Source organism: Lissotriton helveticus, chromosome 6 (genome assembly GCF_964261635.1).
Source record: "Lissotriton helveticus chromosome 6, aLisHel1.1, whole genome shotgun sequence".
Classification (NCBI taxonomy): domain Eukaryota; kingdom Metazoa; phylum Chordata; class Amphibia; order Caudata; family Salamandridae; genus Lissotriton; species Lissotriton helveticus.
This window is the reverse complement of record NC_136067.1, coordinates 197853397-198141754: the sequence shown is the minus strand read 5'-3', so window position 1 is coordinate 198141754 and position 288358 is coordinate 197853397. Positions and strand designations below refer to the sequence as shown.

At 43.8% G+C, this 288358-nt stretch overlaps 1 protein-coding gene across 1 annotated transcript; it reads right to left on the bottom strand.

Annotated features, from left to right (window-relative positions):
• Positions 1–82816: 82816 nt before the first annotated feature.
• LOC144762223 (cysteine-rich secretory protein 2-like) lies at positions 82817–201884 on the bottom strand. Its single transcript, XM_078647371.1, has 7 exons — positions 201822–201884; positions 195788–195901; positions 182560–182650; positions 167617–167762; positions 157275–157360; positions 138999–139087; positions 82817–82941 (listed from the first exon to the last, which is right to left on the bottom strand). Exons 1-7 carry the CDS (start codon positions 201882–201884, stop codon positions 82817–82819), a joined length of 714 nt encoding a protein of 237 aa, XP_078503497.1.
• Between the last annotated feature and the right edge of the window lie 86474 nt (positions 201885–288358).

The window sequence follows — 288358 nt, the reverse complement described above, 5'->3', positions numbered from 1 at the left end:
GGACTGCCAAGTGGTGGGGACTCCAAAGAATCACCACCCAGCATAGGTGGAGCAACTGCTGCCGGGGATCTGGTTTCGGGGGAGGTGCTGGAGCCTGCTTGTCGTTTGCTCTGTGCCTGCCGCCTGGACTCGGAATGATGTGTAATGGGGGATGCAACAACAGGGGACACCCTCCTCTGCTTCTGACTGGCCTGGATGGGAGTGGAGGTATGGGGGGACTCCGCCGCGGAGACATCAGTTTGGCGTTTAGTAGAAAACATCAGCCTCAGTGCAGCCAGGGGTGAAGTATGCCTGTCCTTGATAGCGCCATTGTCCATGCTAGATGCCTTGTCTGTAGGTTGTGCCTTATCCTTAGGTGGAGTGTTGTCTCTGGATGTAGCCTGTGCCCTGCTCGCCGCCCTGTTCCTGCCAGCAGACTTGTCGTCTGTGGTGCACCTGCCTCCAGCAGACACCTGCTCCCTGTGTGTGTCCCTGCCCTTGGGAGTGTTCCTATCCACTGCTGTGGGCCTGCTCTTGGGAGTCTCCCTGCTCTTAGTAGGTGCCTTAGTCTTCTCACTGTCCTTGGGAGTGTTCCTATCCACTGCTGTGGGCCTGCTCTTGGGAGTCTCCCTGCTCTTAGTAGGTGCCTTAGTCTTCTCACTGTCCTTGGGAGTGTCCCTTACCTCTGCTGTGGGCCTGCTCTTGGGAGTCTCCCTGCTCTCAGTAGGTGCCTTAGTCTTCTCACTGTCCTTGGGAGTGTCCCTTACCTCTGCTGTGGGCCTGCTCTTGGGAGTCTCCCTGCTCTTAGTAGGTGCCTTAGTCTTCTCACTGTCCTTGGGAGTGTCCCTTACCTCTGCTGTGGGCCTGCTCTTGGGAGTCTCCCTGCTCTCAGTAGGTGCCTTAGTCTTCTCACTGTCCTTGGGAGTGTCCCTTACCTCTGCTGTGGGCCTGCTCTTGGGAGTCTCCCTGCTCTTAGCAGGTGCCTTTGTCTTCTGACTGGCCTTGTCCAAGGAACAGTCCATGGACATGTGAGTATCCCTTGCCTTCAGAGTACCTTTCGTGTTGAATGCCTGTGTAGCTCCGGAAGGCATGTCCCCCAACAACACTTGTGGATCCTGTGTGTGTACTCCAGTGCATCTGACGTCGTCTACGTGAACAGATTTAGCTGATCTAGGGGATGGGGTCTGTGCCCTGCGTGCCCTGACGTGCTGTCTGACGCTGCTTCTAGTGCAATAACCTGTATTTGAGTCCTGCTCTGAATAATCACTACCCCCTGAGACATCCAGCGGTGTAGATGGGGAAACAGAAGTAGCACCCTGTTCCTTCGACTGTACTATTGCAGACGACACACTGCTTGCCAATGACTGCACTGTCCTGTGTAGACCTGCAAGATCGCCATGCATCCCTTCCATGAATGCCACCACCTGCCCCAACTTCCTATCATGGTCCTGGAAAGCATTTGTCATATTGGTTTGACCAACACACAGCTGTCGCAGCAGATCAACGGCCTCAGCACACAGTGCATTTTGGCTCACCGTGGCAGGGGCAGCGGTGCCTGCACCGAACGCCACTCTGCTCCCCCTACTCCTCCGGCCACGAACAATACATGGTGCAGTTGGCGGAAGTGTGGGCCCTGTGTGCTGTCTTCCGACAGAAGGTGATGAGTGCCCACTCCCAGTCTGTGACAACAGTGCAGGCTCACCAAGAGTGTCCGACGAGGAGGACGATGGTGTCTCCACATGCGAGTCCTCAGGGACGGTCCTGTCCCCCTCTCCGGCGCTGGCCTCCTCCGTGTCAGTCTGCGTGTGTGCGAAGTCTGAGCCGGACTCATTTCCTCGGCTACTCTCCACCGTCTGTGGCTGAGTGTCCTCTGTCAAAGCTGAAATGCACAGAAAAGATGTGTGAGTCATGGGCACACTCACGTACAGAAGGAACAGGATAGCCAAATCACATAGCAGACAAAGGTTCATGAGCCCTCATCCTGCACATGGCCCACCCCTACCAGTCATCCTCACATTTTCTGCCATGGGGCCATGGACCACTAGGGGATGTGCTTTAACACTCAACTACTAAGCAAGTGGCGTGTCAACATGGCGGACCTGGATGTCAAATGAGTACCACCCAATGGGACCAAAATGCCATCACAGGCATACATACGCAACACGGAACTCAATAGTGTGTCTGTGCACCAATACATGCATAGCACTCACAAGTTTCCTACACAGACAGTATGCTCACCGCTAGTTTGCTGTTGATCGGCACTCAGACGTTCGGCCAGTTCAGGATGCGTCACTGCAATGATACGGTGCATGAGAGGGGTCATGGAGCGTCGGGCCAGACGGGGCGTCCTTGGAATCAGGCCCAGTGTTACTTCCGCTACATTCTTGCTCAGCCTGGAAATGTCGTCCCAGCGTTTGTGGCAGTGTGTATGTCGTCTGTTGCACACCCCCAATGCCCGTACTTCCCGTGCTATGGTCCTCCACAGGTCCTTGCGAAGGTGCAGCTTGACCTACCATGATGGGAGACAAAAGGGTTTAAGTCAGTGGACAGGTGGCCTGTCACACACATAGGGGCAAGACGTTACTGTCAGCAGCCATGCACAATCAGGAACATATGTCTAGCCCACACTACACAGCTAAGATATAAATAGGCCTGATCATTTGGCCCCCTCATGCACACCAACATGTCCCACACTGCACTTACCACCCGTCCCGGTGCGCCGTAGAGGCGTCCATAGTTGCGGAGTACACCGTCCACGAGGACATCAAGCTCCGCGGAGGTGAAGGGTCGAGACCGGATCTCTTTGCCACTCGACATGGCAAGATCACGGAGTATGGCTCTAGAGCAGCAGTCGGTGGTCAGCTCAGCAGCAGCAGCAGCAGGTCGAGGTGATGGTCACAGGCAGCAGTCGGTGGTCAGCTCAGCAGCAGCAGCAGCAGGTCGAGGTGATGGTCACAGGCAGCAGTCGGTGGTCAGCTCAGCAGCAGCAGCAGCAGGTCGAGGTGATGGTCACAGGCAGCACTGGTCCCCAGGGTAGGAAGTTTCATTTTGGCCAAGACACATATATAGGGCCCTCAGCACGTGTCAGTGGCATACGTCGCCAGCAATTGGTCAGCCCTGGAAGCGTGATCGTGAAATGGGCCAATGACTGGCCCTGTTGTTGCGGTGCACAGCTTCCGCTACTTGCGATTGGCCGTATGCGGCCAGCGTCCCTCTTCCCATTGGCTGCATGTGCAGGGACCGTCACGGGCACACATCGGCAACCGCACGTGCAAGCTTCAGGCACGGATGCTTCAGTTGCAACAATGTACTATCACTGGCGCCTCCATGGCGGTGCACGTACACAGCGGGGGAGGTGCAGGCCTATACACCCTGCAGATGTACTCAATGGACATGCCAGTTCATGACCCCCCTTACAGTCACCTTGCATCATCCACCGTACACCGGCCGGAGCGGCCGGCCCATGAACAACCGCCGTGCCCGGCCATGAACAACCGCCGGTCCCGGCCATGAACAACCGCCGTGCCCGGCCATGAACACAACCGCCATGGCCGGGCACGGCGGTTGTTCATGGCCGGGCACGGCGGTTGTTCATGGCCGGGACCGGCGGTTGTTCATGGCCGGGCACGGCGGTTGTTCATGGCCGGGCACGGCGGTTGTTCATGGCCGGGACCGGCGGTTGTTCATGGCCGGGCACGGCGGTTGTTCATGGCCGGGCACGGCGGTTGTTCATGGCATGGCACAACGGTTGTTCATGGCCGGGCACGGCGGTTGTTCATGGCCGGGCACGGCGGTTGTTCATGGCCGGGACCGGCGGTTGTTCATGGCCGGGCACGGCGGTTGTTCATGGCCGGGCACGGCGGTTGTTCATGGCCGGGCACGGCGGTTGTTCATGGCCGGGACCGGCGGTTGTTCATGGCCGGGACCGGCGGTTGTTCATGGCCGGGCACGGCGGTTGTTCATGGCCGGGCACGGCGGTTGTTCATGGCCGGGCACGGCGGTTGTTCATGGCCGGGCACGGCGGTTGTTCATGGCCGGGACCGGCGGTTGTTCATGGCCGGGACCGGCGGTTGTTCATGGCCGGGCACGGCGGTTGTTCATGGCCGGGCACGGCGGTTGTTCATGGCCGGGCACGGCGGTTGTTCATGGCCGGGCACGGCGGTTGTTCATGGCCGGGACCGGCGGTTGTTCATGGCCGGGCACGGCGGTTGTTCATGGCCGGGCACGGCGGTTGTTCATGGCCGGGCACGGCGGTTGTTCATGGCCGGGACCGGCGGTTGTTCATGGCCGGGACCGGCGGTTGTTCATGGGCCGGCCGCTCCGGCCGGTGTACGGTGGATGATGCAAGGTGACTGTAAGGGGGGTCATGAACTGGCATGTCCATTGAGTACATCTGCAGGGTGTATAGGCCTGCACCTCCCCCGCTGTGTACGTGCACCGCCATGGAGGCGCCAGTGATAGTACATTGTTGCAACTGAAGCATCCGTGCCTGAAGCTTGCACGTGCGGTTGCCGATGTGTGCCCGTGACGGTCCCTGCACATGCAGCCAATGGGAAGAGGGACGCAGGCCGCATATGGCCTTTGGGAAGTAGCGGAAGTTGAGCACCGCCATGGCGGCGCCAAATATGTGATCTTGTCAGACGCTGCACCGTGATGTGTTGTGTGCAGTTGCGTCATGAGGGATGTGAGCGTGATTGTGAAAGGTCATATGTCATACAATATAGCATGTGTGTCCATACAATGGACATCGGTCGGCACACAATGGGCAACAGATGTGCATTTGTACGTGTTGACGTCGGGTTTGACCCTACAGACGTTGTTACATCTTCACAACTACACAGTACATCACGGCTGTGTGGCCAATTAATGCATCTGTTGTCAGTTTCTTGTTGTGTCGAGGTGACTACAGTGGTGGTGGTACACATGCATTCCGTGTATGTGATTTATACGTTCTGTCACCATGCATGTCATTACCGTATGCACATCATCATTGGTGGTGGCATTTGTGCTTGATGACATGGCGTGTGTAAACTTATCGTTTGTGTGCATGCAGTTGCATGAGTGTCTGTGATGTGTCTACGATACATTAGGGTGACGACTGAAGTTTTGTCAGTAAGGTACACATGTGATGGAGTTGTACACGTATGCGTCGTTTGTAAGTTGACCTAAGTTACATCTCTCTCCCACACAGGAGGGCTCCAAATGTGCATCGCCCATACACTCTGCTGGAGGATATGGTAGACAAGGAGGTGATTCGGAAATTCAGGCTGGATCGACGTCGGTTGCTGGAGCTTGTGGCTCAATTGTCTCCTCATCTGCAGCCACGTAGAACGTATCCTGGCTCGTTTACACCCACTGCAAAGGTCATGGCGGTACTACATTTCTTCGCTACTGGCACATTTCAGTATACAGTTGGAGGTGCCGGGGGTATGTCACAGGCCATGTTCAGCACGGTTCTTCGGGATGTGTTAACAGCTATGATGCTGTACAAGGATGAGTACATACATTTCCCACGTCCGGAAGAGTTGCCAGCTGTCAAAGCTGGTTTCTATGCACTGGGCCACATACCTCACGTTGTGGGCTCAATTGATGGCACGCACATCGCGCTCATTCCACCACGGGCACGCGAACAAGTGTTCAGGAATCGAAAACACTTTCATTCGCTGAACGTGCAGGTGGTGTGCCTGGCGAGCAACATCATCTCCCATGTGTGTGCAAGATTTCCTGGATCCGCACATGACGCCCACATCATGCGAACCAGCAATGTCCCACGACTCATGGCAAATCTGCCACCCGGTCAAGCGTGGCTTGTTGGTGAGTGTGCAGTGGGGACTCTTGTGATCTCTGTGTTGCATGGGGTACCCACCATATCTTGTTCTGATGTTTGTCTCTGTCATCCCCCTACATAGGCGACTCGGCTTACCCAAACCGGCCCTGGCTCCTCAGTCCCCTACGTAATCCGAGGACGGCGGGTGAAATGCGGTACAATGAGGCACATGGAAGGACACGGAGAGTCATCGAACGTACCTTTGGACTGCTCAAGTCTAGGTTTCGGTGCCTCGATAAGACCGGAGGGGCCCTGCCTTACTCACCAGGAAAAGTATGCAAGATCGTGATTGCCTGCTGCATGCTCCACAACCTGGCAGTACGCAATAACATTGAACTGCTGTTGGACCCTGAAGACGAAGGAGTTCCTCGGCCTCCCATCCGACCCATGTCGACTGATGAGGATAGTGGTGAGGAGGAAGGTGTGGACCAGAGGCGCCAGCTCATTGATCGCTACTTCCCTTGAATGTGAGTATCTACCTCTAGTGGCGGTTGACAATGGCTCATGTATGTTTTCTGGTGTTGTGTGGATATGGGGTTAATCAGCTGGGTGTGGTTTGTGATGGTTGCACATGTGTGTCTTCATGTCTTTGGACATAGGAGTGTCCATGATGTGTGTGCTCCCATCCCATGCTTGTGTGATGGTTGTCGTTTGTGTAATGTTGCTGTGCATTGTGTTGTGATGTGTGTGAGTCTCTTTAGTGACGTGTGTTTGCTGTCTCTGGTTTTCTCTAGGTCACTCCCGCAGCGCCATGATCATGTGCGACTATGATCCCTGTACCTGTTTACGTCTGTATCTGATGGCAATCATGTGAATAAACATGGAGGCAAAACATCATTGTGTGAGTAAATGCAATTTATTGACAGGTTGTGCTTTTGTGCTGGTGAATATTTACAAGTAAGTGGGGGGGAGGGAGTTGGAGTTGAAGGTAATGGCAGATGAAATGTCCGTGCTGACACCACATTGGGGGGTGTCAGGCTAGTCCAGCAGACCAGTGGCAATGATTGTCTATGTGGGACAGGATGGTTTGCAGGGTGAATGTCTGGCACAGGCAGTGGCATTGTCAAGGTCGTCCCCTCTTGGAGCGTGTGCCTGGCGCTCCAACACTGCTCTCAGCCACTTCCTGCCTCGGCCGCCCCCTCCGTCTCGGAGGTGGTACAGAGTCAGCTGGGAGGGCAGGTTGGTGATGGGCCACATCCGTCGCCAGGGGCTCAGGTGGTGGTGGCGGCGGTGGAGGCGGAGGCGGAGGTGACGGGGGAGGCGGAGGTGACGGTGGCGGTGGCGCTGACACACTTGGTGGAGGGGGGGGGGGTTGTTCCGGCCAACCCATTCCCTCCACATCGTTGCCTGCTGGCCCATGATCACCAACATCTGGCCAAGGATGCCAGAGATCTCGCGCAGGATGTTGGTGTTGTCCACTGAGTCCTGGTGAACACGATCAGCGTTTGCCTGGGACCGGTCGTATGAGGCCTGGCACCTGGCAAGAGCTTGTAGGGACTGTGCCACTGGCTCGGGTAGCTGTCCCTCCTCTGACCGGCGGTGTGTGGCTCGCCTGATTGGCAGTTGTCCCGTTGCCTGTGTTTGTGGCCCACTCACCCTGCTTGTGTGTGGGGCCGTTGGACCAGCGTTGCGCGCTGGGTCATGCTGGGTGGCACCGGCAGGAGTCGTGGTGCTGGTGGTAGTGGTGGTACTGGTGGTACTGGTGGTACTGGTGGTACTGGTGGTGGTGGGGACTGTGCAGATCACAGAGACAGGTGCCGCGGGAGTCACACATGCGACGTTGGTCGGTCCCGGGAGTCCCTGTGAGCCAGATGGCCCTGGCTGCGTGCTTGGTCCCGCTCCATCCTCCGCCCCGGAGCTGCCTGTGTCGTCGTCAGCAGAGAGTCCTGTAGGTGTGGGAGGCGAGGCTGGCGGCCGGGTACTGCTTTCCCCAGTCAGTTGACGATCACCTGAGGGACAAGATCGAGCTGGTCAGTAATGTGGACAGTACATGGTTACATTGATTTGTAGACATTTCTGTTTCCTGTCGCACACACCCCACCCTCCACCACCACCACCACCACCACCCTCCCCGTGCACATGGGGACCTGTTGGGAGTTGTAGTTTGGGCCTCTCACACACCCCACCCTCCACCACCACCACCACCACCACCCTCCCCGTGCACATGGGGGCCTGTTGGGAGTTGTAGTTTGGGCCTCTCACACACCCCACCCTCCACCACCACCACCACCACCACCCTCCCCGTGCACATGGGGGCCTGTTGGGAGTTGTAGTTTGGGCCTCTCACACACCCCACCCTCCACCACCACCACCACCACCACCCTCCCCGTGCACATGGGGGCCTGTTGGGAGTTGTAGTTTGGGCCTCTCACACACCCCACCCTCCACCACCACCACCACCACCACCCTCCCCGTGCACATGGGGGCCTGTTGGGAGTTGTAGTTTGGGCCTCTCACACACCCCACCCTCCACCACCACCACCACCACCACCCTCCCCGTGCACATGGGGGCCTGTTGGGAGTTGTAGTTTGGGCCTCTCACACACCCCACCCTCCACCACCACCACCACCACCACCCTCCCCGTGCACATGGGGGCCTGTTGGGAGTTGTAGTTTGGGCCTCTCACACACCCCACCCTCCACCACCACCACCACCACCACCCTCCCCGTGCACATGGGGGCCTGTTGGGAGTTGTAGTTTGGGCCTCTCACACACCCCACCCTCCACCACCACCACCACCACCACCCTCCCCGTGAACATGGGGGCCTGTTGGGAGCCATGGACATGTTAGTGTGTTGGTGTCCGACGTGCATGGGTTGGGGCGTGGGGGATGTTTATTCTCAGTTGTGTGAGCCTGACCATGTTGTGCTGATCGTGGTGCTTGGTTTGTACTCACCAGTCTCTTCTCCTTCGTCAAGGCCGTCTAGGCTCTCTGGGTGTAGTATCACCAGCACCTTCTCCTCCCAATCGGTGTAGGGTATGGGCTCCGGGGGTGTGCCACCGCCAGTAAGATTGGCTCTGGCGTGGTTTTTCGCTCGGATGTCCTTGACCCTGGTCTTAAGGTCATGCCACCGCCTCTGAATGTCGTGCTTGGTCCTCGGCACAGTCCCCGACGCATTCACCCGAGTGACGATCCTGTCCCACATGTGGTTCTTTTGCGCCACGGTCGTCTGCTGGACTTGGGCCCCGAAGATGTTGGGCTCCACACGGATAATTTCATCTACCATTACCCGCAACTCTGTCTCCGTGAATTTGGGTTTTTTTTTGGGTGCCATAGTGTGTGGTGCTCAGTGTGTGAGTTGAGTGAGTTGGGAGGTGCAGGTGTGTGGTGTGTGATGTGTAGGATTTGTGTGGTGGGTGTTTGTGTGGTAGGGTGGTGGGTGGGTGTCTTCTATGTGATTTTATGTGAGTTAGCAGTGTCTCGAATGGCCCTCTTGCTGGCAGCAATGCTGTGGTGCAAGGGATTGTGGTTGTGTGGGGGTGTCTTTTTGTAGTCGTGTCTCAATGGTTGTTGCGAGTCAGGTGGTAGGTGGGCGTGTTGACTTGTGTGCATTATTGGATAATTGGGACGTGTCATGGTGGCTTGTGCTTGGGGGGGGGGGGCCTTGTCAATGTTCGTATGTTTGCTTAGGACTTGCGGTGCACTTTCATACATTTGTTAGGCGCTAGGGATGTTGTGCGTGTTGGCCTTCCGCCCTGATGCTGTGGTTCTCGTAGCATTGTTTCCGCCGCGGACGTGGATGGCTGTGAGTTCCGTGGTACGGGCGGATTTATCCTAATTGCGGCCACGGAGTATTCTCAGGTATGGCGGTACATGTTTTATTTTCCGCGGTCATTTCCGTCCGCGGCAGTGGTTGTTCATTGGACTCCGTCCGCCGCGGACTGACTTGGTTGTGTTCCGTCCACCGCGGACGGTGTTGGTTGTGATCCGTCCGCCGCGGTCGGAGTTTCGTGACATGAATATCCTAATCCCAACCGCGGTTTCTCCGCGGCGCAGCCGGGAGTAAAATTTCCCCCACCATGGCGGACAGTACCCATTTCCGTCCGCCATCCTAATCGGCCCCTATATATGTTTCACAGCATTACTTTGTACCATCTTAAGAAAGTAAAGGAAAGTGACCATGCCCAGCAAATAATTACAATGAACATCGGACCAAATACAAATAAGTTTTACCGGACTGTTCAAGGGCAAATTGGCACAACTAACTATAAAAAAATATTTTGGAATGTAGAAAATAAAGAAGTAATGAATGAGCAGATAGAAAGGCTCATTGAAACAAGCTTTAAAGATACTCCACTTGAATCAGAAATTGACCAATGGGAATACTTCACTGGACTACTAATCAAGACTCAAAATGAACGGCAAACAAATAAGACCCGAAGTAGGAATGACTTACCTATGAACAAAGGTCAGCAGTTAAACCTACCATACACAATTATAAAATTAAAGAAAGAGCGCAACAAGATTATTAGGTCATTGAAGAAACCAGAAGCCAATGCAGAAAATATGGGAATTTTAAAGCAATTAAATCAAAATCTAAAAAAATTAATTTGGTGTGAGAAAAATAAAGCAAAACAAGAAAGCTGGGCAAAACTGCATTTCGCCAGTAAGCAGAAGAACCAAAGAGAATTCTGGAAAATTATTAATCAACTGGCTAAGCCCAATAAGCAAATAGTGTCATCACCGCTAACTGAGCAGGAATGGGATACCTACCTGAGGAACCACCTAAATCAGGATATAATTCAAACAATCGCGTCGGATAAGTCTTATGAAGATAAAAACGATAACAACAGGGAATCTTCCATTTATTGTAAAGAACCGGATATGCAAATACTAGTCGAGAAAGAAGAGATAATTAAATTAATAAAAAAACAGAAAAACGGTGCACCCGGACCAAACGGGATACCATCTGCACTCTTTAGGGAAAACCCCGAACTTTGGGCGCCTATCCTAGAGAAATTATTCTCAGAGGTCATACTAACAGGAACTGTCCCCAGGTCATGGCGAGGATCCCTAATAACTCCAATTTTCAAAAAAGGGGATTGGGCATTGGCAGAAAACTATAGGCTAATCCCCCTACAAGATGCTGACGCCAAGCTGTTTGCCAGAATCCTGTTGACTAAACTAACAGAATGGGTGTCGGACAATAAGAAATTGCCTTTAAATCAAACAGGCTTCATTCAAGGATTGGGTACAACCACAAATATTCTTATTCTTACCCTTCTTATTGACAAGTCAATTAGACAGAAGCTACCCTTATACTTATGTTTCATAGACTTTAAATCCGCATTTGATTGTATTGGCAGGAATCTACTTTGGAAAAAACTCGAGACAATGAAAATACCATCCTCACTACTAAAACTGATTCGTCTCTTGTACACAGACACATGGGTAAGCGTGAGGATGGGGGACGGCAGAACATTATCCAATGAAATTCCAGCAAATGAAGGCCTGAAACAAGGATGTGTTTTGGCTCCCCTCCTTTTTAATTTGTTTCTTGCTGACCTGACGCCAATATTGGACAATGAAAATGCGCACCCCCCAAAGTTAGCAGATAAGCGGCTCACAAACTTATTATACGCAGATGACGTGATATTATTGAGCCACACCAAAGTGGGTTTACAGCGATTAATTAGGAGGACTCTTACGTACTCTAAGGCAAATGGTATGGTCATAAATGATACAAAAACCAAGATTATGGTAGTTACTAAAAATAAGACAAAAAAACACACTATTAAGATGTATATGGATAACATCGAGCTGGAGCAAGTGGAGTCCTATAAATATCTGGGGGTTCTATTTGATTCAAAAGGCAATTTTCAACTACAAAAAAGGGACATCCAAAGGAAAACAAATGCACTCACAGCTGCTTTCAGAATTGTGCAGAAATCACTTCCCAATCTAACTTATGGTCCTCTTCTCAGTATTATTTCTGCAAGACTTGAACCGACTATCACATACGGTAGTGAAGCTGCGATGGGTAGGGATACTGAAACCCTGAATAAAAACATAACCAGAGTATATCGGGCGTTATTCCGGCTTCCAGTAAACGCTTCTCCGGCGCAAGTAAGGTTGGAGTTTGGACTAATTAATCAACAATATACAAGGCAAGCACATTTTATAAAAGTTTGGAATCAGATAAAAACCGACCACCAAAATGAAATATCGCAACTTTTATGGAAGGAATTAAGTAATATTACAAAAACAGGAGAACAGGGTCTTAGGGGAGTTTAACGACCAAGCCTAGGTTTAAACCCCCAATACAATGATTTAAACACCAGAAAACCTAGGGGTCTAGAGTATGGTACCTTTCGTACACTTAAACCGCAGCGCCAGCTTTCTGGAAAACACTAGTAGGGGTGGAAAACAGATGCAACGGAAATAAAGGTGTAAGTGGTTGTAACAAAGAAACCTGCTCGGTTTTGAGGATTCCCATCAAACACTTGTATGATCAAATTCTATCATTTGGTCATCCTCGGGGGTCTGGTGTCTCTAGATCATTGAGACCCAGATATCCCCTGTAGTGGAGCGGGGTCAATGCCCACAAGCACTCAGTAACCAGTGATAGACCAAAGATGGGTATAAGTGCAGTGCAAAACTAAAGAAAGTGGTGAGTTTAAAATAGAATAGAGGACAGAAAAGTAGATTTATTAGAACGCTGTCCTCTTCCTAATTAAAACAGCATGAACAGTGCAAGGATGCAGTATGGAAGCAAATCACTGCATATCAGGCTGGCGCTGCGGTTTAAGTGTACGAAAGGTACCATACTCTAGACCCCTAGGTTTTCAGGAATTAAGTAATGACATTAACTCATTGGCAGGGCTGTACCTAATGAAAGCGATAAAAGAGTTTGAGGTGACGCCAATATGGGATACCAATATTACTAAGACATCATTTAAGAGGATAATCAACAAAACTGCAAGCTTTCTATCTATTCTAAATGATAAAGCTATCCTTACCAAAAGAAAACATGCTTGGACAATAATAAATGGTTACAAAAAGAAAGAAATCCAACAATATTTGGTGACTCCATGGACGGAAACAAATAAACACGTGCTCCTGAATGCAAGATTTGGCAATACTCCAGGCCTATGCCATCGCCCTCCCTGGGCAAGAACAGTAACGCAAACCAAATGTAGATTGTGCAATGCCTGTGAGGAGGATATCCTCCATCTTCTTTGTATTTGTCCGGAACTCTCCCAAGAGAGAAAAACCTTGCTTAAGATTCTTCTTAATGCACGAGGCATAAGGACATGCAGGCAGGCCCTAATAAGGTGTTTGGACTCAAATGACATTATTTTAAATGCTGAGTTTGTAAAATTTTTTAAGATTGTCAAAGGGAAACTAGGAGATGCAACTATTTTAACTTTTTAAATTTGTATTGTTTTTTCACTTGTTTGCTGCATGTATATAGCTTTTATATGACCTTTTCCTATCGAACGTGCAATTTTGTAAGATTTTAAATAATCAACACAATAAACTTTTACTTTACAACTCCTCCTTTGGCCCACTAGTGCCCGCGTTATAGTGGCCGGTGACTTGAACTGTACATTCGAACCACTGGCCTCTAACGATCTTATAGGAATGGAAGATGAGGATGCAAGATGGGGCATACCATTACTACCATTACCGCCCGTCAGGAGATGGTCACTGCTAGTTATTCAATTAAACGCCTTAGCATTAGAATTTGGACTAAGGGCAGTTAACGGGCAAACCATCTCGGATGCCTTAGGGGCAAATACATTTAATAGGGTTTCATGCCCCTCCAGAATTGGCTATATATTAGTCGACAAGAGACTCTGGTGACTGGTGGTTGATATGATTATCGTCTCATCAACTGATAGTGACCACAATCCACTTTCCCTTACAATGACGGATGTATGGCCTAGTGAAGTATGCCGTTTCAATACTGACCATATGATGTCACCTAAAGAAGTTCTACCATCAAATTGTAAATGATTCCTCAAATGGCCACAAGTTGTTATCAACGAGCAGAAAATGCTGACCCTTGGTGAAATTGTGAGTGCCCAGATCCCCAAATTGTTTGAAGCATGTAAGGAAAAGGATGGGGCTTTAACTGTTGGGAATGTTTATGTTGACACTATTGACCAGTTAGGCTCTCTCTTTATGGAATCCTTTTCCACCAATAAGAAACCCATGGTCCGTAAGTCATCAGAAGCATGGTATAACAGGGAGTGCAGACGGAAAAAGACCTCTCTGATATCCGCAATCAAGAATCATAACATTAGTGAGGTCCAACAGACTAGAAAGGAACATAGACAAACTATGGTCGAGGCCAAGAGGGCCTGGGAGGAATCCCAGTGGACAGATCTGAAGGCGGCTAGTCTGTCTAAAAATGGTCATTTTTTTTGGCGTCTGGTTAGTAGATCTAATGGTCGGGACCCTGACCAGATCTTGAACCATATCACCAACCAGGAGTGGTACGATCATTTTAAAAAACTGTATCAGAGAGTCACTGACCAGGAGTATCAAGAGCCCCTCTGTCGCCCACTGCCTCTTGTTCCTCCTGAACCATTTCAACCAATAGTGGCGAGTGAGGTTAGACAGCCATAGATAAGATCATTCCTGCGAAGGACCCGGACCAAGATGGCCTACTAGGTGACCTATATCGCGCCAATTCCAAAGAATGGCCCATATATTTTGCCCTCTTGATCAACGACCTCTTGAAAGGGGCCCCTGGCCCCGTTTCTTGGAAGGGGGTGGAGGTAATTCCCATTTATAAGAAGGGCCCCAGGGGGGACCCTGCCAACTACCACCCCATCAGCCTTATAGATGCTGGACAAAAGCTGGAGAGAATCCTCACCTGGGTGGGGAGAATAATATTCTGTCAGATTACCAGGCTGGGTTTAGGGCTTGCACAAGCACGATCGACCAGGCTTTTAGGCTGGCCCTCCTGTACTGGAAGGTGGTGACGATTGGGAAGGGCAGTCTTTACCTCGCCTTCATCGATCTAAAGACTGCCTTTGACCTGGTCCCCCGAGAGCACCTTTGGCTGGTCCTACAGGAGATGGGGATTCCTTCGCCCATCCTGAATCTTTTGGTACTTATGCATGAGGGAAACTATGCCCGAGTCAGGTGGGGCACGCAGGGACTAAAAACTGAGAAAATTCCTGTGGAGAGAGGTGTCCGTCAGGGCTGTGTGATGGCCCCAACCCTTTTTTCTCTTTTCGTGAATGGGGTGATCTCCTATTTATTAGAAATAGATGCAGATGTTCCAGCCCTGGCGGGCAACAAGGTGCCCGCTTTACTTTTTGCGGATGACACCTTACTAATTTCCAAAACCCCCGCCGGCCTGCAAAAATTGTTAAATAGGTTTTATTTATTCTGCAACTCGAGGGGCTTGGTAATTAATACCACAAAGACCAAACCCCTTTATTTTAATCCTAGCAGACAGGTAAAGACCACCCTCTCACTAGACGGGGTGCCCTTAGAGCGCGTCAAAACGTTTGATTACTTTGGCATTAGAATCACAGATAAATTGACCTGGAAACCCCATATCGATAAAATGGCTTTGAACCATAAGAGGGTTGTGGGTGCCATAGGCAGAGAGCATCGCTCTTCGAGATCCAGGCTAATTAATCCTGCCCTTGTGATCTATGCTGCAAAGGCCGTAGGCTTGGCACTATACGGTGCTGAGCTCTGGGGCTTTGATAAAATTGACGATATGGTAAAGGCAGAAAATACATTTTTTAGAGAGTTGGTCTCACTGCCGCAGGGAACCCCCAACTGAGCCACTATTGAGCAATTTGGGACATCGCTCTTTGAAAGATCTGGCCACTTTACGTCCTCTTCTTTACTGGGCTCGTCTGTGGCGCACACTTGAGCTATCCAAATACGCAGACTACCTAAGAGAAGTGATACATCTTGAGGGATCCCATAAGATCAGATGGCTCTCCAATATAAAAAAATTCCTCATAGCACTGGGATTCAGAGAAGCCTGGAACTCAGAGACCCTGTTGAACAAGTCAGCCATCAAAAGTGCCCACTGGATTGGGTTGACGGTCAGGAGACCAGGAACCATAGCCTAGGTAGGTTGACTGATGACTTTTGCTTGCACAAACAGGTTCTCAGCCTAGAACCCTATCTAGATTTTACACAGAAACCCAGAGATAGGGCTCTCTACATCCAGTTTAGATTGGGTACACTTCCCGTGCGAGAATAAACTAGTAGTTGGAAGTCTCTCTACCAGACATACCCATTTTGCCCTCACTGTTATGAAGTGGTTGAAAGCGTCCCGCATCTTATGTTTGCCTGCACTGCTTACATAAACCCAAGGAAAAAATTGTTGAATCCTGTTTGCTGCCAATTAGGAACCAGGAAGCATCGCGAAGCGCCGATAATATTATGTACAGAAACTAAAACTATCTTGGTTTGCGGTGTGGCCAAATTTCTCAGTTGGGCTTGGGTGATTAGAGCGAAAAAGTTATGTTCTGGATGAAGACCCTTTTTAAATCTTGTTTTATTCTTCCTCAAAGCTGCTATAATTTAATCTATTTTTAAAACTATTTATTGATTGTATAATTGTGCATGCGAGGTATGGAGAAAGGAGAAGGGCATGTCGTTTTACCTTGTTGCGTTTTTTAACGTTTTGTTGAAATGGTAGCTGTGTTAAAAATTCTACTTTCTGTACCTTTTTAAACAAATTGCAAAATGCGTTTATGATATTTTATATCGAAATAAAGCTTTGATGATGATGTTTGGTATTACTCTATCCCCCACTCCGGGAGCAAATGGAACATTATTTGCATCTAACTTGTAGGAATACTTGTCCATCTATTCTTGTTTTTGAACGAGTGATTGCAGCTACAGATGCAATTCATACTGCACCCTTTGCGGCTTCATCAGAAAATGAATTCCATTTAAAGGGAACACCATCACGTTGGTGACTCAGCGTGTGTATTAAGTGAGGTCTTGGTACTTCATTTTTCAACTCCCCTACCTGTTCCCATAGCATCTTATGCTTAATTGTACCACCTATTGAGTCTTTAAACCCGTTTTGTCCCCAATGGTGAAGATATTCATTGTATGACTGTACACAGTAAAAAGAATCACACACAATTAGTGTGGGGAATTCTCGATCTATATTTATCAGTGCCGGTAGTAGAGCTTTTAATTCTGCCAGCTGAGCCGTGCAGTCTCCTAGAGACAGTGTTTTTGTACAGCTTGGATGAAACTCTCCATCCTGCATATATGATCTTTTACAATCGCACATGTGGAGCTGGATTTCTGTTTACTTCCGACGGCCGGCTAAGCAGATCTGTCAGTGTAAATTATGTATTCATACCGATACAGAGGCATTATTTCATTTGGGAAAGGATATTCCTGTTTATATTGCAAAAATGCTTCTGTTTTTAGACTTGGGTTGTATCTGTATCCTACGTCTGATGCACTGATGGAATTCGCCCATTGTAACAATCTCAGATGCAGAGATTTCGCATTTGGAACTCTAGCCTTGGTAACAGCCTCTAAGGCTCGTACTGGAGTCACAGCAATTATTTGTTTCCCTTGAGCCAGTGCTTTTTCTCTCACTACAGCAGTCTGTACTGCTGTCTGAATTTTTTCTGCAGATGCAAAACGCATATCTGCGTTTGTATATAAGTGTGATTTGTATGCTAAGGTTATTGCTTTGCCGTCATTGTATGTTCGAAAACATATAACAGGAGTAAACCCGTAAACCCAGTTGAGACCGGGTAATAATTGTAACAGTGATATAGTGTCTCAACAAGGATATCTTGTAGACTGACAAATTATCAGTGAATAAATCACAAAGCAACAGTGAAAAAGGGACAAGGGAGACCAAGTAATGATACAAAATTATTATTTTGCATGTAAAGAACACATAGGCAATAAATTGCAGTAACCAAGAATAACCAAGAGTGTACTGGCAAACTGAAGGTGAATAAACGGCGCAGTGACACAAGTGATCATGTGACAACGTGAGGCGGCATAGAATAGAATAAACAATTAGCATACACTGGTCAAAATATACTATTTACAAATATCTACAAAAGTGACATTTATTATTCACAAATTGACCAAACAAAAAAGAAAAGAAGCAGCCGCAATTAGCGTTGCAGGGTCGACGGCGTTTCAACCTTTATAACTTTAGGTCATCATCAGGCCAATGGTTACTTAAATGGAATTCTGTGCTCTATAGAATAAAGGAAGAGGAATAAATAGAGTTTAGTGCCCTTATTCCAAGAAGTAAAAGAATTAAAGTCGTGAAAAATAAAGATAAGCGAAAAAAGTACTACCTTTCAAATAGGTAGACAGAATCCAGGTCTGAATATTGAAGATAAGTCTTCGTAGTAGAATCAGGAATTACTCTGATGGATGTAAAGGAAAGGTAGTTCCATTTTACCAAAGTAAATTCAATCAAAAAGGGTGAGGGAAGGAGAGGAGAGGAAAGGGGCCGGGGAGGCAGGGGGGGATGCGGGGGGAGGAAGGGAAGGGGGAAAGAAGGGACGGGGTGGTGGGGGGGTGAAAGAACAGGGGTGAGTGTGGTATGAAAGCAACAATGCTTACCAGTACGGCTGTTGCTGACTGTACGCATCATTGGGTGCATGTAAGCTATAAGGGTAGAGAGAAGTGAAGGCATATGTAAGGCTCGTATTGAGAGAATGACTGGATTAGATCTACTAGCTAACTGAAGTGTCTCAAGAGAACAACAATTCTTACTGGTGGTTGACTCGATTGACTCCAGGGCAAAGTAGCGGTTTAAGCCGTGGCAATGGCGTATGTATTGTATGTATTGTATGTTAGGTGGGTGTTTAGACGCTATCATGTCAGTTTGTAGGGAACAAAGGATATATGTATGTTCCTGTGTCCATTGCCTAACTGAGAAATCAGGTTTTATGAAGTCGTAGAAAGGTTTAACCCTTTCTGCATAATCCAAAATATATGCTCTACCAAAATTCTGAAATGCTAGTATGGGTTGTACATTTTTTAATGATTTTGGAGGTTGGAGCAGCGCACACTTTTCTAAATAGTTGACTGCCAAGCCTTTTCTTTTACTTGAAAGCTCACATCCGAAAAATAGGACATTTATGTGTGCTATTTTAAATTGTTTGAAGTTGAATTTGTGGCCCTCAGAGGCGAATCCCAAAATTATGGTGCTCACCCTCGTCAAGTGTTCCTCTACGCCATCATCGATCAGATAAATATCGTCTGCATAGGACAATTCCTCTTCATCCAGATTCTGAAGTAACTCAGTTACCCTGGTGGAAAACAACCCCGGGCTGTTCTCATACCCCTGGGGGAGTTGACAAAATTGACCCTGGGACCCCAGCGCTGAGAATGCTGTCAAATATCTGCTCTCAGGCGCTATATTTTGGCAGAAGAATCCATTTCAGATATCTAGTGTAGTTTTATATTTTTTTTCCGCACAATGTTAATCATCAAGGCAGCACTGCGTGGGTTTTGTACTGCAAACGCTTTTGTGCATGAGTTTAGATGTCTATTGTCTAAAACTAGACGATATGAGTTGTTTGGTTTTATTACGGGAAACAAAGTGTAGTAATCTGGTTTACATCTTTTATGTCTATTGCATATCAGAATATTACTATGCCATGAACATTTCTATGGATACAGAATGTTAGGCTTTGAATACTGCTCCTAGGATTCCTGGTTGTCAGTTCCTGGGAGCTCTTGTGACTAATGGCTAATAAATAAGTTCAGTCCCATCATTTGTGGTTGTGTGGGCTTACATCAAATTGGCGACAAGGTCTGGCCATTAGTCTTTGGAGTCGAATTGGAAGAAATTTTGGTATATATTCAACTCTTACGCTGATGGGATCAGTGATCTCAGCGTGTATAAAAAACTCTCTTCAATTCTTACGCTGATGGGATCGAGGATCTCAGCGTGTATAAATAGCTGTGTTCAACAACATTACTACGACCGTGCTATGTTTTAAAAACGGTGAAGACTTTGATGTCTGTAGCTTTGTTTCAGCTTTACTGATATGGAAAGCATTCACACCATCTTCATTCGAATGGACTAACTGGAAACGTTAAAATAAACTGTGAGTAAATCTCATTTCCTTCATTTCAAGGGAAAATCTTGGCAGTTCTCTTTTAATAACAAGTGGCAGTAAAAGGCACGATTCTTCCACGACTTGGAAAACTTTTTTGCGTGACAGGAGATAATATTATCCATGTTTTAAAATATATTTTGCTGTTTCACATCGAAAGCGCACGATTAAGATTGTGCTTTTACTGTATCTCCGTTGAATAAACAGTTACACGTCCTTTGCCTGCCCAACGGTTTTTCGTCAAGCGGAGTGCTGCTCATTCCTGTGTTGTTCAGCAAATGATGACGTTGTGGAATCGTCAGTGAGTATTGGTGATTGTTTCTTCCTGACTGAGCAACGTTGGTGGAACAGTGCAAACAGGACGTGATTTGTCAACGTCACACGTTTTCTTCCGTTGCTTATTTGCTGTAATCATCTCTCTTTCAGTGAATCTAGATGCTACTCATATCGCTCCTCACGGGCCAATTTCCAACCTGCAATACAACGAGTCTGTTTGGAAGAGTGATACTCCGTCTGTGTGGTAAAAATTTAATGTTAACTTACGTATAAAATAAAATCTGGTTGACAACGTGGCATCTACCGCATCTTTGAAGTTAAAAACGAAGCATTATAAAACAAAGTTGAACTTGATAGTTTTTTTGGTAACAGTGCCATCTAGTGGATTAGCGGCACATTGACATTTCTGGAAGGAAAATATAATTTCAATTTTGTATAACTTTCTGTGGCTAAATCTTTGCTTATATGTTATAACTACTGTGTAATTGCCAAAATTGCATTTACTTTTGAATAATTTATCTTATCATTATTTTATTTTACAACAATTGGTTTCAAACTACTGCATATTTGCAATTTAATATTTAGTCGAAAATATGCAGAATGTCCAAGCCCCTTTGCCATTTTTACAGCTCCCAGGTGACCCTCCTGTAAAATGGAAAGCATGGTTTAGGGCTTTTGAAAAGTATTTAGGGGCAATTGGTGGCAGTAGGTTTAGTGCACAAAGAAAATGTTTCATTCTGGAACATAATCTTGGTTTTGAAAGACAAGCAGTTTTAGAACATTTGCCTGCAACGCAGTTAGGTGAAAATGGGGAGGAACTAGATGAGTTTGAAAAAACTGTTAGGTCTTTTCAAAAACAATTTGATGTCGAAAGTAGTTTAGTTGTCGCAAGACATAAGTTTTTTACTAGAAAACAAGAAGAAAGTGAAAGCATAATTGCTTATGTCGCTGCTTTAAGAATTCTAGCGTCAGAGTGTGAATTTGAACAATTTACTGAACAGTTAATAAGAGATCAGATAGTTGTTCATACTAACTGTGGGAAAGTTCAAGAGAAGGTATTAACACTTAAGAATCCATCATTAGATGAGACTATTTCAATTGTAAAAAGTATTGAACTTTCACAAAAATCTAAAAAAGAGTTGAAACCAGAAAGAGATTCTGTCAGTGTTGTAAAAGACTCAGGAAATCTGAAAACTTCAAAAAGTCAAGCAAAGGTGCCTTATAAGGTAGAACATAAAGGGAATAATGAGCCAAAAAGTACTAAATCTTTTCAGAGTAAAATCAAACAAAGAAATGTATGTACAAAGTGTGGGTTTGCTGAACATTTTCTGGCCTGGTCACCCCCACGCTCCTGTGCCTGCCTGCTCAGCCCCAGCCACCGAGGGCCGCCGAGCCCACCAGCCTCCCGCCACCCGAGGCCCGCCGAGGCCGCGCCAGATTTTCCCGCCACCCCAGCCACCCGAGGCCCGCCGAGGCCACGCCAGATTTTCCCGCCGCCCTAGCCCGCGGCCCCGCCCCCCGCCAGCCGATTGGCTCCCGCCCTCCCGCAGACCCTCCCGACCGGCTCCCTTTTAAGGGGAGCCCGACCAGAGCCAGGGAGTGACCACTGCGCCTCCTAGCCTGGTCACCCCCACGCTCCTGTGCCTGCCTGCTCAGCCCCAGCCACCGAGGGCCGCCGAGCCCACCAGCCTCCCGCCACCCGAGGCCCGCCGAGGCCGCGCCAGATTTTCCTGCCACCCCAGCCACCCGAGGCCCGCCGAGGCCGCGCCAGATTTTCCTGCCGCCCTAGCCCGCGGCCCCGCCCCCCCGCCAGCCGATTGGCTCCCGCTCCCGCCCTCCCGCAGACCCTCCCGACCGGCTCCCTTTTAAGGGGAGCCCGACCAGAGCCAGGGAGTGACCACTGCGCCTCCTGGCCTGGTCACCCCCACGCTCCTGTGCCTGCCTGCTCAGCCCCAGCCACCGAGGGCCGCCGAGCCCACCAGCCTCCCGCCACCCGAGGCCCGCCGAGGCCGCGCCAGAATTTCCCGCCACCCCAGCCACCCGAGGCCCGCCTAGGCCGCGCCAGATTTTCCCGCCGCCCTAGCCCGCGGCCCCGCCCCCCCGCCAGCCGATTGGCTCCCGCCCTCCGGCAGACCCTCCCGACCGGCTCCCTTTTAAGGGGAGCCCAACCAGAGCCAGGGAGTGACCACTGCGCCTCCTGGCCTGGTCACCCCCACGCTCCTGTGCCTGCCTGCTCAGCCCCAGCCACCGAGGGCCGCCGAGCCCACCAGCCTCCCGCCACCCGAGGCCCGCCGAGGCCGCGCCAGATTTTCCCGCCACCCCAGCCACCCGAGGCCCGCCGAGGCCGCGCCAGATTTTCCCGCCGCCCTAGCCCGCGGCCCCGCCCCCCCGCCAGCCGATTGGCTCCCGCTCCCGCCCTCCCGCAGACCCTCCCGACCGGCTCCCTTTTAAGGGGAGCCCGACCAGAGCCAGGGAGTGACCACTGCGCCTCCTGGCCTGGTCACCCCACGCTCCTGTGCCTGCCTGCTCAGCCCCAGCCACCGAGGGCCGCCGAGCCCACCAGCCTCCCGCCACCCGAGGCCCGCCGAGGCCGCGCCAGATTTTCCCGCCACCCCAGCCACCCGAGGCCCGCCGAGGCCGCGCCAGATTTTCCCGCCGCCCGCGGCCCCGCCCCCCCGCCAGCCGATTGGCTCCCGCTCCCGCCCTCCCGCAGACCCTCCCGACCGGCTCCCTTTTAAGGGGAGCCCGACCAGAGCCAGGGAGTGACCACTGCGCCTCCTGGCCTGGTCACCCCACGCTCCTGTGCCTGCCTGCTCAGCCCCAGCCACCGAGGGCCGCCGAGCCCACCAGCCTCCCGCCACCCGAGGCCCGCCGAGGCCGCGCCAGATTTTCCCGCCACCCCAGCCACCCGAGGCCCGCCGAGGCCGCGCCAGATTTTCCCGCCGCCCTAGCCCGTGGCCCCGCCCCCCCGCCAGCCGATTGGCTCCCGCTCCCGCCCTCCTGCAGACCCTCCCGACCGGCTCCCTTTTAAGGGGAGCCCGACCAGAGCCAGGGAGTGACCACTGCGCCTCCTGGCCTGGTCACCCCCACGCTCCTGTGCCTGCCTGCTCAGCCCCAGCCACCGAGGGCCGCCGAGCCCACCAGCCTCCCACCACCCGAGGCCCGCCGAGGCCGCGCCAGATTTTCCCGCCACCCGCGGCCCGCGGCCCCGCCCCCCCACCAGCCGATTGGCTCCCGCTCCCGCCCTCCCGCAGACCCTCCCGACCGGCTCCCTTTTTATGACGCCCCCAGAGCGACCGCGCAGCGGACGCGCGCAGCGGGAGCACCGACTGAGCGCCGAAGGTGCGCCAAAGGTAAGCCCGTCTGCGCCCGTCCGCGCCTGGCCCGCGCCCAGCGCCAGGACCCCTGGCCCCCGCCGGACGTACGACGCCGCCACCCTCAACGCACTCAACACCGGCCGAATCCCGGGATGCTACCGAGCCACCCCGAGACGAACCCACGGACCCTTCAGCTGCCACGCCTGCAAGTTCACCTGCATCTGGACCTGCCCTGCACCAACGCCCGCCAAGCCGAACACCAGCAGCAACCACCTCAAGTGCATCCTACTCAACTCCCGCTCCGTCCACAGACACGCCATCGAACTCTGGAACCTCCTCGACACCACAGCTCCTGACGTCGCCTTCCTCACGGAAACCTGGATGAACGACTCCTCAGCGCCCGACATCGCCATCGCCATCCCAGAGGGCTACAAGATCACCCGAAGAGACCGCGGCAACCAGACTGGAGGAGGCATCGCCATCATCTACAGAGACACCATCCGCATCGCGACCAACACCGATGACACCCTGACAACCGCCGAACACCTGCACTTCCAGATCCACACGGACCCCAAAACCACCCTCAGAGGCACACTCATCTACCGACCCCCGGGACCACGCACACAATTCAGCGAAGACATCGCCGACTTCATCAGCCCGCACGCCCTCCCCTCCGCTGACTTCATCCTCCTGGGGGACATCAACTTCCACCTGGAGAACAACAACGACCGCAACACCACCACCCTGCTTGACAACCTCGCCATCCTCGGACTCAAGCAGCTGGTGACCACCCCCACCCACCTCGCCGGACACACACTCAACGCTGTCTTCTCTTCCAGCAAGGACATCGTCTTCAGCCACGCCACCGGACTCCACTGGACGGACCACAGCTGCGTCCACTTCACCTTCAGAAGATCCACGATCCACCACCACCAGCAACAGGTTGCTCGAAGAAACTGGAACAAGATCACAGCAAACCAGCTCGCCACTTCCTTGAGCCAACACCCTCCCGCCAGCTCAGCGAACCCCAGCCAGGCCGCCGACAACCTCACGAAGTGGATCAGCAACTGCGCAGACGACCTCGCCCCACTGAGGACCCCGCCTAGCAGACCCGGCAGCAAGAAGGCCCCATGGTTCACCGACGAACTCAAGAGCTCCAAGAAGAACTGCCGAGCCCTCGAGAAAGCCTGGAGAAGGGAGCCAACACCGGACAACATGACCACCCTCAAGCTCGCCACCCGGAAGCACCATCAACTGATCCACGCCACCAAGAAATCAGCATTCAAGGACCGGCTGGACAACAACGCACACAACTGCAAGGAACTCTTCAACATCGTGAAAGAGCTCTCCAACCCCAACGCCGGAATCAACGACATCACCCCGTCGCAAGACCTCTGCAACTCCCTCGCCTCCTACTTCCACAACAAGATCGCTGACATACACAACAGCTTCAGCCCACAAACAACGCTCCCCACGACCGCACCAACGCCCCCCACCACCACCCTCAGCGCCTGGACCCAGATCAACACAGAAGACACCATCTGCACGATGAACTCTATCCAGTCCGGATCTCCGACAGACCCCTGCCCTCACCACGTCTTCAACAAGGCCGACGCTGTCATCGCACCCCACCTGCGGGACATCATCAACACCTCCTTCGACACCGCCACCTTCCCAGAGAGCTGGAAGCACGCCGAAATCAGCGCTCTACTAAATAAACCAACAGCGGACCCCACCGAACTCAAGAATTACCGCCCCATCTCGCTCCTCCCGTTTCCAGCCAAAGTCATCGAGAAGACCGTCAACAAGCAGCTGGCCGCCTTCCTCGAGACGAATGGATCCCTCGACCCCTCACAGTCTGGCTTCCGAGCCAACCACAGCACCGAGACCGCCCTCATCGCTGCCAACGATGACATCCGAGCCCTGCTGGACAACGGCGAAACAGCAGCCCTCATCCTCCTAGACCTCTCCGCGGCGTTCGACACTGTTTGCCACCGCACCCTAGTGCAGCGCCTCAGCAACATCGGAATCCAGGAAAAGGCTCTGGAGTGGATCATCTCCTTCCTCGCTGGAAGGACACAGAGAGTACGCCTGCCACCGTTCAGATCTGCAGCCACGGAAGTCATCTGCGGCGTTCCTCAGGGCTCCTCGCTCAGCCCCACCCTCTTCAACGTCTACATGAGCCCCCTTGCGGCCATCGCACGCCAACACAACCTCAACATCATCTCCTATGCCGACAACACCCAGCTGATCCTCACCCTGACCAACGACCCCGCCGCCGCCAGAACCAACCTCCACGAAGGGATGAAAGACGTAGCCGAGTGGATGACGACCAGCTGCCTGAAACTGAACTCAGACAAGACGGAAGTCCTCATCCTAGGCTCCTCCCCCTCCGCCTGGGACGACTCCTGGTGGCCCCCCGCCCTGGGCACCGCACCCAAACCGACAGACCACGCACGCAACCTGGGCTTCATCCTGGACTCCTCCCTCTCCATGACCAGACAAGTCAACGCCGTCTCCGCGTCCTGTTTCAACATCCTGAGCATGCTACGGAAGATCTTCCAGTGGATCCCCACCGAGACCAGGAAGACGGTCACCCAGGCCCTCGTCACCAGCCGACTGGACTACGGCAACGCCCTCTACGCCGGAACCACCGCCAAGCTCCAGAAGAGACTCCAGCGGATCCAGAACGCCTCAGCCAGACTCATCCTCGACATCCCCCGACGCAGCCACATCTCCGGACATCTGAGAGACCTGCACTGGCTCCCCGTCAACAAGAGAATCACCTTCTGTCTCCTCACCCACGCACACAAAGCCCTACACGACCATTATTATTATTATTATTATGTTTCTTATATAGCGCCTGAATCGACCCCCGAAGGGGTATCTCCGCGCTTGCCTTGGCCCGAGCTACCTCAACAACCGCCTCAACTTCTACGCTCCCAAACGCCACCTCCGATCGACCAACCACGCCCTCGCCGCCGTCCCCCGCATCCGAAGAGCGACAACAGGAGGAAGGTCCTTCTCCTACCTGGCCGCCAAGACCTGGAACACCCTCCCGACCGACCTTCGCCTGACCCAAGACCACCTCTCCTTCAGGAAGAAGCTCAAGACCTGGCTGTTCGAGCAGTAGCGGCACCCCCCTGTCCCCCCAAGCGCCTTGAGACCCTCCGGGTGAGTAGTGCGCTCTATAAATGCCTTGATTGATTGATTGATGCAAAAATGTGCCCAGCAATAATGCGGTTTGCCATAAGTGTGGTAAACAAGGGCATTTTGCGAAAGTTTGTATTTCAAAAAACACTGTGAATACAGTTTATAGGGAAAAAACACAAGATGATGAAAGTGATGGGGAAGTGGTGAGTTCATTATCTGATATGGTAGTGGTTGTGAAGGATGAAAGTGAAGATTGTGAAGACCCTATTGTAGAAGTTTTGGTGGATGATAAACCTTTAGATCTATTGGTTGATTCAGGTGCACGCATAATGATGATTACTGATGAGTTATTTGAAAAGACATGGAAGGAAAGGTCACTTTATCCACCTGACAGGAGACCGCTTTTTTATGAGGGAAGGCGAATAGAATTATCAGGATTCTTTGAGGCTACTTTAGTGTTTAGACATAGATCTATTGAAGGTAAGGTCTATGTGGCTAAAAAAGGACTCAATATCCTAGGCTGGTACCATCAAGGATTATTCAAAATGGAGCTTAGACCTGGCACAAAAGATCAAGTTTCTGTAGTTGAGGATTTTGAGTTAGAGGATACATCTTGTTCATGGTTTGAAAGGTTTCCAAAAGTGTTTGGGGATGGTTTAGAATGCATTTCGGGTTTCAAACATTTGATAAGGTTAAAATAAGATGCTATCCCTATTAAACATAAATTACGAACAGTACCTCATAGTGTCAGGGATGATTAAGCTAATGAGCTCAGGAAAATGTGTGAATCTGGAGCTATTGACCCGATTGAGTCATCTCTTTGGTTGTCTCCCTTGGTTGTCAGACGCAAACCCAATGGTAGTTTGAGAGTCTGTATTGATCTTCGCAGTGTCAATAGTGAAATCTGGATATATTCTCATCCTTTGCCTCGCATAGACAACATTCTTTCTAAGTTTGCGGGGGCTAGAAACTTTACAAAAATTGATCTAGCTTCGGCTTATCAACAGGTGCAATTAGATCCCACTTGTAAACACATCACAGCTTTTGTATCTCCAATAGGGACATTTCAATTTCGGATATTGCCATTTGGCTTAGCCAGTGCGGCTTCAGTCTTTCAACGAGTGATGGAGAAAGTTTTGCAAGGTGTTGTACAGACTGTTGTTTACCAAGATGAAATATTTGGTAGCTGGCAAAACTAAAGTTCAACATGATAGTAATGTGTCTAAAGTGTTAGAAAGACTTGAGCAGAATGGCATTGTGGCTAATAAGTTAAAATGCATCTTTGGTGTACAATCAATTGAGTATTTAGGACATCAGATTTCGGGAGCTGGTATAGTACCAAGGGAAGGTCTGATACAAGCAATTGTAGATGCTCCTAGCCCTACTACAAAATATATGGTTTCCTCTTTTCTGGGGATGTGTGAATTTTATTCAAAATTTGTTCCTAGCTTCTCTATGAAGACTGCACATATGAGAGATTTGCTAAAAAAAAGGGCACTCTTTAATTGGGAGGACATTTGTGAAAGAGAGTTCAAAAACTTGAAAAAAGATTTGGGATCATGTAACATTTTAACACCATTTGATCCTGATATTAAATGTACTGTGTCAGTTGATGCAAGTTTGTATGGCTTAGGTGGTATGATTTCACAAGTGAAAGATGGGAAGGAATTTACTGTTGGTTTCGCGTCACGGGCTTTGAGACCTAGTGAGAAGAATTATTCTGTAATTGAGCGAGAACTTTTAGCATGTTGTTGGGCAATTGAGAGGTTTAAGTGTTTTTTGTGGGGTAGAAGTTTTAACCTTCTCACGGATCATAAACCTTTGATTCCCATTCTGCAAGGGAAGGTTGTAAAAGATCATACACCACGTATAGCAAGGCTTAGTAGCAAACTTTTACAGTATATCTTTCAAGTTGCGCACATACCGGGTGGGAAAAATACCCGTGCAGATTTACTATCAAGATTCCCGCTACCCATGTCTAAAAATGATTTTAAAGAAGACATAGAGGAAGACTGTTTGATTGCTGCTGTGGATGCATGTTTAATTGGCTGTTTCTCTAAAAATGAATGGTTTGCTGCTGTTGAGCAAGATAATGTTTTGAAAAGAGTCAAGCACTATATTGTCACTGGTTGGCCTAAAGAAAATTTGTTGGAAAAAGAATTTCATCCTTTTGGGAAAGTTTGTGATGAGTTAACTGTAGAAGGAGGCGGTATGATTATGAGGGGGGAGAAATTCGTACCACCAGAAAAATTGAGATCAGCCATAATTAATTTTGGACATGATGGACATTTGGGGCAAATCAATACAAAGAAAAGAGTTCGTAACTTTTATTGGTGGCCCTCCATGGACCAACAGATTACTTCTGTGGTGCAGGATTGTGTAATTTGTAATTCAAGTGACAAAGTTGTCAAGATTGTTTCTCCTCCGATTCAACATGTGGTCTTGCCGGATGGTCCATGGTTGAAATTGGCAGTGGATTTTGTGGGTCCATTCAACATCTTACCAAACAAATGTAAATTTGCATTGGTTGTGGCTGAGTACTTTAGCAAGTGGTGGAAGGTCCATTTCATGACTGATCCTAATTCAAATGAGGTTATCAAATTCTTTCAAAGTCTGTTTGCAAGGGAGGGGTTTCCGAAAGAAATCGTCTCGGACAATGGAGTTCAGTTTACTTCAAAAGAAATGTCTCTTTTCTTGTCTCAATCGGGTATTGTTCTTAAGAGGGTGGCTCTTTATCATCCTCAAGCAAATGGTTTTATTGAGAGGAATAACCGAATTTTGGCGGAGTGTATACAATGGGCAGTGTCTTCTGATTTAAATATTATGGAGGCTGTCCAGAGTATGTTATGCAAGACCTAACGAGAAAGGGGTTATTTTTAAAGTGAGGGAAATACTGGGCGCACTGCTCACGGTGGTACATGTACTACTGGTAGGTCAAGGTGCAGATAGGTGAGGGGACAAAAAGCCCTAAACCCCTCCAAAAAGTGATGTGCAACGGCACACACTATATATATGAAAATACAAAACCTAATGCACACAAGTATAGGAAAGTATAGAAAAGGATGTCTCAATGGACATTAGTAAGTACAAGTCACAACATTCGCCGAAAAGGAAAACGATGGGTGATACGATTCCTCTTTAATTGATAAGATGGCCAGCCGACACGTGTTTCGTCGTCAAGCGGTAACAATGCTTGCACGACTCCTCAGGGCTGGGGAGGATACAAAATACATGATGGAATTCGCGGTCACATAACATTGCATGATACTTTTTCTTAGGTTGTTTATTCTAGTGCAAGTGCAGGGTGCAGGTGGAGATCGTGACAGTGGAAAAGTGACTATCTTGTGGAAGCACACAAAAACAAAAACTGCATCTTCGTTCCGGAGTGGATATCTAGGTGGAGGTGCATAAAGGGTCGTGGTTCACCAAGGGGCACGTCTGTGTCCGAACACAATTCGGTGAAAAGATGTTTGTAAAAGTCTAGTCCCCGTGTCTGGAATGGCGGGCAGGGAGGGGAAGTGTAAATGGATAAAATATATATATAGCACTAAAAGTGGGTCAGGGTGCACCGCAAAAATTATATAGAGCGAGAAGAAGGTGCGCTTCCTACCTGTAGCAGAAAGGTACTGGACCACAGGTCTGTAGCATTACCAGAGGGGAGGAAAAACAAAGGGGCAAAACGATATCAGAACCAGTATTTGCATGGCCAGACGACATAAAGCACTTATAACCTGTCGTAAGAAATGCAGGGAAATAATCGGAAACACTAAATATTTACAAAATCATGGAGCTCACCGCTTAGCCGGTGATAATTCCGACCCGGCCCCGCTCGAGACCAGGTTGAGTGTTTTCGAAAACGTGTAGATCCAGGGTCACTAAAGGTTCATGCGGTATTGGAGCTGAATAGGAGCAAAAAGATATAAAATATAAATTTATAAAACACTGAGTTTTTGTCTGGTATGCAGCAAATAAGAGGGAGGCGCTCAAAGTTTACAGTTTGTACAGTCATGTTATTTGGCATCTCACCTTAAGAAAGTGGGTTAATGGTGCTTATGGTCGACTGCTGCTCAGCGATATCGCACGACGGTGAAAAACATCCATTCGGATGATTGTGATCAGTAAAAGGTACATCAGCGTGGCAACTGGATGTTGGGTAGTTACATCCAGGAATAAGAGCTGTGTGCAAGGAAAGACGGAGGAAGAGCGTCAGTATGCTCACTCCAGTACAAATGTACTTGCAAATATGAAAGTATTTTGAAATAGATCGGAAGGAGATCTATAGTAGTTTTGAAGATAGGGCAATTCGTAGAACTTACTCGTATAGTGAAAAGGAAGCCAGCAGGACGGGTGATCCTACAGGATGGTTCCGGGTGCGGACACGTGATGTCGACCCGGAAGTGTTTAAATAGTGAGGACAGGACCCGTATGTAGAAAGACTAGAGCGTATGATTGTCTGGAAAACGGGTGCGCATGCCTGGGAGTCAATCATTGTGTCATACTACATAGAGAAAAGACAGGCATGGAAAAGGAGATTTCTTCGGATAAAATGAAGACAAGATGGTCTTAAAAAGGATAGAAGATAAAACCATGCAAACGTGCCAGCTCATGCATCCGATCCACATCATGCTATGGTGACAATAGTACGATCTATCAAGTTTGTACAATTTACAAATATCGACAATTTCTTTCTATGCACATATTGAAAATAAATATAGTGGTTGTTAAAAAAGGTAGTTTGAGCTGCAAATATGATAATACGCTTTTAAATACCAAAAGATTGTGGCTCATATTGTGCATTTTGAGATATCGACAATTTCTTTCTATGTACATATAAAAATATATAAATATGGCGATTTTTGGGAAAAAGTAGTTGAAGCTACAAATATGATGATTCGCTTAGAAATACCAAAAAATTGTGGCTCATATAGTGTGAATAAAGTGAGTACAATACCATTCTGATGTCACTTCTTACTTCATAACTTGTGATAATACACACAGGGGAATCCTATTTGTTCCAATAGAAGCCCCATGTAAACCTCACTAGGGGTAACCGAACGTAAGGCTGATAATGCAGACATAGTTGTACATTGTGAGTGACATTTCATCAACTGTAGAAAATGACAAAAATTGTAATGTGTATCTAAGCTTCAGATAGAACATCGCACATTTCGTACATACATATGCAGGAATCAAGAATTAGATATAGTTAATCACCTAAAAAGTATTGCATCTCTTGGTCAAAATTTAACCCATGAGACACGGTACGAAGACGAAGAATCCACATAGCCTCTAAACGTCTCAATTTCAATTCTCTGTTCCCACCTCGTACTCCAATTGGTACAGTGTCAATCCCATAAAATGAGATTTGTTTGTCCAAGGATTGTTCATAGCACGCAGCCGCGTGCAGAGCAACCGGGTACCTGGGATCCTGTTTATGAATAGCTCTAATGTGTTCGGCTATTCTTTCTTTAAGGGGGCGGATGGTGCTCCCTACGTAAATTTTCTTGCATTTACACTCAATAATGTATACCACGTAACGTGTGGTACAATTGATATTGGTCCTGATGACATATGTCTCTCCATTGGTATCATGAAATTCAGTTGTCTTGTTTTTGGCCCACCGACACATAGAGCAGAATCCGCACTTGTAGAAACCTGTATTTCGTTTGGTTAGCCAGTTGTCGGTTGTGTTGCTGCGAGGGATTGTCGGGCTCAACCTATTCCTCAGGGTCCTGCCTCTCCTGAAAGAGATCTGTGGATGTTCACCTATGAAGTCTGTAATGTTCTTGTCTTTCCTGAGGATGTTCCAGTGTTTGGTGAAAGTTCTACGTAGTACTTGGTGATGGCTGTTGTAGTCTGTGATCATACGGATTGTTCCAGATCCACTCTTCCTGTCAGTGTGTTTCATTTTCAATGTGTCTGTTCTTTTGATTTTCATGACCCGAGAGGTGGCTGTCTTAAGTAGGTTATCAGAATAGCCTCTTATCTTGAAGCGTTCCTGCATTTCCTTTAATGTCTAGCGTGCAGAATCGCATTACAGGCAGTGTTTTTTCTAAAGAGTTTACTATTGAGCTTATTGTCTGAAATATATATTTCCAAGTCAAGGAACTCAATTCTGTTAAGGCTAGCTTCCATGGTGAAACTCATGTCCCATGTATTGTGATTCAAGTGTCTGTGGAATTCCATCAAAAGTTCATGTGTGCCAGACCAAATCAACAGACAGTCGTCAATGTATCTTCCCCAAAATACTATAGAGTCTATAAATGTCGCTCCTTTGGTGCCCCAGATCAGATCATTTTCAAGTGCGCCCATGAACAAATTAGCGAACGATGGGGAAAATTTGGAGCCCATGGCGACCCCTTTTGTTTGTCTGTACCATGAGTTGTTAAACATGAAAACATTGTTTTTTAAGATGAGTTCCATCATGGAGACAAGCATGTTAGTGTGTTGCCACATGGTGGCAGGTCGATTCTGTAAAGTTTTGGTTACAACTTCCAATCCAAGTTCAGGTTTGATGCTAGTATACAGAGCTACCACATCCATAGTGACTAGAAAATTGCCTGGCTGCCATTGAAGATCAGAAAGTATACTCAATATATGTTTCGTGTCTTGGATAAAGGATGGTAGATTGCGTACCAAGGGCCCTAGAAATAAGTCGACGTATTCTGCTAATCTTTCAGTAGGACCCCCTATACCAGAAATGATAGGTCGTCCAGGAGGGAAAGGGAGATGTTTGTGTACCTTGGGAAGGGTGTACAGCCAAGGGTAGGCGGGTTTAAGTATTTTCATATAAAGATATTCATCTTCGTTAATTAGGCCATTTTCTTTCCAGGTGAGGAGAAAACCATTGATGATGGTTGTGAGGGATGCTATGGGGTTGTAACCAAGGCATTCGTAACATGTACTGTCTTGTAGTTGACCGAGGATTTCCCCTTCGTAGTCTGTTTTGTTCATGATTACAACATTACCTCCCTTGTCTGCTTCCCTGATAATTATGTCATGATCTTTTGTGAGGCTGTTCAGGGCTGCCCGTTCACCTGTTGTCAAGTTATCCTTGTATCTGAAGGTGCGTTTATTTCTTTTTTTATGTTCTAGTTTATCGATGTCCTCCAGTACTCTTTTATGAAAGTTATCTATTGAATTGCCTCCTGGTAAGGTTGGAATCCATTTGGATTTAGATTTGAGCCCACTGACAATACTGAAATCTGATTCGATGTTAAGTTCTTCTAGTAAAGTTTCCATATCCTGAGGAGTTTGTTCTAGATCAGTAAGAGAAAGTAAGAGGTGTGTAGCTTGAATGTCGTTGATAGTTAAAACACCAGGTTCAAACTGAGTAGGAATGTTCGTAGGATTTTTATTAGACATGTTTTTGTTAGAAAAATGCTTTTTCAATTTCAATTTACGTGTAAATTTGAATAAATCAATCTTAAATCTACATATGTCTGTGTTGGCGAAAGGGTTGAAGTTAAGACCTTTGCTAAGAAGGGAGATCATATTGGGCGTCAGGGTTTTTGAAGATAAATTAATAACCTGTACCTCCCCCACATGTGTGTCGGTTACTGCTGGTTGTTCCCGGATCTGAGTTTCTTCCTGTAATCTTCTACCTTTCCCCTTCCTGCCTCTGCGGGTTTTGGATCTGGTATGCGAATGCCTCTCCTGATCCGTTGTATCTCGCATAAAAAAGGTGTGGTTTCGCTATCTGATCTATTAGACTCGTCTTCACCGACACTAATAGTGCTGAGTGATGTGCTACTTGAGGAGATAGAGCTTGCGTCAGTTAGATTTGCTTTATCCCTTCCCTTTTGTGAGGATTTGTTGATCACGTGATCATATTTCCTGTCGTATGTGAAGATTCTACCATCAGTATAGTCAGCCTCATCTCTTTTTAATTGTCTGGCTTTACGACTTTTTATCTCGTTTTGGTGTTTGAGAAGAATCTCATCTAGTGTTGTGTAGTTTTTAACAGTGGATTCAGGACGATTCAGGTCTTTGATTTCCTGTTCTAAAATGGCAATTTCGGCTTGGAATTTGGCGACCTTACGATCAGAACTCTCAATGAGAATGTCCATGAGAATATTGGAATTATTTGTCAGAGCCTCTTCCCATTTCCCCAAAAGATCAGAGTCTAGATTGTCGTAGGTTGGGAAGATCTGTGCCCTCAGGCCTCTGGGTATACGTTTCAGTCTAACATGTTGTTTCAAAGTGGTGCCGTCCCACCACTTTTAGTTTTCTAATTTTTTCAATTTCTCCAGTCTCATGAATTTGTCCCTAAGACCTTCTTCTTTGGTAATGCTAGGTGCACTACTAGTTGTTGCTCTGTGTGTGGACATGCCTTTGGCAAGATTGTCAAAGAGTTCTACCGCAGCTTTATCTCTGTTCATGTTGAGGGATAGATAGTGCTATTCCCTATAATCGTATTTAAGACGCGTGGCGGCTGCCCCCCTATTCAATAAGCAAGACCTAACGAGAAAGGGGTTATTTTTAAAGTGAGGGAAATACTGGGCGCACTGCTCACGGTGGTACATGTACTACTGGTAGGTCAAGGTGCAGATAGGTGAGGGGACAAAAAGCCCTAAACCCCTCCAAAAAGTGATGTGCAACGGCACACACTATACATATGAAAATACAAAACCTAATGCACACAAGTATAGGAAAGTATAGAAAAGGATGTCTCAATGGACATTAGTAAGTACAAGTCACAACATTCGCCGAAAAGGAAAACGATGGGTGATACGATTCCTCTTTAATTGATAAGATGGCCAGCCGACACGTGTTTCGTCGTCAAGCGGTAACAATGCTTGCACGACTCCTCAGGGCTGGGGAGGATACAAAATACATGATGGAATTCGCGGTCACATAACATTGCATGATACTTTTTCTTAGGTTGTTTATTCTAGTGCAAGTGCAGGGTGCAGGTGGAGATCGTGACAGTGGAAAAGTGACTATCTTGTGGAAGCACACAAAAACAAAAACTGCATCTTCGTTCCGGAGTGGATATCTAGGTGGAGGTGCATAAAGGGTCATGGTTCACCAAGGGGCACGTCTGTGTCCGAACACAATTCGGTGAAAAGATGTTTGTAAAAGTCTAGTCCCCGTGTCTGGAATGGCGGGCAGGGAGGGGAAGTGTAAATGGATAAAATATATATATAGCACTAAAAGTGGGTCAGGGTGCACCGCAAAAATTATATAGAGCGAGAAGAAGGTGCGCTTCCTACCTGTAGCAGAAAGGTACTGGACCACAGGTCTGTAGCATTACCAGAGGGGAGGAAAAACAAAGGGGCAAAACGATATCAGAACCAGTATTTGCATGGCCAGACGACATAAAGCACTTATAACCTGTCGTAAGAAATGCAGGGAAATAATCGGAAACACTAAATATTTACAAAATCATGGAGCTCACCGCTTAGCCGGTGATAATTCCGACCCGGCCCCGCTCGAGACCAGGTTGAGTGTTTTCGAAAACGTGTAGATCCAGGGTCACTAAAGGTTCATGCGGTATTGGAGCTGAATAGGAGCAAAAAGATATAAAATATAAATTTATAAAACACTGAGTTTTTGTCTGGTATGCAGCAAATAAGAGGGAGGCGCTCAAAGTTTACAGTTTGTACAGTCATGTTATTTGGCATCTCACCTTAAGAAAGTGGGTTAATGGTGCTTATGGTCGACTGCTGCTCAGCGATATCGCACGACGGTGAAAAACATCCATTCGGATGATTGTGATCAGTAAAAGGTACATCAGCGTGGCAACTGGATGTTGGGTAGTTACATCCAGGAATAAGAGCTGTGTGCAAGGAAAGACGGAGCAAGAGCGTCAGTATGCTCACTCCAGTACAAATGTACTTGCAAATATGAAAGTATTTTGAAATAGATCGGAAGGAGATCTATAGTAGTTTTGAAGATAGGGCAATTCGTAGAACTTACTCGTATAGTGAAAAGGAAGCCAGCAGGACGGGTGATCCTACGGGATGGTTCCGGGTGCGGACACGTGATGTCGACCCGGAAGTGTTTAAATAGTGAGGACAGGACCCGTATGTAGAAAGACTAGAGCGTATGATTGTCTGGAAAACGGGTGCGCATGCCTGGGAGTCAATCATTGTGTCATACTACATAGAGAAAAGACAGGCGTGGAAAAGGAGATTTCTTCGGATAAAATGAAGACAAGATGGTCTTAAAAAGGATAGAAGATAAAACCATGCAAACGTGCCAGCTCATGCATCCGATCCACATCATGCTATGGTGACAATAGTATGATCTATCAAGTTTTTACAATTTACAAATATCGACAATTTCTTTCTATGCACATATTGAAAATAAATATAGCGGTTGTTAAAAAAGGTAGTTTGAGCTGCAAATATGATAATACGCTTTTAAATACCAAAAGATTGTGGCTCATATTGTGCATTTTGAGATATCGACAATTTCTTTCTATGTACATATAAAAATATATAAATATGGCGATTTTTGGGAAAAAGTAGTTGAAGCTACAAATATGATGATTCGCTTAGAAATACCAAAAAATTGTGGCTCGTATAGTGTGAATAAAGTGAGTACAATACCATTCTGATGTCACTTCTTACTTCATAACTTGTGATAATACACACAGGGGAATCCTATTTGTTCCAATAGAAGCCCCATGTAAACCTCACTAGGGGTAACCGAACGTAAGGCTGATAATGCAGACATAGTTGTACATTGTGAGTGACATTTCATCAACTGTAGAAAATGACAAAAATTGTAATGTGTATCTAAGCTTCAGATAGAACATCGCACATTTCGTACATACATATGCAGGAATCAAGAATTAGATATAGTTAATCACCTAAAAAGTATTGCATCTCTTGGTCAAAATTTAACCCATGAGACACGGTACGAAGACAAAGAATCCACATAGCCTCTAAACGTCTCAATTTCAATTCTCTGTTCCCACCTCGTACTCCAATTGGTACAGTGTCAATCCCATAAAATGAGATTTGTTTGTCCAAGGATTGTTCATAGCACGCAGCCGCGTGCAGAGCAACCGGGTACCTGGGATCCTGTTTATGAATAGCTCTAATGTGTTCGGCTATTCTTTCTTTAAGGGGGCGGATGGTGCTCCCTACGTAAATTTTCTTGCATTTACACTCAATAATGTATACCACGTAACGTGTGGTACAATTGATATTGGTCCTGATGACATATGTCTCTCCATTGGTATCATGAAATTCAGTTGTCTTGTTTTTGGCCCACCGACACATAGAGCAGAATCCGCACTTGTAGAAACCTGTATTTCGTTTGGGTAGCCAGGTGTCGGTTGTGTTGCTGCGAGGGATTGTCGGGCTCAACCTATTCCTCAGGGTCCTGCCTCTCCTGAAGGAGATCTGTGGATGTTCACCTATGAAGTCTGTAATGTTCTTGTCTTTCCTGAGGATGTTCCAGTGTTTGGTGAAAGTTCTACGTAGTACTTGGTGATGGCTGTTGTAGTCCGTGATCATACGGATTGTTCCAGATCCACTCTTCCTGTCAGTGTGTTTCATTTTCAATGTGTCTGTTCTTTTGATTTTCATGACCCGAGAGGTGGCTGTCTTAAGTAGGTTATCAGAATAGCCTCTTATCTTGAAGCGTTCCTGCATTTCCTTTAATGTCTCTTTGAAGTCTTTGTCATTACTGCAGTTTCTGCGAGCTCTTAGGAATTCTCCAAATGGGTTAGTACTGATCTGGTGGGATGGGTGAGCGCTGCTAGCGTGCAGAATCGCATTACAGGCAGTGTTTTTTCTAAAGAGTTTACTATTGAGCTTATTGTCTGAAATATATATTTCCAAGTCAAGGAACTCAATTCTGTTAAGGCTAGCTTCCATGGTGAAACTCATGTCCCATGTATTGTGATTCAAGTGTCTGTGGAATTCCATCAAAAGTTCATGTGTGCCAGACCAAATCAACAGACAGTCGTCAATGTATCTTCCCCAAAATACTATAGAGTCTATAAATGTCGCTCCTTTGGTGCCCCAGATCAGATCATTTTCAAGTGCGCCCATGAACAAATTAGTGAACGATGGGGAAAATTTGGAGCCCATGGCGACCCCTTTTGTTTGTCTGTACCATGAGTTGTTAAACATGAAAACATTGTTTTTTAAGATGAGTTCCATCATGGAGACAAGCATGTTAGTGTGTTGCCACATGGTGGCAGGTCGATTCTGTAAAGTTTTGGTTACAACTTCCAATCCAAGTTCAGGTTTGATGCTAGTATACAGAGCTACCACATCCATAGTGACTAGAAAATTGCCTGGCTGCCATTGAAGATCAGAAAGTATACTCAATATATGTTTCGTGTCTTGGATAAAGGATGGTAGATTGCGTACCAAGGGCCCTAGAAATAAGTCGACGTATTCTGCTAATCTTTCAGTAGGACCCCCTATACCAGAAATGATAGGTCGTCCAGGAGGGAAAGGGAGATGTTTGTGTACCTTGGGAAGGGTGTACAGCCAAGGGTAGGCGGGTTTAAGTATTTTCATATAAAGATATTCATCTTCTTTAATTAGGCCATTTTCTTTCCAGGTGAGGAGAAAACCATTGATGATGGTTGTGAGGGATGCTATGGGGTTGTAACCAAGGCATTCGTAACATGTACTGTCTTGTAGTTGACCGAGGATTTCCCCTTCGTAGTCTGTTTTGTTCATGATTACAACATTACCTCCCTTGTCTGCTTCCCTGATAATTATGTCATGATCTTTTGTGAGGCTGTTCAGGGCTGCCCGTTCACCTGTTGTCAAGTTATCCTTGTATCTGAAGGTGCGTTTATTTCTTTTTTTATGTTCTAGTTTATCGATGTCCTCCAGTACTCTTTTATGAAAGTTATCTATTGAATTGCCTCCTGGTAAGGTTGGAATCCATTTGGATTTAGATTTGAGCCCACTGACAATACTGAAATCTGATTTGATGTTAAGTTCTTCTAGTAAAGTTTCCATATCCTGAGGAGTTTGTTCTAGATCAGTAAGAGAAAGTAAGAGGTGTGTAGCTTGAATGTCGTTGATAGTTAAAACACCAGGTTCAAACTGAGTAGGAATGTTCGTAGGATTTTTATTAGACATGTTTTTGTTAGAAAAATGCTTTTTCAATTTCAATTTACGTGTAAATTTGAATAAATCAATCTTAAATCTACAGATGTCTGTGTTGGCGAAAGGGTTGAAGTTAAGACCTTTGCTAAGAAGGGAGATCATATTGGGCGTCAGGGTTTTTGAAGATAAATTAATAACCTGTACCTCCCCCACATGTGTGTCGGTTACTGCTGGTTGTTCCCGGATCTGAGTTTCTTCCTGTAATCTTCTACCTTTCCCCTTCCTGCCTCTGCGGGTTTTGGATCTGGTATGCGAATGCCTCTCCTGATCCGTTGTATCTCGCATAAAAAAGGTGTGGTTTCGCTATCTGATCTATTAGACTCGTCTTCACCGACACTAATAGTGCTGAGTGATGTGCTACTTGAGGAGATAGAGCTTGCGTCAGTTAGATTTGCTTTATCCCTTCCCTTTTGTGAGGATTTGTTGATCACGTGATCATATTTCCTGTCGTATGTGAAGATTCTACCATCAGTATAGTCAGCCTCATCTCTTTTTAATTGTCTGGCTTTACGACTTTTTATCTCGTTTTGGTGTTTGAGAAGAATCTCATCTAGTGTTGTGTAGTTTTTAACAGTGGATTCAGGACGATTCAGGTCTTTGATTTCCTGTTCTAAAATGGCAATTTCGGCTTGGAATTTGGCGACCTTACGATCAGAACTCTCAATGAGAATGTCCATGAGAATATTGGAATTATTTGTCAGAGCCTCTTCCCATTTCCCCAAAAGATCAGAGTCTAGATTGTCGTAGGTGGGGAAGATCTGTGCCCTCAGGCCTCTGGGTATACGTTTCAGTCTAACATATTGTTTCAAAGTGGTGCCGTCCCACCACTTTGAGTTTTCTAATTTTTTCAATTTCTCCAGTCTCATGAATTTGTCCCTAAGACCTTCTTCTTTGGTAATGCTAGGTGCACTACTAGTTGTTGCTCTGTGTGTGGACATGCCTTTGGCAAGATTGTCAAAGAGTTCTACCGCAGCTTTATCTCTGTTCATGTTGAGGGGTAGATAGTGCTATTCCCTATAATCGTATTTAAGACGCGTGGCGGCTGCCCCCCTATTCAATAAGCAAGACCTAACGAGAAAGGGGTTATTTTTAAAGTGAGGGAAATACTGGGCGCACTGCTCACGGTGGTACATGTACTACTGGTAGGTCAAGTTGCAGATAGGTGAGGGGACAAAAAGCCCTAAACCCCTCCAAAAAGTGATGTGCAACGGCACACACTATACATATGAAAATACAAAACCTAATGCACACAAGTATAGGAAAGTATAGAAAAGGATGTCTCAATGGACATTAGTAAGTACAAGTCACAACATTTGCCGAAAAGGAAAACGATGGGTGATACGATTCCTCTTTAATTGATAAGATGGCCAGCCGACACGTGTTTCGTCGTCAAGCGGTAACAATGCTTGCACGACTCCTCAGGGCTGGGGAGGATACAAAATACATGATGGAATTCGCGGTCACATAACATTGCATGATACTTTTTCTTAGGTTGTTTATTCTAGTGCAAGTGCAGGGTGCAGGTGGAGATCGTGACAGTGGAAAAGTGACTATCTTGTGGAAGCACACAAAAACAAAAACTGCATCTTCGTTCCGGAGTGGATATCTAGGTGGAGGTGCATAAAGGGTCATGGTTCACCAAGGGGCACGTCTGTGTCCGAACACAATTCGGTGAAAAGATGTTTGTAAAAGTCTAGTCCCCGTGTCTGGAATGGCGGGCAGGGAGGGGAAGTGTAAATGGATAACATATATATATAGCACTAAAAGTGGGTCAGGGTGCACCGCAAAAATTATATAGAGCGAGAAGAAGGTGCGCTTCCTACCTGTAGCAGAAAGGTACTGGACCACAGGTCTGTAGCATTACCAGAGGGGAGGAAAAACAAAGGGGCAAAACGATATCAGAACCAGTATTTGCATGGCCAGACGACATAAAGCACTTATAACCTGTCGTAAGAAATGCAGGGAAATAATCGGAAACACTAAATATTTACAAAATCATGGAGCTCACCGCTTAGCCGGTGATAATTCCGACCCGGCCCCGCTCGAGACCAGGTTGAGTGTTTTCGAAAACGTGTAGATCCAGGGTCACTAAAGGTTCATGCGGTATTGGAGCTGAATAGGAGCAAAAAGATATAAAATATAAATTTATAAAACACTGAGTTTTTGTCTGGTATGCAGCAAATAAGAGGGAGGCGCTCAAAGTTTACAGTTTGTACAGTCATGTTATTTGGCATCTCACCTTAAGAAAGTGGGTTAATGGTGCTTATGGTCGACTGCTGCTCAGCGATATCGCACGACGGTGAAAAACATCCATTCGGATGATTGTGATCAGTAAAAGGTACATCAGCGTGGCAACTGGATGTTGGGTAGTTACATCCAGGAATAAGAGCTGTGTGCAAGGAAAGACGGAGCAAGAGCGTCAGTATGCTCACTCCAGTACAAATGTACTTGCAAATATGAAAGTATTTTGAAATAGATCGGAAGGAGATCTATAGTAGTTTTGAAGATAGGGCAATTCGTAGAACTTACTCGTATAGTGAAAAGGAAGCCAGCAGGACGGGTGATCCTACGGGATGGTTCCGGGTGCGGACACGTGATGTCGACCCGGAAGTGTTTAAATAGTGAGGACAGGACCCGTATGTAGAAAGACTAGAGCGTATGATTGTCTGGAAAACGGGTGCGCATGCCTGGGAGTCAATCATTGTGTCATACTACATAGAGAAAAGACAGGCGTGGAAAAGGAGATTTCTTCGGATAAAATGAAGACAAGATGGTCTTAAAAAGGATAGAAGATAAAACCATGCAAACGTGCCAGCTCATGCATCCGATCCACATCATGCTATGGTGACAATAGTATGATCTATCAAGTTTTTACAATTTACAAATATCGACAATTTCTTTCTATGCACATATTGAAAATAAATATAGCGGTTGTTAAAAAAGGTAGTTTGAGCTGCAAATATGATAATACGCTTTTAAATACCAAAAGATTGTGGCTCATATTGTGCATTTTGAGATATCGACAATTTCTTTCTATGTACATATAAAAATATATAAATATGGCGATTTTTGGGAAAAAGTAGTTGAAGCTACAAATATGATGATTCGCTTAGAAATACCCAAAAATTGTGGCTCATATAGTGTGAATAAAGTGAGTACAATGCCATTCTGATGTCACTTCTTACTTCATAACTTGTGATAATACACACAGGGGAATCCTATTTGTTCCAATAGAAGCCCCATGTAAACCTCACTAGGGGTAACCGAACGTAAGGCTGATAATGCAGACATAGTTGTACATTGTGAGTGACATTTCATCAACTGTAGAAAATGACAAAAATTGTAATGTGTATCTAAGCTTCAGATAGAACATCGCACATTTCGTACACACATATGCAGGAATCAAGAATTAGATATAGTTAATCACCTATAAAGTATTGCATCTCTTGGTCAAAATTTAACCCATGAGACACGGTACGAAGACGAAGAATCCACATAGCCTCTAAACGTCTCAATTTCAATTCTCTGTTCCCACCTCGTACTCCAATTGGTACAGTGTCAATCCCATAAAATGAGATTTGTTTGTCCAAGGATTGTTCATAGCACGCAGCCGCGTGCAGAGCAACCGGGTACCTGGGATCCTGTTTATGAATAGCTCTAATGTGTTCGGCTATTCTTTCTTTAAGGGGGCGGATGGTGCTCCCTACGTAAATTTTCTTGCATATACACTCAATAATGTATACCACGTAACGTGTGGTACAATTGATATTGGTCCTGATGACATATGTCTCTCCATTGGTATCATGAAATTCAGTTGTCTTGTTTTTGGCCCACCGACACATAGAGCAGAATCCGCACTTGTAGAAACCTGTATTTCGTTTGGGTAGCCAGGTGTCGGTTGTGTTGCTGCGAGGGATTGTCGGGCTCAACCTATTCCTCAGGGTCCTGCCTCTCCTGAAGGAGATCTGTGGATGTTCACCTATGAAGTCTGTAATGTTCTTGTCTTTCCTGAGGATGTTCCAGTGTTTGGTGAAAGTTCTACGAAGTACTTGGTGATGGCTGTTGTAGTCCGTGATCATACGGATTGTTCCAGATCCACTCCTTCTGTCAGTGTGTTTCATTTTCAATGTGTCTGTTCTTTTGATTTTCATGACCCGAGAGGTGGCTGTCTTAAGTAGGTTATCAGAATAGCCTCTTATCTTGAAGCGTTCCTGCATTTCCTTTAATGTCTCTTTGAAGTCTTTGTCATTACTGCAGTTTCTGCGAGCTCTTAGGAATTCTCCAAATGGGTTAGTACTGATCTGGTGGGATGGGTGAGCGCTGCTAGCGTGCAGAATCGCATTACAGGCAGTGTTTTTTCTAAAGAGTTTACTATTGAGCTTATTGTCTGAAATATATATTTCCAAGTCAAGGAACTCAATTCTGTTAAGGCTAGCTTCCATGGTGAAATTCATGTCCCATGTATTGTGATTCAAGTGTCTGTGGAATTCCATCAAAAGTTCATGTGTGCCAGACCAAATCAACAGACAGTCGTCAATGTATCTTCCCCAAAATACTATAGAGTCTATAAATGTCGCTCCTTTGGGGCCCCAGATCAGATCATTTTCAAGTGCGCCCATGAACAAATTAGCGAACGATGGGGAAAATTTGGAGCCCATGGCGACCCCTTTTGTTTGTCTGTACCATGAGTTGTTAAACATGAAAACATTGTTTTTTAAGATGACTTCCATCATGGAGACAAGCATGTTAGTGTGTTGCCACATGGTGGCAGGTCGATTCTGTAATGTTTTGGTTACAACTTCCAATCCAAGTTCAGGTTTGATGCTAGTATACAGAGCTACCACATCCATAGTTACTAGAAAATTGCCTTGCTGCCATTGAAGATCAGAAAGTATACTCAATATATGTTTCGTGTCTTGGATAAAGGATGGTAGATTGCGTACCAAGGGCCCTAGAAATAAGTCGACGTATTCTGCTAATCTTTCAGTAGGACCCCCTATACCAAAAATGATAGGTCGTCCAGGAGGGAAAGGTAGTTGTTTGTGTACCTTGGGAAGGGTGTACAGCCAAGGGTAGGCGGGTTTAAGTATTTTCATGTAAAGATATTCATCTTCGTTAATTAGGCCATTTTCTTTCCAGGTGAGGAGAAAACCATTGATGATGGTTGTGAGGGATGCTATGGGGTTGTAACCAAGGCATTCGTAACATGTACTGTCTTGTAGTTGACCGAGGATTTCCACTTCGTAGTCTGTTTTGTTCATGATTACAACATTACCTCCCTTGTCTGCTTCCCTGATAATTATGTCATGATCTTTTGTGAGGCTGTTCAGGGCTGCCCGTTCACCTGTTGTCAAGTTATCCTTGTATCTGAAGGTGCGTTTATTTCTTTTTTTATGTTCTAGTTTATCAATGTCCTCCAGTACTCTTTTATGAAAGTTATCTATTGAATTGCCTCCTGGTAAGGTTGGAATCCATTTGGATTTAGATTTGAGCCCACTGACAATACTGAAATCTGATTCGATGTTAAGTTCTTCTAGTAAAGTTTCCATATCCTGAGGAGTTTGTTCTAGATCATTAAGAGAAAGTAAGAGGTGTGTAGCTTGAATGTCGTTGATAGTTAAAACACCAGGTTCAAACTGAGTAGGAATGTTCGTAGGATTTTTATTAGACATGTTTTTGTTAGAAAAATGCTTTTTCAATTTCAATTTACGTGTAAATTTGAATAAATCAATCTTAAATCTACAGATGTCTGTGTTGGCGAAAGGGTTGAAGTTAAGACCTTTGCTAAGAAGGGAGATCATATTGGGCGTCAGGGTTTTTGAAGATAAATTGATAACCTGTACCTCCCCCACATGTGTGTCGGTTACTGCTGGTTGTTCCCGGATCTGAGTTTCTTCCTGTAATCTTCTACCTTTCCCCTTCCTGCCTCTGCGGGTTTTGGATCTGGTATACGAATGCCTCTCCTGATCCGTTGTATCTCGCATAAAAAAGGTGTGGTTTCGCTATCTGATCTATTAGACTCGTCTTCACTGACACTAATAGTGCTGAGTGATGTGCTACTTGAGGAGATAGAGCTTGCGTCAGGTACAGGTTATCAATTTATCTTCAAAAACCCTGACGCCCAATATGATCTCCCTTCTTAGCAAAGGTCTTAACATTCCTACTCAGTTTGAACCTGGTGTTTTAACTATCAACGACATTCAAGCTACACACTTCTTACTTTCTCTTACTGATCTAGAACAAACTCCTCAGGATATGGAAACTTTACTAGAAGAACTTACCATCGAATCAGATTTCAGTATTGTCAGTGGGCTCAAATCTAAATCCAAATGGATTCCAACCTTACCAGGAGGCAATTCAATAGATAACTTTCATAAAAGAGTACTGGAGGACATTGATAAACTAAAACATAAAAAAAGAAATAAACGCACCTTCAGATACAAGGATAACTTGACAACAGGTGAACGGGCAGCCCTGAACAGCCTCACAAAAGATCATGACATAATTATCAGGGAAGCAGACAAGGGAGGTAATGTTGTAATCATGAACAAAACAGACTACGAAGGGGAAATCCTCGGTCAACTACAAGACAGTACATGTTACGAATGCCTTGGTTACAACCCCATAGCATCCCTCACAACCATCATCAATGGTTTTCTCCTCACCTGGAAAGAAAATGGCCTAATTAACGATGATGAATATCTTTATATGAAAATACTTAAACCCGCCTACCCTTGGCTGTACACCCTTCCCAAGGTACACAAACATCTCCCTTTCCCTCCTGGACGACCTATCATTTCTGGTATAGGAGGTCCTACTGAAAGATTAGCAGAATACGTTGACTTATTTCTAGGGCCCTTGGTACGCAATCTACCATCCTTTATCCAAGACACGAAACATATATTGAGTATACTTTCTGATCTTCAATGGCAGCCAGGCAATTTTCTAGTCACTATGGATGTGGTAGCTCTGTATACTAGCATCAAACCTGAACTTGGATTGGAAGTTGTAACCAAAACTTTACAGAATCGACCTGCCACCATGTGGCAACACACTAACATGCTTGTCTCCATGATGGAACTCATCTTAAAAAACAATGTTTTCATGTTTAACAACTCATGGTACAGACAAACAAAAGGGGTCGCCATGGGCTCCAAATTTTCCCCATCGTTCGCTAATGTGTTCATGGGCGCACTTGAAAATGATCTGATCTGGGGCACCAAAGGAGCGACATTTATAGACTCTATAGTATTTTGGGGAAGATACATTGACGACTGTCTGTTGATTTGGTCTGGCACACATGAACTTTTGATGGAATTCCACAGACACTTGAATCACAATACATGGGACAAAAACATGTCTAATAAAAATCCTACGAACATTCCTACTCAGTTTGAACCTGGTGTTTTAACTATCAACGACATTCAAGCTACACACCTCTTACTTTCTCTTACTGATCTAGAACAAACTCCTCAGGATATGGAAACTTTACTAGAAGAACTTAACATCGAATCAGATTTCAGTATTGTCAGTGGGCTCAAATCTAAATCCAAATGGATTCCAACCTTACCAGGAGGCAATTCAATAGATAACTTTCATAAAAGAGTACTGGAGGACATCGATAAACTAGAACATAAAAAAAGAAATAAACGCACCTTCAGATACAAGGATAACTTGACAACAGGTGAACGGGCAGCCCTGAACAGCCTCACAAAAGATCATGACATAATTATCAGGGAAGCAGACAAGGGAGGTAATGTTGTAATCATGAACAAAACAGACTACGAAGGGGAAATCCTCGGTCAACTACAAGACAGTACATGTTACGAATGCCTTGGTTACAACCCCATAGCATCCCTCACAACCATCATCAATGGTTTTCTCCTCACCTGGAAAGAAAATGGCCTAATTAACGAAGATGAATATCTTTATATGAAAATACTTAAACCCGCCTACCCTTGGCTGTACACCCTTCCCAAGGTACACAAACATCTCCCTTTCCCTCCTGGACGACCTATCATTTCTGGTATAGGGGGTCCTACTGAAAGATTAGCAGAATACGTCGACTTATTTCTAGGGCCCTTGGTACGCAATCTACCATCCTTTATCCAAAACACGAAACATATATTGAGTATACTTTCTGATCTTCAATGGCAGCCAGGCAATTTTCTAGTCACTATGGATGTGGTAGCTCTGTATACTAGCATCAAACCTGAACTTGGATTGGAAGTTGTAACCAAAACTTTACAGAATCGACCTGCCACCATGTGGCAACACACTAACATGCTTGTCTCCATGATGGAACTCATCTTAAAAAACAATGTTTTCATGTTTAGCAACTCATGGTACAGACAAACAAAAGGGGTCGCCATGGGCTCCAAATTTTCCCCATCGTTCGCTAATTTGTTCATGGGCGCACTTGAAAATGATCTGATCTGGGGCACCAAAGGAGCGACATTTATAGACTCTATAGTATATTGGGGAATATACATTGATGACTGTCTGTTGATTTGGTCTGGCACACATGAACTTTTGATGGAATTCCACAGACACTTGAATCACAATACATGGGACATGAGTTTCACCATGGAAGCTAGCCTTAACAGAATTGAGTTCCTTGACTTGGAAATATATATTTCAGACAATAAGCTCAATAGTAAACTCTTTAGAAAAAACACTGCCTGTAATGCGATTCTGCACGCTAGCAGCGCTCACCCATCCCACCAGATCAGTACTATCCCATTTGGAGAATTCCTAAGAGCTCGCAGAAACTGCAGTAATGACAAAGACTTCAAAGAGACATTAAAGGAAATGCAGGAACGCTTCAAGATAAGAGGCTATTCTGATAACCTACTTAAGACAGCCACCTCTCGGGTCATGAAAATCAAAAGAACAGACACATTGAAAATGAAACACACTGACAGAAGGAGTGGATCTGGAACAATCCGTATGATCACGGACTACAACAGCCATCACCAAGTACTACGTAGAACTTTCACCAAACACTGGAACATCCTCAGGAAAGACAAGAACATTACAGACTTCATAGGTGAACATCCACAGATCTCCTTCAGGAGAGGCAGGACCCTGAGGAATAGGTTGAGCCCGACAATCCCTCGCAGCAACACAACCGACAACTGGCTAACCAAACGAAATACAGGTTTCTACAAGTGCGGATTCTGCTCTATGTGTCGGTGGGCCAAAAACAAGACAACTGAATTTCATGATACCAATGGAGAGACATATGTCATAAGGACCAATATCAATTGTACCACACGTTACGTGGTATACATTATTGAGTTTAAATGCAAGAAAATTTACGTAGGGAGCACCATCCGCCCCCTTAAAGAAAGAATAGCCGAACACATTAGAGCTATTCATAAACAGGATCCCAGGTACCCGGTTGCTCTGCACGCGGCTGCGTGCTATGAACAATCCTTGGACAAACAAATCTCATTTTATGGGATTGACACTGTACCAATTGGAGTACGAGGTGGGAACAGAGAATTGAAATTGAGACGTTTAGAGGCTATGTGGATTCTTTGTCTTCGTACCGTGTCTCATGGGTTAAATTTTGACCAAGAGATGCAATACTTTTTAGGTGATTAACTATATCTAATTCTTGATTCCTGCATATGTATGTACGAAATGTGCGATGTTCTATCTGAAGCTTAGATACACATTACAATTTTTGTCATTTTCTACAGTTGATGAAATGTCACTCACAATGTACAACTATGTCTGCATTATCAGCCTTACGTTCGGTTACCCCTAGTGAGGTTTACATGGGGCTTCTATTGGAACAAATAGAATTCCCCTGTGTGTATTATCACAAGTTATGAAGTAAGAAGTGACATCAGAATGGTATTGTACTCACTTTATTCACACTATATGAGCCACAATTTTTTGGTATTTCTAAGCGAATCATCATATTTGTAGCTTCAACTACTTTTTCCCAAAAATCGCCATATTTATATATTTTTATATGTACATAGAAAGAAATTGTCGATATCTCAAAATGCACAATATGAGCCACAATCTTTTGGTATTTAAAAGCGTATTATCATATATGCAGCTCAAACTACCTTTTTTAACAACCGCTATATTTATTTTCAATATGTGCATAGAAAGAAATTGTCGATATTTGTAAATTGTAAAAACTTGATAGATCGTACTATTGTCACCATAGCATGATGTGGATCGGATGCATGAGCTGGCACGTTTGCATGGTTTTATCTTCTATCCTTTTTAAGACCATCTTGTCTTCATTTTATCCGAAGAAATCTCCTTTTCCATGCCTGTCTTTTCTCTATGTAGTATGACACAATGATTGACTCCCAGGCATGCGCACCCGTTTTCCAGACAATCATACGCTCTAGTCTTTCTACATACGGGTCCTGTCCTCACTATTTAAACACTTCCGGGTCGACATCACGTGTCCGCACCCGGAACCATCCCGTAGGATCACCCGTCCTGCTGGCTTCCTTTTCACTATACGAGTAAGTTCTACGAATTGCCCTATCTTCAAAAATACTATAGATCTCCTTCCGATCTATTTCAAAATACTTTCATATTTGCAAGTACATTTGTACTGGAGTGAGCATACTGACGCTCTTGCTCCGTCTTTCCTTGCACACAGCTCTTATTCCTGGATGTAACTACCCAACATCCAGTTGCCACGCTGATGTACCTTTTACTGATCACAATCATCCGAATGGATGTTTTTCACCGTCGTGCGATATCGCTGAGCAGCAGTCGACCATAAGCACCATTAACCCACTTTCTTAAGGTGAGATGCCAAATAACATGACTGTACAAACTGTAAACTTTGAGCGCCTCCCTCTTATTTGCTGCATACCAGACAAAAACTCAGTGTTTTATAAATTTATATTTTATATCTTTTTGCTCCTATTCAGCTCCAATACCGCATGAACCTTTAGTGACCCTGGATCTACACGTTTTCGAAAACACTCAACCTGGTCTCGAGCGGGGCCGGGTCGGAATTATCACCGGCTAAGCGGTGAGCTCCATGATTTTGTAAATATTTTGTGTTTCCGATTATTTCCCTGCATTTCTTACGACAGGTTATAAGTGCTTTATGTCGTCTGGCCATGCAAATACTGGTTCTGATATCGTTTTGCCCCTTTGTTTTTCCTCCCCTCTGGTAATGCTACAGACCTGTGGTCCAGTACCTTTCTGCTACAGGTAGGAAGCGCACCTTCTTCTCGCTCTATATAATTTTTGCGGTGCACCCTGACCCACTTTTAGTGCTATATATATATTTTATCCATTTACACTTCCCCTCCCTGCCCGCCATTCCAGACACGGGGACTAGACTTTTACAAACATCTTTTCACCGAATTGTGTACGGACACAGACGTGCCCCTTGGTGAACCACGACCCTTTATGCACCTCCACCTAGATATCCACTCCGGAACGAAGATGCAGTTTTTGTTTTTGTGTGCTTCCACAAGATAGTCACTTTTCCACTGTCACGATCTCCACCTGCACCCTGCACTTGCACTAGAATAAACAACCTAATAAAAAGTATCATGCAATGTTATGTGACCGCCAATTCCATCATGTATTTTGTATCCTCCCCAGCCCTGAGGAGTCGTGCAAGCATTGTTACCGCTTGACGACGAAACACGTGTCGGCTGGCCATCTTATCAATTAAAGAGGAATCGTATCACCCATCGTTTTCCTTTTCGGCGAATGTTGTGACTTGTACTTACTAATGTCCATTGAGACATCCTTTTCTATACTTTCCTATTTTTGTGTGCATTAGGTTTTGTATTTTCAGAGTATGTTATGGGCACATAGAACAACTCCTAATGCAACTACAGGTTCAAGTCCATTCAAACTTTTAAGAGGAAGAGAAGCTTCATTCCAATTGTGTCCAGCTTGGATGAAAAAATGGGGTTCACTCATGCGGAATGAGTCTACACAGGAGGGTGTCTTGACATATAATTAATCTCAAACTAATGTGAATGTAAAAAGTTTTCAAGGAGGTGAAGTTATTAAATGTCATCAAAAGAAAAACACTCAGAGAGATTTTGTGTCTAAAATAAAAGTAGGTGACTGGGTTAAAATTAAGTCACCACATAATGTATCTAAGGGTTTGTCGAAATTTGGTTCACCAGCTCAAGTTGATGCTGTTACAAAATTTGCAGTGAGAGTTAATGGTAAAAACTGGTGGAATCTTGCTCGTGTCTATAAACTGCCTCAGAAGGTTGTTTTCGGCTGGGATGCACTAATAGAGGGAGAAATTCTGAAATTGAAACTGCTAGTAAAAATGATTCTAAGATGGTTTATGTTCTTTCAAGGAGGAGCAGTAGGATTAGGGTTACTCCTAAACGCATGGACTTGTAAATCAAGTATTCTAGTTTTCTTTAAAATATAATGTTGTTTTTATTTATGTATTGCTCTGATGTCTCTTTTGCTATTTTATGTATTCTTTTGGCAATTTTCTAATGCTGGTTGCTCTTTTGAGAATGTATGACTCTTTTATTCTTTTTAATGTTTTAATCTTTTTATAAAGTTTAAGTTTTGTGAAAGAAGGGAAATATTGTAGTAATCTGGTTTACATCTTTTATGTCTATTGCATATCAGAATAATACTATGTCATGATCATTTCTAAGGATACAGAATGTTAGGCTTTGAATACTGCTCCTAGGATTCCTGGTTTTCAGTTCCTGGGAGCTCTTGTGACTAATGGCTAATAGATAAGTTCTGACCCATCATTTGTGGTTGTGTGGGCTTACTTCACAAAGGTATATTCATTGTAGAGGTGCAAGTTTCAATCACACCCTGGTATTCAAGTTTATCTAAGATCTCTCTGACCTGTTTTTCCACATCCCGTTCTATTGGATACTGTCTCTGTGGAGCTGGAGAAGATTTTAATGGTATCATGTGGTGGGTTGAATCTTCATCCCACCCAACATGGTTGTGATATAGTGCAGGGGCAAGGGCTACCACCCACTACTGCGTGTATGTGTGTTTTAAGTGGTTAGGAACGAGGTCTGAAAGGGCTAGAAATATAACCCTTTCTCCCTTTGGGCAATCCATAAAAATAGCCGGCGGCCAATCTCTTTCAGCTAAAAGAATGTCATAGCCAAAAGTCAGGTTCTCCCAAAAGAGACCTTTAATTTTTCTGGGCGTGTTCCCCTCCATTTGGAGTCTTAGTTCCTGTAACCTATGTGGGACACTTACCCTAGTATAAGGCATTTCCATCTTGATGAGTTCACTCAACTCTGCTGTCACCAGCTGAGTAAAATCCTGCGTTCTCTGTGTATTGTCGTATCCAGGTGAAAGTTCAGTCCCCAAAAGCCATTATGTGTGTAATGTAGAGTATAGATGAAAGGTTACAATGTTCCCTGAGTCTATATTGGGGTTCCTATATGGACTATAACAGTGTTGGATTTATTAATAAATGCACACAGAGGTGCACCCTGAAAACCACCAGCAATGATGTGATCTCTGACTAGCCTTAGCCGGCCTCCCCCACCAGATATGTGTCCGGCCCCATGGGGTGAGAGGCTTTGCTCTCAGGGGGCCAATAACAAAGCCTACTCTGGGCAGAAGTGATAACACCTTCCCCCCAGCAGTAACTGCATGCCAGAGCAGGAAGCATCAAAGGTGGTACCACCTTTGAAATGCAACCCAGGCCTCTGCTGTTAGAAGCAGATGCCAACCCTCCTGTCCAGACCCCACTTTTAGCGGGAGCACATGGAAAAATTATCAAGATTAGGAGGTGTGACCACTCCTAGCCAGAACCATAACTCAGGTGGAACAGCTCAGGTGAGCCCATCAATGTATTTCCCCCAATCTTGTTTAGGAGGAAAATATCCTATCAGGGTTAGGGTTATATCCACTCCGCACACGGAGTGGCCATATTGGGCATGTAGTCACCCTAAGGTAGCTAGCCCATTGGTAACTATCTGGTACTTCCCTTAACAAACGTAAATTCAGTATTTAGGTGGCATCCCTAGACCGAAAACTCTGATTTGACAGACACAAAGAGAAGTTGGATGAAAAAGAGATATTGACTCGAGACTAGAGACCCTGCTGCAGTCCGATCCCCTGCCTGTTGCCCCAAGATTTGACCATCATAATGTGCTGTCGCGTCCTGCTGCTATGAGGCCTCCAAGAAACTCGGAGCACCTCCAGACCTTCGAGAATTGCTGAAAAACTCCCTTGGAGTGGAGGTGCCACTCCTCTGCAGTCCGCAGGCATCAAAGCCGCAGAACCCAGTTTCTCGACTTGCCACTCCCTGGTGATGCCGGTGCAGCAATTAAACCAAAAGTGTTACACCAGTCCAGGTGGGTCGGACCTGTCCCCCCACTAAAATGAGAGGACACCAGGGCTAACTCGGGCTGTGCCATACCAATACTTGGGTGCTAGACCCTCTACTCCTTGAACTGATCCTGACTCCAACTGATAGGTGACAAGCACCAGTCGAGGAATACCAGAACTCCTGAGACCAACTTCATGAGTGGCTCAGTTGTCCAAAAATCATCCCTATAACCTTTTTGTCCCTGACATCGAAGACAGCGTAGACAGACAGAGCCCGGCTGACATTTCTGCTCTGCACCTAGCCCGGCCGGCCTGGGTAATGACAATGCAGCTGTGTTCCGATGGTCCTGTGGCTCTTGCAACCTGATCCCTCATTTGGGGTCCCCGAAATTTACCTTTAAGTCCCCCTGTTCAGTGTGTTTTGAGGCGGCCCCCCCACTCTGTAGTGCCTGCTACCAATGACCTCAGCTCCCTGCTTCCGGCTGAATCATAGATGCTCCCACCAATCTGCTCCCAGAACATGATTGGACGTGGCCTCGCTACTACCTTAAATCCCAAAGGTGGAACCAGAGATTTAACTGCAACGATTTTATATGCATTTATGTTGTTTTTCCCTATTGACTTCTATGGTGCGTAATTGTTTACAAGTGTGAATTATATTGCAAACTTTGAAAGTCTATTTATAAATAGGTACTTGCCTTTAAATGAAGTTCTTGATCTCAAAAATTATATAAAAATACGTATTATTTTTATAAATTGGTATTGAATTTATTCTTGAGTGTGTGTCTCATGTATTGCCTTGTGAGTGTGTGTGAGTGGTTCTGTGGTTCATGCCATCAGTGATGTATTGTAAAATGTAAACAAATATATCATTTAAGATGTCATCAATGATGTAATGAGTGATGTCAATGACCATGTCATGAGTGATGTAATATGTGAGGTCATAAGCAGTGCATTGCGAGGCGTAAGTTATAGGTTATAGGTAGCTCAGGTAACTGTAACTAATGAATTTCATTAGTTTTGTACTCGTGAAATCTAAGCCTATCTATGTAACCTTTAGTATTTTCAGTGAGTTTTAAAGTTTTTTTAAAATTCTATTTTATAGCTATAATGTCCCTGTAAACTGTGTTGTTTGTGAATTTCCATGTTTTTTTAAATTCTCTACCCTAACTTTCACCTGTAACCTTTGAAAGCGGGTGTGTTAGTGGGTTTGTGGATGTTTACGTGGCTGTATGGGTCTGTGAGTGGGTGTGTGAGTGACTGTACGGATGTGTACATGGTTGTGTAAATGGGTGTGTAAGAGTGTCTGTGTGGATCTATGAGTGGGTGTGTGATTATCTGAATGGGTCTGTGAGTGGGTACATGAGTGTCTGAGTGGGTCTGTGACTGGACGCATGAGAGTCTGAATTAGGTGTGAGTCAGTGAATAAGTATCTGAGTGGGTCTGTTAGTGGGTGTATGAGGGCCTTTGAAGGTCTGTGAGCAGATCGATGAGTGTCTGAGTGGGTGAATGAGCGGGTGTGTGAGCGTCTGAATGGGTTGTGAGTGGTTGTGTGAGTCTCTGAGCAGGTCTGTAAGTGAATGTCCCAGAGAGTTAGTCAGTGGGTGTGTGAGTCTGAGTGGATCTGGGAGTGGGTGAGTGACTGTCTAAGTGGATCTATGAGTGGGTGTTTAAGTTTCTGTGTAGGTCTGTTAGTGTGTATGTGTGAGTACCTCACTGGGTCTGTGAGAGGGTAAATGTGTGCTTGAATGGATCTGTGAGTCAATGTTTAAGCATCTGAGTGTGTCTGTTAATGGGTATGTGAGTCCCTAAGTGGGTCTCAGTAGGTAAATAAGTGGGTCTGTGAATGGGTGTGTGAGTGTATGAGTCAGTCTGTCAGTGGGTACATGGTAAGTTGAGGGCACACAGGAGCAGGTCCTTGTGCCAGCTCCCCTTCTGACGGTCTTCCTTTCCAGCTTCCCAGCAGTCCGCTACCGTCTGCTACTTTTGCTTTTTACCTCTCTTGCTTGTGTTCTGTTTGTTTTTTTGCCTCTTCTCTGCTCCCTCCTGACCTCTATTTTGACCCTTGCTGCACATTATGCCCATTATTTTGCCTCTTTCTGCTCACTCCTCACCTCTATTCTGCCTCATGCTCACTTCCTCTTCAGTTATGTCCTCTGTCAGTCAGGTTGTCAAGCCAGGTTTATCTGCAGTGTAACGATATTTTATAGATTAGGTTGAAGGCCTGCAAAATATCAGAGGCTCTAAGGGCTGGGATTGGGCAGGAGACTTCAAGTTTTTGCAATTGGAAAGCCAGTAGGCAACCAGCTTTCATTTCCCATTTGTAGTACCCCTGTTTCAGACTGAAAAGGGGTTTTTAAGCTTGGGACGTGAATAAGCCATTTAGCTCAGTTTTGTTTTCTAGTAGGCCCCTAAGGGTGTTGGATGAGTGAGTTCTAGAATATGTAGTCTTAAAATGACAAATCTGGTGTTCTAATAAGTGTTGAGTAGCTAGAACCTGTCTTCTGTCAATGGAAGATTCCTGCATCAGCTCTCTTCCTATAGTTGCTTTTCCCTCATCCGCTTCCCACAGAACAGGGGATGAAGCCACAGTGCTGGTGCTCTCTTTCAGGTGTGGAGTAATGATCTGTTGCAGTCTGGTTTTGGCCTTTGGGGTATGCAACCCAGTGGTAATATACTGGCAGTGACCCAGAGGGGTTGTTGGGAGGCCATTCACAAGTTGGAGCTTCAAAGGTTCATGGTCAGAGTTGATATTTTGGGTAAAGTCTACATCTTCTATGAATGTTAGGCGAGCCAACGAGGAGAGGTGGTAATCAATTATAGTTCTTGTACCATGACACATGAACTAAAGGTATATTCACTGGATATCGGGTGAGTCAGTCTCCACAGGACTGTCAAGGAACAATCAACTAAACAGGGGTCATGTGTCTGTCTGATTTATCCAGCTAAGGTTCTTGAGCCATCTTCCACCTAAGTGAACATTCACTATGAGAAGAAAGAGAACAATGTTGTCAGATGCCCTAAGAAGCTGTTCTTTCTCACCCACTGGAGAGTATATGAAGCCCACCACATGGGTGAGGTCGTGAATGCTTGCCTTAAAAAAGGTACTATTAGCATCTGGATTGATCCATATTTTAAGTACTTTGAGTGGTAGTCTTTAACCGACTGGGATGGCCACTCTCCCTTTCTGAAAGGACAGAAAGGGTGATGGATCATCTCCATGTGATGGGTAATACATGCATGATATTCTCTACCTACTCAGCCTCTCTTTAGCTTCTCATTTTCTGATTGGGATGGATGTGCTTCCTGGATGATGGCAATGTCTGGGTAGTATTTATGTTTGAAGGACAGGACCTTTTTTGTATTTTATATAGTGGGTGAGTCCAATGACATTAAGAGAATGGACTTTCATGTTGACAAGAAAATCCTGACGGATAGAGTGATACTACAACGGGGGAACAAGAGTTTGTGAAATAACATAGTCAAGGGCGGGATCAGGTTATGTTATATTTGTACACAATACCTGCTTTCAAATTGCAATATACAATGCAATTTGATGGCAGGTATTGTTTTATCCATTGATAGTAACCATTAGTATGGGTACACACATCTGGGATGAAGCAGGGTGGACCGGTAAATGAAATAAAAAACAAAGGAATAGGAGAACGAACTATAAAAATCAGTTTTGTCTAGCAGAGCAGTAAGTACCAAGGAGTCAGCCCAGTCCCCCTGCTGAATAAACTAACTGGAGGGACATAAGCACATGAGACTGAAAGGTAGGTAACAGGTAGATTCATAACAGATAACTAAATCCAAGACCTAAATGTAACAAAGACTGCAGGAGAAGACATGTCACTGCATCCATTCCAGGTGGTGAAAAAGACATAGATTACATTAGGGAGTCGATCAAATTATCACAGCCATCTGTTTCGAAAGCTATGTACCTAGTATGCTAGATTTTAGGATTCTGCAGGGTGGGCCTTAAACATCCTATATCACAAACTTACAATATGGGTGATTGAACAAAAACTTAGGACTCAAAGAAGGATTTGAGGTCAAAGGGGAAAAGCCAGGAGGACATAGGTCAGTCTTTCTTAATCTGGGAATGTGATTTATCTCTCCGAGCTGTGTGTTGGTCCTCAGGACCAGGACCTGGAAATTTCTGCCACCCAGTTCATCTTCTGTTGTGAAGAGTCTACTGTAGAAATCATTGGTCTCTTGTCTCTGTTAGACTGGTCGCATCCATGGTTTCTGTTGTGGAGGTGTCAAAGAATTGTTCCAGGCATCCCGGGCCTTCAAATTCTTTAGTGCACCCATTTTTGGAGACTATCATCCAGGCTCATTGAGGAGGCCATATCTTCTATCCAGTTGTGTTAGGCGAGTCCCCAAACATATACATTAATTGCTCTTAAGCAAAGTCCTGTGATATAAAAACTTTGGGCTTGTCATAGAGGAAGGGCCCATGTTTATTGGTGAGCTGGACCACCTCTCTCACCTGCTGATGCAGAAAGCAGACTATCACTTGGTATGAGAAGTCTCTGCTTGCGGGTAAGTGCATTTGATCCTGTAGGCCCTCTGTAGCTCCAGTAGGGCTTGGAACATGATGTTGTTGAGGGATGGAATGAGACGTAACATAAAGGCCATGATATCATCCCCTTCTGAATTTTCAGGCATTTGAGAGAAACTGCAATTTGTCCCTCCTATTCCTGTCTTCAAGTTCAGCAAGTTTAGACTGCATGCATCAGCAGTCTTGTTCACAGATAGTATGAGAAGTAAGCCTCTGTTCAACCTACAAAAGGCAGTCCTCCATGGCAACAAGTCTGGAGTTGATAGCGGCAAGCTCTGTCTATATTGAAGCCACATTTTGCGAAGCTTTAGCAGTATTATAGTTTATCAAGGTGACTTCAGATCTGAGAGCTACCATTTCCTTTATGAAAGTGTAGACAGTGGACTTGTGTGTCATGGTTTCTATGCAAAGTGGCAGGTTTGTAATTCACTCTAAAAGGAATGCTCCTGAACTAGAAAAAGTCTCTTAATTGGAGAAAACAATCTTCTACTTGCAATTAGAACATTGGAATGTTGGGAGCTCCATTGTAGACAATGGAGTGCTCCATGCTTCTACGAGCCAGTAAAGGCCAGTAGAGCAACATTCCAATGGTTTACAAAAGCTTCTCGGATTTAAATCCCCTCGAGCTTCAATAGGCCTTTGTTTTATTTGTTAGAACATTCTGCCGTCTAGTGGCAGAATGTTCCAAAAGCCTTATAGCCCTTCGTAGCAGGTCTATACTGGCTATTAAAGTCCCGGTCCCTTGTTAAAGTCCCTCGCCTTCAGCTCAGGTCTTTAATAGCCTTATAGCCCGCTACGGCGGGCTATAAGGCTATATTAGAACATTGGAATGTTGGTAGCTCCATTGAATACAATGGAGTGCTCTGGGCTAATATTGGCTGGTATAAGCCCGGAGCTCCAACATTCCAATGTTTCTTTGTTCACAGCTCTGGCTGTGAAGAAAGGCTTCAGGGAGCCTGAGGGGATTTCAATTCTGCTCTCTAGTGGCAGAATGTGCTAATAGCCTTATAGCTCTTAGTTGCAGGGCTATACCGGCTATTAAAGTCCTGCTGCCTTGTTTAAGTCCCTCGCCTTTGGCTCGTGCCTTTAACGCTGCAGCTGGCCTTTAATAGCCGGTATAGCCCACTACGGCGGGCTATAAATATATATTATGTGTCAGGGCAAAATGCTAAAATCCATTATTCAAGTAAAGGTGCTCTGAATAATGCAAACATCCAACTTATCCTGAGGTCCTCAGTTCGGGGAAGCTGAGCCCTCTGTAATAAGCATCATATCAAAGGTATGTTGACCCCTTCACTGAGACAAGCAGCATGGCTTTGCTAGGGACACAAGGAAGGCTCAATCCCTCCAGCATCCACATATTTGTCACTTTCACCTTAAAGCACTCCTGAATCTTCTCTGAAATGATTTTTCTGAATTGACCTTCTCTGAAATGACTTTACTGCTATGTTATTTACTGTATCCATGTTGGGGTAGTGCCATGGCATAAGACCAAGAATATCATCTATTTACACTGATATCCAGCTATCAGTAGTTGGGCTTGTACCTGTGCATATTGCACACATGATGGGGCTCTCAAGTGACACTAATATCAAGTATGCAACTGATGTCACTATCTTTTTGCAAGAAAGTGTAGCTTACAAATACTGAAGTGCTATGACCATCCCATGGACTTCCTGGTACCCATTCAGAGTGGTCTTCTTCCTATTTAGCTTTATGATTGGTCATTGCTTCATTAATTAGCTGAGCCATCTTTTTGCAAAGGCCCACTACATAGTAAACCACATGGACGACCACTGGTTCACTTACAGTCTCGGTCTACACTCAACTCCTATCTGTCTCACTCGGGCACAGATAGGATATAAATGGTAAAATCTTCCATTCCATCAAATATTCCATGTACCTTGATATATATCAGGTCAGTAGCAGCTCATGATGTAGATATTAATGATTTAATTATTGCTCATTCTATATATTGTCTTATTATCATAGTAACTCACTTGAACTGACTTCAGACTAGATTAGAGATAGCTTAGTTCTGGAAAACCATGTCATTCACCATACATAATGTGACTAGATAACACACAGGAGTAGATAGGTGTGTGGTGAAGGTCTGAACTTCACAGAGAGAGCAGAAAGGGGGCTAGTGTTCAAATTATAACATTATACAGGCACCATGTTATGACAACTGCTTTTTACAAGATTCACTAGCTTATTTATGAAATACTATTATTGGTAATCAGAAAGAAATGATGTTTCTAATTTTAGACTGCATATTGTCAATCTACCAAATCTGAAAGCATGTGAACTGGCTGTGCCACGCTTTTTCACAATATATCATTGCACCCAAGTTCAAGTTCAAGTTCAAGTTCGGGCATTTATATAGCGCACTACTCACCCGGAGGGTCTCAAGGCGCTAGAAGGAGGGGGTTACTATTTGTCGAATAGCCAGGTTTTCAGTTCTTTCCTGAAGGAAATGTGGTTCTGAGTAAGGCGAAGGTGGGTGGGGAGTGAATTCCAGGTCTTGGCAGCCAGGAAGGAGAAAGATCTGCCACCCATGGTGGTTTTACGGATGCGCGGGACTGCGGCGAGGGCTTGATTGGATGATCTTAGTTGGCGGGTGGGAATGTAGAAAGACAGTCGGGTGTTGAGGCATTCGGGTCCCTGATTATAAAGGGCCTTGTGTGCGTGGGTAAGAAGGCGGAAAGTAATTCTCTTGTTGACGGGAAGCCAGTGGAGGTTTTTTAGGTGTCCGGTGATGTGCTCTTGGCGCGGGATGTCTAATATGAGTCTTGCTGACGCGTTTTGGATACGCTGGAGCTTTTTCTCCACACACACACACACACATCAAGGGCCAATCCTTTTAATTTACTCTTTGTAAAAAGCATTATTGTAGGAAATCAGCCTTTTCTGCATGGTCACCCCCTTTTGCGGACAACATTTTTGCTGGTTTCAGAACTCTGTGTGATTTCCCCCTTCTAACTAGGAGTGATGTTCCTCTTTTACCCCTTCAAACATAGGTAAATTGTCTTAATTCTGATTGGCACATTTAACTTGCCTGTAAGTTCCCAGAATATTCTTTATGAAATTCACCCAGGGACTGAATGTGAAATAGTGCTTGTGGAATGCAGCACTTACTGTGCCATCCACTATAGTGGCAGTGTAACATGGCTACAGGCCTACCTTCTATAGCGGGACTGTTGCTTTGTACAACCTGTAGTCAGATTCATCAAAATAACGCTTTTCTGAAATTTTCTGACAGGTAAAGAACTCCCTATCTAAGAATTGTAACCCACAAAGCAGGGTGCATAGTATTTAGGAGTAGGACATGTAGAAAATTATTATTTCAATGTCCTTACAGTGACGAGGCAAAAATAACTATTTTCACAGTGGCAGGCCTAACTGTGCTACTCAAAAAACTGTCTACAAATGTATACATTAATGCCACAATTCAGGAATTGGACCTGCTAGAAAAAAAACTCAGATCACTATTTTAATAGTTATTAAAATGTAATTCAATGGTGAAGTCAGATTTGTACTAAATAGTAATACATATTAAGCAAAAGTAACTTATAGAACATTATCTTCACCCTGTTTAATGCTCTTTGAGGCTAATCGCACTAACTCTCTGGCAATTCCCAATCTGTAGTTGGCCTGAATGTGTTGTGAACAAAGTGCCTCATTTATGAAAAGTGACGCATCGCTGCGTGAAAACAGTGATGCATCACTTTTCATTGCGCCCTCCTTGCGACATGCTGGATGCGTCATTTTTACAGTATGACGCATCATGACACAAGGAGTTACATATGCTTCAGTATTTCTGACGTATCTGTAGGTGCAAAAGTGACTCATTGCCAGAGTGTGTCACAAAAGTGACGCAACTTCAGCAAGGGGTCATTTCACATGGGCAAGTCCCATTTCAAATGCGCCTGCGTCAGTCTTCGCCTGCTGTGAGGCAGGCGTAAAATATTGATGCATTTGCTTTCTAGAAGTGGCGCAGTCAAATCTCATAGATTTCAATGCGTCACTTCTGCAAGGCTTACTTTTGTCGGAACCCCCACCCTGCATACATTATACCTGCCGCAGGTATAATGTGGTGCAAGAGTTCACAAAGTGAAGCGTCTACCTTGATAAGTAACTTTGTAAATGTGACGCGACATGGTGCAAAAAGTTATGTAGCGGTGGCGCGAAGGTGAAGCAAGGGCTCATAAATAAACACCAAAGTGTGAAATTCCACCCAGAAGATAACAAGAGGTCAGCTTGATTGACAGGTCAGCTTGAGTGACAGTTTAGTCAACCTGAATGGGTAAGAATAACTACTCTGAGGTCCATAGAATATTAAGGGTGGGGGCTGGGGGCATCCTTTTGTCACAACAGTGTAAAGCCCTGCCCAACACTTGTACTCTGAAAGGGATCATACTGGACGAGAGAACAATTATTGTGCAGCTCATATCTGGACACTGATGAACTCTGCTTTATTTCACTTGATGTCTCTCTCTTGATTTGTTGTAGATCCAGGGCCTGCTTCAAATGGAATGTTAGTGTTAGATGTGGGAGGACACAGGTAAGTTCCCTATAACACTCTCACTTACACAGCTACCTGTGGCCTCCGGTGTGAGAAGTGGACTGTGGCAGTGGGCGCATGACGGAAGAGGCACCCTGTGACACCTGACTATGAGTGAGTGATCTTGAGGCAGCAACCTAGAAAACTGAGGATAGAGTGTGAGACCCGCTGAGAGCCCCCCTGAGAGACCCACTCTAAGTGCAGACTAAGGACTGTGCTGGGCTCGTTGCTGCATCCTCTCTCAGCTGCCTGTGGCCACCCCAGTTTGGACCCAGCCCTATGTAAATCAGTCCTGACCCTGTGCTTCATTGGAACAGTCCCGCCTGAACTGCCAGGCCAGGTCCTCCCTTGACCGTAAACAAGCATCCTAGGGCCGGTTTTGGGCTAACACCCGTCATGAGCCAAGCTAGCTTGATTCCAGTGGCAAAGTGAGCAAAGGACCCACATCTGGGCATACCGTGCCAACCTAGGGCAAACAAAGCAAATACGGAGATGATGGACACTCACCCCCAGTCACAGATCTGGGTTGAATCCATCATTGTTCTTTAGCTCACTTTGCCACCCCAGTTTGGACCCAGCCATATGCAAATCAGTCTTGACCCTGTGCCTCATGGGAACAGTCCAGCCCGAACTGCCAGGCCAGGTCCACACTGGCCCAGAAACAAGCATCATGGGGCCGGTTTCAGGAAAACACCTCTCATCAGCCTGGCTACCTAGACCCGATTATGGAGCAAATGTGATTGGACCAAGCAAATTTAGCAAGCTGGTCCCACCTTAATCCCTCTCTCAGGAAATGGACTCAAGTGGTAAAAATGGTTACCCTTCACCAAATCACATACGTGTTGGGCATGCTTCCCCAAGTAATACCCGTCTCGACCCTCCTCCAGATAGAAAAGACAATCAAGACCTTCATCTGGAATTCAATGAGCCCTTGTCTGGCAATTTGGAAGCTTATTGTCCATAGATCAGCAGGGGGACTGGGCCTGCCCTCTGTGAAGTATTACTGTCTAGGCTTACATTTGGCATAACAGGTTTACATGCACTCCATGGTCCAACACCACCCGTTATGGGTCACGATGAATCGCAGACTCTTGGAGGCCTTGTTGGGACTACATGCCCTCTATCTTCCTGGCCACGCAGCAACAGAGTCCCCTAACCCTATGGTGAAAGCCATGTATGCCACCCGGAACCAAGACTCGCCAACTCGGTTCCATTGATGTGCATCTCCATGACAATGCTCTCCTCTGGAACAGTACTGGTATCTGCATAGGGAAGGCCATGCTTGACTCAGGGCCCAGGCATAGAGCTGCGATACTCACCCTCATTCACCTGATTTCTGGCACCGAACTGAAGTCATTTGAGATGGTACGTGACGACTTTGGCTTGCTGCATATTCAGCAATGATGCTACCGACAATTAGATCATTGTCTGCTGAGCAAACTGGGTCCTTAACCCTGGGCCATCCCTTTATCCTGAGTGCTCTCCTACCTAAATATTCAGGTTTAGTTTAAAGGTGTGATATCTGGGTTCTATAATCTTGTGATTTGCCACCTCTACTTCTAACTGCAATTGGCAAGCCTCAGGATGATATGGCATTCTTGGCTGCAGGTGGAATATGAAGAGGAGGATTGGGCAGAACTCTTGGAAGCCCTGGAATAGGAAGTCCGGAAAGCACAGATGAAGTTCATTTTATGTTAGATTTTTCAGCTCTGTCACTGGACCCCGGCACAGCTTGAGGTTGCAAGGATGCTTCCTCACTCTGCTTGCTGGTGATGGAATCAATCGCCCTGTGATAGTTCATATAATACTGTATTGTTCTGTCATTCACCCCTTCTAGACATCAGTGGGGTGAAGGACAGAACGTGTTGCATCCCACTACCTCACGACTTGGAACCTGCATGTAGGGAGTATCATGAACAGACTACTAATAAAATGCATAACCACCATCTAGCTGGGCAACTGAGACTTCATAAAGTGGAGAACAAAGCCGGGAAGTTACTGGCCTGGCTGAGTAAGAGGGATAAAGAAGTGAGGTGGGTGGGTAGAAGAGATCCATACAAAGATGTATGGGGTAGTTTCAAGTAATGCCAGGATTGCCGACAAGTTTGTCCTCCGCTACTCAAGCCTTTATGCATGGGCATTGTCAGTATAATGGAGGAGATTCAGGACTTCCTCTGAGACACTTCACACCCTCAGCTTTCTGATGTTGACAAAGCACACCTAGATGCCTCTATAATGCCAACAAAGCTAGAGGAAGCAATAGTAGCCCTGCACTCTGGCAAAGGCCTGGGTTTAAGTGGTCACCCGATCAAGATATTTAAATGTGTGAGAAGCAGGGTATCTAGTCGTCCCCTTCAGATGTATTAAGCAGTGCTCAAAGAAGGCTGCATGAAGGTAGAGATGCATTTGGCAACTATTGCAGATTTCCATAAAGTAGGCAAACCTGTGAATTAATGCTCGTCTTATAGGCCTATCTATCACTTGAATGTCAAGATAAAAATACCATCCAAAGTACTGGTGAATCACCTGCTACATGTAATCAAGATCCTGATCAGTCCGGCTTTATTCTGGGCAGGAGTACCAGGATGAATCTCCAGCAGAAACACAGTTGCCAGGAAGGTCAACATAGTATTGCCCGCAGCGGTGGTTTCACTACACGCATCTAACTCATTTGATTCTGTTAAATGGCCCTATTTATTCAAAGTACTGGAGATGATGAATCTAGGTCCTTGCTACTTGAGGTGGGAGAAACAGCTCTATAGTGACTCGCTTGCATATATCAAAGTCAATGGTGAATACTCAGTTACATTTTTACCTCATAGGGGCAATAAACAGGGGTTGCCATTGTCCCCTATGTTTGAGAGGGGTGTATTTTAAATAAAAGTTTGGACAAGATTTTTATGTTTTGCATGTCCTGGTGGTGAAAAACTCCTAATTTAATTTTTCACTATTGGAAGATCTTCCTCTCTTATTGAATAACATTGTGTTACCTCATTACATTTAGTAAGTGCTAACTTTTGATTGGAGCAGATAGGGAACTTATGTTTAGACTCAAATGGATTGTAAGTTAAAATCAATCCTCTTAAATGGTAAAGTCAGATATTAAGTCACAATTTGGAAAACGCTACTTTTAGAAAGTTGGCATCTTCTTGTTCTAATTATTCGGACCATCTGCCTCTGTCCTTAGTTACATGGCAGTGAGACAAAAGGGGACTAGCATTGGCAGGATGGGGCAACCTACCAAAATTGCTGGGGCACAGCTGTTCCCTGACCCACTCACACTTCAAAGGGCTGCCTCCAGCACACACACAAAGGAATCTGACACTAGTCTTTTGTCACCACAGACTTCTTCGAATCTTGGTAGGTGAAGGGAAGAATTTTCCTGAAACCAGATATGGGGTAGCTTAAAAAGTTCTCCCACTTCAAAGGCTGGCACAAGATATATATCTTGGACCTCCTAAGGCACTCATCAGTACACGCCCGGACCTGTGGAAGACTGCAAAAGGACTGGATTGTACCCCTGAGGATGGCCCTGCTGCTTATGGGATACCTTGTTCCCCAAAGGACTACCTTGCATCCCAGAGGACTGCCCTGGTCCTTGGAAGCCTGCATTTCTGCTTGAAGGAGAATGGAACCATCTCCTTGAATCTAGGACCATCAGAAGTGACTCAAACAACTAGTTGGCTGGCCTCCTGCATGAGCTACTGAGACATAAAAAGCTCCATGCACCTGGCCTGTGCTGGAGTGAGTCCTAATCACCCAAGGGGTACCCCCTACAACTTTGACCTTTGTAAGAGGTGTTAGATGTGCTGCTTCTCCATAACCCTAAAAGTTAGGGCCAGAACCTACCTGCGAGCTGATTCACCCACAGTGCATCGCTGGACGGCCTAACTTTGCACTGGATCCCATTACGTACCATTGGGGGTTTAGACCCCACAATAAAAATTATAATTTTTTTATTAATCATAAAAACATGATCAAAGGGGTAGTAACCAAGATGGCGACTGAGAAGGATGTACCTGCTCGCCGTTCTGTCTCTCCAACCAAGCCTCTAGCCCATAACTTGAGTTGCTGGACTGAGGCATCCACTCCCAAGCACTGAAGGGCTTGTGGTTGTTTAGGAGATCAACTGGCTGGCTTCAGAACGGCTATCAGTGACCCCTTCATTGAGAAATTGGGCCTTGGAAGACCGAGAAGGCACGGCCCTAGGCTGTCTGAGAAGTGGCAGGGAGGCGGACATGCTGCTCTGGCAAAGCTGATGGTGCCTGAGACGCAAGCCCCCTGGTGCCTAAGCAACAGCAGTGACCCCTGGTGCTGCTGCTGGGGTGGCAAGCCAGACCCGGAGTGGATTACCAGCATCTGCGGGAGCTCAGCAGAAACATTGCGCCAGTCTGTTGAGCCTACGAGACGAAACTGGTCCTGCGGAAGCGGCAACGAACAGACCGGGATCTGCGGAAGGTGAGGACCTGTGAGCGAACTGTTAAATCAGGAAGGCCGGCTAAACAAAACTGTAACATACGTGCCCTCTTGAACCGCTACAAGACCTGCCTGCCAGTGCGGACCCTCAGAAAACCCCTGAACTCTCTTGTGCTTATCGGGAAAACACATCACTGGGGTGCAAAACCCAGATAGACGACTGAGACTGCCCCGAGGACAGGACACAGCCATGATGGACTTGGCTGGAAGAATGACCTAACTCTTTGGCCCCATCTGTGCGGCCGAGATGAGTAGGAGCTGTGTGGGGGTGGCACGGCCTCTCCGCAGAACTAACGAAAGCGCCATCGAAGGCAGATAGACCAACGTGCGACTGTAAGAGCAGCATTTGGCACCCACATCGCTGCTCACCTAGAGCTAAGGCCACTGCGCAACAGAAAAAGGTGAGGCCTGAGGGGAGGTGGTGGGGCCCCTTCATCCCGCTACCGGATCGCAACATGGGGAGAGGTTAAAAGACTGCTGTCTAGGCCCATAGAGGTCCACACCACAAGGCCCTCCTGCCTCCTGAATATGACAGGAAGAATGTCGACTCTTTGGAGGACAGGGTGGATACATTAGAAACCCAGAGCTAGAACAGAGGAGAAGAGATCAAACATCTCCAACAAGAGGTTATTTGTCTCAGACATCAACACCTAGATCTCGAAGCACATGCAGAAGATTTAGAGAACCGCTCGAGGCGCAAGAACATACGTGTTTAAAGTACCTCACTCACCCCAGGCTTCACAGGGGCAACCACACACGAGATCCATTGGGACGATTGGTGCATTGTACGCAGACTAATATAAAGATGAAGAAAAGGCTTAAAGCCATATACATCAATGCAGTAATGCAGTAATGATATGGAAAAATATCACCGTATCGATGAGGCCTGCCCTAAATGCTGCTCCAATTTAGGAAAGGAATGAAGCCTCACCTTTGTAAAGAACACTACATCACCATGCATTTACAGTCCACAACCCAGCTACCACTCCTATGACTCATTAATTGTATGCCTGTCATATGACCCTGTAGAGTACTGCACTGCCTTTTGGCTGGGTCCACTATAGAAATACCACCATATATACAAAAACAAGCAAACTAGTACCCTCCTTTGCGAGGATTTGGCATACGCCAGGGAAAAGGGGAGAAATGCACCGTATTTATGCACTATGGTACATTCCTGTCTTTTCTCCCTGCACTGGCTCCATTTCGACAACCTAGCGCCAACAAGGGCACCCTTGCACCATAGTGCAAGGGTGTCTGTGTTGTCTTGAGGATTGTTTTTGTGCAGGAAGGTACACCTACCTGCACAAAAGCAAGCATAAGAGGAGTTTTCCTTTTTCTACGGGTGCTGTAGAGTGCACAGAATAGAAAGAGGGGAAAATGGAGGAGAAAAACATAGTGAAATTAAGATTTCTCCTTGTTACGCCTCACCTTGGGAGGTAGATGGATTTTGAGCTTCCCCAGGTATACATGATTATGTTATGTTTGCCGGTATTTGTAAAACACACGGCTACTCCATGGAGTGTCGCTAAGTCTCAAAAACCCGACAACATAGAGCCACATACGCCACCCCTGGATACTATAGTTGAAAAGCCAGGTTTTGAGTTGTCTCCTAAGTGCGAGGAGATCCTGAGCCTGTCTGAGAGCGATGGGAAGGCCATTCCAGAGTCAAGACGCCACCACTTGAAAGGATCTGCCTCTAATCCGGGAGAGCCTTGTCTTCGGGGTGATGGTCAGACACTTGGCGGAAGACCTCAGGGTTTGACTTGGAATCTATCCCCAAGGTACGGGGCACCTATCTTATAGAAAACTTTAAAAACAAGCACCTGCTCTTTAAAATTAATCCTCTTCAGTACCCGGAGCCAGTGTAGGGAGGCCAGAAGAGGGGACGTATGTGTTCTAGGCTGGCCAGCAAAACGGCTCTAGCCGCCATGTTCTGAATCACCTGTAGGCATTCCGAGTAAGTAATAAGGAAGGCCAAGATACAAAGCATAACGTACTCCAGTCTTCTTGATGCCACAGGGGCCTGGACTAGCATCTTCCTATGGGAAACCGGAAGCAAGGGGAGAAAATTACTTATCATTCGCAGAATTCCAAAACAGGTCCCAGCCACTGATTGAATCTGTGCCTTCATAGAAAGAGAATTATCAAATTTAACCGCCAGAATTTTCACGACATTGACCAACATAGTGGGCAGGGCCATGTCTTGTGACCACCAGTTGTGCCATGCTGCACCGGCATGGGAGTCAAAGAACATGATCTCTGAGTTTTTTCTTGAAGGTGTCTAAGACATGGGAACACTTCAGACAGACAGGTGTTGATCTCATTCCCATTTAACTCAGTGCCCCTCCCACAGGTACACAGCAATTGTATGTCATCGGCATAGAGCACTATTTTAGCCCCATGTTTCTCGGCCTCAAGCGCAAGAGGGGCCATATGAGTTGAACAATGTTGGGCTCAAAATAGAGCCCTGTGGTACTCCTACCTTCATGGGGCAATAGAAGCTGAGAAAGGTGGGGACCAAATAGTTTGCTGTTGGTCCTTTAAGAAGGAACCAAACCATGTGAGTACCATGCCTCTGATACCACCCTGTTCAAGCCTTCTAAGTAGTCCATTTTGGTGGACGGTATCGAAGGCCACAGAGAGGTCCAGCAACACCGGAACTGCCCTTCCCTCTGTGTCCAGTGTGATTTTAATGGTCTCAGCTACTTATTATGCCTTGCATTACTAAATATCTTTTAGGCTATCCAAAGCCACACACAGTGGCTTTGCGTAGCCTCATAGATATGATTTTGCAATCTGTGCCACTGGGAAATCATAAAAAGTAATGCTTTGGCGGCGCAGGGGTATTATAAATAAGCCCCTAGGTAACTCTGCATGAACCCTCTGACCTTGTCCACATCCACACATGTTCATAAAATGCAACCTGGTATCAGCAGAAACAGTCCTCCTCCTCAGGCCCAACTTCAAATCTCTGATGTTTTATTCATATCTCAAGTTGGCACAAACTTGGTCTTTCTGATTCCATCCCCTAAGGACATCACGCTCCCAAATTCGGGACCATCCAATCCATTGGTTGCATTTTCTTAAACATTGCAGGACCTATGACAACACAACTGGCAACACAGCATAGCATGCTAATCCAGCTTTACCCTAAGCTCAAGCAAACTCTCTATCTGAGTGCTTTGAAGTCTTGAGTCAAGGGTTTATAGTGACATGGTGACAATGTTCAGTGTGTGTAGCAGCATGCTCACCTGCTGAGATGTCAGTGTAAAACTTGGGGACTCCTGGGTGAATGCCTTGGGAGTCTCTCCAAAAGGAAAGTCTGTGGATCTCAGTTCCCTACTTGATGATTATACTGCTCATGTTTACAAAGAGTGTCTGTTAGAAAAGGTGGAATCAAGATATACATTTTTATTTTCACACTTGGCTCACTCTTCACCAACTAACTCATTGTGTTCAGTAATTTTGACAAAACAACATATCAGAGGAACTTTGCACATTACTGGAAAACTATGCAGTAGGACATTTTTGCTTTAATTAAGATGGGAAAGGGTTCAGTCATATTACAAAGGGGAGCTCACCTGTTAAGAAGGGCAGCTCTCGTGTTATGAGAGCTCTTCTTCCCATTTTAATTTGGAAAGGGAAAGTGCGCCCTTATGTAAAGGAACTGTTTTCATCGGGTTCACCCAACTGCACTTTGTAGTATGTTTGTAGTACAATAGTAGTACTACAAAACTTATTACAAAGTGCTGTTCACAAACAGCATTTTTGTTTTAACTTACACTGTTTAGTAAGTTTACTAAATTTTTCTAGTTACAAACAGAACTTTTTTAGAAACCTAGAGTTTTGAGTAAGTTTACTACATTTCCATATTCACAAAATGCACTTTTTAGTAATTTAAGGTTTTATAGTAACTTACACTTCTGTAGTAAGTCCCTACCTCCATTATTTTCTATGGGAGGTCGTCGCGGTACCAGTGGCTGAAAACACCTAAATAAACATGAAAATGACACAATGCACTCTGATAAATGGAGGGTTAAATAAGGTATTCATGTTCAGTGTGCTACCCTGTGGCGGAGCCTGCAAGTTTCCGTGAAATAGTTGCAAAAGGACCAAGGAACCAAAGGTTGCATGCAAACAGAATGCTCAAACCATTGGGACCCATAGGCCATATCTCAATAATTTGTTACATTCATATAAATGACTTTCATCAGGAAACTTGTGTGAAGTAAAAAACAAATCCTTTATGGGTTTCAAAAATATTTCTACACAAATTAATTTCAAATGAAACCTCACAGCTGTATCTTGTATCAATGCCAAAGCATCAGTTACAATACATTAATGCATCCAGTTACACTGAAGAACATATTTTACAAACTTAGGAAGAACCAACATCAGAGTAAGCCACCACTGAAGTAATGTGGAAAATAAATGACATGATGTAACTAGTATTCTACCAAGGTGACTAAACAAACAGACCAGTGAAATCCTATGTACAGAACAAAAGTTGTGCGATTAATTACCACAGAAGGAACAATAAACCAGTGATAGTTTGTGTAGAAAGTGAATGCACATGATTAGTGCTGAACAATAAAAGACAGTGTCCGTGAAAAATAGAAGACTTGGTGGAACAAATAAAAATTATGGTAGCTTACAAGAGTTGCAGCTAATTAACGTTTCCGCAAGAACGAAAGACAGAAAAGAAAAACTACTCGGGAGCCGTATAGTACGAATTTGTTCATGCACTGAAAGAAACAAGTTTACTAATCTAAGTAAATGACATTACATCTGCTATATTGCATGCACCCGTACCCAAAAGAGGTTACTTACAAACTACTCAACAATCAGGTAAATGCAGTTGCCAGACAATCACCATATGTGAGTCAAACCGGTCCACACGAAAAGAAAATTGTGTGGTAAAAGAACTTAAACACACACTTAATTAAAGATGGTCTAAAGCATGTGTATATGTAATGAGAGTGAGTAATATCTAAAAGAAACGCATACTTACAGACAAAGAGTGCAGAGGAAACCAGCTCAAGGTCACATGAATTTAGCATGCAGTGCCACAAGTTCAAAGCCCACCCACTAATATGTGTTTGAAGTGCCGGTGAAAAAAATAAACATAGAAAAAATAAAAAGACATCAAATCCTAGAACAATGTTGCTTCTTTGACAAACCTGTCATGCCAAACAACATTACTAACTGGGTACAGAATAAAAGTTCTAAAAATATAAACTAATTCTGTAGAAAGTGGATACATGATCGTTCATTGTAACATGGAGCAATGACTGCCATGACGAGAAATGTCATGGTCAGGGATACCAGTTAGCTCATCTGCTGTGTGCATCATAATTAAGAAGATATTTTCAACTTCAATAGAAGAACAGCAAGCACTGTGAGATCATAAAGGAAGAATGTAGCACAGTCCTACAAATAAATTCTAATGCATTGATCATAATTATATTGTCCACTGTAAACATAGACATATGTATATCAAAGGCATAATTATCCCGTTATAGAAAACATAACATTTCAGTTTTGAAATTCAGCCCGTTGGATCCAGATACCTGATCCAAAAGGTTTCCTTTGTGCTAAGGTGGTGGCTTTGCCAGTGTTCATGTTAATATTGATGTGTTCTCAGACTGTAGGATGCAATTGCAAAATGTTGTGTTTGTATTGTAGATTGGTTGAGTGCGTCACTGGAAGCGTGAACGCATCCCTGCGGTTGGGCACACTTAAGTGGTTCGTTGTAAAAATACAATAGACTCCAAAGGGTCCGAATGAAAAATGTCTTTTTTATTTCAAAGATTCATTCGTTGATTCATTTCTTTTCAAATTTGTAAATTAAAGTTCATGATATGCCGTCGATTTCATACATTTTTCAACGTTATCAAACAAGAGATTAACCAAGAAATGCTCCAATGCATTTCGGACCGGGGAGGTCCTTTCTCAAGGAGCTGTGAAAAGCATTAATCACGCATTTGGGAATTTGAAGATATAACGCGCATCAAGCATGTCAGGTTTCAAAGACGGACATGCTTGATGTGATACAGGTAAATGCTTTTAAGGGGGGGGGTAAAAACTGTTGAAATGTAAAGTATTATTTCTGTCAGATAGTTTTTAAAAAATGTGATTGGTGAGTCCCATGGAGGTTTATTTAATGTGCAAATCTAAAAAATCAGTTTCAAGGTTGCTGATGCTATGTGTAAAATGGAAGCGTGGATTAATTGTGTTCAATGCTGTAATATTCTGTTCCAGAGTGGATTTGTTGCCTCTCCAAATCAGAAATATGACATCAATGTAACAATGGTACAAAATCAAGTGATTGGACCAGGATGTATTTTCAAATATGTATCGCTGTTCAAATGAGGTCATAAAGATATTAGCATATGAGGGGGCCTCAGAAAAGCCCCTGGACGTCCCTGTGCATTGGAGAAATAAGTCATCCTTCCAAGTGAAGTAGATGTGAAATAGATTGCAATGTAAAAATTCCACGAGAAATATTTTATTTGTTCTGATGTCGTCATGTTGGATTAGTATCCATTCTACTGTTTCTAATCTGTCTTAGTGTGCGATGGAGGTGTAAAGTGCCGTCACATCAATAGTACACAACCAATAAGTTATTGTGTCTGAAAGTTATACCAGATCCAAAGTCTTATAAGAGATAGATGGCATGAAGGTGCTGTTATGCTTAAACTCCTCATACTCCAGTGTGTCAATGATTGTGGTGGGTAATGGTAAATTCTGGAAAAAATACTGTAATCGGAATTTGCACATGAATCTGAACAATACAATCTCAGTTTCCAATGCATTGGTATGGTATGTGGGTACACAAGAGATACTCTTGATGAGCACTGCAAATTCCTGCTGGTGGTTTAGATGGGTAGAAGATGGGCAGTTTTCAACTGACTCCTGAGGGTGCGTTTTTCGATGTCGACCTTCTTTGCCCTGTGCGCTGCGGGTCTTAAATTTAATGTTAGTGGTTCTGAAGAGTGCTCTGGGGGTGGTTTACTGCTCGGCTGTTCAATAAAAACGACCCTCTGGGTTGTGTTTGATCTTTGGAGGGGTTTCAATTCGCTTCTTAAGCCCCTGGGAATGCGTTAGTGGACGGGCTTTGAACTTGTGGCACTGCACACCAAATTCAAGCAACTTTGAGCTGGTTTCCTCTGAACTTCTGTATGTACGGATTTCTTTTTGCTTTTATTCACTTTGATTAAATATACACATGCATTACACCATCTTTATTAAGTGAGTGTTTACGTTCTTTTATCGCACAATTTTCAGAACGTGCTGACCGGTTTGACTTACGTTTGTTCCGTTTCTGCTATGGCAATTGTGTTTGCCACGAGAAAGCAAAATACAAACAATTGATGAACGGAATGCAGAACAAATCAAAACATTTACCCCCAGTCAAGATATCTGGGTTAAATCGTGTTTGCCACAATTACTTAGAGTGGTAAAAAAAAATCAGTGATTAACGAATTTGAAAGCTCAAGCATCCGATTTGTTTTCTTTTTGCTGAAATGTCATTTGGCAGCAACTCATGTAAGCTTCCATTATTTTCATTTGGCCCGCTGACTCTGCACTCAAGCATGTTCCACTACTTGGTGACATTTAATTGATCTATTTTTCACGGACACTGTCTATTATTGTGCAGCACTAATCGTATGTTATTTGCTTTCTACAAGGACTATCATTGGTTTATTGTTACATCAGTGTTAATTAATCGCACAACTCTTGTACAAAGGATTTTATTGGTTTGTTGTTTTCGTCACCTTTGTAGTATACTAGATATTTCATGTTACTCACTAGCCACATTACTTTTGTAGTGGTTTACTCTGATGTTGGTTCTTCCTAAGTTTTAAAATATCTTCTTGAATGTAACTAGATGTATTCATGTATTGTAACTGATGCTTTTTTAGTGTGGTAATGATTCATTTTACTGTTCTCTTGTAATAGATTAGAGGTACCTACACATATATAGTTTTTTGCAGTGATCTCTGATGAAGGATGCATGACACACGAAATGTATTCAGATTAATCCAAGAAACAGCAGACAGTTTTCGTTTCAAATGTATCTGTACAGAAATGTGTTGGAATCCATAATTTTATTTTTTTTGAATTCACACAAGTTTCATGTTGAAAGTGATTTATTTGAATGTAACAATTTATTGAGAATTGGCCTACGGGTATCAATGGTTTGAGTCCTCTGTTCCCAGGCAACCCATGGTTCCCTGGTCCTTTGAATTACCAGTCATTGGTCATATGTAGGTCTGGAATTGCTACAAAAGCATAAGTTACAACAACAGTTCAATTTGTGAATACTGAAAAGTAGTAAACCTTCTTCAAAATTTAAGTTACGTTTGTGAATTATACCCTGTGTTTCAAGCGGATTTCATACTGTTGATAATTGTTTTTTATTTTTATTTTTATTTATTTTTTGTCCTCATCTCACCTTTAAGCATTATGCAGAGTGTTACAGCCGCTTTTGCGTACCTGGGCTCCCTCCGGCCGACTGCGGATGCTTAGGTCCCCAGATCAACTCCTTGTGCTGGAGTCATAAGGTGTAATCATAGGACTTGGAGGCCATGTATACTGTTGATAATTGTATATGTGACAATGGAAAGCTGCCCTGCTTCTAAAGATTTACACAATTAATCATGGGTAACCCAACAGTCTTCCTCCTGTTATATTCATAGATAAGCAAAGGATTTTGAAATAAGCGTTCCAATGTACTGCTGGCAACGCTCCATCTGGAAATGATCCATTCATAATTCAATGGGAACATTCATTTTTTTACAGGCGTTACTGCTGATCTCTCTGTGTTATTGTATGTATGCTCTCTACACTTTAGCACACTTTAGCACACTGGATTTTTGTTGACAGTGAGCCTAACAGAACATGGTATTATGAACAATCCAATCATGGAAAATAAATAAGATATTATTCTCTGAAGTAGCATTTGAGTGATCCATTATTAATCCCTCTAAAAACTATTGATTTATGGTCAATGTACGAAAAAATGTGTGATAGAAAATGTACTACTTTACTCCAGTAAAGAATATATGTCCCAAATTCAGATTCCAGCAAAAGCCTTCAATGGTAGTCTTTAATCTGAACCTTGTAGCTGTTGAGAAAAACTCCATTAAGGCTGAGAGACTAGGTACCTAATACTAAGCAGGACACTTGATGCTTGATTTGTGACAGAGTTGGTTTTGGAAAGTGTATTATTAGTAGTAATAAGTAGGGACCTACCACTAGTAATAATGTCACAATCACAATAAAATATTCAGTCAAGGTCTCAATAAATTATGCCCTTGCTCAACCCTTGGTAGCAGGAAACGAGCAGGCAGGATTAACTTAGGAGACAGGTGTGTAAAGCATTTAACCACTTCCATGCTAATGACAAGGTCAACTCGTCATGGGTTTTACCTGCCCTGTGCTTATGACGAGTTGACCTTGTCATGAACAATGGAGAATCTGAGATTGTAGCACACAGCAGGAAAACCCCTTAGCAGCCAAGGTGTTAAAAACACCATTAAATAAGTAAGACAGAACACACAATCAAAATTCAACACCAATTTATAAACATAGGTTATATTTGTATGAACAAATAGACACCAAAATGACAAAAGTCCAATGTACGGTCCTAGGGTTATTAATTTTTAAAGAATAAACACTTTCTAGTGCTTAGAAACCAAGAGCACCAGCTTGGGACATCATGTCACTCTTAACCAGGACAAAGTCAAAGTTTGAGGTTGACTGCAATGGAGCCCTTGTCGAACACTAAGCGGGAGGCCTCCGTCAAATTTTTTACCTTTGCTCTAAGTCGTTTTTGGTGTGCTTTTTGTCTCAACGTCAAGCAAGACTCCTTGTCAAGCCGGGTTTCAAGTCCACGATTACGGCTTGGCTCAGCGCAAGGCCTTGGTGAAATCCTGGCAATATTGGGCTCCAGGGTTTTCAGCGACACAAACCTGAAATCCAGGCTGCGTCGCGGCTCGATATCAGCTGCTTGACTTTCTTCGACGGGTCGGTCATTTTATGGAACTTTTTGACAAAAAATCTCCAGTCTTCTCCAAACTTCTGAATCTCCTTCCAGAAGGTCCTTTTGGGATTCCAGAGCCTCCACAATACAAACCCAAGAGTCTAGAAGTTGTGAGATGATCCTTGGGATGTTGTGACTATGTTTCCTGCAATGCATCTGGCCAAATTATTGAAAGTCCACTGGATGTACTCCAGGCTGGTGACTTGTTGGTGGAGATGGTGCATGTGAGCTATGGCAACATGTTGCTGTCAGGAAGTCCACTCCTTGTAAAGCCAGACAAAGTCCTCAGGGCTGTAGTTCCACATTGTGCAGCAGGTGCAGTCTTTTAGAGTGCAGTCCTGTGAGTGCAGATCAGGGTTCCGGCAGAGTAGTCCTGTTCTCCTAGTTGTTTTATGCAGGGGATCTGAGATGACATGCAGCTCTACCATATGTATTCATTATTCCTGGCTTCAAACAGGGGGGCACCCCTGACCAATGGGATGCAGGGTGCCACCCTCAGGTGTGACCACTTCCTCCAAGTGTGGCATATTCTTGTCCCAGAAAGCCAAACCACTAGTGTGGCTAAGAGTACCTAACACTCCCCTTCCAGCCCCTTCACTAATCTGAATACAGGGGCCTCTGCCTGGCTCGGGTCCAGAATGTGGGGGTGAGCGAGTGTTGCCCTAAAATATCATTCTCCCTTTGAAGCCCAGTTTTTCTACTCCAACCCCATCCTGCCTTGTACTCTGCAGCTTGCAGTTCTCCTCCCACAGGAAATCCTTTGTTGTTAGTCAGGCACGTCATACCTCACTAAGACAACCGTGGTTGGCCAATCTGGAAAAGGCTGCTGAAAGACTGAATTTTGGCTTACAGAAAAAAAGTTCTATAGCTTGATTTCTGTGATATTTATAATAAATCTAACAGGAGAAAGTTGTTGGATTTATTCATTTTGATACTCTGAACTATCTTTTTAGCTCCATTCTTTCAATAATTATACTTTAATAAACTATTTCCATGGTAGCCTATGACGAACTTGTGCTACAATGGGGAAAAATAAAATTGATAGTTTGTGCCTCATGAGGGCATATAAAACATATTTTGAATGTCCTTCTTTACAGTTACAAATCACCCTACCCCTGGGGCCCATATGAGAGACCTTAAGGGTGACTTAAATATAACAATAAGTAGAGACTGTGGAAATACCTTTAATTCCAAATTTGCATATAGGTTTAATGTAAAGGCAGCCTGAACGGCAGGGCAGCCTTTAAAATGTCGGCAGGCAATACAGTAGAGCACACTTAAGTGCATTAAATGTACTGAGCCTCTAAACCTACATGCCCTATTATATACTAGGGACTTACAGGTAGGCTGCCAGTACCAATTTTAATAAAACCTAATTACCAGATACTCTATAATCAGAGCACTGGCCCATGGTCTGGTAAGCAGAGCCAAGGGCACAATCAAAGTCAGGTGCCACAAATTATCTATACATAACTGATAGTGATCTGGGCAAAAAGGATGATTTTTTCACAGTTGTCTTCCTAGACACACTTGAATTTTGCTGTAGATGTAGATAAGAATTAACAGTTTAGCTAAACAGAAGTAGCTTACAATTCTGCCATACAATGAATGCATAAAATATTACTAAAAGCCTTATTATTGTCCCTGTTCAAAAGAAATACAGATTCGGGACGGCAATGTAGAATATGATCAGATGCATGACTTTTTTTATGCTCCTGGTTGCATTTGCTATTATTATTAGCTGATATCAAAAATATTCACAGAAGTTTTTAAGGGTTCAAGTAGAATAACTGACTTTAGTTTGGTAATTATACATCTGATTTAAAGACATAAAACTGTTTTAATTTCCCTCAGATAGTTAGTTACATTTCCTTTGATTTTAATTAGCATTTCATTTCAACAACCTTTATTTCAGTCATAAAAGCCATACAAAGTAGAAGTTTATTTACAATTTAGCATAGATAAAAAGATTTTGTCAGTTCATTGTTTAAATATTGCAGTACATCCCCAAAAGACATTTTAATATGTCCAAAGTCTTTATGCCAATTAAAAGCGAGAATGATTGAAACCAGATAAAAACTATTAAAATTTAGAGGCTAAAAAAGACAAACATGCAGAAAAGTTTTTTATAATTGCTGAAATGAAGTAAAAAGGGCCTGTGCCACATGGAATTAAGGAAATGAGACACAGCAAAAACTATGGGGGGTGCGTATCAGATCTTAACATTCTATACACCTCCATACACTGTGTGCATCCCAGGTTTCTGCATAATGGTATAAGCCAGTGCCGTCTGGCAGATTTATAGCCTGGGCAGCAAAAAAGAACATGAGTGTCGGCCTCGTCAGGGCTGTTGCAGGCAGGACACCCTCCAGAAGGATCATTTGACCATTTTTTTCACAAAAGCATTGACCGGGAGGGTCCCTGTTCTGAACTGGACATGCAGATTCCTAGCCATAGGAGGCTGTATGTCATCCAGAAAAGAATCAAAGAGGTACTAGGTTTTTATGTAAAGAAATTCAGCTATTAGGTGTCCGAGTTTGGTGTTCGCCTGCAGATCGACTAATTTGTGTGCCCTATAGGCTCTGACAAGTTGTAGTTGTGATGTTGTTAGGGACACTACCTCCAGGTTGGTCCACAGGTTGGGCATCTCTATTCTGGCACAAGTTTCTTTGATGTGCTTGAACCAAGACAGTTTTCCCACCCCTGGTAAACCCAAGACCCGCTTAAGTTCATTTCGGTAGGATGCTAGTTCAGGAGTTGCCCACAGTCTGCACCAGAAGGTCAGTGGTCTTAAACCTATCTCTTCTGCAATTGGTGTGACTCCTAAGTCCAGGGGCAGAGGAATGAGTGGAGTCCTAGGCGGTAAGCCCAGGAGCTTTTTCACAAATTGGTTTTCTGTTTTGGCCAATCCGCCAGATGGGCAGTGGCCCCATAGTTCAGCCCAATACATTGCAGCACTTCGCACTTGCAGTTTGTATATTTCAACTACAGGACCTGGCGGTGTGTATGAGGGGTTCCTATAGGATTTAGTAATTCCCCCCTCCTGCTGCGCTAGCCTCAAGCCTGCCTTGGCTAGTTGTGGGCCCCAATCAAATGTTTCAGACAGCGTGACACCAAGGTAATCGAAGACAGTCTCCCGCTCTAAGGAGGTAATTAGATTTTAATTAGCACAATCAATCGGGTGTATGTTAAAAAGGACACCTGGTGAGTTAGGTCACAAAGTGTCTTTAAACCTAAGCTGACATTATCAAGCAAACAAACCTTCTACAATGCCTATATTTGGTGATTTGTAGAGAAGCAAGCTCTATATTGACTTGTCCTTTAGTAGTACTTTCTACCATATTATTTCTTACCTCTAATGTAATGAAAAAGTATATTTCATATATACATAAATTTCATATGTATCTGTACGTAAAACTCACCATAGAACTTGCTTTGCTTTGAGGCTGGCTGCCTCAGTGTGAAGTTTTACGATATTACCTTTGTCCCTTACAATAAAAAAAAGCCCGGGATCCACCTTCTTTTCATAATACATTCCATTTTCACGACTCTAATTCTTTGAAGTTTAATCCATATTATATGCCAATATCTTCAGATGTACCTGTCTTTTGAAATGATTCTTGATGATAATTTATCATTTGTTTAGAAAGGAAGCAGCTAGAGTTTCTACTCATCTATCAATATTTCAGCATATTTTGCCCATTATTGTGTTAGTCTGTAAATGACAATCTTGCCAATCTATATGTCCTAAACAAAAAGGATTTTAGAACAGGCTTAAGTTACTGATTTATCTCAGATTCCTGAAAATCCTTGTCAAATCAGAGAGCTTATTCTGTGTCTTTGTTTTTTTTTTTAGGAGTTCAATTAGATAATTTCTCCACAATGGAAGCAAATACGTAGACATGTTGCGTGGTTTATATTCATCTCACTTTGTTATATATTAAATTGTCTGTAAACTCTAACAGGGTGTATCTACTTACCTAAACTATATAGGACTGTTGGTACTGCTACTTTTAAGTGTCACTTTGTTCCAATGCCATTGTCTCCTGTTCTAGAGAGACCACTATGCTATATTGCACAGTTTGTATGAGGCTCATCATTCACCAGTACCTTGATCTGTGTGCACTGCATGGTGCCTCCGACAGGCAACTTGCTGTCTGCATAGTTTTGGTTTCATAAAATAGTCATATTATGCATATGAGTTGATGGCAATTCTGGCCCCAACTGTACTACTTGAATTAATATCACAATCCTCATGATGTGGACCATTTTCTCTATTTATATTGTCCATACAAATATACTGCAAACACTTTGGAAACCATACACAAAAAACATATTCTGCTTGTAAATTACCTTTCAAGCAGCAGAAAATGTGATTTAGGGTTGACATTTTCAGATTCCAATGACACCTTAATTTTCACTAAAGCATTATTTTAGCAACTTTCTGACCTAAATATACCTTGCCCATTTGGTGATAAAGGTTAAAATGACCATGTACAAAACTGATTGACACAAAGTGCTTCTTCATCAACGTTTTTATTGGGGGGGGGGTGGGTTAGATTGATAAAACAATTAAAATGCAATGAAAAGTAGGCATGCATGAAATATAGCAAGATATATATTCTTAATTCTCCATAAAAGAGCAAATGAAAAAAACAGGCATTTTATGAGAGCGTTAACATATTTATTAAAAGAGACATTGATTAAAAACACAGGAAAACAAAGTGACATTTATGAAATAGAATATTGTAACAAATAATCAATTAATGACTAATAAAACCACTTAAGCCTTATATCTAAAATGTACATATATATGCATATTAACTACAAGAAGACATTTTCCATTAGTTAATTTACATAGTGGGATTCCCCGTTAGTAATTGTGTATACCACACTACAGCAGACGGTGTTACATTTTTCAGGAAAATACACACATTCAGAAACACGTTTATCACACTTGCTGAATATAAACAGTCTAGACCTCCATTGCATTTGGGGATGAACTATTTGGAAACCATCAGAGGTATTGCATGTCACACAACATGAATCAGAACTTTAGAAGTAGGTAATACCAGTCTATTGTACTATATTATTTGTTCCAGTATTCATAAATATGTTGTTCCTGGTACAGTTGAATTTCAGATCCAGGAGGACAGATTGGATGTTTCTAATATATTTGGGAAGAGCATTGACAAGTAGCTTTGCAACTTGCCTTAATAATGTCGTCATCAGAGCAATCATCTTTAAATGCTTTACAGTTTGCATATTTATCTTCATAGGGACAGGGATTTGCTAGAAGGAAAAAGAAAGGATGAACAAATGATACAGTGATTAGATTACAAACAATGTTTATTTTTGCATTTCAACTGTTTCTCCCTGCCAGCGTACAGATAGGTGACGGTATTCAGTAATCCACTCATTTAACACCTTATGAATATAAAAAATAGCAGAATTCGTAGAACCAGTATCTGTGGTGGAACATGTTTAACCAAGAATCATGGCCAAATGTCAGACATTTTCCTCCCACATACTGGGGCAACAACAGTTTCTTATTAATTCCCTATTGAACAACTGTTGTTTACTAACTAGGCATAGCCCGCTCATGCTGAGTATTTACTCTTCAAGGCAAGAGTATTTGAAACGTCAAACGTTCATTAGGAGGTAAAAAGGGTTTGCCTTTGCTGTGATAAGCACTCAGTGTCTTATAAGCAATGCTTGTCACAAGTTATAAATGCTCTTCTAAAGTAAAGTAAATATATGTGACTTAGACATGTTATGTCAAAAATGTATTACAATAAATACATTTCAAAGCTATAAAAAATCACTGCTCTCTAAATCAGAAAAATGCAGAACTGATATAATTAAGAAAAAAGCAAGCAAAACAATAATATGTGGCGATAAAAAAGAAGGGCCATAGTACCCCAAAATGCCTTAGCACTCATACTAGTAAGTGGTATATTAACCATCATGGCCTTGAACCAGTGATTACTTTGTGCAGGTGTTTTCTGGTGCTTGGCACTGCCCCTTATTTCTATACACCGGGACGTACTGTAGGATTACACAGCATGGTGGTGGTGTTTGTTTTATTCTTCAGCCAAATTTATCCACATGGTGTTTATTTAAAAATGATAAAGCTAGCATATAGGTGAGGTTGGTACTGGAATTTGGCAGGAGTGGCTGGGTTGTTGTTTGTGCCAGTTCGAGTGGAGTTCTATGAAATCATTAAGGTCCTGGCACCCAATATATTTTATAAATTAAGCACTGCCTTGAACAATCTTCTTATTTTGAGGGTGATCACAGAGACTAGATAATGTTTTGATTCTCTCTGATCTCGTAGGCTTTTTTAGAGGATTTTGAATCCCATGCTCTAGTCAATGGATGGAAAGGTTGCAAATAAAGTTATAATGTATCAAATTAGCTAAGATGCATCTAGTGTTTGTTCTAGTGTTTCTGCAATCTGGAGGTCTTGAGAGTTAGCTCAGTGGGACTGAAACACAACTGAAACACAAATGTACTTCTTGCACTAACTCAGATTCCTGTGCATTAAGTGTACTGATGTCTTTACCTCAATTGTGTTGTCTCTTAAGATGCTGCTTTGCTTAGATACACAGTTTTGCATGTACATTTAAAATTATAAACATCTGTGGGTGAACATGTACAGAAGTATTTAATGGATGCATTGCCAATTTGTCCTACATCTTCAATACATAGATTGTCTCTTCTGCACATAGCAAACACCATAAATGTGAACAGTTATTTGGCTCCAATATAAGCCAATCACACAAAGGCTCACATTGATTATCAATCAATTTCAACAAAAGTAAAGTATATCTACAAAGTCAAATACCAGCATTGAGTTTCAAATCATTAGGTCCAACATTCACTTTGTGTCTGCTGCTACAGCACCCAGTTGTGCTTGATGTAGCTAGTGTGCCCTCACTCTGGCTTTATCTACCATACAAAAATCCTGTTGTGGGTTGTGCCATCCAGTTAACGCACACACAAAGTGCAATAATAACTACTTCCTCTTGATAGCGGTTCTATCTTTGACTGGCACTAGAGAAGAACATGACCATATGATCTGTAGTTATAAAATCGGTCTACATGTCTAGAGTCAAGCTGACATTTTTCACCTCTGTATTGCTTGATGTTTTTCCCACTACAGCAACAACGTGGAAATACATGTCAGGGACACTCTTGCAAACAAACCATCTGTTGCCAGTAATTTCCCTGGGGTGATTGTCCTTTGTTTGCAGGTTCAAGCAAGTTTGGCCACCAAAGCATTTGAAACATTCCTCAGTAGAAGACGTTTGCCATTTTATCACTGGGAAATTTACTTTGTCCAGTCTCTGGTCACTGTCCCTATTTGCAACCATATCATCTATGTTTAGCCTACTGTATAACTAACTTGTTTAAATCAGGAAGATTCTATAGTTGTTAGATCCATTACTAAATAGCATTGTAGAAGGTATTACTTCCATGTAAATGGAGACAGAGAAGTACTTCTTTATATAAAGAATAAAGCTTCTGATGCATAAAGTGTACTTTCATTGTATAAATGCAATATGGTGCAGGCAGACAACACTTTTATCAAACTTATTACTTTAATCGTTCGTATCGCTCTGAATTCTATTTCAAACTATGATCGTTCTCAGTGAACAGGTCCGACTAAGCCATTTCTGGCCTAGTGACTGAATGTACGCTATTAAGCCAATCCATCAGTGTTCCTATAAAGCACGAATTCTCGCCCACAAAGGTCTCAATGTGCTGGGTAGGGGGGAGGGGAGGGGTGGGGAGATGGGTCTGCTGTTTAGTTGAAGAACCAGGTCTTGCGCTTTTTCCTGAATTGCAGCAAATGCCTGAGATGCAGAGGCAGGGTGTTCCAGGTCTTAGCAGCAAGGTAGGAGTAGAAATAAGGATCTTCTTCCATCCGTGGTCTTGCAGATCTGTGGGCTGGTGGCCAAGGCCAGTTGGGTGGATCAGAGAGATGTCTAGTGGGGGTGTAGAAGGAGAGGTGGTGGTTGAGGTATGTAGGTTCAGCATTGTGGAGGGCTCCGCAGGCATGCGTGACAAGCTTGAAGGTGATTCGTTTGTTGTAAGGAAGACAGTGACGGTCTCTCAGGTGGCCGGTGATGTGGTTGCAGTGTGGGATGTTCAGGATGAGTCTGCTGGAGGTGTTCTGGATGCCATTCTGCCAGTGTAGAGTGTGTTGTCGTAGTCAAGTCTGCTGCTGACAAGCACATAGGTGACAATTTTCCTTGAATCAGTAGGGATCCACTTGAAAATCTTATGAAGGAGGCGCAGGTTCTGGAAGCAGGAGGACAAACCAGCGTCAATTTGATGGTTCATTGAGAGTAAGAAGTCCAGCATGAAGCCCAGGTTTCGTTCTTGGTCCATGGGTGTGGGAGGGATACCGAGCACTGCGGGCCACCAAGAGCCATCCAAGATTTTAGTAATGGGAACATAATTAAGGATTGCTGTTCTCTTTACAGGTTCTTTGCAACTCAAGCATGGGGGAATGGCGGTGTTTCCCTGATTAGTGTCCGCATTGAAAGAGACATCAAGAAACACCTGCTGATTTATTGCAACCATGCAAAAAAGAGAGAGATACTGTACTTTCCATTTTGTAAGATACAGGCAGAATCCATTCTTGGGTCTGGTCTAGACAAACACCTCTTGTGAGAGGGTTCTGTGTCATGTTTTGTTTAAAGTGTTCACATTTTTGGTCAGCCCACAGGTGAATTGCACCTTTTTACATATCCACCTACTGTGGTGCTTGGTGACCAAGTAGTCCATCTCTGAGATGGTGCAATAATACATCCTCTTGTTTATTTATGTGGCTGGTGCATAAAGGAATTCCCTGCAATAAATGTTCTGCGCATAACTCCAAGGCAAGACTGAGAGAGGCTGGTTTCAGGAGATTCATTGTTCTTTTGTTGCATGAGTGATTACACTCAAAAGGATTTACTTAGCCCATGAGGTATAATCAGATGTGTGGCATGCCTGCTCCTCTCAGGACCTTGGGGATTCTTAATTGTATTTAAAAGCTTGGACGTTTCTCAGAATTAGACTCTTCATAACTCAAGTACTTTCAGTTAACAAAGGCGAGATGTCATGTTGTGTGCTTAAGTGAACAAAGACTCTAAAGGTCCTTGGCGGACTCCTTACAAGCATTAAATAATTGATTGGGTGGTACTTGGGTGTGTCCGGTCAATAAAGTTCATGAAGCAGTATGTTCAGTTAACGGTTGCATGCAAAGAATAAAGACATGCAAACCAGAGCTCAGTGTGTAGCATGGTCCTTTGCATGCTCCTGAGCTGGGAAGGATGCTACACTAGCTGTTTGACAGGGCTTGTAGCACAGAAAATAGGCATTTGGCTAAAGTCTCAAACAATATCCCTAGAGGTAGGGAGGACGTAGAGAGCTACAGGTTTGAGTTTAAAGCCACATTAATAAACAGGAAAATTTGCTTTAGGGGAAAAAACATGGGAGAACCTTCCCACCTCCGGTAACAATAAAGATGGCAAAACATTCTCGGCAATAGTTAAGAATGATACATTTAATAGGGAACCGGCAGTGAGGCTAGAGCTGAATGTCACTGAAGATGAATGGGTCGCTCCTCCTCCGCACAGCACTGCCTGTGACTCCCTGCCCAAGCTGCCGCTGCTGAGGAAGTTCGAGGCCCTTCACCACCCGCAGGCTATCACCTGCGCCTCATCCCTGGTGGCCAGTGGTAGGCAGTAGGTAGGTTTGTTCATCCTCCGCTTTATTGCTTTTATTGTATTGCCTGTATTTTCATTGTTGTGTCTGTGACTGCTGTTGTCTGTCTTCCCCCACTGCCTGTATGTGGTCAGTGCCCTTTTTTCTTCCCTCTGTTCCCTTGCTGTCCCGTGCTCTCTGCCCGGTTTTCCTTTCTGTTCCCCTCGCTGCCCCGTGCCTTTCTGCCCGTTCTGCTTTCTGTTCTTAGCTGCCCCTGTATTTCTGTGTTCTCTGTTTTGCCTCTGTGCCACTCGCTTTTCAGGTATTTCTGTGCCCTTTTGCCTTCTGTGCCACTTGTTTTTCCCTCATTTTTGTGCCCCTTTTGCCTTCTGTTCTACTTGTTTATTGTGCCCGTCTGCCTTCTAAGGCACTTGTTTTTTCCCTCGCTTTTGTGCCCCTTTTGCCTTCTGTTCCTCTCTGTTCCACTTGTTTTTTTGTGCCCTTCTGCCCTCTGTGCCACACGTATTTCCCTCATTTTTGTGCCCCTTTTGCTTTCTGTTCCACTCGTTTTTTGTGCCCGTCTGCCTTCTGTGGCACTTGTTTTCCCCTCGTTTTTGTGCCCCTTTTGCCTTCTGTTCCACTCGTTTTTTGTGCCCGTCTGCCTCCTGTGGCACCCTTTTTTTCCCTCGTTTTTGTGCCCCTTTTGCATTATGTTCCACTTGTTTTTTGTGACCTTCTGCCCTCTGTTCCACTTGTTTTTTGTGCCCTCCTGCCCTCTGTGCCACTCTTATTTCCCTCGTTTTTGTAACCCTTTTTGCCGTCTGTTCCACTCATTTTTTGTGCCCTTCTGCCTTCTGTGCCACTTGTTTTTCCCTTGTTTTCGTGCCCCTTTTACCTTCTGTTCCACTCATTTCTTGTGCCATTCTGCCCTCTGTTCTGTATTTTGCCTCTGTGCCACTCGTTTTTACGGTATTTCTGTGCCCTTTTGCCTTCCGTGCCACTCGTTTTTCCCTTGTTTCTGTGCCCCTATTGCTTTCTGTTCCACTCGTTTTTTTGTGCCCGTCTGCCTTCTGTGGCACTCGTTTTTCCCCTCGTTTTTGTACCCCTTTTGCCTTCTGTTCCACTCATTTTTTGTGCCCTTCTGCCCTGTGTTCCACTCGTTTTTTGTGCTCTTCTGCCCTCTGTGCCACTTGTTTTTCCCTCATTTCTGTGCCCCTTTTGCCTTCCATTCCACTCATTTTTTGTGCCCTTTTGCCTTTTGTGCCACTCGTTTTTCCCTTGATTTTTTGCCCCTTTTTCCTTCTGTTACCTTCGTTGTCCCTCACCGCCCTCGCTGCTGCGTCCCCTACGGCCCGCCCCCTGACAGCCCACTGCTCATTCGCTGCCCCCGCCTCCCACCTCCCAGCTGCTCCTCCCTCCCACCTCCCGATATATGCCTGTTGCTACGCGGCCCTACTGCTGGAGCGCCGAGGCACGCCTAAGGCAAGGCCTTCTGCGCCATTCTGAGCCTGGACCACGCCCAGTGGCAGAACCCCTGGCCCCCGCACCTGCCACGACGACTGCCGCCACTACGACGCCAGCTCTCTGTACGCGCTCAACTCCTGACGGAGCCACACCTGCTTCAAGGTCACCCTGAAACGCACACACGGCCCCTTCACCTGCCGGAACTGCAGCTACCCCAGCCTCAGAGCCGACGAACCAACCGCCAAGAAAGACCCCAAGTACCTCCGATGCATACTACTAAACACCCGCTCTGCACGCAAGCATGCCGTCAAGCTCTGGGACCTGCTCGACACAACATCCCCGGACGTCGCCTTCCAGACAGAGACCTGGTTTAACGACTCCACTGCCCCCAACATCTCCATAGCCATCCCAGACGGCTACAAGATCACCCACGGAGACCGCACCAACAGTCGGAGGAGGAATCGCCATCATCCACAGGAACAGCATCAGGGTCTCGACTAGCACCAACGACTCGCTCAGCACCGCCAAACACATGCATTTCCAGATCCACACAGACCCTAACTCCACCCTCAGAGGCACCCTCATCTACCGACCCCCCGGACCCCGCTACTAGTTCAGCGACTCCATCGCTGACTTGATCAGCATGCACGCCCTGACCTCCACCGACTACATCCTCCTCGGAGACCTGAACTTTCACCTTGAGAACAACAATGACAACAACTCGATAACCTCGCCAACCTCGGACTGAAGCAACTCGTCACAACGCCCACCCACTCCGCCGGCCACACACTCGACCCTATCTTCTCCTCAAGCTTGTACGTCTCCGTCAGCCACACCACTGAATCCCTCACCACTGCTGGAGCAAAATCATCAAAGACCAACTACATGCAACCCTCACTCACAGCCCACCCACTGAACCCTCCAACACCGACAAAGCTGCCCTCAGTCTCAGAAACTGGATCGAGGACTGCGCCATCACCCTCGCCCCGTTGAAGAAACCCCCCCACAAAGACACCAGCAAGAGGGCCAGCTGGTTCACCCCAGAACTCCTAGCTTCCAAGCAAGCCTACCGGAAACTAGAGAAGAAATCGCACAGTGAACAAAATCCGGACAGCCACGCAGCACACAAGGACGCCATCCGCAACCACCACCACTTCATCAGGGCGGCCAAGAGGACCTCCTCCAAAGACCGCCTCGACAACAACGCACACAATAGCAAGAATCTCTTCAAAATCGTGAAGAAACTCTCCAACCCCAGCTCCAACACCAACGACATCCTGCCGTCGCAATCTCTGTGCGACTCACTCACCACCTTCTTTCACCGCAAGATAGCAGACATTCATGACAGCTTCAACACGCAGACAGCCCCAACAGACCGCAACACAACAGGCCCTCCACACACCATCGACCACGACCCCCTGCTAGCCTTGGGCAGAGTGAGCATCGATGATACCATCAAGACCATGCACACAATCCACTACGGCTCTCCGTCAGAACCATGCCCGCACCACGTCTTCAACAGAGAAAGCAGCTCCATCACACCCCACCTGCGCAACGTCTTCCATCTCTCCCTCGAGACCGTGACATTCCCAGAGGTCTGGAAACAGGCCGAGATCAACGCCCTAATTAAAAAACGTGAGGCAGACCCAAGAGACCTCAAGAACTTCCGGCCCACCCCTCTGCTCCCCTTGCCGGCCAAGGTCATAGAGAAAACCGTCAACAGACAGCTAACCCGATACCTTGAAGAAAAGAGAATCCTGGACCCTTCCCAGTTAGGGTTCTGCAGCAACCACAGCTCCGAGACTGCCCTCATCGCCAACACTGATGACATCAGGACCCTGCTGGACAACCGGGAGACCACAACACTCATCCTCCTAGACCTCTCTGCCGCCTTCAACGCCGTCTGCCACCGCACACTATGCGCACGCCTCCACGGCGCAGGGATCCGAGAGAAGGTTCTGGATTTGACCACCTCCTTCCTTGCTGGCAGAACCCAGAGCGACCGCCTCCCCCCATTCCGTTCCAATGTCTCCGAGATCATCTGCAGCGTACCCCAGGGTTCCTTCCTCAGCCCGACTCTGTTGAACATTTACATGGCCCCGCACGTAAACACGTAGCAAGATACACACAAACTCAACATAATCTCCTACGCCGACGACACTCAGCTGATCTTCTCCCTCACCAAGGACCCCATCGCTGCCAAAGCCAACCTCCATGAAGGAATGAAGGCCATCGCCGACTGGATGAAGACCAGCCATCTGAAGCTGAACTCTGACAAGACGGAGGTCCTCATCTTCGGCTCCAACCCTTCAGCCTGGGACGACTCCTGGTGACCGACGGCACTGAGGGCACCCACAACACCCACAGACCACGCACGCAACCCTGGAATCATCCTCGACTCAACGCTCTCAATGCCCAAGTAGGTCAACGCCGTCTCCTCCTTCTGCTTTAACACCCTCTGCTTCTCAAGATCTACAGATGGATCCCGACAGATACAAGAAAGACAGTCACCTAGGCCCTCGTCAGCAGCAGACTGGACTACAGACACGCCCTCTACGCGAGAGCCCCGACCAAGCTCATCAAGCGACTACAACGCCTCCAAAACATCTCGGCACGACTGATCCTCAATAGACCACGCCACGGCCACATCACCCCCCACCTGAGAAACCTGCACTAGCTCCCCATCAACAAGAGGATATCCTTCAAGCTCCTCATCCATGCACACAAGGCACTCCACAAGACTGGCCTTGCCTACCTCAACAGACGGCTCTCCTTCTACATCCCCAACTGCCAGCTATGCACCGCTGACCTGTCACTTGCCACCGTCTCGTGCATCTGAAGAACAACCACCGGTGGGAGATCCTTCTCCCACCTCGCCGCCAAGACATGGAACACGCTCCCACTCAGCCTACATTAGACCCAAGACCTGCTGACCTTCAGGAGGATACTCAAGACCTGGCTGTTCGATCAGGAGCTGCCCCCCCCCCCCAGCACCTTGAGAACTTTGCGGGTATGTAGTGCGCTTTACAAATGATTGATTAATTGATTGATTGATCGACTGCCTTGTGACCCAAGGCAACAAGAAATACAGTAATCTTGTATCATCAACTAACAGTCTTGCTATCAGCTTGCTGAGTCCTTCTGGAAACTTATAAAGCCCAAAGGGATCCTTATAGAACTTAATAAATTATATTTTGACCTTTGGGTTACTATCTTCAGCTTTACTATGAATTCAGCTTGCACTGCTTTTTGGCACACAGCTACAGTAGTACCCCTTTTTAAAAGAGGTAACAAACCAGACCCGCACTGCTACATACTCATCTCAATGCTTGATTCAATAGTAAAGGTTGTGTACTGCATAGTCATAGATCGAATTGTGGCATGGTCTGATGCACTAATGATCTTTTCAAAGATGCACTATGGATTTAGTGAAGGGCTTGGGATGATGGAGCAATGCCTAAACCTTCCCCTACTAGTCTGCAAATACATCATAGCAAAGGGGGGTGGCCTGGATGTAACTAGCACTTTTTACTATGTTAATTGGTCAAAGCTATGGGGCATTTAACAAATGTGAGCATGGATAAGACCTTAGCTGACTTCCCTCACGCACGTTTTTGGTGAGATATAGTGAAAGGCTAAAATGTACTGACTCATTCACATTAGACTGAGGAGTTGGTCAAGGATGTATCCTCACTCAATGTGTTCCTTCTGTAATCAACATCCTTAACACATTTCTTATTAGTCATGAATAAGATATGCCAAGATAAATTCTAACACCATAGCTGCACTTTTCCATGCCGATGATGCAGTTTTACTGTCTTGGACCCCAATTGCATTAGGAGTCGGATTAATAACTTTGTCTTCCTTATAGACAATCTTTACCTCCACACAAATTTAGCTAAAATATTTTATATGGCATGAGGCCTAAAGATCTGCAAGACCAGAGCCATTTCCATGAAGGGAAATAAGATTGGGGAGATGAATTACTTTCCCACTTAGGTTTAACGTTTGATTCTTGGAGTTCTTGGTCACAATGTTTTGCAATCTGGTGCTGAAGGTTTGGCCAATGGGTAGGCAATATGTTTAACTGTGCTCAGAAAATAGACAACAAGCTGACCAAGGTTTTTCTGGATATATATAAACTGAAGCGCCTAAAAATCTAAGTTTATGGAGCAGCTACTTGGTGCTAGTGGCCTAGTTTCATGGGGAAGAAAATAGTTTTTGCAGGAATTCCTTAGGCTGCTACACAGTAGTCCCTATGTTTTCCTTCACACGGATCTGGGTTTAGACTACGTGAAATACCATATCAAATGTGTCCCAAATCTAATATTGGCTCTCAGTTTTGTCAAATCCAACCTCTACAAAGGCATATTAGATGACTGCTTTGTGTGCGATTTTGGGTGCACAATTCTTTGATTTCAGCATATTAAACACATAGAAAATATTATAGTTAGACCAGACCTATAATATTTGTAATGTGTTTACCATCAGTGAGAAATCATGTGTCAAAAATTGCTTTAGAGAGTATATCACTGAGAACAAGGAATTGTATTTAACACTGATTTCTAACCCTTGGGAAAAATACTTTTACGATAATCTGTGGGGCCTATGTGCAAATAGTACCACTTTATTAGATACCCTTTGCCGGGTACTGCCTGCTCTTAGGAATGATAGATTTTATTAATGTGAGGCTAGACATAACTTTTCAAGAATGCTTCACAACTTACAAGTTTGCTGCTTGGTGGGCTTTTTTTGAGTCTGCAATATAATAAGATGGTGTAGGCCAATATTGTTTTAAACGTGCCACGGTTAACAAACAGATTTCTATTATCTTGAATGAATTTGAATGTTCTTCTTTTAAGATTATTTTCCAATATTAAAAAAAAAGTCGACTTGACTTGAACTGAACTGCTCTGTTTTACATATTTATGCTTTTTTCTCCTAGACTCAAAGAAGATACAAATCCCTTACTAGAAAAATACACCATCTCAGGATAATGTTTCCAAAAATATAAATTGCACATGAGCCTAAATATAAGTGGAAAGTTCATGATCTAACTAACAGACATCAACCTTCATAACTTTACCTCATTGTTTGATATCTGAGACTAAAAACTTCCACCATGACTAGGAATCTTAATAAGGTGCCTATCACCTCTACAGAAAAACACCTTTGTCTCACTCTCTTTCATTTCCATATTTCCTCATTGTCACTACAAACCCCCATGGGAATGAAACCAGCCTACATAACTCAAACTAGCCAGTAACAATGCTACTCTAACGCAGAAACAGAATTAAATATTGTTAAAGATCAAATCCCTGTTGCCACCATCACTTCCTAATAGAAACGCACGCAGTCAAACAAATTACAGTCCAGTCTGCTTACACCAAAACAAAAGCACACATTCTGACTCTCCAGTGAAAACCTCAGCTACTCGTAGGCATAATTCCCATTAGTGTTCTTACTACTGGCCTCATAATTTATTACCGCCACTCACTATTGACCTGAATTGAAATCTCTTAATTTTTCTCCAAAAAAAACTGCTGGATATTAAACGGAAGCATATGAGATAATACAAGTTCTTGAAAAGACAGTTTCTTTCTCTTTCTTCCCTCAGCCCTCTCTGCCCATTGCACCACACTCAACACAATAACTACTGAAAAGTCCCATCCTTTCCTCCACATACATTCCTTACAATGCCCTTCATAAACACTAATAGTCCATAATATCAGAAGTCACAGCACATTCTATTTCTACAATCGCCAGAATTTGACATCCTCAACACAAACGAAGATGAATCTGTTCAAGCAACCTAAATGGGCAATCACCTCTCAACCCAGTGAGTCATCTCTTAAATATCACATGAAGGCAGCCATTCCAAACTCTAATGTGACTGATGACCGTATCTAAGACTATGACTATGACACTTCTCCACTCAAGGAAACCTGGTTCTGTTTATCCTCAGAAAGATTATCGGATCTTATCATACTACAAGGATACATTATATATCACCACAGAGCAGAAAAACTTGTGTAATTATTGACCTTCTACACATGATATTCCTTTGATACAAGCAGATAAGATTAATAAACGTCTTTATTTTTCACATTATTGATTACAAATTAATAATTTAAACAATTGAGGTTGAATATACAATACTCTCTCCTGACAGGAAGAATAATTAGTTAAATCAATAGTTTTCTTAATTATAGCACTGATCAACTCATCTACACTTGTGATCAAATTTTCTTGGGCAATTTCAAACTCCATTTCCGAAAGCGACTAAGACACCCACACATCTCTCCTCAAATCCTTTTTGTCAGACATTAACCTACTACTACATTCTACCTACTCTGTCCCATTAAGGGCTCTATTTTGAAACTCATTTTCATAAAGAAAAAACAAATGCAAGTCTTCAACTTTCTCAAATTGACTGGTCAAAATCCCTACTTTATTCCTTCTAGAATACTACCATTAACACACATCCCCATCCTAAATCAGAGGGGGAAATGGCTACATTTAGAGACATCAAACAAAGTAACAAATCATCCCTAGACTCCTTTCCACTCTATTTAAAACTACAAGGAGCTATATGGTGACCTCCTGCAAAACATCACAGCAGTAAAATAATGTGAGCATAAGTATTATAGACAAACTAGTCCCACCACTTCCAAATTAAATGGATCTAAGAAAACCTAGAGTTGGTACGAAGGTGATGTAAACAATTCACAGAGTCAGTTCTAGCTATCCTATTTTCACATATAACAACACAGTCTCTGCCTTTTCTAATAAAATCTTGGCATGCAAAGAAGACAATGGCCAACTAGCTACCTTGTTAGATAGTCTAGATTCTCTGCACTGTGGCTTGGGTACATAGCATAATTCTGATTAAGTGGCTGTAATTCTGAATGCTACATAGTGCAACTGTGCTAGGGCCTGATGTTTTGGGCCTCTTTGTTCAATGCTAGCTTGATGGGTTTATGACATTTCCAGCTAGAAAGGAGATAGTTTGCAGTCAACTCTCTAGGTTGCAGGTTTCCCAATAAAACACAGTTATTACATTGGTCTTGAATCTGTGTTTGTTCATTTGAATTCTGAGGGATTAAAATATCGTATCTTTTGATTATCTCCAAAGGTTCTCAGTGGTTTTCCACCATATTTTGTCTGACACACCTGTTGTGGTAGCTCTGCTAGATCATCTGAAACTAGTAAGGACAAAGCGGGGTCTGGCATTCTGTAGGTCAATGTTGGACATCTTTGCTCAGAAGGCTTTGTGCAGAGGAATTTTAAAGTGCAAAGGGTCACTAAATATCTGAGAAGTCCACAACAATCGTTCTGTGTAAACTTATAAACTGAGGGTTTTTCCACTCACTTTTGAATTTCAAAGACTTTTGAACATGTCAATAAAATCTGCTGATAGTGGGAGTAGGGTAGACACAGTTTTCAAGGCTATCAGTCCAAGTGGACAGTCAATTGGCAATAAGGCTGTGAGGGCTAAGAGAGTCAGAGAGTACATTTTTGTTTGTCAAAGCCAGTGTCAGAGCACATTCAGATTTCTTGTTCATAAAATACTTATTGCTCACTGTCAAATGATTTTATTTATTTATTACTTATTCTGTCCAAGAACATTAATGCATCTTATTATCCTCAACCATGCAACCTTCTATCAGGCCGCACTAAACTGTCCATCCTTCTACTCACACTAATCGTCCCATGTACCTTTCTGTTTAATCCTTCATCCAAAGATTTTAATCAATCACTCCCATGCATCAACCTACAACTATGCATCCTTTCCCATGTGTACATCATCCATCCTATCCCAAGTACAAATTCAGCCACCCACACATGCAGTTATCAACTAACAAATAAATATTCAGCTTTCAATCCACACTTTCATCCATTTAGCTATGTAACTACACCTACCTACCTAACCTGTCCCCCACCATTCTATGAAATACAGGCATTCAGCCATCTATTAAACCATGTATAAAACTGCACAGCTATCAATTCATCAATCAATTATTTTAAGCAACATCTACCAGTATGACTGCATTAGTGGCTTACTGCATGTGCATCAGTATATGTGTTGTCTGTGTGTCTGTGTTTGCATTTCGGAATTTTGGTAGGGTCTGTGTGCACATTAGCCCCTATATTTCGGTTTTCGGTTTTTTGTTTGTATTTTCGAATCTACAAAGCATCCGCACTTCACAACCAAGAACACATACACATTACATAAGCCTGACCTATTTACTTGGTCAGTGCTTGTTTAAATCCTCATGTGGGCTCAACTCATGTATATAATTTTAAATGATTCTTTCAAAACTGATTTTGGATGTATATATTATACTGCAGATGATTCTTCACCTGAAGAACATCCTCTCAGGTGTCAGACTAATCTGGAAAACATTTCCCCAGCAGCAGAGCTCTAGCATTGCCAGGTGCACCACGCGGCTTCATTCCAGACTCCGTCCACCAGAAATGAGGAAAATAGTGATAACAGAGGTTTTGTCAGTGCTTTACTTATGGACATTCCACAGCTTCTGAAAGTCAACCCCCCCCCACCCCTATATATTCAGTGTTCAAATTCTGTCACAAGCAGATGTCAGAACTAGAACCACACGAAAACTGCAAGTAGTGACTCTGACCATGATTCTTGCTCTCTGAACTGCCTAAATATTGTCAGGAGCAAGTTGGATTCAAAGCTGTTTTTAGCCAAGGCCCACAGGGATATTCAAAGGTGCACATTTTTCTCTAAAGGTAAGGTAAGTCTCATGACAATCTTCCAACAAAAAAAAAAAAAAAGAGAAAAAGCACCATAGGATGGAGAAATAATGTTCTTCTTTGAGAAGACAGCCAAGTGCTTTGAGCATTTGGAGTCACTTCACTGTTCTTCATCATCTCGGACATCAATTCCATGGTTGAAGTTTTACATTCAAACAAGAAACAAACGTATTAGTGAGTGTCCAAGGGCAAGATTAACGACCTGCACAGACAAGTGCCCTAACAGTACGTATGCACGACAAAAAAAGCCCCCCCCCCCAGATTGCTCAGAGGGACGCCCGTTGTACCGACGGAAAGAGCGGTGCTCCACACACCTGAGCCGGAGCAAGGTGAGGTGACGCTTTCCTCTCCTACCAAATAGTGCATTGGAGTAGACTGAGTAAGACCTGAAACTATACAGGTGATACCTTTTTATTATTATTGCAGTAGATATTACATCATGGTCCTGAAGAAAGCAGTGGCGTACTTCTAGCCACGTATGCTGAAACATGTCGACTCTACCTGCATACAGATATTTTGTTAAATCTGTTAGTCTATTATATTGTTTTAATGTTGGGAGAATTGAGAGAAACTATTAAAATTGTCTTCTTCTACTCAACTCTATCCAATTTTATAAGATTTCACAACTTTTTCACTATACACTCATGCACTGCAATTCAGTTACCCCGGTGTACTGATTTTCTTCGGTACCACCCACTAGAAGAAAAAAAAAATCTTGAGTTGATTGTCCTTCACAACAACATCTAGTGATGGCTGCACTCTCTCCTGGGTTACGGAGAGTCCAAATGATGACTAGGGCGTTATCGAGTGGGAACTGATGGGTACTTTTTCCTAACTTAAGGAATTTAGTGCTTTTTGTTGCACATTTGCACCGGTAGTTTTTCTTGGTTTTCTTTAGTTGTGCGACACATAAGTATACACAGATGAACCCCTATTACATTTGACCTACAGACTTTTTTTGTTGTGAATGAAGTTTTACATTACCTGTTTCCTTCTACTCAGTTGATTGATCCTCAGTGTGATTTGAATCATCTGTGCAATTTCAAAAAGGGGTCCCCTTTCAATCTGATTCATAGTGATCCATTTTCCATTAGTGTTAACAGTTTTCAGGGCCAGAGAATTCAAGTCCTCTCAGTTACAGTAGTTTATCTGCATCTAAACAGTCTTCTTGCCGAAGGTTGTTTCTGTCTCTCAAATTGCCTGAGCTATCACTGTGAGAAGTTGGATTGTAGGTTGAGGAGGTTGTGAGCCCATCTCAAGCAACAGCCACAATCCCTGTCAGGGTGAACAACAGAAAGTCACTAAATTAACCTGTGCTTAACCCTCTGGTAACTTGATACAAAAGCAGTAGGGGTAAATTCAGAGGCCATGTGTAAAGAATTTATGCAACACACAAACAGTAATGTAGCGAACACACAACATCAGAAAAATCCACACCAATTTAGAAAAATAGACTAAATTGAAATGAATTATTTGACATCAAAACAACAAACATCCAGTCAGTAGAACCAGAGACATGCAATTTTTAAAGATTTTCTTAAAAATAGTACCTAAACGCACAAAGCGCCAGCTGTGATTATCTGGCCATGCCGGACAAGGACAAAGTCTCAAGTTCAGGCCGATTGCAATGGAGCGTGAGCCTGATACAGGGACCATGTTAGACCCACTGAGAAGTACACATTATGTTCTTGATGTGGGGTGTTGCGCCACACAGCGGCGGTCCTGAGGAGCAATGCAGTGTCCTGAGTAAGGTTCCGTCCCTCAGCATCATGCTGCAATGGTTTAGATGAGGAGCTGTGAAGGCTGAGATGCATAATCCGCATTAAGTTGTATCGGGATGCATCAATTCTGATGAAAAACAGCAAGGGTTGGGATGCAAGCTGAGTCATGCTGCATCGGTTATGATGAGGAGCTCTGAGGGTTCCGCTGGGTTGCTACATGCGGCATTGGTTCCTATGGGGACCATAGCTGTGGTGGTAGAGCACCTTTATCCCCAGTTCCAAGAGACTAGGACTTGAGAGTCACCACTTGGGTGTTAGGACTCACAGCAGGCAGAATCCAGGGGCAGGATGCAGGTGCAAGATGATTAAAGCTTTTTCTGTTCAAGGGGCTCTGATCAGGAGGCCGGCCAACAAGCCCTTGGAGTCCATCTGATGGCCCTGGGTTCAAGATGCAGGACCATTCCTTCTTACTCAGGTATCTGGGCAGGGGAGAGGCAGGGGGACAGACAAGTCTCTGAAGCAGAGCAGTCCTTCTTATGAGTCTTTCACAGGTCCAGAAGTTATTTGAACAGTGGGACAGAGGGGCTGCTTTTTACACCAATTTAAAGTGGAAGAAGATTCTCTAGTTTTATCCTACCGAGGTTTCTGGAATTTTCTGACTCCCTGCTCTGGTCCCATTCTGTCTGGGGGCACAATTGGCAAGGGTAAAGTACGTTGTGAGTGAGCTAAGCTATTGGTTTTGAAGTTCAAGTGTAGTGAGTGAAAGCTGTACCCCCTAATATGTCAGAGATTACCCATCCTGCCAGCACCCAGACCCTCTACTGTGATGTTGACTGGGAGGAATACAAAAAGGCCAACTGCCGACTACACCTAGTCATGTGACCCAGGAAAAGGCTGCAGGCACCAAATTACTAGGACAAGAAAATGGTAACTTTCAAAAAGTGGCATTTTCAGAATTGTAACTTAAAAAAAGAAAGAGGATTTAAAACTGCAATTCTTCAGACAGCAAACCTGACTTTCCTACGTTCTCCCAATCAATACTTATCATGTATTAAATGTAATAAGGAACTTCAATGTCATTCTATGGGAGGGTAGGCCTCAGAGTAGTGAAAAACAAATATGTGAGTTATTCATTATCAGGACATGTAAAACTTAAACGTACATGTCCCACTTTTCAATTACAATGCTCCCTCTCTATGGGGTGCTTAGGACATAACTTAGGGGTGACTTATATGTAATAAGAAGAGAGTTTTAGACTTTACAAGGGGGCTATATTGTCAGGTCTAATTGATTGGCAGTTTAAAACTGCTGTTTGGTTGCAATGGCAGACCTGAGACCTGTTTTAAATAACTACTTAATTGCGTGGCACAAGGAGCGCTGCAGGCCCACTAGTAGCATTTAATTTATAGGCCCTGGGTATACGGCATACCACTTTACTGAAGATTTATAGGTACATTAAACATGGCAATCAGGTCTAACTCAATGTTACCATGTTATAAGGAGTGAGCACAAACACTTTAGTACTGGTTAGCAGTGGTAAATAAGACCAACAAAACCGTATTCAGAAAAATAGGAGGGTGAAGGCAAAGTGTTTTGGGATAACCCTGCAGAGAGGGCCAGGTCAAAAATTCACCCTTCCCTGATGTTTCTCTCCTTCTCATCCCTCCAAAGAAGAGGAATGGCAGCACAGACTAGACCCCCAGGAGTGCAGTCTCTAACATCACCCATATGTCCTAGGACACAGTGAATGATCAGCTTAGCTGGAACCAAAAAAGAAAGACACTATTTTACTTTGGGTCATGTATTAAGATCTTCTATGTTTGGCCACTCCATATTGCTGCTAAAAAGATACTCATCAGTGGCATGCTGGTGACTGATATCAGCTGGGCTGCCTCATGGTAATCTTTGCATACTTTTGGAAATGTTTCTGCCTCGTAGCTCAGGCATGCACTGATAGATATATGACCAGGGCTGTGTTGAATCTCCTCCATAATTAATCAGCACTACTCTATCACGCGTCCTAGAGCATATTGCCGAACTCATTCTTAAGCTGCATAGTCAGCAGTAATATGTATCCATCAGAAGAAAATCTTATATACTACAAATAATGATATTTCCGGTGGAAACATAATCTTCCTTCAGATTCACCACCACCTTCCCTTCTTCTCTGCTGAGCTAGTGCTATGATTATTCAGTTCTCAAAGTATGCAACATTTAAAGTCACAGTTGTTGAGACTCTCTTAGTGCCTATAAATACACACTGCTGAGATACAGAAAAAGTATTAGAACAGTCTTTCCCAAACTGTGGGTAGTCATGCGCCTCTTTTTGTGGGTTGTGAAAGTTCTACCAATAAATACAGATGTCTTTAAATTATGTATTTATCTTGTCATATTAGCTGTGCTTCAAAGGCAGAGGTCAAATGTCAGGCTTTAACATGGGGATTGGGGGTTACAAATTCCTCTAACTTTACAGACAGAAAAAAACAGTAAAGTGAATTATGGGACAAGCCTGTGTGCAATATAGTTTTATCAGTAAAACTGTTTGTTTGTGCACACGTAATGACCATTTTAAGGCAAATAGTGTTGTCTGTAAATGATAGCAAGCTACATCATTGTGCTTTAGTTACATTAAAAAATCTGTCACCTCATGCCCGTTAAAGCTGGGTGGTTTACGCAAGTTTGTAGTTCTAAAAAGTGGGTGATGGTTATAAAACGTTTGGGAAGCACTTTATTAGAAACTGACTTCAGCACATAGGATGGTGTTTGATATATGCCAATTTAATGGTGATGGAGAGAGACTGCAAGTGAAAAGATTTCCACACAAGTTTAACACCTGGAAGGATAGTTGTAAAATGAAAAAATAACAAGATTATTTAGCCACCAGAAGTATTGTTGCCAAAGGTAAGGAACTTTTCTTTGAATAATGGTATCCAGCAATATTGGTTAAACGTGGTTGGGCTCCAAACTACACTTTAAAGCTTGTAAATAACCAGAAATCTTCCCACAATACATTTTCATGACATGCACAAATGAGAAAGCAGTGCCTTAGCGAAAACGAACATTAGATATAAAGATATCATATGACACAAATCATATATAAGATGCTTTTTTCAACTACCGCATTAAATGAATATGTAGGCTAATACACATCCTTTATTACAATATAGAGATAGCTTATTGCCAACTTTTTTTTTTAATACATTCAATTCTTCATCACATTTTCAACAAGGAACGAAGGACTTGGCATAGAAGTTTCATCCTAGGATGACAAAATTAATTGCTTAAAATGTATATTTAAGAATAGCTATTAATTAGCAGAGACTTAATGACCTGAACGTTCTAGAGCTCTACCTCTTTTGAAACTGAGCACCTTTGCCATTAAGCCCATCCTTAATGTGTCCACTTTTTACGCTCAATGCTATATGGTACTCAGTATGTATCACCATATAGTGGTGTGCCCTAATGATCCCAATATACCTGGGCCTGGAAAAAGTTAAAAATAAATATTTTAGATGATATATATTGTAGAAAAACATCATAAATAAGTTAGTACCTCAATGAATACTTACATTAATCACTGGTATATAGGTGATTGTAAAGTACAAGATTTATTTGACTCATTGGTGGGATAATAATCTTCTCTATTGATACTGGTACCTGAATTGTGCATTTAAAATTAAAATTAAATGGGATGAGCAAGATGGCGCCCAAGAAAGACGACGGCTACCTGCCGCTCCCCATACCTGAGTCTCCCTTTGAGCGTTGATCCGGAGTATGCTAGCTGATTTCTGCTTCAGAGGGTGGTCTCTGCTGGGCATATCCAGAGTGAACTTGTGCAGCAGACAAGGTTGACTGCTTTTCGCTGTGGCAACCAAAGCGGTGGAACAAGGAGACTGGCGTCTGCCAACCGGTCAGCCATACCCACCCCTCGACCGCCCGGTGTGAACCCAGTATGGAGGCGAGGGGGAAGAAATCTGAAGGAAGCATTGGCAAAGGCAAAGTCAAATGTTATGTTATGTTATGTTATGTTTCTTTTGTATAGCGCGCGGCGACTCAAAAAGAGTATCCCGGCGCTTTCACAGCGAGACCTACTGGAGAGTAACACAACACAACGATAAAAACAGAGAGGAGATAAAATAAAAGGAGAAAAGAAAGGCCTATAAAGTAAACAACCAAGTCTTAAGACCTTTTCTAAAAGCCAACAGGCTCGAAGCGCCCCGAAGTGTCAGCGGCAAGGCGTTCCACAGCTGGGGGGCACGCGACCCAAAGGAGCGACCCCCGATGCGGGCTCTTTGGACGCGCAGCACCACAGCCAAAAACTGTGACTCCGATCTGAGCGACCGGGCCGGATGGTAAAAGGACAGTCTCCTTTGGAGGTACTTTGCGCCTCCAGAGTGCAGGGCCTTATAGGCCAAAGTCAAGGTCTAAAAAATAATACGCTTGCGGATAGGCAGCCAGTGTAGGGCCTTCAAGAGGCCCGCCACCCTTGCTCGCCTATTTAAGCCATAAATGGCTCTTGCCGCAGCGTTCTGCGTCACCTGGAGACGCTGTAGCAGATACTCCGGCAGGCCCAGGTAGAGGACGTTGGCGTAGTCCAACCTGGACCCGATCAGAGCCTGCACAGTCAGTTTCCGGTGTTCTTCCGACAACAGGGGTAGGAACTTTCTTAGTCTCTTCAGGAGACCGAAACAGGTGCCCGTCACTCCCAGAATCTGGGCTCTCATCGACAAGCCCTTGTCCATCTTCACCCCCAGATTCTTAGCAACTAGGGATGAGGAGGAAGGTGGAAACATGTCGGTCGGCCACCAGTCGTGCCAGTCAGGATCCGACGCACACCCAAAGAAGAGCACCTCGGACTTCTCGGGATTGCACTTGAGGCCACTCAAATGAAACCATCTGAAGACAGCCCCAAGGCAATCCCGGATGCTCTCCCCATTAAAATCTCCTCCCCTCTCACAGGAGAAGAGGAGCTGAGTGTCGTCTGCATAGGACACGATCCGGGCTCCGAAAGACTCCGCCAGTGCCGCCAAAGGGGTCATGAAGATGTTAAAGAGGGTCAGGCTCAAAATAGAGCCCTGAGGGACCCCAACACCCAGTGGCGGCATCACAGCAGAGTCCGGCGGGGTCCAGACCGTTTGTCGGCGGTCGGCTAGAAATGATGAGAACCAGCTGAGCACCGTCCCCCTGAGACCTATCTCGGAGAGTCTCGAGAGAAGGCCATTATGGGGGACGGTGTCAAACGCCGCCGACAGGTCCAACATGACCAGCATGGCCCTGCCTCCGGAGTCCAGAACTCCTTTGATGTCTTCCGACACTTCCAGGAGTGCTGTCTCAGTACTGAGATTGGGGCGAAAGCCTGATTGGGAGGCATGCAAAAGCTCATGCACTTCCAAAAAATTGGAGAGCACCATTTGGATGTGCTTCTCCAAAATTTTCATCAGGGCAGGCAGAAGAGAGATTGGTCTATAGTTGACCAATGCCTCCGAATCGAGACCGGGCTTTTTCAACAGGGGGATCACCATAGCCTGTTTCCAGGCTAATGGGACCAAGCCCTGACTCAGTGATAAATTAAGAAGGGGATTGACCAGGGGATTTAAAACTTCCGCCATCTTAGACAGAAACTTTGCCGGACAGGGGTCCATAGGCGAACCGGACTTGAGCGCGCCCATAAGTCCTAGCGACTCAGCGGCTGAAAGAGGAGGGAAGACTGCCAATGACGGGCCAGATGTAGCAGCCAGGTGGAGGTCCTCCCTTATACAAGTTACACCCGCAGGCACCACCAAATGGAAAGAATCCTGGATGAGCTTTATCTTGTCAGTAAAAAACTTGGCAAGGTCCGCGGCCCAGGATTTTAAAGGCATATCGTGAGCGACATTCGAGCGGGGAGCTGTAAATTCCTTCACAATGGAAAAGATTTCCTTGCAGGAGTTAGAGGCAGCCTCTATTCTCCCAGCAAGGTAAACCCTTTTCCCAAGAGGAATGTCCTTGTTGATAAGCCTTAACCGCAGACTTATAAAGCAGTTTTGCCTTAGGATCATATTGGGCACGCCAAGCTCTTTCCGCCGCCCTGCAAGACTGCCGGGCAGTCGCCAGTGACGCCGTGAACCACGGAGCCGACACCCATTTCAAAATAGAACGGGGGGCCATCACTGGGGCAAGATCATTAAGTCTGTCCAATAACCAGCCCTGCAGCGCTTCCAAGTCCTTCTCGAGATCCCCCGTAAGGGGGCACGGGTGATCAAGGGCTGCCTGCGCGAGCATTGCTGGGGTCACAGAATGATAAGCCCGGTGGGCGCGTCGCTGTTGCAGAGACCCCGTGTTAACAGGTCTCATGGAACCTCTGACCAAAAATTTGGCCAGCCGATGATCAGACCACAGCACCGGGATTATCTCCCTAACCTCAAGGGGAGTGGTAGAAAAAACCTGATCCAGGGTATGCCCCTTCACATGGGTGGGTCCCAAGAGAAACGGAGTTAGGCCCAAGGGGGCAGTAGCCTCCAGGAGTTTGATGGTATCCGAGTCTGATGGGTCGTCCATGTGGAGGTTAAAGTCTCCAGCGACAATGCACTGAACTGCTTTCAGAGCCAGCCCAGATAGGACAGACTCAAAGTCTTCAAAAAAGGTGCCCAAAGGGCCAGGTGGTCTATACACCAACAGACCCTTGAAGGAATGGTGGGGTGTCAGGGCGATGGAAAAAGCGAGGGACTCAGAGCCCCGGATGTCCTCAATCGGCAGAATGGAACAAGCCACACTCTCCTGTACCACCAAAGCCACTCCTCCGCCCCTGCCCTTGAGTCTGTCCTGCCTATAGATGTTATAGCCAGGAGGAATAGCCGCTGCCACATCAGGATTAGAGAAGTCCCCCAGCCAGGTCTCAGTTAACATGAGACACAGGGGCTTTTCCAGATCTAAAAGATCAAAGATATCCTGCGCATGTCTGGCAAGAGATCTGGTGTTAAGCAGCATGCAGAGATGGCCGGCATGCTCGATCAGTTTATTGGGGGAAAGGAACACGGTACAGCTCGGATGCCAACCGCATCCAGGGCAACAGCACTTACCCCTAAACCGACCGGGAAAAACAGTACGGCAATCCCCTTGAGGGGGGGGGGAGAGGGCGAAGTGAGTGCAGCTCACATGATGTATAACGGAGCCAGGGAGACCCTACGACGGAGTCAGACAATGGTAGAGCCCGGCCCGCCGCCCCGCCCGCCTCCGGGACACTGACGGGCGCAGACGGGCTGGACTCTGGCGTGACTCCGGCGGCGACCCGGCGCAACCGCTGCGCGTGACCGCTGCGTGTAAGCATGGCTCCCTAATAAGCAGTCCGTCGCCTGCGCCACTAGACCGCACCGCCCGCGCCCCTCACCCAATATGGCCGCCACTGAAGCCCAGGGCTCCTACAGCCAGCCCACAGGGGACCGGGACCCGCAAAACGCGGTGAGTCAAACTATTATGATGCAAGTGAGGGCGCTAATATTTAAAAGCAAGGGATACCAAAATTAAACAACAAAATAAATGTTAAAACAGGAATTTAAAACACGCTGCTAAATCGCGCGTCAGGTGAGCACAGCGCCTGGAAGCGCTCTGGTAGGTCTCGCGCCCGCTCGCAGATCAGCGGGACCAAGAATGGCAAGGGCGAGCCTCCTGGGTTGCCTCCCTAATAAGCAGTCCGTCGCCTGCGCCACTAGACTGCACCGCCCGCGCCCCTAACCCAATATGGCCGCCACTGAAGCCCAGGGCTCCTACAGCCAGCCCACAGGAGACCGGGACCCGCAAAACGCGGTGAGTCAAACTATTATGGTGCAAGTGAGGGCGCTAATATTTAAAAGCAAGGGATACCAAAATTAAACAACAAAATAAATGTTAAAACAGGAATTTTAAAACACGCTGCTAAATCGCGCGTCAGGTGAGCACAGCGCCTGGAAGCGCTCTGGTAGGTCTCGCGCCCGCTCGCAGATCAGCGGGACCAAGAATGGCAATGTGACAAAAATTATAATGGCCTGGGAAGACAGGTATAATTGGGAACTCCATGGTATCACAACCATTGACTGCAACGTTGTTTTTACAAGCTGGCAATAAGGCCCCAGTACTGGGTAATGGTGGCCCTGGTCTCATTCCAATAATATGCACTCGGAAGGGACTTCATTTAGTAACCCTCTAAGTGGGGATAGATCTGTTCTTCTACCAGCCAACCCAGGGAACCTGTGGATCCAACTTTGAGGGGTACAATTCAAACCCCAGAAAGCCAGGTTCAGTCAAATGGGGATAGTAGCTGTCCAGATTTCAAGGAGGACTCACAGATTGAGGATCTTGGCTTGACTCCTGGTAATGCTGCAACCCCGTTTAAGGTGGATGCAGCTTTGAGGGGCACAATTCAACCCCCTGAATGCTGCGCCCAGTCAAATGTGACAAGTACCTGTCGAAAATATAAGGAGGATGCACAGAGTGAGGTTTAGACTTGACTCCTGGTAACAGGGGGAACAGCCAGATGAAATTACATGGACTAATTCAGGAATATAATTGACAGGAGCATAGAGTCGGAATTTAGATATGTCTCAGTTCCAAACCACGGCCAGGTCCCCAGATATTGGGGAGAAATTATTTTCTTTGACAGATGACTCAGACCTTGTAAATCTGTGTAATACTGCTTCAACCTCAACTGATGAGTCAGCATCTTACTCGGGGTGGGGAGAAAAAAAAGAAAAAAGGAAGGAAGAGTTTTGGAGAAGATGCTGATAGGAGCAAGGGGGGGACCTCACTGGAGAATATGCAATAGGAGTATTCAGGAACCCATCTGGTATATCCTGCAGAGAAGCCAGGGGATATGTCAAATTAAAACATCGGACCCTCAGTGTGTGCGTTACTCGGTCCATCAACAGTAGAATCAATGTTGGCTGTAATCCTCCAATCTATTAAACAACTGCAGGAGGAAACACGGAGTTCTAGTCATCGTGCACGGCTGGCCACAAAAAAACTATACAGAACAATTAAGAAAGTAAATAAAACATGCTTGGACATCGCTGGAAGAATCACCATGGTGGAGGAATGGACAGAGTGTTTATAACTGAAATGAATGCTCCCTAAAACCGAGAAATCTTCTTAGGAAACAGTTATGGTAGATGTACTCTGGAAACTCAAAGATCAAGAGAATAGGCAACAAAGGACTAATCTGAGATTCTTGAGAATTCCGGAGGGGGCGAAGGGGCAGGACACAAGAGCTTATATGATCAAGTTACTGAAAGAAGCTTTCCCTGAAAAAAACAACTGGAACTGGGATGTGGAAATCCAACGGGCCCATAGATTTCCACTGATACGGAAGAAGTCACTGCCTAATGATCTGGAGAGGCCTCGGACCATGTTGGTTTATTTTGGGAATTTTTTTTTTACGTCAAGGAATATACCATCTATCTCTCCCCATTGCTAAGAGAGAGTTTGAGGGTTTAGCTTATTTTGTTAGACCTGATTATGCACATGCCACGGTGGAGAGGCGATGGTGGCTATAGCAACTTTTTAACTCTTTCCAGACATTGGGAGCTGAAGTATTTCTTCAAAACCCTACCCAGTTAAAAGTCATGTATAAGGACTACACTTGTAGCTTTACATCTGAGATTCAGGCCCAGGAAAATCTAAAAGTGCTTAGCGGGGATCGGGAACTGTTTTAAAGAATAGTTAGGTCTTCAAGTCATTTCCAACAGACTCAGGTTCGGGGAGTTCGACCGACCGATTACGATGGTTCCAAACACCAACAAAACAGGATCCCATTGAAGAAAGGGGTGGTTGAGGAAAACATTGCACCCTGTGGCATGCACCCCATGGTGCTTACCACACTTTGCATGGTTGTAAAGAGAGGTCCCATGGCCCCAATCAGAGGCCTCTGGGTGGCCCCTAAAGTCAATTTCTAACAGCCGTTCTGTGTCGGACAAACCAAGTCGGAAAGGCTTTCCGACTCCGACATCGTAATACGTCGGTCAGAAACGCAGTTTGTAGAGCTGTACGAGTCAGCTCTTACTGACTTAGTTGCTCAGAATAAGTAAAGATGATGGGTTTGATTATGAACAGGAAGAATTGGCACTCTAGCATGTGCGATTTAGAGTTGTAGTTCCAGAGTGCATGGTGCCAACAGGTCAGGGGCAACAAACCCAGACAAGAAACAACCCCTGTAACGGTGTGGGCCAAGCCTCACACCATACATGGACTTATTAGTTTCTCAGAATGCCAGTCGGATCCGAGTTGGAAAGTCTGAACGGGTACCTTCTATTGTAATCAGTCAGTCGGAAATATTTCCGAGTCGGCCAGAAACATGAGTTCCGACACAGGTTAGGAAAATCAGAATGCCAATCAGGGCCTTTCCTACCGACATCGTAATGAGGTCCTCAGAGATGTGTTATGAAGATGGAAAGAGTGTATTTTGCTAGATTATAGGTGTGTAAAGGTAGTGACATGTAACTGGATGGCAAGAAATAAGGTTGAAAAATGAATAAGCTGAGAATTGCAACAATTAATATCTGCGGGATTAATGACAGGAAAAAGAGGTCTATAGTTGCTCTCAAACTGCGAATGTTAAAGGCTAATAATATTTGTCTCCAGGAAATGCATATTGAAGGGTTGCAGTTATCACTGTTAGATACTCGTGTGTATAAATTGATTGGTGGGACAACGCAAGGGACATGCAAGTTTGGTGTGGCAAATTTAGCTCATAAATCATTAGGGCGTTTCTTAAACAAGCCCGTACAGATAGTCACAGGAGGTGGATTATAGTATGGTACCAATCTGCCGGGAAACAATCCACCCTATGTTCTGCTTATGGGTAGGTAATCAGAAGGTCCCAGGTAATTTACTGGGTTTCCAATGAACTGGCACTTTGGCCATGACCCATTATTTTTTGTGGAGATTTGAATATTAATCTCCCTGTGGATTGGTTATGTGAAGATCAATAAAAATACACTGGTAGGGAACCTAAAGTGTTTGTTTCCCTTAAAGGGTTTTGTAAAGATCACAGGCTGTCAGATGTACAGCAGTTAAAGAGGCCTACGGAAGGTGGATAAAACTTTTTTTACCGCCAAATCTGATGCATGCATAATTAGATTTTTTTGTCTCTCATACATTTGTGCAGGATTGTGACTTTGCAAGCTACCCGCGGGTTATGTCCGATCATAATCCCCTAGTTTTGGAAATTATGGGTAGGGGTTTTGTTAAGAAAGTAACCTATTGGAGCTTTGAGCAAGCTCTTTTAATTAATGAAGAATATTTGCTACACGTGAGAAAGTGGATCCCTACATTTCTTAAAGAGAATATGGGGAGTGCTCCGTTGGGTGTAGTATGGGACACCTTGAAAGCTTGGATAGAGGGGGAGACTTTACAGTTTACTTTAAACAGGGCGAAAAAAGAGAAAAACAAAAAGCAGGATCACTATACTACATTGGAGGCTGTAGAAGGAAAGCTAGTTGTAGCCACCGAGCAGAAGGATAATAGATCTGCCGCCCAGATGGGTACAATAGGGGGTGGTGATGGACGGAGCATTGAAACAATCAAACACTCACACCCAGTCAACAGATCTGGGTTTAATCCATCACTGTTCTTTATCCCACTCTGCCACCCCAGTTCAGACATGGACATATGCAAATCAGTCTGACCCTGTGCCTCATGGGACCAGTCCAGCCCGAACTGCCAAGCCAAGCCTTCCCTGGACCGGAAACAAGCTTCCGAGGACCGGTTTCTGGCATTTCAGCCGTCTTCAGCCCGTCTTGCTTGAATCCAGTGGCAAAGTGAGCAAGGGACTCACGTCTGAGCATACCCTACCAACTTATGGCGAACAAAGTGGTACAAAAGGAGGTGGTGATGGACGGAGCATTGAACCAATCAAACACTCACACCCAGTCAACAGATCTGGGTTTAATCCATCACTGTTCTTTAGCCCACTCTGCCACCCCAGTTCAGACATGGCCATATGCAAATCAGTCTGACCCTGTGCCTCATGGGAACAGTCCAGACGAACTGCCAAGCCATGCCTTCCCTGGACCGGAAACAAGCTTCCGAGGATCGGTTTCTGGCATTTCAGCCGTCTTCAACCCGGCTTGCTTGAATCCAGTGGCAAAGTGAGCAAGGGACTCACGTCTGAGCATACCCTGCCAACTTATGGCGAACAAAGTGGTACAAAAGGGGGTGGTGATGGACGGAACATTGAACCAATCAAACACTCACACCCAGTCAACACATCTGGGTTTAATCCATCACTGTTCTTTAGCCCACTCTGCCACCCCAGTACAGACATGGCCATATGCAAATCAATATGACCCAGTGCCTCATGGGAACAGTCCAGCCTGAACTGCCAAGCCATGCCTTCCCTGGACCGGAAACAAGCTTCCGAGGACCTGTTTCTGGCATTTCAGCCGTCTTCAACCCGGCTTGCTTGAATCCAGTGGCAAAGTGAGCAATGACTCATGTCTGAGCATACCCTGCCAACTTATGGCGAACAAAGTGGTACAAAAGCGGGTGGTGATGGACGGAGCATGTAACCAATCAAACACTCACACCCAGTCAACAGATCTGGGTTTAATCCATCACTGTTCTTTAGCCCACTCTGCCATCCCAGTTCAGACATGGCCATATGCAAATCAGTCTGACCATGTGCCTCATGGGAACAGTCCAGCCCGAACTGCCAAGCCATGCCTTCCTTTGACCGGAAACAAGCTTACGAGGACCGGTTTCTGGCATTTCAGCCGTCTTCAGCCCGGCTTGCTTGAATCCAGTCCATCACCACCCCCTTTTGAACTGCCCAGATGGGGGTAGCCCCAGCCAAAGCAGAGATTAATGCAATACCAGCAACAAAAGTTGCCGACAAATATACAGAATGGAGAGGAACTGTCCATGAATGCAGCGAGCAAATAGGACATCTTCTGGCCACCATGCTTAGGCAGAAGGGGGGGGGGGAAAGAAGTGTGTGCGAAATAAGAGGTCATGCAGGGGCATGGTCTCTGATCCAGCAGGCATTAGGACTGCATTTAAGACATATTATCAAACCTTATATGCAGAAAGTGCCAAGGTAGAGGAAGCAATTGTACATATCTATCTGGATTCTGTCCCTTTTATTAAATTCAGTCAAGATGAGCGGGAGGGCCGGGAAGTGTCCCCTTTATGGGAAGAAATTTTAACTGCATTGAGTAGTCTCCCTGCTGGTAAAGTTGCTGGCACTGATTGCTTACATTCTGAATTTTAGAAGGTGTTTATGTCAAAGCTGAAAGACTGCTTAAATGTGTTGTTTGCACACATTTTTAATGAAGCTATTCCACCACGCTCTTGGTCGCATGCAAATATAGTCATTTCCCCTAAGAAAAACAAGCCTGTATCTAAGTTAGGCCGTTAGCGACCAATTAGATTGCTCAGCGGGGATTCCAAAGTGTATTTGAAAATCTTGGCCTCTCTTTTATCTCCTATAATTAATGAGGTGGCATCCAGATGCCAGCACAGGTTTAGAACCGGGAGAGGCACAACCGATCATATTAGAAGGGTAGCTACCAACATTGACGCAGCTCAGGTTGCAGAAGACCCAAGGGCGTTGATTCTGCTGGATGTGGTGAAAGCTTTTGATAGGGTCTTCTGGCAATTTCTATGTGCTGTAATGCAGAGTGCGGATATTGGGCCAGGATTTCTACAAGAAGTCAAGGGTCTATATCAACGCCAGAAGCTAGAGTGTTTGTAGCAGGATAGCTCCAGGAGTTGTTTAAGAGCACTCTGGGAATTAGGCAAGGCTGTCCTTGTTCTCCACTCTTATTCACATTGTATTTTGATCCATTTGTATGCAGGCTCAAGCAAAATATCATAATTCCTCCTATGTCTTTTAAAGGATGGGATATTAAAGCCCTAGCATATGCAGATGACATAGCGCTTGTGACACTGGATCCAGCAACAGCTCTTTTAGAGGTAGAGAGGTGTCCTGCTTTGGGACTGTTTCAGGTTACTCATTCAATAAGGAAAAATCAATAATCACTAATAACCGCATCGCTGCTAGAGCGATTTCCCTGCTGTGCTGGACAGCAATAAAAATGGGTGTGGTCATGACGAGCTCAGCTCGTCCAGAGCACAGGAGCACTGTACTGCATGACGAGCTGAGCTCGTCATGAGCATGGAAGGGGTTAATAAGGGATGTGCATTATCAGATCCTTGTGTAGCAACGAGTGCAGTATATTTAGGAATAACCATCTCTTCTGACTTAGAAGTAATTGTTAAAGAAAATGTAGACCCCTTTATAGAAAAAATGAAAAAAAATCTGAGCAAATTGAATAACTTGCACTTATCTCTAGCAGGGAGGTTTAATGTAATTAAAATGTTTTTTTTCCCCAAAATTCAGCACCATCCCTGTAGAGATCGAGAATATATGGTTTAGGAGATAGGAAGAGCAGATGCTGTGATTTGTCTGGGCATGCTCTAAACCTAGAAGGGCTTTAACATTTCTGACACTTCCAAAGGATAGATACTAACCCACCTCAAACAGGGGAGCAGGGTAGGAGAAAAGGACTGTTGAGTTGGGTCCTGCATTTAGATTGAATTGAACTGGGTGGCTGAGGTGGCAGGCTGGCTGATCTTGCATAATGAATTATAAAAGATTTGCACTGTGCTCTTTAAGAATTTGAAGCGTTTTTTCTTCGTAGCTATGTGGCTACATTTCAAGAGAATCTGAGTTTTTCCCCCGTTTTTTAAGATGGTAATATGTAATAATGTCATTTTATGTGATTATGGCTAATTGTGCGGGGGTTGGAGTTTTTGCTCTGGTGAATAATGCAGATTTTTTTTTAATTGCAATAAAATTGTCATTTCCCTGTGTTAGCAGACTGTTCTCTGCTTTGCTTTACTATACAAACATATCTTGATTTATGCCACACTTACTTTCACACAGACCCTGCTGTTGTTTTCGCTTTCTGTTCTTTCCTGGGATTTAGTCTGAACACTGTAGAAAGGGTCAAACAACAATGCCCCTTGTTCTTCTGTTCTAGTCAGGCCCTAGCACCTGGACAAAACACGCAAATGCAGCTGTCATTTAGGAACACATACTTTTGTCATATAGGTATGCACAGATAGGTAACCACTTGGAGAGGGATCTTTCCAGGGGAGAGATTATGATAGCACCTGAGATGGAGAAATGTAATCTGTGTATGCTAAGGTATGGGGTCTGCAGTAAACACCCAGAGATCTTCTGACTTATAATCACTTTGCTTCTGTAGAAGAGGAGGGGGTTAGGCTACCCTGTCTCATATAATGACAGCTCCTTTTATCAACAATGGACTCCTTACTATGCTGCCCATATTTGTGTTCAGTTCAGTTCAAACTTAAAGTTTATTTAGAACATTTAGTCTTTAAACAATAGCTCATAGAATAACTTTTTTTAAAAAGTCTACACATTAAAAGATCCTATTCACAACTATATAAACATCAAATAATCCTTAAAACTTCATTCCTAAACTTTTAAAACAGTAATATTTCATTTTAAATAGCGATACGGTTTTTTGCGCTTAAGCCTCCAATGAGTTCGGGAACTTATATACACCCTGCATATAGTTTCCCATGGCTATCGCTGTATCTAAGTTTTCCATATCTGCGAGAAGTTCCCATGCTTGCAAGCGCGCCTTTCCCTCATACTTTAAAAAGATCGGGCGAAGAAATAAATTACGTAACTTGAAAAATTTTCGACAATCCAATAAAATCTGTATAATGTTACATTTCATCCTCAACTCACACATGCATTTGCCTTCGGGTTGCATTAGGCCTATTTTGTTGCACTATTTATTACAGCCGAGATTTATTCCAATTCTTATCCTTAAAACTTTCATTCTTAACCATCGATTAGGGGTGTACAACCTTTACAACACAACTTTTACCACGCAGTGCCTTTACGACGCAACTTTTACAACGCAAACCATTACAACGCATTGCGCTGGGGGGCGCTCTAGGATAGGGAATATATTTAATTTACTATCCAACACCTTCCCTACTATCCACGGGGGACTGGAGTTGGAATAGTAAATTAAATAAATCACTATCCAGCGCCTAAAAGCACTATGTGTTGTAATGGTATTCGTTGTAAATACCGCGTTGTAAAGGCATGCGATGTAAAAGTATGCGTTGTAACGTCATACATCCTCGATTAGGTAATATATGAAGGTAGGGATAACTTATATTTTTTTCCCAGCTTTTGCTCATACATTTTACAGAATCTTTCTTACTCAGATACTCTAGGTCTCTTGCTCTTGACAGTTCTTTCCCTGCCTTTTGAGTACACACTTTATTACAGTAGTTTGTAGTGTCTTCGGGTCAATTTTTAACTTCAGGTGGTCACTGATGGTCTGAAGTTTGCTTCATGTGGCAGTAGCCCATTTTAGCTCACCTACTTGGATCTCTTTCATACACCATTGAGATACCTTTGTGACCTCCTCACGGCCCAAGCGATTCCAAAATCTAAGAAGACTTTGTTGCACCTGTATATTCCATGCTATCAGCCTTGATTCCAGTCTTCTAGCTTGGATCATTACCGAGCTTGGCAGGGACAACAAAGATTTTAGGCATTTCCCTTCCTCTTTATCCCAAGAGCTTTTACCATCGATACAGAAGATTTCTGAACCATATTGGAATTGCGGGGGAATCATTGCTATATAGGCCGTCAGTAAAGGTTTATGGGACATATCACAATAACTATGATTGAATCTTTTCAGCCCGCCTACTGCCAGCTGAGCTTTTATTTTCTGTACCTCTAAGTGCACACCCCACTTCATGGAATTTGTAAACCGTATTCCAAGGTATTTATATTCGTTTACAATATCTAGTTTTGCTTGGCCAGAGATACCAATTGCACTTCGTATTCCTCTTCCCGAAGCACAACATTTTTGTTTTGTCCATGTTTACTGTTAGTCTTTTGGCCGTACAGTATGCACTAAAAATATTTCGCTTTCTTTTTAGACCCAGCTCAGTTTGGTCCAATATCACTAAATTGTTGGCATACAGCAAACATGACAAATGCCTTCCATTTATTTTTGGGCTTGCGCCTCCATCAGAGCTCAGAGTACTTGACGGGTCTGCTAGAAATATGGAAAACAGGAGTGGGGCCAAAACATAACCTTGCCTAAGACCATTATTTATTGCTATTTCTGGTGTTAGGCCGCCGGATGCATCTTTAATTACTTGTGCCCAATTATGTCTGTGTAGCTCCTAAACCACCATCAAAAGATCGGATGGAACCTCATAGTTTCTCATTGTCTCGCACAAACACTTCCTATCCACCAAGTCAAACGCTGCGCGAAAGTCCACAAATCAGCAATACAACTTGCCCTGCAGCTCGATGGACTTCCGTGCCACAGCCCACAAGGCAAAGCAGTGGTCAATAGTAGAGTGACCTTCCTTAAAGCCTCCCTGTTCTATTGGGACTATCGACCGCTGCTCCACCCACTCCTTTAATCTACCAAGGATTATTTTTGAGAATACCTTTTCTCCAATGTCCAATAGGGTAATTAACCTGTAATTCGATGGGTCCTTTATATCACCCTTTTTTGTAGTGGTCTAACTATTGACCCTCTCCAGGTTTTAGGACTACAACCTGAGTTTAAAATGGCCATAAACCAATGGGATAGGAATCCTGCCCACCAATCTATTTGCGTTTAGATTATTATAGCTGGGAGATTATCGGGTCCAGCTGCACAGGATAAATTCAGCTTCTAATTGTTTCTTTTACTTTCTCTATATTAAAAGCTGGTTTTAGCTCATCAACGGATACTCTCCAAATAGAATTTTCCTCAGTTATTTCCAAATTCTTATTTGCTTTTTATAGGTTTCCTAAGTAACTTACCCATGCTGCCTCTTCCACCATACAGCTCATATTACCCTGAGTCCTTCCTGCGGTGTCCTGTATCAACCTCCAGAAAACTTTTATATTTTTAGCTTTTATAGTTTCTAGTAGGTTTTCCCAACATTTTCCCTAAAAATCCTTTTCTTCTTCTTTACTAAGGATTTGTATTCTTTCTTCAAGTCGAGCAAGATCTCTAAATTCCCAACTTCATAACATTTTCTCTGACGCCACTCTGTTTTCCAAATGGCCCTCTTTTTAACCCTAGAGGCAAGATTAAACCACTTTGGTTGCCTTCCTTGGCTATGTTGTATTTTTACAATACCCTGTTTCTTGTCGTTTAAATGCACTCTAAGGCATTGCACAGCCTGTGCTATTTTATCCAAATACCATTCTACCTGCTGCCCTTCAACTCTATCCTCAGTTAAGTTTTGTTGAAAGCTTACCAATTTCTTCACATATTCTTCCGTCAATTTTGTAGTAAGGCGCTTGGGATATTCCACATTTTGGGGGATCACTCTCTCGCAAGGCCTTGTTGCTCCCCTTAAATATTCGCAGTATAAAGCATTATGGTCACTATCCGTGCACTTAATTGTCCGGAACTTTTTAACCAGTTCATAGTTCCAGTCCTGGACAAAGATATAATCTAGAGGACACTGTTGACCACCTACTCTAAAAGTCTGTGAGGCTGGGTGGTCTGGGTCCAATCTACCATTTAAACATATTAAAACTGTAGATCCCAGAAACTTCCCCAAAGCTTCATCTTGATTGGTAGATACACACATGGTAAATTTGGCTGAACTTATATTATATGAGCTCAGGATTTCCTCTAACCAGTAATCTATCTTTTCGTTATTTAATTTGTGATTAAAATCGCCCATTATCATCATTACCTCTGTTCCATACATTTCATTTAGATCAGTTTTTTAAAGAGCCCCATTTCTGTATCATATTCTTTTTGAGAGCTCCATTGGATATATACATTTATGATGATCAAATTCACCTCCTTCCCTTCACTGTCCGAGGAGTGGGATACCTTAAAACCCAGCACTCATTTACATAATGTGCTAATTAACTTTGCCTCTTTCACTAGTCTAGTTGAGATGAGAGTCATAATCCCACCCGACGGATGTCCAAATCTTTTTATTTTACTGGCTGATTTATGAAATTGAACAAACCCTTCAACTACTGAGGTGTTGCCGCATAGCTATGTCTCCTGCAAACATATGATATCAAGGTACTTTGAGACATGATTTAAACTGTCCACCTTTGTTTGTCCTCCCAACCCATTTATATTCCATTATATTATTCTCAGGTTATGCGGCAACTCGGTGTCCTGATCAATTTTACTAAGGCACCTTGATTCATTCAGACCCCATGTAGCAGTACTAAAAATACTATTGTCCCAGCCCCAAATGCCCCAGTTTTTATTGGGCTCCTGATTTTCTACTGCTATGGTAATATTTTCCTTCTCACCTCACCTCCCTGCTATTAACTTTACCTGCCTTACCCCCAACCCTGCATGGAATCTCAAAAAATCTCCCTCTCGCTGTTTCCTCTTTACTACTTCAACTTCCGGGATTATCTTTATTCCCTCTTTAAAGATCTCCTTCTCTGCTTTCTGGATTGCTGCCTTCACCAGACCTGAGTAGACTTGAACTTTCCTATATTCTATACCTTTAATGTTGCTACTAAACCCCACCTGTCTCAGGTCTTTTGTACCAATTTCTTTTAAACTTGGGCATTTTGCAAAGGAGAATAAGAGTTGGGAACAATTTAAAGGGAAAATCTTCCTTTGTTTTTTCCTCCCTATCTCTTGATCAGCGGGTCTAAAATAAATCCACATTTTTTTCTTATTATTCTTATCTGTGGGAATGTTTGTGTCCCAATCCCACACTGATGTGTTGGTTCTACTTGCTGAGTTTCTAGGGGATTCTTTCCTACCTAGCTTATTTCCATTCATTTTTAAGCTCTTAACCTCTCCACGGGATTTACAGGTGTATTTTCGCGGGGCCATTCTCCCTTCCTCTTCTACATCTAATTCTACAGGCCCAAGTTGTCTCTCTATACAACTACTTTCCCTTTTATTATTTAACTGCGTTCCATTTTCATAACTTTGTTCTCTGGTCTGGAGTACCTTACCCTTCTCTTTAGCTGGTGCCTTCTTTCTTCCATGAGTATGCGAAGGTGTTTTGTGAGAATATCTGAGGGACAGTCGTTTTGGCCAAGTGAGATTTCCCCGCCTATCTATCAGCATTGGCCATCTGGAAATATACACATCTGGCTGGACTCTGCCCTCTGCAATTACCTCTGTGTTCCCTTCAATGTTGCCTTCTACTAAAGTCAGGTACTGGTCTAACCATTGTTGGCATATGCCCCCTTACTCCCTGTAGCTCTTCAATCATTCTTTTAAACTATGTTTCATGGCTATTTAACAAGGTGTTATTTAATACAGAGACTTCTAACAAACAATTTTTGTAACATTAGCATAATGTCCAACATGGAGGCAGAGGATGATGTTGTGATATCTAGGCCCAGCGAACCCTTCCTTAATAGTTAATTTACAAAGTCTATAAGCTTGGAGCTTTGGTTTCCCACATGGTCTGCACTTCTTTCAAACCCAGTTCTTGTAGCAGAGTTTGACACTTCAATGCCAGCCCCTTCATCTTTGGACCTGTTAGCTATCGATATCTAATTCTCTGCCCCCAACGAGGAGAAAATTCGAGTCGAAGATGACAGACTTGGCTCCGGGGGGGGGGGGGGGGTCTATTTCGCTTAAATCACTCCGTATGAGGGAGGAATCCACAATCTCCATTATTGCCTCAATGCTTGAAACCTCCTTGTTACATACTGGGCTTTGACCTTTTACCAGTGTGAGTGTCCTCTTAAAGGGCTTCCCCACAAAGTCCTTTATAGATTTGGACACTAATCCACTTTCCTTCCCACATCCTTTTGTTTTATCAACTATGGCATCATTCCTTATAATATTCCTCCCCTCTCTTTTATCATTTTTCACTCTGGTTTTCATCGGCGCCCCTTCTAGTCCTTCTTCAACTGTCGATGCCTCAAGTTCTTCAGTTTATTCTGCTATGTCTTTGCTTGTTTTTCTTGTCTTTACCTTCCTTGGCTCCATTCCAATTAGAACCTCTTTGTATATTCTGTATTGTGTTTTATGTAAAGGGTCTGTCAATTTCGTAGGATTTGCCAACTAAGTCAAATTGAACTCTCTGCAGACCCAAGAGTCAGACGTCAATTTAAAACCTTCGTATGCTCTTGCTCTACCTGGACTTTCCATGCTGCAGCCAGGACTAGACTTTGGGTAAAAACCCTTTTGATACTTTTTGCTACCTTATAAAAAGAAAAGAAAAGAAACGGGTAAAACACTTACCTCCTCTGTGTGCTGACTGGCTGACCGTGGGTGTTCTTTCTTTGTGCTGGTTTTCTATATTATATATTTGTCTATTAGCTAGCGAAGGTCTTATTCTTAAACTGCTCAGACCTCCCTAGCCCCCCTTATGCAGGCACTTTCACTGTGATGGGTTGCTTTTTCCTATTTCCTAATCTTTACGGTGCTGTTTTGATTCCCACTGCTACGGTGCTGGCCAGGACCCCCAGCCCCCTCCTCTCGTTCTGCCGAAACCACCAACCTGTGCCTTCTGGGCACACACAGCCGAGAGCTCCTTCGCAGTACTGGCGTTTCCAGGCAAAACTTAAGCGGTCCCCCGAGTGTGCCTCACAGACTTTTTCCGCTTTTCAGGTTTTTCTTACCCTGCTTCTGTAGAAGGAGAGGAGGTTAGGCTACCCTGTCTTATATAATGACAGCTCCTTTTATCAACAATGGACTACTTACTATGCTGCCCATATTTGTGTAAGGCATCTTCTTACTTATTGTGGCATGCATACTGCATACTAAAGAACAATAGTTGAAATAACACGTTTTAAACTTTTCTTTTGTCTCTGTCAGATCTTATTGTGGACCAATACGAGTGTGAGAGTGCAAGGGTGTGACCTGCAACCACAATTCCTATCCTGAGATGGTCGGGAGTGTTATATTCTGGCGTCTAATCACTTGTTCCTCTGTGAGTGAGTAGGTGGGCAAGTGAGACACTATAGATAGTCGGTCCTGGGCTCATGGGTAGTCAGGTGGTAGGATGACTCAGTCCCTGCCTACTAAGGCCATACGATCCCAGGCATAGTTCTGTGACTCCACGAATCCCTGCAATAACCTAATGGTTAGATAATATATACATTGTAAAATGGTTACAGGTGCTAAAAAGTTTTTTGTACACCTAGAGATAAAAACCAGGTACAGGAACCTTAGGGTTTAGTACATGCAGAGCGGAATATAAAAGGTTAAAACTATGTCACAAATATGTTCACTAGCCATTTGTACCGTAGGGGCCAAGCTACCATGCAAGCCCAACTATTATGATGAAATTAAGCTGGAAATAGAGTGTCATTAAATTGGTGGCCTGAAAGTGCCTACAGTTTATGGCAGAAGTATTGTGTTGTAACTTGTGTTTCCCTGCTGCTCAGCTTGTATGCATGATGAGTGGAATGTTGGATGATTAGAATGTTGGTGTGCTATGAATGTCAGTTGAGTGAGGGCTGAGCAGCAGGACAGCTGCTCCTGATGGGGTTATCATCATAACTTAATATCTTAATAAAGTAACATAAAGAACCTACAGTTCCAGCATCCTTTGATTACTTCATTTGGCGACATTTGGTGATCAATCTGAAGAAGAATCTACGCGTGCAAATTAAAAAGAAAAAGTATCAAAAAGGGAAAGGACTGTTGGACTAGAACAAACAAAAGAGCGAAGCGGTGAAGAGAAATAAAAAGTTGAAGAAAGTGTAACTGGACCGTAAAAGAACATCGTGGAAATAGACCAATTTCAAGGTAAATGACTTTTATCTGATGATGTATGCATGTTTTAAGCGTTGTCTGGCACAAAAAGGAAGAACCCCATCAGTGACCTTACCATCGGTCGCCCTGATACGCAGGTGTGCCAGACAAATGTAATTCAAGAGCATAAAATCATCTGTGGTCTTCAGTAATTTTGAAACTGATGGGTTGTACGGGGGCATAAATCGAGCCTCAGTGTAATGTGATGAACGTTTGTCAGCTGATGGAAAATTTGGAAATGTAAACTGCCTAGGAAGTATTTATATTTGAAATCGAGCTACAGTTGTTTCATTTTAATGGAAAAAAATGAGTAGCGACTTCAGACTGAGAGTGAATGCCTTTCAACCTCATGTGACAAAGTACTGCAGAGAAAATGCCTAGGAAGTACTTATATTTGAAATCGAGCTACAGTTGTCTCATTTTAATAAAAAAAAATGAGTAGCGACTTCAGACTGAGAGTGAATGCCTTTCAACCTCATGTGACAAAGTACTGCAGAGAAAAACCCGACATCGTAGTGTGAGGAAACGTCTCTTTGGCGTTTTCTAGTTGCTATTTAATTTTGTGCAGAAAGTTGGAGTGTAAGTTCTACAGTCGCAACATACAATTATCAGCTTTAGTGCGTTATTTGAATATGAGCATTAACGCTTACCGCGAGACTCTGTTTCCTGAAGGAATGCTGCCATTGTCATCCTGCGTAGTTTAGATGACGGAGCTCCTGGTGACTCACGTGCTGACGTGTTGACGTTGTTTTCACTACGCGATGGCAGCCATTTGTCATTTAAAGCAACAATGATGGTTGCTAAGTAACGCAAGTAAAAGCGTCAAGAAATACCGAAGCAGTCGTCGGAAGGAGAAGTAGTTCACAAGGCCTTTGTACATCTACAGCAGACTTGAAGGTAATGCTTGACTTTAACCTTCATTAGAAGCGCGCAGAGAGCCTACATCGTTTCTTGAGTCTTCGCAGTTCTTTGGATTGATGAATATGTTAGCACCCAGGATATTTATAGTATAAAAAAAAGAAAAAGATAAGAGGGAAATGGAAACCAACAGCGTAGTAATGCGACAGTGTTCATGGAAATCGATGTTTAAACGACCTGATCAACAGATAAGAACCGATTTGGAAGTGTTAAATGGGCTCAAGTCACAGGAACTGCACAAAGAAGAAACTGTACAGTAGTGGGCACGCGAGCCCAGAAGTGACTTAAAAAAAAAAAAAGGAAAGTGTCCCAGAACTGGAAAAGCAATAGAAAACATAAGAAGATTATCAGAAGTACAAGTTTATGTCAAAGGTCTTAAGACTTATGTATAAATGGTGAACCTTATATATGTATGTGTTGCGTATGAGATGACTACTGTTTAGTATCTCGCTTCTAATGTAGTTTGGTAATTAGTATAGTATTAGGATGTTGTTGTCTCGCACGTCAGGTTGCGATTGGGTTTTATAATATCTCGCACGTTAAGGTTGCGATGAGGATATTGTTGTCTCGCACGTCAGAGTTGCGATTGGGTTGTATGTTACCTCGCACGTTAAGGTTGCGATGGGGACGTTGTTGTCACACACGTCAGGGTTGCGATTGAGTCTTATGATATCTCGCACATTAAGGTTGCGATGAGGATATTGTTGTCTCGCACGTCAGGGTTGCGATTGAGTTGTATGTTACCTCGCACGCTAAGGTTGCGATGGGGATGTTGTTGCCTCGCACGTCAGAGTTGCGATTGGGTTGTATGTTACCTCGCACGTTAAGGTTGCGATGGGGGCGTTGTTGTCTCACACGTCAGGGTTGCGATTGGGTCTTATGATATATCGCACGTTAAGGTTGTGATGAGGATATTGATGTCTCGCACGTTAAGGTTGCGATAGGGATGTTGTTGTCTCGCACGTCAGGGTTGCGATTGGGTTTTATGATACCTCGCACGTTAGAGTTGCGATGGGGATGTTGTTGTCTCGCACGTTAAGGTTGCGATTAGGTTGTATGTTACCTCGCACGTTAAGGTTGCGATGGGGAAATTTGTATCTCACACGTCATTGTTGTTGTTTACATGTGATGTACATGTGATTTCCTGTTATATTTGGATTATAGGGTTACGTTGCTTATTGTACTGGTCTGGCCAACTGGTATAGTTTGTAACGTATGGTTGTTGGATGTGGTTTTGTTGCTTATTTCAGGAAATAATGTGTTACATAAGATATTTATTCAAACTGTGGTATGCGTGGGTTTGTATGGAAGGAGATAGGATGTGTCTTCTTGAGTCAGTTTGTTTATTGTGTCATTAGTTGTGCAATGAGGTATGTGAGTACCTATCGTTTATTGAAAAATTGCTCGTTTTATCTAATATGTGTTATCTAAAATTTCTTGAATTTATTGACCAACAGTACTTGACTTATTGTCAATGTTGTATTTGTTTATTGCTTTGTGCAATTGAACCCATAACGAAGGGAGATATGTTGTAACTTGTGTTTCCCTGCTGCTCAGCTTGTATGCATGATGAGTGGAATGTTGGATGATTAGAATGTTGGTGTGCTATGAATGTCAGTTGAGTGAGGGCTGAGCAGCAGGACAGCTGCTCCTGATGGGGTTATCATCATAACTTAATATCTTAATAAAGTAACATAAAGAACCTACAGTTCCAGCATCCTTTGATTACTTCATATTGCATGTTCATCATTGCTCTAGGACCCTCGTGCAGGACAGATAGTGCACGGTGCATATTTAATAAAAGTGCTCAAGTAGATGTGGTTATGAGCAATGACATTATCTGCTGGGAAAATCACTTTAGTTGCCTGATAGCGTTGTTTGCAGATGGTGTTTTGATGTCCAGGTGCACAAGGTGCATGTACGTGGGTCTGTGGAGAGAAAGCAGTTTCTCATTATAAGCATTTGGCCTACGCTAGGGGAGAAGCATATGGGAGGCAAAGGAATTATAATCAAGCCTCACCGTTCAGGAATTTACATGTGCGGCTGACCTGGTCAGGGATCACGGTTGTAGTCCAGAGTAGAGAAAGCCTTCATGCACATGTTAGACTCATGAGGGAGCTGCCACTGTAAGCAATTGGGTTGCACTGAAAAGCAGCAAAAACCTTTGTCAACTTTTGTGGGGCAGGGAAGGGAGCTGTGAACATAATTCACAGAGGGTTAGCAGTTGATGGCAGAATGAGGTGCCATGCGAAGCAAATCTTGGAGCTGGCTGGACTTATTAGTTTGGCTGTGCGGTGGAGTCCTCTGTGTGCTGAAGCCAGTCTTTGTGTAGCCGGTGCGTTTAGGAATGCATAGATTTAGTCGACAGTAGTAGAGCGACCACGTTACATCTACTCATGTGCATTTTTCAGAGGTTGGGGCGTGGTTAAAAAGACGTGCCGTTCAGGTCACATGATGGGAGTGAACCCTGTAAGCCATTTGTGCAGTGCATGCCTCATGTTGGCAGCTGAGGAAAACTCTTGGTGGTGCCTATCAGTGTTAGATTAAGCAATGATACAATGAGGCTGGGACGTGACAGGGATCATTCATTTGGTATTTTGGAACTAATAATACCATGCCCTTTGGAAAACGGGTGCCAATTGGTACCTGGGCGAAAAATGGCCCAACCCCGTCTATGTAGTGCACATCCAATTTACAGAGCTGCACAAAAATAAAATACATATATAAGTATTTCAAACATATTGTAAACATATAAACATATTGAATTAACAGCTAGCATGTAGAACATATCTGTAAATATACGGTTACATAGTGCAACCAGAACAGAGTGCATTGCAAGGAGGTACATATATTATTCTGGTATAAGTTGGCTCATATTGTCACATGAAATTCAGTTAGAATAAGGCCAACATCTCATGTAAGATGTTGAGCCCATTTGTGGCTATCTCAAATCTCTGTATCATCCTGGTTTCTGTTCTGTTTAAGATCGATTCGAGGGACCCTCTGCTGTAGTTTTTATGGACTTCAAAGAGTACTGATAATAGGGGAATATTTGAAATTTTTGTAATGTTCTACAACGGGAACACCTGGCACTGCACAACTGACTCTGGATCTGTGCTATAATACTCGTGCTGTCACAGATTTGGTCCTTTGGCTAATGTATACTAGTTCACATTGGCATTGCATACAATATATAATGTTTTTTGTGTTGCAATTGGAGAACTTCAATTGGCGATGTACCTTGCCATTGAGAGTAGTTTTTTTTGTGTCGCTAACAAACTGGCAGGCTGAACAGTTATTACATTGTTAGTGTCCTTTGACAGCGGCAGTTCTAATATTTCTCTGAGGTCTTTCTTCCTTTCGTCTGGGCTGGTAGCTTAGACTAGTTGATCTTGTAAGTGGCATTCCTTTCCGAATGAGAGCATAAGTTTGGGATTTCTAAAGAGGTCAACATCTTCCAGTTACTTTCTGTTATGTTTCTGACTTTGTTGGCTTTGGGGTTGTAGGTTATAATGCAAGGGAGAGGGGTATCTTCTTGGTGTATTTTGAGGTAAAACTATGTCTTTATAGGTATGAACCAGTTTTTCTTAAATGCAGCGTTTACAAGTTATTTGGGGTATCATCTGTTGACTAACGTGTTTACCAAAATATTGGCAATCTTAAAATAGTCATTCTTATGTGAACAAATTCGCCTGATATGGAGAAATTGCCCATATGACAAGTTTACTTTCAGGGTTTTAATGTGTCCACGGGAGAAGTGTCATAAACAAAAGGAATCCACCTGAACGTAATAAGTGTTGGGTTTATCATGTGTTCACTACAGTGGTGGGGAGCACACAGTGTTCTTTAAATACACCTCACACACCAAAAGGGCCCTTTGTGTCATGCTTCATCAAAGGGGTCTTCGCAATCCTCTATGGAATGCGGCGTGCTGCTAACCAACGACTACGCGGGAGCACTGATGTTATCACTTTGTGTGGTGTGTTAATGTGTTTTACTAAAGTGGGTGGTAGGGTCAGGTCTAAATAGGTACGTGGATTAAAAAATGCCTAGCACATGAGGGCTAGAAATAATTTTAATATACCTCCATGCTGGTATTGTTAAAAGGGATGTGGTAGAGATCTGCTGTATTTAATGTACATGATCTCTTATGTGCGTCGACATGTTTCCCTTATGGTTAGTTCCTTCGCCTCAGACGTAAATGTACCAACCTCTGTGACTACAGGACACAAGCTACAGACTTGAAAGGCAAACTGACAAACCGGAAATACCTGGCACCAATCATAGACAGGGCAATGAAAAGGGCCCGTGATAACAACAGGGAGGCACTACTGGAGGACAAGACTCCAAAAGACCCCAATGCAAGACCAATTTGCGTGACCACCTACAACACTCACTCCAACCAGATCTCAAAAATCGTAAATAGACATTGGAGGATACTTGTGTGTGATGACCTACACTTAGAAAAACCTCTATTCACTCACAAGAGGGGCAGGAGTTTGAAGGACATGCTGGTACACACTCACCCCCGGACCACTCAATCTGAAAACCAAACCAGTCAATGGGTCCAAGGTCCAAGTGGAGAAGCGTGGCTCAATGGTTAGAGTGGCAGACCCTGATGCAGAGGTCTGGCCCTGGACCAGGGTTCAATTCCCACCTAGGCGGCTCTTGGACTCAATTTCTCCGGACCTGATAATTCTCGCCTCGGTGCCTAGTCTAATCATGGGTCCCACTCTGTGACTCTGGGCAATAGCTTGCTTAATCTCCACAACAGCCCCAGCAGCGCTTGGATGCCTGGCTTCACCTTGGGGGTGCCCAGGAGTGGATATTTCACAGGAAATCCAGGATGGGTTCCACAGCGGTATGAATACAGCGGTACGAGACCTCTGGGTAGAAGTGCGCTATATAAATACAAACACATTTACATTTACATCGCAACTGTAGCAGTTGCTATTTGACCAAAAGAAGCAGAAGGTTGGTATTCCGTAATGGCATTGAATGGGAGCAGAGTAAATTCACCAATTGCTACAGCCGTAATGTCGTGTACATGATCACATGGCCGTGTGGCCTTGAATACATTGGCATGGCATCAAGACTAGCTAAGATCAGAATTGGCGAACATAAGAATGTCAGATGTAAGAAGAGCACAACCAAAATGGCGTCCCACTTCCTATCTGAAACACACACAGTAAATGATCTGCAATGGACAATAATAGAACAGCTACCCTCAGAGTATGGTTTGTTTGAAAAGGAACAACGTTGGGTGTTCTGCTTAGGGACACACATTACTGGACTCAATGATGAGGTTCCATGGAATCAATTTGTTTAGAACCCACTATGGTGTCTCTTTCTGCCAACCATGTAGACACTCACTCGACTGATGATGCCCAGTGTTGTGTTACACAAACTTTTACTGCCATGTGCCTATTGGACTTTCACTACTACATAGTACTTATAGTGTCTAATATTACCAGTGCTGAGTTTTTCGAGACACAACTGGACTTCATAACCCGGGAGTGAATATAGCATGTTTAGCGGGTGGTTACCTATAGGTTCACCTGTTTTCCAATCTATACAATTTACGTTTAGTGTAGCCCTTTGGTTGACAGAATCAGCTAACAGTCTTGCTGTAGATATACTAACCCTAATTAGCATTTAATTTAAAATGTTAGCATCATCCGTTTGCATGGATCAATGCTTTTTTCAAGAATGTACTATTAACGTTTATGCAGGCTTTCTGTTGAAAGACTTACTGGTCTGCAAATACACCAATTAGGACCACCTGTGAACTTTTTCATGACCATCACCTGCAGGGAACCTTACGCATTCTGCTATCCGTATGTCCAGTGGAATACGGGATTTCTGCAAAACTATTTTTTTTGAAAAACCAGACACTTAGTCTCACACGCATGCGCATCATGCACTACTGGGGGGTTCACTAGTCTGAATATACCAAACTCATTGCGACAGCCTCTATCAGCCATGGTAGGAATCCAAACTCCGTGACCATGGCCGGAAACGAGGAGCACGCATCAGCAGTCACGTACAATCAGGCCCGGCTGCTTTCAATCAGAAGCTCAAGCACCAATCAACAACAGTATTTAAGCCGGTCCCGCCACACTCCACATTCTACCACGGAGTCGCAGACGGGGCAGACCTCGTGGGCAGCACCGGCTTAGTACTAAGTACGGCATAGCCGATTTGAGAACAACAAGAGCTCCAGGACTACTGAATTGTGAGTACTCTCCATAGGACCAACTATGACCTGTGCATTTCCTTTTTTTCCCTTTTTCTTCCTACTCCACAGAGTGCTATTAAGCACTGTGTCCCTCCGTTAAAACAGGCTCATGATGCCATTGGTCAATTTTTTGCTTTTTCATCCTTTTAACCCCTCTTTGACTTTTAAATAACCACAACTGATCACAGTGGTTCTATTAGTATAGAGTGTTTGCTTTATGTTAAATGTCTGTGTGACTTGTATTTGTCCCCCTTCTTTTCCAGGGCACTGCACCAGATGGATTAGGATGACAATTTGTCTAGAGAGTGTCTTCCTCACTTTTGAAGGTCACTACGCCCACATGATGGATGTCGTAGCTAACCCTTCATTCCTTGTGTTCTTTTTTTGTTTTCTGTCCTCATATGCCACCAAGGTTTTACGTGTACAATCGATCGGTTTGCAAGCAACATGCTGCCTCAGTATATTCCAACTGGTAGGGACAAACATAGTGAGCAGACCTCATCCCTCAGCACTGTTGCTCGATATACCCACGATCGCCAGACCAAAACCATATGTGGGGTTCAGGAGTTCAGCCAGAGTGCGAAAGAAGTACCAAAACATGGCTTTACCCAGGAGTGGGGTAGATGGCTTAATCATTGGACCTGGGAAAAAAAACCAGTTTCTCAATGCTCCCATTTCAGGAGATGCCAGAAAGATCCTTTATCTGGATTCCCAACTCTAGTCAAGTCCAACTTGGAGACCTGCAGGGCGGAGGCACACGAGTCATTGATAGAAGGGGATGAAGAGTCTTTCCACTTCCTGCATATCTCCCTCCTGGCAAGCAGAATGGCATAAAAGACCAACTTCTTTGCCGCAGCAGAAACTCCTACCTAAGATTGAGCGGGAAACTTAAAACCCATCTCTTTCTCCGCTAGACTTGCACTGCTTCCGGTCATTTGATTCTGTCACTTCCACTTGTCATAGCGCGGGGACACGCCGGTGCGCGTAACCAGGCGCTCTACAAATCTCCCTATTATTATTATTATTATTATTATTCCAAAAATCACCAAAGGGAGATTTAATACAATTTTGGAGTATATAGATGCTGAGAGAAGCTTACTTATGTCCTCCCAAAAGAGTGACAGGCGAGGACACTCATAGAACATGTGAATGTCCGAGGCGGCCAGCAGCGCGCATTTGGGACACGCCACCATAGAACCCTGGGTGAATTTGGAGAGTCGAAAGGGAAGAGTAGTAAGCTCTCTGAATTGTAAAAATGTAGTTCCTGCGTAACCATGCAGGTTTCACAATATCCCACATCATTCTACATGACGTATCCCAAAGGTCTTGTAGGTTAGAATTGCTCATGTGTGACGACCAAAGCTCATCTGGTAATAAGAATACTCCATCCATTTCCTCCAAAATCAAGTTATGCCAAGATGAGATCTCCTTCTTAGTAGGGGGTTTATCAATTAAGAGAGCTATAAGAGAGCTATACCCACCTATGGGGAATTTAGTTCCTCTAGAGGGCTGTGCAGAGTAAGAGCGAAACCGGCTAGATATTTGCAGGTATTTTAGCCTGGCCAGATTTGGGCCAATTTTATTACTTAAATACTCCCAACATAGCAGCTTCCCCTCGACAGATAGATCTCCCCAAGTCTCCACCCCTGCTTCTCTAATAGGTACTGCAAGCGAATCTCCCAACCAGGGCGGGCTGTCGGGCAAATCCCATAAAGGTGTCCTGCTACTATAGTACCCACTTTTAATAGGTTTAGATAGTTGAGCCCAAATTCTTACCATTCCTAGCAGGATCTTCAATTTGATTTTTTTAAAGAATTTCGGATCTCCAAATTTTAATAGGAACCCTGACTGGCCCACCCCCTCTCCTTTGAGCAAAGTAGAGTACAGTGTCCCTACCCCATACTCCAATGGTTTCTTTAATAGCATCCTGGCATGAGATAGCTGGAAAGCCCAAGCATAGACCTGGATGTCCGGGGCAGCCAGCCCCCCCTTTTCCCTTCGCCTCCTGAGCTTTTTCCACGATATTCTTGGAAGATGTTTATTCCAAATGAAGGTGTTGATTTCGGCCTGAAGTTTTTTAATAGAAGAAGGATCAAAATATAAAGTGGTAGTATTGAATAGAAACAAAATCTTAGGCAAAATGGACATTTTGACCAAGTTAGCCCTTCCCAAAAATGACAATGGAAGGTGTGCCCAAGATTGAAGTAGCTTATGGCAATCTTTAGCCACCTTGGCGAAATTGGTTGTGGCGATCTGGTCTATATCCCCTACAATTTCTAGGCCCAGATACCTCATTGTGTTACCTGGCCGAATGCCAGAGCTAAATAGGCTCTGGTCCATGCTCCAGGTCATCATCTCGGTCTTTGTGGCATTGATCTCATAGCCGGACACTTCTCCAAATTCCGAGGTAAGCTTAAATATTGCAGGTAGGGCCATATGAGCATCAGACGTAAAAATGAGGATATCATCCGCGTAAAGGGCCACCTTTCTCTCCCAAGCTCTATACGCGAACGCCTTGATGTTAACATTGTCCCTAAGACATTGGGCAAAAGGTTCAGCGTATAGATCGAACAGGAGTGGGGAAAGCTGGCAGCCCTGACGTGTACCCCTCGAGATGTTAAAGGGATCCAATAAACCGCCATTAACCAGAACACATGCATTAGGGTTCTGATATAACAGACCAATTGACCGGCGGAAGCCTCCTCCCACATTGAACTTTGCCAAGGCCTCCGACAGGTCCAGCCAATTGACCCTGTCGAAGGTCTTGGTGGCATCCAGGGTAAGAACCGCCAAGGGGAGGGACTCCAAAACTGCCAGGTCGATAGCCCCTATTAAATCAAAGGTTAATTCATATAACTGCCGCCCCTTGACAAACCCCTTCTGATCCGTATGTAAGATGTTAGGGGCGACACAAGCTAATCTATTGGCAAGAATTGAAGCAAATATTTTGTAATCTATGTTTAAAATAGAGATTGGTCTATATGAGCCACATGCCGTAGATGGCTTTCCAGGTTTTAGAATTACGGTTATGGACGCACTGTCCCATGACATTGGAGGGCGCCCACCATCCAGTAAAATCTGATTAAATAATACTACTAGGAAGGAGACAAGTTCCTGCTCCAATACTTTGGAAATTTCGGCCGGTAGGCCGTCTGTACCCGACGCCGTCCCCTTCTTAGCAATATGTATGGCTTTTCTAACTTCATCCTCCGAAATTTCACTATCTAGCATCTCGCTTTGTTCAGCCGATAGGGCTGGGAGAATGATCTTACTAAGCCAATCTTTGATAATGTCTGGGTTGATGTTCTTATCCTCACAGTAGATACTCTGAAAAAAATCTCTGAAGCAGATCTAATGTCCACATCTAGAGAGAGTGGAACGTCATTGACTTTAATTAGCTCGATGTTATTTCGGACCCTGTCCGTTTTAACTTTCCATGCCAATAACTTCCCCGCTCCTTCCCCATACTGGAAGTGAGCGAGTTTACTGGCCTCCCACCTTTTTTGTATCCGCTGATCTAAAATCGAGGCTAGTTGGCCCTTTAAAGAAAGTAGTCTTTCCCGCAAATGTAACAGGACAGCATCAGTGGAGGTGGAATCAGCATCTATATCTTGCTGAGTCTTAATAATATTTACCTCCACTGAGGTCACGGCCTCTCTATATTCCCTCCTCCTGTAAGCCATTTTATTTGTAATAAGGCCTCTCAAAAACGCTTTGAGGGAATCCCACACCGCTCCTATGCCTGCCGTCCCTACTTTTATCTTTAGAAAGTGACTAACCTCAGACTTGAGAAATATTACATCGTCTGGATAGGAGAGCAGAGAGCGATCAAAAGACCAACTCCTAGCCGGCACCGCCAGCAGTGATGTAAGTTCCATGACTACTGCAGAGTGATCGGATAGATGAAGTGGGAGGTATTTACTGTCTTTAACAAGATCAATCAGGGTATGGTTAATTAATATAAAATCGATTCTGGACTGGTGGTGATATTTATAGTTTCTGAAAGAGACACCCTGCTGATCACCTGCCCTTAACCTCCAAATATCAACATAACCATACTGCTTCATTGCATTTAACAAAAAAGCCCTTGATTTTGATGGAATTCGGGGTCGACTATTGTGCGATTTGTCCAAAATCGGATCTAACACAATATTAAAGTCACCAGCAAAAATTACAGGCTCGGGGAAAGACAGGAGATGGGAAAAAATTGCCTCCAATGATGGCGAATCATCTTGGTTGGGACCATAATACCCCACCATAGTGATTTGAGTGCCCATAATGGAAAGAGAGGCAATAACCCATCTACCGGCTGGGTCGACCTTAGATTCTAACACCCTCGCCTTAGGTTGTTTTTTTAAAGCTAATCGAAACCCCTCTACAAGTCACCGACTGAGAAGTAGAAATTGCAAAGTCGATCCACTTGTTCTCCCTAACTAAAGCATCCATTTCATCCTGGATCAAATGTGTCTCCTGCAAGATGATGACCTGTGCCTCTAAATCCCGAAGATACTGCAACAGTTTTATGGCCCTAGGTTTAGTACGCAGGCCGTTAATGTTCCAAGATATTATCTTTATACCTGCCATAGACATTCGTTCAGACCACTACTCCTGACGCCACCCAGCCCTTTTCCGTCCGACCTACCCTTAAACCAAGTGACAGCATATCAAAATTTGTCTCATACACAACATAATGCAATAGAACCCAGCCTTGGCAAATGAGGAATTTTTTATGGAATTTTATCCCAAACCCCCCTAACCCGTGATCCATGGAGAACCCTTGGTGTATCTAACCGGATCAAGTCCAGTAGATGGCACCCCACCTCAAGCTCCCGCATCTCCACCCAACCCTTGTGCCGAATTTTCTCTCCCAAATAACCGAATGTGTGCGAGTGTATACATTAAAAAAAAACCACAAAAAAAACAATTTATATATACGTTTTTTTTTCTTTTTTGTCTTCCTTTTTATATTATTATAGAGATTAATTCATTTTATTTCACCTATTACTTAATGGAGATTATCAATTTTTCCATACCTACAATTAGCAATCAAAACCCTTCATTGGCCTGTGTAATTAGGGGACCATATCTTATTAACCCTTGCCCTTATTGCCCAGATCTAGAAAGAGCTCATCAGCAGCCTGCACTGACCTGATGCTGAACATTTTATTGTTAAACATCACTTTTACGGTGGCCGGAAACATAAGCTGAGCAGTAGCACCCAGCTTCCTGAAAGCGTTCAGCCTCCTGCCAAACTCCCACTGCTTCTCCAGTGTGGCACTAGAGAGATCTGACCTGATCAGAAAGGTAAACTCCTTACCAGGAAGAGACTTTTGTTTTAGAGCTAAGTTTAAAATCTGCTCTTTGAGGGCATAGGTATGAAAATTAACAAGTATTTTGCGAGGCTTGGTTCTTTGTGGGTTCCTCCTAAACGGATCTCAATGGACCCTTTGAATGTCGGTGTCCAACTCCTCTGGGGTTTGGTCCAAACACAGCGACTCCTTCAATAATTGCACCACAAATTTTTTAACATCAGACCCTTCAGACCCTTCCGGTACATTAAGTATTTGAATGTTAGATCTTCTGGTATTATTCTCCAACACCTCCATCCTGTCTAGGAGGGCCTGATCCTCTTTCCTCAATTTAGTTATGTCTTCCTTAGCCTTATCCAAATGGATAGACATTCCAGCTACAGTCTCTTCCAGCTTCCCCGTCCTTGAAGTTAACCCGTCGATCTTACTATCTAGGAACTCGCAATAATTCCGAATCTCCATCTGAATGGCTGAGGACTCTTCAAACCCTCTTTTTATGTCATGGGACAAAGTAGAGAACATTGCCTGTAAAGAGGCTGCAGACACTGTACCCGCTACATCAAAACTAGGAGCCAGAATCTGCTGCTGAACATAAGCAGGGGGCAAAACCTCTACCTCCTTCCCATCCATCTCCATGCCCCCATTCCCCACTGGAACTAGGACACCAAGACTAATATTGTCTCATGCCCCCTCTCCGGCCAAGACGTGGCTCCCTGCCCCCTGCAGCTCTCGTACTGATATCCCAATCGAGCCCCCAGCTAGTCCCATCTCCGTAGGTGGAGTTGAAGATGAAGATGGAGTTGAAACTAGAGCCTGAACTGACTCTACTGCTGGGGTATTACAATCGGGAATGCTCAAAGGGCCCAGATCACCTTCAGGTAAGCAGTGAGGAGCAGAGTCCCAGGCAGGAATGTCCAAGTCAAGCAAGTATCTGATACTGGACTCTGACATTGTCAAAGAGGTAGACACACCCTGGGTTTCTGAAAGGCGAAGGACCTGTGGTACTACTTTAAAATATGACCGCAGGGATGGCGTTATTTTAGAGCCCACATCAAACGCAGCATTACCATTACTTTTCAGTTTTGCCTTAGCCTTAGCTCCATTAGCCCTTACAGACTTTGCCTCAATTTCCGCTGACAAATAGGAAGAGGCTCTCTTACCTCTAGGTGGTGAGGAGCTATTGTGGGCCAATTTTACAGTAGAGGTAGTGGAGGGCTCCCTCGAGGGTGCCTTAACAGACACCTTACCTCTTTTACTAGCCCCTCTGCACTTGCCTTTCTGCTGCTGATGTACCGGCTTACTTCCCTCTTTGGAGTCCTCCGACGTCCCTTCCACCCAGCCTTCCGACTTCTCAGCACCCTCAAGATCCTTCGTAGCCACAGAGACCTCTTCGCCCTCCACTGCGTCTCGGTAGGTGGACTCAAGACACCGAGCCTGAGCCTGGGAATGAGCCGGAGCAGGGACGCCACATGAGGTGTGTACCAAACAGCGTGCCCTTCTGCCATGCCGCAGCTCCAGGGCGGCCGCGGACCACAACCTCAGGACTGCTGGTATCCCCGTGGGCTCAGGAGCAGAAACGAAAACCACGCCACTGCCGCCTCCGCCTCCGACGGTAAGAGCACTAACCACACCGAGGGCTCCCGTCATAGAAAGGGAGAACAGACCTCCTGCCGAGCCGCCGAACCAGACGTGAGGTAATCCGGAGGAAGCCCGAACAAAAACTCAGTTTTCTTCTTTAATCTCTTTTTTCTCCACTAACGTTGCAATATTGCAACACCGCAATAGGGAGAATTCATCCAGCGCTCATACGGGCTTTACAGGCATCAGGCGGAGAGGAGCCAGAGCTTGATTCCCGGAGCGCCACGGCAGCTCAGCCGACTGCCGCCATGTTCCCCTCCCATTCCTTGTGTTCTTTTACAGGTCCTCATTGCAGGAACCCATGCTTTTGACGACATTTTTAGGCACATTTTTTCTTTTTTCTTATACATTGTGTCTTAAATTTAACGGCTGGACAGCAAGTAAACGTGAGTAAAGTGGGGATCTGTGCACCCTGTCCTGAAGAAGAAGCTTTATGCTTCGAAACATGTCGACGCACATAAGAGATCATGTACATTAAATACAGCAGATCTCTACCACACCCCTTTTACCAATACCAGCACGTAAGTATATTACATTTATTTCTAGCCCTCACGTGCCAGGTATTTTTTAATCCACGTACCTATTCAGACCTGACCCAACCACTCACTTTAGTAAAAAACCTTCACACACCACACATAGTGATAACATTAGTGCTCCCGCGTAGTCGTTGGCTAGCAGCACACCGCACCCCTATGATGAAGCATGACACCAAGTATTTAAAGAACACTGTTGGCTCCCCACCACTGTAGGGAACACACGATAAACCCAACATTTATTACGTTCAGGTGGATTCCTTTTGTTTATGAAACTGTAGTTGGGTAGATCGAATCCACTTGTGTGTCCTGGTGGACACTTTCTCTCTTCACTCCCTCTTTTGTTACATATATAACACTGGAGAAGTGTAACAGGGTGTTGCAGTCAGTGGGCTTGGTGTAGCAGTCAGTGGGCTTGGTGTCGAGTCTGACTTCTATGTTCCATTCCTTCCCTATTATCCGTAGGTCTAAAAAGTTAACTTTCGCAGTGTCCATTTCTATAGTGAACGTTAGGTCAGCTGTCCTTTGGTTCAGCCTCTCATAGAATGCGAAAATTGTTTGTTTATCTCCTTCCCACATCCTATGTACATCACTGATGTTTTTCGAAACTAGTGTCTAATGTTAGTCCTGTATGGGTTTTCGTTGTTGTAAACCCATTTCTTTCTGAAGCAGGCCATTACCATGCTTGCAACTTCTGGTGTGAAGCTACATCCCAGCGCTATCCCTTTTGCCTGTAGGTATATATCTTCTTTAAATACAAAACAGATATTTTTCAGGCATAGTGTGGCAAGGCACACCAGAAATTAGGTTGGGATATCATGAGGTGTTGGTCTAGTTTCTAAGGTAGCTCTTATCATCCTGAGGGACATTTGTGTATAGTGCCTCAATATCAAAGGTCAATAAATACTCCTTACTTTCATCAAAGGGAAGACCTTCCACCTTAAAGAAGATGCCTATTGCGACCCTGGTGTAGGCCTGTGTGTTAGTCAAAAACGGTTTTAAGAAAACATCTATATAGTGTGCCCAATGGTTCTAGGAGGGACCCACATGCAGCGATAAAGCGTCTTCCAGGAGGATTGACTGGATATTTATGGATTTAGGGGAGGACATATATGACTGGGATTCTGCAATGTTTTGTTTTTAGAAATGGTATTTTTTGCAGTTCCTGCCTTCTTCTGCTGCTTCTTTGGTGAGCTTTTTGATTTTTTATGATGTAATAGTGGACCATGGTACTCGGTAGTGATGAAATTCCAAAGCAGGTAACGATTACACATTCATGAAAGTCCTACCTATCAATACTTGTCCAGCTCTAAGCTTTAGCATGGCTTTAAGTGCATGGTAGAAAAAGCCAACAGAAATGCATTGTTTAGTTTTCATGGTCAAGTTGTGAGGAGAGTCTATGATATTTGGGTAACTGAAGAGATCAATTGTAAAATACTCCTACCTTGGGATTGCTGAAGGATAATGAGTTTGGAGCAAATCTGACAGAATGTGGTTCATCAGGTAGAGCTAAAGCTGTCCCACAGTAAATCAAGATAATAAAGGTATTGATCAGAGGCATGTAAGAATATGCAGGATGTAGTATTAAGGTCTGAAAAGAAATGTTATGCAGGTGGAATTGTATTGGTTGTTTGGGGATTATTCTTACTAAATCTTTAAGGCATACATTTCTTTCCTTTTCCAGATGTATAGACGTTTGCTCAATATTTTAACTATTCTAACTATAGATCAGTACAATAGTTAATTGGTGGCAATCCATTTGTAATCTTCAGCTCAAAATAATTGTCTGCTTAGGCACCACTTTAAACACTTGGTGCAATAAAGACTGCAACTCTGGAGTTTTCTCCAGGTAGATTTGAGCTCATCACACCTTCTGATTTCATCAGGAGAAAGTGCCTAACAAGTACCAGTGCAAAAAGTAATACAATCTGCATGTAATTCTCATTTTGCAGACCTCAACGCAAAATAGGGGTAGTTTTCTTTTCCCTGAAATACCACCGAGAGAAATGTTCACAAACCACAAACACACGCTGAGCATCTAAATCTCCCCTTCTATGTAAACATCCCATGCATGTCATATAAAGTTTCTTCTTTCACTGTTTACTAGCATGTACAAATGCCTTCTCACTGATCTAGCAAGTACCCCAGGCACTATTCTTATGAACCACCTTGCTATGGTAAAAATTAGTTCTGCTATAAGGTCTCATTCAAAAATGAATACCTTAAATATGTTGGCACTGTAACTAATTTTGAAATCGACTGCAAATATGACATAGTTTGATCTTAAAAGTTGTCAATGAGCTTTTAATACTTACTGCATAGTCCCTTCTCACAGTTGTCAGGGCATCCTGCGCATGGCTCACCTTCTTCATATGGCTTGTGTACTCTCAAATAATCGTTTGTCCTAAACATTTGTTAATGTAAATGTAAAAAGTTAGGGCCATCATACGAATAGCATTGAATAATAACAAACGCCTTGGTGTGAGGAAATGTTAAGTAACATTTAGTAGGCCAAATGCAATAGGTATACTGAAATGGCCCAATCCAAAAGGATACTGCAATGTCAGTTTTGGTAAATGAAAAGTGTGATACATTCCAAAATATAGTTTTCTTTTGCCCAAATTAAACAATTTGATTCTGGATCATCGTTTTGTTTAGTTGTTTTAGGCCTTTATTTAGGATCTAATGTAATCCGACAAAGAGTAACTGAATGTTTTTCAAAGGATAGGCACATCCATGACTTTAAATTATGAAGAACCACAGTTGCCACCATATATTTTAGGAAGGTGCTCTAAATGTCTTTCATCTAGCTTCACTCCTGATCTATTTTGAGAAGAGGAAAAACAGGAATTCTTAGTCCGTTTCTCACTGTTGCAGTGCTTTTTCCCAACTGTGGAAGAACTCAAAGGTTCTTTTTAGTTTTTATGAATCTGGTCAATCCCCTTGACAATCTTTATACTGGAAATGATATCACTCCGAGGTTCTAATTTTGACCCCTTATAAAATACCTTGAAGGAAAATTGTTCAAGGATATATACATTACCACCTTTTCATTTTTATCCTGGATTTACTTTACAACTGCAATCCATGGTTTTCAGGTCAGATTAGTAGTAACATATAGCTCTTTACTTCTGCACATGTTCCTCATTACAGACCTTTTTCCCCACTCAAGTTCCACCAAATATACATATGGTAATTTGTGGTTACCAGCAAGGATGCGAGAAATTTCTGCACATGTACATTAACAAGCCTGCCCTTAATTGACATATCTTTAATTATGTTAATTTCTCATGATCAAACATTATCTTTGAAAAGTAAAAGTTATTATGTATCTTTCATAGGGACTCACCAGAGACATAAGTATTTTAGGTTCAACAGCCATGTATTTGTGGCGGAAGAGTTGCTCCTTGGTTGACTAAACCCTTCTATCCATACACTAAATCCTTATATCCATCCACGTGACAAAACAGATGATATTACAAAGTTTGAGGTATCAACCTGTGATAGATTGTTGAGACCAGGGCAGAGCAGAAATAAAACAAGCCTCAATTCAAAGCTAGTTCTCCTTACTACCATGCCTTCACATATTTTGCTTCAATTGGGTCTACATCTATCCCACCATAATATGATTTGTGATAGCCATTCAAACAAATTAGCAAAGACATGCGGGAGATATTGGTTGATTCTGGCACACCCGTGATGCGGAGGTTGCTCCGGCGGGAGAGCGCTTCCAAATGGTCATTCTTATTTCGAATAACCTTCAGTATTTTATCCATCTGGAGCATCTTCTGTCAATCCTGAGTGGCAGCATCCTCAATGTTCGAGATCCGGGACTCTGCAGGAAGAAGGTGATTGTCGTGAGAGTCCACCCGGGCCTTAACCGAGTCCAGACATGCAGAGAGTTGGTCGAGTTGTGCCACGATATCGGTGACCATTGATTTGACATCAAGCATGATCGCCTTCAGATCGGCACCACATGCCGGAGGAACTTCCATATTGGCCACAGAGTCACCCCGTCCAACTCTGTACCGTCCTGGCGAGTCGATCTACGCTGGTCAAAGGCAAGTTTGGGCTGTTTAGGAGCAATCCTCCCCATAGCAAACGGTCACCGTTGATAGGTGCATACAAGGCACGAAGTGGCAAACTGCGGTCAGGAGGGGCAGCAGCGCAGTGGACAGCAGGCCAAACACCACCTCATGGATAGGGCAGTCTGAGTAGAAGAGCAGGAAGGGTGCTCAGCGCTGAGTAGCAGCAGCGGTCAGTCGCAACATGCAGTGCAGCAGCTGGAGGCACCGGTGCCTAGGGAGCACGAACAGCAGCAGCGTAGCACCACAGGGGCAAGTCCCCGGCATGTGATGAGGCTGTCCAGAGAGCACAGTGCGATACAGACTGCTGGTGTCTAGCAGGTTTCAAGTCCAGAGTGGCACTGAATGTTGTGAAGGGAGAGGCACAAATTGCAACTTATAGGAGCCACAGCAGCCCAATGCAGGACAAGACAAGGACGCGTGGGAGGCACAAGGCACCTACAGCGGAGGTGATGTGGCAGGTGCGGGGCCTCGCTCAAAGAGATGCAGCAGGAAAAGGGTGCAGGTTCAGGGCATCACACCAGACATTCCTCGCCCCCTGTGAAGCAGCAAATGTGGAGTCAGGCCTGTCAGGGGATAAGCACCGTCAGACCAGCATGTGTAAGTACCGCCACAGTGGCTCAGGACCAGTACTGCAGGGGAGCCGGAGCGGCCACCATTCCCAAATGCCGAGGAGCTGCCAGGGCAGGGCGCATCGGGCCGTGAAAGCAGGTGGCCAGAGCGCAGTCTCTCGCCGGCCGCCCCACACAGTTTCCCCAGGAGGCAGCAGGCACCAAGCAGGGCAAGCCACGGAGGGGAGACGCGGAGGTCCGCCACACCCGCCACCAGGCCCGGCTCCGCCAGCCGCAAGAGAAGGCCCAGCCGGGAAACAAGTATTATTATTACAGTCGGATTTGTAACGCACATGGCTTCCCCAGCAAAAGGGCGTTCCAGCGCAACCAAAGACTAGAGGGTGAAAAGCTAAAAGGGCTTTAGGCTGGGAAAAAGCCATGTCTTTATGGTTTTGCGAAAGGCAAGATGATTTTGGATCCCTCTAATGGAGGCAGGAAGTGAGTTCCATATTCTGGCCGCAAGCACTCTAAAAGACAGACCCTCCAGGATTTCGCGATTTCACGGTTTGCCGCGAAATCTGCACTTTTGTAAAAATGCTGCGATTTTTACAAAAGTGGCCGCAAAATCGACACTTTTGTAAAAATGCAGCGATTTTTACAAAAGTGCCCTCAAAATCAGCACTTTTGTAAAAATTTCGCGATTTTTACAAAAGAGCCCATGAATTTGAGGGAATGCAAAGGACAAAACCAAACACCCCTTTAGTACTGGTGCATCCTTTCTCTTCATGTAGGCAGGCAGTTCCCAAGATAAATCATATTGACAGTCTGGAGTCCAGGGTAATCTCGTTTGTTGTGAATATTAGCCTCGGATTCTGGGGTAAAAGTAAAACTGCTGGGAACTACTTTTTATAGAACGCATGTTCCGTCTAATGTCACTCAGGGACATTCCAAGTATAAAGTTCTGTTTTTTTAATTTTTATTTTTACCGTAGCGATTAGTTGCTTCTCCCCTCAAATGGTTTGGGGAGTTTATTCCAGATTAGCCAAAATAGTTTAATCCTAGTCGAATTAGATGGGGATGTGTATACATTCTTGAGTAAACAGTTTTTTTTTGTTGTTTTTTTTCTCATTGCGCCTATTGCATCTCCAACCCTTTGAAAGTGTTTCATTAGCTCGTGCAGTTTTACTGTTTTTAAATACTTTTGTGTAGGAGCTACATTCTTAATTTCTTGTCGGTTTGAGTCGTGCATCTGTCAGTGTTGAGGTTTTAGGCTCGGACAGAGCTACCTAATGGGCATCTCCGGTACCTTTGTTCACTTGCACTTACACACGGATTTCGTAGTTTGCAGGAACTTTGCTCCAGAGCATTCAACCTGTTGCTTCTGTGCCACCAGGACCCTGCCAGTGATTTCGTAGCAGAGGCCCGCCCTGAGGATGCTTTTTCATATGGAATTGGGGCACGCGCATTTCACTGCTCCCAGCGTTTTGAAAATTCTACGAGGGCCGCATTGGATGCTCCCAGCTGGTCACAGGCCCTCACAACTGCCCCTTCACTCATCCCCCAAGAGCACAAACAGCCCATGAGACATGCGAAGGGACGCAGATGAGCATCATGAGAACAGAGTTAAAGGGTCCAACAAAGGACCTGGCCTGGGCTGCCTGACCTTAGCTTTCTGAGCTGGCTGTAACATGGCACATTGTGTGATCTTAGGCAAATATTTAATTTCACTAAATTAGGTTCTGGAATGACATTCCCTATGGGATGCTACCAGGCCATATTTGATGGACTTCTCAGAACCTATACTAAAGCAAATGGAGGGTTGCATTTCCAAGGGATAACAGCTTTCTCCTGTGGGCTGCTTCCTATGTTCCATATCCCAGGTTGCCTATTTCAAAGCGGACTTCTCTGCTAAAACAGTTTCGATTGATTTAAGGCTGAGAATGAATGATTATGAGTAAAATAAAGTGCCACAAATATACCGTAAATTTCCATATTTGTGCGACTAAATTTCCATTTTTGTGCCGCTAAATTTGCTAATCCATGCCGCTATATCCTGGGGGATCTGAAAAGAGCGGCCACCAGCTCCGGCTCTTAAGAAGTGAGGAATGCATGCCAGTCCTTGGTCAGCTGAGTGCAAAGAACGCCGAGGAACATAGAAGGCTAGTAAATCCGCCAGCCCCGGCGGTGCTAGCTGAGTTAGAATCCTGTGGGACATACAAGTGTCTTAAACTGCACTCTTTTTTCCACTGGCAACCAATGGAGTTTAGGTAACAATTTAGACACAGAACAGGATTTTGGGAGTGCCAGAAGAATACAGTCAGCTACATTGTGAATTCTCTGCAAGCGTCGGATATTGAATTTTTTGACGCCCAAATAAAGAGAGTTGCCGTAATCCAGTCTAGATAAGGTTGTAGCCTGAATAATGGGCTGCCGAATCTTTGGATCAAAGAAGCCAAGTAGGGGCTTTAAACCTCTCAGAAGCCCAAAAAGTGTCAAAGGAGAGACCACTGTCAATCCAAACACCGAGATTCTTAACAGACTCTTTAGGCTAGGGTGTCGGTTTTATGCGATCTGGCCAATATTGCTCAGACCACATATCATGATCCCTCCCGAACAGCGGAATTACCGACTTACCGGCATTCAGCTGTAGATAGTTTGAAGCCATCCAGTCTGCAATCCCTAGCAAGTATTCCTTTAATGTCACATGGTTGTGGTTACAATTCTTTGAGAAGGAAATAACCAGCTGGGTGTTGTCGGCGTAAAACACCAATGACAACCGTGTGCTTTTAGCCCCCACTGCTAGGGGTTGAACATATATGTTATTAAGTAAGGGGCTCAAAATTGAGCCCTGTGGCACCCCCTGTTACAGGGCATACTCTCGGGAGCAGAACGAAGGCACCAGGACCTGGAAGGATCTGCCTTCCAGAAAGGAGTGCAGCCAAGCCTAGGCCAATCCCCTAATTCCAATTTGCTGAAGACGGTTTAAAAGTATCACATGGGAAACAGTGTCGGAGGCGGCACTTAAGTCCAAAAGAACCAAGGCTGCAGAGTTACCGACAACAAGGTTACCACGATTTCTTCCGTCACTGCCAACAGAGCAGATTCGGTACTGTGGCGAAACCTGAAACTGTTTTGTGAGGAATCTAGGATATTATTGCTCTCAATAAACTCTGTAAGGATGGCATTTACATGAGATTCTACCGTCTTAGCACGAAAGGGCAGCTGAGATATAGGACGATAGTTACCCAACTCGGATGGATCCAGGGACGGTTTCTTCAGAAGGGGTATGACTTTGGCGCGCTTCCACGCAGATGGTAAGGACGCAGTCGTTAGAGAAAGATTAACCAAGTCCCTGCTCACTGGCGCAGTTAGAGAATGAAACTGACGAAAGTGGGCAGGTGTCAAAGGGTCGGCAGTAGAGCCTGATTTAATTTTCAGGCAGAGGGTCTGAAAATCAGAGAGGGACAGTATGGGAAAAAAGAGAGAACACTGACCCCAGTGGATCCCGTGTTCCTGTGCCCTTCCATGAGATCCATGGTGCCAGTGGCCGGAGGGAGACTCTTATATATCTTCTCCACCTTGTCCAAAAAAAATCTGACCAGGTCATTACAGTGCAGATTTGAGGAAATAGGAGAGTCCACCTTCAACCCAGAGCTCTTCATGACTTTAAGCATAGTGAAAATAGTTTTAGAGGGGCTATTGCTCGCGGAACTTTTTACCGCTATAAACTCTTCTCTGGCTTTCCGGGCCAGTTTATGATAGAGCTTAATGGATGCCCTATATTTATTTTTTGCTTCTGCATCTTAGGTGCGCCGCCAGGCGCGCTCAAGTTGTTTGCAGTGTTTTTTAGCTTTTATCAGCGAATCATTGAACCAAGGATTAGATTGCCCTCTTTTTTTTACACACAATTTGGCTGGGATGCAGCTGTCTAAGGCTGGCGTCAGCCACTTTTAGAATTGCGAATTTTCATCCTCAATATAGATGGTAACTGGGGCTTATGGCTTAACAGTACATCCAGAAAATAATTAGTATTTAGCTTGTGCCAGGGACGTTTTAAGACTGGTACGGGACAATTCAAAACCGGTCTTCCATGCAAATGCAGGGAGAAAGAGATAAGAAAATGGTCTGTCCAGACCATGGGGATCGAAGACACAACCTTTAAGGAAGCCAAGTTGGAGAATATAGGGTCCAACAAGTGACCTGCAGCATGTGTGATCTTGGGAACACATTGAACCAGCTGACAGGCCTCTAAATTTGCCAGAAAACTAGCAATTTCCGGTTTTTAACCTTATCAAAATGTAAGGGAAGGTCGCCTCAGATTGTAAAAGTTGCCACTTTACTAGCAATTCTTCTCTGAATAATTTAGACGGCCCTGGAGGACGATAGATAAGGCCGGTTACAGTATACAAGGTGAAGTTAGTGTTGCAGCAGGCCCAGGCCGGGTCGTACAGTAGACGGACCCCCGACCTGGCCGCGAACAGCCCCAGCAGCAGCTACACTCACCGGAGCAGGAAGCGGGGGGCCCTAAGCGCCCTCTGGGTGACACGGAGCTCACAGGCGGCGATCAGGGGATCAGGCAGCGGAGGGCCAGACCCACTGCGAGGAGCAGGCCTCGCAAGGCAGGCGGGTTGCACATCACAATCCACACAGGCTGTCAAGGAGTCCGATCAGCATGAAACGACTCACATGGAACTGCTGCTTCAGGATCTGCAGCTGGGTGATAGAAGTAGTGCTGCCTGCTGGCGGATTATGCAGGATTATTAGCTTGGCCGGCAGAGCCCACTTCGAGTACAGCCATCTTGCAGCCGGCCAAGCCACGCCCTCCCTGTGGGGCATATTTTCGAAACAGTGGTGCAGTGTAGCATACCGAGTCACCTTGCTGTGGTGCGCTGCACTGCACCACGGCACATTCCTGCCTTTTACCCCCTGCACTGATGTACACTGGGCAGGCTAGTGCCAACACAGGCACAATTGTACCATGGTACAAGGGTGCCACCTTTGCACAAGAAGGGACTGCTTCAGCACAAAAACAGTCCTGAGAGGCATATTCCTCTATCTATGTGTGCCGCAGAATGCAGCAAACATAAAAAGAGGAAGTAACAAGGAGTTATTTCTCCTTGTTATGCCTCTCCTGGGGAGGCGTTTCTTTTTGCCCCATTCCCAGGTTTACAAGATCTTGTAAATCAGGAAATGTGTCAAAAACCAGGTGAGTTGCGTGGGAACACCAACGCAACTCCCATGAAACACCCTTCCAGGGTAGAGGAACGCAACACAGCAATTTGTGCTGCGGTTCATTACCCCAGATTGTTTAAGCGAAAGTGTCTTTGCGTGGCTTCAGAAATCTGACTTAAGGTTTGAGTTGCTCTTGCATCACGTTGCTTGCAAGTGTTACTCAAACCAAGTCAAAGATATGGTTCTATATGTTATGCTTGGAAAAGTAGGATCCACATGCAAACCATGGATTTTCCATTGAATGTTAGTGCTATAGAAAAATTGTTGATGGAAACTGTGTTGTCAGGAAATTCAAAGCTTCAAAGGGAAGGCATGGCTTGGCAGTTCGGGCTGGACTGTTCCCATGAGGCACAGGGTCAGACTGATTTGCATATAGCCATGTCTGAACTGGGGTGGCAGAGTGGGCTAAAGAACGGTGATGGATTAAACCCAGATCTTTTGACTGGGTGTGAGTGTTTGATTGGTTCAGATGCTCCATCCATCACCACCCCCTTTTGTACTGCTTTTGGCCGCCATAAGTGTGGCAGGGTATGCTTAGACGTGAGTCCCTTGCTCACTGTGCCACTGGATTCAAGCAAGCCGGGCTGAAGACGGCTGTAATGCCAGAAACCGGTCCTCGGAAGCTTGTTTCCGGTACAGGGAAGGCATGGCTTGGCAGTTCGGGCTGGACTGTTCCCATGAGGCACGGGGTCAGACTGATTTGCATATAGCCATGTCTGAACTGGGGTGGCAGAGTGGGCTAAAGAACGGTGATGGATTAAACCCAGATCTTTTGACTGGGTGTGAGTGTTTGATTGGTTCAGATGCTCCGTCCATCACCACCCCCTTTTGTACTGCTTTTGGCCGCCATAAGTGTGGCAGGGTATGCTCAGACGTGAGTCCCTTGCTCACTTTGCCTCTGGATTCAAGCAAGCCGGGCTGAAGACGGCTGTAATGCCAGAAACCGGTCCTCGGAAGCTTGTTTCCGGTCCAGGGAAGGCATGGCTTGGCAGTTCGGGCTGGACTGTTCCCATGAGGCACAGGGTCAGACTGATTTGCATATAGCCATGTCTGAACTGGGGTGGCAGAGTGGGCTAAAGAACGGTGATGGATTAAACCCAGATCTTTTGACTGGGTGTGAGTGTTTGATTGGTTCAGATGCCCCGTCCATCACCACCCCCTTTTGTACTGCTTTTGGCCGCCATAAGTGTGGCAGGGTATGCTCAGACGTGAGTCCCTTGCTCACTTTGCCACTGGATTCAAGCAAGACGGGCTGAAGACGGCTGTAATGCCAGAAACCGGTCCTCGGAAGCTTGTTTCCGGTCCAGGGAAGGCATGGCTTGGCAGTTCGGGCTGGACTGTTCCCATGAGGCACAGGGTCAGACTGATTTGCATATAGCCATGTCTGAACTGGGGTGGCAGAGTGGGCTAAAGAACGGTGATGGATTAAACCCAGATCTTTTGACTGGGTGTGAGTGTTTGATTGGTTCAGATGCTCCGTCCATCACCACCCCCTTTTTTACTGCTTTTGGCCACCATAAGTGTGGCAGGGTATGCTCAGACGTGAGTCCCTTGCTCACTTTGCCACTGGATTCAAGCAAGCCGGGCTGAAGATGGCTGTAATGCCAGAAACCGGTCCTCGGAAGCTTGTTTCCGGTCCAGGGAAGGCATGGCTTGGCAGTTCAGGCTGGACTGTTCCCATGAGGCACAGGGTCAGACTGATTTGCATATAGCCATGTCTGAACTGGGGTGGCAGAGTGGGCTAAAGAACGGTGATGGATTAAACCCAGATCTTTTGACTGGGTGTGAGTGTTTGATTGGTTCAGATGCTCCGTCCATCACCACCCCCTTTTGTACTGCTTTTGGCCACCATAAGTGTGGCAGGGTATGCTCAGACGTGAGTCCCTTGCTCACTTTGCTACTGGATTCAAGCAAGCCGGGCTGAAGACGGCTGTAATGCCAGAAACTGGTCCTCGGAAGCTTGTTTCCGGTCCAGGGAAGGCATGGCTTGGCAGTTCGGGCTGGACTGTTCCCATGAGGCACAGGGTCAGACTGATTTGCATATAGCCATGTCTGAACTGGGGTGGCAGAGTGGGCTAAAGAACGGTGATGGATTAAACCCAGATCTTTTGACTGGGTGTGAGTGTTTGATTGGTTCAGATGCTCCGTCCATCACCACCCCCTTTTGTACTGCTTTTGGCCGCCATAAGTGTGGCAGGGTATGCTCAGACGTGAGTCCCTTGCTCACTTTGCCACTGGATTCAAGCAAGCCGGGCTGAAGACGGCTGTAATGCCAGAAACCGGTCCTCGGAAGCTTGTTTCCAGTCCAGGGAAGGCATAGCTTGGCAGTTCGGGCTGGATTTTTCCCATGAGGCACAGGGTCAGACTGATTTGCATATAGCCGTGTCTGAACTGGGGTGGCAGAGTGGGCTAAAGAACGGTGATGGATTAAACCAAGATCTTTTGACTGGGTGTGAGTGTTTGATTGGTTCAGATGCTCCGTCCATCACCACCCCCTTTTGTACTGCCACATACATTACAGCTCTCCAGGATGGTGGCCCTACTAGAACCACCTCTCCTGTGGAAATCATTGCTCATTTTATGGACTACTACTCACAACTTTACTCCGCTGGCTCCTCCCCCTGCGTAATGCCTTTGAGAAATATTTCAAAACCATCGCATTGGTCTGGTTGGAAGATTATCATTATCAATTCTTAGAAGAGCCCTTCACCAGGGAAGAGATACTTGCGGCTATTAACAGCTTACCTAGTGATAAGGCCCCCGGTGTGGATGGTCTTCTTGCCTCCTTCTATAAGCATTTTGCATCACTCATGGAACCACACCTGGCTGCCATGTACAACAATTCTTTTGATAGTGGCCTCTACCCGCAGTCCCTCCGCGAGGCGAGGTTAACGTTAATGCTCAAGCCGGACAAACCAGCTGACTGCCGTGATTCCTATTGCCCCCTCTCCCTCATTAATTTTCACAACAACATTTTTGCAAAATTGTTGGCCTCTCGCCTCCTTCTCCTCATGCTCCTTATTGCTCTCTCTGACTAGTCTGGTTTCATCCCTGGCCAGGCCACCTCGCATAACCTCAGGACTATTTTTTCGGTTCTTCATCAACTCAATCCCGATCTCCCTGCTGTGGCCGCTCTACTCGACACCACTAAGGCGTTCGATACGCTTGAATGGCCCTTTCTATTCTTTCTTTTACCACGCCTTAGCTTTAGCAATATGTTAATACGAAAGATATCTCTTCTCTACACTTGCTCTTCTGCTCATCTCCGAATCAACGGTCAGGTATCGGATGCTATTTTGATTCTCGGCAGGGATGGCCACTGTCAACTCTGCTCTTCGTCATTGCGCTGGAGCCTCTCGCGGCTAGACTCCGGCAACACCATATTCAGAGGGATATGAGTTTTTCAGCCCGCTCCCTCCTGGTCTCCATGTATGCTGATGACGTTACATTGTATATTCGCCACCCCAAGATAATCCCAGCCCTCGTGTGCGTGAGATAATACGATTCGATGGATTGTCCGGCATACAGGTTAACTGGCGCAAGTCAGTGTTGTTCACTCTCACGGATGCCACCAAACCATTTATGCCGGATTTTCCCTTCGTTTGGGCCTCTGGCCCCACCCGCTACCTAGGTATTTGGTTGAGTAGAGACTTGGACGACCTCTGGAGGGCCAACTTTGGGCGTGCGGTAGACTGGCTGGAGTCTAAAATACCGTATTGGAACCATCTCCGGCTGCCCTATGCTGGCCGCATAGCCATTGGGAAGATGGTGGTCCTCCCGATATTTCTCTACCTTTTTTTAAATATCCCTATCCTCGTCACCACCCATTTCTTTCGTAAAATGCGCCCTTTGATCATCTCTCTTGTCTGGGCTAGCTAGCAGCCCAGGATCGCGTACTATATCCTTACTCTCCCCATGTCGGTAGGAGGTATGGGCTCTCCTAATTTTAAGCTTTATGCCTTAAGTGCCCAGGCCAGCTTTCAACATTTCTGGATTCACCCCTCTCCTTATCAACCACATGTCAAAGTGGAGGCGGACATCGCATCTCCCTTGCCGCTGACTACTGCCCTGTTTGCCCCGGTGAGTCGCCTGCATGCCGAGGTGGATACAATCGAGACCATGCGCTGGGCCTGGTCCAGACTGCTTCAACTCTCCAACGCCATGCCGATTGTATGGCATCCTGCTTGTTGCCGTTTCCAACCAACCATTATGTCTAAACATGCCTCCCACCTGGATCTGAGTCCCCCGCGGCCGCCGTGCTGGTCAGCGACTGACTCCCTCTAACCCCCTGTTTCACCTTCGGTTTGTGTGTACTCCTATTCCTAAAGTGATGTCCCCACCTCCTTTGCAATGTGTTGACTATGGTACCATAGCAGTGCCTCACAAAATCACATTCTTGCATGATGGTGTTGTCATTACATCCATGATATTCGGCTTTTAATCTACTGTGTACGATGCTTTGATCTGATGCAAAAGTGTATTTTGACTGTATTGAATTTGTCCATTAAGTTTTTAAAAATCAAAAAAAATATATATCACCACTGACCCCTGCACTGTGCTAACCTTTGTAGACTGATGGCCCAAAAGTCCACAAATAACCCTGCTTAAATTCAACTCCCTGAACTGCAACCATCACCACTCTCAACATCAGAGCTATACTCATTTACCAGCATTTAGAACCATACTTACAACCAACCTGGTTAACTGTGAGTCCCCGTGATACTGTCTTTAGTCCCAACCAGAACATGGTGACAAGTATTGCTACCTTCTTTCAACAGAAGGTTTAGGCAGTATATGATGACCTTAGTAGCTCAGCAGCAGACTCATTTACCGACAACAGTACGACCGCCATGCTGTCTCATCCCAGCTTCTCCTGCTTCCCTCTATTAGAGGAGACGCAGGTGATGGACCTAATCACACAGATGAAATCAGGCTCCCCGTTAGATCCCTGCCCACCGCATGTACTGCACACGATTCCAGAGATTGTGTCAGCTGTCCTAACTCCCCTGTTAAACAAGGATATCATCTCAGGTGAATTCCCCACCAGTTGGAAGAAAGCTTGTATCCGCCCCATCCTTAAGAAGGACACGTTGGACCCTACCGAACTCAAGCATTATCGGCCTATATCCTGCCTGCCCCTACCAGCCAAGATTCTGGAGAAAGCTATGAATAAAGAAATGATGAGATATGTAGACTCTAATAAGCTATTAGATCCTTCACAACATGGATTTCAACCTTGTCACTCAACAGAGTCCGCCTTGATCATGGCAACGGAAAACATACGAAGAACAATGGATGAGGGTGGCAGAACGGCCCTGATTTTATTGGACCTTACAGCGGCGTTCGACACCGTTAATCATCCGGCCCTGCTAAGCAGATTGAGAGCCTTAGGCTTTGCTGGCACTGCTCTGACCCTTTTAACATCTTTTTTGGATTCTCAACTTCAGCAGGTGGACTGGGAAGGCTTTCAATCTGATGAATTCTCCCTCCCAGGTGGGGTCCCCCAGGGCTCGGCATTATCACCTACATTGTTTAACTTGTATGTCACTCCTTTGGCCGCCCTAATTCAATCTCATGGCCTACAATTAGTGTTGTACGCCGACGACACTCAAATTGTAGTGACAGTATCCCAGTCAATTGAAGCAACAGCAGAACGTTTCAAGACATGCTCATTTGTGTAAAAAATTGGATGAGTGGTAATTTTCTAAAATTAAACACGGACAAGACCGAGATAATTGAGTTCGGACAAAAACCTTCCGTTTGGAGCGACCTTTGGTGGCCTCCTGAGGCGGGCTCATGCCCGGATCCTGCAGACAAGGTTAGGAATCTTGGCTTCATGCTAGATGAAGACCTCTCCTGTAAGGCGCAAATTAATCAGTTGACTTCCACCTGTTTTTATACCATCAAGGTTCTCAGAAAAGTCTTACCATACATCCCGTCAACATTAAAAAAGACGGTGATGGGTGCCTTGGTAATGTCCCGAGTGGACTATTGCAATTCACTCTACCTGGGCACAGGAGAAAAGCAGCTGACCAAACTGCCAGCTATCCAAAATGCCGCTGCCAGGGTCCTGCTGAACCTACCACGCCGTCATCCAACCTCTAAAGCCATCCGTGAACTTCACTGGCTGCCAATTAGGCGCAGAATACAGTTCAAAGCCCTCTGCCTGGTCTACAAGTCCTTGTATGGCAAGGGACCTGATGATCTTACCAAACTCCTTCCTCGGTACTTGCCAGCACGCACTTTGAGATCAGCCAACCAAGACTTAGTATGTCAACCAAGAATAAGGAGAGCTCGATGGGGTGGAAAATCGTATTTCCTACCAAGCCTCCAGATCATGGAACTCTCTGCCCCCCCGCACTGCGTTCCCAAAAATCCAAAATGTGCTTTAGAAAGGCACTAAAAACTTGGCTTTTCTCTCTGCATTAAAACCTGCCCTCACCGTTTTCTCTGTACTATAGCGCCAAGACGCCGCGGCATTCAAGCGCTTTATAAATATTTCAGTCAGTCCGTCAGTCAGTCAGTCCTATATACACTGACCTCCTTAATTTAAAATTGCCCAGTCCGATCACTCATTCTTCTAGTCCTAACTGAATAATGTATAATATTAGATATGTGTATTGTATTCTTAACAGTACTATCACATTCTTTTGTCTAAATTCAGCACATCATTAGCAATAATTTAAAGATTCCATGTAACCACCCACTGAGGTATATCCTCATGTACAGTTGGTTTAAAATGTTCTGCAAAAAGTGATGAAATGCTACCACACTTCAGTAAATGCAAACAACTTGACAACGAGCCACTTTTCTCCAAATATATCCAAAGACATTCCAGTTCATTTCTTTTTCTTCCTAAGATAAGGGGGACTCTTGGAATTTTCTACTGCATTGTCGCCAACCCACAATCTTCTTTAAAGGGAAGTTGTGATGCCTAAATGTGCTCCAATTGTTCATGTAATAACTTTTACTGTAATCAATGTAATCAATGGTCTTCTGTTGTTTTATCATGAAAAGCATTAACAGTTGCAATGTTTCAGACCAATGGATCCCTGAAAATTCTCTTTGGCTGCCCCCCAGCTAAAGTACTGTTTAACTTCATACAGCTGTACAGAGGTAGTCAACTAGGTAAATCTATACCCCATCACTAGGAACGTACTTACCAGACAAGAGCAAATGAGATGTATTGCAAAGTAGGTAAAATACATGCAGGTTTCCATGATTGATGTTCCACTATGCAACTTGATCTCTTAACAATCGGTCTCCACATTTTATTACAGTTAATCATCCATCCTAACCCCCCTCCTTCTCCATCAAGTGTTCTGAACTAAGTGAAAAGAGACAAGTAGCACTGCATAAAAAACTACTAAAAAAGAAATGACCATATGTTAGGTTAACTAGGTCCTCGACTTATACTGTCTATTGTATATTATAAGTATATAATACATGGGATTATGTAGCCCCTGCATAAAGGGCAGTCTCTAATTTTTTTATGATACATGGGATTCTGTAATCCCTGTATGAATGCCAGTCTCTAATTTCTTTATTATCGGCGACTTGTGATGCACCCAGATGTAAGAACTAAACTATTATAAGTTATTACCTTCAAGTTCTAACATTACAATGCCTGCTGGAAGAGCCAGAAGCGGTGAAAGGCAGGTCAAGTCACAGAGCATAAGTGAATCAACTATTTAGAGCAAAGAAAATGGAACATTACTTTTCTTTCTTCTGTTCTATTTTTCTAGCTTACAAACACAAGCAGAGAGAACATGCTTATTTTTGCACTCCTAAGATAGAGAAAAGCTAGAACCTTTCTGCATGTAATTTCACTTTCGGAGCTACTGCAACTTTTATTATTTTTTTAAAACCTTTCTTGCAATAAACTGTTTCTAATATCTGTTCGCAACAAATATCTAACAGGACTGTTTAACTTTGCATTAGTGGTTTAATTTTTATTCTTTATATTTGCAAATATGATCACTCTTCCATATTAAAGAGCTACACACCAAGGTTGTAAGTAGTTTGAGGGAAAGGTGATGGTGTGGCAATGTATTATATGTGATAAAGGACCCACTGGTGTACATTATAATGATATTGCAAGTCAACTAGGAGGTTCATAACCGTATAAAGGAACTCAGCCTTTTGCCTTGTTCCTCTATACGGTTATGGATCTCCTCGCTGACTTGCAATGTCCATATAATGTACAGCATGGGGTCCTTACACAATGTATGTAATTCTGTTATCCTAGTATTAAAAAACAGTCTCTAATTTCTTTGTAATCGGAGACTTATGATACATCCCGAGGCTGATGATAAAGATATGGCGTAACCACTCAAATGCCTTTTACAAAAACAAATGATTGTATTAAACTGATTCTAAGTTATTTTCACAACAAATATTTAACAGCATTTTTTATATTTCTAATTTTGCACTAGAGATTCTATTTTTACTCTTCGAGTTTGCAAAAATGCTCTTTCTTTAATATGAAAGAGCTAATTTCCAAGAGTATAAATGGCTTGTGGGAGACTGGTGGTGTGACCATGTGTAATAACAAATAAAGTACTCCCCGCTTGCACATGTACATCTCAAAGTTCCATAACCTTATAAAGGATCTCAGTCTTGAGTCTCACTCCTCTGTGTGGTCATGGGACTCCTGAGTGACTCGCAATATCCTTAAAATGTACAGCAGGTGCTACTTTATCCCATATATCATGGAACCTAAGAAGTGAACGATCTTTTGCACCTTAACTCCGGGCATGCATTCAGTGTTAACTCAGGGCAAAACAGCTGTTGCCACCAACTTTCACAAAACTGCAGAAAACAAAAGGTGTACCGGCCGTAATTGGACATACTTGTGGAATCAATGGCTTTCCCAGTGGATAAGTACTTTATCAATCTGCCGTTGAATGTGCACTTTCCATGAATCAAACACTCACCTATTCCATTCAAAGGAGGGCATATATGCGGTTACCTTGGATAAAAAGTCAATGCATAGTCTCTCTGGCAGTCTTTTGTAAACTTGCAAAGCTTACATCATCAAGTAAAATGTGTATGACCTATTTCACTCACTCTTCAGATTTCGGGGTTTTTATGCTCACGCATACCTATGGATATCCTGCAAAGGTTATTCAGCTCTTTAAAATTCCCAAACACGTACCCAGCACAGCCTAACGAATCCGGAAAATAGCCACTCCTACCTCTAGTGTAGAAAATGTCAAGGGCAGGTGTTGGGGTCTGTTACCTGGACACCTGGCCTATTCTGAACTGATATGATGGACCTCCACTTTATAAATACACCCGCTAGGAAGCATGTTTGCTCTTTTGATAGAAGGTGGCACACAAAAATCTGAAACAAGGATTACAGGTTATCAGTGCTTCTCTTCTGGGAACGTGTTCTGATTGTTCGCATCCAACCATGGAATTGGACGTAGTGATGACACTGCACTTTACAATTCTTGATTGTGTATTTGTGCAGGCATTTATTTAATCATAATACCATTGGTATTATTTCGCTCAAAATATAAATAAGGAACATATAAAACTAAATCCCATTGTAAAAAGCATCTTATACAGGCAGAATATTGGGTAAAAAGTGGGACCTTAAACGTTCCATTCAATATAATCCATTGGGTTATAAACAACAGAATAAAGGCATCTTCAAAACCTTTATGTATAGATTGTGTATGCTTGTACATTTCCAATCACCCTGTGTATTATTTGCATCCACCTGTTCAAAACCCTTGTGGTTAAGGAGGTTATCAGACCATTAAATCACATTTAGGGGGATATGTACAATGAAGTGGCGGGGAGTGTCGTTAACCTCCTGGGCTTAACGACACGCTGCACTATATTTACAAGCATGCGGTGCAGCCTTGCATTTCCCCCTGCGATGGCGCTAGGTTTGGCAACTTAGCGCCAACGCAGGCACTCTTGCACCAGAGTGCATGGGTGTCTGCGTGCAGGGGAGGATTGGTTATGTGTAGGAAGGTGTCCCTTCCTGCACATAAACAATCCTAAAATGCCATTTTGTAACTTGCATATCTGCTGCTTCATGCAGCACACATGAAAGTTATAAAATGGCATTTTTAAAACGGTTGTTTATGTACAGGAAGGGGCACCGTGCTGTACATAAACAAACCATTGCATTTTGCTTTTTCCATGTGTGCTGCACAAGGCAGCACACATGGAGAAAGCAAAAACTGGGGTCAATAATGCATTTCTCCTCGTTCCGCCAACTTATGCCCAAGTTTTTCCTGGTCTTAATTTTGGCTCTGCCTCCTATGTACGCCACCCTTGCACATAGGAGGTAGAGTCAAATACAATGGGTGTTGCAGTGGTACGCCCACCACAACAACCATTGCACGCCCCGTTCATGCTAAACATAGCGTGAAAGGGTGCCTTATGTACAAGGCAGCGTTAAGCCACGTTCATAAGGCAAGGCCCTTATCGCGTTGGGAACATCGCAAAAAGTGACTATAGGAGCTTGTACATATGCCCCACAGTCTCAATATGCACTTCCGCACATTAAGTGCCAGTATTCTCACAAATATTTACCCACACTATTTACTTACTGTATTGATAGAGACATCAACACATCAGAATGTATGTCCGAAAATAATCATGTAATTCAGAAATTATACCATTAACTAAAGTTTTATAGGTACCTGTTTACTAATAATAAATTTACGTTATAGGGTCACCATTGTATTTTAGCAACACTTACCCAGGACAGAAATTGCAAGAATACGTGTAGTCTATGTTGCACAACGCCACTTTGCATCCAACCTGATAAGATAAGGCCCAAACAAGCTGCAATTTAGAAAAAACAGACACTAAATTGTAATACCATTTTAAACGTGCATTACATCCTGCATATGATTTATGGATCAATGAAACAAAGCTTGAATGAGGGTCTTTGACAAAAGAACGTGTTTCTAACTGTGCTGTCTCGCACAAAAAATAGATTTGCCCAATAGAAATAGTTGCACATTTGAAAAAGATGCAAAAAAATTACCTATTCAAATCGTTTGCAAAGTCTGATCCAGAGGTCACATAACATACCACAACGTGCTTTTAACAACCTCAAGCATGTGTAGGTGGCAGACTTTATAGCGGAGAACTCTGTCAGTCCTATTCCTCCCCTATATGTATCTAGACACACACACGTTGTATGGTCTCCTTGTTTACCCCTGCTTGCATAGTACAGTTGCTACATTATGTCCATCTGAGCATTTGTATTGCTGTTGCATCCAGGTGCACTTTATCTCATACAGCTGCTTCATTTTGTTTGAAGCCAAATGTGCACTAACTTATTCCGAATAATCTAAACCTCAATGCTGAGAAGTCAAACTTGTAATTTCCAAACTTGTCCTCACCTTTAGCAGATCTCCCACTTTACTCTTTCTCTCCTCACTACACTCTACATAACTTTTCCACAACCGCCCTCTATAATCTTCATAAGTCGTTACATTTGCTGGCTAAATTAGGCACATATACTGGTTTTCCTCGCCTTCAATGGCTCTACCTCAACCTACCTCTCCTCCGTCTTTTGTGTATATGTACCAACTTACAACCTGTATTCAGGCAACCTTAACCATCTGGTTACCCCCAAACCTCCATGTGCAACTTGAAAGTTCATTTCGTGTGGAATTTTTTTGCAGGTACTTGTGTTGTAATTCTTAAAAATAAATGAGAAAATAAATTAAAACAAATACATAAGTAATTAACCTAATAAATAATTATTCAAACGGAAATATCTAGTTTATTTATTTATTTATTTATTTATTATAGTGTTTTGTATAGCGCGAACAAGACCCATGGGTATCAGAGGGCTTAACATCGAGGTAGGTTACAGATTGACAATATAATATCAATTATAAAAACAAACAGATATGAGGTAGAAGAAAATATGGCTATGAGGGGGTGACTAAATATATATATTCCTAACGCATGTGCAAATAGCATTAAGAGGTGAGTAAGGCTTAGCTTATGTCACGGTCCATATAGACAAACAAGGTGAGCAAGAGGTTATATAGTTTTGGCTATGAAAAACAGTTATAAGTTCACATAGACATGAGGTAGCGATAAGGATACAGCCGCGGCTTGTGCGTGGAGTCAGTCACTTGTCAATGATTATTCTTCATAATATTCATGACGAGGACCACCCTTCTGCTGACGTAAATATTCATACCAGCGGTCCGTCGGCTTTCCTATGCAGGGTATTTACTCATCATAAGGCTCTTCAATTCCCGTTTGAATATTTTGAATCTTCCTAATGCTTGGAGGGAGTGAGTTCCAGACTCTGGTGGCAGCTCCAGAGAACGCTCGGTCATAAGTCTTTTTCTTTCGGAAAATGGCTGGCCGCAACAGCAGCTCCTTGGCGCTTCTAGTTGGTCTGTTACCTCCCGATAGCTTAATTTTCTTGGCTAGGTATCTTGGCGTGTTATAGTGAACCTCTTTGTGGGTAATACATGCTATCTTCATTTGAATTCTGGCCTCATAAGGTAGTCAGTTTAGTGCTTTCAGGTGAGGAGATATATGATCAAATTTCCTAGATCCAGTGATGAGTCTTGCCGCTGCGTTGAGACAAGCTTTTAGTGGTGCTGTGGATGTTTTAGGTAGGCCAGCTAATGTGGAGCAACCATATTCGATCCTAGAGATAACTAAGGATTGTATAGCCAGTTTTAGATCCGCCTCTGAGATGAATGGTTTTAATTTTCTTAAGTAGTTCAAGTGGAAGCGGGCACTTTTAGCCATTGAATTAATGTGGGCTTTCATGTCAAGGTTCTCATCTAACGTGATTCCTAGTGATTTAGCTGAGTTGACTAGGGTTGGGGTGCAATTTAGCGCAGTCACCAATTTGGTCCATTCCTTTACTTCAGAGTGGCTCCTTGGAGGTGAAATTAGCAAGAATTCTGTTTTATGGGCATTTAGTTTCAGATGATTAGTAGTTAACCATTGCAAAGCCATCTTTAGTGTCTCATTCATTAGATCAATGTCATCAAGGGAGGCGATCTTTAAGTATATTTGCGTGTCGTCTGCATACATGTGATAGGATATGCGTGATTTTCGAAGAATATCTGTAAGAGGTTCGAAATACAAGTTGAATAGATCTGGGGATAGCGTTGAACCTTGCGGGACCCCAATTGCGTTAGGGCAAGGGGGTGAGATTGCTTGGTTAACCAGGAATCATTGTGTTCTGTTCCGTAGGAAAGAATTGAACCATTTCAGCACATTTCCGGACAATCCCATCCTGTCCTGTAGCCTGGTCAATAGTGCTTCGTGATTTACCGTGTCGAATGCCGATGACAGGTCTAGGAGAATCAGTAGGCATGCTTGATTTTGGTCTAGGGCTTGTAGCGCGTCATCGACAATATGCAGGATCGCTGTTTCCGTGCTATGCCCTGCTCTGAATCCTGATTGGCATTCGTCTAGTAAGGAGAACTTGGTGATGTGTTGACTCAGTTGGCTCTGCACGCATTTCTCAATTAGTTTGGCCAGTAAAGGGATGTTGGTCACTGGTCGATAGTTATTCGGATCTGTTGCATCTGCTGTCGGTTTTTTGATTATTGGCACTACTTGACCTGTTTTTAGGCAGTCAGGGAGGATCCCTTGTGCAAGTGAAGCGTTTATTATTTTGGTCCAGATTGGAACCACAATGTGGCTGATTTCTCTTACACACTTTGCAGGTAAAGGGTCATGATAGTGGTTGTTCGGTCTGATTTCCGATAGCGTTTTGGCGATCTTGTCCTGGTCATATAATTCAAATGTGTCCCAATTTGCTTTATTTTTTGTCTTAATACACTCTGTTGTCATGAAGGCCTCGCTCGTAGGCAAAGGTTGGGTCGGAAGGTTAGCCGCGGCGCTTGTGAGCTCTACCTCTAGCGATTTGGTCTTCTCCGTGAAAAATGTGGAGAATTCCTCGCAGCTTAAGGGAGTTTTTGAGTTCTCTTGAACCGATTTGGCTAGTTTATTTGATTGTTGCTTTAAGATCTCGAAGAGTTTTCGTGGTCTGTTTTTGGCGTTGTCAAGTTCTGCTCTTATAAATTCTTTTTTGGAATTGATCATCTTTTTGTTATATTGGTTTCTGATTTTTCTGAGGGCTTTCAGCTCTGTGGAGGAAGGGTGTTGTCTCCATTTGCTTTCGGCCATTCTCAGTTTGCGCCTGTCTTCATTCAGTGACCCACTAAACCAAGGATTTTTTGGCTTCTCTGTGACTCTTTTCAGTTTTAGTGGCATGGTGTCATTGACGATATTTCCGATTGAGGTTATGTAGTGATCAGTCAGCTCATTTACATTCTGCATGTTGTTAGGTGGCTTTAGGTCTCTCTCGCAGCTTTCAACCAATAGCTCAATATTCGCCTCTTTTGTATCTCGGATCGATTTTTTGAACTTGAGGGGTTGCACAGTCCTACCCTTTTTCACTGTGGGTATCGTGAATGTTATGGCGTGATGATCAGACCAATCACACGGATCTATAGCGAGGATTGATGTCTCTTTGTTTCTTGAAATAATCCAGTCTAAGGTCGCTCCTTGCGAGTGTGTAGATTGGGTGCATGCTTGTGTGAGGTTTAGCTCAGCGAGGAAATCTTTAAGCGAGTTAACCAGTTTGTCATTGCCGTCGTCCCAGTATAAGTTAAAGTCTCCTAGGAATATGTTGTTGGCATCGGAGTTAGAGTTGGCCGTTATGATCTCTATTAGTTGCTCTGTGAACTTTACGATATTTCCTGGTGGGTGGTAAAACGCATGCAGGTTGCATCTTTGATTACTTGATGATCTTATATTAAGACCAAGGTATTCACAAGATTCTAGGGGGTCGGCTTGGATTTGGTTAACCTCTATCTCTGATCGATGAATGCAGGCTATACCTCCTCTTACTTTTCTTAGTCTATCTAATCTCACAATGTTATATTGAGGTGGTACTAAGAGATCAATGGTAGGAGATGATGATTCACTTAGCCAGGTTTCCGTGAGAATTGCCAGGTCAATTTCCTTGTTGATGATGAGGGCTGCTATGTCTGATGCATGTTTGGTTGCCGAACGACAATTAAGTAGAAGGCAATTCAAGGGTTTCTCTGAGTTAATGAGGTTCCCATTTTCGGATTCGGTTGCTGTTAACTGGATATGTTGTAAGTTGAGGTGGATTGCTTTCCTGTCATTCTTTCTGGAAGTTCTATTAGAGTCAATTGGTACTGTTTTGATTCTCTCCTCTCTCCCCCGGGCCGGTTGTTCATAGGTTCGGAGTAAGGCAAGGGTTTCTTCATTTGACAATGGATTTATCCTGTCTGGTCTGTTAAGCCTGTTTTTTAGGGGCAAGGCCATCTCGTGATTCTTTCTTTGTGCAGAGAGTACTAGATTCTAGATATGCGAGACCTTGGAGTGCGTGCTTATGGTCATCTCCCAAATTTTTTCAATTGCTTGTGAAATTTTCATCGAGTCTTGTGCCAGGTTGCCTACTAGTTTCTGGAGCTCCTTAATTTCTTTCTGGTTTCGGGGTGATTTCTTAGGGAAGATTGACCTGTCTCTCCGGGTTTTGCATTTTGCTCTTCTCCGTAATTGATCTGTTCTCATTGCCACAGTTCTTTCATTAGTATCCTTAGTTTGGTTGTCACTTCCGATTCTATTAGAGATGTCACGAGTGTTATCTATGTTGTGTGATGCTAGGAATGTATTTGTGGATGAGGATCTATAAGACTCTAGTATCGTATTCGAGAGAGGCAGAGGAAGGTAGATATCCTGTACCTTGTTCATTTCCCGGTTACCGTCATAGAGTGACTCGCTTGGAGCTGAGGTACCCTCTTCAAGTAAATTCGCATCGAAAGGGGGCGGCATCAGCTCTTCCCTTTGGACCTGGTCCTGCTCTAGTTTGCAAGATTAGTAGACCTCTCTGTCCTTTCTGTCTCGTTCTCTGGAATTGCCATCTCAATTTCAGTTATATCTCCAGAGCTAGAGGTTTGATTGTTATGGCCCCCAGTTCGATTGGCGTCTCTGGTGGTAGTATCGTTGTTTTCGGGAGTGACATCAGGTGGGGTCGTGTGTAGTTGGTATCTTGGTCCCTCCAGAGTTTCTTTTACTATTTGGAAAATCTTGTCAAATTTCTCAAGTTCCCTGTTGGCTGCTTGTATCAGCACTATTCCAGTTTTATATATAGTAATGCATAATTCTGCATTTCATCTTTTTGATGGTGAGGTCATTATTTTTGTGCCATGAGGGATGTTTTTCATAGCTTTTATGAACAGCATTTTTGTGAGGGCATTGCGCCATTTAGCTGTTTTATTTGTGTAGAATATCAGGTCATTCATTATGGTGCCTTTAACGCTATCAAAATATGGGTCAGCGAACAGTATGTCCGGGTTTTTTCTCAGGGTGTTATGTTTGAACTTTTTGGCAGCATTTTTGGATAAAGTAGAGGGATATTTTATACTCTGTGCATTGGAGCCAGTCGTCGCTCGATATCTTTCATCCATTTTCGCTTCCCGTTGTAAATCTTATGATGGCTTTTTGTCTGTTTTGTTCTGAATTGATCCCCTACTAGTGTATAGTGGTAAATAAAGAATTTGAAATAGATCCAGTACTAATGTTTCGTGGTAGGTATAGTTTTCTCTGTAGGGTGATTTACTCTAATTATACATTTGTAATTGTGGTACCATACCACAGGAATTAAATTAACTATCCCTTATTGTCTTATGAGTAGTTTGGTGTAGAGCTAGCCGTTACAAGATGTCAGCCGTTTCTGTTTCTGTTGATCTTCTGTGGGGGAGGGGAATTTCTCTCTTTCCACTCCTGTAGTTAGTCCATTTTCTCTTTTACTCGTCAGTTAGGGGTCTAGGATGGCTCCCTTCCCTATCTTGGTATGTCGCCAGTCCTCTTTCAGTGTCTATGCCCTTGGATTGGTGTTCTTTGCTGGCAATTGGCGGCTGCCTAGGTGGATGGACCCTTTCCCTTTCCGATCGGGGTCTGGGTTTGCTCTCGGTTTCGGTATGGTCAGTCCCCTTCCAGTGTTTATGCTAAGATGATTCTCTGCTGGTAATTGTAGGCTGTACCGAGGAGATAGCATGAGTGTCTTATGCGGCCGCCATTTTAGGGTCAGGTGCGCCGCTTTCTCAGTCTCCTCTCATTTCCACAGTCCCGCGTTGTTTCTCCCTTGCGTATACTAAGGGAGGGGGGTTGGGGGGCAGCGCCGTGGGGTGAGGATGCCCGTACTTTGCCCGTCGTTCGCCGAAGCTGCTCAGCTCCTCCTCTCTGCAATGACCGGTCCTTGTCCGCAGTCACCGGAGATGCAGCCGACGAATCCTCCGAGTCAAAACACAAAAAGGGAGGTACCCTCTGAACCGATATGGGACAGGGTGGATACGTTTTTAAAAGAGAAAAGTCCCTGAGCTTGAGGATATCATTTTAATCATAATGTATCCAACCTGAGGCGTCTGTGCCTCTTTATACCAGATCTACGAAATGACCATACACACTAACACACACTATAATGTTTTGCTTCTAGGACACTGTTTCAGAGTCACTATACTGACGTTTTAGCCATTAATTTGTAAAACATTATAGTGTGTGTTAGTGTGTATGGTCATTTCGTAGATCTGGTATAAAGAGACACAGGCGCCTCAGGTTGGATACATTATGATTAAAATGGAATCCTCCGAGTCCCCAGACCCGCGCAGCCCAGGGTGATATCCGATGGCTCCCTTGTGTCGCTGTGGGTCCTCCACGTCCGCCCTACGACCAAGTGTCCATGCTGTGGGGTCCGCCGTCCAAGGAGTCCGATGAGGGGAGGCAGCCTTGTTACTGACCAGGTACGGAATTATCTCCTGCGTCTTGCGTCTCCTGTCTTCTTTTCCACTTTTTTATTTGCTCTGTCCCATCGGCAATAGTTCCGGTCGGTTCTGGGTCGCACTAAGGGTTATTCGGGGATTTATTCCATATATCCCTAGCCCCGGAGCTCTTCACTAGAGCTCCTATTCAGCTGCTCTTTTAGTTTTTTTAGTACTTTTAGTTCAGAGCTGCCTATGTCTCCAGCCTGACCGTGGCAGAGGGCTTCACACTGATCTAAAGTGCTCTCTTCCCAAACCACAAATGTCTGGAGCACTCAATGGATCATTTGTATCCTTCAACCCCTCTGCCAATTACCCCAAAGGGTACTGCAGTTTGTAGACAGTCTCTGAGTGTGAGTATCACAGGACTGTATGTGATATTAAAATCCCTGATAGTTAAGGGCAGGTTTCCATGGGTTGCATCCCGTACAAGTATGGACTCTTCGGCTCCACTGCACTGGTGTATCAAGAGTGTTAGTTAATGAATGTTATTTTGACAAAGATAGTCAACTGCTTGCCATATTGGTCCCTTTAATGTGCCATTTGAGACGCTAGTGCCAATGGTAAAAACTGTCCATGTTTTGCAGAGGTTGTGCAGAGACTATACTATGAAGACCTAAGTTACTGATTTCCTCTGTCTGACACACACATATTTTGTATATCATTGTGTAAATAGTCTCATTAGGATATTGACCTTCTAAGACTTACTCGGGATTCTTTTAGATTAGGTCATCAATAAATATCTAACCTTACAAAAGACAAACAGCCTTTAAAATGGTAAAATGCATTGGTGTACTCAAAATAGAAAACACGTCAACATTAGAGCTGTGGATGTGTATTTGCCTGCAGGCGAAGTTGTGCTAATTTTACTACTTACTGAAGGAGATGGGGGCATTTTTACAAGCCCCTATCGCCAAAGGAATGTCCCTTTTTGCAACGTTCCTGTGGCAAAAGGGGCTTTGCCTTATTTACAAGGCAGTGTTAAGCCACTTAACGTGGCTTAATGCCGCCTTGTAAATATGGCACAAAGAATTCCCCCTGAGCCCTCCACAATAATTGTTATTTAGAGTACACAATTTCGTTGTAATCTAGAACAATCATTAAGGTCATCCCAATAATTCTTATTGTCCTTATTATCGAGTTCGTTATCCACTCGATTTATGATATCAATTTCCAGTAGTAAAAAACACCGGGGCTCAAATGTTCAGTTCTGAAAATTAGTCCAAACGATATTTATTGGTTATTTCCCAATTGAATTTTTCTTTGCAGCCAACGCGTGTTCCTTGTACTGTGCTTCACGTTCTGATATTGCTTTTTTCATCTTTTTCTTTCTCTCTTTTTTTCCTGTTTTTTATAAAAGGTCCACACAAAATCAAATCCCAAAAGTATCTCAATTCAGTGGGTATCGTAGTAGCGAAATATCAGTCCTGCTCGGATATATATAGGACAATAAGAATTATTGGGATGACCTTAACGATTGTACTTTGAGTTCTACGTTACAACGAAATTGTGTAATCTAAATAACAATTATTGTGGAGTGCTCAGGGGGAATTCTTTATGATTTTTGTTGTACCCAGAGTCTTCTTTGGGTCTTGTGGGATAGATGGGTAACCTATTCCTCCCCTTTGGAAGCACTTATATGTAACTGTAATATTTATGGGATTACTTTGCCTGTACTAGCTGTTGTGCGCCTGAATCTATACCTGGTTACCTTCTTTTTACAATATTTGTAAATATGGCACCCATTCATGCTAGACTTAGAGTGAAAGGGGGCAATTGGTGTTGTGGTGGGCGTTGTACCGCAACACCCATTGATTTTGAAGCTGCCCCCTATTTACAAGGGTGGTGTGAATAGGAGGCAGCAACAAAATTTAGACTGGGAAAATCTGGTCTTAACATGGAGAAAAGAGGAGAAATGCTTTATTTCTCCTTGTTTTGCTGTTATATGGGTGCCTGAATGGGCATCACACATAGAAACAGTAAATTGCCATGAAATTGGCAATCTTAAAAAAAATTATGAATTGCAACTTCTATAGAAGGGACACCTTCCTGCACATAAACAATTATTCCCTCAATGCAGGCACCCTTGCGCTGTTGTGCAAGGGTGCCTGCATTGACGCTAGGCAGCTGAATTTAGCACCAGTGCAGGGAGAAACACAGGGAAGTGCTGTATTAGTGTAAATGTGGCGTATCCCTGCGTTTCCAAAGTGATGAAATGCAACATTAATCATTTTGGAGTTAAGTTGTGCTTCTCCACTTTCTTGTAAATATGCCCTAAGGTTTGTGGATTCTTCAGACCTTTGACAACAGGTAACCTTTATTGCAAAATGAAAGACCTAGGGGAATATTTAGAATCCCCTATCACCACAGGAACGTCACTTTTTGCTATGTACCTGTGGCGATAGGGGCTTCTCCTGTTTACAAGGCAGCGTTAAGTCACTTAACGTGGCTTAACGCCGGCCTGTAAACAAGGCCCCCTTTCATGCAAGACTTAGCTTGAAAGGGGTGGGCAATGGGTTTGCGGAGGGCGTTCTGCCACAACAGCCATTGATTTTGATACTGCCCCCTATTTATAAGGGTGACGTAAATAGGAAGAAGTGCCAAAAATAAGACAAGGGACAACATGGTCTTAACAAGGCGAAAGAAGAAGAAATGCTTTCTTTCTCCTCGCTTACGCTATTTTTATGTGTGCTGCATTGTGCAGCACATTTAGAACCAGCAAATTGCCATAAAGTATTGTTTATGTGCAGGAAGGTGTCCCTTCCTGCATATAAACAATCATTAAAAAAAATGACCATTTGCAACTTCTATGTGTGCTGTACAATGCAGCACACATAGGAGTTGCAAATCGCCATTCTGGATTGTTTATGTGCAGGATGGAGCACCTTCCTGCACATAAAAAATCATTCCTACAACACAGACACCCTTTCACTATGGTGCAAGAGTGCCCATGTTGGTGCTAGGCAGCTGAATTTAGCACCAGCACAGGGAGAAATGCAGGGAAGTGGCATATTATTGTGAATATGGTGCATCAATAAATCACCATGTGAATGAACTACAGAACTTGGCGGATTCTTGTGAACACTACAAAATATTTTCCGTATAACTTTTTCAAAACGTCTCTTCCTCCATAGCTTTCATGAACTTGGGAACATTTCTAGAACATCTTCACAAAGCAGGTAGAAGGAAGGTTAAGACTAAAAGTCACACAGGTGTAATCGATACGATAATCGAGTGGAGCTGTCATACCTGAGTATAAAGTCCATATTGTGCATTAGGGAATCGTTCCCCAGAACCATATATAAAATTTTCCTCTTGTTGGTACCACTTGGTAATTACTTCTCTCCATGAGATGGGAGTCCTTGTTTTGTGCAAAGTTTCACCACAAACAGTTGCTAAAAAATGCAAAGCATATTAAATTACTTAATTGTATGAATGGTGTAAGAATATGTAATACTACAAATTTGCGGGAAAAAGCCTGAACAACAAAGTCAGAAGCATGCAGTATCTTAAACTCGCAATCTGAACCACGCGACCATATGCCAGCAACAGAATGTAAATGAGTAAAACGTACACAAACATGACAAGTTACAATTCTGCATAATAGGACTGCCATGTATTTTACTACCCTGTTTAAATTACAAAGCACAACATTTTAGATACCAACCCTTAATTTAGCCGATCACACTTGAAGATGCATGCATCGTTTATATAAAACCAAACCCATGGGTGTAAATTCAATTGATTTTTCAATTGTAAATTAACAAGTACATTTCCTTTTAAAGCATGTTAACCGGACTTCTGGTACACAACCAATAAGTACATATTGCTTGTATATTATTCTGAAGTATCGGCTGTTTCCCAGAAAGATTTTCCTGTGAAACAATCTATATGTACTATTTACTAAGGGATTAGGAAAGAAGTGACTCACCATATTTCTGTGTTACTAATATTCGAGTTTAAGAACAGGAGGTGGCCTAACGGCTGGGGCGTCCGACCTGGGGAACCAGGTTCGAGTCTCAGCAGGGATGCACAACATCCTGTGATTCTGGGCAAATCACTTAATCTCCCCTGCCTAACAAAAAACAAGCATTTACAATGCAACGGTTTCGCCTTTGCAAAAGTTAGAGCTATTGGCATTGTAAATGACAACATTTTTATTTATGTGTTGGTTTTAAAAACAGATAAATAAATGGCATTGTCATTTACAATGCCAATAGCTTAATCTCTCGCAAATGCCACACACACACACCCACAGAGAGCCCCCCACACAGAGCCCTCCCCACACAGAGCTCCTATAAATATATTTAAAAAAAAGGGTCCCATATCTCTCCTTAGTCCCTCTCACATACAGTTTGTTTTAAAGGGCTGGTAAAGGCAGGCTTTACTAAGCCACTCTGCTATCCACATAAAATATACAGATCTGTTCTTTGCAGCAGGCATATTAACCCTCTGATCTGCTTCATGACAAGTCAAAACTGCCACTAGACAAACCGCATCTCACTCTCTAGCAGTAACAATCACAACAGTTATCTTGACATCTTTATTACTGCCTGAAAGCTGGAGGCACAAGGAACTCTGCAGCAGTTGCTTTTCAAATTGTAAGTTATTGCTAAACACAGCGCCCCAACACCGGTCGTACCACCCTAAAGCCAGCCCTGGTGTCATGTATGAGGAAAAAAACGGCCGAATCGTGTTTCAGTTGCTGCTGAATTAATTTAGAATCCCAGAGGAAGTTAAAAATGCGGTTTGCTGCTTGTTTTCCACTATAATCTCACCGTAAAAGCGCAAACACACGAAATGCAATCCCCACATGCCTGAAATCCACAAATAATCTCCCGCACCACCCCCGGTTTTGCAGAGCGCGAACTATTTCCCCTCATGTCTGCTATTCGCTTCTGTTGGTACCGCAGAGTCTGACGTCATCTCGCGTTGTGAAACCCAGCATAGTTTAATCAGACATGATGTTGCAATCCATAACATCACTTCCCATGTCTGCTGATCTATCAAAGTCTTTAGACATAGGATATGAGATCTAAAGGGACACAGTCTTTTGCCAATTCAGCAGCAAAGTCTTAAAGCGTAGGATTAGCACAGTGCTATCCATGCCAAGCTGTAAGAATAGCCCAAGCCTTTTACCCCTCCCGGTACAACATTACAGCTTTGTTTTTGTTTTTTTTTTGCTACCCAAGGGAGCACCCAGTTTAACTCTAAACAAAACCCGTACAGAAATAAAGTGCTGCTTAAATAATGCAATAAAGAAGCAGAGAACTCTGGGAAGTTCTCAAGTTTAGGTGGAGAGCAACTACACGTATAGATCACATTCAACATCAGTGGCACACTAGATTTGCTCTCCTCGTTAACGCCCTTGGAGATATATAACTCTGTCCCTAACCGAGGGAGCACCCTGCTTAAGTCTAAACAAAAACCTGTCCAGAAATAAAGTGCTGCATAAATTATGCAATAAAGAAGTAGAGAAATCTGGGTAGTTCTCACGTTTTAGGAACGAGCAAGGAATTGTGGGTTCAGCTATCATCCGTGATCACAAGAGCACCTGTCGCCCAGCCGAATGCAGTTGTTGTGCCCTTCGTTGTTGGACCTGCATTCTAGTGGTCCTCTCACTTCCACACCTTGCTTTTTCTCTCCCAATCAAAGGTTTATTTTGGCTATTGGGTAGAGTGCAGTCCTAGCTGCCAGGGGTGACAGCACTTTACAGAGGACATTTGAATTACAATGGGAGCATAGCAGACTGCAGCACACTCACTCGAATATTGTGTGCCTCGAAATTGCAAAACAAGGATGGGAGGGACAGGGGCATTCAACCGGGTAAAGCATGTTAGATCCAACAGTACAGTACATGGCGGCCCCTACAGTTAGGCCCACCCATCGCCCCTGCTAGTGCTGGGAGTGGCAGTGCTAACACATCCACTACTCATTGCACTCGTGCTTAACTATTCCCAGCTCCCCAGAAACGCCCAGGGTGGTGTGTGTGTTTCAATCTATATTGAATCAATTAACAGCTGTTGTTCCGCGTGTCGCTAAATTAGACAAACATTGCCACCACTGGCAGCCTGGTGTTTGATAATTAAGTGTTGGTGCTGAGCACTGATGCCCCTGGCTCACATGTAGCATGATTCCTTTTAGGCAGTTTTTCACAAACTATGAAATATCCTTAATCGTTACAGAAATTTGCAATTTGATGCACAGAGATAAACGATTCGCCCGGACTCACATGCGCTCCCGTAAGTGTGGAGCAAGGAGTTACAAGCCAAGTCTAAGTTGAAACCATCAGTTTAGCTGCTGCGTCTGCCCCCCCCCCCCCGTACTGGGAGGAGACGAACTACTTGACCTGATCTGAATTCCAATTGGCAATTGACTAGCCAAACATTGAATAAACTATTAGCCACACAGGATTATTACAACCATTACATTAAGGCGGATTAATTTTCCACTAAAATACACTATCCTATTATGTTTTCCAGCAAGCAGGGTCAGTTCGGTCCCTTCTCGCACTCTGCGAGGAAGCAACCTTTAGTAATGTCTCCCGCACCAGAGGGGAAAGACATGGAAGCGTCCCACCCGGGGAAAGGGGGTGGGCAACCAGCTATGTACACCAAAGCAATGGCGCAGGTGAAAGGTAGTAGTTCTGCCCCAAAGAGATTATGCGCTGTCCTCGAACGCGCACTCATTACGGCTCCAACAAAATGAAGACTCATGCATCCTCTTTGATTTTTTTATTGACGGTAATTGGAACGGCCACCCCGCATCTCTTCCGCGCTCCCCCGCCACCTGCTTAAACTCCGCAGGACGCGTCAGTAGCCCATTACCACTAGGGGAGCGCGCGCACGCGAGGGGTGAAAGAATAGAAAAACTTTGACATCACCAGGGAGCCGTCGACTGGACGCGCCATTAACTATCTGTTCCACGCGCAGTGACAAACATGCCCGTGTTGGGATCAAAATAAATGCAGCTCCACACTGGCCCTGTGCAGTTCAAACCATTCTGTGAGTTCACTTTAATAGCGTGACCGAGGTCGCCCGCTACCTCCCGCATGACTACCGACACTGTAATTCTTTACAGCAGCTGTGACGACACAAATTCCACTATCACTCTGCCGGGAGATATTTATTGTTGTTTAGGCCATACGTAATGGTTGATTTAACGCTACAGTCAATGTAATAACGCTGCCGAAAACCGGGATCGAACCCGGGACCTTTCCATCTACCGACTAACGCTCTCCCATCTAAGCTATTTCGGCAGCCTCCTGCCATGCAGAGCCATGCTCACACTGCGACAATCCCCGTTCAATAGTGACACCAAGGGCACCCCAACACTCACCCTTCGGTACAGAGCGTGGCGCTCATCCTGCGAACACAAAAATGCCCCAATTCCGACGATGGCCGAAACTCCGATGGGCAAGCCTGGAAACCTCGGCAAACCACCTTTAGTTCAAATCTCTCAGGGCGCGCCAGGAACTCCTCGCCCGACCTCTTCCGTCCGCCGGACCCCAAGATAGCAGTGCCAAAATTGCCCTGCAGAGGAGAGAAAATAAGAGTCTTCCCCCCACAGGGACTTTTCGTCGTACTGCTCCCGCAGAAGCGTCTACCCCACCGTGCTCCGACAGCTGCTTTTGCCTCCTGTACGCCCGATCCTTCCACTCCGCTTCTACCGAGTCTCCATCGCAACGATGCTGTTAACCTGGAAGGAAATAAAAGAGGCAAAATGAAACAAGTCAAGTCCCGGCCGCGCTGTGATTGGCTGACGTCACGGGGGTGTCCCGGCCGGCAGCCAATCACAGCGCGGCCCGGGAATGACGTCACGGGGGTGTCCCGGGCCGGCAGCCAATGGCAGCGCGGCCCGGAACAAAGGGGCGGGGCTTAAAAAAAGCCCGAGAAACGCCCCCGAATCGCGTTTTCGAGAGAAAACGCGATTGACAGCCTCTGCCTCCCAATGGCTAGCCTCCATTTATGGAGCTAGCCAATGATAGGCAGAGGCGGGTCATCACCCCAGATAGGAATCAAGAGGTTTTGCTAGCGCATGCGTACTTCGTACGCATGGCTAAGGCAAAACCTAATGAATGTGTACTCATGAAACGCAACTGGTGCTTGTGTAAAGCGTTCTGATACCTGATACCTTCGGGTCAAGTTTCCGCTGTTTAAAACTGCGTAAATAAATAATAATATATATATCATTTTTCCCCCGGCACATATCTGCTATAGATTTGATGGCAGCTCAGACTATGAGCTAAACGTTTGATGTGTAATATTCTTAGATTAACATTTTAAAGAAATGGCTCCAAAGCAAAGTCTGATGGTTTCATTAGATTCAATATGCTCTTTGCAAATGCAGCAGGAAGTTGTAATTCTCAGCCAGCGATGCAAAAGCTCAATAGAGTTACTGTAATATTAACCAGAACAATATGTTTATAACTTTTAGGAACAGGTATTGTTGGACTTGGGCCTTAGGGCAGGTTCACCCCTAAACTTTTTGCTTTTATTTGTGACCCAGTGTTAGTGATTTTTGGGTCTTGGCGCACTTTTTCCCTGTGTCCCAGAGTAAAGTGCGTGCGTGTAGTATGGCTGGCCTGCCCTCCCATAGGAATGCATGGAGAATGTGTGTGTCCATGTTAGTTCCTGATGTGTGGGGAGTGCAGGCTCGAGTTTGGTATGTATGAACTCGTGAGAATGAATGCTGTGCAATGGTATGTGCGGCTTGTATGTGTCTAGAAGGGAAGTGCTACTTCTGGACATTGATGTATGTGTGCAGTGAGGATGCTGGAGGGTGATTGGCTGGAGCTGGCTGGCATGCCAGGCTCCAGGAAGTCTGGATGGGTCTGCCCGGTGGTGAGTGTGAGATCAGCATGAGTGATGTGTGGGAGGAGTGCACCTGGGTCCTGGATGGGCTGGGTTTTTCCCCACACAATGCTGGCTCCGCCCCACTGCGGTTTGTCTAACGACCCAAGCCTCCCCAGTGAATGAAAGGGGTGGTTGGGCCATCAAGGGTACTCCCAAGCCAGCTGCAACTGGTTTCCCCCCACCCTGCACCCTGAGACAAAGGAATTTACAGTATAAGAAGGGGCTGTGTCACCTTACAATTGGTTCTACTTTTGGATCCTTGCCAGAGGGGGCTGTTGCTGCTGCTGGGGTCAGGAGGACCGCCACTTGGCTTGTCTCCCTGCCTGGAGACCCAGTGTGCTGGCTCTGGCCCTGCCTTGCCCCCCTGCCTACCTCCAGACCCTGCTGGAGCCTTTGCTTTTGCTCTTAGCGCTTGGGAGAGCTTTATCTTTACTGCCTAGCGCTTGGGAGCGCTTATTTGCCTGCCAGCGCTGTGGAGCGTTTTTCCTTTTGCCCTTAGCGCTAAGGAGTGCTTTATTTTGAGCCCTTGGCGCTTGATAGCGCTTTATTTCCCTTCTAGCGCTTCGAGCGCTCTATTTTGTGCAGCCGGTGCCCACCCGGCGTTTGCCCGCTTTATTGCCGATTTTCGGCATAGCGAGTGCCCACCTCGCTTTATATTTTAATTTGAGGCCGGTGCCCACCCGGCATTGCCCCATTCTCATTGTTATTGGAAGCCGGTGCCCACCCGGCATTGCCCGTGGAATCACCGCCGCAGCCCGGGCCGAGTGGAAGCAGCCGCTCGCGTCATTGCCAGGCCGCGCTGGGATTGGCCCAGCCGGCCGAGCCTCCCGCCGCGTCACCGGGGGAGGAGAGAGAGAACCAGGAAGCGAGGTTTCCCGAGGAAAGCGGAGCCCGGCCGCGAAAGGTGCAGGCGGGGCTCCTTTGTGACCGAGGAGCCCGCGCCGCCCAGGAGGAGAGAAGCCGGCCGTGTTTCCCGTCTCCCGCTGCACCAGTGGAGTTCCAGTGAGTGCGGGGGCGGGTTCTTTGTTGGTCTGCGAGCGGCCCCGTTGGGAGAGGGCCGCTCCGACGTGCACTGCCTTTCTTCGTGGAAGAGCCGAGTGAGGCTCTTCTGGGCATTCTGCTGTTGCCCTTGCTCGGAGTCCCCCGTGAGGAACTCCATCCAAGCCCCCACCAGTGGTGAGGAGCCCCGAGGCTCCTGGGGGCCATTTGTTCTTTGAGCCCCGAGTGGCTCTCCAGTTGTGCCAGGGTCCCCCGTGAGGGACCCCCCCTGCCTAGTGAGGCAGAGTTCGTTGTCTGCGAGCCCAGAGAGGCTCGAGTGCCCATTCCTGTGTTCGAGCCCTGAGAGGCTCTTGTGCCCACCCATTGTTCCTTGAGCCCTGAGAGAGGCTTGGGTGCCAGTTATTATTTAGAGCGCTGAGCTCCACGGTGCCACATTTGTTTTGCGAGCCAGAGAGGCTCTAGGGGGACACAGCCAGCTAATTGGTTAGAGCCCCGAGGCTCCCACGCTGTGTCTCCCCACCAGTGTTCTTGAGCCCACGAGGCTCCAACGTTGCCCAGCCCTATTTACAACTGTCCAGCACTTAGTGGACAGTTGCTACGTTTAGGCTTTGTGTTCTGGCTGCCTGCGCAGCCTCCCCTGACATTGAGACTCAGGGCATTCCAGCCCCTTTCGAGGCCAGTTGGCCTGTGGGACAGTTCTAGTGTGGTGCTACGTGCACACTGCGCAATTTATGATTTACTGCTTATGTGATTCCTGCGCAAATATTCTACCTGCACCTCTGAATGTGTTTTAATGTTTCATGTGCAATTGTTCGTTATTACCTTTGCTAAAAGTGACCTGCTTAGGTGATTCTTTATGTTTTATTCCCCTTTGCTAAAAGTGACCTGCTTAGAGGAATGTTTGTTATTACCTTTGCTAAAAGTGACCTGCTTAGGTGATTCTTTATGTTTTATTCCCCTTTGCTAAAAGTGACCTGCTTAGAGGAATGTTTGTTTTACCTTTGCTAAAAGTGACCTGCTTAGGTAATTGTTTATGGTTTATTTCCCTTTGTGTGACTTGCTTAGGTGATTATTTTAGGTTTCCTTCCCTTTGCTAAATGTGACTTTCTTAGGTGATAGGTTTTCTTTCCATAGGTCCTGATGATAAGGTCCTAGTTCCCTGCGTGATTTCCCTACAGTGTTTAGGGTGGCGTAGGAGGTATTTTCCCTTTACCAGTAGTTACTGGTTGTATGCTACATTAACTATTTTCTGTGTTACAGTCATTATATTGTAAGTGTTATATCTACAAGTGTTATTTCTAAAAAGTGCATACCCCTGACAGTGGTCCAGGTGGCCCTGTCCTGTACATAATCCCTTGTAAATCTTGCCCGTGCCTGTTGGCACATTGTAAAGTGTGTGTGTTATCTAATGTGTTTTTATTATTATAATACAAAGGCTATTTTTGATATAACCTTGTGTGGAGTTTCCTTTGTGGTGGGCCTAGGGTGTTGTCGCTGGGGTGCGCGCGCAAACGCTTTACACATCGCCTCCGAGATTAGCCTTGCTGCTCGCGTCACGTTACCTAGAGGGTGAGCAGGGGTTATCTTGGTGTGTGACTCCCTTGCCCTGACCTTAGAAATGGTGATCCCTGACTGACTTTGGCGTGAGCGTTGGCTGGCCGGGGGTCCCGTTTCTAACAGGTATGTTACAGTTAATCTTATTTTATGAAGCTGATCTAATCTGATGGTACAGTCCCCTTTATCGACATGCAAAAAGTGCATCCCATGTACGACCAGTTTTAGTGGTTGCTAATGGAGAATTGGACCATTTGCCCCCCACTAAAATGCCTTTTGATATGTACTAACCCCTATTTTGTGAGTCGATAACCTATTATCGACTCGCAAAATAGGATTTGCGAGTCGGTATTAGGAAGGGGTGTACAAGGGCATCCCTTTATAACAGCCTGCTACAGGGGGATGTATGAATATTTTAAGACCAGAATGTAGTTGCACAATAATCACAGTTTATTGCCTTCTTCAAGTAGGTGGTAAGCCAGTCGTAAATAGGAAGCGGACCCCAATGGACCCCTACCCCTTTGTAGATGGTAGAGAAAGCATTTTTTTAGGGTCAGGCAGCGGTGCCCAGAATCCATTATTACACAGAGACCTCCTGGCTCCGTGTAACACTTTTAACATGCTCGGTTTCACAGCACATCTACCTCTCTATCTTAGAGAGCTGTATTATCTAGCCCACTTCTGCATTGTCTCTGGCCAGCAGAAGATTCATTTTGCAGCTTCTCTCCACTGCATGTGCTATTTGAGAAGGTCTGGTTTTGGTGGCTCATTCCTTCTGTGTGAACAGGTGGCCCATTTCCACTAGAAGGATTGGGCCCTTGGAACTCCTGAGCTTACAGTCATCATCCACAACCATCGAGGGACCAAATGGTTCAATGCAAGTTGCTTTTTGTCCCTTGTTGCTCTGAAACATATGTTGCAGGACCTATTGTAATTTCCTTGTGTTTTTTCCATAGGTGTGTTACAACTGATCGTTGTATTAAGACTATTTCAAAGCTTGTGTAACTGTTTTAATTTATGTTACCTACGAGCTTACTGCTATTGTTTAATTTAGACTATTAATCCACCATTAACAGGCTTTGAAGTTATACTTGCGTGACCACGTCAGAGGTAATCAAAACTATTAAGTCAGTACTCTGGGGGGGAGTTGGACTAACAGCTAGGGGGGTGGACCTCGATTCTGGGGAACCAGGTTCAAGTCTCGGGAATGACGCTGAACATGCTGTCTCCCCGTGCCTAATAAACATGAATATGTCCTCATGTAACGTAACTGGTGCTATGTAAAGTGCTCTGATACCCAATACAGGGTCAAGTTCACACCTCTCTTTGTCCAATGAATAATTAATTAATCAAGCTGGTCCCTCTATAACTGGTTCATTCTGGGGAGGCTACCTTTAGAAACATTGAATGTTTGTTGCATCCCTGTAGAATGCTGCATTTGAAGTAATCTCTTCATTAGGTCATTGTTAGAATAATGTTGTGTCATAGTAGAATTATAAACATGTCATTAGTGTGAGTAACTTGGGAATGTTATGTATGTCATTGAATTCTTGATTTGGTTTGAATGTATATTGTATCAGTTACTGTCCTGATCTCCAGTTTGGTGGATGGGATCCTCATATGAATAAATCTACATGTACTTTCATCTGGACTCTGCCTTATTCATTTGGAACTTTTACAATCCCTCTGCTGGATGATTTAAAGAGCACCATGTTATTGGCCATCAGGGTGAAACGAAACGTCAACAATAAGTCACCTGACACATGGAAAGCTATAAAACAAGCAAGGGACGCAGAGAAATGCACGTTGGACAAGATACATGAAGTTCTAGAAGAAGCTGAAGGCCTCCAAGCCTCTAAGAATACTAAACCCAAGGGACAACAACTGAAGAAGAAATGAAAGGGTGATATAAAATTATTTTTTAAGAAAGCAGGAAGCAGTGATATATTGGTTCACAACACCATAGATTACATGGGAGGGCTGGCCAAGGCCCTCAATGAATAATTGGATAATCTGGTGGCCTTGGACGTAAATCTTAACTCGACCATGCCCCAAAGTGTAGGGAAGGTTGACCTTCCAGGTTCAAGCCGAGAAGTCAAACTAGGAAGTATGCCCACAGATGATCCCAAAAGACATTCTCAAACTCGGACCCATGCAGCACACATGACTGGGGGAATGCTCTTGCCCCTTCCAGAGTGAGAGCGAAATCCTTACTTCTGCCCTTCCCAAAATGAGAGTGGAGCTACATCAACATCACATTCCGATAGACATATATAAAGACCAATAAAAAAAAATCACTGAAAAATATGATATAATTATGATCAATGTACCAAAAGTTGCCCCTGAGAAACACATGATTAATTAATCCATACAGCTATGCAGTGGCTCCAAAAGGCATGGGGTTGTAGGTCTATTATAAGAGAGGGCATATTAAATGCATCCAGGCTTAGTAGCGGACATTTAACATGAAATCGTATTGGATTGAAGTTAGCAAATTAGGAGCTTGTCGAAGGACTGATAGCCCTACAGCATAGATTTAGGCCACCAATAGAGTCACTTATAAGACTCAAGGTAAACGCCTATAGGCCACAAACTATTCCAGATAACGCTTGCACTTTGAACCCACTAACCAACCATCCTCCCCTTCAGCTGTTCATGTGGGAAACCTGTCTGACATTGATTTACTAGCAGAAAAGCAGCCTGAGGCTCCCAGATTTATTCAGCAGAAAAAGAGAAATATACCATTAGATAGGTTTACTGCGACAGAGACCATTTGCAAACCTTACATAGGAATATCTATAGATGCTCGTAAATTAGGAACGATAGAGGAGAGGCAGTATGGCGACCTATTAGCAGAAAATCAGCCTCAAGCAGTTAATATTTGTTTAGCAGAAAAACATACTATTAGACAGACTGCCTGTGACAAGGTGCCCCTGAGAAACACATGATTAATTAATCCATACAGCTATGCAGTGGCTCCAAAAGGCATGGGGTTGTAGGTCTATTATAAGAGAGGGCATATTAAATGCATCCAGGCTTAGTAGCGGACATTTAACATGAAATCGTATTGGATTGAAGTTAGCAAATTAGGAGCTTGTCGAAGGACTGATAGCCCTACAGCATAGATTTAGGCCACCAATAGAGTCACTTATAAGACTCAAGGTAAACGCCTATAGGCCACAAACTATTCCAGATAACGCTTGCACTTTGAACCCACTAACCAACCATCCTCCCCTTCAGCTGTTCATGTGGGAAACCTGTCTGACATTGATTTACTAGCAGAAAAGCAGCCTGAGGCTCCCAGATTTATTCAGCAGAAAAAGAGAAATATACCATTAGATAGGTTTACTGCGACAGAGACCATTTGCAAACCTTACATAGGAATATCTATAGATGCTCGTAAATTAGGAACGATAGAGGAGAGGCAGTATGGCGACCTATTAGCAGAAAATCAGCCTCAAGCAGTTAATATTTGTTTAGCAGAAAAACATACTATTAGACAGACTGCCTGTGACAGACACCATATATAAATCTTACATTGGAATATCCATAAATGCTCCCTTACTAGGAACAATAGAAGACATACAGTGCAGCGTCCCACAAGTTCATCGTGTTAGGGTAAACTTGTGTCAGATTAGCTCTATACAATTCCTGCCTTTTAATCTTGTAGTGGTCTGAGCCAAGTTAATGCACCCTGAATGGGGTGCCTCTATTTACCAACACCATAATATGTTGTTGCATTAAACATGAGCATTAGATTAGAGCTGGTGTTCAGAGCTGGGCACATTACAGGGCAGATTTACAAGAAATTTACGTATCTGTATAGAAGCGCCATTTTCCCTGTGCCTGCGTGAAAAACCCTTGCGCCAACATAGATGTGCCGTATTTACAATACTGCTACGCAAACACATGATGGACGGAATGCTGAACAAATCATATATTCACCCCCAGTCAAGAGATCTAGGTTAAATCCATCGTTCTTTTGCTCACCATGCCACCCCAGTTTAGATCCAGCCATATGCAAATCAGTCTTGACCCTGGGCCTCATGGGAACAGTACAGACTGAACTGCCAAGCCAGGTCCTCCCTGGACTGGAAACAAGCATCCTGGGACTGGGTTCTGGGTGTTACCCTTCATCAGCCACGCTAGCTTGAATCCAGTGGCACAGTGAGCACGGGACCCACGTCTGGGCATACCCAATCCACCTAGGGTGAAAAGGGCTATGGAAAAAAATGATGGACGGAATGTTGAATAAATCATACATTCACCCCCAGTCAGGAGATCTGTTTGAATCCATCATTATTTTGCTCACCATGCCACCACAGTTTAGACATGGTCATATGCAAATCAGTCTTGACCCTGTGCCTCATGGGAACAGTCCAGACCGAATGGCCAAGCCAGGTCCTCCCTGGACCGGAAACAAGCATCCTGAGACCGGTTTCTGGGTATTACCCTTCATCAGCCATGCTAGCTTGAATCCAGTGGCACAGTGAGCAACGGACCCACGTTCCCATGCTCACTGTTCCCATTGGGCACAGGGTCAAGACTGATTTGCATATGGCTGGGTCCAAACTGGAATGAACAAAAAAAGATGATTTAGGCCCAGATCTCTATACTGGGGTGAATGTATGACATTGTTCTGCATTCTGTCCATCAATTATTGTTTTTGCTTTTGTCACCCTGTGTGGGACGGGTATGCCCATACGTGGGTCCCGTGCTCTCCATGCCATTGGAGTCAAGCTATCCTGGCTGATGAGGGCTGAAAGCCCGAAACTGGTCCTAGGATGCTTGTTTCCAGTCCAGGGAGGATCTGGCCTGGCAGTTCGGGCTGGACAGTACATGGATACATGGGTGGATGCAATGGAACACCCACATTCGACCCATGTCACTCCTTCCTGGCGGATCACTGACAGAATATCGAGGAGCAAAATATCGACCAGACAAAATATCGTGTACAAAATATAGAATGCCAAAATATCGAATTCCTATCTACAAACAGGTAAGTACAAAAATATTTAATCCAAAATATTGTTGTAAATAATATAGTTTGTTAAAATATTGCATTTTTTAAATGTATTAAAAGTAATGTAAAATGAATAAAAGAATAAATATATTTAACTAAAACATACTTAAAAATACTTAAATAACCTTAAAATTAATACATAATTAATGTAGGTAAAAAAATAAACATGCATTTTAATTTTAATACATATATATATATATTAACTTAATATTGTAAAAAAATATTCAATATTTTTAGCGTAGGATAGCAGGAGGGACAAATGTACTATTCCCACTCTAGTGAGTGCATCAGTAGGAAAAGCGTTGTATAGCGGGAGGGTAAAAATTACTATTTCCACTACAGTGAGTGCATCAGTAGGGAAATGGTTGGATAGCAGGAGGGTAAACATTACTATTCCCACTCCAGAGAGTGCAACAGTAGGGAAAGCGTTGGATAGAGTGGGGGTAAAAATACTATTTCCCACTCTAGAGAGTGCAATAGTAGGGAAAGCGTTGGATATCGTAGTGTTAAAAAATACTATTCCCACTCCAGAGAGTACAACAGTAGGGAAAGGGTTGGATAGCTTGAGGGTAAAAATTACTATTCCTTCTCCAGAGAGTGCAATAGTAGGGAAAGCGTTGGATAGCGTAGGGATACAAATTATTATTCCAACTCCAGTGAGAGCAACAGTAGAGAAAGCTTTGGATAGCGTAGGGGGAACAATTACTATTACTATTAATTATCAATTCTAATTAAAAACTTAATTGAAATTAATTAACAATTACAAAATATGTAATACATAATTAATTATAACTACCAATAAATATTATTTATTAAAAAGTAATTACCTATTAATAATTAATTAACAACAAATTAATTGTCAATACCAAAAATGTAATAAGTGATATAAAAATGACCAATTAATAATTAATTAACAATAAATTGACTTCCCACCCTATTCCCCTATAAACCCACAACCCGCACTGAATAATACATGAATACAATTTACATCATTATCAATTAATCAATAATTTTTTTTTATCAATTAATAATTAATTAACAATAAATTAATTATCAATACAAATAAATACAAATAAATATTTACTTAATTACAATTAAATTACTTCCCACCCTATTCCCTTATAAACCCACAACCCGCTACAGAACTAAAACGCAAAATTAAATTAAAAATAATTAATAATTCCTAAAAATGATTATTTAATTTACTATAATTAAATTACTTCCCACCCTATTCCCCTATAAACCCACAACCGGCTACGGAATTAAATTACGCAAAAATTAAATAACATAACATTCATTACTTAAAAACAATTAAACATACATTACAAATATAATATACACTTTTAACACATTTACTAACATACAGTAAAGCCCCATTGTTCTCCACAAGAAAATACTTTTTCCACGGAGGAAGCCCTCTTGCTTCCCCCCACCATCTTTGACAGAGATAACCCCCCTTCCCATTGTGGATATATGTTTTCTCCTTCCCTACTCAGAAGTTACTTTCTAACTGCAACTAAGCTGGAATCATGCCTTATGAAAAAGTTTGCGAGTACAAACATATGTACAGTTTTGACATTGACCTAGTTTCCAAAAATTCCGTATCTCAGACGTACCAGTTCATGCTGCTCTCACCTCTCACATACTTCTAAAACAGAGATTTGAGCTTCTATGAAAGACCAGCCAGAACAAGTAGCCTTGTGGATAAGGGGTTGAAATAAAAGTTATAGTGTTCCAACATTGACATAACATTTTGCTTACCATCAAGTTTCTTCACTTTGACAGGGCCCTGGTAAAAGGCACATTTTTGTACCCATATTTCTTGGACAGTTGCAATATCGTCAGACCATCTCTAAGTAAAAACAGAAATATAAAGTTATGGCTTAGAGATTTATGATTTTTAATTTAATAAATCATATACCAAATTGCATCTCAATGAAAAATAATTAATCTTAGCCTACTTTACACAAAAATCTTTTAGTGATAATATATTGCTTTAACATTGCTATATTTCTTTTATGTCCTGTGCCATCCATCATGGATTGAAACTAGATCACAATTTGAGGCTTTAAAACAGCAAGTTTATGTCAGGAAGAATACAATCTCAAGAGAAAAAGAGAGGGACGCTCCTAGATCATTGAGTACATAGATGGCATCCTGTTGTAGTACTTGAAAGGGAGATTATGGGCCTAATTATGAGTTTGGTGGTTTATGGGATCGCCAAATTTGCACTGGAGGTGTGGTGGCAGTCATGGAATTCCGTATTACAACTACCAAGGTCAGACCGCCATAGGACCACCACATCTGCCAAGTATCCACGATCCCTGGAGGTGGCGCGGTGGTCAGAGGCTACAATTTGCCACTGCCAAGCATATTTGGAGTTTCCTCACCACCACAGTTTTCATGTTGGTGAGGTCCTCATGAAAACAGTTGCATTGATGAAAAAACGGGGGCCCTACAGGGCCCTCTGTTGCCTCAGGGCCATTGGATGCATGCAGGGGGGCCCATGGTGTGCCCCCATCAATATGCACCCCCTTTCCTGCACCGCATGAACTACACAGTCCATGCCATGCAGGAACGGGCTTTGGCAATCCCATTACAATGCCTTTTTAATAGGCACTGCAGTGAGAAACGCCAAAGGACCGCCTGCCAGACCACGAGGTAACTCTTAATCTGGTTGGTGGCCGCCGGTGAGAATTGGTGTTGTAGGAACAGGCGGTGGCATGGCAGCCCCCTCCCACACCATCAAACTAACAATCAAGTCCTTAGTCAGGGGCAGAAGGTGATTCCCTATTTTAGTTTTAAACATCCTGGGGGAAAGTGCAAGTAGGGTATTCCTCATAGTCAGAGTGAGACCTACAAATGTTTGATGATAGTAGACTTTTTTGAGAAATTTGGATGATTCAATAACTGGAAGAGATTTGCTTTTGAGTGATTGGTTAAAATTAGCTCTCTTGCCTAGCTCTCTCAAATGTATGTCATTGGTAAAATAGTTTTTTCAAGTGAATCACTTTTTTTGGAAGGCACGCTGTTTTGTAGTGTTTTCAGGCCTTATGGTCACATCAGTTTAGAGTTTCAAAAACAGCTAGACATGCATGTGACAACGTTTCTCATAGAACCATTTTCCAGCAGTTGAACAGTGTAGCTGAAATTAGTAAGAGGCACTGTAGACATTAGCTGGTTTATCGTTAACTAGACAATTCTTGTATGTGGCAATGGTCAAGGACAATGCCTATGCTTCTATGCATTTTTAACTGGCCACATGTGTTCTATGCTTTTCCTTTCAGGAATCACAGATGGTCCCCATCCCCTCATAAACACTAGCATAGTTGCACAATGAATAGTAGGTAAACAGAATCAATAAGCAGAGGTTTGCAGATGCCTTGCTTTAGTACGCAAATCCTGCCTACATTGAGGACACATTCTGAGAATCCTTGGGCCTTCCTCAGACACCTTCTTCTGCCTAAGTAAAAAAATATGTGTGCATCTGCACAGTATTCCAGTATACACACAGAGCAGTCTAAGTAGTCAGTTCTGCAGCGATCTCTTGTACATGTCGGGGCATATTTCGAAACTCCTATCACCACCAAAACATCACTTTCAGTGACGCTGTGATGGCGATAGGGGCCTCATCTTATTTACAAGGCAGCGTAAATAGGAGGCAGCACAAAAATTAAGACCGGGGAAAACCTGGTCTTAAACAGGTGAAAAGAGGAGAAATGCTGTATTTCTCCTTGTTTTTGCTGTTTCCATGTGTGCTACCTGGTGCAGCACACATAAAAACAGCAAATTACCTATGATTGTTTATGTGCAGGAAGGTCCTCCATCCTGCACATAAACAATCATTTTTAAAAAAAATCATGTTTTGCACCTTCTATGTGTGCTGCATTAAGCATTTAAAGATTGAATATGTGCAGGTGAGTTCATCTTGATACCAACCCTTTTGTTTGCCAGATCTAAAGGTGTACATTCCTCCAGATTTACTGGTGTATGACCAAAAGATGTTGCCAGAAAAGTATCAGTTCTAATGGTAAGGGGAGGAGGTCCTCTGCATTTATCCAGAACATATATTCTTTGCACAAACAAGTGATGTTAATGTTTTCAAAATCACTCCATTCTTCCAAGATGTATCATTTAATGGAAGAGCCAAATTTGAATGCTTGTCAGAAAGGGGAAAATAGCTTGAACATCTCCCCAATCTGGAACTTCAGGAAAGCACAGGATTTCTATGACATGGTCTAGAAAATTGCTGTGTTTGTCTCTTCTGAATACTTAACAGAATTTCAAGTTCTATTTATTTATTTATTTATTTATTTTATTTGATTTATATAGCGCGTTATACCCTGGGGTCTCTAAGCGCTTGTCCAAGTAGCACCGCTAAATTCCTAAGTGAGCACAAACAGACAGATTTCTAGATTGGTACAGCCGGCCTTATAACCCTACCCAGGCTTCCTGACATAGGACAGTTTTCAGCTTCTTGCGCAAGGCCATCAAATTGGACTCCCTACGCAGATCGGTCGGCAGGTTATTCCATACTACAGGGAGAGTATTTGAAATCGCACGACCGCCCACCGTAACTAATCTGGCGCGCGGTTGGGTGAGACGAGAGGCATAGGCAGATCTTAATGCCCTGCCCGGTATATATGGGGTTAGACGGGTCTTGATGTATCCTGGGGCCTTACCATAAAGTGACTTGTGAGCAATGCATAGCCCTTTAAAGAGCACCCTCTGTCTCACCGGCAGCCAGTGTAACTGGCGCAAGAGTGGGGACGCGTGCGAGTTCCTAGGTTTCTTAAAGATGAGCCGAGCGGCGTCGTTCATCACCACTTGGAGTTTGTTGAGAAGTTTTTGGGGCAATCCTATATAGAGTGAATTGCCATAGTCCAACCTTGAAAGTATCATTGCGGAAACCGCCTGTCTCAAGGTTGAAAATGACAAGAGTGGTGCGATTTTCCTGAGTTGACGTAGTAGTCCAACACAAGTTCCGACCACCATACTAACTTGCTTCCGCATGGATAGCTTGTCATCCACATGGATGCCTAGACTCTTGACCGTCACTGCAGGTACTGGGGGTGGACCGAGTTCTAAGGGCCAGAACCCATCATGCCAAGGGCTGCCCGCCAAGGTGATAGGTAGAACCTCAGTCTTGTCAGGGTTAATTTTTAAAGAATTTAATGACATCCAGTTAGTTATATGCTTAAGGATGTTTTGCATCCTTGTGGACACCCCAGGGACCTCATCCATTTGGATGAGGATTTGGGTGTCGTCAGCATAGTTGTATACCTGACAGTCCATTTGATTGAGGAGGGCAATCAATGGTTGTAAGTATATGTTGAATAGCAGCGGCGACAGAGCTGACCCCTGCGGCACTCCACATGATGTTGCCATTGCTGTGGAGACTAATTCACCCAGCTGCACTCTTTGCGTCCTTCCTGACAGGAAGGAGGCAAACCAGGTGAGAGCTGTGCCCTGGATGCCAAAATCTCTCAACCGCGACAATAGTTGTTTATGACACACGGTGTCAAACGCCGCGGAGAGGTCTAGCAACACCAGGGCACCAGGCATCTTCCTGTCCGCCCTACTCCTGAGCTCATCTAGAATGGATAGCATGACCAATTCCGTGCTGTGATTCGCACGGAATCCCGATTGATTGTATTCCAGCAGGCTGTTCCTTTCCAGATGGTCTGAAAGGCAGGGAAGTACCTGCTGCTCCAACACTTTGGCAAGGAAAAGGATCTGCGATATAGGTCTAAAATTTTTCATGTATTTCACATCTGCCCCAGGTTTTTTTGGCAGAGGAACTAAGCGAGCTTCCTAAAAGGCTAGCGGAACCTTTCCTGATGCTAAGGATGAATTCAAGAGTGTTAGAACCTCCTCCTCCATTCCTGGCAGCGCCAGTTTAAATATTTCCGGAGGACAAGGGTCAGTCTGGGATCCTGATTTAACTCGTCCCATGAGCTGTGACAGTCCCTCCTTCGTAATCAAGGGTAAGGTGTCTAAAGGGCTGTCCACCCACTTCTTAGCCAGATTAATCTGTGGGGGGCAGTCGTGTAAGGGAGCGCCAGCGATCTCAGAGAGTAGATCAGTTATTTTACCAGTAAAGAAATCCTGGAATCTCTGGCAGTCCTCCCAGGTAAACTCCGGCCTCTGTTCTTTCGTTTTCCTGAGTTCATTTAGTACCCTAAAGATTTCTTTCTGTGGATCTATGGCTGTGATGATTCTTTCTTCATAAAACTCGGCCTTCCTGGCTATTATAGCACGCTTGTAAGTCGCAAGTTCCATTAAATAGAGACTTCTCGCCTTGATATCATAGGCTCTGCGCCAAGCTCTTTCCATCCTGCGCAGAACCTTCTTCTTCTCCCTAAGAGAGTCGTTATACCAGGGAGATCCAGAGCCTCTATTCACTAGGTTGACCCTTCGTGCTGGCGCTACATGGTTAGCCGCCTTCCGAAGTCTACCGTCCAGATCGTTGAGGAGAGCATCCGGATTCTTATCACCCGGGTTCAAGGGTGGATTCGCTAGGAGATATGTCACCAATCTATCTCCATTGACATTTTTCCATTTTCTCACCACCCTCTGCCCCTCTACGGGTTTCCTTTTTTGTGTGATCAGGAGTTCTCCTTTCACAAGGTAGTGGTCCGACCAGACACAAGGCGTCGCACTCGGCGACCCCTGTGCCGGCAATGTCGTCCACACCAAGTCCAACATGTGTCCTTTCGCATGTGTAGGGCTTCTTACTTGTTGGTCTAGTCCTAGCGTTAGCAAAGCTTCATCAATCTGGCTTGCCTGCCCTTCCTTGGGGATGAGTTCCCAGTGATAATTAAAGTCCCCTAGTATGACCATATTGTCGTATCTTGAACGTAGATCCTGCACAAGGTTCACGAATAGATCTGGGAACTCCGACTTACCCCATGGAGGGCGGTACACCACCAAAACTATCAGACAGTCCATCCCTCGCCTCAGTTTGACTCCAAGTACCTCCGACCCTCCCAGATTTTCTGCCAGGATTGTTTCTCCTCGCATCTGATCTTTAAAAAATAAGGCTACTCCTCCGCCTTTCTTCTCACCTGTTCTATTGCAACATAGAACCGAGAAGTTTGCCGGTAATGCCGCCACGAGATCTGGTAACGAGGTGTCCCCCATCCTCCAGAAGGAGTACACCTCGACGTTGTGTTTTTGGAGAGAGCGGGTGTTTAGTAGGCCATAATGCATGACCTCTCCCTGGTGCGTTTGATGACCTCCAGGCCCATTATCTGGGACCCTCCATAGACCTTCCTGTCGGAGTAAGGCTGCGCTCCCCTCCTCCAGAGGTATCTTACCACAGTTTAATAGCTGTAGCTCCGCTCTGGCATAGATAACACGCCGGCCAGGGGTCCTGGCCCCGGGTCCCGTCTGGTCACTGATGGGCACAGATGGGCTCGCCTCTGGCGAGCCTCCGGCGTGCCCACGGCGCGCCCGCTGCGCGCGAACGCTGCGCGCTTGCATGGCCCGGTTTAAATGGGCTCCTGTGAGTCTGTGGCGTCAGGCAGCAGCTAGCCTGCTGACCAAAATGTCTGCCGCAACCGGCACTACCACTGCCTCTCCCAAGATGTCCCCTCGTCCAGCAGTGCAACTTAAGGGCCGCTGTAACAGCGGTGAATCTTCCGATTAGGGTGCAAGCAATGTCCTAATGATCCCCGTATCCCCACAGTCATACGGCGCAATTAAAACGGCAGAAGCCGAAAAGGAAATAATTCCCTGAAATAGTATGGCGCAATTAAAACGGCAGAAGCCGAAAAGGAAATTACTCAAAACGAAAATAAAAACGCATCCAAGATTGCGTTATTGCGTTATTATTAAGCAGTGTCTTAAGTATGTAAAAGAATATGCCCGTTTGTCTGCAGGAATCGCAGCGCTTACCTTCAGAGCGAGCGCCCTCTTCAGTCTGTCTTAAATGGGCTCCTGTGAGCCTGTGGCGTCAGGCCGCAGCTAGCCTGCTGACCAAAATGTCTGCCGCAACCGGCACTACCACTGCCTCTCCCAAGATCTATTCTCAGCACCAGAATAATTGGAAGAAGAACCATCAATAATATGACTCCTAGGGGACATAGATGTATTTGTTTCTTTTTCAATCTCCCAGAGGCTGAAATCTATAGAAAGAGCATCTTCAAAAAGCTTTGAAATTTCTTTGGCAGGATTAATGCTAGCTTTACTGGGATCAATAATTGAAGATAAGCACCAAGTACCACCACTACTGCCCCCTCCTTCTCCATCAGAAACTGATGAGTAAATGGCCGCTGTGGAAAGTAAATGCTTGAAACAGAACTAATACTATCTTACGTTAATCTTTTTAAAACACACCTTCCTTTTTTTGTTAACTAATGAAAATTCGGGAAGATGCATAAACATTTCTTATTGTGGACCAACTGTGGTATAGTGCATCCTCATCTGCACATCCTTGGGTAAAAACTGTGTTTTCTGCTCAATGGTGCATATAAGTATCTCATATTGTGTCCCATCATGCACCTCAAATGCGAACTACAACAAGGTTCTTTGCTCTTTTATAGTGGTAGAACGGCTTGCTAGCTCCACCATACCAAGGTCTACTGCAGACCATGTCACGCGTATGCTGTGTTTCTCGACTGCAGCCTAAGTGCACCAGGGTTCAAGGAAAAACAAACAGGTATGATGCAGCTTCGTCACCTGATATTGTTTGCAGAGCAACTGAGTCCTGTTTGCACAAGCAATGTTGCCTCTAAGACGTACACAAAACAGGACACATTGGGTGTAGGTGAATGGATGAATGAAAAACTCACAAAGGGAGCACAGATATATCCCACGCAAGTAGGTAGGGCAAGATGAAGTTGTTGTCTTTTTTTGGTGAGTTCAGGTCTCTGTCTGTATGAGGTGGACATGACTCCTAGCATAATTACTAGAATGAGGATAGAGACAATGAGTTAATAAATCTATATGACATTCTGCTGGCTGTTAGCAGTTTAGCCCAGTGCAAAAACGTGGATTCATGCAGATCCAACAGTATAGGTAAGAAAGGTCAAGAAGCATTGAAATGCTAATAACCTTAATGCAATTTCTCGACGCTGCATGACATTTGTTAGACACTTAAAGACACAAGATGATGGACGGAATGTTGCACAATGGCAAAACATTCACCCCCAGTCACAGATCTGGGTTTAACCGCATGCGTGCGGCGGCTTGTTACGCGCTGCGCGGCTTTTTTTAAAAAGCAGCGTTACATGACGAGCTCAGCTCGTCACGAGCTCAGCTCGTCATCAGCGTGCGAGCGGCACAACTGATGACGAGCTGAGCTCGTCATCAGCGCCGAACTGGTTAATCCATCGTTATTTTGCTCACCAAGCCACCCCAGTTCAGACATGGCCATATGCAAATAAGTCTTGACCCTGTGCCTCATGGGAACAGTCCAGCCCAAACTGCCAAGCCATGTCTTTCCTGGACCAGAATCAAGCATCCTAGGACCAGTTTCTGGCTATCAGCCGTCTTCAGCCAGGATAGCTTGACTCCAGTGGCTTAGTGAGCAAGGGACCCACATCTGGGCATACCCTTCCCACATAGGTTGAACAGCAAAACACACAAGATGATGGACGGAATGTTGCACAATGGCAAAACATTCACCCCCAGTCACAGATCTGGGTTTAATCCATCGTTATTTTGCTCATCAAGCCACCCCAGTTCAGACATGGCCATATGCAAATCAGTCTTGACCCTGTGCCTCATGGGAACAGTCCGATGTTACAAAAAACAGTGGTCCCTACTCGTGGACACAATGGTATACTGAGCTAATAATCACACACCTGATAAGTATTATGTCTTTTGTCCAGCCGGACAAGGAATTTATTATCAATTTTCTTAATAAAATCTGAATGAACACATTAATAACAAGTGGGCACAGCCGTGACCCACAACATTCAGACAAAACAACGAACAGAATGGTAAAAGGAGCAAAGCAAAGATATGTCTGTGTACTTGTAGTCAGTGTTACAGACAGAGATTGTTATAACCACACCATTGCATTTCACAATATTTTAAATGTCATATTGCATAAGGGTTTTTTTTGGTCGACGACGTTTCGATGCCTAAGTTAAATGAGGGGCATCATCATCAGGACAAAAATATAGTAATTGTTGTCTTTAAATATTACACTGCCTTTTAACGCAATTCTATACATTTATACATTACATGGGAAAAAGGAGGAGAAAAAGGGGAGAAGAAATACATGAAATTAGGCATGTTGTATTGGAAACTTGCAACCTCATCGCTTCCATTAAAACAAAATATATATGTGCTCGTGGTGGAGAAGAACGGCGCATTTGTGGAATTCAGTGTCCAGGACTGTGAATTACAAAGGGGAATGACTTCATCATGTGAGAGGGGTGTATTTGAGTGCCAGTGATGACAAAATAGCGGCGCATTGAGGAGCAAAATAAAAAATCCCGTGAGGGCAGACTATTTAGGCGCGGTGATGGAGACCATTGTTCCGAATTTCGATGTGACATAGTGACCGGAGTTGATGATGGATGGCAGTGAAGGTCTTTATACTATAAAACACAATTGTGGACGGAGGCTGAACCGGGTTCCGTGGGGCAGTCATGTAGTGTAGGTGAACATTAACATGGAGCATGCGACTGGGAAAAATAGAGGCTAAAACCTACGCGTATCACATCAGGCAATTCAACGGATAAGCAGATACCATGAACAATGGAGGAATCTGGAAAAATAATGGTTCAGCATTAAAAGGGATCGAGTGCGACTCATGGGAACAGTCCAGCCCGAAATGCCAGGCCATGTCTTTCCTGGACCAGAATCAAGCATCCTAGGACCGGTTTCTGGCTATCAGCCGTCTTCAGCCAGGATAGTTTGACTCCAATGGAGAATTAATATGGTCTTGAGTTTTACTAGCAGATCCGTCGACCACAGTGGCGGCGTGTCTAAATAAATGTTTTGTTAATGAAAACCATGGTAAATTCATTTAAACTGCAGGTGTAAATAGTATAAATATTCAGTAATAGTTTTAGACATCCTGCTATGATACAGCAGCTCTCCTTTGAATCTCACCGATCCATGAAGTAGGGTGTAAGTATTATGTGAGTGACTCGCGGTGTCATGGGCCCCACTGTCGAGTATATGTATTAATTTGTACTTCAGGAAAAGGTGTCATGCTTTTAGAAATCATTTCCGGAGAACCACTGCATCACCATCACAAGTAAACATTCTTACCTTTCCATCTAAAAAGAAATCAAAGTTACTATAAACCTATAGTTATCTGTGGTCGTATCAACTTAATATTTATTCAAAATATATCTGAAGTACACTTATAAAACACAGTGAAAGATCAGGTAAATTTACTAAATATAGCTTACACATTGCCATTAGAGCCATAACTTCAGACAAAATGCAATGCTTATAGTCTCATAATAATTGTGGCAATTAATAAGAGCAATATTGCTTCAGTTCTGGGGTGCAAACAGTCAAGCAAAATTAGTACCTATGAAATTGAGGTCGATCTGGCAAAGAGCTCCCTACATGCTGAGCTCAACCCTTAGCCCCAAATGGCAAGTAGTTCAGAGCGCGAAATGTAGGAATAGGCCTCTAAAAGAACTGTATTATAGAGGCAGTCAGTCAAATTAGTCAAATGCTGCCAGTTAGCTTCAAACGCTTGGAAGCTATGTTTACAAACAATCACTTATCAACTTTGGATAAATATGGCTCCATGAAGAAACCCCCAAACAGTGTTCCCAAACAACAAAATCCATGGCATTCAGATTCTTTGCTGGAGATTAAACTCCAAACAAGTAAGATGAAATGCTCCCCGGGAAAAGTAATATGTGGACGTACATGCCTATTTGACACAAGACTCCATGTAAAAGGCAACTACTATTCAGGTGAAAGACTGTTTTCAGAACAAGCTTCTAGATCCACAGAACTCTTTAAAGCAGCTTTCAAGTTTGTTTAATCATTCATCAATCCTGCCTTTCTAGCTTTAAACTGCAATCTCAATGGTTCTCTGAGAAAGTCACTCCCTGTTTCATCCACAAGGTTGACATTAAGTCTCTTTAGATCTATCTGTTATTCATCGCCCTTCAATATGGCCTGGTCCCACCTCAGACAAATTTAGCTCTTGCTTAAAGGAGGAGATCCTATCTTTCCTTAAGAAAAACCACATTGGGTTACCTGGTGATATGTGCCCAGTGACAATACTTTGCTGTTTATCACAGTGCCCTCTTAAGCCTGATTAAAGGCATCCTATTTGAATGACTAAAAAATGTGGGTGGTCACACCTCTTCTAAAAAAGGTTAACTAGATCCTACTACCTATTCCAACTATTGGCCTCCTACACTACACTGTTATCTGTCTTGGGTTGGATATGTAGTGAGTAAGGCTTGCCATAAAACAATGTTCAACAGTAGAATATACTGGACTACTAGATTCATTGAACAATGTTCTTGGTCCTTCTGATGTGTTGGCCCATTCAAGATGAGGACAATATGGCTTTAGTTTTCTTAGATCCCTCTGCTGCCTTTTGCCCCATTGTTCATGGGGATCTATACGACTCATGGGGACTATGGGAACTATACGACTTAGATCTCCAGCTAACAGCTGCGGATCTGAGTTGTATAGTATTAAATTAGGTAGAGTCTTTTGTAACAGAGTGCTTCCAGACTCTGCCTCTTCCTATTCATAGGTATAACCTTTTCTACTATGCACTTTACTTGCAATAGAAATGTAGTGATTGGTCATTGTCTTTGGTTCAACCTCCAGATGGTTTTAGAAAATTAACATAATGGTAAAACTGTCAAGATAATTGGACTAATTATTTTATTATGGATGAAATCCCACAGTCTTTGAGTGAAGGCTTTATTGTATCCATATATGACAAAGGCTAAGCATACTTTAAAAATTAGAAATATCCACATCATGTAATTTATCAGACTTTAGCTTCCAGTGATATAATTTAAAATATTCCAAATGTAATAGGAATGGAAATTTGATCCTAAACAGATATGGAGCTGATTGAGAGTGCTTTTGACAATAAACCAAGACCTACATTTTATATGAAAAGAGAATTTACAAATCAACTCATATTAGGTTTGTGGATTTTCCAAAGTGGAAAGCCATAATTAGGGTGAAACTGTAGAAGCTGTCAAGGAAGTAATACTTTTTGGAAATAGTGAAGACCAGCCAAGCAAACTCTCAAAAATCTCTATGAAGATCAGGGAATAGAGATGTTGTTAAACATTTAAGAAAGTCAAATTATGACGGACAGAGGGAAGAAATAATATTGCTATATTAACCTGATTGTTTAGTATAATGATGACAGTCACATGCTGGTGTGGCAAGACTAATAGCAGAAAATAACTTTCCAGTGTCAGTTCTCTAATGTACTAATAACTAACTTTTTGGGGAAAACAGCCTGTGTTATGCAAAAATAGATGCCTGTAACATTGACTCATTGCAAAGAAAATAACTGTAATTACATATTTTTTTAAACCTAAGCTCATGAGATGATATTAGATGGAGTTTTCAACTGAACAACATTCATCCCACTAGAAAGATAATGGAAATGATGAAAAAAGACATTACATCGGATGTATGAAAGTTGAATTTATTATGACTTTTCAATACAATATTTGGAAAAAATGCTGACTGCTGATCTTTTCTTTCTTAAGAACACATTTCTTTACGGAATCAAAAAATATTTTCGGTTAATAAAAAAGGAGTGACCATTGGGTGATGTAAAGGACCTAGGGCCTGTTGTAGTAAGACTGCAATTAAGAAATTGTTGATTGCATCAAATAACTATTTGCAATTTGCGATTTCTTAATAGGAATTTACTAAAAATGCATTTGGTAGAAGTGGATCCAATTTGCACACAGACCTGCCAATATGCATTGGAATTTTGTGAACTACCCCATGTGTTAATAGGTTGGGTCACAAAAAATACTGATTACATATTAAACCATCTCTAATAGTACTCCACTGTCTTGAAGGGAGAATCGATATTTAAATTCAAAGGGCCTCATTTATGAGAAGTGACGCATCGCTGCGTGAAAGCAGCGATGCGTCACTTCTCAGTGCGCCCTCCTTGCGACATGAGTGATGCGTCATATTTATAATATTACGCAGCATGTCGCAAGGAGTTACAGATACGTCAGTATTTCTGACGTATCTGTAAGCGCAAAAGTGTAGCATTGCTGGAGTGTGTCACAAAAGTGACGCAACTCCATCAATGCGTCCTTTCACATGGGGCAAGCCCCATGTGAAAGGGCTTGCGTCAGCCTTACACCTGCTGTGAGGCAGGTGCAAGATTTTGACGCAACGGCGTCCTAAAAGTGACGCAGTGAAATCTCATAGATTTCACTGCGTCACTATTACGAGGCTTTTTGCTGTGGAACGCCCCATCTGCATACATTATACCTGACGCAGGTATAATGTAGCGCAGGGGTTTACAAAGTGACGCATCTGCTTAGATGCGTCACTTTGTAAATGTGGTGCAACAAGGCGCATTTTTTACTCCACTGGTGCGTCACTAAAAGTGACGCACCAGCGGCGTAAAACTGACGCAAGGGCTCATAAATGAGGCCCAAAGTGTTGGAGCTGAGGGGGGACAGACACAGAGCGAAGTATTGCGGAAGAAGAGTGACGAGGTAATGAAGAGAGTTACTTAAATTACATTTTAATGTTTCACATAATGCCATTGCTTTAGGGACAGCCCAACTCAAAAAATGGCAAACAATAAAAATACTGTCAACAGCAAATGGCCTAAAGGGGCTGTCCAAAACCTCACTCTTTTTTGCATGGGATGTATATATATGTATTTATGAGTCAGTATTGGTGACATAACCTCTCCATCATACATCCACAGCTGCCTGTGGGTGGGACATAAAAACAATCTGTTCAGTTTGACATAATATAAGATACATATCGTGCCTTTATTTGCAAGAACATGGTTTCAAAATAGGAAATAAAGACGTACCATTTGCAACATATTTCGTGATGGTGGAGACACGTTTCTTCTTAAGGTGTTGATTGTGTCAATGATCTCTTTTTTAACATTTTCGTTGTGCGTGTCCAGCGCTCCTAAAAAATGCTACAAGACATAAATAACTTTATGAAAGTTAATCACCTAATGCAGGACACTCACACGATATTTTAGTATACAATGGCAGTGTATGTATGATAGGATCCCCGATTTTAAGATATGTTACGATGTGCGAGGAATATCTCTTGATCATTCTGTATAAGATGAAGATTAGGTCTGCAATATTAATAACTTAGTTAGAGCATTTGGTTTTGCCAAAACTGTCAATATCTGTAGCTGGTTCATATTATTATACAGGTCTTCACATGAGACATTTAATATAGAAAATAGATGTTTTTACATTTTGAAGTACGCCAATAACTTTTGAGTTGGACAAGGGGTGCAAAAATAGGTTAGAGTTTAATTTGCTTTACAAAATGACATTTAATTCTTTGAATACAGTATTTTGGTTTTGTTAGTTTAGTATGTTAAAATAATTCTCATAAAAACAATAATTGCAGGGTCATGTTTGGTTAATGATGGTTGGCCCTTATTATTATTGTGAAGGTCCTTCTCTAGTAAGCTCTCTTTGTTTGCTGTGATTTTTGGGAGGTTGGAGAAGGTTAGCCATTGATTATGTTTCATTCCGTTTAAATGTTGCAAAAGGTAGGCAGGGAAGGTGAAGATTAGAGCAAGTCCAGTCAGTGTTGGTTCTAGATGCTCTGTGGCCTATACTATTTATGAGCAACATTGGTTATCAAGAGCCAAATGCTTGCCAGATTTTTAAATTATCTGCATGGGTTATGATTAGTCCTGAAGAATCTAAGACTTTGCTTATGAGTGCCACAGTAATTAGCAACGCCTTCGCAAACACCTATGTGTGCAGGGGCTGCAAATATAAGTATGTAAAAGTCTACCCGGGCCTGAAATTACCAGGTCAGATAAAGTCTGCATCTTTGGAGAGATTTGTATCTTTTTCCTAAGCCCACCAATGAATTCTGCCACTGAAGCGAGGACGTTCTTCCAGGAATTAGTGTGGGAGTCTGACCCATTGTAGGTAGGCATGCATCAAAGAAGGCAAAGAGGCTCAGGCAGATGTTGGTGTTAAGGGTAGTTGGACCTGGGCACCACAAGCATTGTAGTAGTGTAGTGATAGGATGCTCTGGGCTTAGGTGCTTGCTTTCTTCCATTTATTAGACACATATTGTCTTTTTGCTTTCAAATGTGCATGGATGAAGAAAGGAATCAAGAGAAATAGCAAGTGAGACCCATTTTCATTTCAGGGTCTTTACCTATGTCTGTGGAAGGTTATCCCTGCCAGATCTAATACATCTTTTGTTGGGTAATATTCAACATGAATTAAACTTCAAGTTATAACTGTGCTGGCTGCACTGTGCAAACTCAGAGATTTTGCTTATGGGCTAGTGTGTGCCTGAGTGGGTAAGGAACGAAGGGACACATGTACAAAAGTAATAGTTTGCAAATACCAAATAGTGCATTTTCGTGATTCACTATTTGGTAATCATAAACATCAATTTACAAATGTGTCTTTTACACATTTTGTGATTCCCAGTGGGTCACAAATATACCTACCTCATGAATATTAATGAGGTAGATCTCAGTTTGCAAACCCATTGCGAATTGCTAAAATCACAGGGAAGGTGGACTGCTGGGGTCAGCAGACCACCATGTCTGTGATTGCATTAAAATAAATATTTTTAAATGCAGTCCATTTTCCTTAAAGGAAAACGAGATGCGTTTCAAAAAAATGTATGAAAAGTTTTGTCATTTGTTCACACTGATTGTTAGCTCTGGATGTTTATCCTGCACTGGAAGATCAGCTCGAACGGCACCATGCACAGCACAGAAGGGCCCTGCCTCTTTCTGTTGCTCGAGTAGATGTTCTACTCAAGCGACAGCTTCCTCAATGTGAACAGAAGTTTTCTCAACGCAAGCCATGGCGGCCATCCATGCCCACCAGTGTTGAGAAATCTCCCCAGGTGGTGGTCTGGAGTAAGATTTTCCCCATTTGCACTCACACGTGAGCGCGGAGTGGAATGTTTTGCAGCTCAGCGGTCTACGCAGGGCATGGAGTAGGAAAAACTCAGCAAACTCTGTAAGCTGAATTACACGCCCAGGCCTAGGCCGTAGTCCATTGGACCACTGCCTCCTCTTAAAAAAATATTATTACAAACATTCACAAAGGGGAAGGGGTCTCTTGAGGACAGCTTTCCCATTGCAACAGGGTTACCACCAACTTGAAGTAGGCTGTTAAATGTGAATGTTTTGCAACTGCCTTTTTGTCCCAAAACATTCAAACATACCACTGTGATTGGGTATTAGTCAAGTATTTCTTTATTTCGGCTAAAAATGCCATAAAAGAGTTAAGCACAAAACATTACATTAATAAAAACATTTTTGTATATAATAAAAATAAAAAGGGGAAAAAAAATTTTAACGTCAATAAATATACATATCTTAACTAGACTAAGCACATCCTTTGGAGTGTACCAAATATCCTCGATTGGGTATTAGCAAGGGATGCCCTATACACGCCCCTTCCTAAAACCAAATCACAAACCCAATTTGCAATTTGGTAATAAGTTACCAAATCGCAAATAGAAATTTGTACATGTAAAAAAGCCTTCTACTGCAATTCAGCTTGTTTGTGACCACATAAAGCCTTTGTACATGTGGCCTGAAGTAGGGAGTTGGTGCAATACCTGGTATTGACCAATGCATTTTCTGTGCCATACAACCTGGGTATATTTTCAACAGAGGGTTGAAGATTGTTCTTGCCATCTCTGTGGCTTCATACGTTATTATTTGGGCACAACGAAAGGGACATGGTCTTGTGATACTGTGAGTTCTTTAATTAGTGCATCTCCATAATGTCACCATCTGTTTTGTATATTTAACCACCAAATTTATGGTAGTATTTATTTTTGTTTATAGGTAGAACAAGAAAAAGAGTTATTTTGCAAAAGGGCGCAATATTCAAAAACGAAGAGTGCAACCTAATCAAATGTAAGACATCAAGAAATTAATCCCCACCTCTGAGGACAAAGTCAATGTAGCACATGAAGTTATAAAACTCGATACATTTGAGACCAAAAACACATAACTGCCCAGGTGCCTGCAATAACCCAAGCACATCCACTGCCAGAACTATAGGAACAGAAAAGTGCTGAAAGCTAGACAATATCTGCCTGCTTTATTACTGCCAGTGCTGTGGTGAAGATAACTTTAATTTGCATGGGAGATCTACAGGAAAAAATATCTCCAGTGTAAAAGAAAAGCATTGCACGGATCACCCTGGCAATGGTTACCTCGAGGCAAAAAGGCTCGAATTGAGTACCGTCGCCTGTTTCTCTTGATGACATTAGTGCAATAATGTAATAGTGTCAAACCTTTAGGATGATGAGGAACATTGTTTAAGGGTATATCTAGCGATCATGTATAACCAGCCCAGAGATTTTTAATACAGCTTTGAAGCAGCAAACCTAATTTTAAAAGTGGCCACTGGTGGGTAGCACTCAAAACCATTTTACTGGAGTTTGCAACTAGTGAGTATTACTTGGATTTATCCTTGATACTAAATTTACCTTTAAGCAACACATTGCCCAAAAAGATGGCCTGGTACAAGGTATCTCTACTAAAAAGGGGAAAACATTTCTTCCAGAAAGAAGAACAGTTCTTCAAGCCCTCATAATCTTGCATCCGGATGGTGGTAATACCTTGCTTCATCGTGACCCTTCCTTAAGAGCATCCGACATTTCTCAGCACATCTCATTCTAGGCCTGAAGAAAAATGCTCACATCACCATCATCCTAACGTAAATCCATTGTTTCCCCTAAACAAAACAAGCTGCATGTACAAATTCACCACGATCAATACCTGCAGCAAAGGCACCATTAGACTGAAGGATAATCTATGCACAACACATCTCTAATCTATCAGGACCACCCACCACTGCTCCAATTTAGGTAAGAGTTAAAGATACATCACTTAAAAGAACATTATGTCATAATCCAGTACTCTACACATCTGTTCCTCCAAGAACAAAGCTTCTTTTCCAGTCACTTGATGGGCTTATGTTTGCCTTTAACCCAATACAACCCTATGCTGTATTTTGGCTAGGTCTGTGATACAAATGTCACATGAAACTATGAATACAAATATTTGCTGGAAACCGTATCTTTTGTTTTTGTATTCTGGTCGTGAGTGATTTGGTGGGCTTACCATATAAAGCATATCTTCCTAGCTGTGACTCAATCACTTCTACTCTGCATATGCCCACTTACTATCATGTAAATTGAAGGTGTGTGTTCTATGATGTATGCAAGAGCCTTCCAAATTTAAAGCATACCTGATTCTATAGTTTCGACACTGTAGACAGGATAAATAATAGTGATTTTGGACCTATCAATGAGGTATTATATCTATCACATGCTTAAGAATGAAAAACTTCCTAGTAACGTAAAGGAACGTTTCAGTTCTATTGAAGATACAGAGGTGAGGATTAGGCTGCTCTTTCTTCACTTTAATGATATTCATTTCCTCCAGCAGCCATTTTCAAGAAATCATTACATTACAAAACTGCATTTCTCATGAACAGTTAGGGTAAAAAGAAACAGACAACGTCCATCCAATCACAACACAATCCTAAGTACAATGCCTCGTTTAGCCTGTCTATTTCCCTCTTTTTTCCCCAACTGTTCTTGGAAAAAGTAGTTTTGTAATGTCATGCTTTCTTGAAAATGGCTGCCAGTTGAACATGAATATCATTAAAGTGAAGGGGGAACAGCCTAATCCTAGCCTCTGGGTGGTGATACAGAATCACTCTCTCTATAGTTAAACAAACAGTAGAGGCACTGTTAACACAATGGCTATTCTCATTTGTCCTAAGTAATTTTGCAAATTCTTTAAGGATTTTCAGCTGACTTTCCATGGGCTGGAACGTGTATGTTGGAAGCATATTGAATTCTGCTGACTGGCAGATAAGACAAATAAGGCATAATTACTGACCATGACATCATGCAATTTGCACATTGAATAAGACAAAATCAACTTTATCACCAGTTACTGACAGTGCTGTTGTGAAAGCTATAGAGACAAACCTTCTCCGGATCCGGTTTTCTGTGTCATAAGAATATTGACTTTTGAATTACAGTGTCTCTTACATCTGTTTAGCATTCATCCCCCTCCCTCCATCTATGTTGATGTGTGAAAACGGCTTTATATTCCCAAATCAGGGGTTTTCACTTTCAAACTTTTAAGTTTCTTTCTTACATGTATGCAAAGTTGTTCTTGTACAGATAGCAATATGGACAAATTGCAGGTTTACTATGACAAATGTATTTTCTATTGCACAATATTTAGATATGACTTAAGCTGTAAAGGTTCCACTATGAAAAGGATGACTATACACATGATGTAGAAAATCATGTGCAGCAGTCAATCTGCTATGATATGTAATGGTGACTTAGTTAGAAAGAATGCATGAGAAAACTTGGTGAACCTTTAACATATTTTTCCTTGCGTACATTTTAAATACTTGAGGATATATCACATTTGCAAATGGAACAGAATGGCTTAAGACAGAGCTTCTCACAGAAACACATTTGTGAATTAGGCGTGAGAAATCTTGAGCAATTGACTTCAAACAGGAATAAGAAAGTTGTACTCATAGGACACACACTGGGCATCCAGTCCTAAGTATGTATTCAAGCTACATACATAAGTCCTATAAAAGCTAAAGAATCATTAAAACTGATGTTATGATAAATATATGAATATTGACAAGAAATCCATAATAAAGCTGATGTTTACCTATATGACACTTGCTGCAGTCATCAATGATTTAGGCATTTATGGGACAGGTTTTCCTGTATTGACAGCAAATACTATTTTATCTTCTGTTGTTGCTGCAATACATTTTTACATGTGTACACTTTATATTCTTAATTTTGACAATTGATTTACATACCTGCCCAGTGGATTGCTGCAAAACAGCAGCCAATAGTACAGTGACCACAACCAGCATGTCCATCTTTGAAAGAAACAATACAATTACAAATCAATCATTATAAAGAAACATTATGCATTTTTAAAATGTTACATTTTTTAAAATACTTACTAAAGAATGATATTGTTTATAGGATAAACACTAAATATAAACAATAAATACTGGTTTAGACTTAAAGTTTGATAAAATTCTAAGTAAGAGTGAAAATGCGTAAGGTAAATACTGTAATGAAGAAAACATGCACAAATCAATTATTGTTTCTAAAATTGGAAAGAAGAAGGATAATTAGGAACAATTTCAGGGGCCCTTATACCTGCAATTATGAGATAACTAGACAAGACAACAAAAATATATTTATCATAAAACAGCAGAGACAATCCACTCATGAATGAGATTATTCAAATATTTGTCTGTATATTGGTAATGTGTATTTTTTTATGTGCTAAGCACTAACAAGCCTGATCGCTCATTAATATTGTGATATTTTTTATGATGAACTGACTAACAGATCTAAAATCTGTAGCTCTGTAAAAGTGAAATTAAGATATTTTTATGATCCTAATTGATTACTACCCTTTCTGAAAATCTCTCCCCCCAGCCTTCATGTACATCACTGTTACAGAAACAGGCATCTCCTCCCAGATTTCCAAATTATTTGAAATTGAGTTGAAAGAAATGAATTGTCACATGCTATCAAAGTGATAGGCTGTATAGGAAATGAGGATGTTACATTAACTGGGGACAGGTGTAGCATAGACTAATCAAAAGTATATGCTTAATGACGCTGCATGCCAGTGGCGCTTAACGTTTTGACTACTGTGGACCCCTACTTAATCATTACAGGGATCTGGGTGCATCCACTGAATCATTATTGGAAACATAGAGACAACCACCACTGAGCAATTGCTGGAATTTGGTAAAACTGGCTTAAGAATTTTCGATATTGTCAACAGCAAAACAATACTTAAAAAACACAGAAACAAATATTCATCAAACAAAGACCATTTTTTTTAATTCACTAACAAATATGAACAAATCTAAATTTGAATGGGAAGGTTGGTACATTTCTAAATGTAATTGAGGCCACTTATCATCCATACTATTCTGTTTGATGCACTTGCACTGCTCCCATGGATCAATCTGAGGATACTACTTTCAGCTTTAGCTTTCAATTTTGAATTCCTTCACAGTTGAAGAATGTTTTAAAATGTTATATTGTACATGTTGCTTCTAGATTTATATACACTTTATTAAATTGTTAATATTATTTAATTTTCTAAGCAGTATACTTTACGGACCACTTTTATCCCTGGCCACATACATCATTTGCACATGTAATTGAACAATAAATAGTTTGCATATCTTGATTTTTTTGGCAATTATTTTAAGGGAATTCTGAAAATAATGTATAGAATTTATTGATATATTGATATATGAGGAAGAAGTCAGTGGGGTTTGAAATGCATTGAGGTGTATTGTTATACATACAACATCAAGAATAAAAATAAAGAAAGTGAATTGCAAAATAATTAATTCTAAGAGACAAATGTTTCAATGAAATGCTGCAAATCACTCTGTGAGGACTGCTTTTTTCGGGACGCTGTGAGGAAAGCACTGATCGCCGAGCTCACTGCCTGCCTGCCTGCTGTTGCTGCCATTGCCGTGGATTGGTTACTCTGCTTCTACTCTGGTGGGACTACATTTCCCAGAGGTCCTTGTGGCGCCCCTTCACCATGTCATCAACCTGCGCCAGGAGGCGCTTAAAATCGCGGGTGGCCCCTCGCAGCGCGGGATGCTGCAAATCACTCTGTGAGGACTGCTTTTTTCGGGACGCCGCGAGGGAAGCGCTGATCGCCGAGCTCACTGCCTGCCTGCCTGCTGTTGCGGCCCTTGCCGCGGATTGGTTACTCTACTTCTACTCTGGTGGTACTACATTTCCCAGAGGTCCCTGTGGCGCCACTTCACCGCGTCATCAACCTGCGCCAGGAGGCGCTTAAATCGCAGGTGGCCCCTCGCAGCGCGGGACGCTGCTAATCACACTGTGAGGACTGCTTTTTTTGGGACGCCGCGAGGGTAGCGCTGATCGCCGAGCTCACTGCCTGCCTGCCTGCTGTTGCCGCCCTTGCCTCGGATTGGTTACTCTGCTTCTACTCTGGTGGGACTACATTTCCCAGAGGTCACTGTGGCTCCACTTCACCGCGTCATCAACCTGCGTCAGGAGGTGCTGAAAATTGCGGGTGTCCCCACGCAGCGCCGAATGCACGCGGGCGTGCCAGGGCCAAGGGCAGGCCCATCCGCACCTGTCGTAGGCAGGAGCAGACTGGGCTTGGCCACGTCTCTTTCATTTCCATCATCATCGACACGAGTGGACTTGCGGACGGACTTGGTTAGTGACTTTATTTCCTCCTGTGGTTGCATATATACAGGACTATTATCCTTGTCATTTCCCCCCCAAAAAATCTATTGATTTTCTTGTAGCTGGTGTTAGATAAGGCGTGATCATGACCACAAAACGTAATCTGGCGGACCAGAGGGCAGGAGTGGGCGTTGCAGGCACATTGGAAGCTTTTATAATCAGGGCAGAATCAGTCTTACAGCATGAGATACTCCTTACTGAAAAAAGACTTTCTTTAGGCCTCTACGCAGAGCAAAAAAGATCCTCCTTGGGGGCTATAAGATTGGCTAAATCTCCAACGGGAGGTATTTATTCATCTAATCCTTTAAACTTAGAGCCTATTAAAAATCTCAGTGTAAATCTCCAAGGTTCTATGACGCATAGTCTGACCCTGGAGCAGGGTGGGTGAACCTGATGTCCGTGTTGTGGAGGATATCAGCTCCCCAAGACCATCCATACATGGTGACAAGCCCGTTGAGGAGTCTAGTGATCCCCCGGTGCAAGCCCCACTGTGTGCTTAGGCCCATTCCACTCGCTCTACTGAGCGAGTGGCTGTCCAACAAGACAGAGTTACTAGGCCCAAGAGACCAGCAAGGGAGAGCACTGGTATGGAGGGCAGGACAGGGGAACCACTGGCCAAATGAACGAGGGGTGGCTTAGCGAGAAGAGACAAAAATAAGGATAAGGGGAAAACCAAGCATCACAAAGAAAAATCGCCCCGACCTTATGTCTCCATCTATTCACCAGAATGTGATTGATCTGAGGGATAAAGTAGAAAATCAGGCTTATTGGGAACGTATGGAAACATTGATCTTAACCATACTAGCTCCATTCTGGACGAAGTTAGGGGCAATAGAAGAAAAGTTTGCGCACATGGCAAAAAATCTTGAGGTAAGTAGCAACATAGAGACACCGAATACAGCAGTGGAGGAAAACACAGTAAGAGTTGGCTTGGGAAATTGCACACTTGGAGTCATACAAAACAAAGTTTTGCCCGGGTCAGGCGCAGAAAACGTGAGCGGACCAAAGCATATTCCAAATCTCTAAACACAGGATGCAGGTTTAAATTTTGGAGGGGAGTCTTTAAGACCTAACACAAATTCTCAGGGTAGAGAACAGCAAACTATCCCACCTTGCCTAGGACCACCCTTTATGCAAACCCCAAGAGAATTGTTAGGAGCATCAACTGCCCCACTAGCTGGGTCGGGGGGGGTTCAATATACAGCAAGTGAAGCAACAAATAATGTTTTGTTTAAACCCGCGCTAGATGTCATTGATCTCCCATCTTCGGCATGTCCCTTTGTTGTAGTTTTGTCTGGCGTTCCCCCGTTGGGATCGGGTCAATCCGAATCCTGGGTGCAGTTAAAAAATAAAACTGTGGACTGGTTGGCCAAACACAAAGGTTTTAGGTACTCTATGGCCAACAATATTTTGATGGTCCGCAGAGTTGCATGGCTAGGAAAAACACAAAAAAGGATAGGGGGGATTGTGTTATCATTAACTTCCAAAGTCCCGCAGTGGCTCAAATGATTCTTAAAGGCCAATATAATAATTTCTCCCTAAATACCTCTATTGAGGCCCTCCAACTGGGATATTTCTAAAGGCCACCGTTGAGACATCCTGAGGAGTTTATCCCTCCATTAGTACACTCCAATAGATTTAATGCACTGTCCGATCTAGATGACCAGGGATGACTGGAAACTAATAATGCCCCTATGGAGGTCCTGTCAGTGAAGGAGACTTTAGACGAAAATGAGACCCCATCTCTTATGCATACCTCCAGCTTGGCGGGATTACATCAGATCGTTGAGCCTAATCAAGCATTGTTGGCTGACAGTGAACCCACCACAATGGGGCAGACCGCACTATTGCCAGAGTTGAAAGTACTTTCATGGAATATTGCTGGCATTCGGTCTAAAAGGGGGGACACGAATTGGGAGTCTTTACTCTCAATACACCATATTATCGCCTTGCAGGAAACCTGGGATTGTGAAAAAACGTATTTTCTGGATGGGTATGGTTCCTTCAGCAAACATGCCATTCCGTCAACAATGGGCAGATCGAGGGGGCAGACTCCTATTATTGGTCAGCCTTAAAGTATTGTACAAACCAAAGCTGATAGAAACAACCTCACCAAATATTATGGCAGTTAAACTAACGGGCGAAAATTTACTAGCCCTCGTGGTAATAACATTTTATAACTCTTTTACAAGGTTGGACGATCTTGAGCACTTAAATCTTCTGGCTACCTTTTTAGACGACTATGAGGCCAACAATGATGCGTCCTACCATCTACTAATCCTTGGTGATTTTAATATTCATGTTTGTTCCTCCAATTGTATGTCATGCTTAAAGGAGGAGCATGGCCCGCAGGGGCTAATCCATTTTGAGCACACAAAAACTGTGTTTTTTCTAGAGAGTTTTTTATGTGCCTATAATTTGTCATGCCCTGCACAGTCGGATACTCTCGCTCCCATTCCCCCATACACCGGGCAGGGGCATCACAGCATTATTGACTTTATTTTAGTCTCAGTCCCTCTAATGGATCTCTTGGCTTCCTTTCGGGTAACGCAGACTTGCTTGAGTGACCACAACCCTTTAACCCTGGTAATAAATATCCAGGTTTTCGTTACTATTAAACCCTTGGCACTCATATCTAATTCCAATACTGCCACTAAAGATCAGGAACAGAGACTAAGATGGGAGGCAATTCTCCTGAAGGCTTCCTTGATAGCCTTTATAAAAGTAATGTAGATGACTTTAGTGTCTGTTTAAGTAAGGACTCTGATCCATCACAAATCCTGAGCGCTTTTGACTGCATCACGAAACAGGTGTCGGCCAATCTGACGCTCCATTGTCAACCTAAACCTAAGAAATATAAAAATTGGTTTGACCAAGCATGTGCCCGTGCACATGCAGCACTCATGGAGGAGTTGAAGGAGACCCCGAGGGATCCATCTAGGGTCAAGCAGGTTAGGAAGGCATATAAAATCCCCGTCAATAGACGAAAGATAGAGCTGAGAGAAAGGGCTTGGGACGAACTGAGTCATGTGAGCACCCTGTCTAGTAGCACTAGCTTCTGGAAAGTGGTGAATAGCCCAATGTTCAATGAGACAAATAATTCTGCCAAAAATTGTCTCATCTCTTCTGAAATATGGGTTGAGCACTTTAGTGGTATGTATACTGACGGGAGTTTGGAGCCAATTAGCCAGCAGGGGTTTGATACTCACACCCTGAACATAGAGTTCTCAGAGGAGGAAGTAACTGAGGAAGTTATGTCTACCCTAAGGGGAAAGGCCCCAGGCCCAGATGGCGTACCGACCGATCTTTACAGGGCTGACGCGGGTGTATGGGCTAAGATTTTAACTTTTGTTTTTAACGCAGTGGCACAGGTCGGCTTTCCCCTGTCCTGGGCTAAAGCGGTGATAATCCCAATATTTAAAAAGGGCTCAAGAGAGGATCCGGCCTGTTACAGACCGATTTCACTCTTGGATTCTGCAGCCAAGATAATGGGGAAGGTCATACTTGTCCGTTTAACAGACTGGCTAGATAAAAACTGCATCATTTCTGACCTCCAATATGGTTTTAGGCAGGGCAAGGGCACGACAGGTCAATGGCCTCAGGGCAACTGCAGCGCTCTATAAATCTCATTTTCATTTCATTTTTTCATTTCAATGTCTTAATCTTCATCTAGTAATAGGGAAATACTTGGTCGCTAAGCGTGGATTTATCCACTGCTTTCGACCTCGTAAACAGGCAAAAACTCTGGGCTTCCCTACATTGCATTGGCCTGGAACTGACCCTGATCTCTTTTCTGGCGGCCATCCACGAAAACACCTCGGCCGCTGCTCGCTATAATGGGAACGGCAGCCTAACCAATGCATGGGCTGTAAGGCGAGGGGTACGACAGGGGTGCATTTTGGCTCCCCTGCTGTTTACTCTTTATATTAATAAATTGGGAGATGATCTGACCACTTCCTGTAAGAATATCCCTAGAGCAGGCACAAAAATGATACCTGCCCTACTGTATGCTGATTATGCAGTTTTGATAACAAGGACGTCGCGTGGTTTACAAACCCTTTTAGATTGTTTTATTGATTTTATGGACTCACTAGATTTAATTACAAACCTCAAAAAGTCACACTCAATGCCAATTGGCACGGGCCGGGTAAAAAAGGTTACATTTTATTGTAAGGACTTGGAACTTACGAAAGTCCCCGCCTTTCCTTATTTAGGCGTTCTTTTGGATGAAAGACGCTCGTGGGTGATGCAGCGTGCACATAAAAAGAACACCCTGGCAAGAGCGTAAGGGGCCATATTGGGGTTTGCACGGAGAATAGGATCCAAACCACTCCCTGCCCTAATGAAAATCTATAACGCCAAGTGCCTTCCAATGGTAACCTATGGGAGTGATGTACGGGGCTACACTGAGACTAGAGACATCTAGACAGTTGAAAATAATTTTTTTAGAAAGCTGTTGTCGCTTCCATCTTCCACCCCAATTTTTAACCTCCACGAAGATTTAGGTGCCGGTTTTATTTCAGACCAGATCACGGTTGCCCCAATATTATGTTGGCTTAGAATCTGGTCTCAGCTGTCACCAAATCTGAACCAGCTGATCATCCGGGACTGTGTGTCTTTGGACAAAGGCCTCGACATCCCTTGGATCCGTTATGTTAGGACAGAACTGGACTCATTGGGATGTTCTGACCTATTTATAACTCCTAGAGTTCTAGGTAGGGCGGCCATTAGTGGTCTGAAGCTCCAGTTTCTGAATAGATCAATGCTACTAAGGGAGGAAGTTGAAGTAGCTAAACCATCAGTGAGGTGTTTTGTTATGTTATGTTTAGGTAGGGAGATGCAGCCATACCTAACATATATAAATAAACCCTATCATCTGTTTACCCTAATTAGATTTAAATACAATATGTTGCCATGGTTATTGGCGCATACGAAAGGCTATTTTAAAGAGGGATCATTAGGCCGCCTCCCATGTGATAACTTCTCAGACCAGAACACCCTCCACATGGTATTTTTCTGCGATTTTTATGCTACGCTACGCAGAAAATGTATCTTGCCACTGCTAAGAGGAGGAAACATTTGCAAGTTAGACCTGCACTTGCCTACTTGCAAATGCTGGGCTCCCCACTTGTATGTTTTGGGGTTGCAAGCTTTATCACAGGGGCAATTAGGCGACATAAAAGTTTGTATTCATAGTGCTGGCGTTTCTTTTTCCTTTTCCTTAACAATTTTTCTTAAAGAAAAAATATAGGCCATTAACCAATGGATCGAGGCATGTGACAAACGTTTTATCTTATTTATTTATTTGAATACCTAGGGTTGTTTTGGGGGAAATTGTGTATCATTGGTTGGCCGATTTCTTTGCCTTTGGTATGTGACATGAAAAGAATTCTTTGTATTAGGTAGTATGCAATTTGATCTGTACTTTGATGGTTTTAAAATTTTAACCGAATAAAGTAATTTTTTACTTTGACTCTGACTTTGACTTTGAAACAAATAAAAAAGAGAAAGCTGTTAAAATGCTTAAAGTTTGAAAAAGCACAAAAATAATAAACATTTTTAGAACAAAACACGGGGCCCAATCAGGAAGTGGAATAACAGTGATGTTATTGCTCTATTTGCAACAACATGACCAATTTTATACAAGAAGCAGAATTTGGATGTATTCATTTAAATGCTGCAATTCCCATGTCTCCTGTGTCTTACTGTTGGCTATGTTTACAAATCACAGTCAGTGGATTAAAAGTGCAATAGAGAATGTTGGAAATAGTGGGATATGCCATAGTGTGTAAGCAGTCTTTGATACAAAGAGCGGCAACTCAATTCAATAGAGCCAGAGTACATGAGAGTGCACAAAAAATGGTAAATAACACGTCACACAAAAATACAGCTCTCAAAATCCCACATATATCTAAAAGAGCTTCTTCTGAATGCCAAAATATTCTTATTAGGCACTTAATATGACTACTGATGATTTATCTGGGGCACTAGTCACAGTTCAGGGTAGGCAGGGCTCTGCCTCAACTTGTATGAAGTTAATTTTTCAAAGAGGGAGATTACTGGCTCTGTATATGGGATAGCATCTAATGCGTAATACCCAGCGGTACTAGGCTATAAAGACACATTTGTTAAAACTGGCTGGCTACAGTTTTCAGAATCACCCATTGGAGCATGGACACTCACAGCACCAACTGGGATAACGTTTTCCAATGGCAACATAGGATTTAGGTATGACTAAAAAGCAACATCCTGGCTAAAAGTAACAAACAGAGAGATGGATAAATCAGAAGAACTAGATATAATCAGAAGAAATAAGCAACCTCCGTGTTTCTCTTGATATGCATGGGGTGCATAAATGTTTCCACAAAGTCAAGAAGGGCCCAAAGTGAGTCGTAAACTATTATGGCAGACTACATTTGAAAATGTGGAATGCTCTCTGCATGGATTATACCACAGGAGTACAAATATATACTACAGCCCAGTTGTAGCCACCTTGGCGGCAATGTCCTCATCATGGGGGCTATGACGTAGCTCCACGCCTCCGCGTAGCACCTGGGAATCCTTGCACCTCCTCGCCCCTCCTCCCTGATTGATTGATTGATTTGAGCCTTGTATAGCGCAACTTTGCCCAAAGGCGTCAAGGCGCTGGAGATGGAAAGAAACAAGCTGAGTGTGAAGAAGGGGGAGAGAATCGACTAGAGGTAGGCTTCCCAGAAGAGCCAGGTCTTCAAGGCCTTCCGGAACTGAAGATGAGAGGGTTGATCCCTAAGTTCCACAGGGAGGGCGTTCCACATCCTTGGAACAAGGGAGAAAAAAGCCCTCCCGCCCCATCTTGCCTTCAGAGTTCTGGGGACAGCAAGAAAGTTTTTGTTCGCTGAGCGAAGGTCCCTACCGGATATAGAAGGACACAAGAGAACTGATGTCTTCTGCCCCAAGCCCATGAAGGGCGCGATGGGTGAGGAACAGGGCCTTAAAGTCAATCCTGGCTTGCATGGGGAGCCAGTGCAGATTTTTCCTAATGGTTGAGCCTGATGAACGCCTAGGAGCATCAACAACGAGCCTTGCGGCCGCGTTTTGCACAATTTAGAGACGCTGGACAAGTTGTTTTGTAATTCCCAAATAAAGTACATTGCAATAGTCCAGGCGGGAGGCTATGAGGGCTACCGTGACCTCTTTACGGGCTTCGATCGACAGGTAATGTACGATTTTCCTCAGGATTCGCAAAACCCCACAGCAGGTTGAGGCCGTCCTGCTGACCTGCTTGTCGAAGGAAAGCGAGGAGTCAAAGATAACGCCCAAGTTCCAAGCTGACTGAGTGGGTATGGGGCAAACACCGAGAGCAGATGGCCACCAGTCCGCAGACCAGGTCTCCTGCTTTCCCTCCCAAGTTGCTGATGGCGGCAGCGGCTAGTTGGCGTTTCTTGAGCTCTCGAATTCTTTTCTGATTTCGCGCTTTGGAGCACTTTCAGAGCTCTTTGGAGTAGCGGCGAACAGTCTTGTCTTGAAACGGCTTGAGACAGTAAAAGCGCAGTGAGCTGCGATACAATCTTTTCCAGACCCCGGACCCAGTCCAGTGTGAGCCTGTGGATCTGAGCCCCTCTGCAACTCTCCTGCCGAAAGGACTGCAGCTTTTTTCTACATCGTTACAACATCGTTTGGCTCTTGCAGCAGTGGTGGGTGAGTCTTTCCACCTATACGACAATAAACGCACCTAGCAGGCAGGCTCCTGGCATGGGCAGCGGGAGCTTTAAGACAGCAGGACTGCGGCTTAAAGCCCTTTGAATTTGAAAAACTTTGGATTTATTTTTATTTTTTTTACTTTTTACTACTAAGCTAGGGGCTCTTGTTGGGTTATTGTCAGGCATTGTGAAACTGAGGAAGTGCCGGTCTCTGCAAGTCTGTGCTGCATTTCCTTCTATCAGAGGCCAGGACTACAATACCCAGCATGCTCTGTCTCCCCTACTGTTTGTAGTGCTCGGGGCTAAGGTGCTTGCAGCAGTTAAAATAGCCCTTGGCGAAAGTTTAAAAAAGTCACGATAAACTGCCGCTGGACTGATCTTCTCTGGAAGAATAACCTTACTGCCTTTTAAAGTCTCCCCTGCTCTGCAAATATGGGCAAGCTTCTCAATGCACGTAATAAGGCGAAGGCCCGTCGACAGCAAGCTAAGGAAGCAGAGAATGCTGCTAAGTTAGCGGATAAAGGCGAATGTATAGAAGATGTCTCCGTTGAAAGTTCAGAGGAGTTGGAGGGGTCTCTCACTGAATTGCATACCCAGACTAGTCCAGGAGAAGATTTTGGACAAGCTGAGACTGGGGTGTTGAATACTGGCTCTGAGTCTCTCCAATTAGCCCAAGTTGCTCAAGATGGCCAGAACGAAGTTAAAACGGCTAAAACGCCTGTTTTGCCGAAGGCCCCCAAGCAATTCCCTCTGTTTGAGAAAAAACCAAGTATACACTTCGTCAGCAGCCCTGCTCAATCAGAAATACTGTCACTGTATTTTCAGGGAACTTAGACCCTGCGCTTAATGCGGTGGCTAACACTACCCTAATAACTGCTACGATCTCATCTCAAGGAAATGAAATACCGGTATTTTCAGCGCAAAGAGGGGATGAATTGGCGAAAGCAGCAGTGTCGCAAGATGGTACCCAATTGATTTCTGGGAGCACTATTGTCTCTAACTCCGACCATGCAAAAATTAGTGCGCCACTCTCACCCTCTGTAGACATCCGATCAGCGTGCCTGACGGACCCATTCAGCCCCATTTTAGATATGAACACCGAGATTGTGGGTGAAACCCAGATGTCAGTAAAGGATATGCTGAATTTAATTCTGGTTAAAGTGCGGGAGATGAAAAGATTTCAAAAAGTAAAACTAGCTTCAATTCATCAACGTTTGGAAAAGATCGAGGACTTAGTCTCCACCTTCCCACTCCGTCTTCAAGAAGCTGAAAGCCGAATTTCAAATTTAGAGGATCAGATGACTAAGACTAAAAAAGATGTCAAAGTAATTTTCAAGACCACACGGACACTGGAAACAAAACTAGATGATCTGGAAAATTATAATAGTAGATCTAATCTCCACATAGTCGGGGTTCCAGAAGGATTTGAGGGGTCCAACACGGTGCAGTGGCTTACTTCCTTTTTAAAACAGAAAGTGATTCCAGAATATGAATGGGATTTAACAATTACTAAAGCACATCGGGTACCTGCCTAACCTTTCCCTAACTCCACGCTCCCCCGTACAATTTTGTTAACGTCTGAATAAAAGAAACTATTCTCTCTAAAGCTGTCCAGCAAAGACAATTCGCTGTGAATGAGACAATTAAATGGCGAAATATTTCTGACATGTCCGCGGATGCCGCTCGAAGAAGGAAGGAGTTTGTGAAAATTCTTCACTTGTTTAAAGCCAAGGGCGCCCAAGCTATGATTGCGCAGCAATCTAAGTTAAAATTGTTGGTTAAAGGCAAATTTTATACCCTATCTGACTTAGATGACGCACAGGATTTGCTTAAGGAAATAACACATGGTCAGAAGGGGTAGAAACCTTTATGTTATTTATTCTATTTTCAATCATGCCAACAAGTATAAAAGGTGTTTTATCAATTTTGGATGGGAGTGGAGCTGTGGGGAAGGGGGGGTTGCAGGGTTTTTTCCGGGTTTAAGGGGTGTAACAACAGGACACCTCAATGTTAGGGGGTAGGGCTCTGTGGCTAGCGTGGCGTAGGGAAGTAGGGCCACAGGATGGGGGTGTTGGTGGGGTACGTGTCACGGGTGGTGGGGCCGGAAAAAACAATGGAAAAATGAAGTACTTGGTGCTATTTTGTTTAGCTATTTTGTGGACGATAGGTTTTTTGAAAATTGGTAGAATGCAAATAGAGAGATATGGATGGAAATTATGCAAATGTGCAAATGTGCAATTGACTGCGAATGTCTAGTATGGACTGTCTGAAAATAATTTCTTTTAACGTCAATGGTTTAAATAATAAAAAGAAAATGCGGGCTATAGAAACATGGATCAAGACTGAATCTCCTGCTGTAATATTTCTTCAGGAGACACATATTCCATCTGCAAAACTCGATGAGTTTTCAATGTTCAGAATTTGGGCCTCATATCGAGTGTTCTCTTCCTGTTCTGAATCTCAGAGAGGAGTTGCGATATTTTTAAATAAGAACATCCATGCTGAAATAATACAAACAGAAGAGGGCGGATCAGGACGTTGGTGCTGGTTACTTGTAAAATCCAAAATAGACATAGACCAATTACTTTCGTAAGCTTTTATGCACCAGTAGACGATAACGCTGGTGCCTATGAAGATCTATTTCAATCCTTACTGAAGGTGGTAGGAGGTATTGTCATTGGAGGCGATTTTAATGTCCTCATGAATTTAAACTTGGATGCCACAACCCAATCAAAAAAGCATCTTAAACCTCGAGCACTGAAAATCATTCTTAACTAAGACATAACACTAGACCTCTGCGATCCATGGCGTACACAAAATCCGTTAAAAAAAGAATATACATGTTGGTCAGGGAGATTTAAGTCATCTTCTCGTATTGACTTTTTTGTTGCTTACAGACAACTCAATTTTCGTCGTCAGAGGACTTTGCATAACGGGTTCTCTGATCATGCAATGTTAGTCATAGAGTTTGCCTTAGGGGAAAACTTAAAAACTCCTAAATGCTGGGTGTTCAATAAAACATATTTGAATGATGAAATATGGGTTGCATCATTAAAATTAGAGATCAGAGATTTTGTTTCCCGTAATATTGATACAGCCCCACTCAATAATGTATGGGATGCCTTAAAGGCCTATATTCGCGGAGTCGTAATAGGTCCCTCAAAAACTCGTTGGAACAAAGAATACAAGTTCTAACCGATTTAAGGCAACGTAACTCCTCTAGTAGCATCCAAAATCAACTAAATGAAGCAAAACGGGAACTTAGTGAAAATTTCTAAGCCCAGAGTGAGGAGATTTTTCGGAGTCAATCCCAGAAAATTTATGAAGAGAGCAACTTTACTAGGACGTTTTTAGCTTGGCAGGTTAGAGAGCAAGCTGCTGCAAACTTAATCAGAGGTCTTAGGTGCCCAGTGACACATATTAATACAGTAGACTCGGCTGAGATAGGGAAGATAATGCTCACAATATTTACAGTCATCAACATAGCATAGACCAGCAAAAGGTAATAAACTTCTTAGAAAAGTTTGTATTGCCGTCTCTCTCTGAAACTCAACAATTGATAATGGCAGATCCATTTTCTATGGAAGAAATAGAGTTGGTAGTGAAAAACCTCCCGAATGGCAAGGCCTGTGGCCCAGACGGTCTACCGGCTGAGTTTTTTAAAGTTTTCTTTTCTGCCTTTTCCGATATTTTTTTGCAATTATTAAACTCTATGTTGGAAGGAGGCCCAATGCCAGATTCCTTTCGGGAAGGAACGGTGGTGAGCTTTTTGAAGAAGAGGAAAGACGCCAAAGATCCAAATTCGTATCGACCCATCACCTTATTAAATTCCGATTATAAAATCACTAAAAAATTACTGTCAATGCGTTTTAACCAAATATCAATAGATTTGATACATCCTGATCAGAATGGTTTCATTGCAGGCAGGCAACTGAGCACGAATGCACATTATTTGATTGAAGCTTTAGATTATTTTGAGACACGGGGGATTCTAGCTTTAGTTTTGTTATTAGATGCTGAAAAAGCTTTTGATTTGGTGGTTTGGGAGTCACTTTTTATTATTTTGCAGTATTTTGGCATTCCAGATAAAATTATAAATCTCATCCGGAATCTCTACACTGGGGCCAAAGCCAATGTCATTATTAATTCAGTAATGGTGGGGTCAGTTTTAGTCAAGCACGGCACGAGGCAAGGCTGCCCATTATCCCCTGTTCTTTTTGCGTTTTTCATTGAACCCTTAGCAGTTGCAATCCGGAATTGTGCGAGTATCCTCCCTCCCGTTCCCTTAATGGCCAAGATCAAGCTATACGCTGATGATATTATGTTGTTAATCAAACCAGAATTACAATCACAAACAAGGGTACTTCAGATTTTTGAGGAATTTGAAGCTCTGGGGGGATATCGGATCAATAAAAGGAAAACTGAAATTCTGGTATGTGGAGGCACAGAACCAGTATTGCATCCTGACATAAGCTGCTGTATTAATACTAAACCTAAAAGATACCTTGAGGTTTTTTTTCAGCCTCAGTTAAAGATCTGTATAAGCTTAATTTTGACCCCCTTCTTCAAAAGATTCGTATAATGCTCGCACGGTGGAACGCATTGCCATTATCGATTCTTGGCCGGGTCGCGTTGCTAAAAATGTCCTTTCTCCCTTTATTCAATTTTTTGTTTTCCACTATTTCTTGCTTTTTGCCAGGTGTCTTCTTTTCTAGAGTGGAATCTTTGTTTTCGTCTTTTGTTTGGGCGAAAAAAACTCCCCGAATCACAATGAGCACTCTTTATGAGGAATCAGATCAAGGAGGTCTTTCTATACCAAATCTTAGGGATTACTATTATGCATATTTTGCACAGTATTTGTCTAGATTTAAAAATCAAACTCATGGTCAAAGTGTATTTATAAATTTCTCCTTTCATTTAATTTGCCTTAAAACTCAGATACCTCCCTCCCTGCAGGTACTCAAATCTCCCAAATTAGTGCGTTATAAGACACTACTCTGGTTTTTTAAAAAACGTTGCACTATGATCCAAAGATATTCTCTTCACCTCTTTAACTCAACAACCCTGTTATCTAGTATATTTCCGTTCATAGGGATTAAAGTAGGGCCAGAGATAGTTGATAACTGGGCTAGGGCAGGATTTACTAAATTAATCGTTTTTTTAAGAAATAGATTATGGATAACCCCGATCGAGATGGCACGGTTAATTCATGGGAATTTTTTATTGGTCGGGTCTTATAATTTGATTTATAAATTTTTGGGGCAATTGGATCCCATACAGTTTATTCAGCCTGCCCAGCTGGTCAACGACCTTTTTATGAATGAACGGTCAAGGAAACCCGGGGAGTGGAAGCGCTCCTTCGCACTGAGCAGGGAGGTGGATCTAGGCCATAAAGCAATTAAAAAATGGCATAAACAAGAAAATCATGTAGTATCCCCGCACACCTGGACGACTATTAATAAATGTAATTTTATTACGTTGTGGGGGGCCAACTGGCACAGAATGCTATTTTTTGGTAAATGGTTATTGTACCGTACACCCACGGTAATTGCTAAAATGTATGTTAATCATTCACCCAACTGTTTCAGATGTTTACAATATGCTCCCGCCAATTGGACCCATGTAATGGTCCACTGCACTAAAATCAGGGTGTTTTGGGATGATATTTTTGCTTTTTTTTCAACTTATTGTAAGATTGCGATTTCCTCAAATGTAAAACTAATGCTTTATGGTTTCGATTCGGATCTCAAGCTCTCTGACTCGTTGGCTAAATTATTATACATTGCAATGGCAGTGGCCAGATCTTTGCTTTTGCAGAATTGGCGGTCAGAACAGAGCCCAACCATGCAGGAATGGCTACAGAAAATGAGGAGAGTTAAGAAAAGTGAACACATTTATGCGTTAAGGGTAGGGGGGGTAAGAACATTTGATAAAATTTGGCGATGTTACTTTGATTGATTTTTGTGAACTGTAAATTGATGATTGTTTTTCCTGGATGCAGACGTTATATGACAAATTTTGTTTCTGTGTTTTAGATCAATAATGTCACTAATGGACTTCAATAAAAAAAAAGTAAAAAAAAAAAGATAATTCTGAACTGGACTCCGTTCACCTCTAGGTACTCTTGATGATGCATGGATCCTTGTCGGAACTTCTGTGGAGTTCTTGCTTTTGGGGGAATGAACCTCTACAAATGGTCCAGGGCTGACTTGCGAAGCCTGGCATAGGTTCACGGTTGCTGTCCATGAAGCTTGCTGTGGTTTTGTACTTCCCTGGCCATGGTTCGCAGATCTCAGGGGGCTGCAATGAGAGAACTAAACAAACTCAGAGTAATGTTTATCCATCTGCTATCCAACATTTTGCCTACTGCTGGACTCACTGGAGTGGGAATTGAATTTTTTACCCTTCCACTATCCAACACTTTTCCTACTGTTGCACCGACTGGAGTGGGAATAGTAAATGTTATTCCTCCGCTATACAACACTTTTCCTACTATTGCACTCACTGGAGAAGGAAAAGTCATTTTTACCCCTTCAATATCCAACACTTTCCCAACTGTTGCACTTATTGGAGTGGGAAACTCATTTTTACCCATCCAATATCCCACACTTTCCCTGCTGTTGCACTCACTGGAGCCGGATTAGTAATTTTTACCCCTCCGCAATCCAACACTTGCCATACTGACTGGAGTGGGAATAGTAAATTTTGACCCTCCGCTATCCACCACTTTCTCTACTGTTGCACTCACTGGAGTGGGAATTGTAATTTGTACCCCTCCGCTATCCAACACTTTCACTACTTTTGCACTGACCGGAGTGGGGAATTTAAGTTTAAAGATTTTTAAATAGTTTAATGTTTTAATTTATATTTGAATGTTTTTTAATTAGATTTTATGTTACTGGTAAATATGTATATTGCACCGGTACTTACCGAAATGATGGATTGTGGGACTTTGAGACCTATTGGCAAAGATGCTCAAGTAGTTCTATGATTAGGGCTATTCCAGCTGAAACGCGTCAGACAAATCATTGCACGTTGCCGCCCAAATGAACAGTAAATGCCTTGCTGACATGCTAACTGTGCCTCAGCTTTTCTCTATCATATTGCTGTATGCAACCTAGCGGGATGCTTTGTTCCTGTGGTTGTCGGAGGCTGCCCTGTAGAGACATGAGCTCCTGCGCACAAAAGAACTGTTGTGGATTTGAATGTTGGGAGATTGACCCGCTCCGATTTCAGGATTTCCCCGAGATCACTTGACAAAAAAATGGAAAAGGAACAAGGGATGCAGGGGGGATATTTTGTCACCTCTTGTACACATGAAGCAAGACATTTTCTGGTATTGCGGCAACACAATGAAGCAGCAACTTTATTTTTATTTATACGACTTTTGTTTGCACCGGTACTTACCGAAACGATGGATTGTGGGACATTGATACCTACTGGCAAAGCTGCTCAAGTAGTTCTATGATTAAGGCTATTTCAGCTGAAACGATTCAGACTAATCTTTGCGTGTTGCCGCCCAAATAAACAATAAATGCCTACTGACATGCTACCTGTGCATCAGATTTTTTCTGTCATATTACTGCATGCAACCTAGCGAGATGCTTCGTTCCCGTGGTCATCCGAGGCTGCCCTGTAGGGTCATGAGCTCCTGCGCACAAAGAAACTGTTATCGATTTGGATGTTGGGAGACTGACCCACTCCAATTTCAGGATTTCCCCAAGATGACTTGACAAAAAAATGGAAAAGGAGCAAGGGATGCAGGGGGGATATTTTATCACCTCTTGTACACATGCAACAAGACATTTTCTGGTATTGCGGCAACACAAGGAAGCAGCAGCTTTACTTTTTATTAACACCCACTTTTGTTTTCACCAGTACTTACCGAAATGATGGATTGTGGGACATTGAGACCTATTGGCAAAGCTGCTCAAGTAGTTCTATGATTAAGGCCATTCCAGCTGAAACGCGTCAGACTAATCTTTGCGTGTTGCCGCCCAAATGAACAATAAATGCCTGCTGACATGCTACCTGTACCTCGGCTTTTCTCTGTCATATTGCTGGATGCAACCTAGCGGGATGCCTCGTTCCCGTGGTCGTCCGAGGCTGCCCTGTAGGGTCAATTAGCTCCTGCGCACGAAGAAACTGTTATGGATTTGGATGTTGGGAGACAGACCCACTCCAATTTCAGGATTTCCCCTGGATCACTTGACAAAAAAATGGAAAAGGAGCAAGGGATGTAGGGGGGATATTTTATCACCTCTTGTACACATGTAACAAGACATTTTCTGGTATTGCGGCAACACAATGAATGAGCAGCTTTACTTTTTATTAACACGCACTTTTGTTTGCACCAGTACTTACCAAAATGATGGATTGTGGGACATTGAGACCTATTGGCAAAGCTGGTCAAGTAGTTTTATGATTAAGGCAATTACAGCTGAAACGCGTCAGACTAATCTTTGCGTGTTGCCGCCCAAATGAACAATAAATGCCTGCTGACATGCTACCTGTGCATCGGCTTTTTTCTGTCATATTGCTGCATGCAACCTAGCGGGATGCTTTGTTCCCGTGGTCGTCCGAGGTTGCCCTGTAGGATCATGAGCTCCTGCACACTAAGAAACGGTTGTGGATTTCGTCCCGAAACGCGTTTGTTTGAAATAAATCTGTTGCTGACTGCCAAGTAACCCGCGAGTGCTGTATTTTTCTTTTAAATAAAGAAAATTGGAGCGATTATTTTACACGCGGGACACCACCGCGTTACAGCACCCACCGCTAAGAGTGACCCGTGTGCATTGGTGTACAGGAGCATAGAGATATATATATATATATTTATATATACTAACAGCCCGTCCCGACGTTGTCCGGGTATGAAATAGAATGTGTGTAATGTGTGTATTTGGCAAGGGCAATTTCTTTTAAAATTTCGCGCTAGACAACATTTTTTGTTTCATTAGAATAGGGACGGAGAAGGCCCAGCTGCAGCCCTGGTTGATGTTAGCAGGCGCGTGTAATTGGTGTAGTGATCCGCTGCCTGAGCCCGGCTACAGCCCTGGTTGATGTTAGCCTGCGCGTGTAATGTCGTTGAATGAGAGAGTTATCAGCCGCGGGTAAATCCGTTTAATGAGAGAGTTGAGTGACAGCGAGTAGGAGAGGCTGCAGTAATTGTCCCCGCAGACACGCTCATTTGCGTGTTCCCCTGCTTGAGGCCCAGATGCAGGCCTGTTTGATGTTAGCAGGCGCGGGTTCCCTCGCGTGAGGCCCAGCTTCAGCCCTGGTTGATGATATCAGGCGCGTGTAATTAGTGTACTGATCCGCCGCCTGAGCCCGGCTAGAGCCCTGGTTGATGGTAGCAGACACGTGTAATTTCGTTGAATGAGAGAGTTCAGTAACAGTACGTAGGAGAGGCTGCAGTAATGTTACTTACCAGGCCTCCAGGTGAATGCGTTTGTCACGCCCCCAGCACACGGCCACAGCAGACGATCTTCTGATTAATGTACGACCCATATGGCATGAAGGGCGGAATGTAGCACAAACGCCCAGCATTTCTCACGCCCCCAGCGTGCCCCTTGATTCTGCGCAGCAACGTAATTGGCGCTTGTATGTACGACTCACATGCCATGAAGGGCGGACACACGCCCCAAGGATTTGTCACGCCCCCAGCGTTTGTCATGCCCCCAGCACACGCCCACAGCCCATGATGTGATGGCAGTACCACACGCCCCCAGCATTAGTCACGCCCACAGCACAACGCAGACACGCCCACAAGGGACTACTTTGCCGGCACGGTTCTTTTACCTTTGAAATGTATAGAGGAGTTGGCCTAACGGCAAAGGCGCTCAACCTCGGACCTGGGGATCTGGGTGCGAGTCTTGGTAACGACGCCAAACATCCTGTGATTCTGGGCAAATCACTTAATCTCCCCGTACATAACAAAAATGAATGTGTGTCCTCATGTAACGTAACTGGTGCTATGTAAAGCGCTCTGATACCTGATTCAGTTTGGGTCAAGTTTGCGCTATATAAAACTCTGCAAAAAATATATATATATATGGTGGCCGTCTGCATAGTCTATGTCCTTCTGCTGCAACTGCCCTTTCCAACGCTGTATTGGGTGTTGTGATTGGTGCTGTGGTTACTGAGATTACCCGCCTCAAAGGTTTGGGCTCTCTCTTTATAATATTAGTATGGATATATATATATACATATACTAGCAGCCCGTCCCGACGTTGTCTGAGTATGAATTGCTGCCGGCCAGTAGTATATTGTTTAGTAGGATTTCGTTTAGCTAGCATTTCTTATCTGTGACAGGCCTGTGAAACACTCCGATTCACAGTTCACTGCTGATGCACTTAAGAGTGCGCATTCAGTAGTGTGTGAACTCGAGCTTCCCTACTTTATTTTTCCTTGCAATATTATATAGCGCAAACTCGACAACATGGCATGAGCACAATTTACATTACAGAAGAACACATTAATTTGTGGTAGGCACAGGGAGACAAAGCGATTTGCCTGGAATCACAGGATGTTGAGCTGATGCCGAGATTCGAATGTAGCTCCCCAGCTCTAAAGTTCGCAATTCTAGAACTTGTGGCGCAAAGTGTGTCTAAAAGTGTATGTCGGTGATGGCCATCAATGAGAGACCTGTGCATTTTTCAAATGGGTGGTGAAAAAATATGAGTATGTTGCTGGAGATGTGGGCCGCCGTGCCACCAAAGTCCTTACCGGGGGAAGGTAAACACTAATTATTCTGCAACTTTCTTTCCGCATACCATCACTCCGCATACTTTCATTACGAAAGTACCTTGACTCCGCAATGCCATTATAACGCATGGCATTACATTTTATATGCTTTTACCATGCATACATTTACGAAATTCAATGTAAATGCATGAATGGTAAAAGCATGTTTTTTTTAATGTTTGCATAAGGTAAGTATGGGTATAGGGGTATATGTTTTGGGGTACTGAGGTGTATGTTTTGGGGTGTTTGGGTATTTTAAGGGTTCATATATAGTTTTGGGTTATGGGGTAAATGGGTAGTTTTAGGGTTTAGGGATAGGTATGGGTTTTGGGGTACAGGGGTATTTTTAGGGTTCAGGGCTAGGTTTGGGTTTTGGGGTATAGGGGTATTTTTAGGGTTCAGGGGTAGGTTTGGGTTTTGGGGTACAGGGGTATTTTACAGGTTCAGGGCAAGGTTTGGGTTTTGGGGTATAGAGGTATTTGTAGGGTTCAGGGCTAGTTTTGGGTTTTGGGGTACAGGGGCATTTTAGGGTTCAGGGGTAGGTTTGGGTTTTGGGGTACAGGGTTATTTTTAGGGTTCAGGGCTAGGTTAGGGTTTTGGGGTACAGGGGTATTTTTAGGGTTCAGGGGTATGTTTGGGTTTTGGTGTACATGGGTATTTTAAGGGTTCAGGGCTAGGTTTGGGTTTTGGGGTACAGGGGTATTTTAAGGTTCAGGGGTAGGTTTGGGTTTTGGGGTACACTTGTATTTTTAGGGTTCAGGGCTAGGTTTGGGTTTTGGGGTACATGGGTATTTTTAGGGTTCAGGGGTAGGTTTGGGTTTTGAGGTACAGGGGTATTTATGGGGTTCAGGGCTAGGTTTGGGTTTTGGGGTATAGGGGTATTTTTAGGGTTTAGGGATAGCTTTGGGTTTTAGGGTACAGGGTGTATTTATAGGGTTAAGATGGGTTAGTGTTTAAGGGTGTTGGGGTATTTTAAGGAGTAAGGGTGGGTTATGATTATGGGGTGCAGGGGTATTTAAAGGGAGCAGGGTGGGATTAGCACACGATATGAGACATGGCATGAAGGGCGGAACGTACCACACGCCCCCAGCGTTTGTCACGCCCCCAGCACACGCCCACAGCACAACGCAGACACACCCACAAGGCACTACTTTCCTGGCACGGTTGTTTTACTTTTTAAATGTATATGGTGGGCGTCTGCATAGCCTATGTCCTTCTGCTGCAACTGCCCTTTCCAACGCTGTATTGGGTGTTGTGATTGGTGCTATGGTTCCTTAGATTACCTGCCTCAGAGGTTTGGGCTCTCTCTTTATTATATTAGTATGGATATACATACATATATATATACATATATATAACCGCAAAACACTCGTGGCGCTGAAGAAGGCTAATCAGAAGCCGAAATGCATTCGCCTTGACAGCGGGTGTGCAATGTATCCTTACCTGCTGCGGATGGAATAAAGGCTGTTCTCAATCGTTCTCCTGTGTTGGCCTCTTCACTCTCGGTGGCGGCTGTTGGTGATGGATCTTATGTTACAGCGCGGAGTCCAGTACCGCGCTAAGGGGCCCCCGTCGCACAAAGTTGGCTCTGACTCTGCTGGTTGCTGCTTCGGTGGCGTTTTGGAGTCGCCCGGGGTGCCGGGATTTGTCGGAGTCCACCTGCTTGTCTGGTACATATATGGCGGTGTTGGGGTCAATCGGCTCTACGCTGGGCTGGGCATGCATGTCTGCCTTGTCCCCGCCTATTGGACACCAGGAACATGCAGGTTGTGACGGTTGGAGACCGGAGGAGACAGCGTGTTCGTCTGCAGCAAAGTGGGGAACAATTGCATTACAATGACGCTTTGACATCTCCACGCAACGTTTTCCAGTGACAAAGCAGATTGCACTCTGGGAAAGGTAGTCACTACACAAGATGTGACTTGCCAATAGACATTTGCGTTGCCATTTAGGCTGAAGGGGGTGGAGCAAAGCTGGTTAAATCAGGAGGGGCGTGACATTGTGTTAGATATAATTGCCGCTACCTGACTAACCGCAAAACACTTGTGGCGCTGAAGAAGGCTAATCAGAAGCCGAAATGCATTCGCCTTGACAGCGGGTGTGCAATGTATCCTTACCTGCTGCGGATGGAATAAAGGCTGTTCTCACTCGTTCTCCTGTGTTGGCCTCTTCACTCTCGGCGGCGGCTGTTGGTGATGGATCTTATGTTACAGCAAGGAGTCCAGTACCGCGCTAAGGGGCCCCCGTCGCACAAAGTTGGCTCGGACTCTGCTGGTTGCTGCTTCGGTGGCGTTTTGGAGTCGCCCGGGGTGCCGGGATTTGTCGGAGTCCACCTGCTTGTCTGGTACATATATGGCGGTGTTGGGGTCAATTGGCTCTACGCTGGGCTGGTCATGCATGTCTGCCTTGTTCCCGCCTATTGGACACCAGGAACAGGCAGGTTGTAACGGTTGGAGACCGGAGGGGACAGCGTGTTCGTCTGCAGCAAAGTGGGGAACAATTGCATTACAATGACGCTTTGACATCTCCACGCAACGTTTTCCAGTGACAAAGCAGATTGCACTCTGGGAAAGGAGTCACTACACAAGATGTGACTTGCCAATAGACATTTGCGTTGCCATTTAGGCTGAAGGGGGTGGAGCAAAGCTGGTTAAATCAGGAGGGGCGTGACATTGTGTTAGATATATTTGCCGCTACCTGACTAACCGCAAAACACTCGTGGCGCTGAAGAAGGCTAATCAGAAGCTGAAATGCATTCGCCTTGACAGCGGGTGTGCAATGTATCCTTACCTGCTGCGGATGGAATAAAGGCTGTTCTCACTCGTTCTCCTGTGTTGGCCTCTTCACTCTCGGCGGCGGCTGTTGGTGATGGATCTTATATATATAAATATATATATATATTATATATTTTTTTCTTAAACTCCGCCTGATGAGACCGCCGTCACATCCCTGTCCGTTCCATCCAGACAGCCCACAGAGAGAAAGCGAACAAGACAAACCCAAGTTTTCCTGGTGCAATTTAGTGTTTTATTTTAAATAAAACCCAGCAAGACCGCATGACGCGTTTTTCCTCCGCCAAGAGGCTTGATCACATGATACAGTTGCGAAAATAAACGAGGGTACTTATACAAAGCAAAGAAGGGGTAGGAGGGGCCAAAACGAATCAACCTCACTTTTTTAACCCCTAATAGTTCATTTCTATGTACAATGCATTGAAAATCATTTAAAACTAAGTTTCTGGCATGGTGCCATGTGACTATTGTACCAGGGTAATGATGTTCTGTATATTACATATGCAGTGCAAATTACGCTTTCTTCAATATATATTCGTCATATAAAATCTGATAATGTACACAAATAAATATGTTCATATTTATACACAAATAAATATGTATATCAAAAATAAAGCAAAATTTCTTTACATTCAATTCATTTTGTACTATATACATACTATATACAATGCAAGACAAGTGTCTATGCATATAGATGAGAACTTAATCCCACTAAAAAAACTCTAATTTAACACTCTAATTTATCCTTTCGGAACATACATATGTAATAAATTGACCAGATATGACATGTGGTTCTATATGTAAACCCATGCCCAGTCCTATCAGTTACAGAACAAACACCAACCATTGTGCCTTCCAATTGGCTTATTTATCTTTTGCCAATACATAATTATCTTTTAAATTTGAATTGTCACAAATCCAATTCATATAGATCTATTTTCTCTTGTTGTTTACCCTCGTAAAAAACTTTAAACCCTTGTGTGTGTAAACAAATAATATAGTGCATATAATGTTGGAATTCCTTTTCTTATAGAAAAGATTCAAAAAAAGGAAAATAATTTGTTAGCGAATTTTCAAAAAGTCGGAAGAAGGTCTAGATTGTATTAGACCTTAAATTACCACTGCTAGACCAATGAGTACCAAACGACCCACGATGGGAGACCTCATCATAGCTGATTTTACAAATAAAGAACCAGAGAACAAGACATTCCTATAGACTTGCTACATCATGTAATAGGTGATCTTCAGTGTATCCATATATGATGTAAACATATAGAACTAGAGGCAAGTATATAGATCTTCACTCGCATTCATTCCATGTGGAGTCTTGCTATCTAATTCTAATATATGTCTGGTTTCCAACACCCGAAGCTTGGCATTTCAATCTCCCTTCTCTCTTGAGGGGAAGGACACAATCAATGGCATAATATTCTAGGGAGGCGGGATCACTGTTGTGCATGTTCTCAAAATGGCGGGCTACCGGGTATGCCTGATCTTTACCCACGATAGCCCTAATGTGCTGCAATATCCACTTGTGCACCGGAAGGCGGGTACTCCCCACATACCGGAGAGCATAAGGGCACTGCAGCACATAAACTGCAAAGTCTGTTTTGCAAGACATTCTTTTCCTTATTTTCACTGGTTCTTTTTTAAAAGGTACAACATACTGTGTCTTGTTGCAACCATGCCTGCAAGCCTTACAAACTGCACACTTCTTAAATCCACCTCCCAAGGCACCCCAAGTATCCGAGACTAGTTTCTCAAGGAAATTGTGTACCAACTTATCTGCCATGGAACAAGATTTTCTAAAAGTAATGTTTGGTTTGTCATGGATGTATTTACCAATAACAGGATCCCCTGTTACCAAATTCCAATTCTTATAGAAAATCTTTTGAATTTCTCTGTGTTGTCTACTATATTTGATGATGACCCGTGGCCTGATCACTGTCTCTACTTGTTCCTGTACATTGGGCTTCATTTTAACTGCTAGGGCCTCTTGTCTAGTGATGGAATTAGCTCGGTCTATAGCTCGTTGAACAGTTTTTGCGGAGTAACCACGCAACAAAAAACGTTTTTTGCTCTCATCCTGTGCCATCTTGCAGTCTGCATCTATACTGCAAATTCGCCTTATCCGCAGCATATATATAGATATATATATATATTACCTACTGGCGGTCGCCAGTAGGTAGTTATAGTTAGGACCTACTTTCCATAGGAAATCCACAACATTCTATTTGGAATAACTTTGGCACTGGTGGACGAATTACACCAAGTTTGGCAGAGAGGCCGAGTTCGGTTCGCAGATTGTGCGTTTTGTTAAATGGTGTAAATCCGTTCAGTAGTTCTTGAGAAAATCATAGTGATATCTAGAGACGAAGTACTGCACACGTACGGAAATCTGTACAATTACGAGCACGAGCTGCATGCTGATTGGATGTCAACTGTCTGTCAACACTCCAAACCAGGAAGTGTTGGCAGCCATCTTGTGCCTCGGTAGCAAGTTGAAAAATAAGGTGGGGGGCAGGGTAGAAACATGTTGACCCTCTAGGCCTGCTCAGGGGGTCCCACATGGATTTTTAGGCCCACTTTTTTTTTTAATAAAAAAAACGCAGGGTACGCGTATGGTACTCGTACGCAGTGGAAAAGGAAAAAAAAATAGAAGTCCGTTTTATTCTTAATTAGCTCCCGGGGGGGGGGGCAAATCCTGGGGGCAATTTGTTTCTAAAATGGGGGGCTTGCTTGCTGAAAATGCTGCTTCAGCAGTTGGTGTGCTTGGTGCAGTAGCAGGTGGGTTGTCATTCAACCTCCGTGTTGCAGCTGGAGCAAAGTTGCTGGGGTGCAAGTTCTTCACGTGTCGCTCCATATTTGCTGTGCCAAAGGAGTAGTTTTTTAGATGGATCACCCCTTGAAAGAGTTGTTTGGCAAATTTTACAGGTTACTTTTGGAGCATTAACCTTTTTTTGCCCTTCTGGAAAAGTAAAAAACTGCCAAATTAGAGCTTCTTTCCTCTGCTTTGGAGGTTCTTCAGGAATTAAATATTTCTCTGAAGAATGGCTGGAAGATGAGTCCATTGCTGTTATTATAGTAATCTTCCTTCTATTTGAAAAGATTCTCAGATGAGATGCTTCTTCTTAGAAAGTCAAAGTAGAATGATTAAAATGGGACGGAACTTTCAACAGTTGGAATAGGAAGTGTTATGAACCAATCAAATCTCTTCTTTTAAAGTCACATGGCTTTGCGTACGCTTACGCTGTGCTTACGGTGCTCTTACGATGCGAGTACGCATGACGTTCCACCGTGATTTGTGTAATTGCTTTTAAAAGTAATATACGATTGTTCAAAGTTTAAAAAAACTATTTTAATAACTACCCTATATAATGTATTCTATTAGTATGTACATTAAATACATAAATATATGTTTTTAAATAATTAAAAACATTTGCGTCTTTCGCGTACAGGGCGCCGTACATGACGTCACACGGAAGCTTTGATGCGACACGTAACGTGAAAGCGTATTCGTAGCGTATGCTGAGAATGAATAGCAGTACCCTCTCTCACTGTCAAATCAGAGCACAGGGCGCGCTATGAGAATGTTTACAAGTGGTCACTGATTGGAGATCCGATTCAGCTGTGTGGCTTATCCACGGTATCATAACGTTACCTTTTATCATGTTTAAGTTTGATATTTGCATGAAATACTATGCTATAGGCAGATATGGAACTTTAGGCAGCGCTTACCTCCATGAAGCTTGGTTATTACCATTTACATATAGGTGCCTGAGGGAGGGAAAAGAAGTTTATCTGAATGGAGAGGATTGCACAATAGCACCAGATCACTCCTTAATTTGTAGACACATACAATTGCATGGCTCTTGTAATCAAGATGCGCCTAATTTGGCCTGAGTTTTGAAAGGCACTCTAACACCTGCTATCATAACAACGTTGAGTTTACTGGCAAACGGGAGTTATTTACTTTGAAATAATGCAGATTGTTGTGCAAAGTTAGCAGGCATCGCTTACATGATTACGGTAACTGAGCGTGTGGTTTGCTATAAAAAAAGTTGTGTTTACTCCTCTGCATGGGAAGCTGGATGTTTCTATCTGGCCGTCGATTCTGACCTTGAAAGCAGAGTCAACCAAATGAGCCGTATAAGAGGTTGCTCTTACATTTGCTAGAGAAGCATTTCTCCTTCATGTAGCAAACACCCGCACAGAAGTGCATGCTTTATTAAATACAGACGTGCCCCTGCATTTTGGGGAGTTAATTCAGACTATCTTTCATGCGTCCTTGACTATGGCGTTACCTTACTTTTTTAAAGTTATAAGCAGTGGCCTTGTGACTTCTTTTCAAACTATGGGGCCGATTAGGATGGCGGTGAATCCGCATCCTCCTGGAGGATGCGGATTCACCGCCGCGGACATCGGAAACACCCACCTCACCATTAGAATGGCATTGGGATCAGCAGCGGACGGGAAGTCCGTCCGCCGCTGATCCGCGGTGTATGCAGTCAAATATGGTGGCGGTGTCTGCAAGACACCGCCAGCCATATTAGGATGCAGGCTGAAACATGCTTTTCCACGGCGGCTTTTCCGCCGTGGAAAAGCATGTGGTCTTTTGTGTTTGGGGGCCCGTTGCCGGCCCACAGTGTGTCGGGGGTGGGGGATGCACATGGGGGATACCTATGGTACCCCCCCTGCATTTACATGCACAAAGCGGCAGGCACCGCGCGGTGCCTGTCGCTTTGTGCATGTAAATGCAAAGCATGCATTTTTAACCTTGTGGCGGGTGCTGCTTCAAGCAGCACCCGCTGCAAGGATAAAGATACGGGATGTGACCGCCAGGGTGGAGGTCACATCCTAATTGTAACTGAGGGACCGCCGCTACCCCTGCGGACGGTCCCTCCACCTCGGGGGTGGCGGACGTACGCAGGTCCATCCGCCATCCTAATAGGCCTCTATATTTGGTGTCTTCTCAGCATTTTTCCATTCGATTTTTTCCAGCATCTTTGGTGGATACCCCTTAATACTCGCATTGGTTGCCGGTGTGCTTTTATTAATTTGTTTACTTAAATATGGATGCACATCTTGCAGCACACGATAATATTTCTCGGCTGTTGCTGGTCCGCAACGGAATGCTTACTTATTACGGAGCGCTGCCTCTGTCTACATTGAGTGCAGCTTATGGATTATAGTTTTGATTTTCCTTTTTCACATGTGTTCAACCTGTCTTCCATTGCCTGAGTTGCAGTATGGTGTCTCCCAACGTGGATTATGACCAGCTGATGAGCCCCTTAGTGGTTCATGACTTGCTCTGTTCTGGCGGCAGGATTATGGCCTTAGCAGCGAAACATGGAATAATGGGACGATGGAATGTTTTTGCAGTGGTGCATGACTTATTGGCACGCAGTTACATTCAAGAAGACCCGAATTTTTTCACCGATGGGGATAGAGGCTCCGGTCATTGTGGAACATGTATGTTCATTCCCACTATTGAATTGGATGGCTGAAATGTTTTCAGATGATAATAAAGAATTCCTCTTGGAGGCTGTTGCTACATACTGTGCTTATACGCTGTTGGAATAAGAGTCTTTGATTTTTCTACCTATTCTTTATTATTTAGTTACTGCTTTCTATGAAACAGCGAATATTTTTTTTTGCAAATTTGAACTTAACTTTGCTTTTCAGGCTTGGACCCTGTGTTCGTAATTCGCCCACGTTTATATCACGTGCTTCGATTAAGGAAGGGAGTCCCATGTAATCCTATGAGACCTTCTGTAGTTATAAACTAACCTGCTAGGTAGGGAGGTTGAAATCTAGGTATATTTTAAATCTGTTTCCCTATAGCATTATAAGATGCTTTCTCCCTTTGTATTTTATGGAATAGTAACAATGCTGATAACCTTGTTTCTGATAATATGTTTTCTTGTATTATCTAGGGTAGAGTGCATGAGATTACGGCGTTAGAAATAAACATTTCAAACTTGCACGTGTCTTTATTTACTCCTTGTTGTGGACTGGTGTAAGACTATAACGAAAGAGTGCACTTGTTATTCACCTTACTTGAGGTAATCTAAGTCGCATGTTTTGGGTTGACTATTCATTGGTGTTTTTGCTACAGGACGAAGAACCAATGAGTCACTGATAGTTAGTCTGTTAGGGGGTTTGGGTACTAAGGTGGGTTTTGGAACACCGTAATTCACTGAGGTCCTAAGTCTTTATGCACAGTTCTGTGTAGGAGCAGAATCCCTGCAACAGTAGTTACAACAAAAAGGCTCGATAAAGGGCCTTGAGTTTGAATCAGAATATCAAATTGAAGAATAATTGATAACCTCAGCCAATAAAGGGAGCAAGTGTGCAAATGTCACTGTGCCTTCGGCCGAGGTAGTTGTTACAATAAAAAGGCTTGATAAAGGCCTGCACTTTGAATAGGAATATGAAATAGAAGAATAGTTGATAACCACAGCTAAGGAATGCAGCAAGTAGTTGTGTGTATGAGTGGATGATGTGTTGATTGAGTGGAAGATGAAAAAGGTGAAAAATAGGAAAGGCTGGAGACACGCAAACTACCCACTGCCTTGTCAGTGAAGTGGATCTTTGGATTTCCAGCTCATTACACAGATAGGGTGTTTGATTCCATAGTGGGAGCAAGAGAAACGAGTACCACATCTAAGGAAACAAGCTAGTGCACAAAGTACACACAGTGTGCGGTAGAAAGGATGCAAGAAAGGACGCAAGTGTGCAAATTACCCACTGCCATTCACGGGTAGTAGTTACCAAGAAGGCTGAATAAAGGGCCTGCACTTTGAATTTGAATTAAAGAAGAATAATTGAGAACCCCAGCCAAGAAACGCAGCAAGTAGGTGTGTGTATGTGTGGATGATGTGTTGGTTGAACGGAAGATGAATAAGGTGATAAATAAGAAAGGCTGCAGACATGCAAACTTTCCACTTCTTTGTAAGGGAAGTGGGTGTTTCGTTTTCCAGTGCATATATATATATATATATATATATATATATATATATATATATATATATATTTCAAACCAGTTTTTGCATACACAAAAAGTCCTGCGCACTCCCAGCTCCGTTATTTTCAAAAACGACAAATGTTCAAAGATGTTCGCTGTTATTTAATGGTCATAACAGTGCCTCCTGCAACACTCCTCGCCGCTTTTTCACGAGATAGTTTGAACAAGGTGTTGAAAGGTTTTAAATAAAGTGGAAATGAAAAAAGTGTGTCTAAGACAGGAAGTGCTATAGCGTATCTACTTCCTGTGCATACGGCTAAGCCTTCTGGTCTACGTAGTTCATTTATTTCTCATATTGTCGCATTCATGTTATCTATGTGTGTAGTTAGCGTGGGTTCATTGTTATACCATTACTTCGCTCCCTCCAGTGGGCCTGATAATGTATTATCAGTATTATGTGTGAATGCAGAATCGCTGTTTAATATGCAATAATACATTATTACATTATTTATCATTCTTACTTTTCCCCTCTAGTGGGTATATTGATCCAGTGAATGTGATGGTTCTAATGTGTATGGTCTCCGCGCAACTAGTTAATTCGTGATCTACCATGCAATTTCATTTTTGGCGGTATGTTATGTTAAAAAATTCATAAAGTGAGTGTGTGAGAAAAATTAAACAATTTCATTCATTAGAAATTCGGGAAGGAATTGTTCATTTGTGGACAGTCTTAGCGTGGATTTTAGAGATGATAATGTAGTTCCTCGTCCTGGTTCAGACCATGGGGGGTAAGAGTTCTGAAATTCAAAATGTGCTTAGATTCCTTTTGTCTTAGGATTCTTTCACAGTCCCCGCCGCGTTGATTGGATCTCACCGTTTCTATGGCATAGAATTTTAATTCTTTCCAGTTCCTGGCATGTTCTTTTTCCATGTGCTTTGAAACAGCATTACTTCGATCGCAATTCACTGTCGCTCTCACGTGCTAAAGGATGCGTTTTTTTAGTTCATTTTTGGTACTGCCCACGTATTTTTAGTGCACATGGGCACTCAAGTATGTAAATCGCAATATGGCTTTCACAGCTTATTAACTGGTTAATTTTCCAAGTTTTTTTATTTGCCATTTGAATTTCCTTTTTCTTTACTGCAATTTCACAGACTTTGCACCCTGAACACTTGTAAAAGCCCTTTGGCTTTAACCATATGTCTGGATTTTTCGGGAGCTGAAAATGACTGTATCCCGTAGGTTTTTTGCTCTTCAGTAGGTGACATTGGGATGATCACCGACAATCTTGGCTGCGGTGCTATCCATCTGTAATACGTGCCAGTTTTTACGTAGGATGTGCATAATTTGTTTATTGCCAGTAGAGAATGTTGTTATCAATCTGACCTGCTTTCTTCTTCATTTTCTTTGAACTTTGCTTTCACCAGCTCCGTTCTGTTTTGGGATTCGGTTCTCTTTAGGGCCGTGTCAATCGGACCTTGATTGTATGATCTTCTTTTGAATCTTAGTTCTGCTTATTTGCGATGTTTTTGCCATTCCTTTTCATCTGAGCATATTCGCTTAGTTCTCAAAAATTCACCATAGGGAATGTTGTTGATCAGACTGACTTGATGGAAACTTTGTGCATGTAGCACTGAGTTTGTAGCTGTTGCCTTATGATGCAATGTAGTTTGTATTTCGTTGTTGGCAATATAGATTTCTGTATCTATAAAAACTACTTTTGTCTCACTTATATCGTAAGTAAATTTCAGATTAAAGTCTGAGCTGTTTAAGATCTTGAAGTATTCACCAAATTCTTCGTTGCTCCCGACCCAAACCAAGAGCAAGTCGTCAATGTAACGCAGCAACGTTACTGTACGTAGACCAGAAGGCTTAGCGGTATGCACAGGAAGTAGATACGCTATAGCACTTCCTGTCTTAGAAACACTTTTTTCATTTGCACTTTATTTAAAACCTTTCAACACCTTGTTCAAACTATCTTGTGAAAAAGCGGCGTGTGCCGCGAAGCGCGTCGAGGAGTGTTGCAGGAGGCACTGTTATGACCATTAAATAACAGCGAACATCTTTGAACATTTGTCGTTTTTGAATATAACGGAGCGGGGAGTGCGCAAGACTTTTTGTGTATACAAAAACTGGTTTGAATAGAATAGCAACAAGGCTCTGCTGCACCTGAACGCACCGCCACCAGAGCGCTTGGGAGTCCTGACCTGGGGCCATTCAACTTGGAAAATATATATATATATATATTCACTGAAAAAACCATAGGTTATAGACCATATATAGTATATAGTGATGTCATCAGTGATGTCACAGACCATGTCATGAATGATGTAATATGTGACATGATCAGCAGTGGATTGCGGGTGCGCGATATATAGTTAGTGCAACTAACTATATATGGAATTTCAATGGTTTTGTGTGAGTAAAATAAGGTTTTTTAAATGCTAATTCCTAACTATATATGGTCTATAACCTATGGTTTTTTCAGTGAATTTTCAAGGTTTTGTAAATGCTAATTCCTAACTATATATGGTCTATAACCTATGGTTTTTTCAGTGAATTTCAATGGTTTTTTAATAGCAAATATCATAAGCTGTCGAATGTCAAGTACGTGGTAAGTGAAAACATTTTCGTGTTTATGCACACTGATCTGCTTTGAATGGTGCCCCCCCCCCTCATTTCTATTAGGAGTACTCTCTCTTTGCAGATAGTGAAAGGTAGTTAACGCAGGCCTTTGCCCCCGTTGTAATCCGTCGTGCCTGCTTCTCTCTCCATTTGATTGATTGTTATCCAAGTATTTACTGTTTTAGAATTAGTTCTCTTTGGTTCATTCTCTATTTACAAACAAACACAGAGTCGCAATACTCTGTTTAGTCTTTGCAGATAACGAAAAATCGTGTAAAAAAAAAGAAAAGGAATCGAGCAAAATCAGTAGGCCACTAATGGGATCTCTTTTTGACCTCGCTAAAATAGAAACATTAGGAACAACCCCTCATGACAAATACAAAACTAGTGAGATGAACTGAACTCCACACAATGATGGCTGCAAAACAGCTCGGCTCCGCCACCCACCCCGCCCAAAATAACGATAAAGAACGGCTGCCATGATTGGTTGCGGAATGACCACGACGGAGATACGAAATGGTGCTGCTCTCATGCTAACCCCAGCTTCAGTCTGAAACATCCAGAAACACTGTAGACTACCAATTCGATCAGTTCCGGTAGCGCCCCAATGTAACCCGGTAGAGAAGAACTAGCCCTCCCCTCTTTGACTGATGGTTCTTGTTGCCTGTCCCTTCTGTTGTCATTTAACAGAACTATTTAGCCTGCTGAAAGGGGTTGTGTTCCGACCGCTGGTTGGTGGAGACATTTTGACTATATTCTGTACCTGCGTTGTCGCGTAATGCGTCATATGACGCGCCGCGTTAGCGCATCCGGAAGTCATCCGGGGCGCGCAGCGCGTAACGTATGCATAACAAGTCATGTGACTTGTTAATAAAACTTTTCATTGGTTCATTTTACTTTTCTTATTGTAATGATGAAAGGCTTGGTCATATGACCTAAAAATTACGCTTTTCATTACTTCCGAACATTATTTTTTCTTAAATATATGTTATAATGTTCCAGGCTAATGTACTTTCCCGGAAATTTTACAACTGTCCTGCAAGTAAAATATATTCTTTTTTCGAGAAAAAGAGCGTTTCTTCGTCCCATGACGGAGCCGTTGAGCAAAAGAGGGTCGACCTGCTGTCTTAGTCGCCGATACGCCTGAATATGAGATTCTTATCGATCACTTTATGTTGCAGGAATAGAAAACACAACAGCCCTTGACCATTTATCTTTACTGCGTTCCTTCGTATTATACCTTTTACCCTTCATGTAATTGGTCTGCTTTATTTCACTTGCCTTTTAATGATTCTAAAACAGTCACTATTATTAAAAACTTTACCAATGTATATACTACTACCATGTTTTCTTTTAAAAACCTTTATTGTGAAAATGTCATTATACAAATACGAGCCTATAACCACGTGGGCCTGCCACAGAGCAAACTGTGATCGTATATGATGAATAGACATTTACACTGTAGAGGAACGTAACGGGCGGGCCATTAGGTTGCAAGAACTAAGGTGTCTAACAGTTACGGAATCGGTGGACGTACATTTTATAATTAAAATACGACAGGGCCAGTTACAATAAAATTATCTAGATATACATTTGCGGGCAAGTACCATGGGTGACGTTAATTCGAACTTTCAACAGTACAGTAATCAATAACACATCAGAACTTAATATCAATAGGGATGTCGAAATATTCAATCAATTCTCGTCCCCGCCCGCCATGTGCTTCAAAACTGCAAACGTATCTCGTGATTTTAAGGTTCTGCAACCAGTACACAACAAGGAGTTACAAGTCCCATTTATTCCGGCGCCATTTTGGGCGAGGACGGGCAGGTCCAGGATATAGTCAAAATGTCTCTACCAACCATCGACTATGATGATGTTCATATGCTGTATTTATTAGAGTAACACTCATCTGTCCACATGAAATTAGTTTGCCACAATCTAAACATGTCATTTTAATCTTTCCAAAGTTCTTCTAAATATTTGGGACCGTTTCCCTTGCCTCTGAAGCTCTCAGTGCCACTTCTTTGATGAATGTACTAGCAAGTCAGGGGTTCTCCTCCAAATCTCTCTTTTATGCAGCACTATAATTAATTGGTGCCACCTCTCCATATGACGATGCATGGTATAGTTACCACAACTATATTTTTTTCGGTTCCTCTGGAGAGTTCATCGTGGCAGATGAAGCGTGTAACGTACCGGGCATTTACCTTTTTTTACATGTACAGGAAAGGAAAAAAAAATCGAGCGTCCGAGTTCTAAGGTGTCCCAGGGCCATTTTAGTGGACCAGGCCCAAATCCAAAGAACAGGCCGCCATTTTGAGAGTCCTCTTGCAGCCGCCTGTCGCTGTAGCATCAAGAGCAGCCGAAACTCAGCTGAATGGCAACTGAAACGGTAAAGGGGCGCCCCACTACAGCAGACGAGCCTCCACCTAGGAAGGCCCATTCACGCCAGCTCCCCCCCCCCTTCGGGCACCCCACGCCGTTATTCGGAGCAGTATTGTAGGATGGCCACACCAGTGCAGCAACTTGCTAGACACCACCTCGGTGGTAACCGAATCTCAGCGCCTTGTGGTGTCTTCTATTCAGAAAACATTGTTGTGCTGCCTTCGACCTATTCGCCGCAAGTGCGCACGCAACTCAGCTGCATAGCTTGCTAGACACCACCTCGGTGCTAACCGAATCTCAGCGCCTTGTGGTGTCTTCTATTCAGAAAACATTGTTGTGCTGCCTTCGACCTATTAGCCGCAAGCGCGCACACAACTCAACTGCATAGCTTGCTAGACACCACCTCGGTGCCATCCGGATCTTGGAATGTCAGCACCTTTTGGTGTCTTCTCTTCAGAAAATATTGTTGCGCTGCCTTTGGCCCCATTCGCACATCAGTCCGCTACTGACGCCATCTCACAGGCTAATGGGGCGCCCCACGCCGACTTTCAGCATTGTAGAATGACCACACCAGTACAGCAACTTGCTAGACATCACCTCGGTGCCATCCGGATCTCGGCGCCCCACTGCAGATGAAGTGCCTCTCAACTATGAAACCACCACGGTGACATCCGGATCTTGGCGCGTTGTGCTGCCTTCGGCCTATTCGCACATCGGTCCGCTACTGACGCCATCTCACAGGCTAATGGGGCGACCCACGCCGAGTTTCAGCATTGTAGGATGACCACACCAGTACAGCAACTTGCTAGACATCACCTCGGTGCCATCCGAATCTTGGCATCTCAACGCCTAGTGGTATCTTCCATACAAAAAATATTGTTACGCTGCCTTTGGCCCCATTCGCACATCAGTCCGCAACTTAGACATCACCTCGGTGCCATCCGGATCTTGGCATCTCAGCGCCTTGTGGTGTCAGTCAGAAAATATTGTTGCGCTGCCTTTGGCCCCATTCGCACATTGGTCCGCTACTGACGCCATCTCACAGGCCAACGGGGCGCCCCACGCCGACTTTCAACATTGTAGGATGGCCACAGAAGTGCGACAACTTACTAGACACCACCTCGGTGCCATCCGGATCTTGGCGCGTTGTGCTGCCTTCGGCCTATTCGCACATCGGTCCGCTACTGACGCAAACTCACAGGCCAACGGGGCGCCCCACGCCGACTTTCAGCATTGTAGGATGGCCACACCAGTGCTGCAACTTGCTGGACACCACCTCGGTGCCATCCGGATCTTGGCGCGTTGTATTGCCTTCGGCCTATTCGCACATCGGTCCGCTACTGACGCCGCCTCACGTGCCAACGTATTTTCTCCGCATTTTATACCCTATGCCGCATAACAGGTCATGTGACTTGTTTATAAAACTTTTCATTGGTTCATTTTACTTTTGGTTTCCTAATGATGGAAGGCTTGATCATATGACCTAAAAACAACACTTTTCATTGGATGGAAACTTCTTTTTTTTCCCAAACGCTGAAAGCCCCACCTTGTTTCTGGATGTTTCAGACTAAACTGGCGTCAGCATGAGAGAACCACCATCTCGTAGCTCCGTCGTGGTCATTCCGCGAGCAATCATGGCAGCCGCTCCCCACCAGAAGCCTGCAGGAGTCGGGGCCCCCAAAACTTTTGATGAATTCTCAAGGCGGAGGGGACGCTTTCGAGAATGGGGTCCAAGACCTAGCAGACAAGTGTCCGATTTCCAAGGTGTCCCAGGGCCATTTCAGTGGACCAGGCCCAAAAAGGAAAGAGCCTGCCGCCATTTTGAGAGTCCTGTGACAGCCGCCTATCGCTGCACCGCAAGAGTGGGCGCAACTCAGCTGAATTGCGGCTTTTGACACAGTGGACCAAAAACGGACGGAATGGCAACTGAAACGGTAAAGGGGCGCCCCACTACAACAGATGACACTCCACCTGGAGAGGCCCGTTCACGCCGCCTCCCCCGGGGCGCCCCACGCCGTTATTCGGAGCAGCATTGTAGGATACCAAAACCAGTGCGGCAACTTACTGGACATCACCTTGGTGCCATCGTTCTGCTGCCTTGGAACTATTCGCACAACAGTTTGCTACTGATGACCCACCCCCCGCGACGCCCCACGCCGTTATTTGCTGGGTGGCAACTTACTAGACATCACTTTCGTGTCATCTAGATTTCGGCGCGTTCTGCTGCCTTGGAACTATTCGCACAACAGTTTGCTACTGATGACCCACCCCCCGCGACGCCCCACGCCGGAAATCTGGACGTTGTGCTGCGTTGGTACTATTCGCACAGCCGACCGCTACTTCGTTGTTTTTCCCTAAAAATGTTTATATGTTATTACTATTTTTGTTTTCTTGTATATATTTATAAATTATTAAAGTTTTATAATCTTACTACTTTGTCGGAGTGCTATATATTTTTAATGTGACACATAATTGTAAAAACTTTGATGTACAAAGAGTCATCCCTGGAATCTTCCGCTTCACGCTCGGTCCCCTCCCCAATCACAATACAGGATGGTTTTCAGATAATAGCAACGCTTCTGCTGTGACGGATCTCATCGAGTGTGGGCCTTGATCTACTATAACTCCTTTGAAGAGGGGTGATTCTTTACAGCTGTGGCCATAAACTACATCTGCAAGGCTAGCTGATAGCCTAGGACCGGCCTGGACAATCGGACACAGAGGAAAAGGAGTGTCAGAGGGTGCGGTAGTGAATAGGGCGAAAGGGAGGTGTCGGCGGGCACAGGGTGTGATTCTCAGGGAAGAGCAGCGCACATGGGGGAGGTTTATTACCCATGCATAAGACAGAGAGCGGGGGTGACCACTGCCTGGGTGAGATGCTTGCGAGGGTGGGGAGCCATGCTAAGGATCGACAGCGTGCACAGAGTGGGTCTGGTCAAGGCATCTAAAATGGCTGCCGTGCACGACAAAAGTGTGGCATTTGAAAAAAGACAAGATGGCGCAGACAATGTTTTTCAACACTTCCTGATTTCCTTCGAATCGAACGTTAACAGACGTTGGGGCATATTACCAAAGTTAAGCGATATTTATCCCTAACGATGCATTGCAAAGATTTTTTTACCGTCAGAAATTATCGCAGATAAACCTTCCTATTATCAAGGTTTATCGCAAATACGATAAAAAACGACCGCAATGCATTAATATCGCTGAAAACTCAGCGATATTCATGCATTACCGAGCTAATGCTCTTAGCCATGTTATCCACCTCCCATTGGATAACATGGCTAAGAACTGCTCAGGGCAGCTGTTACTTTTTGGAGATATTCGCGCTTATCTCGAATATTTCCAAAAGTTGATAATAGGAGATAGCGATGTTAGCGACTGTTTCCAGTCGCTAACATCTTGGCATGCCCACTTTGCATGTCATTAGTGATAAATATCACTCACATGCAAAGTGGGGCCCAAGATGGTCGCTATCTCCTACTAGCCGTCGCTAACTGGTGTTAGCAACAGCTAGGTAATACAGATATAATTTTATCTCCGCGAAGCGGAGCGCTGTTACAGATATATATCTTGTTTTTGAACGTTTATTTCTCAAAATGCACTGAAGCACATATATTGAGACCTAGCAAAGGCACATCGGGCTACCAGTCCCTAATATTTTACCAAGTTTCGTGCAAATCCATTCAGCCGTTCGATTATTATTATTATTTATTTTTTTTGCCCCGCGGGGCCCTTTTAAAACCTCCACATCAAACCTAGGGGGTCAGCGAGGATCTACTATGCCCCCTTATGGTCATTTGCCCCTTCGCTTTGGCCTCCTCTTGTCTCTCGATCCTACCGAGAGACAAGATGGCGGCCGCTACGTACTGTTTGGAATGTTTACAGACACCGGAGAGCCAATCAGCTTCGCTTCGCAAAGCTCCGTAACGCGAAAAGTACGCGAAGCGGTGCGCTGTTACAGATATATATCTTTTTTTGAACGTTAATTTCTCAAAATCCACTGAAGCACATATATTGAGACCTAGCAAAGGCACATCGGGCTACCAGTCCCTACAATTTTGCCAAGTTTTGTGCAAATCCATTCAGCCGTTCGATTATTATTATTATTTTTTTTTTTGCCCCGCGGGGCCCTTTTAAAACCTCCACATCAAACCTAGGGGGTCAGCGAGGATCTACTATTCCCCCTTATGGTCATTTGCCCCTTCGCTTTGCCCTCCTCTTGTCTCTCGATCCTACCGAGAGACAAGATGGCGGCCGCTACGGACTGTTTGGAATGTTGACAGATGCCAGAGAACCAATCAGCTTCGCTTCACAAAGCTCCGTTGCGCGAAAAGTACGCGTCCTGGAGCGCTGCCCGGTCCGCTGTTACAGATATATATCTTTTTTTAAACGTTAATTTCTCAAAATCCACTGTAGCACATATATTGAGACCTACAAAAGGCACATCGGGCTACCAGTCCCTACAATTTTGCCAAGTTTCGTGCAAATCCATTCAGCCGTTCGGGCTAAAAGTGAGGCCAACCGCCCTATGGAAAACTCAATGTTAAAAACACGTTTTGGGACCCCCCTTTTTTCTCGACCCCCCCTGGACGAACCCCCCCCAATTTTCAGGGGCTGCTCAGAAACAAAATGTGCCATTTTCCTGAAAATTTCAGCCAATTCCGTCCACAAACGCCAAAGTTATTAGACATAGAATTTTCAAAAAACCCATAGAGAAAAAATCCTAACTATATATACCTACTGGCGACCGCCAGTAGGTAATATATATATATATATATATATATATTTTTTTATATATATATATACATATATATATATATATATATATTCACTGAAAAAAACATATGGATGAGTGTCGGTGTGTAACAGGATGTATAGGTGTATGAGTACATATGATGAGTGATTACATGTGTGTGACTATATACAAGTGTTGGTGAATGAGTGGATGTGTATGTAGATGGTGGATGTACTGTACTGTATAGGTTGTTGTAAGTGGTATTGGTATCTCCATTTTTTTTAAATTGTAGTTTCTATTTTTGGATGTGTGTATCAACGGTTATATTACGCTGAGAGCAGGTCTGCCACTCTATCACAAGGATGATGTCATCAGTGATGACATGAGTGAAACCTATGTTTTTTCAGTGAATATATATATATATATATATATATATATATATATATATATATATATATATTCACTGAAAAAACCATAGGTTATAGACCATATATAGTTAGGAATTTGCATTTACAAAACCTTGAAAATTCACTGAAAAAACCATAGGTTAGAGACCATATATAGTTAGCTGGACATTTTATTGACATAAAACCAATGAAATTCCATATATAGTTAGTTGCACTAACTATATATCGCGCACCCGCAATCCACTGCTGATGATGTCACATATTACATCATTCATGACATGGTCAGTGACATCACTGATGACATCACTGATGACATCTCAAATGACATCACTGATGACATCACTGATGACATCTCAAATGACATCACTGATGACATCATCTAGTGTATGTGTGTTTTTGTAAAGTTTAAATATGTTTTACATATTGAAGAATGAGTGGATGTATGGAAGACTGAGTGTGTGTGTGGCTGGCTGGGAGGTGTGTGACTGTGCATATCAATGTGTACTTGTATCAGTGATTGTATAAGAGAGTAAGTATGTGTTAGTATATGTGTGAAAAAGTATGGTGTTCTGTGTTTAACTGTATAGATGAGGAAATCAAAGTGTGATTGATTCTTCACAGGACTGACTAGGTGTATGAGTGCATATGATAGTGTTGTAATAATGAGTGACTGTATGTATGAGTGATTGTATGGGTGAATGAGTGAATGTGTGTGTAGACGTAGGAATCAGTGAGTGCGTATGTAGTAACTGGTATTGGTGTGTCATAATGTCATCAGTGATGTCATTTGAGATGTCATCAGTGATGTCACTTGAGATGTCATCAGTGATGTCATCAGTGATGTCACTGAAGTATGGTGTTCTGTGTTTAACTGTATAGATGAGGAAATGGAAGTGTGATTGATTCTTTACAGGACTGACTAGGTGTGTGAGTAACTCCATGGATGAGTGGCAGTGTGTGAGTGTCTGCATAGGTGTATGAGTGCATATGATAGTGTTGTAATAATGAGTGACTGTATGTATGAGTGATTGTATGGGTGAATGAGTGAATGTGTGTGTAGACGTAGGAATCAGTGAGTGCGTATGTAGTAACTGGTATTGGTGTGTCATGATGTCATCAGTGATGTCATTTGAGATGTCATCAGTGATGTCATCAGAAATGTCATTTGAGATGTCATCAGTGATGTCATCAGTGATGTCACTGACCATGTCATGAATGATGTAATATGTGACATCATCAGCAGTGGATTGCGGGTGCGCGATATATAGTTAGTGCAACTAACTATATATGGAATTTCATTGGTTTTATGTCAATAAAATGTCCAGCTAACTATATATGGTCTCTAACCTATGGTTTTTTCAGTGAATTTTCAAGGTTTTGTAAATGCAAATTCCTAACTATATATGGTCTATAACCTATGGTTTTTTCAGTGAATTTCATTGGTTTTTTAAAAGCTAATATCTATAGCTGTAAAATATATTCTTTATTACGTGACGTATCACGTAGCCACGTGAGACGCCTCATGACGCGTCGCATAACCGTGACGTATCGGCGCTGCAGCGCAAACAAAACCCGTAACGTAAGCGTGCCGGAGCACGCTTACAGATATATATATTTTTTTTAACCTTAATTAGACAAAATCCACACGTGCACATATCTTGAGGCCTTGCAAAGGCACATCAAACAAACAGTCCCTACAATTTTGCCAAGTTTGCTGGAAATCTATTCCCTTCATTTTTTTTTTTACTGTTTCTCTTGGTTTTCCCCTTGTTACGCTTACCGGGACGCTACCCGGTACGCGAACCGGACGCTCCAAAAACACAAGATGGCGGACTCCCGTTACGCTGCCGGTTAGCTGCCCGGTTCGCGTACCGGGAAGCGCCTCTACCGCGAAAAATCGCGGGGGACTTTAATATCCCCCTCATCAATCCTAGGGGGTCAGGAGGGGTTTACCTTGCCCCCTTTCCTTCATTTCCCCCTTCTTTTTTCACCACATCTTGTCTCTCGAACCTACCGAGAGACAAGATGGCGGCCGCTCCGGACTGTTTACAATGTTGACAGCTACGCTGCCGGTTAGCTGCTCGGTTAGCTGCCCGGTGAGCTGCCCGGTTCGCGTACCGGGACACGCCTCTACGGCGTAAAATCGCAAAAAAAAATGTTTTTTTATTTTTTGCCCCGCGGGGCACTTTAATATCCCCCTCATCAATCCTAGGGGGTCAGGAGGGGTCTACCTTGCCCCCTTTCCTTCATTTCCCCGTTTGTTTTTCACCACATCTTGTCTCTCGATCCTACCGAGAGACAAGATGGCGGCCGCTCCGGACTGTTTAGAATGTTGACAGACACCGGAGAGCCAATCAGCTTCACTTCGCGAAGTTCCATTACGCGTCAGGTACGCGAACCGGGGCGCTAACCGGAGCGCTGTCACAGATATATATATTTTTTTAAACGTTAATTTCTCAAAATCCACTGGAGCACATATATTGAGACATAGCAAAAGCACGTCGGGCAAACCATATCTCCAATTTTCTAAGTTTCATGTAAATCTATTCAGCCGTTCGAGCTAAAAGTGAGTTCAACCGCCCTATGGAAAAATGAATGGGAAAAACGCGTTTTGGGACCCCCCTTTTTTCTTGGCCCCCCCTTGACGAAACCCCCCCCAAATTTTTGGGGCTGCTCAGAAACAAAATGTGCCATTTTCCTGAAAACTTCAGGTAATTCCGTCCACAAACGCCAAAGTTATTAGACATAGAATTTTCAGAAATCCCATAGAGAAAAAATCCTAACTATATATACCCACTGGCTATCGCCAGTAGGTAATATACATATATAAACATATATAATCTGCATATCTATATAAATATAAATGCATGCATACATATACATATATGCATACATATGCATGTTATTTACATGAAAGTTTTAAAAACACTAATAAAAGCAAAGCTAAAAAGCCACCTCATTACAAACAGAATGGCTTTAACTTAAACGAGGGCGAGATCTATTGCATTTTCAATGCTTGTTTACTTTGGTTCTATCAAGAAGGCATTCAGATGTCACACATTTGCCATAAATTCTGAATGTTAGCACTCTAGTTGCTCATTAGATCACTGTAGTAAAGCTAGTGCTCACCAGGGAAGTCTGCTGCTAATCATGGTTTGCAGCCATTTTCCCGCATTTTTTATCCCGCAGACTTTCAGTCCGCATACCATTATCCCGCAAGGTCATTGACCTCGCATACCATTATCCCGCATTTTTTCAAAACGCATGTGAATTTATCGCGCATGCCTTTACAAAGAATTACGTTTTAAAGGCATGTATGGTAAATGCATTTGCGTTGTGAAAACCACGATGACGAGAGAGGTAAGAGGGTTTGTGTTAATTTTTTCGTGGGTTAGTGATTGTGTAGTGTAGTGTTGTGTAGTGTAGTGTTGTGTTAGTGTAGTGTAGAGTTGTGGTGGTTGTTTAGTGTAGGGTCATGCTGGGGGTAGTGTTTTAGGGTTTAGGGTTGTGTTGTAGTGTTTGCGTAGTGTAGGGTCATGCTGGGGCTAGTGTTTTAGGGTTTAGGGTAGTGTTGTAGTGTTTGCGTAGTGTAGGGTCATGCTGGGGGTAGTGTTTTAGGGTGTAGGGTAGTGTTGTAGTGTTTGCGTAGTGTAGGGTCATGCTGGGGGTAGTGTTTTAGGGTTTTGGGTAGTGTTGTAGTGTTTGCGTAGTGTAGGGTCATGCTGGGGGTAGTGTTTTAGGGTTTAGGGTAGTGTTGTAGTGTTTGCGTAGTGTAGGGTCATGCTGGGGGGTAGTGTTTTAGGGTTTAGGGTAGTGTTGTAGTGTTTGCGTAGTGTAGGGTCATGCTGGGTGTAGTGTTTTAGGGTTTAGGGTAGTGTTGTAGTGTTTGCGTAGTGTAGGGTCATGCTGGGGGTAGTGTTTTAGGGTTTAGGGTAGTGTTGTAGTGTTTGCGTAGTGTAGGGTCATGCTGGGGTGTAGTGTTTTAGGGTTTAGGGTAGTGTTGTAGTGTTTGCGTAGTGTAGGGTCATGCTGGGGGTAGTGTTTTAGGGTTTAGGGTAGTGTTGTAGTGTTTGCGTAGTGTACGGTCATGCTGGGGGTAGTGTTTTAGGGTTTAGGGTAGTGTTGTATTGTTTGCGTAGTGTAGGGTCATGCTGGGGGTTGTGTTTTAGGGTTTAGGGTAGTGTTGTAGTGTTTGCGTAGTGTAGGGTCATGCTGGGGGTAGTGTTTTAGGGTTTAGGGTAGTGTTGTAGTGTTTGCGTAGTGTAGGGTCATGCTGGGGGTAGTGTTTTAGGGTTTAGGGTAGTGTTGTAGTGTTTGCGTAGTGTAGGGTCATGCTGGGGTGTAGTGTTTTAGGGTTTTGGGTAGTGTTGTAGTGTTTGCGTAGTGTAGGGTCATGCTGGGGGTAGTGTTTTATGGTTTAGGGTAGTGTTGTAGTGTTTGCGTAGTGTAGGGTCATGCTGGGGGTAGTGTTTTAGGGTTTAGGGTAGTGTTGTAGTGTTTGCGTAGTGTAGGGTCATGCTGGGGGTAGTGTTTTAGGGTTTAGGGTAGTGTTGTACTGTTTGCGTAGTGTAGGGTCATGCTGGGGTGTAGTGTTTTAGGGTTTTGGGTAGTGTTGTAGTGTTTGCGTAGTGTAGGGTCATGCTGGGGGTAGTGTTTTAGGGTTTAGGGTAGTGTTGTAATGTTTGCGTAGTGTAGGGTCATGCTTGGGGTAGTGTTTTAGGGTTTAGGGTAGTGTTGTAGTGTTTGTGTAGTGTAGGGTCATGCTGGGGGTAGTGTTTTAGGGTTTAGGGTTGTGTTGTAGTGTTTGTGTAGTGTAGGGTCATGCTGGGGGTAGTGTTTTAGGGTTTAGGGTAGTGTTGTAGTGTTTGCGTAGTGTAGGGTCATGCTGGGGTGTAGTGTTTTAGGGTTTTGGGTAGTGTTGTAGTGTTTGCGTAGTGTAGGGTCATGCTGGGGGTAGTGTTTTAGGGTTTAGGGTAGTGTTGTAGTGTTTGTGTAGTGTAGGGTCATGCTGGGGGTAGTGTTTTAGGGTTTAGGGTAGTGTTGTACTGTTTGTGTAGTGTAGGGTCATGCTGGGGGTAGTGTTTTAGGGTTTAGGGTAGTTTAGTTGTTTAGTGTATGCTAAAGGCATATTCGTTTTAAAAGTTTTCATTATTTTAATTTGCGGCCTAATAGTACATGCAGGATTTTTTTTGCGGACTGATGGTATGCGGGATTTCATCATATATTCGCTAATCATACTTTCTATGGCAAAATGAACCCCCTCATTTTGTTCCTTTTTAAATTAAATGTTTTAAGAGTTACCACTTTATTCCAATCAAGATGGCTTCAGGTGTGCCATACCTTTGTAATAAGTAGGACTGTTAGCACTCTAGTTGTTCTTTAGAACACTCTGGGACATTCTGTCATTGGGCTATAGTTGGGCTACATCTGGCTGATATTTGGGCTACATTAGTTTTTTTTTGTCTCTGGTGGCCATCTTTGGGCTACATTGGGCTACATTGGGCTACATTTGGGCTCCAACATATATATAGCCCAATGTAGCCCAATATATATTTTTCAAAGTTAATTTTCGTAAAAACCACTGGAGCCTATATCTTGAGACATAGCAAAGGCACATCGGGCTACCAGTCCCTACAATTTTGCCAAGTTTGGTGTAAATCCATTCAGCCGGTCGGGCTAAAAGTGAGGCCAACCGCCCTATGGAAAATTGCATGGGAAAAACACGCTTTGGGACCCCCCTTTTTTCTCGGCCCCCCCCCTTGACGAAACCCCCCCAAATTTTCAGGGGCTGCTCAGAAACAAAATGTTCAATTTTCCTGAAAATTTCAGCCAATTCTGTCCTCAAACGCCAAAGTTATTCGACATAGAATTTTCAAAAATCCCATAGGAAAAAAATCCTAACTATATATACCTACTGGCTATCGCCAGTAGGTAATATATACATATATATATATATAAATGTATGTATATATTTGTACAATTGTATATAATTTTAGTATGATAACATAAATTAAAAAGTTTATTTGTAAATTTGTAAATATATAATAATTATTGTGTATGTGTGGTTAAATTAAGTTTAGTTGTTATATTGGTTAAAATGTGTATTAAATCTAATTACATTTTTAGAGGAATTTTATGATTTAATATATTTAATATGTATTATTTTATATATGTATACACAATATCCGTATTGACTTATATAGATTTTGTCACGAACTAAAACTCCAAAAATATTATGAGGAGAGAAGACCCAATCAAAATTCAAAAGTCCCATCTGCAATAGAGATGTCCCCACTTGACCACATAGATCTGTTAACATTGAGAACATTGAACAGCCTGGAAAAAAGCTTGAAACCATCGAGCTCTTCAACAAACAATCAGGATGAGAATGACATACAATTCTGTCAGAATATGGGAATCTCCACTGGGAAAGGGGGAAACAATGGACTGAAGGCACAATTCACATTTTGTCCCCAACTCCCACCGGGAAATAATATTGATATTTTTCAAGAACTCATGGTGCAGGATATGAATAAATTACTATCTCGCAGATCAAAATCAACAAAAATTCAAAGGAGGCAATGGAACTTAACATCAGCGGAATACAAAGCTTTAAAAGAATTGAGTGATGACCCACATATCATAATAAAAGCTTCTGACAAGGGCGGAAATATCGTCATCCAGGATGTCAAGGATTTTTTAGAGGAAGCTACTAGACAAAACTCAAGCAATGATCACTATGAGAGTGTAGATAAAAATCCAATGGAAACATGGACACAAGAATACCACAACAAAGTACAACAATGGAAGAAGTTGGGGTTGATTGACTTTGAGGAGTATATGTATTTAAAAGTGAACCACCCCATTGTTGCAACCGTATACTTCTTACCCAAAGTACATAATTCGTTCCACAAACCACCAGGGAGACCAATTGTGAGCTCCATTGGATCACTCTTAGAAAAAACCTCACACTTCATTGATACTTTCCTCATTGACTATGTAACATCATTGCCATCATATTTAAAAGACACAACAGACTTCCTCAAAAAGATCCAAAGTGCCTAATAGGGTGATGGAGTCATTATGGCCACAAAAGATGTGTGTTCCCTATACACATCAATTTTACAATCTGACGAAATTGCGGCTGTACAAGAGTTCCTCAAAACCAGACCAGTGAGTTTCTTGGAGCACTCAGCAATGCTCCTGGAAATGTTATCGTACTGCCTTACTCACAACATTTTCCTCTTCAATGGTGAGCTCTTTTTCCAAAACAGGTAACAGCAAAGTGGAGTATACCATATGGACAAATGTTTGCTGGAGAGAGCATATCCATTGGAGGTAATTAGAACTGCCAGAACAAAGGTCAACCAGAAATCACAGGAATCTTTGCTCTCGTCTTAACAGGAAGGCCTGGCAGAACAAGATGAGGATGTGGGAAGCGCAAAAACAACAGTTGATGGACAGAATGCAGAACAATGTCTACAGACCCCCGGGACCACGCACACAATTCAGCAAAGACATCACAGACTTCATCAGCCCACACACCCTCCCCTCCGCCGACTACATCCTCCTAGGTGACCTCAACTTTCACCTGGAGAACAACAAGGACCGCAACACCGTCACCCTGCTGGACAACTTCGCCAACCTCGGACTCAAGCAACTGGTCAACACCCCCACCCACTACGCGAGCCGCACGCTTGACCCCGTCTTCTCAGGCAGCAAGCACATCGCCTTCAGTCACTCCACCGGACTTCACTGGACCGACCACAGCTGCGTCCACTTCAGCTTCAGGAGAACCACTACCCACCACCACCCGCAACAGGTTCCTCACAGAAGCTGAAGCAAGATCACCGCCGACCAGCTCACCACCTCCCTCAGCCAGAGCCCACCTGCCAGAACACCGGACCCCAACGAAGCAGCCCGCAACTTCACGCAGTGGTTGACCGCCTGCGCCGACGACCTCGCACCACTGAAGAACCCTCCCAGCAAACCCAGAAGCTAGAAGGCCCCCTGGTTCACCGACGAACTCAAGGACTCCAAGAAGACCGGCCGCACCCTCAAGAAAGCCTGGCTTCTTGACCGGACCACTGACAACATGACCGCCCTCAAACACGCGATCCGCAAGCACCACCAGCTCATCCGCACCACCAAGAAGAAATCACTGAAGGATCGACTGGACAACAACACCCACGACAGCAAGGAACTCTTCAGCATCGTCAAGGAGTTCTCCAACCCCAGCACCGGCAACAACGACATCACCCCGTCACAAGATCTCTGCGACTCCCTCGCCTCATTCTTCCACCGCAAGATTGCCGACATCCACAACAGCTTCGGCGCACCTTCCCCGCACCCAACCGCCGAACCAACGCACCCCACCGCCACCCTCCGCACCTGGACCGCAGTGACCACCGAAGACACAGCCCGCACGATGAACACCATCCACTCTGGATCTCTGACTGACCCCTGCCCCCACCACGTCTTCAACAAGGCCGACTCCACCATCGCACCTCGACTCCGAGACATCATCAACACCTCCTTCGACACCGCCACCTTCCCGGAGAGCTGGAAGCATGCCGAGCTCAGCGCCCTACTGAAGAAACCAACAGCGGACCCCACCGACCTCAAAAACTTCCACCCCATCTCGCTCCTCCCTTTTCCTGGCAAAGTCATCGAGAAGATCGCCAACAAACAGCTTTCCGTCTTCATCGAGACGAATGGATCCCTCGATCCTTCGCAATCTGGCTTCAGAGCCAACCACAGCACCGAGACCGCCCTCATCGCAGCCACCGATGACATCCGAGCCCTTCTCGACAACGGGGAAACAGCGGCACTCATCCTCCTGGACCTCTCCGCCGCGTTCGACACTGTCTGCCACCGCACCCTAGTGCAACGCCTCAGCAACACCGGCATCCAAGAGAAGGCATTGAAGTGGATCATCTCGTTCCTCGCCGGAAGAACACAGAAAGTCCGCCTCCCCCCGTTTCGCTCCAAGGCCACCGAAGTCATCTGCAGCGTCCCGCAAGGATCATCACTCAGCCCCACCCTCTTCAATGTCTACATGAGACCTCTCACAGACATCGCACGCCAAAACAACCTCAACATCATCTACTACGCCGACGACACCCAGCTGATCCTCTCCCTCACCAGAGACCCCGACACCGCCAAAACCAGCCTCCATGAAGGGATGAAAGAAGTCGCCGAGTGGATGAAGAACAGCCGCTTGAAACTGAACTCAGACAAGACGGAAGTCCAGATCCTTGGACCATCACCCTCCGCCTGGGACGACCTCTGGTGGCCCCCTGCCCTGGGCACCGCCCCCAAGCCGACAGACCATGCACGCAACCTGGGCTTCATCCTGGACTCCTTCCTCTCGATGACCAGACAAGTCAACGCCGTCTCCTCTTCATGCTTTCACACCCTCCGCATGCTCCGCAAGATCTTCCGATGGATCCCGATCGAAACCAGAAAGACGGTCACCCAGGCCCTCGTCACCAGCCGGCTGGACTACGGAAACACCCTCTACGCCGGAACCACAGCTTAGCTACAAAAAAGACTCCAACGCATCCAGAACGCCTCCACGCGACTCTTCCTGGACATCCCTCGACGCAGCCACATCTCCGGCCACCTGAGGAACCTGCACTGGCTCCCTATCAACAAGAGGATCACGTTCAGGCTCCTCACCCACGCACACAAATCTCTCCACAACCTGGGCCCCAAGTACCTCAACGACCGCCTGACCATCCACACGCCCACCCGCCAGCTACGGTCCGGTAGCCTCGCCCTCGCCACCGTACCACGCATCCGAAGAGCCACCGCCGGAGGCAGATCCTTCTCCTACCTGGCGGCCAAGACATGGAACTCCCTCCCCATCCACCTTCGGCTGACCCAGGACCACCTCGCCTTCAGGAGACAACTCAAGACATGGCTGTTCGAGCAGTAGCGGCCCCCTTCCCCCAAGCGCCTTGAGACCCTTCCGGGTGAGTAGCGCGCTATACAAGTGTGATGATTGATTGATTGATTGAACAATGTCATACATTCACCCCAGCACAAAGATATAGGCCTAAATCCATAATTTTTGTTCATGCCATTCAGGGTTTAACCCCTCTTCAGGCAGGATAGCTTGATTCCAGTGGCATGGAGAGCACGGGACCCATGTCTGGTCATGCCCGTCCCACTCGGGGTGACAAACGCAAAAACAACAGTTGATGGACAGAATGCAGAACAATGTCATACATTCACCCAAGTACAGAGATCTGGGCCTAAATCCATCATTTTTGTTCATGCCATTCCAGTTTGAACCCAGCCACATGCAAATCAGTCTTGACCCTGTGCCCTATGGAAATAGTCCAGCCCGAACTGCCAAGCCAGGTACTCCCTCGCCTGGAAACAAAAATCCTATGACCGGTTTTGGGGTTTCACCCCTCTACAGCCAGGATAGCTTGATTCCAGTGGTATGGGGAGCACAGGACCCACGTCAGGGCATACCCGTCCCACTCGGGGTGACAAATGCAAAAACAACAATTGATGGACAGAATGCAGAACAATGTCATACATTCAGCCCAGTACAGAGATCTGGGCCTAAATCCATCATTGTTTTGCTCACCATGCAATTCCAGTTTGAACCCAGCCATATGCAAACCAGTCTTGACCCTGTGCCTCATGGGAACAGTCCAGCCCGATCCACCAAGCCAGGTCCTATCTGTACTGGAAACAAGCAACCTAGGACCGGTTTCAGGGTTTAACCCCTCTTCAGGCAGGATAGCTTGATTCCAGCGGCATGGAGAGCACGGATCCCACGTCTGGTCATGCCCGTCCCACTCGGGGTGACAAACGCAAAAACAACAGTTGATGGACAGAATGCAGAACAATGTCATACATTCACCCCAGTACAGAGATCTGGGCCTAAATCTATTGTTTTTTTGCTCACCATGCCATTCCAGTTTGAACCCAGCCATATGCAAATCAGTCTTGACCATGTGCCTCATGGAAACAGCCCAACCCGAACTGCCAAGCCAGGTCCTCCCTGGACTGTAAACAAGCATCCTAGGACCGGTTTTGGGGTTTCACCACTCTTCAGCCATGATAGCTTGATTCCAGTGGCATGGAGAGCACAGGGCCCACATCTGGGCATACACATTCCATTCGGGTGACACACGCAAAAACTACAGTTGATGGACAGAATGAAGAACAATGTCATATATTCATCCCAGTGCAGAGATCTGGGCCTAAATCGATCTTTTTTTGTTCACCATGCCATTCCAGTTTAAACCCAGACATTTGCAAATCAGTCTTGACCCTGTGCCTCATGGGAACAGTCCAACCTGAACTGCCAAGCCAGGTCCTCCCTGGACTGGAAACAAGCGTCCTTGGACCCGTTTGGGGGTTTCACCCTCTTCAGCCAGGATAGCTTGAGTCCAGTGTCATGGAGAGAACGGCAGGGGGTGTGGGAACAATTCGACTCATCGTAGACTTTAATAATGACAACAAGGAACTGAAAAAGATTGTAAAAAAGAATTGGAATATACTTGTGCTGGATGAAACATTAAAGAAGAAAATATCATCATGTCCTAGCATTACGTATAGGAAAACATCATCCCTATGGGACATATTGGTACATAGTCATTTTGAAGTCAAGGCCCTCAAGAAAACAACTGGTCTTTATACTAGAATGCCCCTGCAAAAAACAATATGTTGGGAGTACGATTAATAAACTGAAATTAAGAATACTTCACGATCTGAGAGCAATCAAAAATAAAGACTTTTCTTTCCCCATCTCGAAACATTTCTTTGAACGTCATTCCAGCAACAATCGTGAGCTGAGGTACTTTGGTATTCAAGTCAAGTCAGACAAGCTTTATTCGACGATTGTCATAAAAGCAAACAGTACATACAAATAGAAGTTTAGACATATAAATAAAGTTTAAAAATTGTACATATTTACATGGAAAACCCTTAAATTCATTATACAGTTAAATCAATTACAACTATGGAATTAAATAAGTATACACATGATTAAAAATTTGATTTCGGTACAGTGATTACATATTAATCTTTGAGCATTCTACTTCTGATAACCCAGGCCCAGACCAAGAATTTTGCCACGGCTATACAAACTGTCATATCAGTACAGGAACGGATAATACGAACTGCCACTGACCCCCAGTCGGTACCCATTAACCTGCACATTGAGTGAATCCACACTCTCCGGGCTCTATGTACAATGTGCATTCAAATAGCAGGTGTCCAATAGTTTCGGCGAGCTGAACATGATGGACAAACAGCCTTAGCCCCCCGGAGACCACCTACTAGTGAATGCCCCTGCCGGTAGGCTCCCAATCCTCAGTTGAAAAAATAATTTACGGTCAAGCGGTTTTAATATAACGTCCCAAAAGGCTTCCAGTTTTGGCACATCCTTAAAATCCAAAAACATTCCGGTCAAAGACCCAGGGTCAATAGACCTGTAGGACCCAGAAACCACAAACTGCCAATACAAGGTCTTTAGAATCTCCTTAGGCGGGAACCTTGAGTTTGTAGGATCCTCCCACAGATCCCGCAGACCCATGTTAGTCAAGAGGCCCTGAATATGCTCTAACCACTTGATCTTATGAAAGGTGTCACTACGAATAATATCAAGCAGGCCCCTTGCAAAAATCTCAAGTTCCAGCGTGGTCCAGATCCCCCCCCCAGTATAAAACTGGACGAAAGGATGCTATAAGCGCTATTGGGGATAACCCTAGATCATAAAAAAGGGAATTCATAGGGTTACTCTGGGGTAGTTTTATTAAGTTCCTTAAAAAGGAATTTTCAGAGATTGACATCCCCCTGAGATTTTCACATCCCCACATTTCAACCCCATACACGGTGTAGCTAACTGCTTTACCATTATAGACCGCCATTACCAGAGATATTGGCTTAGTATGGGACTTCTGATGTTCAAGGCACAAGGCTCCAGTTAACTGCCTATGTCTTAGGGTGGCCAGTTCAATTTGTTGTTTCCAAGACAAATTGCGGTCAATGCAAACACCCAAATAGGTAAAGGCTTGGACTCTTTCCAGAAGACGCCGATTCATGTTCACAGTACCCTTGAAAGATTTAGAAGCGTTAAAAGTCATAAACTTTGATTTCTGCACGTTTACTTCTAAACCCCCAGCGGTACAAAAATCTTCAAAAAGCTTCAAACCATTTTGAAGCCCGCTAGGAGTTTTTGAAACTAAAACACAATCGTCCGCAAACATTAAAATAGGGACTTTTGCTCCAGCAAGGATCGATGCATCAACTAAAAATGTTGCCACATCATTATTATATAAGGAAAATAGAGTTGGCGCCAGGACGCAGCCTTGGCGTACTCCAGTTTCCACTGGGAACTGCGGCGTATCAGTCCCAGGACTCCCCCACCTGATCTGCGCATAGTTTTGCTCATGGAGTCTTTTTACCAACGATAAGAGAGGCCCTGGCAAACCCATGCCACTAAGGAATCTCCATAGGGTAGAACGCGGAACCAGGTCAAATGCCGCTCTTAAATCTATAAAAGCGGCATATAAACTTCCATGTCCAATCAGCACGGTCTTCCAGTACAGCATGGCAAAATGCAGCACCTGGTCGACCGTGCAGATTGAAGTTTTAAATCCTGCCTGCAAGTGGGATAAGATCTTGTTGTTACATTCCCAATCAAGAATTTTATTTAAAACCAGCCTGCCAAATATTTTTGGGAGGTGTCAATCAGGCTGATTGGGCGATAATTGCCTGGCTGCGACTTATCTCCTTTTTTCTAAAAACGGGTATGATCTCAGCCCCGTTCCAAGAGCTTGGTATGGGGGCTCCCCAGGCAACCATATTTGCCAGAAGGAGTATATAACAACCCCAAGAATTCTGGTCTTGCAGAAAAAGATCAGCGGGTATACCATCAATACCTGCCGCTCTACCAGGGACCACTAGATCTAATGCACACTGAACATCCTTCAAAATAAAAAGATCTTCAGTTAGGGGCTCAAAAGGGACTTCCACTATTGATTGCGAGTCCTGACCCTTGGCATATTGTGGCTGAAAATGTTCTACCCACTTTTCTTGGGGGACCCAATTCTGTGCCTTATCCGGGTTGCCCTCCACACCCCACTTGTAGACATTCCAAAATCTACGCGTGTCTTTACAGGATCCTGCTTCCTTAAGGTAATTTCACCTTTTCTCATCCCAGTCACGCTTAGCTCTTAAGACAGCATTTTTATACTTCAGCCTGGCTGCCCTAATATTCTCGATAGACTCAGATTTAATTGCTTTTCCCAAATCAAGGCGGGCCTGCCTGCATTCACCAGAGTACCAGCGTGGCGCTTCCGGTTAGCGGGAACCTTTCCGCCTACAGGGCTTAACAAAAAGACTTTTAAGTTCACCAAAAAGAACCTCGTGGATCCTAGTTCCTTTTTGTAATTTTAAAATATTATTGTCCCCTTCCGATATCAATAATAAATCTAATTTCGCCTGACCAAGCTTGCTAGTTATGAAATCCAAATTCTCTTTGTAAAGGGAAACTTTGGGCCATCAGACGTGGCGCATATCGTTTGATATCACAATATCATGAGAGGGAGTGGGAGCCATTACAACCCCAAAATAATCAGGAGATTCCCAATAAGTGAGATTCATAGACAAGGGATTGTGGTCGCTCTCGACCCTATATATATTCATCATGTCCTGAAGGTATTTCCACAGGCCCAGGTTGAGCAGAATATAGTCTATTCTACTCTTACGTATGCCACTTCTAAATGTGAGTGCCCCAACCTTATCGCCTGCGGTCCTTCCATTTGCTGCTCTTAGACCTTTATTAAAGCAAATAGAATTCATTTGAACCACTATGTCTGACCATTTACTAACCGGTTCAAGATCCAATTTGGGAATCCCCCTCTCTCTGTCCTCCTCCTCCGACACATTCCAGCTTCCTTTCATAAGAGGCTCGAAATTTACATTAAAATCCCCCCCAACAATTACATTGTAAGGAGAACAATGACTTTCCAATGAATCTTCCAAGAGCACAAGAACCTCTGATTTTTTACCCCCGTACTTCTCGCATACATGTTGTAAACATAAACTGGTACAAGATTTGGAAACTTAAGTCTTAGGACCTGGAGATCTCTGTGGTTAGTGGGAATGGTTTTTACTACTACCCCCAGGTCCTGTCTTAACCAGATAGTTAGCCCTCCAGATGGTCTCCCCCTCCCTTCCTTTGCTGCAGGGATGCTGTAATTTAAATAACCAGGGAAATGCACTTCCTCCATTGCCCATGTTTCTTGAAATAGGCATGTTCTCTAATAAATAATGCCCACTCAGGTGACTCTAACTTAGACTTTAGGCCAGCTATGTTACATGAGAGAACAGATCCAGGGTTACTGACACAAGGCACAGAACAAGCCTGCCCTGAAGACTCTTGGTAGATAATGGGGGGGATAGATTCATCAGTGGGACAGGCCAGTGGAGTTTGATTTTTAAGAGAATTTGCTAAAATACAACTAAGATCATCTCCTGTTGTTTCACTGTTGTCTACTTCACTGACTAATTCAATTGGGGGTAGGAATGGAAGTCAATCGTTCAAGTCTAGTCTCGAACTTTCCCCATGTGAACTATCATCCTGTTTTCCTCTTATAGGCTTCCAGGATTGGCAGGGGGTTGCTCTCATCTGAATCCTTGAATTATCTGGGGAACAGGATCTAAATTCTAAATTTAATAGTTCTCCAGCTACCATTGGGTTTTTTAAAATAAGTTCTATGCAATCGTAGGCATCACCCTGGAAAGTTAGCCTACTTGCGCACAAGATGTCCTCCCTAATCACTGATCTACATTCCCTTACATACCTAATCCAGTCGATAGCTTTGATGGTCAAAGAATCGGGAGTTTAGGTATGTTAATCAAATATACTGGTGGTGATTTGGCGGAATTATAATTGGGTGTAGTAAGATCAGTGTTTGATCCTATATAGCCCATTTGCTGCCGGCTAGATGGGGGATTGTGCCCTACCTGAATTAATCTGGATGGTCGATTATCCACAGATTGCCATATTGCGCCCTTTGTTGGAATTAAGTTGTACCCATGGGATTGGCGTTTCTGCAAAGGCACTAAATTCCCTGGTCTAACAGTCTCATTAATTCTAGAGCTTTTGGGTGCAGCAGCATCTGATCTTGATTTTTTATTTAACATGGAGGGAACATTTCCTGCGTGAGTTGATACGCTTGCCTGGTTAGAGCTAGGGGCTTTAGGTATTACAGCAGCTTTATTTTGTTCCACCTTTAAGTTGTTAACAACAGTAGTTAAGTTATCAATCTTATCTTGCATACCCATGATTAGGGCACATAAATGGGTTAATAGATTAAGCAGAGGTTTATCACGATGATCAGCTGTCTCAGGGAATATCTCAGAGGTGCTTTCTGCTGAACTTAAACCAGATCCTGTCATGTCCGGCCCACTATCTAGATGGGAATTTTCGATATGGGCTAAAACAGTAAACTTATTAGTACAGGGTAGATTTAAGAAGCTTTCTGTGATCTGATCTGCATTTGATCCACTCTCATCTAGATTAGCTTCAGTAATCTTAGGTACTGGTGGATTAACCCCTGCGGGTGGTTTACCCATAAACATTCTAGGTATACCTGCTGGTTAGAGCTAGGGGCTTTAGGTATTACAGCAGCTTTATTTTGTTCCACCTTTAAGTTGTTAACAACAGTAGTTAAGTTATCAATCTTATCTTGCATACCCATGATTAGGGCACATAAATGGGTTACTAGGTTAAGCAGAGGTTTATCACGATGATCAGCTGTCTCAGGGAATATCTCAGAGGTGCTTTCTGCTGAACTTAAACCAGCACCTGTCATGTCCGGCCCACTATCTAGATGGGAATTTTCGATATGGGCTAAAACAGTAAACTTATTAGTACAGGGTAGATGTAAGAAGCTTTCTGTGATCTGATCTGCATTTGATCCACTCTCATCTAGATTAGCTTCAGTAATCTTAGGTACTGGTGGATTAACCCCTGCGGGTGGTTTACCTATAAACATTCTAGGTATACCTGCTGGCCCCCTTGTTTTGCTCTTTCCACCCTTTATAACCCTTACGCTAGCTACCTCGCCGTCATCTCCCCCTAAATTGGGGGTGACTGCTAGCAAATCAGTACAATCTAGGATCAGTTCGTCAATTCTATCAATTCGGTCCATAACACAATTTTCCCCTGCGTTTAGCTGGCGCTTTCTGACGGACTTGCATTTCTGTCTCTTAGCATGCTTTCCTCCCTTGGTAGCCCCTCCAGCAGAGTGAATGGGGTCCTCCGGGTTTTTCCTTTTCACCATTGTTCCAGACCTTTAAGACCACAAACAATTGAAAAGCAATGGATGTACAGTACCTTTTGCTGGTGGATATAAGGGGGGGCCCGGCCCTGCGTCCTCCTGCCCCGGACAGCCACAGACGGCCCGCCCTTTGCCCGGGCTTAGCCCGGCGCACGCCCGCGCGCGTCCCGCGACGCGGACGTAGCCTGCTTCCTTTCAAGCACCTCCAGGCGTGCTGGCAAGCGGAAGTGCTCGCCGAGCGCTCTGGGTGCTGTAGTCTCCCCCACGGCGTCCTCCTGCTACACTGGACTACTGCGGCGGGAGAGAGCTGCAGCGTGAGGTTCCCAGAGGTGGCGAGTGGCTGCTCACGATGTTTGTTGCCCCCACAGAAGGTATGGCGCCTGTGTGAAGATACTTTGGTATTAAGATCGTACCCTCAGGAAATAGAGGTGGTGACAGAGCAATGGAGCTAGGAAAAATGGAGTCCAGGTACATCTTAGCGATAGGAACAGAGAATCCTTTCGGCCACAATCTGGATGAAGGAGCTCCATATACATTTACAATGATGGCTCTGAAATATTGAACAGAACTCCTGCATTCTTAAAACGAAGGGACAATCTGAGAAACATTATAATGAGAACCCCCATTTTTACTGTAGAGAACAAATTGCAATAGTTAAGATATAGGAGTGGGATGTGGGAGTTTATTTTTTTACTTATTCATGCACATGATCACTTTAGTAATTGATATGGAGATTCAGCATATTTAGGGGACTGGAACTATTCTCTTATTATTTCTCTTCTTTTTCCAAAAAGATTTAGAGACACAGATTTGTAATACAGAGTTGAGATGTATGTGTCTAATTAAGGACAACACTTAATGAATCCTTTTTCTGTAAATATGAGAAAACAGTAGACCCAAGCCTTCTTTTAATTGTCTATCCATTAAATGACGATAGACTATATTTGAAGTACATCCCTTTAGAAGAAGTTCCACTGAATGGTTAATTCCCCCTTGATCTCTGGATTGTTTTAATTGTTTTATCCGTCTTAGTCATACTGTTTTTTTTGTACCTTACACATATATATTTTTATCATTGGGGTTTTTACTTTCAAGGTATATATACTATGTGCTTTTTATAGTTAAACATTCAATGATTTTACGGATAAAACTGTGGAACCATTTTTGCATGAATTCTAAAAATTCTATGTGTACCAATGCTGCTATCCTAACACCCCCCTCCACCATAATGAAAATGTTTACATATTTGACTCTTAACAAAATTGTACCAACTGGTTCATTATTGAATGCAAATCAAATCAAATCAAAACGAGCTTTATTCGATTTCTAGTAATAAAATCTTAAAAGCATACATACAGAAGAAGAAAAATTTGTTATCTAATATCACAGTAAAAATGTATCTATATACAACAATCCGCTTAATTATACTGGTAAATTCAGGATATACTTATAAACATATGATGCTTCCTTTGAAGAGATTTTCCTATGGACTCTTCCCGGAATTCACTGATTGTTTACTTTCCTGGTCCTTATTACGTTCTTTAGGAAACCCGCCATGGAACCAATACACTAAAAACTATCCAACATCTGCAGATAAGTAAAAGCAGGACGACATTGCCTTTAATCTCTCTGTTTTAGTAGTGGCTTTAACCATCTTTGCCTTTCAGTGGAATAGAACTTGCTGAATAAAATCACATGTATCGTACTTTGTTGTGATACGTTGTCACAAGGGCATCGGCATAGTTCTCTCGACCAGTCATTGATGTTTGGCTACGAAATTAAATGGTGGAAGGTCTCAAATCTGAATCTGGTCAGGAGATATCTGTCATTTCTGCTCGAAATATGTTGCAAGTATGGTTGAATGTTACACGTGGTTATAATCAATTGATGGTGAATCACCGTGGGTTTATTCAGAGCAAGAGCTAGCCTATCTAGATGAGTCATAACGACTCCTTTAAACTCTTTGCATTTAATTGCGTTCAGGCTATCAGGTAGGGTATAATATTCGGGATGGCCAATGTCCTGCATAATAATTCTCGACATATTTCAGCCATAGGATTTTACGGGCGGTATCTAATTTCATGGCATCCCTCTTTAAATCTCTATTAAGGGCGGCACTCTCTGTGGTCCAAATTCTGAATACACTTTTTCTGCACTTGCACTTTGTTTTGAAATTGATGAAATTGCACATATTTTGCGTGTAATGTCTTAGAAAATCTTGTAGAAGATCACTAATGTACTTTACAGCTAGTGAAATGTAAAAATGGTGGATGGACACGGAATACCACCATAATAAGTAGTGGGTCAGCAGTCTAGATTGAGCACAAGGGTAAAAATAAACAGGGGACTGTAACAAGCACCTGTCACTTTAAAATGGCGATCTAGACAGCTGGACTCTATGGTAGACCGTCCATGTCTCTGCACTAATGGTGGTTTGAAATAAATATTGAAAAAAAGCACTAGCCTGGATCAACTTTCTTCATGGTGCCGTGGATACCTGTTGCGTGATGAGGAAGCGCTGGTAAATTTGAATATATTTATTGAAGTAAAAATATAGAATGCAAAAATATTGACTCCCTATACTTAAACAGCTAAGTACAAAAATATTGGAAAAACAATATTGATGTAAAAAGTATAGTATAGTATAGTAATTATATTTTTTTACATCTATATTTTTTAGGTCGATATTCTGTCAGTGAACTGAAAATTCAACAAGAGGGTGAATATTAATATTGGAAAATACGATATCAATGCACGTAACAATATATGAACGTATACTAATGAACTCACATCACTGTTGTTGAATTCACCCAATGTGACCTCCTCTAAACCTTGAGTGAAAGTATGTTGTCAGGCAGGCCCTGCGACCCAGGCCCGAAGCAACCTATTTGACTGATCTCAGTGGGCGGGACACGTAGCTGTTAGACAAATGCGCAAGCTGGAAAACTAGATCGATCCCACAATGGTCTCAGGAGATTGACAATAAAGTAAAATGCCACACTAAGGGGTCGATTAGGATCGCGGACGGACTTGAGTCCGTCCGCGACCCCTGAGGAGGAGGGAACGTCCGCATGGGCTGCGGCGTTCCCTCCGATCAAATTAGGATGTGACCGCCAGGGTGGCGGTCACATCCTCTATCACTAACATTGCGGCGGGTGCAGCTTCAAGCTGCATCCGCCGCAATGTAAAAAATCCATGCACAGCATTTGCGTGCACAAAGCGGCAGGCACCGCGCGGTGCCTGCTGCATTGTGCACTCAAATGCAGGGGGGTACCATAGGTACCCCCCATGTGCACCCCCCACCCCACCTTCACCCAGGGGGCCCGCAACGGGCCCCCAAAGTGAAGGTCCGTATGCTTTTCCACAGCGGTAAAGCCGCCGCGGAAAAGCATATATTTTCAGACATCCTAATATGCCTGGCGGTGTCTGATAGACACCGCCAGACATGTTAGTGCTTTTCCGCCGCGGTCGCCTTCCGACCGCGGCGGAAAAGCGGCGGACAGATTATCAGACCCACCAGCCATCCTAATTTGGCGGTGGGTCTTTGGAGTCTCCGCCGCGGTTTTTCCGCATCCTCCAGGCCGGCGGACACTTCCGCCGGCCCGGAGGATGCGGAAAAACCGCCATCCTAATCGGCCCCTAAGTTAGGAACACTGCGCCAATCAGAACACAGCTTGCACACCACTCGCAGTAATCATGCGCTCCCCATGTTTAGACATCTGCACCGAGTACACTAGCACCGCATTGTGTCCGCGGAAGTTTGAAACCCACTACAGCTTCTTATCAACCAACCAGATCTATGAATCCATGAATAGGCTCAGCTTCCTGTTCTAAAGTAAATGTACTAATTGTTTTTGAAATGTATAAAATGACAGACCCCGACTCTGTTGCCTGTTCTTTCGGCCACTGCATCTAATTAAACCAACTGTTCCTGTTTTGCCAAACACCTCTTGTCCTTCTTTTTATCAATGTAAATTCACATTTGAGCAGCAAAATCAAAGGTAGAGGACAGCAGTTCTTGACAGTTATCTGATTCCGGGCCCTATAATTGATGTAGGTTCTCATTTTGTCTGTCTGTGGAAAAAGAACAAAAGTGATGAGGCCCATGACTCTGAGTGCTTAAAGAAACCATTAACCAGATACTTGGCTAAGTACTCCTTGACATGTTCATTCTCATTTTTCATCAGGGTGTAAATGCGACTGAAATCTAATTCTCTGTGTGAGGCAGGGTTTCCAGTTTTTGCTCACTGTACACATCCCAGAAGTCTTTATACCACTGCGGAAGGTGGTAAGTATTTGTGGTAGCCACACTGCATCCCGATAACCTAGCGAGGCCCTAACACTAAGGTTATGTGGGCATCAATGCAATCAAAGTGGCACACTTCAGTGAGTTTATTAGGTCCAAAAATGAGGAGTGGAGTGGTTTGATGTGTTATGGGCCGTGAAGTAAGCTGGGAACCTTCCACAGCACAAACCTATTCCACATGTACCTTACGAATGGTGGGGATATGGTGCATGCTTTCATAAAACCAATCACAGAAATTACCTGTTGCCCATCCTTACGTCAATCTCGGCACCTTACAGGTATAAATATTACCGATATTGCCTTAAGCAAACACACGCGGTGGTGACGAGATCGGAGCAGCGAGACTTCCCGAAGCCCAGCAGAGAGCGAAGTTCACTAGCTGCCCCGCCTTCCTGACGCGCTGAGAACGAGACGCTGCCTTTCTCCTGCCGAGAAATCCAGCTCCGGCACTTCCGAGCAGCCCTTGCAGGCAGCCTGGAATATCGAGACCAAAGATGAGAGATACCATCCCTCAATCATCCTAGATTCAAGGTACGGAACTGAATAACCCCTTGCAGAGAATTCTTGAATCAGTCACTTGGCAAAACAAACTTAACTTAAACTACTACTTTCTATCCCCGCCCACGTATTAGGCTTAGGTCAGGTACACCGGGGTAGGCGTAGTTAGAAGCACCAGTTGAGTACGATTAGTCAAATGTTTATATGTATGTATCTATTCTGTCCATTTTAAATAACGTATGGCTTAGAAACCATATCAATGTTTTTACAGTATTATTTTATACTTCTGCTTTTATTGTATGCACTTTACTTAACCATAAGTATTGCAATAATATCGATTCATTTCTCTTGTACGAGAAAAGAGACTGATCAATAAATAACATCTTTTATTGAACACGCCCGTCTCTTCCTTTTCTCTACAATCTGGTGAAACTAAGAATGCACGTACTGACTGAGTAAAATAAGTTGTCTTTTGTTTTCACACGACTCTAGAGATACACTCTTGATTAGGGGAGAGCAAAGTTGTCATGTTCTATGGTTGTCAGAAACTAAATCCCTTTTTGTCTATCCAGGGAGGTTCAACTCCTCCTTGTTTCTAGTGAACTCTGAGCTAGCTGGCAAACCCAAAACTTTAAGTCTAATATCGACAGTAGAAGACCTAGTTAACGTCTGGTCTAGGTCTATACTATTGGAGGTATTATTCCAATGCGCAGAGCCTATTGGGATAATAGGAACTACACTACATGGCGCCCAACGTGTTTGGATAGGCGATAAAACTAACGCAAGACTTTAGAGTAACTCAGTCGTGCTTTTTCACTCAGATCCCTTTTTCCCATAATACTCCAAAGACGTCTGGAGTGGGTGAGAGGTAAAAATCCGCCAAACCTCGCAGGAGGGAACTCCTATGTATGGTTCTTGGTTCAATCAACGTTGAAGGATACACTGTTCCAAAATATTGTGCATCTCATCTTTGTTTCCACAAGAAACCTGATCTGCAAACAAACAGAATAACCATCCTGACAGTAAAATGCCAGACAGTGATGATGAAAGAGAGAGAGCTAGAGTAGCAGCTGAAGTAATAGCAGCTGATAATACTATGCAAGAAGCAGACCCGGATATAATACTCATCCCGGTCAACATAAGAAGATCTATAACGTTAAAACTTATAGAAAATGGACTGACACCAAGAGGTGGTACAGTCATATTCGTAATTGAGGCACACGAATATCGGCAGACAGAGGTATTCTATTCATGGATAAACTTTCCAGCAGCAAATGCTGTAACAAAGGAGTTCCACTGTTATAAAGTAGAGGAACCTCCGGATACCTACACTCCTTTCGAGGAAGTGGAAGTACCACTCAAATTCCAAGAGCATCTGCTCTTGTTTAATGGCGCCCTAAAACATAATAATCACATCACCAGGCTCGGTCCACTAGGTAGACCAGGAGCAACGTGGCCGGTCCTAGCCGGATACACACCACATCCAGACATCGAAAGAATGTCTGCAGCAGATGTTTTAGTACAACTAAAACAGTTAATTAAAATATATAGACAACTAGTCCAATATGTAATGCGGACTTCAACCATCCAACCTGTAGTTAAAATCCCACAGCTGACCCCTCATCAGGGGAACACAAATAAAATTACACCACAGAACATACAGTCCTGCCTAGGTAAAGTACCAGCTAAACGGGAACAATTACCATTCTGGTTAGCACAAAAAATCACCCAAATAGAGGCGGTGTTTCCAGACACCACCCCTGTGGATAAACACAGGATTCTGACTATCTGTCTTCCAATGGGAATCGCACCACACGTGGAGGACTGTGACACTTGGGGTACAGTCTTTGCTTCCATTTACACAAAAACACATGGAGTTCCATCCATGTCAGTAATACCAGATGTGCTAAAACAAATTCAAGACGAATACGGTCCAGAACCCGCTTTAACTCTTGGTATGAAATTACTAAAAGACTTCAAGCAGGTCTCGGCAATATTACTAGCCAACATAAAAGGAGAAGCAGCGAATGTGGCGATCCGCCAGAGGTTAAAAGAGACAGATATAGCAGACCAACTAGCTGAAATTGCCAGAATTATAGAAAAATCCTATGAAGAACTAGGTAGAGATAGTTTGGGTGGAATACCAGTAAAGCCCCAACTAATTGAAAGTCCTGAAAAAATATTTATTAAAAATAATCTAAACAGTCAAAAGAAGAACTGGGATGGAAACAAACAATCCAATCCAAAAGAAAAGAGATTCCAGTCCAGAGGAAGGTCTCCTCGGCGGAGAGAAAGATCTCCGGACCAAGGACCCAAGTCTCCCCAAAGGGAGCCCTCTGTAAAAAAATACAACCTTAGAAATAGGGATAAGATAAAGAAACCTGATAGATATCAAGACTTTGATACACGTCCCTCTCAATCTTTTCAGACTTCCTCGCAGAAATCGGAAAGAAGAGGACGATCGGAACCCAGGGAAGGGCACGTCAAGTCCAAAGACAAGGAACCTGCTCATCCAAATAAAAAATTACAGTTTCCAAAAAAGAAGGTAGCCAGTATTAAAGTATTCAACAATGCCGAGAATACTGAGGACACAGCTGAAAAACGGAGAGTGGGCTCAGACAATGCTAGACAGCGCAGCAGAAGTGAGCATAGCACGCAAAGTCCTTATGAATCATCTGGAGACAGTGGATACGAATGAATACATTCAGGTGGAAACTGCAGACACCAGAGTTAGCAAACCTCACAAAATATATGAAATAACTTTACGTATAGAAGGGGATAAGACTAGAAAAATAAGGGGCCTTTTTTGGGATAATCTCTCCAAGGGCTATGACATCCTTCTAGCTGAAAAAGATTGGCCACCAGAGTTCGTCAGGGAGTGCCCACATGGCGAAGAAATAATTATGCCTGCCTTCTCAAATCATATTCCAATTCATAAAAAATATACACTTGCAAGAAAGTGGGCAGTAGCTCAAGCTCCTGCTTTATATAAAAATCATGTAGGATGGGATGAGGACTCTCCTCCTCACAAAATCCAGTTAAAATCACAACCTACTGCACAAAGGCAGTATCCAATCAAGCAAGAAGCTAAAAAACAGGTAAAAGAAATTCTAGATCAACTAGAATACCAGGGGGTGATTGAAACTTGCACCTCACAAATGAACAACCCTTTGTTTCCTGTCTCCAAACCAGACAATTCATATCGTCTAGTTTTGGATTACAGACACCTTAACTCGTGTTGCAAAACATTTGCAGTACAAAACTCGCATAGTGCTGCACTAATGAATAACATAGTGCGCAAAAAATATAAAACAACATTAGACATCTCTAATGGATTCTTTTGTCAAAATATAGCACCAGAGAGCAGATACTTATCAGTGTTCTCAATAAATGGCACTCAAAAAGAATTCTGTCGGTTACCCCAGGGGTACAAGAACAGCCCAGGATTATTCTCAGCGAGAGTAACAGAGTTACTACAAACATATGACGACGAAGCATTATCGTATGTCGACGACATATACCTAACAGACGCTGACTTGGATACTCACTTGAAGAGAGTGAACACCATAATACTTGGGTTCGCTGCAGACGGTTACAAATTCAACTTTAAAAAATCTAGAATTGCCCATCTAACAGTCCTGTTCTTAGGATATGAATTATCAAGTGAAGGCAAAAGCCTGGCTGACAATTTCCTAGAGAAATGTGCCGTACTCCAAGCACCTAGAACACTAAAAAACCTACAGTCAATTCTAGGCTTCCTAAATTTCGGAAGAACATACATTGCAAATTACGCAGAAAGGGTCAAACCCCTTTATGATCTAATAAAACCAGATTTAAAAAAAAACAATTGGACTCAAAAACACAGAAATTCTGAGATCCTTACAAACAGATATGTTCATTAAAACAAAATTAGAAACACGTGATAACACACGCAACCTTGTGATTCGAGTCATCCCAGGAAGATGCGGATTCCCATACCTGACCTCTAACGAGGGAGAAAAGGTACCAATTGCATTCAAATGACCTTGTACACAGAAGCTGAAAAGAAATTCAGCATTAAAGAAAACATTGTTCATGCAGTTCAAACCGCAATAGCTAGAGAAAAAGATAAAGCTGACGGTAGACACATCACAGTCAGAACAGCAGAATCAGCCTTTGAGGCATTAACAACCCCGTGTAATTTACCAACAACAGCATTGAATCCGGAATGGATACAATGGGTGAATTCCATTACAATGGACAAAGTAAAATACTACTTTGATCCAGAACTAGAGGAACTAAAATATCTAGAATATGAAAGAATATTCCCTCTGCCAATCGACATTCTGCCATTACGACAGTACGCTTGTGTAATCTATACAGACGGACATGCACAACCATCCGTTTGGGGGGAACAAGCATACAACCCCACATGTGAGATTACAAAAGAAGTGTGGCGCGGAGGTATACTAAGACCTCTATTAACAAAAACACACTCAGTAGAAACTAATTCAGAACAACAGACTGAAATAATAGCATTGAAAATGGCGCTAGATAATGCAGATCGCGAATTCCCGACACTCATAGTGTCCGATTCATATTACTGCGTCAAATCATATAACAGCGATTTACAGAAATGGATTCAAAACGGTTACAAAGATGACACAGGTGCAACAATAAAACAAAAACTGCTTTGGGAACAAATAGTTCTGTTAAAAAAAGAACTACCAAAGACTCACGTGATACACTCACTGAGTCATCAGCGTGATGGCGTTCACGTTGCAGGGAATTCATTGGCTGAGAAAGCCACAGCGGTAGCAACTGAATCGGCTTCCGTAGCTAGAAAAAAGCGTGCAGTAAAATACATTGACGGTGAAACAATGCTGGAGGTGAAAACGTCATCAAAAGGCGACTGCTCAGCGTTACCGATCAGTTACCCACTCAAATATACATACATAATCGATGCAAACTCCGTTCCTTTTGCTCGAATCCCTGGAGTGGGGGATAGAGTAATTCCAAACAAGGACAGGAGATATTTGTTAATAGCAGACGCACATATGGGCGAGGGTCTCAGACACCTCAAACTAAAAGATTCTCTGGAAGAACTACAATCAGTGTACTGGTGGCCAGGCATGAGCCTGCATCATCACATCTTTGTAAAAAAAATTCCGGGCTGCAACAGAGATCGCAGCGGCGAGAGGAACGGGGTAATACCATGGCGTTTCACTCAATAAGGGCTAAACAATAATCAGTGAAACAAGTGTAAATAATGCGTCCCATTAACAAATAAAGACTAGTTTCCACTTATAAATGTAGACCCCAGCACTCGGCTGACGTCAGGACTGTTATACAAGATTTGCGAGTCTAAATGGCATATACGCTAGGAGCATGCTACGTTTGACCAATGTTTTCACTTTAGCCCTCAAGCTTGTGGGAAAGCACGGCCAAATGAGCATAGCGAAGCGTGATTCTTCTCACTTCCTTCCTGAGGGATACGGGATGGTGTAAAGAAAAAACCAAGACATAAAGCAATCTATAACAGCAAAGGTATTAGGTTCGGGAGCTGGGTGGGTCAAACATCTAATAAGTGTCCAACGTAGTCTAAACAACTTGCCAAGAAATTCTCTGAGGGGATTCAGTCCGTACGAATTACTGTTTGGAACTAGGATGCTAGTCTTAGATCTTGACAGTCAGACTTCAGTGGTAAAAGAAAAAAGCTTTAATATCAAAGATCGTTTGGCTATTTTACAGGACTTAAACGAAACAAGAAAAGACCTGAGCAACATAAAGTTGAAACAGCAGCCAACAACCACTGAAGAACCACCACCTGTCCCAGCAAGACCTGTCTGGATTCCAAAAATCGGGGATCTAGTCAGAGAAAAGATCGCGGTAAAGAAGGAATTTGGGCCTTCTTACAGAAAAGCAGTTCCTGTCTTGTCCATCAACGGGACAAGATCAGTTGTACTACCGCCGCTTGCTGGTAAAAAGGAGAACCGAGTTGTATCCATCGACCTGGTAAAACCACAATCATGTGGCCGATAACAAACAGTAGGCCAAGTTGACTCCCGATAAGTAGTAGAACACCGAGGTTTGCAACAAGTACAGAGGTGCTAACTAAAAGGCTAATCACATTCGAAACGCCTACAGAACAACAACAAGGACTATGCAACAATGCAATGGAACTCACACCTCTGAAAACCCAAATAAAAACATTTAGTAGAGACACACCAACCTACAATGAAGTAACAAATGAATATGCTGAAGCTGCAAGAAACAGTAATCCTGAAGCAATTGGAACAATAGACAGAACGGCATCCGGCTACTTCATCAACTTTGAAGATTCTTCTGAAGATCTAAGTGAATCAAAGACACAGCCATCCACAAAAACTTTTAAAGATAAAGCTAAGGAAATATGGAAACAGCTGAAAGAAACCTATCTGATTTCTCCATGGATTGAATTTTGGGTGTCCTTTGGTGTATTTATCCTGATACTTTGGCTCATCATGATACTATGTTTGGGACGCTTCATTGAGGGAAAATATGCTAAAATGGACACAGCAAGCCAGAAAATCAACTTGATCCTCAAGCCACACACGTCTTCACACGTCAAGAAAAGAAAACTTTCTTCAGTCAATTTCACAGCCAATCCTATACCGGGTGGGGTAGCATGGGACAATACTGACTATGAAATTTATGGTCCGGTTGAGATCCTCAAATATCCACACCAAATCAAGATCTCGTTGAGTGACTTTGTAAAACCAAACTCATTTGCTGATGATTGGGACTTTGAAAGTATCAATGACATGATGTCTGATCTAGTGATGTCTGCTAAATTTACCAAACATGATTATTTGCAGGGTTCATCTAATTATGATAGTATGTACTGCTACAACCACTATGGTAACCATTTTTTACATAAATCAGCACAACCTAGAAATGTTTTAAATTATAATCAATGGGAACATTGTGCAACCCCTCCAAAAGGAAGCTCAAGAACCTTTTATGACAAATATTCATACTTTTCAGGGTTCAACACAAGTAATGCTGAAACATTTTATTTCAAATTGTCAAATAAGACAGGAACAAAAAACATGCTTACAAACACAAAATTGATATATTCGGACTCATTTTTTGAACAAATGAATACATTTGGTTTTGATTATTGGGACAAAAATGTTGAAGTGAAAAGTGTTTGGGGTACAAAAGAATGGCAAGTACAAGGTATAGAATCATTGTTTAGAGCCTGCATGATCCCAGAACAAATTATATTCTTGAATGAAACTATTCAACAAACTACCTGTCTTGGATTAGCCAAAATCAAAGACTTAAATAAACCGTCTATTCCAAAACCAACAATGAACAGCAATAACTCTGCAGATGAAGAGATAAACGTAAACTATGTATTAAACCAAAACAGAACAAATCCTGATTGGAAACAATGGTTGATCTGGCCCACAGATACTAATAACTGTCAAGACAGATTCCTGAACAAAACACAGGGGTTCAAATTGACCAGGCCAGACCCTAGATATCCCCAAAGACAACACCCAGGGATAATCACCACCTACAGTGTGGGCAAACTCTGCCTTCAATGGCTAAAAACCTCCACACTGACAGAAATTAAGCAACACATAACTTTACTTACTGATGGTGCTGACTTGCGTGATTTCATTATGGGACCACGCAAACAGCGTCAAAAACGCTTCATAGCAGCCTCTATATATGCAGCTTACAACGAGGCCTGGAAGATAACTCAAATTGAGACAGCAGAAAGTATACGGGAAATTGACCGTATTAATTTGGAAAAATCGCTTTCTGTAGTGGACAATGGGTTAATGACTCTGTCCTCCAGAATCTTTTCATTGGACAGTATTGTGTCATCAGCAATCGACATAATATCGCAAGACTTACTGTTGTTACAACACGGTCAGTCTCAATTGCGTTCTATTGTACAGCTTGGCTGGACGTTACAAAATCTGCGTTCAGGCTATGTGCCTTGGCGTTTAATCAACACAACGTCACTATTCCATATCTTTAACCTTACTGATAAACAGATCAGTATGGCACAGAAGGGTGCTGATTATACAATCCTGAGCATTGAGAAACTCGAGAGATTACCATTGACAATGTCAGAACGACCTGTCATTGAATGGATAATACATGGGATAATTATTATTCCGATATCTACTTTCAGGTTTCAATACTGCCAAAAATATATACAGGCTGGCATGTACGAAAAATTGGGAAAAGGGTACATTAAGACAACATGGAACTTGCCCTATTCACATGCATGTGTCAGTAATAAAGGACAGAAAGTGTTTCTTAGTGGCAATAATTGTGCGATGTCACTAAGCGGTACACTTCTGTGTAATGGAATTAGTTTGCATGGAGCCTGTGAAGGGAACTCAAATAACCTTTCATGTCACCAGCTAGGCACACCTGCAACAGAGATAGAACCATTCTTTAAAAGACTCTATAACGGGAGTTACATTCTAATTGTGGATCGCAGATGTTGTAGTCTACAGCCCGGGGTTCCTTATCTCATCAGTACGACTGCGAAGGGTCATGTGCTGTGGACGCTTATTGTTCCCCAGCTCATTTCCAGACAGGGAGGCAAGGGCATGGCCTAACTTGAAAATTACTTCTATTCGAGTTGATACTTTAAGCAGAATGAAAACAGTGCTTCTTCAGACGTCGACCAGGCTCACGTCATCAAAAGAAACGTATGATCTCCTAGTCGCAAGGACGACTGCAGAGATTCACTCATTGTTATCAACTAATTCCCCCATACATTTCGCAGAAATCCTGAATGAAATCTTACATATTTCTGATACCAGTGGAGTCTCAAATGTATTTAAGACAGTATTTTCGATGGCATTAACACCATTCAAAGCCATACTGGGTATTTTTCCAGACTTCGTCCATTCGATTTTTGGAGGAATTCCCCTCATTTTGGGACTAATTGCAGGAATCCTATTCTTAGTCCTTATATTTCGTTATGGCAAACCATGTCACAGACAAAACACCTGCGACAAGGGAAGAAACGATCCGAGCCATTGGATACCGGGACCGGATATCAAAAATCCTGGGACTAACCCGGCTTAGAGACCTGAACATGACTTGGTTTCTTTCATTTCGGCCGATATGGCAAAGATGTGTTTTACCTGTATTAAGGTGCATGCTGTGCGGAGAAGAATGCGTGTTGGACACCTGTCTGACGCTACAATCGGATGCGCCAATGGATGCAGAAACATTGTTGGGTCCGGTAAAGGCTCATGCATTGTGCTGCCCTCAACGGCTGCCAATCCTGATGACGGCATTCGTGGAAACTTCACCACTACGATTAAGGGGTAGTGAAGATCAAGATGAAAGCAGCATCGATCATGTACAACCTTCTGTCAGCAATACTAATCAAAACGTCAATGGAGACAATCATGCACATGAATGCATGGTTACATCCTTTTCCGAGTTAGTGGAACTCTCACAGGAAGCTGTTGACAGCTTTTTCAGCAGTCTCAACGATATGATGTTCTCACCAGAGCAGAAATAATGACTGTTGAACAAGCTAGCACACGGCGTTCCCGACACCTTGAATTTGGCCTTCAACTTTAATAATAAAGTAGCAAGATCGACTTTTTCTCCAGTTCACGGACAGCAATTTTTTAGCAGCCCCAAAATATTTTTGTTAAATTTTACGGGACACTTTTCTTCTGCTTAAAGTAAGAACTATTCTTAGAGAACTAATTTCTATTTTTATAAACTTCATAGACATTAGCTGCCCGCTGGTATGTTTATAAATATTTTTGAACTGTGATGAAGTGGTCTCGAACTTTTCTTCTGTATTAAGAGCCATTTCATGTGTAATTCTAATATTCAATTACTAATAATGTATACATATGCGTGATTATTTTAGCATTTTTCTACTGCTTGAGTGCATATAGTACATATGACTATTTTTTCCCATATGTTACATAATTTCAAAATGCATTATGTGTATTTTGGGGTGGTAAGGTATACACAATACTCTACAGTATGTTTTACTATGCCTAGATTCGTAAATATGGCCATAGTTAGCGTGGAGTGGGTGTGATGTATTCCTATAGGTTCTGTATCGATCCCCCTATTCCTGACCCTATTCTGGTTAACGAGTTAACTAGCAGCCATCCCATGATGCAGAAACCGTTATCTGATTACGCCAGACCACGGCACAGGAGCGCGTTATCTGATTAGGTCATAACGCTTGCCATCTAATTAGGCAAAGCAATATTCCTCCAGCCCCTGATAAGGTATACGGAGTTCTCAAAACAAATCAAACCTATGACAACCTGGGAAAAACCCTGCGGCCATTGTTTTGATTTCACCGAGAACTTCAGTAAAAGAATGCGCTAACGACCAGCTCGTATGACATCCTTATTGACGTATCTATGTCCATCCTTACGTCAATCTCGGCACCTTACAGGTATAAATATTACCGATATTGCCTTAAGCAAACACACGCGGTGGTGACGAGATCGGAGCAGCGAGACTTCCCGAAGCCCAGCAGAGAGCGAAGCCCACTAGCTGCCCCGCCTTCCTGACGCGCTGAGAACGAGATGCTGCCTTACTCCTGCCGAGAAATCCAGCTCCGGCGCTTCCGAGCAGCCCTTGCAGGCAGCCTGGAATATCGAGACCAAAGATGAGAGATACCATCCCTCAATCATCCTAGATTCAAGGTACGGAACTGAATAACCCCTTGCAGAGAATTCTTGAATCAGTCACTTGGCAAAACAAACTTAACTTAAACTACTACTTTCTATCCCCGCCCACATATTAGGCTTAGGTCAGGTACACCGGGGTAGGCGTAGTTAGAAGCACCAGTTGAGTACGATTAGTCAAATGTTTATATGTATGTATCTATTCTGTCCATTTTAAATAACGTATGGCTTAGAAACCATATCAATGTTTTTACAGTATTATTTTATACTTCTGCTTTTATTGTATGCACTTTACTTAACCATAAGTATTGCAATAATATCGATTAATTTCTCTTGTACGAGAAAAGAGACTGATCAATAAATAACATCTTTTATTGAACACGCCCGTCTCTTCCTTTTCTCTACAATCTGGTGAAACTAAGAATGCACGTACTGACTGAGTAAAATAAGTTGTCTTTTGTTTTCACACGACTCTAGAGATACACTCTTGATTAGGGGAGAGCAAAGTTGTCATGTTCTATGGTTGTCAGAAACTAAATCCCTTCTTGTCTATCCAGGGAGGTTCAACTCCTCCTTGTCTATTCGAGAAAGTTTCTAGTGAACTCTGAGCTAGCTGGCAAACCCAAAACTTCAAGTCTAATATCGACAGTAGAAGACCTAGTTAACGTCTGGTCTAGGTCTATACTATTGGAGGTATTATTCCAATGCGCAGAGCCTATTGGGATAATAGGAACTACACTACACTACATTGGATTGGGGGTGTATAGATTGTTTCTTGCTGTCTTAATCTTGCTTCAGGGCAGTGGGAGGTAGAAGCACCCCTCCCTTCATCTTCTTTCAGCCCTTCTTTCTCACAGTCTGTGACCCAGTTGTTAGACAAGGTTGATGAGAGCATCACAGTTGGTGGGGTAATCCACCACCTGGGCTAACATGTCCTTCAGATCGTTCGGTAGTCCACGATAAAACAAGGAGGCACTTTTCAACTCTGCCCAGTTCGCCTTGATCACAAGACAATTGAGTTTGTTGCTTAGCAGGTCACAGTTTCCCTGAAGGAGTTCGAGTAGTTTGTGGTCCACTATTTGGGTGGTAAAGGGATGGTCAAATATCCACTGGAGTTCCAGCTCAAAATGGTGAAAGGATCAAAGTATGGGATCATAGTTGGCCCCAATCGTGCTGGACCAAGATGCTGTATCTTGTGATAGGACAAATGTTATGCAAGACTCCTGGGATGGGAACACTAAGGGTCCAGAAAAAATGTAGTTTACATTGGGTCAGACAAATATTGAGTTTCTGGGGTTTCACTTATACCTCTCTGGTGGGGCTAATGGCACTGCTAAGTGATTCAACATGGTGGCTGCAGTGGGGGGACATACCTGCATGTATGTTCTCTGGGGAGAGGATAGGAGCAGAACTTCCAAACTGGGACTGTACCCTTTTAAGGTGTTGGGACATTCTTACCCTACGAGAACTGAGGGATTGGTTCTCCACCCGCGCTATCTCTACCTTACTCTGGGGCACGGTATAGCAGTGGTGAGCATTGACATATCAAAAACATCCGAAATCATGCTGTCTTGGTTACTTTAGTACCTTCTGCTTTGCATTCTGTCAGAACCATTCTAGGTGGAATGCATTCTTCTTTGTGCGTTCAGTCGTAGAGGCAGCATGGTCCTGCAATCCCCTGAAAGCATCCAACGACCAGCGGATAGAATAATACGGGTGCTGACTGATACTCCCAAGGGAAGGGGGTTTCAGAACAAACCATAAAATAACAAAAGAAACTAAAATAACAATCTGATGATGTAGTTCACATTAGTACTGATAAGAAGAGTTGCAGCACAGTTAGCTGGTCTTACCCCCAGTCCCAGGAATGATTTACTGTCTGTTATTCCTCTCTACTTTGTAGAGAAGCTACTCTGATGCAGGAGTGACAGCGATGATGAAGGGTCATCACCAATATAAAGTCCTGTCTATTAATGGAGAGGCACCCTGGTAAAGTGTCACACAGAGAGAGAATAGTCATACAGGGCCAATAATACACAGCATTGTGGCTTCTATGAAATGCCTCCAGAGGACTTTCACAATACCTTAATGCCGTATTTGTTACACACTCCAGCACACTCACTGCGAACACACTCTTGTGATGTTGCACCACAAATACTGGGCATACAGCCATAATGGTTTCTTGTTGGGGTATTTCTGTTGTCTTTACCATCAATCATACAGCACTGTGCACATCGCGGTGATTGTGACCTTCTGTTGTTGTAATTAAACACAAAGTGCTGCGCACAAAGCGGTATTTGCGACTTTCTGTCATTATAATCAAACCCAAAGAACTGCACACAAAGCGAGACTTGTGACTGACCCTTATCGTAATTTAACACAAAGTGCTGCGAGCGTCTCCTAATAATGATACAAATGCTCAAAGATGCTGCCACTGTTCCCAAATAATATGGCAGAGGGCCAGCACTTACATGAGGAGAGGAGAAATCCGAAGATCACAGCGCCTTCTTCCAAGTTCTACGCTCACCTTCTGAGTTCAATGCAGCTCTAGGTGCAAGGGAAGAACACCGGCCAGATTAAGAAAGCAGGTGTGAACTTCACATTGCATGCACCCGAAGCCATGTTGTCTATTGTGACCTTAGTAACGTTGGCTTAGCTTTCTATGAAAACCAGTCTATGTGGAATGCGTTCTTCTTCCTGCTTCCAGCCACAGAGGGAGCAAGGTCCCGCTATCCCCTAAAAGCATGCGATGACCAGCGAATAGAATCAAACGGGTGCCGACTGATGCTCCCAAGGGAAGGGGGTTGGGAAACAAACCATAAACAAAAGAAACTAAAATAACAACCTGATTTTATAGTGCACACTAGTACCATAAGAAGATCTGTAGCACAGTAACATGACGTTACCCTCAGTGCCAGGAATGATTCATTGTTTGTTATTCCTCTATACCTTGTAGAGATGCTACTCTCATGCAGGAGTGGCAGTGATGAGGCAGGGTCCTCACCCAGATACCGTCCTGTCTATGAATGGAGGACTCCCTGTTAAACTGCCACAGGAAGAGAGAAGAATCATACAGGGTTAATCATACAGTGTTGTAGCTTCTATGAAATGCCTCGAGAGAACTTTTACAATACCTTAACGCAGTATTTGTTACACACTCGAGCGCCCCCACTGCGAAAACACTTTTGTCATGTTGCACCACAAATACTGGATGTACACCGGCAAGGCGGCAGGACGCGATCCTGCGCATGCTACTGCAATGGTCCTTTGTTGGGCTCTCTCTATTGACTTTACCATCAAACACAAAGTAGTCCTTGCGATTGTCCATTATTGTAATTAAACCCAAAGTACTGCACACAAAACGAGCCTTGCGACCAGCCCTTATTGTAATTTAACAATTTAACACAAAGTACTGCGCACAAATCAGTCCTTGCAAGCATCTCCCATTAATGACACAAATACCCAAAACAGTACTCACGGTGCTGCCACTGTTTCCAAGTAATGTGGCGGAGTGCCAGGACGTATCTAAGGGGAGAATAAATCCGGAGAGCGCTGCGCCTTCTTCCAAGATCTGGGCTCACCTTCTGAGTCCCATGCAGCTCTAGGAGCAAGGGAAACACAGACCAGATTGGGGAAGAAGGCTGTCAACTCTGCCCACCGGGAAACTCAATCCAAAGCCTCGACTGCTACCTGGGTGGAGTTTAAATGCTCCCTGTGTTTTCAAAGTGGCTGCCAGGATTTAGTCAGCCTCAGTAGAGTTCAATGCATGGCATACCGGATACCCCTGTGCACCTCACGTGGAACCCGGCACGCTGCCTCGATCTTGAAGACGCGCCCCCACATACCCACCAAGTTGGGTTTTGCTATTGCATTTCTAAAAGTTATAGGCATGCATCATTTGTCCTGAAGATGAACTCTGTATTTTATATAGGGTTCGAAACGTCGTCGACCGGATGACACTATATGCCCATAATTTAACCTTGTCTGTCTAACTCATATGATCCACAGACTGTTAAACTTGCCTCTACCCCTACCCCCTTGTTTGTTTTGTCCACAGTGTGGTAGTTGGGCATCGGCGGGTGTCCCACTTGAACTCACACTACAATTCTTTGAATACTCTGTTATATACAATATTAAATACTGTCCGGCTGGACAAAGAATATAGCAACTATCTAGTCTATATTTATTACTATCAACATATCCCCTACTGCTTAGGGACCGCTGTTTTTTTTTATATATACGTAACTACCCAAGGTCCCTGACCTACTGCTCTTTTGGGTTTCCATTGTCTCTTGTAATGGCATAAATACTTTACACATTACCTCTAAGTTACGCCTGATTGCTTTTGTGCCAAGCCACTTTTTGTGGATCAACCTGACAAGGATTATTGCTGTTGCTTGAGAAGTGCTTACACCCCCTCAACTAACTACCCTCTTTCTCACAATTTAGGTCAAGTTTATTCTGAACATGAAAAACTCGCTGAAAGATTTATGTAAAATCAATCCACTCTGTCCTCGTTGAGACCTTCAGTCCAGGAGCTGCAGATGCATTTCAAGTTTTTGGTGGCAATAGCAGATTACCTCCATGGCTTCTGGAAAATATATTCTTGGGCTGTCCTCCACCCCTCTTTGTAGATGAAAAGTTCCATCAAGCACCTGGACAACCCACTTTACTGTAAGGCACTGCTGGTCCAACGGTTGTCAGGTTACTGAAATATAGAGAGAGAACTGAGATCAAATCTTAAAGGAGGCTCATTTGCGCAGGCCATAGACAGTTGAAGGAAGACAAGTTCATCTATTGGCAGACTATTCTAGCAGAAAGCACCTTTCTTGACGCTAAGGCAAAATTGCATCAGCTTGATAGTAAGTGTACATTGTCTTTCCCGGGACATCTCTGTGAAGCCAAGCACAATGAGGTTGACATGTTACACCTTCCAGATGATGTTCAGGATCGGTTTGAATACAGTGTGATGTCCAATGAACAGGGAGAAATAGAGGCAGTTGGGTAGACTTATAGATCACCCCAATGATGAAGAAAGGCTTTATACGTCACCAGATACTAAAATGCTGGTTGACATCCTTAGTGATGGCCTGGAGGGGGCAACATAATGGCTGACACAAGTTGTTTGGGATTATATTTTATTTATCGTTCAGAACGACTCAAATTGAGGTTGAAGTAGGGTGAACAATTATGTTTATGAAGGGAAAGATGTAATTGATGGGACTAGGGCCTATCTAGGATAATACTGGTATACTGCAAACGTCCCTGCTTCCCCATCTGGGGTATGCAAGTGTGGTGGCTGTCCAATTGTGACATGTTTCTGTTTTTCTTACCACGATTTGTATACTCATTTATGAACATTCCGATCTGGCTCACACAAGCGATGTTTTCTAAATTGTGTTCAGCTATGCAGCGACTAACCTGGGCCGGGAAGCAGGCGAGAGTTGGCTGGAAAGTTCTCACCAAAACCATATCATCAGGGGGGTTTCGGAGCACCAGATCTCCAATTATATTTCAAATTGCGCTCAGGCACAAAATGCCAACTACTGGCTACACCGACAAGTGCATATACTGCACATAGCTATGGAACTTGGGAGTTCGTTGCCATCTCCGTTAATTACCGACATATCTGACCCGAAGAGATACACCACTAGGGGCGAAATACACTCTGTAACTAGTACATCATGAGCATGGTACATGTTAGCACAGCATGCACAGAAACTTCCGATATATGCTCCGGCGTTGCCCATCACTCATCACCCACGAATAACGAACACACAAGAGAAAAACATGTAACTTTACTAGGGGAGATGAGTCTGCGCACAATGAGTGATATTTTCTTGCATAACAGATTTATTCCGCAAGAGGACCCATCCCTCAGCACACATTGCACACCAGTGAAGATCTTTGTGTACCTAAGGCTGCGTATGGCAATAGGGAGCTGTATGGAATAGATCCATGTTAAAATATCGATATTAAAAATATCGCTGAAAAAAATATCGATGTGAAAATATCAATAACAAAAATATCGACTCCCTATACTTAAAAAGGTAAGTACAATAATATCGACTCCAAAATATCGATGTAAAAAATATAGATGTAAAAAATATCAACTTTATAACAACTTTAATTAAATTAATTAAAAAATATTAGGATTATTAACAAATTCAATTAATTTTAATATGTATTTTTAACTAATTATAACAAATAAATTAATTATTATAAACACAAAAAAGTGTACATATACATATATTTACTTAAATGCATTTTTTTAACTATTATCTTTCTTTAGTTTATAAACTTTATTAATTATATAAAAATAAAATACAAATATATATAAATACTTTAAAATAAATAAAATATTAAAAATATTCTATATTTAATTAACACATTAAACTATTAAAAAAAATACATACATTTAATAACAAAATAAACACATTAATAGTTAAAACGTTAGATAGCGGGAGGGTAAAAATTGCTATTCCCACTCCAGTCTGTGCAACAGTAGGGAAAGTGCTGGATAGCGTACAGGTAAGATTTACTATTCCCACTCCAGTGAGTGCAACAGTAGGGAAAGCGCTGAATAGCATAGGGGTAAAAATTATTATTCCCACTCCAGTAAGTGCATGAGTAGGGAAAGGACTGGATAGCGTAGGGGTAAAATGTACTATTCCCACTCCAGTTAGTGCAACAGTGTGGAAAGCGCAGGATAGCGGAGGGGTAAAAATTACTATTCCCACTCCAGTGAGTGCAACAGTAGGGAAAGCGCGGGATCACAAAACAATAAAACATAAAAATATCAACATTTTCACTAAATCTAGTTTCTAATTTTAAAATAATTAATATATACATATAAATATATTATTATTAACAGAGATACAAAATATTTAGTTAGCACTATAAAATCTACAACAAACACCTAAAATTAATTACACAATTACATTTAACATTTACTAATTCAATAATTAAAATTATTGTTTTATTATTTATTAACTAATAAATAAAAAATTAGTTACTTAACCAGCTTTCACACCATTTACACATATAAACACCACAGCACACACCTAAAATATTTACACAATTACTATTTATAATTACTAAATAATTAATAGAAATTAATTTTAAACTATTTAATAATTAATCAATAACAAATTAATTACTTACCACGCTTGACATCATTTACATATATAAACACCACAACACACACCTAAAAATAATTAAACAATTAACATAATTAAATATAAATTGACTAATTGAAATTAATAAACAACTAATTATTAAACTATACTTAATTAATAAATTAACACATTAATTAATCAATTAATTTTACATAATTAAATTACTTCCCACCCTATTCCCCTATAAACCCACAAAACCGCTTCGGAACTAATAACGCAAAATTAAACTTAAAATAAATTAATAAGTAGAAAAATTCTAAAACATATAATAAAATGACAAACATTTTTTTGTTCTTGTAAAAACACTAAGATACATAACATTATTAATAAATCGATATTTTAGTAAACTATTTTTGTGAACAATATTTATTACAACAATATTTTTGTAATCGATATTACTTACCTGTCAGTCGATATTTTTTAGTCGATATTTCTTCCAAATGATATTTCTGCGGCGATATTATTTCCCCACGATATTTCCCCGTCGATATTCCTACTCTGCACCATATCGAACGTTCCCGGACAAACCCACACAGCTTAATGCATTACAAATCCTGCTAACAGCACCCACGCGCCAATGATTAGTAACATGCCTGTATAACGCATCACAGGGGGAACAGAGTCCGGCCCAGAATAGATCACTTCAGAGATGGGAGGAGGCAGTCGGAAACCCTATAGACAAGGTCGACTGGGATTATATTTGCACACAAATGCAGCTGCTAACATCAGATTGCCACTTGCTAATTCTTCATTTTTTTTATTCCTACATCAAATATACTACACTCCAGCATGATTATATCAATAGGGACTTAGAACAGACAATAGGTGCCACTGGTGCAGTTAACCCAAAGCAGATTTTCTATATGTGGCATGGGCATGCTCTCAACTCCAAATATACTGGCAGGAAGTTACTAGAACACTCACAACTATGCTATCGGAGAAGATATCAAATGCTCCACTAGTCTGTCTGTTATGACTCTACAAGATCAGGCTGGCTATAAGACGAAAGCTTCTGGTGGTGGTATCATTGCTAGCTAACAGCCGGGTTGCATTACGATGGGGGAGCAAGCGCCCACCACGATAAAAAGATTGGATATCCGATATGACCTACTGCAAACAGACACTGGAAACATATGCAGAAGAAATACCACAGGCCTCTAGACCTAGGGACTTCTGGGAACCTTTTGTACAATACCTTAGGTCCACACACGATACCAAATATATTAATGTCACAGGGCACAGATAATGCTAGATTAGTGCGAGGGTAGCCTAGCAATGAAGATAAGGATGATAAGATATATGTAAAGGCGACAAGCAACAGCCAGCGAAAGAATGAGCGATGTACAAATACTATACTGTATAACCAATATGCGGACATGTGTGAAGGACCTATGTGATATGAAACTGTATGTATTCAAATGCCGCCAAGCTGTGTAACCATTTTTGTTCATTTTTGCTGACCAGACTAAAAAAAATAAAAAAATAAAAATGTTTGTTTTTCCTATTCAGTTTTTTAAAAAGAGTGACGTTGCATTTTATTACATGTAAGCCAGGTTCTGTGTTTTGGAGATATCCTGATGGGGACTGAGTGCACATTGCAGTAGGCATTCCTGCACGCAAAAACGTTTTGTGTCATCTACGGGCACACTTATGATGGAAAGCTGAGTTATGTGCCAAGATTGCTGGAGGTGAACAGTTCTATGGCCCAAAATGTAACACATAATGTGTATAAATGGGTAACATTGAATGTAAGAGCACTTCTGTGTTGTCTAAGGTGAACAAAATGTGCTCCTGTCTAAAGAGATGAGGTGTGCAGATTGTATGTCTCCAGGAGACTTATCTCTCACAGTTCGATTTGGATGCCCTGAAGTGGACATGGGGGACACATAGTGGGCACTTGTTTCAGCATACTAGATAAGGGTATTCTTTTGTGGGTGGCCTCTGACATCCTCAGTTAGAAAATACAGTAGTGCACAGATTGCCGGAAGTCGATGCACCCTGACACATAGGGCCTTGAAAGAGTTGCTTTTCTTTATAGCCAGTGCAACTGCTTCCACTATAGGACAGATATAGATTATGTAGTCTCTTACACCATATTTGGTTTGTTATCAAGACCATAAGGATATATGCGGTGGAAATTTAATATTGTGTTAAGTAAAAAACTGGACATATCTCTCCATCCATTTAGAAGAGCCCACAGAGCACTAGTGACATAGAAATTAGCTTTAAGGGTACAAAAATGGCACCGGATTGACATTTGGAGGAAGACCCACCCTGCGGTTTGTGAATACTTTTATGTGCCATAAACATGATTGGATATGTTTTTATGGGATGGAAGGTATGAAAAGATTGGTGCAGGAGACTGAGTAGTTGGCTTGTTTTGTATGGGATCACAACCCTGTGCTATTTACATTGAGCTTGGACAGGATACCCCGAAGATGTTACTATGACAGGTAGAGCCAGAGGCACTGACAGAAACATAGCCAACTGAATGGATGTATGTTTTAAAAAGAGAGAAGGCTTGGTTTCTTCAGCTGCCATGGAGTGGGACACCACCAAAACAGTGATATGTGACATTTTCCTTACAACAATATACTTGTTCAGTACATATGAGGAGTAATATATGTACTACATAAATTATTGGTACAAGATTGTGCTGTAGTAATTACAGATGCTGTGGCCTACCAAAAAAAATGTTGTTCTAGTCTGCACCACCCAGGAATACCGCAGAGTATTACTATTGGGATCTCTGCAATCAGGTGTTTCAAAACAAGTTGGTTCTTTTCTGAAGGCTAAATGGTGCAATCAGAAACTAATAAAATAGCTCATGGTTTCATTGGCTAGAAGTAGAGAAGTGCTGGCTGAGGTGTGTACAAGTACGCCTTTATCATTGTGGGTAGTGTTTAGCCATGGATACACTCTACCTAGCAGCAGAACCCATTTCTACGTCCTCATTGATTTTCAGTAATTGAGCCCTGTGTTGCAATACCAGTGGACGCAGTTAAAGGGCACATGTGTCATCAGTTCACCTACTGCCAGCTAGATCAATGGTGGGAGCCTAACATCTCATGGGGCAGGCCCACCCTCTGTGTCTCTGATGTTGCGCCACAGATAAATCAAAACTTGGCCTCCATTGTTTCAATGCAGCCCTGCTAACATATCCAGTCTATTCAGCACCATTCAATGACCCCAAACTCTAGTATAAATGCAACACTGGGAACGGGCACTGGCCCTGGCAATTGAATCTGACCGGCTGCAGGGGTTTGGAGTGCATGTAGAAAACACTGGGCTGCTTTTGTTACAGGGTGCCGATATTGCAGGCCCCCGGTAAGAAAACCAACCCCACAGAGTCCAACACCGGCCCCCACCCTGGCAGACCCCCGGGGAAACACCTGGTGCCTGCCACAGCCAGGACCTGCTCACAGAGCTATAACTGAGAGCAGCCATATTTCCTGGTCCAAGCTCTGCCCCCACATGTTTCTGATATCATTGGTTCTAGTATGCAGATGTTTTGTTGCTGTTTAGTGTTTTCATATATGATAAGCCACAAATAGTTTAAGTATAATACTTTGAATACGTCTATTGATCTTACGTTGGTGCTTTTTTGTTCTTGTAAATTTCACCCAAGAGATGTTTGATAGGTAGAATTTTTGTCTAACAAAGTGCTTAGTTTGAGAAAGAATAAACAACCTGCCTGACTGTTTGCTGAATTCCGAGGCTGTCTAATAGTTATTTCACCTCTTGCCTCTTTCATTCACCAATATGCTCTACCTGCACCTATATCTCAGTCTTGTCAGTTCTTTTTCATTCCTGCTTTCTCTCACTGTTTTTACTACTTTCTCTTCCTCCTCTTTCCCACTTTGCTGCCTTTCTCTCGTTTGTTCTAGATCAGTCACAGAGCTAAGGTCATCAGCGTACGCGGCAGTCTGTTGAGTCATAAGACGCTGCCAGTTGCTCGTTGCGAAACTTGAAGGTTTCAATCGGTTAATTTTTATGTTGTTACTTTTAAAAATCACGCTGCTGTTGTGAATTATTTACCTGCTGCTGCAAGCACTTTCACCTCCCTAGCCCCGGTCCGACACAGCTTGTGCCGATTGTTCACAGGGCTTCCGGGAGTTTCCACCCACTTCCGCCTAATGCTGGGGTCAGCACTCCAGTCTTTGGCGCCACCACCATCATTAAAGGCAGACAGAAGGCACACGCGCACCGGACGCAGCAGTCTTTTGAGCCATAAGACGCTGCCAGTTGCTCGTGGCGAGACTTGAAGGCTTTAATTGGTTTATTTTTATGTTGTTACTTTTAAAAATCACCCTGCTGTTGTGAATTATTTACCTGCTGCTGCAAGCACTTTCACCTCCCTAGCCCCGGTCCGGCACGGCTCGTGCCGATTGTTTGGAGGGCTTCCGGGAGTTTCCACCCACTTCCGCCTCATGCTGGGGTCAGCACTCCAGTCTTTGGCACCACCACCATCATTAAAGGCAGGCAGAACGCGCACGCACAGCGGACGCGGCAGCCTTTTGAACCATAAGATACTGCCAGTTGCTCGTTGCTCGACTTGAAGGTTTTAATCAGGTAATTTTTATGTTGTTACTTTTAAAAATCACGCTGCTGTTGTGAATTATTTACCTGCTGCTGCAAGCACTTTCACCTCTCTAGCCCCTGCCCGACACGGCGCGTGCCGATTGTTCGGAAGGCTTCCGGGAGTTTCCACCAACTTCCACCTCATGCTGGGGTCAGCGCTCCAGTGTTTGGCGCCACCACCATCATTAAAGGCAGGCAGAATGCGCACACGCAGAGGACGCGGCAGTCTTTTGAGCCATAAGACGCTGCCAGTTGCTCGTTGCGAGACTTGAAGGTTTTAATCGGTTTATTTTTATGTTGTTACTTTTAAAAATCACACTTCTGTTGTGAATTATTTACCTGCTGCTGCAAGCACTTTCACCTCCATAGCCCCGGTCCGACACGGCTCGTGCCGATTGTTCGGAGGGCTTCAGGGAGTTTCCATCCATGCTGGGGTCAGCGTTCCGGTCTTTGACACCCCCACCATCATTAAAGGCACGCAGAACGCGCACGCTCAGCGGACAAACGCAGCGGGTGCACCGGCGGCGCGCCGGAGGCAAGCCCGTCTGTGCCCGTCTGCACCTGGATTGGGCCCAGGGCCATATATCCTGGCCGGCAGTCCCCAGAAACTAAGAAACCATCCTACTCAGGAACGTAACTTCTACAACTATGCCCACCATCTAATAAAGCAAGCTCTCAGTTGTTACTTGACGTCCCGGCCAAAACACAGGTCAAAGCCTGCCCCATTGTTATTTCAAGCCTTCCATATCTTTAAATTCAGACCCCACCACCATACGATGTACGTATAACAAAAAAGAAAAAACATTGAAGCAGCTCTCATTAATGCCCGCTCTTTAGGCAAACATAAAGAAGAGATAGCAGACTTGATCATTGACCATAGTATTGATGTCCTGTTTATTACAGAAACTTGGACAGACCCGGCATCCAAGCCAGATCTGGCAGCAGCCACACCTGAACGCTACACCACCCTGAGACAGGATAGAGTAGATAAAAAAGGGGGTGGGCTGGCAATAATCTCTCATAGTAATTTGACAACTAAGATATCCCATGCTCCCTCCGTAACCTCTGAAGCAATATATTTTTCCATTCTGCTGACCCCCTCTAAAATCTTCAAAGGTATCCTACTCTACCGACCTCCAGGAACTAAGACAGAATTTCTTGCCACCTTTAGTAATCTGGTGGAATCTA

Bases quoted from the DNA above. Each gene is read 5' to 3' on its own strand.
- LOC144762223 (XM_078647371.1), bottom strand. From the start codon at position 201,884: ATGGACATGCTGGTTGTGGTCACTGTACTATTGGCTGCTGTTTTGCAG. The intron at 167,763-182,559 runs GTAAGCAAAATG...TGCATTTTTTAG, and splicing joins CAAAGTGAAGAAACTTGATG to CAACTGTTTGTGGTGAAACT. The intron at 139,088-157,274 runs GTAAGTGTTGCT...ACAAATGTTTAG, and splicing joins TCTTGCAATTTCTGTCCTGG to GACAAACGATTATTTGAGAG.